The 288,358-nt window shown below is 43.6% G+C and overlaps 6 protein-coding genes across 12 annotated transcripts; 3 read left to right on the top strand and 3 right to left on the bottom strand.

The window, feature by feature from the left end:
- Window positions 1–31,196: 31,196 nt before the first annotated feature.
- Window positions 31,197–76,528, top strand: WNT2B (Wnt family member 2B). 2 transcript variants are annotated; one of them, XR_014566045.1, is made up of 6 exons: window positions 31,197–31,836; window positions 63,714–63,934; window positions 69,413–69,690; window positions 71,191–71,455; window positions 72,202–74,932; window positions 75,054–76,528. XR_014566045.1 is itself a non-coding variant. In XM_083745960.1 (5 exons), the coding sequence occupies exons 1-5, from the start codon at window positions 31,688–31,690 to the stop codon at window positions 72,429–72,431; spliced, it is 1,143 nt and encodes a 380-aa protein (XP_083602086.1). In that variant the 5' UTR covers window positions 31,197–31,687; the 3' UTR covers window positions 72,432–76,528. The 2 variants fall into 2 exon arrangements, 1 of the variants encoding a protein (XP_083602086.1); XM_083745960.1 differs by having other exon boundaries at window positions 72,202–76,528.
- A 17,053-nt stretch (window positions 76,529–93,581) lies between these two features.
- Window positions 93,582–134,910, bottom strand: ST7L (suppression of tumorigenicity 7 like). Its single transcript, XM_083745433.1, has 15 exons — window positions 134,625–134,910; window positions 131,031–131,113; window positions 128,742–128,907; window positions 127,530–127,584; window positions 126,396–126,511; window positions 124,506–124,584; window positions 122,021–122,175; window positions 120,827–120,924; window positions 118,947–119,061; window positions 116,712–116,784; window positions 116,373–116,475; window positions 105,739–105,889; window positions 104,771–104,863; window positions 101,406–101,545; window positions 93,582–93,991 (listed from the first exon to the last, which is right to left on the bottom strand). The coding sequence occupies exons 1-15, from the start codon at window positions 134,830–134,832 to the stop codon at window positions 93,896–93,898; spliced, it is 1,731 nt and encodes a 576-aa protein (XP_083601559.1). The 5' UTR covers window positions 134,833–134,910; the 3' UTR covers window positions 93,582–93,895.
- An 862-nt stretch (window positions 134,911–135,772) lies between these two features.
- CAPZA1 (capping actin protein of muscle Z-line subunit alpha 1) lies at window positions 135,773–153,880 on the top strand. Its single transcript, XM_083745443.1, has 10 exons — window positions 135,773–135,896; window positions 142,385–142,448; window positions 143,965–144,016; window positions 144,345–144,408; window positions 145,855–146,061; window positions 146,887–146,966; window positions 147,879–147,957; window positions 148,563–148,634; window positions 150,299–150,361; window positions 152,813–153,880. Exons 1-10 carry the CDS (start codon window positions 135,774–135,776, stop codon window positions 152,951–152,953), a joined length of 945 nt encoding a protein of 314 aa, XP_083601569.1. The 5' UTR covers window position 135,773; the 3' UTR covers window positions 152,954–153,880.
- A 2,873-nt stretch (window positions 153,881–156,753) lies between these two features.
- MOV10 (Mov10 RNA helicase) lies at window positions 156,754–184,612 on the top strand. Of its 2 annotated transcripts, XM_083745407.1 has the most exons (23): window positions 160,297–160,383; window positions 163,054–164,762; window positions 166,136–166,232; window positions 167,282–167,406; window positions 168,686–168,909; window positions 170,386–170,626; window positions 172,584–172,721; window positions 173,029–173,188; window positions 173,756–173,910; window positions 174,607–174,783; window positions 174,988–175,135; window positions 175,659–175,820; window positions 175,990–176,093; window positions 177,260–177,357; window positions 177,819–177,938; window positions 178,721–178,823; window positions 179,617–179,734; window positions 179,810–180,004; window positions 180,668–180,733; window positions 181,451–181,576; window positions 181,811–181,899; window positions 182,923–183,044; window positions 183,920–184,612. In XM_083745407.1, exons 3-23 carry the CDS (start codon window positions 166,221–166,223, stop codon window positions 183,982–183,984), a joined length of 2,748 nt encoding a protein of 915 aa, XP_083601533.1. In that variant the 5' UTR covers window positions 160,297–160,383; window positions 163,054–164,762; window positions 166,136–166,220; the 3' UTR covers window positions 183,985–184,612. The 2 variants fall into 2 exon arrangements, with proteins under 2 accessions (XP_083601532.1, XP_083601533.1); XM_083745406.1 differs by lacking the exon at window positions 163,054–164,762 and having other exon boundaries at window positions 156,754–160,383.
- A 4,218-nt stretch (window positions 184,613–188,830) lies between these two features.
- On the bottom strand, window positions 188,831–223,731 carry RHOC (ras homolog family member C). Of its 4 annotated transcripts, none has more exons than XM_083745447.1 (5): window positions 223,541–223,731; window positions 195,109–195,266; window positions 194,292–194,412; window positions 192,408–192,538; window positions 188,831–189,671 (listed from the first exon to the last, which is right to left on the bottom strand). In XM_083745447.1, the coding sequence occupies exons 2-5, from the start codon at window positions 195,262–195,264 to the stop codon at window positions 189,498–189,500; spliced, it is 582 nt and encodes a 193-aa protein (XP_083601573.1). In that variant the 5' UTR covers window positions 195,265–195,266; window positions 223,541–223,731; the 3' UTR covers window positions 188,831–189,497. The 4 variants fall into 4 exon arrangements, with proteins under 4 accessions (XP_083601573.1, XP_083601574.1, XP_083601572.1 ...); XM_083745448.1 differs by having other exon boundaries at window positions 223,471–223,662; XM_083745446.1 differs by lacking the exon at window positions 223,541–223,731 and adding an exon at window positions 200,657–200,754.
- Window positions 223,732–234,042: 10,311 nt separating this feature from the next.
- Window positions 234,043–257,793, bottom strand: PPM1J (protein phosphatase, Mg2+/Mn2+ dependent 1J). Of its 2 annotated transcripts, XR_014565899.1 has the most exons (11): window positions 257,259–257,793; window positions 251,269–251,395; window positions 250,416–250,739; window positions 247,553–247,665; window positions 242,385–242,469; window positions 238,978–239,096; window positions 238,219–238,282; window positions 237,307–237,414; window positions 236,169–236,320; window positions 234,883–235,386; window positions 234,043–234,807 (listed from the first exon to the last, which is right to left on the bottom strand). XR_014565899.1 is itself a non-coding variant. In XM_083745438.1 (10 exons), exons 1-10 carry the CDS (start codon window positions 257,579–257,581, stop codon window positions 235,239–235,241), a joined length of 1,563 nt encoding a protein of 520 aa, XP_083601564.1. In that variant the 5' UTR covers window positions 257,582–257,793; the 3' UTR covers window positions 234,043–235,238. The 2 variants fall into 2 exon arrangements, 1 of the variants encoding a protein (XP_083601564.1); XM_083745438.1 differs by having other exon boundaries at window positions 234,043–235,386.
- Between the last annotated feature and the right edge of the window lie 30,565 nt (window positions 257,794–288,358).

Here is a 288,358-nt window from a genome sequence, read left to right as displayed (position 1 = left end):
CATATGGAGCCCCACTATAAGGGGCAACTGCACATGGACAGGTCCTTTGCAAGCAGTGTTCGAAACTTCCATTGTTCTGGGCACATTTTGTGACAGGGAATTTCATTCACGCGAGCAGTTTCTGAGCTCTGGGCACAGTACTGCGCCTAAGATTTCAGATTAAAACTGCAGGAGAAAGGAGGACCTTTTCTGCCTCCCCACTTCCAGCTACTCTCTGAAGACTGGAGAAGAGACCCTCTTAAGAATATTAGGGGGTGGGCAGCGGAAGGACTAGGCCATGTGAAAAATGAACATAATATTTTAGCTGCAGTTCATTCATTTTTAGCTTTGTATTCTTGCTATTAAAAACACACCTAGACATTCCATTGTTGCGCCCACAACCTAGGTTTGAGGTGCCATTTAGGTCCTAGCTTTCACATCTCAGTTTCTAACACTGTTTGCAAGTGCATAGCTGCTGTTTCCATTGAAATGAATATATCAACATGTCCTTGCCAATATACTAGAGTTCTTATATCTCCACAGGATTGCTGGACAGTGGCGTAGCATGGGAGGGGCACAGGGGCAGTTGCCCATGGCACAAAATTGTTAGGGGCAGAAAATTTCAACACCTGGTTCTACTTCAATACAGCTGTGTGCTTCCATCACTGGGCTCTGTTGAAAACAGCTTCTCCATGTGAACCAGGAAGTGACCACTCCAGACAATGGAACAACTCTTATTTTCTTATCTCTGCAGCTACGATCTCCTGGGTGACACGGACAGCATTAGGCAGTTGAATGCACATGCATTTTCTATCTGTTTCCCTCTCTCCACACACCCCTGGGCACTGAAAACCCATGCTATGCCACTGTTCCTGGATCACAGTGGCTGTTAATCAAGGAATATATTATTACTACTACATTTTGCAGTTGAAAATGCAGCGAAACATCTACTATATTGAAAACATGTTAAAATTTGATGGATCTGAGGGCAAGTCGTAGCACCTTTACATTTTTGGAGAGCTCTTATTTTCTGCTTTGGTTTACCGACTGAGATTAAGTGCATTTAAGCCAAAGTGGTGGGTGACCAGCCACACAATTCTGCCCTATAATTCTTTGCTGAAAGTGCCTGGCTGAAACCTCACTAAGATATGACAAGGATGGAGTTGAAAACATTTGCCAGGCCCTTCATAACAGGCATGATATATAGCTTTATAATCTATTAATAACACACTGCACAGGTGCGGGAAATATGTGTATAAATGTGGGCATCATTTAGGGAGATTTTGCTATGGAAGCCCAAGAAGTGTGAAATACAAAGTGCAGCCGGCAAGTTCAACCAGAGATGAAAGAACGATGCTTTGATCAAATCAGAAACTGAAGGGAAATATCCTACAAAATGCAAGATTTGGAAGAATTAAGCTGTACTGGGGGCAGGAGAGAGAGAGAGAGAGAGAGAGAGAGAGAGAGAGAAGGAGGAGGAGGAGGAGGAGGAGGAGGAGGAGGAGGAGGTTTGCATTTTTATAGCCAATCGGGGATCAAAGCTTCACAGCAAATGTGAAGCAGGTATTGAAAGCTCCAAGAAGATTACAGCAAAGGCTTCTGAGGGTATGGGGTTGGACATGGGGGAGGGGGTGTTTTGCAGTAAATGAACCTCAAGATCTCCAGGACAACTTGTGATAGAATGTGCAGGAGAAGGAAACTGCACATAACAGGCAATTAAACCTACAGCATTCACAGAAAAATACAGAACCTCTTTAACTGTAACCAAATTTCCTCCAGGTTATGGGGGCCTGACTGACCTCAGCCAGAAGTCAGGTATTTAGTTTTGCTGGTTCCCTGTACTCTCCCCCAGCAAAGATTCAACAGGCACCCTTGCTTTTTTATTTCCAAGCACCTCTTGAGAGCTTTCTTATGTTGACAGGCCCATGCAGTTGTTGAAATTCTATTTTTTTAGTAGCTAGGCATCTGAATGATTCTTTAAATACTGTGTTTAATGGGATTTCTTATGTTTTTATACTGCTGAACACCACCCTGGTATTTTATGAGAGGGCGGTATATAACTACTTTTATAAATGAATAAATAAAATTGTGTTTCAGCCTATGGAGTTTATTTTTATCCCACCCTGCTTGCAGAAAGATCAGAAGAGCACGTCCTTTCTTCGTTTTTAACCTTACAACTGGTGTGAGGATCCTGTGGCCCTCCTGATGTTGTTGGACAGCAGCTTATTGTTGGACAGCATCATCCTTGGCCACTGGTGCTGCTGGCTTATGCTGAAGGGGTTGGACTCCTCTCGATGGTGAGACATGTAGTTTTGGAGCACTCCTTGAACCATCTCTGTCACTGGAGCTTCAGGTTTCTTCAGTGGCTGGGATTGCCTTTTACCTGCTTCAATTGATGACAGCTATAGCTATTCCTGGCCAGGGACAGCTTGAGTACAGTTGTCAATGCCTTATTAGTAGCACTAATCTCACTCGTTGGATCATCACCTTGTTGTGGTGAATGGGCTTGCACGTTCCTATGACCCTTGTGAGCGAAGCCGTCGGTGTCATGGGCTTTGAAGATGCTCGAACTCAGGGGCCATTACGGGCACATCAGAAGATGGCTGACAATAACATCTCTCCGACCCACACGAGGTAATTTGGAGGCTGTGATGGGAGTAATAGCCTCCCTACCCCCCCAGGATTGTGGGGGGGCTGCCCTTGCCTGCTGTGCCCTATACCACCCCCGAATTTGAGGGGATGGGGGCACTAGGCAGAATGCCCTTCTGTGGATATCGGCGCTCCTGGACACTGCCTCTGATCCACACCTCTAGCTGCAAGAACTTCAAAAGAAACGATTAGGATGAAGCGAATGCACAGATTTCAAGGAAGGAGGGGGAGTAAAGACTGCTAACAGAAGAGATCTCTGATAAACGAGATGAGTCGGAAGAACAAGAATTAACCAGATGAAGACACACCAAGACTCGGTATGGCAAAAGGACTGGATGGGGGAGGGGGGGAAACTTTCCTTTCTTTCCTCTATGTGATTAAACAAGAATCCCCCCCCACTCACAAATCAGAAATGTTGTTTGAAGGACTTAAGCTGTGGATTTATGTCTGTGTGGAGATAAACTTTCTAACCAAAGCATGTTTTAAGAAGAGTGTGGAATGTATAAGGGCTTTGGAATGACGCAGTTAAAAATACCGTCGCCATATTGGGAAGTTTTGTCGGAGGACTTAAGTCTGGGATGAGAAATAGAGAAATAGAGCTGTTTTTATATAGTGGGTGAAACTTCTCAGAGGGACTTAAGAACGACAGTTCTGTGATTAATGATGGAAAGAGCGATGTTATCTATGAATGAGAGGATATATGGAAACCATCTCGATTTGAGGATTGGATGAACGGAAAATTCACACAGGATTATTATTGGTGTTTATCGGCTTAAGGAGATTATCAGAAGAGATCATAAAGAAAAAAGAGAAAATATACGAACAAGATGAGATGCGGAAACAGCAAGATAAGACTAGATAGAATTATGAACTTTGTTTGGACTGATTCAGACATTAACGCAGTAGCAAGAAGGTGATCAGAATCCCCCTTCAGATCTTGAAATATGGGTCCCCTCAACAAAATTTAAAATTTGGCTTTGTAATTCGGAATTTATGTGATTTGATTTGATTTGATTTGATTTGATTGGTCAGTTAATAAAAATTATTTATAAAAAAAAGAGAAGATGCTCAAACTCAGGATGAAAGGGAGAAACAGGCTAAGAGGAAGGCACGCTTGGCAAACTCTCACCGTGATCAACTCCTGCCTGGAAACCTATGTCTCCACTGTGGAAGGACATGGGATCCAGAACTGGCCTCCACAGTCACTTATGGACTCACTGTTAAGACTGTGTTCATGGAAGACAATCTTACTCAGCTATGAGTGATCGCCAAAGAAGAAGAGTAGTACTAATATTAATTTGTCAATCGTTTTCTATGCAGTGCTGGTAACCTCAAGGCTTGATTACTGCAATGTCCTCTCTATGGTGCTGTCCCTAAGTTTGGTCCAGAAGCCACAGCTAGTGTAGACTGCTAACAGGAGCACCCTACTCCTAGCATGCAACAGCCTTTATTGAAAGATCTGTACTCTACTATATGCTAGCAAGTCAAGCCTGAGGTTTGGTACTGGTATACAAGACCCTAACTACTTGAGAGACTATGCTGCCCCCTATATACTTGTCCCGCTGCATTAGCTTTGCCAAAGGACCATATGGGACCTATTATCAGGGAGCACATAAAAGTCGGAATTGTGTTTGCCACAGGTCCTGCTATGTTTGCCCCACCATCAGGAGACACCACTTTAGCAGCAGGGAATGACAACTGCTTGTGTTTCCACCATCAGCTCCAATAAACAAGAGTCCTATTTGATACTGCAGGAGACAGGGGTGGTCAGGAGCACTGTTCAGAAATCACACCTTTGGAGCTTAGCCCCTCTGCCAACCTAATGGCCAATAAGATGCATAGCGCTCTAGGGAGGTTAGTCGTTGGGATATAAACTGGCACCCATAAATCACTGACCCTTTCCCTTGGTGCCCTTTTAACAGTCTTCCTACGAAGGCCCACCGCACTGCCACACATTTTTCAGCAGGCAAGGCCCTGGAATCATGCACTATTAACATTCCCAGAGTGACATTTTTGGGATAAATTGGTTGTCGGGTGATTTTCTCAGATGATTAGGATTCATTCTTCCGAGGTGTGCTGGCAGGGAGCCAGGGCCTCCTTTTAGGCAGATGAGTCCTGCTCACATAGGCGGCCTCGATTCTCACAGCCCGCTCTCAACCTCTCCAGGACTTCAGGCGATCCCAGTGGTGGTGCTGGAGATAGCGTCCCCATTAGAAACCAATAAACAGGCAGTAATTGTGAGGGCTCATAAAAGGCTCAAGTACTCTGGAGATGTAATATAAACAGAACTGAGCCCGAAGGTACACAATGGCTAGGAAGTTAGCCACTTATTTAGACTAGTACTTGCTGCCCTAAGCTTTCTGCCTTGACTTCAGTCAGATGCTGGACACAGAAAGCCTTTGAAATGCACAGGAGTCTTGTTTTTACCCCACGGTGAGCTTTTCTACATAGCACTTTGCAACTGTATGCAGCTTTGATCAATAACGTCATCTAAAGTATTTCCACATTTGTAGAGAAATCAGTCTTTTAGTGTGGTGGCACCAGAACATTAGAAACCCTCTGCCTGCTGCCATTAGGCAGGAACCTTTGTTGTATTTCTTTTTTTTCTTTTTTTTGGTGCCTGCTAAAAATATTTTTGTTTCGATAAGAGTGCTCAGATATCTAGAATGCTTATGTGTTTTTAGTTTGTTGCCTATTTTATTTTAATTTCTTATAAACTTTTTATTTGATTTTCAAAAATAGAAAAAGAAAGAAAATAAACATACATCAAAAAACCATACAATATCCACATATCAATATTACCCTGAATCCCTTGACTTCCCCATCCCTCCTTTTGATTCTATTTTCAACTGCATATCAATACTTCTCCAATTTTTCTTCTTCCTAAGTTATCTATACATCCTGTTTCTTTACAAGCGTGTTTAAAATCCTGCTAATGTTTTAAACTGTTTACAATGATTTTGTAAATACATTATAAACATTTCCCATTCTTTTTAAAATTTCTTGTCTTCTTGATTCCTGAGCTTCCCAGTTAATTTTGTATCAGCTTGATTTGCCATTCTTCTTTAGTCGGGTTGCCTCTTCCTTCCAATCAATTTTTATTTTTTGAACGTTTTAATTCTTTTTACTAATAATTTTATTGTTTTATTCTTTTTGTAAACCACTTTGACCTTTTTTTCCTTTTTTACACTCAAGCGATATATAAATTTTATGAAATAAATAACTCAACAGCTACTCTACATGTTGTTTGTATGCACAAGTGGGTGTGTTTTCAAATTAATGCACAACAGCCCTGCAATGTTGGGAGGCCTGCCCCAATAGAAGATTTCCTACCAGAGTAAATCAGGGTGTTCATTCTTTAACGTGAGGAGATCATTAATCTAGACTGCTCAGTTTTCAGTCGTCAGTTCCAAGCCTCTAGACTCCAGTTCTTGTCCTGCTGCAAAACTCTTTCACAAATGGCCACAGAAAGTACTCATTACCAAATCATCTTCTCAGGGCTGATTATGTGCCAATATAAAGGCAGGAAGAATATAGCAAATTATATAGTTATACAGTACAGAGTGACTTCTACCCTGCTTCCCCCTTGATTGCCACTTCTCTTCCCAATCTTGCCATATTGAGGTACATCTGTATGTTATGATAATCATAATACAGTATATGCATGTTGTGAGACTAGCATCTCCATTGGTCTGACATAGGTTGAGTAGGGGTGGTGCCAGGATTCAGCCCTGCTTAACTCCCTTTGCCACTGGAATTGGACCTGCCAACTCGATATCGGTATGAGTATAAAGTTGTTTCACAAGATACAGCCATTAACTACAAACAATAAAAAAACTAATTGACATAGATCTTGTGCTATAACCCATTCAATTGCTCTCTTTATACCAACAAAAAATAAGAGGGAAAATCCAGTCAATTTCTGTTGGGACCAAATATCCCTGGAAATTCTCTTGGAATTGAAATTATGGGTGGTAATCTGGTTTACAAATAATAAATTACAATTGAGCCAAATGTCCCCATTATTTTGCCATGATAGAAATCATGATGAGCCCAACATTCCCCAGTGAAATCAATGAGACTTAAAACTGCTTACCTTTGGTTTCCTCGTCCCCAAACAGTTTACCAACATAAATATTTCTGTATTGGAAAATTCAAGCCATCTTTGGCCTTAGCCTTCGGTAAATCTACCTCTTTGAATTGCATCCATTGTGGGAATCAGAAGAGGAGAGGCCATGTCTCTCAAGCAAAGCCTTGGCACCAGTTTGGCACCAGCACCTGAGCCCCCTTAATAAAGTATATGGGGTCCTTGACAGGAACCATCAGGGTAGATCTAATGCCTGCAATTTTCCTTTAGCATTTGTTCTGGTTTATATTAGACTGATGCACCACCATCAAAGCATGTGGAAGCCACTTGCTGTATATGGGAAAGGTTTGCTCATGCCATAAAACATTGCAACAGCTGTAGGAAAGAAAAATGGCTTCTTGTATAGAGCGCCCGATCCAGATGTCACCACCTCAGCATTAAGACCTTCCCTGCTTTTTTAGCCCATAGATGCTGCAAAGCAGAGTTCTTTTCCATGTGGATTTATTTGGAAGAGTTATTTGTAGATTGCATTGAACTGAACTCCCTTTCATCCTACTAACAGCTTCATTGATGTTTACAGCTGTCGGGGCATCACGGTTATTTCAGCATGAGGGAGAGGAGAGGAACAGGGGATTTATATTGAATCACTTCACTAAATATAAACTCTGCACATCACTGCAGTCTATGTTGGGATACGTAAAGTAACAATGGATTTTCACTAATACCTAAGGCAGGCATGGGGAACCTCCATTGCATGGGCCAGATTAAGCCCACCAGGGGTCCTGTGTTGGCCTGCAAGGGCATTTTCCTCCAGCCATACCCACTCACATGATGTCCTGCACTATAGATAAAGCAGCTGCTGCAAAGGAGCAATCTGGAGCCTGAGAGTGTGCTTCAGATCGTTCCTCTGAAGGTGAGGCCTGCATCGGGTACCTTTAAAGTTTGTTACCAAATACAAGACATTGTGGGATTGGACCCTCTGTGTCCCTTCCAACTTGCAGTTCTGAGATTTTGGTTCTACTTGGGAGCTTCTGATCAAAACTCCTGAGTGGAACCTTGCCCAAAGTGGGGATTGCATTTACTGCTGAATGCAACCCCTGATTTCAGCAGGAATCCTTCTGAAATGGGCAGAATCCAGCATGCACTTTCAGGGTTGTTCCTGCAATGTTGAATCACCTGATATTACATGATGCCAAGTGACTGACAGGTGAACAACCGAGCCCACCTGTGAAAACTGATCTCTGCCAAGTTCTGGATCTATCTGGTTGATTGTGATTTATCATGATGACGATGTAAAATATGTCTGATCAATCTTGAGACTTATTCACACATATTCACTGGCTGGGAAACCCAGCTAGATGGGCAGGGTATAAATAATAAATTATGATTATGATTATGATTATGATTATTATAGACTTTGAAACAGTTCTTCTTCCACCTGCTGCTTTTCCTATTCCTCTTCTTCCACTATCCTGCAGTTGCAGAGCTGTCCTAAGGCTTTTGAAAATATGCCCGTCTGCATTATTACTAGATGGGGCTGCTTCCAAGGGGAAAATCTTTTCCTAAGGTTGCAGATTAGTTTTCATCTACCATTGGCTATATTCACAGAGGTCTCTGTTGCCATATAAGGTGGGGAGGGGTTAAACCTGGCAGCTAGGATTCAAGCCTCCAGCCAAGTCCTGACCCTGGCACCTGAAGGATGACATGTAAGAATACAGTCTGCCTGGAATCTACCATGTGAATTGTATGAATTGGCTTATTTCTATGTCAGTATATTTAACTGGAGCCAGCTTAAAAATGCAAGACAATGGTTTTTAAATGAGAATTGCAGGCACTACACACACACAAACGTTTGTGTGGATACTTTTTGCAAATTGCAATTTTGTGTAGTTCAGCTAAAATGTGACAGGATCAGAGGCAGGCAGTGCCAGAACTATCTCCATCATTGTCCAATTAGCTGCCACATGGGGATCACCTCAGATGATCTCAGTAATTAGCCCAAAAGGAAAGCAGACGCATTTTGTAAACACTGAGATCTCAGCATCCAAGGAACAGATCTGACACGCAGCCTGAAGCTGCGGTCCCTAAAAACAATAAACAGCTGGAGAGGCTGACAGATATGGAAAGAAACAGAACATAGAGCAAGGAGAGGAGAGGAGGAGACCAGAGGAAGTGGTTCAGGGAAATGGCAAACAAACAACCTTCAAACATAATTGTTCGTTTTCCATTGCAGGCAGCATTTCAGCCAGAGCTGTGTTCTCAGTTTCTAAGCGCAACTGCCGGGGTACATCCCAAAGCTGCAAAGAATCTGCGGCAGATAAACAGAAGGAGGTCATGAGGAAAGAACATTGCAAGTAAAACATGAATAGCAACTGCAAACTGGCAGCTGCAGGCAGGTCTGGAAATGAAAGTGCTCCTTATCACCTGTTTTCCTTGGAGATCTAAGCACCAGGAGCCAATATCATTCATACAGAAGGGGAGAAAATGAGACAGAGGCTGTTTGGTTTGGCTCACGTACAATGGATCTCAGAGTGAGGGGGTAGTCAGATTTGCCAAGCACATGTAATCTTTTGTCCAGTGCCCTGTGGCACTCTCTTCCAATGTGCCACTCTAGAGAAGGAATCCACCTGTTTGGTCTAATCCAGGTATTTTCTCAAAACACTTGCAGTTATCCCCTGTTTCTAGACATTGTCAAAACTGTTCTCAGAACATGAGAGAGAGAGAGAGAGGGAGGGGGAGAGAGAGAGAGAGAGAGAGAGAGAGAGAGAGAGAGAGAGAGAGAGAGAGATTTACCTTCAGCCAGCTCTCTCCAGTCCTAATACAAAAGTCCAACCACTATACCACACTACCATTGTCTCCCTTAAGTTGCTTGTGTGTTATCATAATGAATTGGCTTGATTGTATGTGTTGTTCCCCATTCAGATGCACAGCATAGCACTGATCTCAATTATTGTTGCATGTGACATTATTATCCACAATTAGTTTTCATTGTGACTCTTCTTGAGCATTCAGTTGTCACTGTTATCATGGATCTGACAATAATACTCTTCCACTTGCTTCCTTTTCAGGTCAGTTATCCACAACAGTCAGTGTGTGGTTTTCTCACTGGGAGCGGAAAATCACAGATATTTGTGGCATCCCTACATACCTCTGAAAACATAGGTTTGGTAGATTACAGTGCATTTCACATGATAGGCTGGAATATCTGGGACTTTCCAGCTGAACTCAAGATAACCAAAGTGGTGGCTGTTGATTTGCAAAGAAAGTGTGGAATTAACAGCATCCATGGCTACCTTTCTTTGACTGCTGTTTGCACTCACCAACACTCACTCTAGAAACCCTAACAAAAACTGAGACGAGTGTGTGTGTGTGTGTGTGTGTGTGTGTAACTTAGTAGTAAGATGAAAGTAGAGATGGGGAAGAAATTTGAGTCACTTTGCATTTAAAGGCAAAATTGCTTATTTCGCCTTTGTTTTGCTATTGCTTACGGTATGTATTGAAACAAAACACAGCTGTCTGATAAAATTCGCACTCCTCTGAATTTCGCAGTGCAGTTTCCCAGATACATAGTGTGTACAAAAATGAATATGCTAGGGTAAAGTATGTATGTATATATATATACATATACTCATGAAAATAGTGTGTGTGTGTGTGTGTGTGTGTGTGTGTGTGTGTGTGTGTTGGGAGAAATTAGCACTAAAATGCTTATTCGTTTTCAAGAGGATTTTTTTTTTAAGTTGCAAACTGATGCAGAATGTGGAAAGTGGAAAATTGAGAAACTGAGATCAAAACTGATGTATCCATCTAGCCCTAGTTGAAAGCCAGTGTAAGGCAAAATTAGGCCTTAGGTGGCAGGATTCAACTCCTAATTTGGCCACAAATATTATGTGCCAGTTATTGAGCCAACCTCTATCTCTCTGCCTAACCTAATTCACCAGGGTTGTTGTGAAGGCAATATGTTCATTGCCCTGAGTTCCCTGGAGGAAACGTAATAAAAATGTAATAAAATAATAATAATAATAAATTAAATCAAATCTATATTAAGGTCAGAGGTCATGCTTTGGAGTGCTAGGGAAGGCCGCGAAAGCCGAGTTGTGTGTGGCCACAACACACCACTTCTGGGAAACATGAAGTTAAAGAGAGGGAGTGCGGGGTGTCACCAGGAATTTATTGCATTTACTTCCTCAAGAGTTTTCCAGATTTTTATACATTGAAAAGTTTACATTAGGCAAGTTTATCAGCCTCACCATGAGCTTTTAATAGATTTGCAGCTTCAGGCTGTGTCAGTGAGTTGTGAAAGCAGTATTCCCCTTGGCTCATTCAGGAATCCACTGCCTGAGAGTTAACATAAGCTGAACTCAAAATCAAACAGATGGAGATGGAATCTCTATGCATGACCTATAAATGTGCAATGCCAATGTGGATGAACCAGGCTGTTTTGTCCAGTCCTCATTCCTTTCCTTGTTAAACTATGACTTTGTTTCCAAGTGCCCCCCCACCTCCCATTCACTATAGTCAATAATGGATATTGTGAATTGGAATGCTGAGTCCTTGCACATTCATATATCTCCTTATTTATATATTTACTTTCTTCCTCGCCCACTTCAAGGTTTGGTTTTGGGTTTTTTAAACCACTTTCCAAGGGCACTTACAGTACATGAGTCAGAAATACAGCAGACCTCTCTGGAATGAGCTTGCGGGACAAATAAGAGGGGATCCTCTCTCAAACCTATGTCCTGCTCTTCTATCCCGTTGTGCTGTTTCCAATGCTGTCATGCTGGAGCATCCTAAATTGGAATCGTGGTTTGAGAGGAAGCCCCCCAAAGTAATACTGTTTTATTTATTTCCTGCCTTGCTCCTGAAGGGGTCAGGGCAGTGTACACAGAGAACCCACATGATCTTCCATCCATGCACAGACTTGACCCAGGCCACCAGCACATCACTGTACCACATGTCTTCACACCATCTCCTGGCATCCATTGAGGTCTCTTTCATATACAGGCCCTGCTGGCATATACACAGGGGATGTGGAAAGGTTCTCTGCTGAACTTCAACTGTTTTTTTATAATTCTTATTAAATTTTACCATTTAAAATACTCATTTTTACATCCTTAAAATATCAATGACTTCCCTTCTTCTCTCTCTTTCCACAGTTCATTTTACATATCATAAATCCCTGCATATTTTACAAAAACTATCCCATTCAGTATTCCATTATTACATCCATCAAAACTTATTTACACTCTGTTGAATTTATCTTAATGCTGCCAATGTCAGCTGTACACAGTTATTTCCCATATATTCAATAAACGCTTATTGAACTTCAACTGTTTTGAACCAGTTGAAGAAAGGAAGGAAAGGCAAACTACTGCTGTACAAACCTCATTAAAATGAATTGGAGTTACCGGGAGGCACTGTTTAGAAGACATTCCCAGTGGATTGCGCCACAAGATTTGCAATTATTTTGCATGGCTATGAATCACGAATACTTCTGGCTTTCTCCTAGAAATAAAGAGGCATAATCATTTCCGGCACAACCCTATGCATGTTTACTCAGAAGAAAATTCCACTGAGTTTCCTGGGACTTCATCTCCAGGTAACTGTGCGCAGCAAGGATAGAAAACCTGTGACTCTTCAGAAGCTGTTGGACTTCACCTCCCATCAGCCTCAGCCAGGATTGCAAATGGCCAAGGAACACCTGGAGGACCATGGGTTCCCCAGCTCTGCAGCCTTAGGATCCCACAAGATTCTATTTTAAAGTTCACATTTTTTAAAAAAAAAAACACACATATAAACCTGTGTGCAGACATTGCACAGGAAGCACACATTCACAAGGCGTCCGTTGGGTTAGTCAGGGGCTGAGCAATCCAAACTCTAGGGATCTCTCATGGTTAGTGGCTGCTGGTGATACACTAGCATATAAACAGCTGCAGTCGAATCCTGTTCAGTATTGTCCGGGAGGAACTTCAGCCAGTGTAGGGTAATCCATGGAAACTCCAGCAAATATGGAGTTTCAATCACACTTTTACTTAGTGACGGTTTAGTTCTTTGCCAGTTTTGGACCAGTCAAAATATAACGAAGCATATTTTACAAAGATACATGTTTCATATAGACAGATTTTCTGCCAACCACTCTTAGACCTGTGTCCAACCACTGCTACACATTTTAAAAGTGTGTGTTAACATTTCTTATTGGCAAATGTAGTTAATGGCAAAAGTCGTATGTTCTTCTAGAAAGCTAATTGTCCCTGATTCAAGAAGGAAGGCAGATTCTTGGGGGGGGGGGGAGGAGTTATGATTCACTTGAGAACAAAATGTAGACCTCCTCTCCATAAAACCATCCAATAGTGAAGATTTACTGCTGTGGACAGCTCTGTCCAAACTGCTGAAAGATAACGCCCCCTCCCCTCTGCCCTTGCAAAGAATGGTACCAATTACACTTACCTTTGATGCTGCTGTGGGTCTCTCTCTCTCTCTCTCTCTCTCTCTCTCTCTCTCTCTCTCTCTCTCTCTCTCTCTTCTCTCTCTCTCTCTCTCTCTCTGTGTGTGTGTGTGTTTAAATGGACAAAATTAAAGGAGCATGCGCAGCCTGCTTTCATGTGGCCAGCTGCAGTATGGGCCAGACTTCTCATTGCGACTTGATGTCAAAATGAGTAGTTCCCTGTTGGATCAGACCAATGGCCTATCTAATGACTCTAGTCTCATGGTAGCCATTCAGGTGCATCCAGGAAGTCCATAAGCAGCAGATCTCCCTCCTTCTTTGTTCCTGGTATTTGCAAGTATAGTGCCATTAAAAAAAAATGAGGTTTCTGTTTAACTAGCATTGGAAATAACCTCTGGTTGACCTACCGTTCATGAATTGATCTAAGCCAGGGGCAGCGGGTGAGATCCTTGTCTCTAATCTGTGATCTTTCTTCAAAAGTATAATATCAGGCCTTTTGTTTTACTGCATGTTATCAGGGAATTGGGGAAGAGCAGATCCAGAGATGTGGCAGCAGCTGTGTGATGCATGTTGAGGTCCCCCAAAACACTCCTACCCCAGTAACTCACACATCACACAGAATTTATGTTTAAGGTTTTTAGCCACAACTTTATTAACATACATGGATGTGAGTGGTTGCTTAGGCATTGGTTAGGACTATCTGTCCCCCCGCCTTGGGGACAGAACTGACTTCCAGATTCCAGCAAAAGTCAGTGAGGGGAAACAATATTGGGGAGAACTGGAGCTGCAACACAGGCCCCCAGCTTCTCCCCGCATGCTCCCAGGGCTTACACTGCCCAAACCCAATTCCAGGGGTTTGGACGAAAGGATGGCAAGCCCCTGAATTCCTTTAATGGAATTCCCTTGCAGCAGCAGCATTGGAGGGGCAGGCCCAGCCAATCCTTACCCCTCCTCCAACCAATTTTAACCAATGCCTAACTGCAGCCTTACAAGTTGTAACGATTTGTGACGCAGTAGGCAAAAACCAAATGGCACCAGCCAATCAGCCAAATGGACAAAATTCCTGCCAGGCCCCTGCCCCAACGGCAGACGACCCCATGACAGGCATAGCAAGGTCAATGCACAAGACCCAAATCAAGGGAGGGAGGGCAGGTGATCCAGTGCACACAGTGAAAGAGAAAGCAGATCACTGTGTGCACTTCTTAAAAACCTCTGTTTCCACCCCCAAATTGGCAACATCAAAATTGCCCCAGCAACTCGGGCTACCAATCCCCGCCAGGGCCATCCTTCCTAAACTGCCTGGCAACAGCGGGGTGTCTTGTCTGGCCCCCACCGCAACACGTGCTCTCTTTTAATGAGAACACTCTTTCTTCATACCATCTAGTTCAATGGTTCTCAAACTCCCTCCACCTACAGACCACTTGAAAACTTCTGGGGGTCTGGGGAGGCCAATTAATACTTTTTCCCTGCTTGCTGTAACAATGCACTGTGCAAGATGCTGTATGATTTTTAATTGCTCTTTTACAGACACACTGCAGACACCTGAATGAAGCTCATGAACTTCTGGTGGTCCACAGACTGCAGCCTGGGGACCCCTTGTCGTCTAGCCCCAGCTTCATGCACTACAGTCAGGTTCTGAGGGTTTGCCATCACAAACCTCCTTGAGAACCGACTGTGCAAAATGGCAGGTCATGCTCCATGCAAGCAAATTAGATAAAGTGCACTGTATGAACCGCGGAACCAGCATGGAGGGAAGAAATAAAAGTGTCTCTCCTCCAGATATGTATTTTGGATCCTCTGGGACCTTTTGTGTGCAAAGCATGTGACCTGCTCTCCACTGAACATGATGCATTCCAAACAATTGTTTGCCAGTGTAGAAATTGCAACAATTTTATTTATTTTTTTAATAGGAAACTGCAAACTTTACAATTCATCCCTGCTGCGGTTTTTCTTCTTGTGGGTCTACTAGCACACTGGAATAATTAAGGCACATCGCTGCCTGGATTCCTCTGCCATGAAGTTGCAGGCTGGTTGTGCTGGCACCTTCAGTTGGACCAATGTCTCTGGGTGAAAGTACATGTGCATTCTTAACCAGCCTTCTGTCCACCCATATTCTATGCTTGGCTGACTCCAGAGAGTCAGAAGGCTGGTTAATTAGCTACCTTTGAAAGATCAAAGTAGCCCACACATTCTCAGATTTATTTATTTATTTTATTTTTTAGAAAGGCATCAAACAATTTCCTGTCTTTGAAAGCATGTGCTTCAGCACTTTGTGTCAGGCGGAATTGCGGAGGTCCTTTCGTTTCGTTTTGTTTTTTCATTTTCCACATATAAAAGGTGACAGAGAAGGATAAGAATGCACTCTGTTTATGGCTCTGTGCCTGGAGTGATCCAGGAGTCTCCCAGGAAAAAAAATCTCCCTTGGAAATGGGATAATGCGCACCCCTGTTGCTGGGATTAGCGGCCATAGAGGGACAGCTGAATCGGGCACTCAGACTTTAATAGGATTACTTACTTGGGAACTCCAATCAAATCAAAGCTTGCCAGCCTGCGATTCAGCTCAAGGCACCCTCCCTGCGCTGGCTGGGACCCTGAAAACTTCCCCAAACATGAGACTCATAGTCACCTTTGATTGAAAATGTCATAACAAAAGGGAGTTGGCTGACCATTTGGTTTTGATATGCAGGCAGAGAGAAGGAAGAGCAGCTTGATCTTCTATTATGTTCAAAGGGATTAGGCCAGTCACACTGTGCCACATGCCACATGAAACAACTCTCTGCACTTTTGCAAATGAGGCTCTGAATACAGAAAGACTGCTCTGGAGAGAGGCTGGGTATATTTCTCTTTGTTCCTATCCTGTGCTGCAGGCAAGAAATTATACCATGCAAAAGACAGTAGCCATTGCCCAAAAGTCAGCAGCTTTCTATTTTATTTTTACTTTCATGGACATATCTATAGTCTGATCCTATTTACCTGATATTCTCTCTATTTTCTAGTCCCTGACAAATCACTGACAAACCATGCTTTGCCCCTGTTTTGTCCCTATTTTTGCCTTTCACAGACACCTTGTTAAAATTGTGTTAATGGGATTTCCTTGACTTCTCATTCTTCAGGATTCATTCCACTCTCTTCTTCCTAGCCATGAAATCCCAGAGGCCAGAGTGGATCCATCTTGCCTCTAGTGCACATGCATGTAAATGAAACAAATCAACATAATCGCTAATACCAGTGCTGCTACGGTTGTATCAATTTACTAGATAAGGAATCTACAAGTGACTTACACAAGTTTAAAAGTGTAAAGGATAACATAAAATCAGAAAAAGGAATAATTCATTACAATAAGTCATACCAAAAAAACCTATGCAACAGATCAAAAAAAAAACTGCAACAAAAACTTCAGCAGCAGCAGCATCACATCAATAGACAGTAAGATCATCAGAATACATCAAATGCCTGGGAGAAAAGAGAAGTTCTTACCTGGGGTTGAAGGGATGTTAATGATGGTGTCAGATGGACCTAACAGGGAGTGCATTCCAGAAACAGGAAGCCACAACTGAAAAGGCCTTCTCCTTTGCCGCCACCCTCTGAACTTCCTTCAGAGGCTGGTTGAACACTACTGTCCAACAAAGTACACACCATATCATTTGACACACTGCAGATGCTGTGTAAATTGTGGGACAATTGTGTTTTCTTTGTTATTGAATAAATAAATTTGAAAAACCACATATTGTCCTGGATGATAGACCATAGGATCCCTGTAAAGATGATTCTAAATAGGGGTGCAAATCTATACAACAGTTTCCCATTATATGAGGGATACAAATGCTATGCTTTTTGTAACCTTATTAATATTTGTTTTGCATTCCTAAGTTGGATTGTAGTTTTAATTGATATGCATAAAAGGATATACCAAAACATGGATGAATATTGGCACCACTTACAGCATTTTTCCTTGAGCCTAAACCTGGACAAAACTCCAAGGAACAGAAATTCCTTAGTCGCAGGGGAGCCACTGAAAATATCTATCTACAAATCAGGGTTGTCCAAATTTGGAACACCAATCTTAAGAGTTCAAAATGGCATGGTGGACTATAGATTTATCAACAGGGAACAGCAGGGCGGCATTTTCTAAAGTTTTGGTGGCTCAAGTTCAAAGGTCTTGTTGGTGGTCACGTGTGTGAGAAAGTTTTGCAGGGCAATCCATCCACCATACCTTTCTGCCCAGCTCTGCACACATGTGCAGCCGCTTGTGTAAGCAGAAATGTCCACAGGGCACAATGGAGCCTTTCCAGTTTCCAAATGGTTTTGTCTGGGCACACAATGTTTCCTGCCCATGCTTTCAATAGGTGCCTATGAGTCAGGTCCCTTCCAAGGCCTTAATGCCTTCAGTATGTAACAATCCAGAACTCCGGTTCTGTGAGACTTCCAGTTCAACAGCAATTTGCACCTCTTTCAAACCTTCACGGCAAGTAATGATATCTAAGTCTCCAGCTCTTTGCACTTCAGCGCCAGCATTTATCAGAGCAAATAGTTAAGAACTTGGCATCAGAGAGGCTGAAAACATAACACATTGCCTTGATTACCCCTTAGATTTGGGGAGTAGGGAATTGCCAACTGGAAAAGTGATTGGCTCGGTGTGAGCAGAAGTTCATTATCTAGCAGTGCACGGGATGACTTATAAACATAGTCCAGCTGCTCCAGGCTTGCAGAATGCCTGGCCTCAACACAAAAAAAGAAAAGAAATGTTTGTAGGTGAAACTGAGCAGATTATGGGAAACCTTGAGGCTTTCAAAATTCACTCTTGCTGCTGGCTATATATAGGAGCCCTTCTTTTCTTGCCTAAAAGAATGACTATTGAACAAACGTGGATAGTCTGAATTGTCCCATCAATATTTGTTCTCTTTTTTCCTCATCTATACGCAGTCTTAAACTCTACACCTGTGCAGGGAGCTCTTAACCTGACCAACTCCACACTTTGTACAGGTATTTCTCAAACCAAATGACCATTTTAAAGATGGCTGGTACAGTTGCCCCTCAAATGTATCTTTATCTCTGGTTATTGTGGAAGTATACAGCACTAATTTTGCACTGTGAACGTAGCAAGCAGCAGACTTTTTGGTTCTTGCTAGGAATTTTGTCTTCTTCTTGCCTGCCCCAAAACACACACATTACCTAAAACTGAAAACGTTCCAGTGTTGTTTAACTGAATGTTATTGTTTTTATTGCACACCAGCCCAGAATCTTACTCCCGATGGTGGTAGGTAAGAGGGTCAGCACTGGTACACAGCATCTTTAGGAATCAGCCCTGGCCACAGCAACTTGGCAAACTTAAAGGTCAGCTTTGATCTGATTTAAGCACAAATTATCCTGAGGCTACAATCCAAACCCAATTAACCTGGGAGTAAGACCCATTGAGTTCATTAGGACTTAATTCTAAGTAGGCATGGTTAGGACCTTACAGTGAATGGATTAAGGTGGGATTTAAATAGAAGGGTTCATGGTACATATATCAAAACAAAAGGGGCAGGGCCTTTTCAAATATGGGCCCATATTTAGGGAATGGTCTCCCCTAGGAAGTTTGTATGGAACAATCACTGGTTATTTTTAAAAGAAGAGGTGTAAAGTCAATTTTAACTTGGTTAATAGCATCTTACTTCTAGTATATTTTATATGATTGTGTTTATTGGGTGAATCCTTATACAGTGGTACCTCAGTTGTCAAACACAATCCATTCTCAAAGACTGTTCAACTTCTGAAACATTTGACAACCGAGGCATGACTTCCAATTGGTTGTAAGAGCTTCTTGCACTCAAGCGGAAGCTGCATCGGATTTTCAGGTTCTGAGGAATGTTCAAAAACCAGAGCATTTACTTCTGGGTTTTTAGCATTCAGGAACCGAAATGTTCAAAAATGGGGCAGTTCGATATCCGAGGTACCACTATAGACTACATAGTGAGGGGGCAGGGGGCAGGATCCCATGTACTGCCGCTGCTCACAACCTTTACTTTTTCATCTAAGGATAAAGAAGAAAGCCTGCATACATATAACGGTCAGCAAAGCCCTTTCTCCATGTGATCAAGAATCTATCAGATTCTGTTCTGATCTTGAGATGAATTTGTGGGGATCGGCAGCTGCCTCCACATAGTGAGTGAATGTGTGATTTGCTTTTGTAAATGTGAACTAAATGATATAATGAGAGACACCTATTTTACATATATATTACCGAGGGGAAGGGCTGTAGCTTAGTGGCAGAGCAACCATTTTGCATGCAGAAGGTTCAGTCCCTGGCATCTCCAGGTAGGGCTGGGGGGATAGCCCCTGCCAGTCATTGCAGACAGTATGGAGCTAGATGGACCAATGGTCTGACTTGGCATAAGGCCTATGTTCCCATTCAGTCTTCATTTTTGTAAAAAAAATCGCCCCATACAAGCAGCAGCCACAGAAACAGCAGCTGTCTGAAGAGCACAAAGTCAGGTTTCCCGTTATCGTACGGATGGAGAACATTCATTTATTTCATAAAATTTATACATCACTTGATTGCAAAAATGAAAAATAAAACCCTCAAAGTGGTTTTCAAAAAGATAAAACAATGAAATAAAGGGGGGAATCATAAAACTAACTTTAAAACATTTTTACAGAAGTTAAAATACTAAAATCACCTCAGCTTTCTGGGTAGGCCTGTATAAACAAAAATATGTATTCGGGTTTGGGGGCTTTTGTTTCTGTTCTGCTCATACAAAATAAAGAAAGGCAAGAATTTATTAAGCCTCTTTGATTCCTAGGATGCTTCAGTATTCCATGTCCTCACCCAGATTGTTCTTTAGGGAAGCAAACAAGAATCCCCCCAAAGAAGCTCAGGACCCACCTAGTGGGCCTAAAGGATAATTCCATAATCCGCTCATATCGAACTATGGCTCCCCCTTTGCCTTCTAGAACAAATGTTTACCATAAAGCATTTACCCGATAAGTCCCACCAGGCCCACCGCAGAAAGGGCGCTGCCCACTGAGAAGGGGGCAGACCCACCACATTACACTTGCCCCTGGATTATCATCTCAGCCAGTCTTCTTTGCAATTAAGCCAGAGCTGCCTCAGCCCAGGAAACGTCCCAGGCTCAGCTTGCTCTCCCCTCCTGCTGTCACAAAGGCTTTGTGAGGCTCAAAAATCATTATGCTGCATTCCAGCCATTGCTATGGCGTCACACTGGGATGCTGTCACTTTAGGAACCGGAAAGCAAATGGATTTGAGAGGCCCTTCTCCCAAACTCCCCCCATTTTGGTTTCTGCTTTTGTAAAGTGATCTCCCCTCTGCAATGGCATCAATGCGAGGCCCTTAAACACTCGGGATCCTGGATTAATGGCGGCTTTTGCCTCTCCGACTTCTAAAAAATTATCCTCCACAGACAGGAAGGAAGCAGAGGTGCTTCACCCACAAACCTCCAAAGGGACCCTGAGATATTTATGGCACCTGATAATGATAAAAGTCAACATGCCCATGATATCCCAGCATCTGAGAGGCCTCAGGAGGTGGGCAGGAAAAGGCAAAAACTCCCCTCTCCCCAAAGCCTATCTGCTCTTCTCTGACCAGAAATGGGGTCTACATTTTCCATTTGCAATTACAAAGCGACAGCCATTTTACTAAAAAGAGAGCAATTTTCCCAATAAAAAAGAAGGGCTGCCCTTTATCTTGAGCAACACCATGAGAACTTCGCACCCTGGCTTCATTCAAGCATAGCGCTAGACAAAGCTTTTTTTAAGGGAAATTCCCTTATTCCGAATAGGATTCCTCACAAGAAAAGGGAAAAGATGACAGCTATGGCGCTAGCTAGAGCAAAAGTAACACAGCAAGCCTCAGGCTCACATGGTGCCTCATTCGTTCTCCCTCACTGTCACAATTGCAAGGGAAAGGAAGGAAGCATCCACTTCCAGTTTTAAATATTCATTCCTGGATTTTAAATGGCTTGATTTTTGCCCTGAAAAGCTTGTGGCAAGGATAAATCATTGTAGGAAACTCTTTCCTCGCAGTATAAATAAAGTAGCCACCACCAACCTTGGGATGAGCTGGAGCCTCTGTATGGCATGATGTCACTGACGGGATTTGACATGGGCCTGTCAGCTCTAAGCTCTCCCAGCTCTGCCTGGTGACAGACAAACTAAGCCACACAGGAAGCAGCAACCCTTGAAAGGGCAAAAAGCAGGGTGCAAATCTTGAGGATTTACAGTCTCCCTTTCCCATAGTCATCCCCACATTTTATCTCTACTGCATTGAAACTGCATCAGATTGGCCACTAAGCAAGGGCCTCATATTTTTAGGAGTGACTCTTCTATTCATTTGGGCATCATCTGAATATTTCAAGTGGAACCTTATGCTGTTTCCTGGGATCAAGCCCCACAGAAATCAGCAGGACTTATTTGTGAATAAGCCCCTGTAGGAATTGTGATGTTCATTACTAAGCAAGGGCCCAATCCAACCTCCCCCCTCGCCTGCCACCCTACTGGAGGGGTTTTTCAGAGCAGTGGGGCCATTGCCCCATCCTCAGCCTCTTAGGAAAACATTATCCTCTGCATCCGGGAGCTGACTGAAAAAGGAGCTTAATTGCCAAGGCAAGGTCCTGGCCTAAGATAACCCCAGTGAGCCGAGGCTTCCCATATGGTCTTGCAAGAATAAATGAATGCTTTTGGCCCATTTGAAAAGAATGAGCCAGCTTCAACCTGCTGGCTTGCCTTTAAATTCTAGCTGCATTCTGGTTCACAGAACACAGACATGTGCCCCTTCAGAATCTGGCCTCCAGCTGATTCCCCACCCACCTACTGCTGTGGAATGCACAGCCATTTCCTGCACTCTCTGGTGGACACTGGATTGCTGTCCTGGAAGGAAAGGAGGCTTCCCTAGAAAATGCATTGCCGGTACTCTGCCATCACAGCATCATGAAGCCTGCTGCATGGGCAAATGGCCTAATAGGACCAATAGGACCAACAGGATCATAGACTATTATGGTATGGACAGGTGCTGGGTTAGTACAGTCCCCAGCCCACATGCACAACAGAGATTATATGCAATCAGTAAGTGCATCAGATTCCAAAAGAAGACCTAACCCACAAACAAACTCACAGGGGTAGCCACCTGGAAGCTTGTCGGGCACAGCTGGTTCCTGAAATTATTTTGGCTAGCCCATGAGGGTCTAGCAAGGGGTGGGGAGTGGCCTGGGCTGCACCACATTGGCCTCAACCTGGTGGAAGTTGTTTTCATCCCCTGAGGAAAAGCTCTTTCCCCAGCCTTGGCGGCATAATTCTATTCCCACTAGGCTCTTAATGAGGATGACCCCCAACCCTTCTGGACATGCAGCAGTATGTCATTGAGGCCCTCCAGGGATTCTCTCTAAAAGTTAGCTGCAAAGCTTGCACTGCACTCAAACTGCCTCCCCCAACCACTTTAACCACCAACACCATCAGTTCTCACTGAGTGCAGATCTTTAGCTATTGGGCTGCAACCCAATTCTCCCTTGCAGACTTGCCCAATGATTTGCCCCATTAATTGTCCCCTGAGAAGCTGGAGGCTGAAGGCTGGCATAGAGGCATAGAGGATGCCAGGATGCCCCTGGCATAGAGGATGATAGGCCTCTGTGTCATAGGTTCTGTCTTCTGAACCAACCATGCAGAGCAAACATGTTAACTGGAGTGACATAGGTGAACTTTCAGCCATGTACAAGGCAAAATTCCACACTTTCTGCTTCTGTAGCCCCCTCCCCACTTTGTATGACCATAGCAATATTATTTGGACTGGTTGCTAACAAGAAAGTGAGATGATGATAGATGACAGATGATAGGTAGGTAGGTAGATGATAGATAGATGATAGATAGATGATTGATAGATAGAGCTATAGATAGATGATAGATAGATAGATAGATAGATAGATAGATAGATAGATAGATAGATGATAGATAGATAGATGATATAGATAGATAGATGATAGATGATAGATAGATATAGATAGATAGATAGATAGATAGATAGATAGATAGATAGATAGATAGATAGATAGATGATAGATAGATGATAGATAGATATAGATAGATAGATGATAGATAGAGCGATAGATAGATAGATAAGAAAGTGAGATGATGAAAGACAAGAAAGTGAGATGATGATAGATGACAGATGATAGGTAGGTAGGTAGGTAGATGATAGATAGATGATAGATAGATGATAGATACATGATTGATAGATAGAGCTATAGATAGATGATAGATGATTGATAGATAGAGCGATAGAGCGATAGATAGATAGATGATAGATAGATAGATAGATAGATAGATAGATGATAGATAGATAGATAGATAGATAGATAGATAGATAGATAGATAGATGATAGATAGATGATAGATAGATAGATGATAGATAGATTAGATAGATAGATAGATAGATAGATAGATAGATAGATAGATAATAGATAGATAGATAGATGATAGATAGATAGATAGATAGATAGATAGATAGATAGATAGATAGATAATAGATAGATAGATGATAGATAGATAGATGATAGATAGATAGATAGATAGATAGATAGATAGATAGATAGAGATAGATAGATGATAGATGATAGATGATAGATGATAGATGATAGATAGATGATAGATGATAGATAGATATAGATAGATGATAGATGATAGATAGATAGATGATAGATAGATAGATAGATAGATAGATAGATAGATAGATAGATGATAGATAGATGATAGATAGATGATAGATAGAGATAGATAGATAGATAGATAGATAGATAGATAGAGATAGATAGATAGATAGATAGATAGATAGATAGATAGATAGATGATAGATGATAGATAGATAGATAGATAGATAGATAGATAGATAGATAGATAGATGGATAGATAGATAGATAGATAGATAGATAGATAGATAGATATAGATGATAGATAGAGATAGATAGATAGATAGATAGATAGATAGATAGATGATAGATAGATAGATAGATATAGATAGATAGATAGATAGATAGATAGATAGATAGATAGATAGATAGATGATAGATAGATAGATAGATAGATAGATAGATAGATAGATAGATAGATAGAGATAGAGATAGAGATAGAGAGATAGATAGATAGAGATAGATAGATAGATAGATAGATAGATGATAGATAGATAGATAGATAGATAGATAGATAGATAGATAGATAGATGATAGATGATAGATAGATAGATGATAGATAGATAGATGATAGATAGATAGATAGATAGATAGATAGATAGATAGATAGATAGATAGATGATAGATAGATAGATAGATGATAGATAGATAGATAGATAGATAGATAGATAGATAGATGATAGATAGAGATAGATAGATAGATAGATATAGATAGATAGATAGATAGATAGATAGATAGATAGATGATAGATAGATAGATAGATAGATAGATAGATAGATGATAGATAGATAGATAGATAGATAGATAGATAGATAGATAGATATGATAGATAGATAGATAGATAGATGATAGATAGATAGATAGATAGATAGATAGATAGATAGATAGATAGATGATAGATAGATAGATAGACAGATCCTTCCTCAGGAAAAAAGGAAATAAAACTGAGCATGGGAACATAGGAAGTTGCCTGATACTAAGGCACTGATGCATCCAGCTCAGTATCATTGACACTGGCTGACAGTAGCTCTCCAGTGTTTCAGTCTCTCCTAGTCCTACCTGGAGATACCAGAGATTGAACCTGGAATGGATGCAGTGCCAGTGAAAGTTCCCACTGTGCCATTATTACCTGATCTGCCACCTACTTGTCATATCTCAACATGGCACATAACAGGCTATTAGAGTCACTTTATTTGTCTTTCCCTGTTATGGAGCTGGTTCATAAACCCAGCTGTCATTGCAATGTGCACAATTGAAATAATCTGATTTAGAAAAAAAGCAAACCAAAACTCCTATTTGACTGCTGAGGCTGCTAGCAAAACAAATAGTAGCCACGGCAGTGCAACACAATCGAGTCATCGCCCTCAGTGCTGACGGAACATGGAGAAACTCTGAAGTGACTGACCTCTTAAGAAAACAGAGCATTTATCCCTTTGAAGTTAATGAATCATGAAGGCATTTGAAAGCTAGACTTGTTTATTTACACACACTGCAGCTCATGTGGAGAAAACACGCACCCATTTGGTGCAGGCCACTAATTTGAATGAAAGATCAAATGGAGGCAAGCAGAACAGTGGGAGGCGGTTCGAAGGCGAAACGTTCTCTCCAGCGACCTCTCCCCATAGAAGCCTGGCCAGATTCTGACTCATGTCAAGCATCACTGAGCGCTGTTCTTTAGTAAGGAAGCCAAACAAGTGAGAGACTGGTTTAAAACTCAGTGGAGCCAATGGGAGACTTTCCTTTAGATCCCAAGGCTGGTATAGCATGCTGCAGAGAGTAGATTTCCAGCAGAACTCATTGTGTTGTAAATACCTGCCTTCTGAGAAGAGTGAAAGTGAATCAGCAAATAGAGTGCTGTCAGCTTGATCCTCTCGATTTATTCTGAGTAAGGGGGACTCCACTTACACATGGAACTTGCCTTCTGGAACATCTTATCCATTCATATCAATGGAAGGAGACATGTGCATATGTATACATAGGTGTTTAAGGATACAGGCCGAGAGAGAGAGAGAGAGAGAGAGAGAGAGAGAGAGAGATGCTCCTGCATGAAAGAGAATCAATCTCCCTAAATGGGGGGAGGGGCTTTTGTATAAGAAATGATGCTCATTTTCTTCATATTATTGGCATATTACTGACTCATATTACTTTTTTCTGAAAAGTCCAGATAGCCTGTTTCCCAAACTACTTGTACATACACTTCATTTTTCCAAATGGGAAAAACCATTGAACTAACCCATGGCACAGTCCTCCTGAATCTACTCAATCCATGGCTGCTGTTTAAATAACACAGCGTAAAGGCATGCTGCTTACCATTTCATTTCCTGTTTTCCTTTTTTGAACAAGGCAAAGGCTGGAGCCTTTGGCTTCTATTGGCAGAGCATCACTAATGGAAGGCAGCTTCTGCCTTTGCCTTTTACCGCAATAGGCCATGAACTCCTCACACACACAAAAACCCAACCCTGAATGTCAACAACACAATGGATCTGGTCAAGTTTCTGGCTTTCCTGCTTGATCAGATTACAAAGGACTCTTCCGAGGTTGAAGAGCAACATATCAAGGGGTAAGACTCACTATTGCAAAAGTCCTAGGAAAAAAGACATAGCATGAAATAATCCCAGGAACTCCATGGATAGTGCTTGGAAGGCTTTCTTACTGTTGATGTAATAGCAACTTTAGCAGGTTGTGGGTGGGTGTCATATTAAAGCACACTTAGCAGGCTGATAGAGAAAAGATCCTAGTTTCAAATGACTCTGAATGCCTGTAGGACAGAACAAGCAGTGTGGGGAGTTTTGACCCTCTCTCTTGTTAATGTGTTTTTTCCTTAAGGGCAGGAAACACCTTACACTTTGGCTTTGGTCTCCTGAGATGAGCAGCCACCATGAGGGAGTAAGAGAGGACACTTTGTATGTTACAAGAAGCAGATCTAATGAGCAAAATGCACATCACTTTCAAATGTATTCAATGAAGCACGGTTTTCAAAGTTCCCTTTTTTTTAGTGGAGGAGAGAAGATGCTTAACCATTTCCCAGGCAGCTGCTCTTCTGTTCAAAATCTCTCACACACCCCAATGGCATCTTCCCTCTTGGGAGTTCCAGATGTGCTACCTTTCCATGCACACAAGTGAAGGGAGAGCAGCTGCCTTATACTGAATTGCACCATTGGTCCATCTAATTCAGTATTGTAGCCATTGAGTGACAGCGGTTCTGACAGGTTTCAGATAGCCCTATCTGGAGATGCCAGGGATTGAAGCTTGGACCTCTTGCTTGTAATGTATATGCTGCACCACCAGAAATGAAAGAGCTAACTTAATGACCTACAGATGTTGCTGGACTACAACTCCCATCAGCACCAGGCAGCAAAGCCAGTGATCTAGGATGATGGGAGCTGTACATAAATTGAGACTGGAAGTCTTGTCTTCTTGTCATATTGACACTACAGACTTTACCCATGGGCTCCATGAAGTTGTTTTGAAAGGATGCTGAGATTTGTCTATTAATGACTACCACCATCCCAGCCTCCACAGAACCAAGCAAGGTTGGGTGTTGTTATAATATATAATAGGGGAACACCCACTGCATGGAAGTTGGCTGGGGTTACTAAGGGCTGGAAATGCTCTCCTCAAATGCTCAGTAGGACTCAATTATTATATTGCCTCACAGAATCCAGGAAAAAGTCCTGGAAGTCAGATGTGAAGACCTTGAGTCCAGCTCTTTCTCCTCCTCTTTTCTGTAACATGTGGGCTTTAAATCAAAGGTAGCTAACCTTTATGGGTGGAGGGGTTAACAGGTGCACTCACCCTTCAGGGGCTGGATTCCAGCAGTGGGTGTGGCCACTCTGCACTCTCTTGCACATGTGCGCCCACCCACAGGGCACACATGCAGACACACTAAATCCATGCAGATCATCTGAGGAGGAGATCACCCCTCTCCCTTGTCATCCAATGAAAAATCCAGTGACCAGGGATGTGGCAATTTGCATTCTCATCAAGGTATTGGACTGGGCTTTCCACTCATAATTGTGTCTACTTTTGTTTTGTTGTTTTGTTTTTTCCTTTCATCACTACCACCACATTCTTGGGAGAGGTGTTGCTCCAAAAAGCTGGGATTGGGCCTGATCTGGCCCCTAGGTTGGGGGGGGGGACTAGGTTGAGGAGGGGGGGAAGTTATCTGTCGCAGCTTTCAATTTTCACAAAGCAGTGACGACGACATATTCTAGATTGTACACAGCAGTGCTCTGCACACTGGTGGCCCAATTCCGTGTTCAATAGTGTAATAGCATAAAGACATCTGGGGGATCACTGCACATTGCTGTAGGTTAAGGCTTCAAAACAAATGCCCAGGCTCTAGTCTATAAATATCAGTCTTTCTCCCACTATCCTCTCCGCCCTGGGATTGTTTTATAAATAAGTTGTAACACAATCATTCAGTTGGGTCTCAGACAAAAGAGCAGAGTCCCACAGGCTTTTGCTTTCTAGCACTGTAAATTAGAGAAGCCTAATTGGATTATAAAGCAGTGTCGGTTTCTGGTCTCAGTTTCTCTCGGGCCAAACAAAGTCGTTATTTCATCTGTTACAATTGAACTAGGAAGGAGGCTGGAGATTTGGCAAAGGGAGAAAGCAGAGATGCCAGCACTCCTGCTGATATCAGGGCTTGCAACCCTGTGAAATTAATTAGACACAAAGCAGAATGTTCCTCATAGGCACCTGCTAGAATCCAAAACACATACAGAAAAGATTGCAGGAGTTTAGCAAAAGTTTTTTGATGGCCCATGAAGAGGAAAAAAGAAGCACTACCCTGAGGTGGGTTTTGGACCTTGACAGTCACTTGTGCAACTGTTTTTGCAGTGGGTGACAATGGCATGGCATTCCGAACCCAGCCCAGGGCATTCCACAACTCACAAAGCTTTGAAGTGCCATTAGCAAAAACCCAAACACAGCCATCCTTTGAAATTTGCACTTCTCTGAATTTCGCAGCACAGCTCTCCAGCCAGCAGATATGTACAAAAATGCACATGCTGGGGTAATGTATGCATGAATATGCATCTAGTCGGGAAAATAACATTAAACTTGCATTTGATATGGGAAAATTGATTTGTAAAAATGTGTATATTAACCTGTGATCATTACCCTTTGAAGTTTGGCTCCATGAAAACTACGTCCATTTGGTTTTATATCTGGAATTGTAATTTTTAAGTCACTCAGAGAGAACCTACAGGAGAGCCTAAAAAATATTTTCAATAATTAAATGCTAGAGACAGACATAAAATCAGATCTTTGCTCTAATCTAGCAAGCCTCTTCTTAGGTTCTTATGCTTGGATTCTTCTATTTTTTTCTTATAAGCATCAGTGAAAGCCATCATGTGTCTATGGAGACAATATTAGATTTGGGCATGAAAATTTCTTGATAAATATTTGCATCACATATAGCATTTCCCCTATACAGCATTATGTAGAAAAAAAGCAAACCATGCTGGCTGAAGTTATAAAAAGGTCTTCACCTGAAGTCCAACAGGGAGGGGGCCAATCTGATCTAAGCCGGGAGGCAGTTCCACAGGATGAGCAGGATGGGCCCACAATACTGAGCAAGCAGCATTCTGGGCCATGGGAACCTCTAGCAGCAACTTTCCTGGAGACCTCAGTGATCAGGTAGGGGTATAAGGGATTAGGCAGTCCTTAAGGTATCCTGGACCCAAGTTGTTATGTGCCTTGAACCCTGGAGAATACAGGCAGCCAATGCAAGCTTATCAGTACTGAAGTTGTGTGCTGGTGGTAGTCTGTCCCCACCAACAGACCAGCCCTGGCATTTGGCACAAGATAGAGTATCTGGACCAGATCCACAGGTAGCCCCAAATAAAGCACGTTGCATAATGAAATACTGAAGTTACCAATGAATGAATCACCACGGCCAGGTTTCCCTGTCCAAGAATGGCAGTAGTTGGCATATCGACCGCAGCTGGTTGAAGGCAATCTGAGCCATTGAGACTACCTCAACCTCCAGTGACGAAGATGGATCCAGCAGCACTCCAAAACTATGAACATGATGTTTCAGAGGGAGTTTATCCACATTTAGAATAGGCTACTAGCCAATCTCTCAGACACAGGAACTACCCATACACATTGCCTCTGTCTTCCCAGGGTTCAAACTCAGTTTACTGGCCTTCATCCAATCCACAACTGCACCCAGATGATGCTGATGCAGATCATGCACAGACTCTCCTGACTCAGGTGGTCTGAAGAAATAGAGATGTGTGTCATCAGAGTACCAATGACACTTTGGCCCCAAACTAAGGATTGCTCCCAAAGACTTCATAGAGAACTTGGTATAAGATTGTGCCTTGTGATGCACCACAGTGCAGAGACCACAAGACTGAAACACAATCTCTGAGTGGTCTTGCAGGTAGGAGTAGAACCACTGAAAAACATCACCCCTCAATACTAATTTCATGGATGATATCAAATGGTATTGAGAGCTGCTGAGAGATGGAGATGGAGAAGCAGAAACAGAGCCACACTCCTCCTGTCTTGTTCTTGATAGACTGAAACAGATCCAGATAAGTGGTATTCTCCAGGAACTCCTGTAAGTGCTCCACCCACCCACCCCTTTTCACCATGAATGTATGGCAGTGGTGAGACCTGAACAGCTCAGTGGTAAAACTTTGCAGGCTCAATCCCCCATATCTCCAGATACAGTTAAGACAGTGCCTGTCTGAAACCCTGAACAGTTGCTGCCAGTCAGTGTAGATCTTACTGAAATAGATGGAGGAAAGATCTGACACAGTATGCTATGCTTATGTCCCTGAACCCTTGGGGTGAACACCCTCTGCATTAAACAAGCCCTGTGCTTATGTGGCAGGGATGTAGGTAGGGGAGAAAGGAGTTATGTACTGGAAGATGTTAAGATTTCTGGCTACTCCCCTGTTGGCTTGGCGGGGGGGGGGGGCGAGAAGATTACGGAACAGAAGTCCAGGGTGCCCCTCAGCAGCAGTCTAAGCAAAGCAAGGGGATCAAGGCGGGGCCCCATTCAATCCCTGATCTAAAATTATCCAGCTACACCGCTGCAAAGCCCCACGTCTAGTATCAAAAGCTCCAGCCTCCCAGCCTGTTTTCTCCCTCGGGGACTTGGATCAGGAGCGCAGGCTGAATGGGCAGCGACAGGAGAGGCGCTAGGACCTCCGGGGGAGGGGAGGTGGATGCTTGCCTACGCCTGCCTATTGCCCAGTTAGGGAGAGTTCAGCAGCGCCGTCTCTGATCTCTTCTGGCTCTGGCTCTCAGCAGCAGGTGGTGCCTGGGAGGGAAAAGGTGAGCGAGCTTTCAGCGAGCGAGGGAGGGAGAAAGGAAAGGCTGGGCGTGCGGGGGTGGGGGGGGGACAGAAAGTGAGAGCAAGAGAGGAAGAGGCGTCCCAACTGCGTGGCTGTGCCTGCTCTGGCCCCAGCCTTGCCTTCGTGCCGGGGCGTTTTTGCCCAATGAGAGTCCACCGGAGGTGTCCGTCTTCCCCGCCTGCCCCCGAGCCCAGCCCTCCGGCGTGTCCTCCTCATCCCCCTTCCCAGCAGATGCCCGTCCATGGGGCTGCTTGCGAAAGGCTTCTTCCAGCCCCGACCACAACCAGCAGTGCATCTTGCCAGGGAATCGGCCGGCCAGCGGACAGCCGCCCGTGGGTGCAGGGCGTTTGACGGCGCCGCCTTCCCGAGCCGTGCCCAGAGCAGCAGCAACAACAGCAGCAGCAGCCGTCCAGGTCTGGGCTGCGCTGAGCGGATCGATCAGGCCCCGGTCGTCGTCAGCCTCGCTTTCTCCTTCGCGCCCGGTTGTAGAGACCCGAGGACTTGTCCTTCTCGCGACTACCTTCCCTCGGCCGGGGAATTATGCTGGGCTCCAGCCGCTGGGCTCGGATTGCCTGCGCGCCCGGGGACACTCGACGGGCGTCCGTGGTCCCCCGTGCGCCCTCGCGCCTCTGCTTGCCCTTGGTCCTGATGCTGCTGACTCTCACGCCGCGGGCGGACTCCTCTTGGTGGTAAGTCGGCCCGACGCCGGGGCTCGCTCGCGCTCTCCTTCGAGGTTAGACGGCGGCTGCCGGCGAGGAAACTTGTCTCTCACCGACGTCTAACAACGAGGCACCGCGAAGCAGCGGTGGCTGCTCAAGGTTCGGATTAGCTTGGTGGTGCGCTGCTCTGGGCTGCGCGCTGCTCGAGGCTGGAAAGCGTGCCACGGTGACGCAGTGCTCCTGAGCATGTGCAAAGCGCACGGTGCAGTAGCAGCAAGCGCCAGGACCTGTAGGAGTTGGGGAAGAGACGGGAGAGTCAGAGGGGCAGGTTCAAACTACTTACCAGTGATGTCGTTGGGTCATTTTAAACTCTGGATTTAATATGTATTGCTTATGGTATTTATATTCCGCTTTTCAGGCGGGCCTCACAAAGATGTTTACTTAAGGTACTAATGCGTAGCATTTCACTTTTTTCAAAATGAGGTCTAGTCAGCCCCAGTCCTGCTGCTTTTGAGGTCTGCTAGGTGGGTCCCTGGACTTTTACCCCGAAGTACCCGATGGCCTGGCCCCCGTCCTTTCGACGTACAAGCAAGCCAGAGAGCCCCACACGCCACTAACGCAGTTGGTGACGGGGGCTCCTCGCTCCGGAGAAGCCCGCGGTGCCGAGAGGGGCAGAGCTTGGAGGGGGCGATATCGGGGTCCAGTTTCTCTCTCGAAGGGTTTCGGCTTGTCCTTGGCTCCTTCTTTGGACAAGCACAGAGGGCAGCGCTGGTTTTTCATAAAACAACCAGGCGGGCTTGTTAGAGAAGTTGGGCTTTATTTATTGGGAGTGGGGGCGGTTGCGCTGCTCGGGAAGCCGGAGTGCGAGGCGTCAGTGGACAGAACCGAGAAGGGAGGCGGACAGGATGGCGCTGTCAGATGGGAATTCTGCTCATTGATGGGGCGATTTGATGAGGACGGGGATGGGGAAATGCCCGCTCACCGCGTAATTTTATAGAGTTCTTTGTTTTCTTAATCGTTTGATTGTAAGCCACTCTGGGAAAGGCGGAGATAAGTTTTAGGATTCGAATTATTCTCCTCCTCCTCCATAGGATAGGTGGCTGCAGAGCAGGTGCTATAAACCCCTTGCGCACCGACAAATGCCCTGCTTTAAACACGCGCACGAGAGCACGATCCAGCCTAAGCTAAGCTCGCATGCAGCCCCATCCTTACTCCGGAGTAAGTCCCACCGGGGGAGCCTTCCAGGCCATTTCTTTCAACGGACGGATTCTGTACGTCCTCCCCTTGGGAATCAATGGGCTTCGGTTTCGATGGGCTTTGGAAGCATCCTGCTCCTAGTCTCAAAATGGACGATTTAATGGACGCCGTCCATTAAATCAGAGACCACGTCCTAAACCTGGGAGCCTTTCTACAGTCTGGCTGTCAGATCCTGAGTCTGTCGTTCTAGCTTGGATCTACCTGCCTGCTCCAGCAGCTAAGGCAGATCTGAGGTTTCGAGAACTCCCTTGTGGGGCGGGGGGACGTGCCGGAAGAGAGGGGTAGAGACGGAGGTCCCTTCCAGCGCGTACCTGGCGATGCAGGGGGATCGAAAGCGAGACCTTCCGCACGCAAGGCAGATACATTGCCACTGAGCTATTTGGCCGGCAAGTGACAGCAGTTGCGCGGGCATGGCATTATGATGGGCTGCTCTCCTGTGGGTTCCTTCTCTCGATCGTCTCCTCTATGGGGCCTCCTCTATTTACCCCCCTGCCTGTGGACTCAGTCAAGATTCTCGTAGCACCATAAAGGCTCACACCTTTTATTCCGGCATAAGCTTGCAGGTGCTAGAAAGTCCGCTTCGTCAGATGTAAAATGGAATATAAATATACCTGGTGGAGTAGGAAGCGGGAAATGAAATGCAAGAAAGCGCAGAGAGTAACTTTGCTACAGCGAGCTAGAATGTGTGCGCAAGAAGCGCGCGCGGGGGGGGGGATCATTTCCCCCAAAGAATCTTGGGGACTGTGGTTTGCTAAGGGTGCTGAAAATTTTAAGACCGCGAAGGGTAAGCTACAGTTCCCCGGATTCTTTAGCGTAAACAATGTGCTTTAGATGTGTGATGTGTGCAAAAGCCTCTGAAAAAGCTGAGTTAATTGGGAAAGGAAAGCCTTAGAATCGTAGAATGGCAAGAGGGGAAAAGAGTCATCTAACCCAGTGTTTCCCAACCTTGTGCCTCCAGATGTTTTTGGCCTACAACTCCCATCATCCCTAGCTAGCAAGACCAGTGGTCAGGGATGATGGGAGTTGTAGGCCAAAAACATCTGGAGGCACAAGGTTGGGAAACACTGATCTAACCCAACCTCCTTGTCTCTCTGCCCAGACCCAAATGAGCCGAACGTGGCGTCCCAGCTCAATGCCCACCATGTCTGATTGGCAGCGCAGCACTGTTTCATCCCGTGGGGACGACCCCAAGACAATGGGTGTTTGGATTACAGGCTTATCGATTCAACATCTCGTACTCCTTTCCATCCCCATTTCTGGGATGTTAGCTATCTAACTCTAGTCATCCCATCAATCGATCTGTAAAATGTCCCTAGATATTTCCTCTACGTCAGGCATGGGGAGCCACTGCCCTTTATTTCCTCACTGCCTGAGTTGTGTGTCTGTCTGTTTTAATTCACCCTCCTATTCATCCTTAGCTACCTTGAACTCTCTTACTCCCCCGACGTGGTGCGCCATTGCTGTCATTTCAACTTGCCCACTCACTCGCCCAGCTTTAAAGTTCGCCCCGGGCTTGGGTTGGAGGGAGCGCTTTATTGAGCCCGGCCACCATTGTCCTCGACGAGGAGGAGTGGGGGCGATTCCTCCAGGCGGAAGGGCACATTCCCGTCGGGCCGGGCCGGTGATGGACAACGCGGCCCCTTTCCAAGCTGCGGGTCTGACTCCCACGACGTAAGCCAAGCCTACAGCCTGTTATTGTTAGAGCCGCTGCGGCCGGCGTAAACATGACTTGAGCCTTGTTGATGACAGAGCCGCTTTAATTTAAAACTGTTTTTATTGTTCATACTTGGGAGTTAAACAAGAGCTCCTTCTTAAACGGGAACAGCTGTCAGTCTGCTCCCAGGTGCGAAGCTGCAGAAAGCGGGTTGTTTCTGCAGTTGAGGAGACGCGGGGTCGGTTCACAAGGACCGAATCGTCGCTTGAGGACCACAGCATGAAGGGATGACTTCCGCGCATCTGATTCCTTCTTTTCACATTCGTATCTCGCCCTTCTTCCACGGTCCTGGGGAGCCCCCATTGTTCCCCACACAGATACATGCAACCCTCTTAATTATCTTCCACAACAACCCTGCGCGCTAGGTAGGTTAGGACTCGACGACAGAGAGACAGTGACTGGCCCAAGATCACCCACTGAGGTCCGTAGTTGAATCGGGATTTGAACCTAGGTCTCTCCAGAACAACACTCAAAAACCACGGGATTAAAATTATTCAATTTGCTGAGGGTTGAGCGGGTTCACACGTGCATGCTCATCACCTGAGGACTGCAGCATCAAGTGATGACTTGCGTGTTCAAAACAGGTCAGGACGCCCAACCAACCACTGCCCCTCATCCCCTCTCAAACCCCAGATTTTCTCCGTGGAATTAGATATGCACCTTCCACTGCCAGAGATCAAGGTCCGGTTCACACGTGTGTGTTCCGATGAGTGCCGCTTGAGTGTCTGGTGACAGGCACAACTTGCCAAACACGTTGCTTTTCCAGGGGTCTGGTTCACACATTCATTCACAACTCAGAGTACAGTACCGTCAGTGATGCGCGGTCCTTTCGCCTTAAGCGCTAAAGGCAAGATGGCTCTAAATTTCCCAGCGATAGCGACACGCCAAATAAATACCCTATTCATGGGGTGGGGGAGAGAGAGAGACATTTACGATGGTTAGATGATGGGAGCCAAATAAAGACATCTGTTTGCTTCCTTGGAATCATCTGCGCTTAGCACATACTTAGCAAGGAAAACAAAATGTTGAATAAATAGGAGTGCAGATTTGAAGGCAGAACGAATATAAACACCTAACTGCAGCATATATCTGAGGTTTTATTCAGCTGGAGTCATCTGGTTAGTGGTCCAACAAGGCAGCCCTATACTCAGAAGTAAATCCCACTGTGTCCAATGGGGTTTTCTCCCAGGTAAGCGTGCAGAGGTTGCAGCCTTACTGGAATTGAGCTAAATGGTATATATTTATTCTGGAGAAAGCATCCATAGGACCGGGTTGCATTAGGGTGTTTCTTTATTTTATATTTATAGGCAATGTTTTTTGTTTAATTCTTTCATGATCTAGAGACATTTTAATTTTAGAAATCCGACTCCGGATTGTATCTGCTTCTATGCGCCGTTTTTGGATTCTGAAACCCAAACGGTGTTTAAGGCAGTGCTGCAAAATTTAGGAGGGAAATCCGCAGCGTCACTCACAGGAGGGGATTTGGGTGAGAGGACACTGGGATGCAAGATCGGGCCACGAGACAATTCCAAAATCCATCCTGAAGTGTGAAGGCCATACATTTAACACACAAAGAAGAAAATCGCAGCTGCAGCGCCCCAAATACTCTCTTATTCTTATTCTGGCAATTTAAAAGACGGTTCGGAAGGCACCATATTAGCCGATTTCCAACACCCTGAATAGCAAGTGTTGAGACCGAGGCTGTAAATTTACCGAGGAGTAAGTCCCATGTGCAACCCAAAGCGCTAGCTTCTAACTTTGCAATGCCTGTTCTGATGCGATCCTCTCAGTTTTTGCGTGGTGTGAAACCTAATAGGGAGCGTCGGCCAACCATAAGTCCCAGTGACTCAGCTGATCTAGTAAGTCTAGCCCCACACCCACCCCTCTAAATAGCAGCCTCAGAGATTTCCCTTCCCTGAAGTCTTTGTGGCTACGGTGGTTTCCCCATGAGGCTATAGGTTCCCCACCGCAGAACTAAAAGCACCTTGCCAATCTGAAGGTGATGCTCTTAGCTTGTCTTCAGAAGCAGCTATCGCTGAAACATCTGCTATAACTGGGCTGCAAAACTACCCCTGCAGGCTAGAGGAGACTTCCTTCTAAATAGGCAATTGTAGGAAATTAGGAAGCTGCCTTCAACTATTGGTCAGTCAGACCACTGATCCTTCTAGTTTAGCAGCTCTCCAGGATTTCTGGCAAGGGTTCACAACCCCATCAAGGAGATGTCAGGAAGCAGATGTTCTACCATTGAGTTATGGCCATTCTCCCCAAAATAGGACTGCACTGTAAACATCAGTGTCCAACTTACTTTCCCACCAATGGGTAAAGCCTCTTGTATGTATGGCGACTTGGAATAAGGACTTCTCTGCAGTTGCATTCCAGTTACTGAACTGCCTCCACCCTAGAGGCATAGTTGAGGCAACACTGATGGGATTTCATACAGAGTAAAGTTCTCTTAAAAGCTTATGTTACTTGCTTGAATATGTTTGGATCACTTTTAGCATTTAGCATTTGTGTATTGTTGAATTGATTAGCATTATGGTCAACATCATAATTGTATTTTATAACTGGTACTGATATTGTTTGACTCTTACATGCAAACTGCTTTGTGGTCACCTGTGAAGGAAAATGGTTTATAAATCTCTACATATATTTTATTGTGTGTATTCTTGCATTTATATCCCACCATTCCTCCAAAGAGTGCAATAGTTCTCTCCTCCTCTTCCATTATCTTCACAACAATCCTGTGAGGTAGCTTGGGCTGAGAGTTGGTGACTGGCCCCAAGCCACCCAGTGAGCTTCATGGCCAAGTGGGGATTGAATCCTGGTCTCCCAGATCTTAGTCTGACACTCTAACCAGCACACCACACTGGCCAACAAACCAGTTCATAGATTTCTATATCTCCCATCCACAAAATAGATACAACTGCTTGGTTACATGTCATCAGCAGAAAACCTCATTACTTATTGCCTCATTCCACACACACCCCAACACACACCATTCAAAGATACTGAGACAAGGCTAATCAGGTCTTTAAGAATGAAAAGCTTCAAATCTCTCAGCTCAGGTGGATATCTATATGGCTTCCCTACATAGGAAAGAACAGAGGTGGGATGGAAGCCCTCTATTCATAGCTCTTTTAGGAATTCAAGCTATAGTTCATTGAAATCTGGGTACTGAGCACCTATTGTGTTTTCATAACTTTTCTTTCTCATCAGTTGATTCATTTTATCCTAGACGACTGCCTGAACTGTTATATATCTAATGCCATTAATACATACATGGTGCTTTTACAAAGAACAAATATAACATATTCCTTGTGATGTAAACTTTTTATTAAAGTTACTCCAGGCAGGTTCTTTATTGTATGTTCTTAGTGAATTCTTAGAGACAACATTTTAGTTGACGTACTTGAGAAAACAAACCAACAGTTGGAAGATTTCGGAGCCCTTGATTCCAGGTACCCTGGCTGTTTTCTCTTCAGCCTTCCATCCTTTTCTAAAACTGCTTCCAAACAATATTTCATCAACAAAGTATCCTCTCTTGGAGATATAGCTATATTGCAAGCATGTATGGAGATGCTAAACTTGGATCCAAAATCTGGAGCTGCCATTTATGAAGACTTTGACTTTTTTTTTAAAAAAAAAAAGACAATGTTTCTTATTAATTAAAGCAAAACAACCAAAGCTTGCATTAAAAACAAACAAACAAATTCATACATAAATAATAAATTGGAGCATCATGAATCCAATATTTGCCTTTTCTAACCCTTCCGAAACTTTCTTATAAAATTTCACTTTTCTTTCAAGCCTCCTGGAGCTTCAACTTCAACTTGGCAGCATAAGACACATTTCACTAAATCAACAAATCAATACAAAAGGTGGAGTGAAATAATGCAGGAGGATATTTTCTGAGGTTCTCCAGCAACTGCTCCAGATAATCAGAGGTTACACACACAAATACACTCCATCCTCAGAGAGGTGGAGGAAGACCTGTCAGTTGTATTCATACTTATCTGGTTTTTGACATTTTGCCTTTTAATCTTCCAGCACTTTCCCTGTTTAGCTGGCTGGATTCAGTGTTTTCAACCTCATTGATGAATGCTTCTGCTGAGTGGGGCAAAGATGGTCTCTTATGTGGAGAGTGTGACTTCCACAAAACTCTTTCCTTAGCCTTTCAGACCTTTAAAAAGAAAGGCAGTATCACTGATATTGCAGCACTAAGAATGGGTAGCATATTATCTGATCTAGACTGCCAGATTCTTGGGGAGATGGATGATCTAACTTGCGCCTAGAGGAAATGCTCAGCGTTTTCTCCTGCCATTTTTCCCCGAGGCAGAATCATAGAAAGTATCGAGTCAGTTCTGCTCTCTGCTGTGCTTGAAAAGGAATTCTCAACCAAATGCTTCTTCTAAACAGCAAGGAGTTATGAATTTTCAGTGATGTCAGGGACAGCACAGATTGCTTCCCAAACCAGCCCCCAGGATTTCTTGGAACACCAGCATGGTGGTTTGCAAATGGATGTGTATATAAAAAACTTGTAACTCTAAATAAATGTTATTTACAATACAACAGAAGCTCAAAACTGTGGCAGATGGGCTCCATAAGGTGGTTGCAGCAGCTTTAATTGGGGGATCCTCTCTCAGTATTGTGGTTGTGGTTGGAGAACTTCACAGCCTTCTGAATACTGTGATTACTCAACGGGAAGAGAGTGGTCTATATAGAGATGACATTTATAATGCCTTACCAATATTCCTTGATCAAAGACCAGATTCTCAAATGGAATTATGTTGGTATCTCTGATATCAATACTTCCTTCTGACGGAACAAGATCCCTGCTGCTATACACACTTACCTAGAAGTAGTCTCATTGAACTCAGTGATACTTATTTCAGAGCAGGTATGCGTAGGATTGTGTTGTTAGGGCATAATCCTACACACACTTAACTGGAAGCAAATCCTCCTGAATTTACAGGACAGGTGATCCACTGTGACTATAGTCCCTCTGTGAGTCCAAGCTTGGATGCAAAATCCATTTACACACATCTCTTGGGGAGGGGGGAATCCTCATGTTTTATTAATTAAAATAAACCAAAACAACAAAGGCTTGCATTGCAAAAAAACAATAATACATTCCTAAATAAAAAAATTAATTGGGGCATAAATAAATTCAGTCTTTGCCTTCTCCAACCCATCCAAAGCGTTCTCATAAAACTTCTCTCAGACAGCAAGTATCTGTCAAGCCTCCCAGAGCTCCAGCCTTACTTTGCCAGTTAACTAACTGTTGCAGCAACACAGACAGATAGCAGGACTGGCCCAAGACATTTTTATTCCCAAGTTGTAAAATCCATAGTATGATAGTCAACAAAGTTTTACACAGAGTGAATTCACTGAGGTTAGTGGACATGATTAAGTTAGGTCCATTAATTTCAATGGGTCTACACTGAGTGAAATTTAGCTGAATACCTCCCACACAGGGTATATAATCAATCATCATCATGGTTAACCAGTGCCCACCAGCACTATCTCAAAACATGAAATGTTTTCTTTTTCTTGAGATGGTTCCTGAGATCAAAGAGAGGTTTAGTCTATATTTGGATACAACTGGACACCATTTTGGATGAAGCTGGGGGAATGAATATTTTAAAACCACTGATTTTAACTATGGATTTCAAAACTGCTCTGATTTTTTGTTTATTGGAATTCCCAGGCAACACTGAGTAAGAGGCTGCCAGTAACTGACACCCTTTGAACAGCACCCAAAAAGTTGTTGCTTGAAGTAGATACCACATTTTGCCTCACGGTAGGGCCAGCACAGCCTGCATTGTCTCACCAAAGGCAGCCTCCCAGGCTTGGAAAGCAGGCCTCAGTCCAGAGGTCTGTGGAATCTTATGCCTGAGGAATCCTCTACTTTCCCTTGTAACTACGCACTGCATATATTTTTATTTATTCATTACAATTATAACCCAGCTTTCCACCAAGGAGCTCAAGGTTGTAAATACATAGTTCTCAGTTTCCCCCATTTTTATCCCCACAAGAACACTTTGAGATAGGTTAGACTGAGAGATGGTGACTGGACCACAATCACCCAGTGAAATTCATGGCTGAATGGGGACTTGAACCCAGGTCTCCCAAGTCCAGCACTCTAACCACTACACCACATTGATCAGAGGGGCCAATTTTGAGGGAGTTGGAGTTGAAACAGCAGCATATGTTCAAACCAGCCAAGAGACACACTCAGGATCTGGCCCTAAACCTTGGCCACCAGCCTTGCTTCAGAGCTATTTGGAGTGGATTAGAGGCATGTGGCTTCTAAACATAATCGGTGCAATAAACAATCTTGGTGTAAATATCTAAGTAGAGTTTACTCATTGCTGAGATGGGGTTAGCAGTCAGAGAGCGGGATTCCATTTTAAAGCTGGAAGTTGAGTTTAAGCGAACTGTACACAAGCACATGTGTTTGCAACACACTGACACCACACGCAAAAAGCCACACAGACACATTTCCCTGCCTCTTGTAAACTCTTGTTCACATGCACCATTAGCTAATCTGTTTAACTGAAGCTGCTGTTTCTAAAGTAGACACACACACACACACACCATCCGTCTGAACAGGTCAGACGTCCAAGTTCCCATTTTGATATCGCTTCTCCATAAACGTGGAGAAGGAGATTTTTAAATCTATTTGGTAGGTCTGCTTGCAGCAAGGAGGGAAAGAGAATGGGGACAGATCCACACTATAACATGCAAAGCATATTCACCACACTTTTTAAGCACATGACTTCCCCCAAAGAATTCTGGGAACTGTAGTTTTCAGTTACCTTTCCCCATAACCTTAACAACCTACATTTCCCAGGATTCTTTGGGGGGAAGTCATGTGCACTGCATGTGCATCAAATATATTCTATAGATCTACTCAGTGTGTGCATGAGTGAGGGCAATATTTCAGCCACAGAACCCCCTTCCACTTGATACAAAGTAAGGATGGGGAACATTTTTCAGCCTGAAGGCCCCATCCCCTCATAGGCAACCTTCTGGATGCCACCTGTCAGTGGTGGGTGGAGCCAGAGACCTTTGTACAGTCAGAAGTCAGAAGCTTCTACATACACCCACCCCCCACCCACATCCTCCATCCAGGCGGGCAAAAGCACTCAAGGAGGCCACAGAGTGGGAGTATTGAGGGGAGTGGCCTGGGACAAGTCCCAAGACCTGGGGGGTTACAGAAGTTCCCACCGCTTGCATATGGTGTCTGTAGAAATGCACAGGATCTACTTCTTCCAGGTGTAACATCTCCAGCGAGGACAACCAGATTGTGGTTTATTTATTTCCTCCTTTCAGTTAAGAGAGACTCTGTGCAAGTGAATTTTCCTTCCTTCTCACTTCAAGCTGCAGGTTCTCTCCTTCCTTTCTGAAGGTATGGGGGTTCACAATGTCAACTTGATCCCATCTGGGTCTTCATTAACACACACAAACACAACTCGTCAGGTTGTCTTCTTCTTTTGAGTCCATTTCCCCTAGACTCCTCCCATTCTTCTAACTCCTCCCTGCTGTTTATCCCTCTCCTGCTACCTTTCTGGATAAAAGACTGAGTTACAAACCAGGAAGACCCTGCTTCAAATAACATCTCTGCCATGAACTCACTGGGTAGTCTTAGGCAAATCACTCTCTCTTAGATTCATTTCTCTCATGCAACTTGCAATATGGAAACAGTACAGAGTTGCCTTGAAGAGCTGTTGTAAGGCCCTCCAGATGCTGCTGGACTACATCTTCCTTCATCCCTGGCCAGGCCTGATAGGAACTGGAGTCCAGCAACATCTGGAGGGCCAAAGGTTCCTCAGCCCAGCCTGTTATAAGGATTAGAACCAGATCACTTGCTTTGAACTCTTCACCATGTAGTACAAATGTTAAGTGTTGTTATTATTCCCTCTGATGTTTCTTATATGTTCCCATTTTCCTTCTTTTGTCTTTTTCATTTTTGGAAGCTGTTGAAAGTGTCTTGGCCTCATTGTCTAGGTTTTGGCTTCTTCTACTTCTGTCTACATCCTACCTCAAAAATATGTTGTCTGGGTTTGCTCAGATTACATTCCAGAAGATGATTTGGGGAGGAAGCACAAGGATATTTGCAACCAAGAGAGGATGGGATTGGTAGAGACCATAGCTACTCTGTGTTTCAGTGCAGATTTCCACATCCCATAGCTGTGAGGGGTTTCATAGGCCTTCGTTTTCAGAACTCTGGTCTATCAGATAACGGTGTCCAGACAGGGGACTCTTGGATCCAGGGTTAATGGTTTGTGTTTCTCACTAGTATCTGACATTGCATCAGAAGCAGGAAAGGAGTGTGACTCAGTCTCAGATTCTAAGCTCCATAACTAATGCATGTGTGAATTGGCTCATCATGTGAATAATTAGTTACATGATGCGTACAAGAGTAGCAAATTAAATGCTAACACATTGTGAAACCAGTATGCAATCTGCAATATATAAACAAGGCCAGCAATCATGGTTTAAGGGTGCTAATGAAGCCACATGCAATCCAAGATATATATCTTTACAGCAGTGTGAGAATGCTGGGCTGCAGCTTTCAGCTTGCTCACGGCTTGACCCAGCAACAAACACTGGAGAGTCTGCCATGGATGAGGAAGATGACTGATGCCAACATGGATCAAATGAGTATACAAATCCAAGTTCACTTTCAGCAAATTGTCATAGCTTGGTTCATATGTTAATTCATAATATGGAGAGACAAAGACACACTAGATGGAAATAGAAGCTAATAAATATTGAAAGGTACAATGCCCCAACAGCTTCTACCTCAGACATCCCAAATTGATAAAAGTAAATGCTCTGCAGGACTTGAGCTGAAAACCACCAAACTAGTGGCAGTATTAAAATCTCCAGTGAAGCTGTCACCACGTTAAATAGTTTCTCATTTGCATACTCACTTAAATGAGAGTACGTCTTATTGAATCAATGGTTTTAGTTCTGAGTAACATGTATAGGATTGTGCTGTTATAGTTCTAGAATTTCCCCCACCCCACCCCAAGTATGAGAGCAGATGGGTTTGTTCTGTTCACAATTATTTCATCTAATTATATTCTCTGGTTCATGTTTCATTCATTGGAGAGTTCCCCCCTCAAAACAGGGGTTGAGAACTTTAGAAGTATGTCTTTGGCTTCTAGGGCTGCATGTAATTTGCATCTCATCATTGCTCATGCAATGAATATTAGTTTCCCTGTGTTTATATAAATGCTGTGCAGATGCCATAGTCATGTTATGTCTGTTCTACAATTTCCTTTTCCCTTTCCTTTTTTTGGAAACTATTACCGTCATATTTGATGATTTCAACTAAATCTTGAGGTACAGATTCTCGTGACTGAAATCCCATGAAAGTTCTGTTTTACTGGCCTCAATGCTTCCACACCTTTAGGGTTTTTATTCCTCTATTTATTTGCTACCCCATTGTCAAGGCCGTCTTTTGATGTTGCCTTAGATAGAAGTGTGTGTGTGTGTTGTTGAAATTGCTTTCCTGCTGTATCCTACCTTTTAGCAGAAGAAATAGCTTTTGATGCAGAAGTATAAAAGATAGGTGGGGAGTCTCTCACAGATGAGGGCAAGCTGGGGGAAAATAGCTAATGCCAGTGATGGAGGAGCAGTCAGGCTTAAATATGGAATTAGTACAGAAACAGAATTTTGAAGAGGGTACCAGCACAGCAATGAAAGTGAATCTTCAGTTAGCAGAGGCATTCCAAGCAACTGACTGAAGGGGGGAAAGTGATAGCAGTAAGGGCAGCTATGTGTGGGTAGTCATTGACTAGGACACAGATAATACAAAACTGTCAGAGGCACCCAATGCCATACTTGCATGCGCAGAAAGACTTCTGTGAGTGCAATGGAACTTCCCTTCCTTCTCCTCCAACCTGTACACCTCCAAATCTACACTGGAGCATTGGAGGAAAGCTCAGAGCAGAAAGGAGGAGCATGGCGAAGGGGAGCAGGGAGCGGATTTCAGTCACTATTGAATCTGCAAGTATATACTTGGATAAGGTAAAGGTAAAGGGACCCCATTAGGTCCAGTCGCGACCAACTCTGGGGTTGTGGCGCTCATCTCGCTTTATTGGCCGAGGGAGCTAGCGTACAGCTTCTGGGTCATGTGGCCAGCATGACTAAGCCGCTTCTGGCAAACTAGAGCAGCGCACAGAAACACCGTATACCTTCCCGCCAGAGCAGTACCTATTTATCTACTTGCACTTTGACGTGCTTTTGAACTGCTAGGTTGGCAGGAGCAGGGACGGAGCAACGGGATCTCACCCCGTCGCGGGGATTCGAACCGCCGACCTGCTGATCAGCAAGTCCTAGGTTCTGTGGTTTAACCCACAGCGCCACCCGCATACAACCCAGTATTTCAGACAAAACCTAGAATTTCTTGGGTTGAATTGGATCTGCAACAAAAGTGCTGCAGTGTTGCATTCTCCCTCTTCAGGATTCCAGCCACTTCCCCTCTTATCTACCAACAACAACTTCCCCCCCCCCATGTCTTTTCACCCCCAACTATCTGTCAGTCAGCATCCCATGAGCACTGAGCATACTTAGTCCTCATTGGACTTCTTTTCTAAATAGTTTTGTAGGTTTCTTTTGTAGCAGAGATATTTCCTATCACCAAGTAAGCCGATCCTTTTACCTGAAGATGCCAGGGATTGAACCTGGGCCATTGGGCATGCAAAGATTGTGCTTTGTCACAGACTAAGCTAAGCAAATATCCTTTCTTGGAGCCAAGTGGTCATTTAAAATTGCAAGCATTAAGAGCCTTCTGCAACTATAGTTCTTCTGCAGGCATTTGCTTTTCAGAGGAAACATAAAATAAGACAATGTGAAGGTCATTCATTTTATGACTTTGGCAAAAACTTGCTAGCATTATACAACCAATCTAAATCTACTTTCCTGCACTTTACATTCCTGGCCCCTGTGGCACCTTTCACAAATATGTGCTGCAATGGCACAGATTGGTATGTGGAGGTTTCCAAATTGGTCTAGACTTTAAAGATAATGGGGCTCACACCCAAAGTTCATGAACTTCATGATGAGCCTGATCTCATCATGGATCGGCTGTAGAACACAGAACTCGTGTTGAGTTTTGGCAGTGGAACACATAGGCTGAATTTGGAAATCACCCAAAAAGACCCTTTATTTTAATTAACCAGAGTTTGTCATGTGATTAATTAAACCCAACACTCTGGTTAATACTAACAGTGTTTTGCACAAAACAAGACAACTTCAAAGCATAGGTCATGGGTAGACAAACTAAGGCCAGGGGGCCAGATCCAGCCCAATTGCCTTCTAAATCCGGCCTGCAGACAGTCCGGGAATCAGTGTGTTTTTGCATGAGTAGAATGTGTGCTTTTATTTAAAATGGATCTCTGGGTTATTTGTGGTGCATAGAAATTCGTTCATTTTTTTCCCCTCTTCAAAATATAGTCCGCCCCCCCCCCCCACAAGGTCTGAGGGACAGTGGACCGGCCCCCTGCTGAAAAAGTTTGCTGAACCCTGGCATAGGTTATGAAGCTGGCTTGTTTCAATAAAAGAAGTGAAAGGGAGGCCAGAATGTCTCTAAGGATGTACAGAGTGTCTTAATGCTTAGGTGGCTGAAAATAGGAAGCAGGTCTGAAGATAATGGCTTCTAGGAAATTTAAACCTCAACATCTCTCCTTTGGAAATTAACAGGCTCCCATATCCATCCCAACCCCATGCATCCTGTATGTTGTTATAGAATACCCACAACATACATGTGGAGGAAATCCATTGATGGGCTGATTTGGAGTGCTTTCAGTGGTATGAAAGTACATTGCCCAAAATATGTTTAAAATTATTATAGAATGAGGACAGGGAAATAAAAATAAAGCCACCAAAATGAAGTCGGGATAAGAGGTAGCTGTGTGTGACCACCGGTGTCAATTCAGTCCTGTGACTGTATGTGAGGAAATGAGGACTATTAATCATTCCACAGCGTCAACTTATTTTAACAGGCCAGGATAACCTCATTTCCAACAGGGTTTAACGAAGTAGTAAGAGTTTATAATAATATTACTTTTTTAAGAAGAAGAAAAAATCTTGCTTTTATGCAACACTTTGCATTCCAAGGTGCTTTGCAACCCATTGCAAAACTGATATCGATGGCTGAAGATATGGGTTTTTTTGAAAAAGGGGCATGCAGCCTATAGCTGGATCTGCTACAGAGTGCAAAGTACACCAAGTCTTTCCTCTAGACAAGCCAGCACTGGCAGCTGAGTGACCCAAACAGCTGCCCAAGACTGCACCACTGTCAAGATAACACGATGCCCTTTCCAGATCAGGAGACGGGGAAACTGAGAAAAATATGTGGCCCATTGCCTAGCAATTGCTTGGGTCTTTTCCACAATTCTCCCCTGTCTGGCCAAAGAGGCCTCATGTCAACTTTGAAGTCATTGAACAAAGAGGAGGGGAAAGGCTTCAGCATCCATGTGCAATGTGGGCACATAAAAAGTTGACACTCCCTTTGCACTTCTTGGAGAAGCCGTAGCAAGGCTAAAGGAGTGGAACAATGCCACACCGAAAAGCACCAAGCACCATACTTTTTTTTTTTAGCACGGTAACATCTGTTTTCTGTGACATCCTGCCTATTTCTATCAGGCAGGCAATTTTATTGTACTGTTTTGTGTGTGTACTAAATACTATCAAAACAGATTTTGAAACTACGGATTTTATCTATTTTTGATGTTTTTATGTTAGGTATTGTTTTTAAGGTATGCTTTATCACACTCCCTGAATGTATTTATACTATTTTACATAAAACTGCTAAATTTTAAATTATTACTAAGTGGTATATAAATCTATAAAAAAATAAAATGGCATGCCCCTTTTTTAAAAAGTGTATTCACTACCTTCATTTTGTATACTATTTTATACATTAAAAATCCTGAGTGGATTGTGGGAAAGTCAGTTTTGGCTTGTTGCCTGAGATGTGAAAATATTGAAGGGCAGCATTGATCTCAGGTAGAGTTGAGGGACAAATTTGTTTCAGTTTGCATGGAACGGTGAATCTACCTGATTTGCATGTCCTAAAATAATACATAAACTGAAACACAGACATCCTTCGAAATTCATGCATGTCCAAATGGTGCCATGCTGTTCTACAACCAAATAAGTGTTACAAAAATGGATGTACCAAAGTGTGGATAAAAAAATGCACATATTAATGAAACGAATGTAAAAAAATGTTAATTTTTGATTGCAAAAATGTGTATATCAGGCAGAATGTGCACATTAGGAGAAATTCACACTCAAATGCTGATGAATTTTCATGAAGCCTTTAAAAATATATAACAAAACTATATAGAAATGTGCATGACTGAACTTAAGATTGGAGGGGGGGGGGAGTGACAGAAACCAAAACTGTCAGACTCACCCATCACAGGAACTTGTATCCAAGTCACAAATGACAGGTGGCTCCTGAGCTTTGCAGAATGCAATATCATGTACCATAATGCATTGTGCTTAATGAGTCAGACAACATCCCATGCTACACATCTAAAGTGTAGTCTTTAAATAACCAACTGCCAACCCATTCATACACCCACCTACCCCCTCTCCCCAACCCTTAGAAAAACATCCTGTATATCTATAACTCAGGCTTCACTCTGAAATTCTAATTCAATTGAGAAAGCTGTGATGGTATCCACTGTTGAGCCGTGAAGGGATTACATGTTTAGCATTTCTTCCAAATGATACTGTGGGTAGTAAGCCAAACTATAGACCTGCTAAATATTAGCAGCAGTCAGCCTTCAGTCCCAACACAGGCAAACAACAACAATACGGACATTTTGAAAAGAGTAAATTATAAAATTCTGACTTACATTTTGAAGAGGGGTAAATTATAATCTTGTTCCAGGCAATACATTGAACCAAGAAGGCACCTGAAACAGGACTGACACAATGTGTCATTATCATTAGTGGAATCATGAAAACATATCCACACACACTGGTTGCCATATAGATCAGGGATGGGTGCACCATGTGATGCTAAACTGCAAGTCTTAGTGGAAAGTCATCCATCCCCCCTGCTCCCCATTGTAACTGTTGGCTGGAAGAAATTGGCCATGCTGGCTGAGAATGATGGGAGCTGGACTCTAACACTATAAGGAGAGACACATTCCCAACCCTGCTTCAAAGCACTCCAGTGACTCTTTTGGTTCCCATGGCCAGGAGCAGAGGCTCCTTGTGCTTTGAGGGAAAGGATATATCCCTCTTCCACAGAAAAACATTTTAACAACTTTGCATTCCCACCCCACCCCACCCCTGGGCAAACCTTGTGTTCAATTTTCAACCCGTTGTACTCTTTTCAGTTGAGAGCAGAGCAGAAAATCATCAGCTGGGCCACATGAACAGTGTAGGATAACAAGTAAGATGAACATCTGGATTCCCCTGAGATTCTGGCTACCCACTTCCCTCATGGGAGCATGTGCTCACCGGGAATACACGCTTGTTGGGGTTTAAAATGAAACGTATGTTGCTGAGTAAATAGACAGGGCTGCCTCTGATTGTTGTGTTTATCCAAGAAGCAATTTAGGATTCTCCTTGTTTATTGGAAGAAGAGCCAAAGGATTCTTACAACAAGGGAGGGGGGAGCACAACAACTGGGAGGCGATATGTGACAGTTTTCTTCTGTTGTCTTGAGGGCTGCGTCAAGGGCAGGCTGCATTAAGGGGCCAGGGAGAGAACGAGCACTTGGCAGTTGCAGATCTAGATCTGTGTTGATAACAGATTCACTCATGGAAAATAAAGGCAGGCAGGGGGTGGGGGAGAGAGAGAGAGAGAGAAAGCTACATAATAAAATTTCACTTCTCCCAGCCCATCTAATGTGAATTCTTCTGCGAAGTGCCAAGCAGATTCAGAGTGGGAGAAAGGAAGAGGGAGGACAGAGTAGCGACTTATTCTGAAACCTCTTAGGCTTCATCAGAAGGGTAAAGTTAGGACCAAACGTATCGTGTCTGATTTTTCTTATTTAAATAGCAGTGATAGGGAGAGGTGTGCAATCAGGATTGGGACTGTGGTGTAAGGAGAGGGGTGGCGAAGAGGGTTGGGGGGATATGACATTTTGGCTTGTCTGTTTCTCATCCTCCTATCGTTAACAAGTTTTCCACATTTCCACACCAGTTTGCTTTTTTTTAAAAAAAGAGTTCTCATGAAAATTCAAGAGCATTTTAGTGAAAATTCATCCTACTACACACATCTTTGTGTTTTGCTTAGCATACACATTTTTTCAAAGCACTTTTCCCTTATATAATGCATTTCCATATAATGCATTTCCAATAATATATGCATTTCTGTACATTTTGCTTGGCTTCCAAACTGCATTGCAAAGTTCAGAGAACAGCAGATTCCAAAAGGAGGCTGTGTTTTGGTTTGTGCATTGTTTCAGAAACTGCAAATTAGGGAGATTTGCCCTGCTTGCTCCACCACCTCTGCCAGAAGCAGAGAAGCAATGCTGCTAGTGGTGCTGATTTCAGGCCGGATCACACCAATTTTGGGTGAGATCTTGCCCAAAATCACACACACTGCTAGATCACAGACTATTTTGGTGAGATCTCAGTCAAAATTGGTGCGATCGCACTTGAAGTTGGCGCTGCCTGGCAGGGTGCACAACCCTGGCAGAGCGGTGGCAGAGGTGGTGGCAGCAGTAGGTATGGTGGTGAGAGTGGCAGCAGTGGCAGGGCAGAATGGCACTTCTAATATGTACTGTAACCATGGCCTTTGCCTGATTCACAGGTTAAATGGGAGTTGTGTCAATGATGTGGTATTCGCTGGAAGTACAGTTCATGGTTTGAAATGGAGATTTACTTGGAATTCAGGCCTGAAACCTTTCAGTGACTGAGTCCAGTCTAAAAATGTGAAGACATAACAATGGAGAGGGAGAGCATTTCTGAACATGTACAAAATACCTTTTCCCTCGGCTTGCTCAAATGAGTAAGTAACCCAAGCCATCTCCCACACATCCAAACCCTCACCCATCTCATAGCCAGTGTAAATATATTCATTTCTCCTTGCTACTCCAGTAAACAGGTGTTTCAGAAAGAGGCAATGGTGAAACAAAGAAATGTGTACAACATGGGGAGAGAAACTTCTTCAAACCACTTTCAATGTTCTTTAAAATTATTGTTTCCCTGCAAGCCCTGGTTAATGTGCCAGCTTAGCTCAGATAGTGAGGTTCCTCACTTGGCTGGAAGGTTCAGCTCAAGTTTTAAAAATGCTACTGCTAATTATTTTGTTTGGCTTTGCAGAGCATCACTTTTTAAAAGCACTAAGAGAATCTGCATGGGACTGAACAAAGTGGCTGAATTTAAGCAGTTGTTAATCTTATTTTAAGCAACTGGCAGGCACACTCCACTTGGAAGTTAACTGGTGGCCCCTTCCATTTAGTACACAAAAACCTTAAATGTTACACACAATGAAGGAGGTACAGAGAAAAATATAATTCATCTGCCACACTGTTACAATTTGTGATCATTGCGATTCATCTGGAGGAATAATGGTGCACGCCTGTTTTAAAATGGACTATGCTGCCTAGAATGGGATATCCATTATGTTCTTTGGGTCTGTAGCATTCTCTGCCGAAATAAGAGATGCCATGTTAGAATATATGGCAGTCATGGCTGTGGCTGCAGGAAGAGTCTGCGGAGTATGCAGGCGTCTCAAACACCCCCCACATCTTGGGTTCTGACATTTCACCAAAAGGCCTGCCCACAGATACATCTTAGCAACAAATGCTGGCTAAAAAGCTCATGTCAGAAGGCTCGTTTTTGTACTCACCATTGAAAGATCCTGTTTACATTTTTATTAACTCAAGAGGGCTTGAGTTAACTCATCAGTATGTTAAGCACATCATTTTTTTTATAATTTTAATTGTTTTCTCTTTAACCTGCTTTTGTTAATCCTCCCCCTATTGCATCCCATAACACAAGCTCTCTTCTCACTCTGGACTATGGCAGGGTTTCCCTCCCCCCCCCAAAAAAAACCAACAACCCAGTTATACCTTCTTCTTTTCCCCTTTGCATACCCCACAGGGTATGTCTGTCCTCCACTTTTTCTTTCTACAGTCCCCCCCCCCATCTGTTTCTTCATCCATCCATCAATCCTTACCTTCCTTCTCACTAAACACAGCACACAAGTCTTTTTCTCCCCCAGCCAGGGCCAGCCCAATAAATTTTGGCACCTGAGGCAAACCACAAAATGGTTCCCAACTCCCTGTCAAGGAAAAATGGGGGGTGGGGTGGAATAAAGATTTACATTGGGATCTGCTGCCCCTGTGGATCCTGCCACCTGAGGTGATTGCCTCACCTTGCTTCATAAGAGAGCTGACCCTGCTCCCCGTAATCCACACACTGAGGGAGAGTGTGTCAGATGGGCAGGAGGACAAAGTGGTGCTAACTCCATCACAATCTTCTGAATCCATGGAGAAAGAGAAGCCATGAAGATGTGCCCACCCAGATAGCATCCTTTCATCCCCACCTTTCTTTATAGTGGGCTTGAACCAACTTGCCCACAAAGAGATGGGAAAGGGCAAACAAACAAGAGGTGTTAGAAAGATTCCCCCAATCAGCTTACATTGCATAGGTCCCATTATAGTCCAGCTCAGGTTATTAATGGTACATGAAAAGAAAGGCCTAACTTCAGCCTGATCAGAGGCTTTGTAAAGTTGTTGCTACTTTCCCATTTGGTGCATTTTTGCACAATGTAAGCAGTTGGTGTCGGTTCCAGTTCTTTAGTGGCCCTAATTTATTTATGCCTGTGCGAACTAGATACAGAGCATGCCTGCTAGCTAACATTGCATGCAAAGTAGGTCTCCAATGTTTCTTGGCCTATCACCGCAGACAGTAATCACCTCACACAGCATGACGCTGGCGCTTTGGAAGTGGGACTTTTGTTGGCAAGGTGGACCGCAGGGGGAAAAGAGCAATTAGTGACCTTCCTATGCTCTCTCCCTCTGGCTTTATCCTTAAAATAATATTTGCCTCAGTCAAGACCCTTGGCAGAAAAAGTGGACAAGAGTGTAAATCATTGGCTCCCTCTGTGAGTTGCGGACAATAACATGACTTGAAATTTTGCCTTAGGGAGGCTCTACCTGATGGCTCTGCATGAACATGTTTGGGGTCAGGAAGGAGCTTCCTGCATAAAAGACTGGCAAACAACCATGAGTGGTGGAGCTCTGCTATCTTCTAACGTCTGCTCTTGGCTCCTTCGCTTGTGTCATGGCTTTGCTAAACCCTTTTTGAATCACACTGACACTTCTTGGCCCTTCATTGCCTCCCGCTTCTGCTTCGTACGCACTCTTGAACAGCTTTCTCCAACCTTCAGATGCCTAGGACTATAACCACCACCATCAATTATTTGCTCTGCCATCTAAGGTTGATGGGAGTTGGAGTCCAACCACATCTGGAGGACACCAGTCAGGGGAAGGGTCCTATAAAATGAAGTGTGGCAATGGGGTGAGTTAGTGCGTGGAGTATACATTCATGGGACAAGGTGCTGGAGAAGATGGTTCTCTTTATCCTCGGATGAAGGGCAGTATATATATTTAATAAATAATAACAACAGTTATTTACAGGTATTGTACCACACTGGTGATTACCTTTGTCCTGTCCCATGCAGTCTGGGCAGAGAAGACAGGAAGAATGGGCTCTAGTATAAGAGTGGGCTATGTGTCAAATTCTCAGTTCATGCTTATGGGATATAACCAATGCTGTCTGTACAAGGGTGGAACAGAATTGGAATCATAGAATTGTACAGGTGGAAGGGACCGTGAGGGTCATCTCCTCATGGACTTCACTCTCCTTGCCTCGCCTCTTCAGCCTTCCACACATCCTCAAAATCTGCTCCAGAAGGACTTAGGGGATCTTCCAGAACAGATTTTGCAGGCATGCTGGAGGAAGGAGGAGAAGATGATATTTATGTATTTATTTGATTTATATACCACCCTTTATCCAAATATCCCAGGGTGGTGTACAACATTAAGAACATAATTTAGGAAGCATAATAATAAAAACATAATACACAGCGTATTAGTGCACAGGTTAATGATAAAATAATCATAATGACTGCCCCCCATTTAATTGTGCAACATTGGATTCCACTCTCTGCTAATTGCATCTGGCATTTTCTCAGTGCAAAAATTCAACAGAGATTTTTGAAATTTCTCACAGCAAGGACAAGAGACCTATGGCTACTAGTGGTTTATTATGCATCCTTGGAAGTTCCTTCAAGGAAAGATAGTCAGCCTTGGGATCCTAACATCATTGGTCTGTTGATTGGTTTGATCAACAGCACCAGAAGAATTTGCATCTTTCTTAAAACAAATACCTCTTACACAACCTTCCTATGTATCAGGGAGCCTTTCACTTCATCACTGTATGGCAATTTCCAAACTCCTGATATACACTGTGGAGAAAATAGTCACAGAACATTTTAATAAGGTTCCTGATATGCAAAAATAAAAATGAATAAAGCAACTCCTTTTTTATCTGCATGTTTTTATTTTTTGTAATAATTTTTTATTAGTTTTACAATTTAATTTTACATTCACAAATAAAATAAAAAGTGTAGAATTCTCCTAATTCTTGGACTTCCTTCCTTCCCTCCATAAAGGTAAAAAGGTAAAGTGACCCCCTGACCTTTAGGTCCAGTCGTGACTGACTCTGGGGTTGCGGCGCTCATCTTGCTTTATTGGCCGAGCGAGCCGGCGTACAGCTTCCAGGTCACGTGCCCATCATGACTATGCTGCTTCTGCCGAACCAGAGCAGCGCACGGAAACACCATTTCCCTTCCTGCCAGAGCAGTACCTATTTATCTACTTGCACTTTGATGTGCTTTTGAACTGCTAGGTTGGCAGGAACAGGGACCAAGCAACGGGAACTCAACCCGTCATGGGGATTCGAACTGCCGACCTTCTGATCGGCAAGTCCTAGGCTCTGTGGTTTAACCCACAGCGCCACCTGTGTCCCCCTTCCCTCCATAGAGTCCGCTAATAACAATTTTTGACTGCATATCATATCGCCCTCTATTTGTCCATAAAACCCTATTTGTATCTATAGTTATTTTTGCATTGCAAGTATTATTTCAATCCTGCTAAATGTTTTTAACTGTTTATAGTGTTCTCTCAAGTAAGTTACAATTTCCCCCCAGTCATTGTTAAAGTTTTTATCATCCTGGTTCCTGATTTTTTCAGTCATTTTAGCCATCTCAGCAGAGTCCATCAGTTTTGTTGTCCACTCTTCTCTTGCAGGTGTTTTCTCTTCCTTCCATCTTTGGACTAAGAGTATCTGGGCTGCCGTCATCAAATTAAGCAACTCTTCCTAAAATTCCTTTTCAGGGAGAAAGTGTAGTACAACTTTAATCCATCAAATGGGAGCAGGACATGGACTGAGAAACACATGCCAGAAAAAAACTCAAATGTTGCTTGCCTATTGTGAGTGAGCTCATGGTTGAATTACTGCAATGTCAACCAGTGATTTTAAGCCTGTAGTTTGGTAAATCGTAGATCTGTCTTGGTGGGGTGCTAGAACAGCGTCTTTTTCAATGGCAGGGAGGGGAAATTTTATTCAACCTGTATTCCTCCATGGGCAGCTTTCCAGGTGATGAGGGGCAGCAGAAAAAGTTGGTGAAGCAATGGATGTGAAGCCCACCTCTGTACAGTAAACTACGTTGCAGTCATGCAAAAGTCAGAGGTTTCTATCAAGGCAAGCAGAAAGGCCGATCATAGTCAAAGCCAAATCCAGCCAGGCAAAAGCACTCAAAGAGAGCCAGAGCAGAGCTGGTGAGTGGCCTGAGGAGAGTCCAAAGGATGAGCTAGAGAAGCTTGATGAGTCACATTTGTCCCCAAAGCCTCAGGCCCCCACCCCTGCCTTACAATGCAATTCCATACTACAGATCGAAAATTGTAAAAGTGAGTGGAGCAGTTTCTGCCATATTTTATCTGTGTGTCTCCCTCTCTCTGTTGCCTGTCACTTTTTAGTGGCCCTCCATATATAGCCTCTCTTTTCTTCAGGAAGCTTGCATGCAACAACCCATTTTATCCAAGTAACAACCCTGTAAGGTAAGCTGCCTCAATTTTCATGGCTAAGAAGGGATTTGAGCTTGTGCTTCCCTAGTCCAAAATTCTTAACCACTGCCCAGTCCTGGCTCAGAGATAAAGGAACCAGATGTCTGTCTGTCTGTCTGTCTGTCTGTCTGTCTGTCTGTCTGTCTGTCTGATATTCATTTCCATTTATGAATCACTTACCGGAATAAATTTTGAAGCGTTTTCAAAATAAAAATATCAACAATAAAAACAAGGCATATAAAAATATGTAAAAACTATATGAACAGTTCCACATATGAAAGCAATTCCTTTTATCCTTATTTAATTAATTGCCTTCCACACATGTCTCAAGACAACGCACAAATGCAATAAAAAACCCCAGCCAAGAACAGTTAAATGACAACACAGAAAATAACATCAGATATACAACCAACTGAAATCAATTCCACATATAAAAACAAATTAAAACAATTTCATATGCAAAAACAATAAATGCTATGCTATTAAGCCCAATGTAATGTGGTAGCAGCGCACAATAACTAGACATGTAATCAAAACCACATTGATAATATTATATTTTGCATTTTATTCCTTTTTATTTTAATGGATAATTGAGCAATGATTTAATTGTGGGTAGGCTATTGAAATATCAAGTGACGGTGCCCAAAATGGGAAATTATTGGACACATTTTTGCATTAGGGATTATTTGAACAATGGCATTAAAGCAGGAGGTACGACCATAGGTTTTTCACTGGCCAGTCATTAACCTTCCCATTAAAAAATGACAAGGAATAAGATATCTAAAATCTGGTCATTGTCTTGGAATTTTGGGACAACAGATTTCAGCTCAAGAGCAGGGCTTTTTTCAGCTAGAACTGGCCAGAACTCAGTCCCTGCGCCTCTCAGGTGGGCGCCATTGCCATTCTAAGAGAACAAGGGGCAGGGGTGCCCACTTGAATAAAATATTGGGGGAGCCAGGTAAGCCCTGCCCCACATCACATGACACAGTGCACACACACCATTTGAACGGCAATGCACATTAACATTTGAGGGCCTGGCCCCCTCAAATATTTTATTGGGGAGCTCTCAGCCCCTAAGATCTCTCGGCCCCTAGAAGTTGGCTCCTAAGACAAGGGAGTTCAAGCACCTCTTTGTTCTATAAAAAGAGCACTGCTAAAGAGTATTTGGAAATTATGTTATCCTCATTGAGACTGCATGGTGCATCTATCTTTTTTAGTCTGATTTTACCTTTTTATAAATTCATACCTGTTTTAACTTACATTTGAAAAAAAAGTAAATGTGGGAGATGACTGTCAAGGAAATATTTTAGCCTTGTGACTAAGGGGAGTTTGCAATTTTGAGAGAAATTGGATCACAAACTTGGTGCTGGGAAACTGGTGAGAAAGTGGTGGTAGACAAACAGGAAGGCTACATAAGGAATTGGGAACAGAGGAAACTAACTTACACTGAGCCAGACCATCAGGGCACCCAGCTCAGTATTGTCTATACTGAGTGGTAAAAGCTCTCCAAGGTTTCAGACCAGTTTCTCTCCCCAGCCCTAACTGGAGAGGCTGGGGATCGAACCCAAGACCTTTTGCATGAAAAGCGGGTGCTTTACCAACTTAGCCAAGTCCCTTTTGAAAGGGAATCAGCTGGCAACTTAGTTGAAAAAGGAGGCACAGGCCAAAGCCATTAGGCAGTAGGATGAAAAGCAGGAACCCAAAGAGGGAATGTGGGGGAAGATAAGGCAGAAAGCAACAGGAAGGGGCAAATAGCTGAGCAAAGGAAGGGCCACAAGGAATGGGGCGGGGGGACTAGAGTATATAAGAGATTCTTGTGGGGCCTAAGGACTGGAAGGTGAGGCTGGAAGAGCTTGGACAGGAAGGAAACTAGCTCAAAAGTGAGAAAGCCGAGGCAATGGAGAGGCCAAAAGGGGGACCGAATTTCACATATTGAGTTAAACGAACCGTGAAATTTTTGGCTGAAGATCTCTGAGCTTGTGGACAAACAGTGCGGAGCAATGGGAGCCAAGCAACTTCCCCCTTAACACTCTGGTGGAACTACCCCTGATCCTGTTTCAGGAGGGCGGGGAGCCTCCCTTCAGTGTCATGAGGATGTGCTTAACGTTGAGAGAGGGAGGGAGAGACAGTTGTTTGTGAGGGCTGTTTTTTTAAGGCTACAGTTCAAACAGACAGAAAGTGGATTAACATCTAAATACAGTGGTACCTCGGGTGAAGAACTTACATTCATTCTGGAGGTCCGTTCTTAACCTGGAACTGTTCTTAATCTGAGGTACCACTTTAGCTAATGGGGCCTTCCGCGACGTCGTGTGATTTCTGTTCTCATCCTGAAGCAAAGTTCTTACCCGAGGTACTATTTCTGGGTTAGCAGAGTCTGTAACCTGAAGCATCTGTAACCTGAGGTACCACTGTAGTTCTCAAATGTGCATAAATCCAGTTTGCTACAGGAAATATGAAAAAAGCACCAGCAACAATCACACCAGTACATAGGTGCACATTTAAAGCACATTACCTCCCCCCAAAGAATATTGGGGACTGTAGTTTGCTAAGGGTACTGGGAACTGTAGCTCTGTAAAGAACCAACTACAATTCCCAGGATTCTTTGGCAGCATGCTTTAAATGTATGGTATCTATGCAGAGTTTCAGCTTTCCCAGGATTTGGGGAAGCTTTGCACTAATGTTTAGAAGTTTAGACGCTTAATCTCAGGTTCATGGGTTATAGCCCCACATTGAACAAAAACATTCCTGCATTGCAGGGTGTTGGACTAGATGACCGTCTCGGGCCCTTCCAGTGCTATGCTTCTATGTCCTAAATTGTTAATAAAGCTAAGATACTGAGTGAAGAGATCTTTCATTTGCCTCTATGAAACCCATGCCCTTCCTCTGTTGCATCTGGAGCTGGAAGATTACTGAAGATTCTCAGTAATCTTTACTGAAACTCTGAAGAAGGATAATATCTGGTGGCGATGCAGCCTTAGCTGTCCACTGCAACCTTGGCTGAACATAGGCAACCATTCACCCCAATAGGTTCGCCACACTGTGCATGCAACCACTTGCCTCTAACATCCTGCTAAGTGGTGAAGATTTTACCACACATCTACACCCAGTCAGGAAGTGAGGGAGTCATAAAACTCTCTCTACCACTTGGCAGGGCATCACAGACAGACAGCTCTTCAAGTGGTTACACACACAGTGTGGTGAATGGCCACCAGGCAAATGGTGGAGTGGGCTGATCATCCTAGACTTTTAATGTTCTTCAGTCTGAGGGTCAAGAAAACATTCTGCCCATATCATTCGACACCAGGCTTGGATCCGAAAACCAGCCACGGGCCTGGATAGAGTTCCTCTTCCACAGGCCACAATTGAATCCCTGTCCCCTTCCTCATCCATCCCATACCTCCTCACACTTGACCAGGGGCTGTTTTCCAGTGCCTCATCTTCTTCCCCCCACCCCCACCTTTTCTGTGTGTTTTCTGGCTGCTGAAAGGTTGATGAGCCAGCTTGTGAAAATAATATGTGTTAGCCAAAACAGCCCTCCCTTGCAAAGGCTGTGGGGAGCAGTGTTTATTATCCACCACGCCAGCCCTAGATGACCTCAACTTCTCACCAGAGTTTAAACCAAATATTTTAAAAAGGAGAAAAATAATGGGCCCTTGTCTTTATCCACAGAGCTGCGAGCTATCTCTGTGACTAATACAAATGATAGCATATGGTGAGGTGGACAGTGAAATATTGCCCAGGCGTATTGCCTTTTTCGTTATTATTAAAGGGAGGGTCTTAATTCCAGTCTGAGAACTTGAAACACTGGAACCTTACCCAAACCTTTCCCTTTTCAGCCAGAAATGCAGTTTCAGAGGTATTCTCTGAATTCTCTAGCCTAGAGAGAGAGAGAGAGAAGGATTGCTTTCTTTCTAGAATGAATGAAATGATGCTGTTTGATGGATATGGAAAATTCCATGCTTGACTCAACTGTCTGGGTTACTTTAAGATCTGAAGGGATGCCTTCAGGGCCCTGAAAATGAAGCCTTGAGAATATTAACAACAACCAATGTGATTTGTTCATCTAAGGCAGGAATCCTATCCATTATATCTTGGATCTAAGTCCCATTGAACTTAGTGGGACTAAGATCTGAGTAAACACAGAGAGTGTTCTGCTGAGGATCAGATGCAGCATGCCTGACTATAGTTGTTCATGATAGAAGTAATGCAGTGGGTGAAATTGTACCCAAGATGACCTTGGTTCGTATTTCACCCATGGCAAAATGGCACGTTGACCCTAGGAAAGTCATTATTGTCCTATGAGTCCAGCCTCCTATCTAGAAATGGAAATATAGAATATATGAAATATATGTTTGCACCCTGATCTCTAAATGGTGGAAGGTTTTGGGGTTCTGGTCATGTATCTTAAGTTTGGTTTCCTTGGAGTGGATTTCACTGGAAGTTTGTGGCACTTCTGTGATATAAGGCTTTATTTACAGAAATACACCGGCTGAGCATAAGAGGGAAATTTCATAGCATGAACACTCTAGCAGGTCCTGCTTCCCCACTGGTTTTCTAGGGGTTGCCCCTAATGCCACAGCTCTGATTCTCACAGAAAGCAAGCCATGCCTCTGCAGTTCTCAGACTCAGTTCCAAGACCACCCATCTTTCACAGAGAGACGTCTTGATGACGTCACCTCAAGTCAAGGGAGAAGAAAGGTATGCCCCTTTGCAGAGGGGTCTCAAGTTTCTGTGGCAACACATCACCTGTACTTGGCTATTTCTTCAGTTTAGCCTCCCAACAAAAGGGAATCACGCTAAGCTTGTCCACCCTGTTTGACCTAGTTGCCAGTCTCATTTGACAAGCACAGTCACAGGGTTCATAGAGGTGACCTCCCCAAACCCACTTAGTTCATCCTCAGACAATACTATCCTAGTCTTTCAGGGCTACTTGTAAGGATTGCTGAAAAACAGTAGGAAAGGTGTCCTCAACACTATATAAATGATACCGTATTGGCCTGAATATAAGCCACACTTTCCCCCTCAAATTCGGGCTGTGAAAAGTTAAAGTGTGGCTTATATTTGTGAGCCTTATGGCTCCCTGCCCCCCGGAAGCAGCCCACCCACCACTCCCAAGCCTCCCCTAGCCACCTAGGGAAGGGGGAAGGGGGGAGGCCTCCAGCAAAGCCATGCAGCCCCCCCCCCCCGAGCAGCCTGGGAGCGTGGGGCAACAGCATGCAGCCCACCCACTGCTCCCAAGTCTCCCTCAGTGCTGGGAGTGCCAGAAGGCAGTAGTACCAGGAGGCCGGCACACAGCACACTCAAAAGTGAGCGCCAGTGCCAACTTGGGGAGCAGGGCACTGAGCGCTGGTGCCAGCCGCCCCCATCCTCTGTTCAGGACAGTAGTGCTGGGACCCACAAATAAGCCTTGAATTTTAAAGGTGCGGCTTATTTGCAGGTGTGTCTTATATTTGGGCCAATACTGTAATAATTATCACCATCTACAAAATTCTGACTAGGCAAATGTAATTGAGTAGTACAATAATAATCTGCAGTGAGTCTCATGATAGTTGGTGTTTCACTCTCTGGAATCATACAATAACCTTTTTAAAAAATTAGCCTTTTGTCCTACAGGGTCCAGCTAAAAACAAGTTCTTGTACAAGAAAGTGCTTTAAAGTGTTTTGTTTTGGTATGAATGGTTCATGGGTTTGGAATTCCTCAAGCTGGCACCAGCACTGCACTTGCAGAATGTACCAGGACTCCTCAAACACCAAATGACATCTCTGAAATATACACCTTGCTGCTCTGCCTTTTAGTGCTGCTGCGAAATCTTGCTCTTCAACTTGCCTGGCTCCTAACACTATTAATTCAGCAAAACGTTGCAGGTTCTTTTGAGCCAGGGCATTGGCTAGGGATAATTTTGTTAGACCCAAAGCAGCACCCTGATGGCTCAACAATGCCCTGTGCCTGTATTGACTGCACCCCCCACCCCTGGGTCTGTCTGGAGTTTTAGTGTGAGACCGGCATGTTGGCAACTCAAATCCAAGTTGGAACGTGGTGCAGTTTTTACTCCTACAAAATTCTCTTCCCTCGGGGAGAAAAACTTGTACAGAAGGATTAAATAATAATAAAAAGGTCTGCCTTGTTCTATCAGCTTCAGACGCAGCCAAAAAGGGGGGCGGTTGGAATACGGCTAACATCAGGATATCATGAATTTTATATTCTCGGAGAAGTATTTTTTTATTTTAAAAAATAATCCAGACTGTCAGTGCTGGATTTCAGAACAGTAAGCTCATATAAAAGGTCCCAAAATGGCAGAGGCATGGAGTGGGCAGGGGGGAGAGACTGCATTTTCCCAATGAGAAAATTTTGCAGTTGCATAGATGGAAAAATGCTACTGCCCTACAGCAGAACTACTTCCCCCAAACAAATAATCGCAGTGCATTTAGAGTACCCTGAAATTGCCAGAAAGCCCACCCCAAAGGCATAGAAAAAACCACACACCTTTGTTCGGTGTGCATCTGTAATTTGCACTGGGTCAGTATTTCCTAACCAGTCTCCATTCATCCAGATCATTAGACATAGGCCAAGGGTGAAGAACCTGTGGTCCTTCAGATGTTCTGCTTCGAACATCCTTGACTATTGGCCATGCTGACTGGCCTTGGTGTCAGGTGTTTTCAGTGGGGGAAACAAATCCTCCAAATAAATAAATAAGTAAACCTAACTAACATCAGGAAACAGATCTATTGTTGCTGGTAGATGTGGTATTTTAATGAAGCCTGGAGAAGCCAGATCTATCTACTGTCTGTTGTTTCTCAATGGGTAGAGTGGCTGTCCATCTCCAGGTGGACCTGGCATGAAGACAATGTCTTCCCTTCAGTTCTCCCCCTGGCTCTTTTTACCTCCATTTGCACCAGCCCTTAATTAATTGCATTGCTGCCATAATTGGCTTCCCAGCCCACTGCACTTCCCTTAAAAAGGTAACACCCAGGATAACAATAGACTATCTTTCAAGATTGCCATACATTACTCTACAACCGGCAGAGTTGGAGTAGGACCGGGGAGACAAGGGTTCAAATCCCCACTCAGTTATGCAGCTCATCTTGGGCTAGTCACTGTCTCTTAGCTTAACCTACCTCACAGGGTTGTTGTGAATATAAAATGGGGACGAGAAAAAGCATGTGTGCCACACTGGGCTTTGTTGAAGCATGATGGGATATAGATTAAAATAAAAAATAAAAAATAATTATTTAATTAATAACTATTAATATTCACTGCTTTGTTTCTGGTGCCTGCTAAATACTTCTTTGTTTAGGCAAGCCCATCTGGATATGTGTCTTTATTATGTATGGTTTAAGGTGGTGTACATTTTTAGCAACTGCTTGTTTTACTTAGATTTTGACAAATATTTAAGTTAGATTGCTTTTAGCGTTCAATTTTTATGAACACTTTTTACTAAATATTTTATATTCTCTGTAAATTGCATAGAGGTTATGGAAGATTAAGCAGTCTATACAACCTGAGTTTTTATTTCTATTTTAAATGAAAATGTAATAATTTCTAACACATACTTTATTTTTATTCTTAGTATATTTTAATTTCTTATATATATATATAGAATCCATTTGTTTAAAAGGAATATCAATAATTAGAAACAAATACATAAATTAACAGTGTGAAGCAGCCCTAAGTAAGAGCTTGGGCCAAAGTCAGGAAATAGGAAACTGCCACTTGGAGGAAATGTGTCATTGACCCAGCTGCCCCCCTTCATTCTATCCACCAGGAGCTGCTAGTGTCCTGCTCTTTTTACAGGGTCACTTTCTCTCTCCCTGCAGGTACATTGGGGCCCTGGGGGCAAGGGTGATCTGTGACAACATCCCTGGATTGGTCAACAAGCAGCGACAGCTGTGCCAGAGTTACCCAGACATTATGCAGTCCGTTGGGGAAGGAGCAAAAGAGTGGATCCGGGAATGCCAGCACCAATTCCGTCACCACCGCTGGAACTGCAGCACTTTGGACAGAGACCACACAGTCTTTGGCAGGGTCATGCTACGAAGTAAGTCCCCAGAGCAGCTCGCCTATTTGCAGAGAGCCCCACTGAATGGTGCAGCATAGGAATCTTTGACCTGTGATTATGATGTTCTCGTTTGAAAAAGGTCAATGTTGCCTGTCTCTCTGTGCTTTATTTATTAATTACTGATTTATCATTCCTATGAGGCATCTCAAACCGACTTCCTGCATCATGCTGGCATCTGCCTGTCTGGAGAGACAATGGAGGCTGCCTCCAGGGTAGGGCTGCCATATTTCAGAAAGTGAAAATCCAAACACAAAAATTGTTGAGCTTCTTTTGCAAAATCTCATAAAAATAAAGTTTCAGAGCTACTTTTTCAGAATTTGCCAAAATCGGCACCTCCAACATGGGTTGCCGTACGTCCGGATTTTCCTGGACGTTTCAGCAATTTCCACCCAGATGCTGTTCCCGATGGCTGAATCCTGGGTATGTCCCGGAAATTCTGGATGTATGGCAACCCTACTCCAGGAGTGAAGCCAAACTGCTGCGTTAGCAGCACTTATCTCTCCAGGCCGCAAGCTTGTGCAGTGTGTATGGAAGTCCTGGTCTGCTTAGATGACAAGACTACCCTCTTGGCCTCGCTGATGTGGTCCAAAGGAAAGAAGAACAACATGTTTGGCACCAGCTTGGCTGCAGGGGTTGCTGGAAGGAGGCATACAATATGCCATCGAACTGTTTTAGGGACTCCACTCTGGATTTATGTAGGGTTTGCTCCTTAGCCTTTTAAAAGAGTATTAGACAAATTCCTGAAGGACAAGGCTATCAGGTCTACTAGCCATGATGGCTATGGTATATCTCCACTTTTGGAGGGTGTATGCCTCTGAATAAGGGACGCGGGTGGTGCTGTGGGTTAAACCACAGAGCCTAGGGCTTGCCGATCAGAAGGTCGACAGTTCGAAACCCTGTGATGGGGTGAGCTCCCGTTGCTCGGTCCCTGCTCCTGCCCACCTAGCAGTTCGAAAGCATATCAAAGTGCAAGTAGATACGGTAAATAGGTACCTCTCCGGCGGGAAGGTAAACACCGTTTCCATGAGCTGCTCTGGTTCGCCAGACGTGGCTTAGTCATGCTGGCCACATGACCCAGAAGCTGTACACCGGCTCCCTCGGCCAGTAAAGCAATATGAGCTCTGCAACCCCAGAGTCGGCCACAACTGGACCTAATGGTCAGGGGTCCCTTTACCTTTACCTTTTATGCCTCTGAATACGTTTCTGGTGAACACAAGTATGGAGGGGAAGTGGCAGGCACGATGCTGCTCATCTTAATCACTTGGCTGCCTGCCATAGTTTCCCCCCGCTGTCATTTAATAAGAGATCTGCAACAAGTTTTTACCAAGCTGTTTATTGTCTAGGTGGGTTCACTGTGAAATAATTTTATTGAAAATCTTGAATGCTGTGGGTTTAGCACATTTCCAGGCTTCAGGAAACAAAAGCAAATAAAATGAATGACTTACTTATTATTTTGAATTTAAGATTTATGGAAGCAGGTACAACTTTACAAGGACTTGAGGTTGGCAATATCCTTAGCATAATTTCACGGCTTATGCACGCCAATTCAGAAAGAAAGATCCCCACATGGAAGTAGCCCTTATGAACATGAGAACATAAGAAGATCCTTCTGGATTAGGCCAATGGCCCATCAAATCCAGCAACCTGTTCTCACAGTGTCCAACCAGATGCCCATGTGAAACTCTCAAACAGGACCCAAGCACAAGAGCACTCTCATCTCTTGTGATTTCCACCAACTGATATTCAGAAATAATGTTGCCTCCGACTGTTATTGCATTCATCATGGCCAGTAGCCTTTCTATGTCGCTCCATCTGCTGGATCATTTCGGTTGCCCTATTCTGAACCTTTTCCAACTCAACAAAATCCTTTTTGAGGTGTGGTGACATGCACACATATATGCAAATGTGTACAGAGAGAACAGGGTGGATAGGCAGAGGGAGAGAGTCTGGGAGTTTCTTAGAATTGGAACTCTTCATACCTGACTGGGACAGACTCACATTTACGAGACACATCTGCAGGCATAGCATTTAGCTTTGTCCAGGAAGGAAGAATCTTTTGCTAATCGCTGTGGACAGAGCAAGGCCTAAATTACCCTGCATGATGTCTTGGCTTCCCCTGTATACTAAGCAAACAGTAATAGGATATGTCACTGTGCTGGGAAGTAGCCACTTCAGAATAGGAGAGAACACCTCTGGAAGCATGAGCTTGAAAGTAAACTGTAACAGGATATATAAATATTTGGCTAGCGGGAGCTGGCTGGGAATCAGCTGCTGGGGCAAAGTTTGTAGTCACCCTGCATAGTGCAAAAGGCCAAGCCACAGCTTTGACCTTCCTCTCAAAGAGGGACTGTGGTCAGGGAGTAAAACGCACCCCTGTGGAAGGCCTCACACATCAGTGTCTAAAAGCTCCAGTGTGCCCTGCACTGGCTGTGCCGATAGATGCGTTTCAGCCCTGCCCCAAATGTTACAAACACTTGCTTTAAATGATACACAGGGAAGCATGCAGGCGCAGAAAGTCGGTGTTTAGTGTGTATAGAAGTGGTTTTGTGCACTACCCCAATGTTCTTCTCAGTCTACATACAGGTATAGGTAGTGCTTAGACACCTATTTGTCCATGATTTTTACAAAGAAAATAGTGCAGGGACAGGATTCACATCTCCATAATGTCTTTTACCATAATGTTGTGCAATGTGAGACTGATATAGGCTAACACCAAATCAGTAAGTTTGCCTACCAGATAAGCATCTCAGCCTACTTACATCTAGTGTGCGAAGTGTTAATATTTGGCAGGAGCCTGCCTTCTCTTTGCAAATTTGATTGTAGTCAGGTAGTCCATTAACAAAACAGTTTTGTATCTGTAGTCTATTTTGCTTCCATGTTTGAGCTGATCTTTCTTTCTGCTTGGCAGATTGAATATAGTATAGTTGTTTTCCCACTCCCTTTAACATTGTGGTACAAGATGTTATGGGATATGCCATACATCTCACATAGTCCCTAGCAGGGAATCTTTTTAATGATAGGCACGCTGCTTTAGCACAAGTTATGCATGTGAATATGTTTTATGGAACCTTGTCTTAAGTTAAATCAATAAAAGCCAAGCACTGTCCGGCTGATCTTACCTTCGGTCCCTGTTTCTAGAAAGCAGACCTGCCATTTGCTTCTCCAGCTTCTGCTGAAGGTTGCTAGATTGCACCACTGGCTTTGAAGCTGTTATCCAAAGGCTGCGTCTGAGGAACGCAACAGTGTGGTTTTGATTTGCTGCTGTTTTTATGGCCATTATAAAAACAGATGCGAACTCAAAGCAGAACTATAAAATACCAGGCAGCATCCTGCACTGCATGGGGACTTGCCAGGCGATTTACAGCTTCTGGAAGGAGCGGTACTATATATGCATTTATCCAAAAAAAGACAACAGCCACCCAGATATGATGGGAGGATCGTGCTGTTCAGACTCAGGGGGTACAAGAAGAGAGGTGTGGAACCAGAAAGAATAATTTCTACAGATGCATGCAAACATGTGAACAAAGAAGTCCCAAGATATTCGAACCTTGGCACATTGTGGAGATGAAGGCAGGCAGACAGAGGATCAGACAGACTCTCCAAAGAAAATTAAAAACAATATTGAAATTCCTCATCTTCTGTCAGCAGACCTTTCTTCATTTGGGCCCTACACCCTTGTCTTCCAGGCTGCTTCTCAAAGACATTTTACCTCCAAGAAGTCCATTTTCATGGCATCCTCTTCAGCAGGACCTTCACTGTTGCTTGATCATTGAATTTACCCAACTCCAGTCCCTGCTCAAAACCAGAAAATAATCTAAGGATCTCAGATGCCTGACTTTGTATGCCTTGTTTTGTGCATCATCAACATAGTGAATACATGGCTCATCAAGGTAGCAAGTGAGCCTTACCTTTGTGTCTTTGTGTCCTTTGTGTCTCATCAACTTGTGTTGCACCCCCCAGAATATCTCCTCTACAATGGTTAACATAGTTTCATTGTTATCCTTGCTAGGTTTGGGGTGCCAATCAAATAGCCGATGAAATAAGCATCTGATATTTTACTGTTATCACATATTGCCAACTACCCCATGAAGTCCAAAATGTTCTTCTGTAGGTAATGCCGTGTACTTTTTATTTATCACACTGACCACAAACATCCCCTTCCTGATAGCTTCCATAATCTTCCCTGTTATATCCCTACCCCAAATGAGAGTCAGTGTGGTGTAGTGGTTAAGAGTGGTGGACTCATAATCTGGTGAACTGGGTTCATGTCTCCGCTCCTCCACATGCAGCTGCTGGGTGACCTTTGGCTAGTCACACTTCTTTGAAGTCTCTCAGCCCCACTCACCTCACAGAGTGTTTGTTGTGGGGGCGGAAGGGAAAAGGAGATTGTTAGCTGTTTTGAGACTCCTTAAGGAGGTGAAAGGCAGGATATCAAATCCAAACTCTTCTTCTTCTTCTACCCCAAAAGAAACAGCTGGGACTGTTCTGTGCTAAAGGATAAACTAAAACCCTTGTATACAGCAGCTTCTCCTACAGGCGATTTACTCTTCAAAGAAGAACTAGTAGAGCTGAAAAAAGAAAAAAAAATCCATAGAAAGAGCGGCACAGCTCACAAAAGCCCCAAAGTCTCACAGTTATTACCATAACTGAATGTAAAGGCTGGCTTTTGTCTTTCATGGTTACTACTATGGATGCTTTATTTGCTTAATTTCATTTTAAATAACAATAATGCATGTAATTACCAATAGATCAATAATGTTTTGGCTGCTCAAATGACCAGCACTGCTCCCCTGAAACAGACCTCTAGGAGTTCCATAAACCTTATGGCTTGGAATGCCTCTATAGTAAAAAGCCCAGACTCTCCTCATAATAAGTAGACTGTTCTCTATGATTTAATGCTTTACTTCAATTATGAAATATTTGCATACTCTCTCTAAATTGCTAAATATGTACAGATGTGAAAAATAAGAAGGGAGAAAAAATGTTGAAGAGATAGCTGTGATTAGTGAAGATTGCTAAATATCATGAATGCACATAGACTAGATTAAAATTAGATTACAAAATCAGTTCAGAATGGAGAAAGAGAAGGCAAGAGGTTCCAAATATATATACTTCAACTTCACATTGAAAGTTAGTTCCAGCGTTTTTTCTTATAAGAGAACAATGGCAAACGTAGGATCCAATTTGTAAGATTTCTTAAGGAAAAAACCTGGAAGTAATGATCTCATTGTGCTCGGTTGACTGCACTATTCTAAGTGTGTTTTAAAAAATAAAAGAAAGGGTATATCAAAGACTTTGATCTTAAGCAAAAGTACTTGGAAATTGATCTGAATCAGTGTTGTTATTGTAATTTATATACCGCCTTTTATCCAAAGATCTCCGGGCAGTGTACAAAACCACTTAGCTTCTGACTCCTGGCTCACTATTCTTGTTTCTTGTTTCCCACCCATTTGGCAGGTAGCAGGGAAGCTGCCTTCGTCTATGCAATCTCCTCCGCTGGAGTTGTATATGCCATCACTAGGGCTTGCAGCCAAGGTGAGCTCAAGGCCTGCAGTTGTGATCCCCACAAGCGGGGCCGCTCGAAGGACGAAAGAGGGGAGTTTGACTGGGGGGGCTGCAGTGACAACATCAACTATGGGATCAAATTTGCAAAGGACTTTGTGGATGCCAAAGAGAAAACAGTGAAGGATGCCCGGGCCCTGATGAATCTGCACAACAACCGCTGTGGCAGAACGGTTAGTAGCATGAATTCTTAGCAGCTTGGCAGTGGCTGATATGAGTCATCCTGTATGGTTCAATTCAGTTGTGGTTGGTGGGGGGGGGAGAGATGGGGCGGGGTTGCTTATCTGCCTTCCTAACACGGAGCATTGCTGCCAGTTCCTGACAGCCAGAGGGCAAGCCAAAGGGGAGCTCAGCATGGTTTGGGTGCAGCGGCAAGAGCATAAGATTGGTTCTACCACCTCAGGCACATGGTGCTGAGCATCCCACAACTCACCCTCTCAGGAACTGGCAGCAAGATGTAGTGCCGGGAAGGCAGGTGAGCAACCCTACCCTGCCTGTGTCACCCCACTGATTGTGCCAGCTAATAATTTTAAATAAAACCACCCAGAGCCTTTTCTGTGCTACAGATCTCAGCCCGTGGAAAACACTGACATCTCAGATTTAATCGTCGGAGAGAGAGACCTGGAGTTTTGTTAGTGGGGCTCTAGTCCTTTGGACAACAACAAGGCCTCATTCAACAGGAGCTCCCTTCCCCTCATTTAGACCAGGCTTCCTAATCAAAATAAGCCAATCGATGGGAGTCTGTGGCCCTCCAGATGTTGTGAGACTAGCTGCCATCATTCCTGGCCATTGACTTTGCTGGCTACGGTTGATGAGAACTGCAGTCCAATAACATCTGGAGGGCCACAGGTGCTCCATCCCTGGCCTAAGAAGAGTTTAAACCAGGGGTGCTTAACCTGTTGTTGGACTTCTATCAGTCCCAGCCAGTTGGCAAAAGGTAGGGATGGGGAAATCATGCCATACTCAGCCACAGACCCAAGGAGAGATTTGGCTTTGCGCTGTGTCAAACATTCTGCCAGTGCAAGCATTTCAGCTTGCCTGACAGAATGACCCCCCCCCCTCTCCTCCCCCACTGTGATGCTGTTCTGGGGGATTCTACACACACACACACACACACACACACACACACACACACCAATTTCAGGGGGCATGCAGAGGAAGGGGAGAAGCCCTGTTACACAAGTGGAAGTCCTTGCATTGGCTTCCACTGATGGCTTTCATTAGTTGAATCCCTTCCATGCCTGCATATGAATACAATCAATTTCTGTTCCGTCAAGCTGGCATTCTTTTTAGCCAGAAAGGCGTGCCTCTGTAGCATCATTACAGAAAATTTGCCTCTATTCCTGCAGTGATAGTTATCCATTTCAGCAAAAGCATTTTCAATCAGGTCATTAAAGGTTCCCTAGATTTGCTTCCAGTTGGGATGAATCTTGGCTCTAATAGACTAGTCCAAAGATTTTGACAAAAGAAGAGCTGCAGGTATTGTTCACAGGGCTGGCGGGTCTTTTCTATAACTAGTGAAAATGCCCTAAATGGAAACATAGGAGAGGTAAGCAAGGCAAAAGTGTCTGAGGCAGCGATAACCAACACAGGAGCATTATTAAAGCAGGTTTTGTCCATAATGGGAACACGTAGGGTCATTTATAGGGTTGATACTGTCTCTTCTGTTCCAGGCTGTGAAGCGCTTCCTGAAACTCGAATGCAAATGCCATGGTGTCAGCGGCTCCTGCACTTTAAGGACTTGCTGGCTGGCAATGTCGGACTTCCGCAAAACAGGAGACTACCTCCGGAAGAAGTATAACGGTGCCATCCAAGTAACTATGAACCAGGATGGCACTGGGTTCACTGTGGCCAATAAAAACTTCCGCAAACCCACCAAAACAGACCTTGTATATTTTGAGAATTCACCCGATTACTGTGTGATGGACAAGTCTGCAGGTAAATGGCTCCTCTGACCAAACAGCAGACTTTCTGTGCCCTTACTCACTAGCTGTCTTTCTCTCATGGGGACCAGCAATTTTATTCTAATCATAAATGCCCAGGACATCTTCAACATTGGGGTGCTCCCCCACACTTCATGACAGCAGGCTAGTTTAGGGAGTACACAGGGTTATGGGTGAATAGCACACACAGCAGAATGGCAGGCAGGGGTTCAGGAGGACTATCTGGTGTCTCTTGTCAGTGCCCCCTCATGACCCGCAGCATCTGCCACTTGGGACAGCTGCCTCATTCTTCCTAATGTTAATGCTGGCCCTGATGCATTTCCTGCCTTGCCCAAGCCAGTTTATTGTTGTAGCACATTATTAAGACTGGGCATATATTCATTCCCAGGAATATAGGCCTTATGCTAAGCCAAACCATTGGATCTAGCTAGCCCAGTATTGTCTACAATGACTGGGAGTGGTTCTCCAGAGTTTCAGACAGGGGGCTTTCCTAGCCTCACCCACAGATGTCAGGGACTGAAGCAGAGACCTTCTGCATGCAGTGCAGATGCTCTGGCACTGAACTATAGCCCTTCCCTATCAGTCAAGGGCAACCTATACAAGTCAAAGGCATTTTTCGGATGCTTTAGGTTGCACTGCTTCAGATAAGTGCTTGTAGAATTTGCTGCCATGTACACTGTGGAAAGGAACCCATAACTCAAGTTGACAAAATCCAATGAAAGTATTCTTCTATTTTTACAGGTTCGTTAGGGACAGCCGGACGAGTGTGCAACAAGGTCTCGCGTGGGACCGATGGATGCGAGGTCATGTGCTGCGGCCGAGGCTATGACACCACCCGTGTGCGGCGAGTCACCAAATGCGAGTGCAAATTCCACTGGTGCTGTGCTGTCCGCTGCAAGGAGTGCGAGGACACCGTGGATGTTCACACGTGCAAAGCACCCAAGAGGGCAGAGTGGGTGGACCAAACCTGAGACAGTGTGAGCCAGAGGGGGGAAAGCAAAACTGGCACAGTGCCCCAGGGCTTGGGCATTCTGGGAATTGTAGTTCAACTGCATGGCTTTTATTTAATTAATTCTGCAAAGCACTACGGAGAAGACTACATTTCCCATGGGGATAGTGAGCTCTTCTGCTCATCCAGTAGAACTCATTCCTCTAACTTTAAAAAGGAATTTTCAAATGACATGGAACTGTGAAGCTTCCTTTGCCTGGTGATATTGTCCAAAGAACAAATAAATAAAAAGAGGGAACAATGCAGCTGCGTAGGAGCACAAGAGACTGAGGAGCAGGTTACAATTAGCTGGAGAACCTTGCCTCTCTCCAGGGAACGTTCAGCAGTATATTATAAAATGTTGCCTAACCTGCAGAAATCCCTCCATCTACCCTGGAAGAAAGTACTCTATTTCCCAAAAGAAGATGGCTGTATACTCCTAAGGAACTACATGTTCTGCTATGGATCTCCACTCATACAGAGGCCACCATGCCTGCACTATGGACATTAGCTGAACAACAGCAACATTGTGTAAAGGGACTTTGTTACCTTTTCCTTTCTAATGGAAAGCAAACTGTGGAGTTACAAAGTTGGCAGCTGAAAGAAAACCAGTATCTACATGCAGAGAGAAAAAAGTATGAAAGTTGAGAGTACATGTGTATGTCTGGACGCGCTGGTAGGTTCTAAAGGAAACTAATATAAAGGTGACTTTTTGGTACAAATGCACTTGTACATCATGTAGACTGCTTTAAATACTTTAAATCAAAGTCCCATATAAACCTGTATCAGAAAACGGTGTTCTTTGCTTTGTGGCTTTCTACAATCGTGGCTAGCAAGGTGAGTAATGGGCAGGTTCTTGCCCTACGTTATTGCTGCACTCCACAACTGTGGCAATTCTAGACTATAAGGTCAAAGCAAAGTTCTTGAGGCTAAAGGCAGCATAACAGTGCTATCAGATCACCAAGCTAACACTTCTCTTTTGTCTCCGCATCTCTGAAAACTTTCATCACCACCTCCCACAATCCTTGCATATTCCTCTTTTCTGTCATTCTACGTTCCCTGGCCACACTGTTGAATGTCCATCTTCTTCCATAGCCTCATGTGCAACTGTTGGAGGTGCTTCAGTTTGTGCCTCCGCTGAGATTACAAAAATGCAGCCATTGCTGTATCAGTTTTCCACTCCTTCCAGGGCGGGACAGGCAAACACAAATCTCTTATGTTGTGATTCTTGCCTTGTGGGGGTTGGACCAGATGACCTTTGGGTCCCTTCCAAGGAGTACTTGGGTCATGGTCTCATGGAGTCACATGCAGCTCCTAAGCCATAGCTTTGATCACCTGAAATCCAGCGCAGGGTTTGGCCCCCATCTTGTGAATCAAGTCATTAAGCCAAGCTCTGTAAATAAATCCTTTAGGATGCAGAGTCACTGTTTGGCCCCTTGCACCAGTAGAGACCTGCAAGTATTAAAAGGGTCCTATAAGGATCATTTTCAAAACCACAAATATAAAAGCTGTTTGGCAATACAAACCCAACTGTCAGTCTTTTGTGTGACATCATTTCACAGTTTCACGGCGACTGTGTGGGCTTTGTCTCTGGAACATAACTCCTTAGGATGAAGCCAGGACTGTTAAGCTTGTTTAGGTTCACAGTGTTGTTATAGCTTTTGCGAGCTCAGCAGAAGCCAATGAATCAGTCTAAAGCCACATGGCACACCCACGCCACAGGGGATGAACCAGTTTTGTTGAATAAATGCAAATACCCAACTATGAGAGCTTCGCATCTGCAATCAGCATATTGTCCTCACTGTTATGCAATAGCTGCATTGCACGCGTCTGCCCAGACAGGCCACAGCAGTGTCAGAACCATATTAACTTACTGAATCTGTACACATCTCCTTGAACACAAATCTCACCTTGTGTGGTGGGACTTACTCCCAAGTAAATGTGCAGAAGTTTGCAGCTTAGGCAACTTAACTTAAACAAGCAAACAAACAAACAAACAAAACCCCTGTTAATAACCTCTACAGAGCTTTTGAAGGTACAAAGTGCCTGATAATCCTACATAGTCCATGTCCAAACCAAATATTTCACCTAATGCATATTACCTTTTAGGAAGTCTCAGGTTCAATGTCCAGCATATCTAGATAGAGTTAGGAAAGACCCAAGCTGAATCTCTGGAAAGCCATGGGCCAGTCAGTGGGTGTTGACATTTCTGAGCTAGGCAGATCAATAATTTGACTCTGCATATGTCAGCTTCCTGTGTACCAGCTCCCTTTCTCTCTCTGATGCAGGATCAGGGATGGAGACCATGGCAACTGGACCTGCAGATTTCAGACAACATAGTAGCCTTTTCCTAAAACCAAAGATGTGTTGATAGAATCTTAATGTATGGCTGGGAAACGTTTGTGGGGGTTTTTAACCCAAGGGCCACATTGCCTTCTGGGAAACCTTCTGAGGGCCACATGCCAGAAATTGCTAGCTTAGACAGTGGTGTACCTAATAATTTCATTGGGGGTCAGCAGCAAGATCCCATTTCATTCCTGGCTTTTTACAAATTCAAAAGGTGTTTTCCAATGTTCAGATATATGTTCCAAAATATATGATGCAGAATTGACACTGCAGAAAATTACTAGCCTGCACCTTTCAGGGTGCTGTTGCTGCAGAACATCTAAGTTCTCATTGCTCAAATAGGAAGAGAGAAAAAAGATTTGATAAGCTCTTGCCAACTAATAGTGACTGAATTGCAATGCTACATAAAGCAGTCTTCCTAAATTGCATTCACACCTTTAAGGAAGTATTTTAAAGGTTAAGCAAAACTGGATCGTCATTAGATCATCCCTTATCAAACGTTATGGTGAAAGTCTCCCAAGGCTATTGTGTGCCTGAAAGGGGTATGTTCATAAGAACAGAATGAGTCCAAGAAATATTGAGAACAAATGACACCTAGCTTTCCCATTGTCTGGTTGGGGAGAGAACACAAACCTGGGAACATGCTCCTCTGCTGCCATGGCAACAAGCAGCTCACCTTTGAAACTTCCCCACCTTCACAAGAAGGTCACATCTCCTATTCTTTCTGGTGTGGCATTGACACAGTTTGCTGCTGGCCTACAGAAGCTTTGATGAGAGCTATAAACTCAGTACCAGGCAATATGAACAGCAGGGAGCTCAACTTAAGGAAAGAAAGAGGAAGAACATTATGAAAGCATGGGCAATGTCAAATGTTGCATTACAAATCCAAACATTTTCCTCATTTGTTTCAACAAAATAAGCAATATATACCTTATAAAAATCCCCCCACCCATTTTCACCATTGTTTTAATTGGATTCTATTATTTGCATTCCAATTTGACACTTGAAAGACTTCTAAAACCCTTGTTTCACCCAACCAGATTTCTTCTCATTGGCCTGCTTACCAATAGACATACACATACATTTTTTCATTATTCCTTACTCCAACTCCAGTATTATCATTTCTATAGCACAGCTGAAGGACTAAGGCTGGAACACAGTAGCTTGCTTAAGACCACTTAATGCAGGCATGACCAAACTTGGCTCTCCAGCTGTTTTGGGACTACAATTCCCATCATCCCTGACCACTGGTCCTGTTAGCTAGGGATGATGGGAGTTGTAGTCCCAAAACAGCTGGAGGGCCAAGTTTGGCCATGCCTGACTTAGTGCAATGGTGAGGAACCTGTGGCCCTCCAGATGTTGCTGCACTACATTTCCCATCATCCCTGAAAGTCGGCCAAGCTGGCTGGAGCTTATGGGAGTTCAACTTCAATAACATCTAGATGGTCACAAGTTTCCCACCACTGACCCAACAAGTTCAAGGCAGTGGTAAGATTCAAAGCATTAGCTTCCTGTTTCACAGTCTTTAAAAAATGTTTTTTTCTATAATAAAAAATAATACAAAGTATGCTTTCTGTTGCAATTGCAGGCTATGTTTCCATTGCAATTACATTTTTTAAAAATATCAAAATAAGCTTGAATTGGCATTACAAAACTGAAAAGCAGTTATAAATATTTATGTCAATGTTATATTTAAGCAGAGAAATTAATAAATCGGCGCCACAATAAACTTTCCCCCTGTCTTTTGCTTTTTCTCTCAGTGTCACAGTTTATGTAACTTGGCATTTAGGCAGGGGGCCAAATTTTAGTAATCAACTCTTTCATAGAATATATTTTATGCACTTCACCCTTTTTTTTCAGCTACAATTTTAGCAGTCATCAGCAAACCAGAAGTTAGGCAAACCATAACCATTAGGATTCCCCTCTCATATTTCTAACTATCTTACATAACAAACAGCAGCAGTTTGGAGCCTATGAAATGTTGCTCACATTGTTTCTTTTAGAATGTTATCTCAATATGCCTGCATCTTAGAGCACTTCCACCACCTATGAATGAAGTATGTACGAGAGCAGTTGCATCTCAAACTCCTCATGTATTAGATTAATTTAGGGAGAAATAAGATACCAAACACATAGAATCTTCTTTCATGGGAATATAAAACAAAGGAGAATTGCTTTTGGTAAGGGTTTTGGGTGGAGTTGAACATAGTATTATTACAAATTTTCCATCTGCACAAGCGTATCATCTGGCTAGATGGAACAACCCCCCCTCCCCATACAGTGTCTCTGAACTTGCCCCCAAAGCCAATTTGGGGTGGGCACATGGGGGAAGGGGGAGCAGCATTGCACAATTGGATGCTTCTGCTGATAAGACTTGTTAGCTGAAACCCGTGCTTTGTATCAGTCTGCATCACTTATTGCAATTTCCAGCATTTTCTCCCAATCTTGTTTTTAATTACCTCTTACATCACAGTCAGGGGTACCCCAGGGGTAATCTGTGACCCTCCAGATAGTACTTGTCTTCAACTATTATCATTCCTGGGCACTGGCTAAGTTGACTGCGGCTGACGAGACGCAACCACCATTAGTCCCAGCCAGCATGGTCAATAATCAGGGGTTATGGGAGTTGCTACAATGGAACAGTTTCTCAAAATCAGTTATGTTACTACTCAGTGTACTGGCTCTTCCTGTTCTGATCACCTAATCATTCCAAATTGAAAACAGTGAAAGCCCATTCAGATCCTCCTTCAGCCATCATTCCTTGATATCTCACAATCCCATTTTTAATCTATTTGGAAGACTTGGCTACAATTTTAAATTGTTAAAGGTTTATTGAAGTTTTGGTTTGCAATATTTCACTTACAATCCATTTGGACATGGGACTTCTGATAGCCTCAATTTTTTTACATTCTATAGGAAATTTCTGACATCCACATTTGGAATGATATTGCTTCTTACATTTGTTCATCAGATGTGTATCCATTTATGGGGGGGGGTTTGCAAAACTCAGCACACTCACAGCTCCAAGAGTGATCATTCAGTCTAACTGATTTCTGTGAAGGTCTAATTCATTCAATACTTCGGAATTAAAAACAGTTCTTATGTATTAAAGGGTTTAAAGTTATCTCTTGTGCCAGTTATTGCTTGCTCTTATTTTGTCTTTTATTCAGCAAAGCTGATAACTGAATAAAAGAATGCCTGGACAAAAAATGCTTTTCTGGCACCCCACACAATCTGTCAATCTACTTCAGATGAGTACTTAAAAAGAAGTATTTCTGCGGTTTCTGCATAACCTCATGTCTCTAATCGCATGTGTAGATCTCTCAACCAATATCAATGTGCGGTACTTTGTATAAAGAGGCTGAGGAAGACCAATCTATGCATGTATGTGCATGATCAGAAATTTCTCTTGGCAATCAAGATCCACTTGAGAGATATGTTGTCACATATTGCTCACCTTTACCAGGATTATAGCAATCCTAGAATAACTTTCAACAGAGCAAGAATAATTTCTAGGTGAAGGTTTACATTCCATCACTACTTTGAATTTTGTTATTATATGACTCAGAGAAATGGATTCGCTTACGATTCCATGTGAAGCAACATCTATTGCCTGGGTATTGGTTAGAATACCTTGCGGGATGTTTTTGCTCTCATCTCTAGTCATAATGTGCTTTTGCTCTAACACCATGTGCTTCTACAGGATTTGGAAGAGCATCCTGTGCAGCTTCTCTATTTCGTTGGCTTATGTTCAACAGAGATTTTGATGGGAAACACCCAATTTATACCGGAGTCCATCCTTAAGATTCATTAGAAATTTAATTGCTCCTTTTTCATAAAGTTATGCCGGAGAGAAATCTTAACTCAGCTCAGAAATCCAGGGCATCCAAATTCTGGTTCATCAAAAAGTCATTGTTTCAAATCTTGTCATATAGAATTTCTGATTCTAACTGAGACCAGAGCCAAAAATACAAGAACAATCATATTGTGGCAAGTGCCCTACTAAACGTTACTGAAAATGTGTGGGAAGAGCTGGTCTGCATCAGCTCCCTCTTATGCTCTAAGATTTCACAAGAGTGCCACAGGTCACAGCAAGGAGTCATTGTTGCAAAAGAAGCTCTGCACTGATGGCTGGTTCTGCACCAGACTTGGACTTTGTCAGGTCATCCATCCCATCACCAGTGACACTTGTATGCTCATGGCCTTCTTGGGATCTTCCTTCCCCATCCTGTTTGCTGCTGCATTAGCAAAATGAGTTGCCAAAGTCAGCCATGTCTGTGGTCGTAGTGCAATTTCTAGAACAGTTGACAGATTTCAATGTAAATTCACACTAGTTGGTCCCAGTTGATCTACACTGCATTTTCATATGCTGCTTTTGAACAAAACCCAAATATTAAATACTTTATTTTCAACCATAGACAGCTGTGCTGTTGCTTAGTCAAGTCTCACTGCCAAGGAGGACAACAGGCAGACCACAATATCCAAAGGGAAGATGCAAAGAACTGATAACTATTTGTGGACTTTAGACTCAGTACACTGCCATTCTGCTTACGTTTTCTATCAGTGATCTGGGAACAGGGACTGCCCTTAAAATATAGTAGTATACTGAAGCTACTCTTTTAGCCTCAACCTGCTCATCTGTAATATGGGTATAACATGAACTTTACAGGCTTCCTATACAGACCAGGATAGTGTATGTGCAGTTTCTCTAACATCCGGAAAGTGTAATATGAATGCCAAGGATTCCACTATTGTGGTATTAAGATTTTGCAGCAGCTCCAAAAACCCGGTCAAGTTCGTATTTAAATTTTGGCCAGCTGCAGGCAGGTGCCATCAGTTCAGACCGTCCAAATCCCTCCAGCATCTACAGATTACGTTGCTTGTACTCAGGTTTGCTTCTCCCCTCTCCAAATGGCATTACTAGAATTTCTGAAGGTGAAAGGGGAGACAAGAAGTTGAACTCAGCCCAGAGCCTTTCAAGCTTGCCCTAACAGACATGTTCATCAGCACCAAGATCTAATCTGCCGGGAAGAGCTCCCTTCATTTATCTTCATTATTGCCTCACCTGCCATCAATTTAAGACTTAAACCTTCACAACAAAACAAGCCTCCTCTCCCCCCCTTCCCAGAGGGTAATGCTCACTCAGTGGTCTGGAAAGGACCTCAGTGCTAAAAAAGAAAGAAAGAAAAAAGTGCTGAGGGGCAACAGCCATTGATGAACACTTATTCGTCCTTGCAAAACTGCTTAGGAGCTCCCCTCTGGCAGGAATACCAGTGCTGAGGAGGCTACCAGACCTTACTTGATGAGTGACAGAGAATTTGGGAAAGTAGGGTGGGGTGGGGTTTTAAGATGCCTTGCTCCATAAACAGTCTTGGACTATTTCTTCTGAGCCTCTCTCTGTGTGTGTTCAGTAAGCAGCAAAGATAGTTAAGAGTGCCTAAGGCCTCATTCAATACAGCCTGTCTCTGCAAAGGTGTGAGGGAGGGCAGTAGTTCTCTCTAGCAGCTGCATATTTTGGTAATTCCAGGAGCATGAACACTGAAGGAGGACTCATTCAGGGGCAATGTGTTCCTCAAAGCCCATCATGCAAAAAGATGCAATGCTGGTAATAAGTTGACTGATAAAGTGGGGAAAATAAGCTTGCTGTCCTTTAATGCTTCCAGTGATGGCAGCAGTTAAAGGGTTTTTAAAAAGCAGAGGGTAAGGTGAAGAGATAAGGTGAAGATTTTATCATGGAGCAACCATGAAAACAGAGTCATAGAGTCTTCACACACAAGTGATTTTTGGTACAATAAATATGCAGCTGTTTGTTGCAAGGAATCCTGAAGTCCTCCCAAACACTTCATGCTTCTGTTGCAAGGGAAAGAAAATTGCATTTTCCAAGCAAAACTAGGAAAATGCAATTATCCACCCCACCCCCCATGCTCCTACTGTGATTGTAAATGATGTGTGGAATGCAGTTGCCAAGTGAGTCACAGGCATTTGATTAAGTCCACTTTTTATGGCTGCTGAGCACTTCCCTAAAGCAACAGAAAGTGGTAATCCAATTTAGAAGTAGCAACCTTCAGGAAGGGGAAGGGACATCAATTTGTGATAGAGCCCACAATTTGCATATGGAAAACTCTGTGCTCAAGTTCTCAAAATTTCCAGGAAAGAATCACAGGGAGCAGCCCAAGGAATGTACTTGTTGGCCAATCAGTGTTGAATTGTGCTCATGTTACAGATAGGTAGCCGTGTTGGTCTGCCATAGTCAAAACAAAAAAAAATTCTTCCAGTAGCACCTTAAAGACCAACTAAGTTAGTTCTTGGTATGAGCTTTCATGTGCATGCACACTTCTTCAGATAACAATTGAATTGTGCTCATGTGTGCCATACAATTTCCTTAATCAGGTGGGTGAGAAGAGTGGTTTCTATAGGGAAATTACACAGCAGGGGAATAGTTAAACTCACCATTGCCCTAATATACAGTCCTGATCAGTTGTCCCTCCCCAGCCAGCTGATTTTTACAAATAATAATGATGAACAGGGCTTTCTTTCTGCCAGAACTCACTTCCAGCACCTCTCTGTTGGGCACAATTGCCATTCTGATAGAAAGGAGGGTGTTCATGGTGAGTTCCAGCACTTCTTTTTCTAGAAAAATAACACTGATAATGAGATAGGAAATCCAGTCACAGATCTTCAACATCCTGCCAAGTTGGGCTCTCAGAAAACTGAAAGTAGACAGGCTAATGGTCTCCCCAAATAAGGTAGGTTTGTATATTCAAATGCTAACTTTGTCCAATAAATTTGCTTCTACTATTGGAAGGGGGAGGCAGAAGGGACAAATTAGCCATCCCTTTTAAAAGGACTCCCTTAATTGGTAAATCTAATAACATTCAGAACTCCCTACGTGCTCTCTTACATAATGTATCTGCTGTACTCAATTTTCCACTGAACGTGCACATTTCTCTTTTAAAAAGCAGATGTTTTCTATCTAGTGGAGCTTTTAAAAGGGGATGAGCCTTGTCAAGGATTCTGTTCCACTCACAAACCCTTCCTAAGTGATGTGTATTGTGTCTAGAAGAATCTCCACAGAAGATCATGTTCTAATAATCTTTAAATCTGCCATGTATGATATAGAAGGCTAGCGGGAGAGTTAATTGGTTTAAGAATGGATCACAGAGAACTGGGATGGAACAGTTGCAGTGAATTACACCAATTCCATCTGAAACAGAACGTGTGGGATACAAGTCAGGAAGATGCAGATGCAGTCTTTCAGAGCAGAAGATGAGTGAAGCCAAACGTGGGCCACAGCATGGGCACCTCTTGATTGTTGGAATTCTAGCCCGGTCAGAGGTATGTGCCTATCAGTCCAGGCACCGGCTGAATTCCTTTGACCTCCCTCCGGCGACTCCCGGCAGGAACAACACGAGGTCCGTTCCGGCGATTTTCCTCAGGCTGTGAGAAAAACACACCAACTGCTTCTCCTCCTCCCTGCTCCCTGCATATCCCCAGGGAGGGGAATCAGACACAGACAGAAATGTAACTACATGCTTTTATTCCTGTCTTTAGCAGTCATACAGTAAAAGATGTCTGCTCTCTTCAACAAACAGAGAGAAACTCCAAACTCCACCCATGTACATCCTGTACAGGTCATATGACACATCCTGAGCTCACATCCTGTGCTCAATAAGGAGAATGGACTGCCCCTTCGTTTTCATGGCAACAGTCACATACTTCCTGTTTGGCTTTCCAGCCACAAGCAGCAGACTGAGCTGCTAGAGCCTTTGCTTGCTGCAGCATTGCTGCTTTAGAATAACATACTCCCCCTAAAGTATCAATGCGTGCTGCGAGCAAAGCGTCATCCAGAGAAGAAAACAAACAGTTGTTATACTTATAACATTCCCCTGTTGTTTCAGTTCCACCCTTGGAACTACCCGCCACTGGTTTTACCAATGTACCTCTCTGGTTGTGTGACTTCCAAGGAATGAGTGCTTCTGCATTACCTTGCTTAACAACTCTCTGTTGTGCCTTTGTCTCTGACTCAGACACAGCTTCAATTTGACCTTGGTCGTTTACAACAGCAACAGCTAAGTTAGCAAACTCTTGTGAATACCTCTTGGGTGGTACACCCTTCGTTGCTCTCTCAGACCTACGTAAGAGGTGCTGCTCTTCTTTGCTTTCTGGTTCAACCTTTGGACTCTTTGGAGAACCAGTACCAATTGTAAACAGTGGTTCATCCTCCTCTTCTGAGGGTCTAGTCATTATGTGAGATTTCCTCTCAATGACTGTGACAACTGAGCTGTCTGAGCTATCGCTGTCATCATCAGTACTACTGAACTCAATAAAATCAACATCATCATCAGAATCATCAGAATCATCATCATCACCTGTGGGAAATGTGTGAACAATCACTCTCTCCTGTTCAGGAGCACTCTCTAGAAATTTTGTGAGAATCACCTTTCCAGATTCAGACAAAATTACTCTGTAGAGACCCTTTTCATAACCCACAAAAATGCCTCTGGCATTCTTTACTCCACCTGGAGCTTCTGTCCTCACATGAGACCCAAAAACCTTGAAATAGGCAGCAGAAGGTTTTCTGTGGAACAGTTTCTCAAAAGGAGAACTTCCCAACTCTTTTGAAAACTTTCTCAACCACGTATAACAGAATGACGTTAGCGACTCAGCCCAGTACTCATGTGGCAGATGTGAACTAAGCAATTGCGCTTCCATTCCCTTTTGCAATTCTTTGTTCACCCTAACACAGACACATCTGTTCCAAGCTTCTTCGGAACTAGCAATTTTGTGTCTTATCCCTTTCTTCTTCAGGAACCTCTGGAAATCCTGTAAAAGAAAAATTGGCTTCTCATCTGTGCAAAGACAATTTATGTCAGCATCATGCATATTTTTAACCTTGTCACAAAACTCTTTAAACCTTTCTAAGGCTTCTTGCGGTCTCTCCAAAAGATAAATCCAGACAAAACCTGTAAAAGAATCAACACATATTAGGTAATACTTTGCATTGCCTCTAGATGGTGCTAAAGGACCAATCACATCAGCATACACCTGCTGAAATGCCCTGTTGACCCTCGAGGTCACCTTATTGGTGTTCTCCTTGGCTACACCTGCAAAAGAAATCATGTTAGAATCACAAGAATTACATTCCATGTAATCACTTTGATCAAATGTCAACAAATACAGTCCATCTTTCTCTTTGGCAGAAAGATACAACTCTCCATCTTTGTAGATCTCGCAGTGTTGATCATCATAGGACAGTTTTAGTCCCTTCTTGGCAATCTGCGAAACGCTGAGCAGATTGTACTTCAACTCTGGAACCAAATATACATTGTTTATAGTCAAGTTCAGACTTTCAAGATACACAGTCCCAATTCCGGTGGCTTCCAGCTCTTGACCGTTGGCCTGTTGTACCGCGAAGCTTTGCTTCTTAAACGTAAAAAATAGTCCTCTGTGTCCTGTCATGTGAACTGTCGCTCCCGTGTCCAAAACGAAAGAATTCCCCACTTCTGGTGTGGCTTTTAGGGACATCAAAGCCTTTGCAGTCTTTGCCTTTGGCTTGGTGTGACCTTTGTCTGACGCCTCAGACTTTGTGGAGCTTCCCTTGGCTCCTTTGTTCTGACGTGGCTTCTTGCAGTACCGCTGAAGATGCCCAGTCTGTCCACAATTGTAGCATCGGACAACATTTAACGCTACAGCATTTTCTCCAGTAGCAACAGCAGTGGGGGTGTCAGAACTCCGTTCATGTCTCCCCCTGTCCTTGACTTCCAGGGCGGCAAGTCTGTCATGTTCATTCAGAACGACGGCAAAGACCCTGTCCGACGTTAGATCAGCTGCTGGGAGAGACCCCAGCTGACTGGCAACTGTTTTGTAAGTCCGATTCAGACTGTTGATCACCATGAAGCAAAACACTTCTTCCTGCAGACGGAAATTGCGTTCCACCATCTGTTGACGCAGAAATTTCATTTCCGTCAGGTGCGCTTGAACATCTCCATCAGGCGCAAGCCTCAGGTTGGTCAGCTTCTCAAAATACAGCAACGCTGAAGAACCTGCATCTCTCTGATGTGTCCTTCTCAGCGTGTCCCAAACATCTTTCGCGTGCTGTAAATCTTGTATATGGATAAGCTGAGAGTCTGACACGCACAGAATTATAGCAGTTCTGGCCTTCACATCCTGTGACTCCCAAGCACGCGTTGGTGCTGCAGGGATGGGGTTCTCAATCACCCCAAACAGTCTCTGATTTTGCAGCAAGGCCTTCATCTTAATAGACCAAGATGCATAATTGTCACTGGTCAGGAGGCTTGGAGAAGGCAGGCCTCCCCCCTTCTTGGCATCCATTTTGAGTCCTTGCATTGACTCTCAAACACAAGCCTCTAAAATCCAATAGCTGGCTTGTTTACACTCTGTGCACCTGGCAGCTATAACACTGGCCGCTTTGGAAAGTCCCTTTCCAACAGTTCCTTTGGGCCTAAGTCAAAACATAGGCTGTTTTTGCCTCTCTGAGGCAAAGCCTGACTTCCAGCCCTCTCGTGAAACTGGCCTTCGTTGCTAAGCAACAGCATTCCTTTCCTTGGACAGGATTAACCACAGGAATGTTTGGAATGCAAAGCTCTTCTCTCTCGGAGCTGTTTTTCCCAAACAGTGCTCCCCGTAAAGCAGAGAATGAATCAATCTGCATGCACACTTCTAAGCCCGAAAATCTCATACCTGGGCTCCGTTGCTTGGCTTTCAGCTTCTTCTGGTCAGCTTCTGGCTGCAGAGAATCAGGTTTCTCACCTCAGGCCTCCATGGAGCAATGAATACAGCAGCTCTGCCACTCTTTCTGCAGACTTCCATGGATCGTAGAAACCATCAGCTCTGCTACCACTGTTGGAATTCTAGCCCGGTCAGAGGTATGTGCCTATCAGTCCAGGCACCGGCTGAATTCCTTTGACCTCCCTCCGGCGACTCCCGGCAGGAACAACACGAGGTCCGTTCCGGCGATTTTCCTCAGGCTGTGAGAAAAACACACCAACTGCTTCTCCTCCTCCCTGCTCCCTGCATATCCCCAGGGAGGGGAATCAGACACAGACAGAAATGTAACTACATGCTTTTATTCCTGTCTTTAGCAGTCATACAGTAAAAGATGTCTGCTCTCTTCAACAAACAGAGAGAAACTCCAAACTCCACCCATGTACATCCTGTACAGGTCATATGACACATCCTGAGCTCACATCCTGTGCTCAATAAGGAGAATGGACTGCCCCTTCGTTTTCATGGCAACAGTCACATACTTCCTGTTTGGCTTTCCAGCCACAAGCAGCAGACTGAGCTGCTAGAGCCTTTGCTTGCTGCAGCATTGCTGCTTTAGAATAACATTGATAAAGTTGCCAGCTTCTTTTATAAACATGTGCAGCTGTTTAAAGCACAGGGCCCAACAGACAAAAATTAGACGCTGAATTAGAAGCAGAAGCTTTCCTCACTGTTGCTTCTCTGCATGCTAGGAAAAGCTTATTGATTTGATTTTCTGCAGAGTAGTAGTAAGCCTAAACATAAATTATGGCTCCAATCCCACTGTTGTCATGGGCAGCTAGTCTCATAAACAACTGTTGAGTCCAGTGGTAGACAAACATGTAAATATGTATCCAGTGATTCATCAGACCAGCTCATTAAGTCTCAGATGAACAGTATGATGAAGATGGGGATTGTTTCATTAGTCTATATCTGCATTACCAATTTATGTTGCTGGATATCTTCCTTGATGGAAAAGGATATTCGATTTATGCTCCTTGCAAAACCATTGGTGTGTCCTTCATTCCTGTTGTACTTTTGCTGCGTCCAGTTCTGGACACCACCATTTAAGAAGTATATTGGCAAGCTGGAGCGTGTGCAGAGGAGCATGACTGAGATGATCAACAGTCTGGAATCCAAGCCTTATGAGGAACGGTTGAAGGAATTACCCGCCTGTTTAATCTGTGCCACCAAAAAAGTTTAACCTACAAAAAATCTCTGTGCTAGACTGTTTGCGGAAGTACAGGATCAAATGGAAGAGAGGGATGAGAAATTCTCAGCAAAGTTTAAAGGCTTACACCTGGATATATTCAAGATTAAAATTACAAAAGGAGGAGGGGAATAAAATCCACGTTAAGAATATTTGATGCTGCTAATTTTTATTTCTCGTAGTTATTTACTATAGCAATGACAAACTGCCATCCTTTTTTAGTTTTAAAACAGGAAGTTATTTAGTGCCTTTGGCATCATGCAGTCCATTTAACTGTTTACAACCATTCAACTGGGGAATTAGTGAGCTGTCAACATACAGTGTTTGAGGAATAGTCAGAAGTAGAAATTACAAAAAAAAGTTGCAGCACGGAGGACTCTTGCCCATGGCTCTGGCCAGTCATGCCTTCTAGGAATCTCCATTCCATTTGCCTATTCTTCCCCAGTATTTGTCTCCGCACTCCAGTCAGCATTCCATGGCCACTTATAAGCTCTGCCATTATTGGGCTAGACTTTTTTTTGGAGGGTGCCATCTTTGCCCACCCCCGTTTTTTTTTATTTCTGCAAACCCTAGGGCTTTACCAGTCACTTTGCTATCTCCCTTTTCTTTTTCAGAGTCCCTGTTTTAGCTACAATCCTGTTGGCATTCACCCTCTGATTTAGTCACTATTAGAGGGAGACGGTGACTCTGTGTGTGTGTGTGTGTGTGTGTGTGTAGAGGAAAGCTCTGAGTAAAAATAAAACAATCCTACTGGAATTTTCTTAACATGTGTCCATTGCTACTGGAATGTGCACATAAGCCCTTAGGTCCTTGTTCAAATAATAATTTTAAAAAGTCACTGAAATAAGTCTCTGCCTTTGCGAGGGTTGCTAGTACTAAATCACCACATCTGTGTGGTGTACATATTAACAGCCTGCTCTCTTAAGCATTTCTTAACAGCTTTCCACCCACAGCAGGAATTCTGCTTCACACATGCTAATAGTTGCTAATTTTCCCCTTGAGGGGGGTTAGATCTGTGCAATGAAAAGGGATGGCTGCTGCTCCAACCCCTTGGGGACAATTTATGGGACATTTGAACTAATATTTGTCTAACCTGCCACGACCTGTGTGGGAGAGGATTTTTTAGACACAGCCTTCAAGTGCATTATTACTGCACAGGAGACAGGCCAGACTGACCCAGCCAGCAGCAGCCAGGGGCGGTGACTGCTGTGGAAAGAGGGGGATGGAATTGTTGTCTTAAAATCTTGGCTGATGATTCAAGGCAGGGAAATGCGACAGTCCCCCAGTTGGCTGCAGCAAGACTGAAAGGGGGTGGGGGCAACAGTCAATGCAGACATCAAACCTGTAGACAGTAAACCAGTACTTAATTTGTTAATCAGCAATAGCTTCAGGTAAGATAGCGTGATTATTATTTTTTATGCAGTTAACTTGTATTCATTTATAAATAGCCTATGAGAGAAAACAGATTGCATAAGCAGAGTCTACAGATTCAAGAATTTCAATTTGGACACATTGGCTGGTGCTGGCAAATGCATGAGGATACTATTACACGCAGAAATATCCATGAGGCCTCTGTGTGAGAAACCTTTTGCATTCTCACAAAGAAATGCAAGAGAATACAGTATTGGTATCGACTATTTTTCAAAGGGCAGTACAGCACAATTCCTAGTGTGACTGGCAAGTCCCACAGAAGAATGTAAGTGGGAGAGTGTCCTCTAGAAGTTTTGAATGACAACTCCCATCAGTGGGTCTTTGTGAGGTAAATTAATGTTAGCTTGCTTCTTTCTTGAAGTAGTGCTGGGCAAGGTGGTGGAAATTTTTGAAAAAGAGAGCAAAGTATGAGAAAACTATTTCACCCCTTTAATTCAGGTTTGATGCAATGGACAATTTACACCAGGGCCACTGCTGCCTGTGTTGAGAAATTGCCAGCAGCTGAATTCTTCTAAGGTGCTTTCTTGAGGCAAGCTGAGTTTTGGTGCTACTTTGAGAAAACGAGTAAAGCAGCAGGCCTAGTCCCACTATTATGCAGACTGAGGCAGCAGCTTCAGGTGGCAGGAGTGGGGAGCAGGAAGTGAAAGCAAGGTGTTTGGAGGACAGAGCTGTATTTGCCATATGGCTCTGTTCTTCCAAGTTAGCCTGATGCCCCCTGGTGCAGTGGAGGATGTGAGATTTCCAAATTGATCGCCTACCAACATTGATGCAAGGCCCACTGAGCACATGCCCAAGACTCTCACTCCATGTAGAACCTACAATGCAGGATCCACTGGAATACTGTTGTCATATTATGTGTACAGTGGTACCTTTGGTTACAAACTTAATTCGTTCTGGAGGTCTGTTCTTAAGCTGAAACCATTCTTATCCTAATGGGGCCTCCCGCTGCACATGCACCTCCACCGCGAGATTTCCGTTCGCATCCTTGGGCAAAGTTCGCAACCAGGAGCAGCTACTTCCAGGTTAGCGGAGCTCGTAACCTGAAGCATTTGTAACCAGAAGCGTTCATAAGCAGAGGTACCACTGTTCTGCCTGACAGATGATGCTTCAGGAAACTTACAGCTTACCTGCAGTGGGAACGTGCAAACCTGATGCTCAACCCTGTACTCCATACTCCACTGTATGTACAGCATACAATGAAACTCTGTGAACACAATGGTTACAATTCTTTTTCTATCAGTAAATCACAGTCTACAACTCCTTGATACCATCCCATCCTTGAAATGAGGAGTAATGTTTATTGATAGTCATGAGAACCATGTAAATATCTCATCACTGGAGGGCACTCTACTAATTTGAGTTCTTCAGGCTTCCCAGCTAAAGGCCTGCTATCCTCCATATGAAAGGCGGACATGTAAAACACCCCTTCCAGCTTGCAATTCTGTGGATTCAACAATTGCTTCTTAAGTGAAGAATAACCTTCAGGCTCAGCACATATGCAATAAGCAGAGACAAATAAGTTCAGCTACCACCGCAGAATTACAACACTAGAGAACAATTTGCTGCATTCCTTCAAAGGCCTGTATGAACCCAATCTCCTAAATAAGTACCAGACACCAAGTGCTCCGTAAGCAAACAGAGCCCCCGAAGTGCATAAATGAAATAAGTAAAAAGCTTCACATTACATATAAACCAGCCGTTTGCACCTTGTTATTAATGGTCTTGACTGTGACCTCTGAACCCAGCCTTGCTTGGAGTCACGAATCCGCAAGTCTTGGCACCTTTGCAATAATTCCTAAATGCAGGAGAAGAATAAATAAAACTGTCCAACTTTAAATTAGATCCAATAAAACAGAATTTAGTTTCAAGCAAAACTGCATCATGAAGCTCTTTCATGGAGGAACTTCATCCAGAGATGACTGGCTGCCTGAAAACACTGCAAAAAAAAACAGCCCAGTTGGCTTGGATTATTTGGTTATCAATTTATTTTAAAAGAAAGAACATTCTTGGTATTATCTGAACTGACCACTATACTGAGTAGGGTAAGGGAAGAATACTATGAGTTAAGAGTAACCAGCAGAGAACAACCTGATCCCCATTTTCCGATTGCTGTTCACGGTATGGGAGTTGGTGCTGCATGGCCCATTAGATCCTTTAGCAACCCTTTGTATCTTTGACCCTGCGTGTGCTGATAAAACCACCTGGCAGGCATTCAAATAGGGTTGCTGAGAGCTAATGGCATCAGTGTTGTGGCATTAACCATGGTTCCCTAGTATCTTCCAGGCATTATACAGAGTGCTGTTTTAAACTTACAAGTCCTAAACTTCTGAACCCTGCATACTTACAGGCTGCTTTACCCCCTTATATTTCTTAGCTACCGGTACTTCCAGTGTCAACCCAAAGTATGCCTTTGCCTTTATGGTGTGCTAAGTCTGACTATCAAAGTGAAGCGGAAAGGCACTTTCAGAAGCTGTCCTGCAAAATGGTGGAACTCCTTTTCCTTATATTGCCAACTCAGAGCTTCAGCATCTTCACCAGAAGAACAACAAGAATCAAGGTAAACACTTGTACAGTAACACACATCACCAGGAAGTAAATCTTAAGCATGAGGCACTGGAAATACATCATGGCAAAGCACCTTACCAAATGCTAGAATTTACTGGTGGTGGTGAGGAGGAGGAGGAGGAGGAGAAGGAGAAGAGTTTGGATTTGATATCCCGCCTTTCACTCCCTTTATGGAGTCTCAAAGCGGCTAACATTCTCCTTTCCCTTCCTCCCCCACAACAAACACTCTGTGAGGTGAGTGGGGCTGAGAGACTTCAAAGAAGTGTGACTGGCCCAAGGTCACCCAGCAGCTGCATGTGGAGGAGCAGGGACGTGAACCCGGTTCCCCAGATTACGAGACTACCGCTCTTAACCACTACATCACACTGGCTCTCAGAAACTTACATATCAAAAAGCAAGGACTGCAAAATTAAGCAAAGACTTTTTTTTTAAAGCCAATTCTACTCTCAGTGAGGAGCACAATGTGAATGCTATGCATACATTTCTAAGTTGCAATTGAAAGGCATTGCCAAAGCAACATGAAATGGTAGAAGGAACTAAGACTCCAGAAAGAAGAAAAGCTACAATTCTGTGCACACTTAACTGGGGGCAAGTCACATCAAACTTTTGGGGGTTTAATTCCAAGTAAATATATGTCAGATCAAGCAGTTGAGAGCTAAAAGCTACCCCAGGGCACAGAGAATTCCATTGGAACTGGAATGTAGTTTTGGAACATTCATAAAGAAGGCTTACACATTGGTTAAAATGATCTCTGGCTTTTTAGCACCATTCTCAGCTGGGCCAGTTGCTCCACATTTAAGTGTGCACAACTGAGTATGTCATAGAACAATGTGGATAAACATGGCAACGTGTTTTACCAGATAGCAGAAGAGTAACACACACACACACACACAGTCTTATGGGAGCCAAATAGGCTAAGAATTGCTGCCAGGACTACATTCACCACAAGCTCATCCTACTCTAGTACACTCATGTCAAAGAAGAGACAGTGAGAAAAACCAGCTCTAGGGAGTGATACATGGGAGGCTGTGCTTCATTTATAACCCCACACATATGCTGGAAAAGGTTCAACTTTAAAAAGCATTATATCGCTTACCTTATGGGCCCCTGTGGATGGTGAAGTGAAACTGCATGAGCACAACATGTCTATTAATCATCACAGCGATACCAGCGTGAGAAACAGCCCCTGTGGCTTACGTTCACTTGGAAGAAAACGTAGAGAGTTACCTCCTGGTAGCTGAATAGTTCCAGCAATTTGTATCTCTTGCTTTCCTGTGTTGTCATATATGAACGCAAGCATCAGTATAGATGGGGTGGTAGGTGATAAGGTTGCCATGTGCCTTCTATTGAAAATATATGTATCTCTAAAATGGGGGAAAGCACAAAATGTAACTGAGAATGGGCTTCCGGATTTTGAGCTGTTTCCGGCCTTTCAGAATTAATATATGGAATGGGGTGAGACCATAAGTGTTGGCAACATTTAAAATCAATGTCTCAACAGGCAGGGGACCCATGATCTATAAATCATCTGGGAAGTGGTACTATCTCATGCTTCAAGATCAACAGCCAACCTCTGTGCAAGGACTCACTGAAGACAGATATACATGTTTCTTTCCATTGTGAGGGCTATGCATCTTTTGCTGAAGCATTGTTCCCTCATTAGAATAGATGGGAGTGTGCTTTGACAATGCCTCTAATTGCAAACTGAGAAACGCATGTGCCATCCAAAGTCACAGTGCCATCATTTAAAAGTTTAGGTTTCACAGTTTACCCCCACAAAGCTGCCATTTGGAACAAAGTCAGAACAGGGGGTTGGGATATCAGATCTGAGCTGTGTTAATGCTTCTGTATGATCATAGGTCAAGGCAAGCATCAATTTTGTCTGCTGCAATTAGAATAAATTCCTCCTAAGGTATCAGTCTCCATCAAGCACTACAAAGTTAAGCAATCCCAGAAACAGTTGAAAGCACAAGTGACAAAGCCCACTTGTTAAGCTCTGATTTATGACTCACTGAATGGTAAATGTGAAAAAAAAACAATTCAGCTAATTTAATCCCTTAGAAGAGGGAGGACCTGCACCAGTTGCTGGGGTGGACATGTTTGTAATAGAATATAATTTGGCTTGAAGAACATGTAAGTGACCACAGCAATGTGATGATCATGAATTTCTACCCTGCCCCATCTTGAAGGGTGAGGTAGCATCATGGGTCATGAATCCATGTACTCTGCAAGGTAGCTGTAAGCTCGTTAAAAATCAGTATCACAAGAATGTGGTGACCAATCTGAGAGGTCATATACTCAGGGTGTTTTAGAACAGGGGGCGGAACCCAGTAATTTGTCCCACCAGCACAGGGATTTCTGCTTGTGGTACTGAACTCCCACTTTCCCTGTGCATACCTTGTGCCCTCCTTCAATCTGCTCCAGAGGTTTGGGGGAAGCCTCAGAATAGATTTAGGGGGCACACAGGAGGAGGAAAGCAGGAAGATTTTGTTGCATGAGCAGAAATCCTCAGTGGTTCCACCTCCTCTGTGCTGCTATCCATTCACCTGGTTTCTTGCTTTGGGCCTAACCTGCACAGTTAGGGCAATATAATAGGAGAATGACAAGGTGAATGGCTGCTCCTGTAGTTTATCATTTGCTCGGGAGAGGACAGGTGAACAAGCAGCGACAGCAAGATGCAGGAGCAGCAGGACTAGGATTCTCTGGCTGTTGTCCGTGGGCTACTTGGGTGTGGGCCTCAGCAAATGCCCAGTGATTCCAAAACCACTCCTGCAGGTTTTATTTTTTGTTAAAAAAACATTTACGCGCAGAAGGCAATTTCAACACACAGTCTATCAGATTTATTGCTTTCTGGAATTTCTGGAAAGAAAGCAGTAATCTCAAATTGTACAGCTAAAGTGAGCACAACACTCTTGCCCTCCCCGTCCCTCCAAACATGGTGTTCTTAAATCGTTATAGATTCTAAGGCTTAAAAAGGGGTACAGCAATTTTAAGCACCAGTAACAGGATGCAAAACAAAACTAAGTCACGGAGTTTGTCTTCCTTGACACCTGCAGCTGCAGATGCTTTTGTGCTAGAGAGGGTGTTGGTGGTGGAGTTCCTGAGAACACTGACCCAAGGACTGAGTTCACTCAGATTTGGGTCAGCTGATGCCAAAGACCAGTAGGCATGAGGCGCTCAATCTTCTCCATCATGAAGCTCAAGGGTGACAAAAGAGTTCCAAAGAACTGAAAGAAAAGAAAAAGCTACAATTAAGCTTAATGCTAAAGTTAACACACTCATTCAAGATGTATTCTGCTGACATATTTGACTGGCCTTCATTGAATATAAGTGGAATAATTTAGGAATCAAAACAGATTAGGCTTGGCAGGGGGGGAAACAGATGCACAATATAGTTCTTTTTATTGTTAAACTTTCTAAATACATTTCTTTTTTTTTTTTTCAAAAGAAGAGAAACTCTGAACTTTAAATATGCAAAAAAAGTATACATAGTGACAATGGGGGGGGGGGGGGAATCTGAATTCTCCAGAAAGATGCAGATGCTTTAAAAATAAAAGATTGTGAAGAGAAATAGCTGGATTCACCAAAATATGCCTAGAAGAAAAATTCAGCTGAGGAGCTGATGGGGGAAAGGTACACAAAGAAATACATTTCTATGAAACACTGGCTTGTTAAGAATGCTAGCCTTTTTACAGTTTTGTCTTTAAACAGTTCAGTCAGTCTTAGGCATTCTGTACTTCAGGACTACCCTTATTAGAGAGAGGCAAATCATGGAATAAGGCTTCAATGACAGCAAAAATAACTAACTTAAATATGGAAGCGAGGCAGAGCTAGTGCAGAAACAAAGGTTTTCAAGCCATTAGCTATATTCACTTAATAGTGCCTTAATCTTTGCTTCGACTTTACGAGAAAAAAAACTGTAGGCCCTGGCGACCCCGTTCAACCTTCCCATATTCAGCACAGATACTATTTTACACAATGGACCATCCTTTCTCCTAATTGCCTTCTATAATCCACTGGGACCTTTTGCCATTCTTCACATCAGAAAATACAGTGTAGAAAGTTGCCATTTGAAATAGTATTTTAGCTATGCAAATGGATTAATGTTGAGGGAGACAGCCATGCTATCTTCAATTGCCTTGACATAGAACAGTTTGACTCAGCTAACTCTAAAGTTAGCTCTCATTCCAAGTAACTTCACAGCTCCACTACAATATTAATGATACTTTTAATCAAAGGCTCATTCTTCATATCCAGGAATTACACACAGAAGCTAACCTGTAAATTACAAGTGTCGTCTCTCAAATTAATATTACAGATTAAGATGTAGGTTAGTAAGGCAAGAAAACAGTACCTTTCATCCCTGCACATCCAACTTGTGGGAGACTATTTCACATAGTTCAAATGTAGGCTATTATTCATTACACATCTCCAAGCCATATACATTTTCTCACAGATAAGCAGAAGCTTCTAGTGTTTATAAATTTGAGATGCTCAGCAGCTGTGTATTAATTTAATTCTTGTGTAACTTAATGAGCCTTCGACAAAACAGTAAAGGGATTTATTCCTGTTACAAAAGCAGTTGTCATGCAATTATGTGAATTCATTTGTTGGAATTCAGAGGTCTAGCTGTCCTACCAGTATAATCTCCAAATGAACCCAGTGCTTGAAAATAAATATGCAAGAACACATGGAGTAGCTGAGGATAGGATGACAATTTGTTACACTGGTATTTTGTGATATGTGAATTAGAGCTGCCACCTAAGGTGATTGCTTTGTATTGTTTCAGATCGGAGGATCTTTGTATTGTTACTTCAGATCTAAGGAAGTGCCATCAGCAAGACTCCATCACATGAACATTGGAGGGATGGAAACACAGAGGGTACATTCCTCTTGCTTCCTGCTTATGTTGGCAGTGAAAAAGGGAACAGAGATGAGAACAGAGCACCCAATTCTACACAGGCTCTTTTCCTTGCATATTGCTAATGACTTCTTGTTTTTGCAAAGAAATCTAAGATTGCCATTCAACTGGCTTCTATCTCTTCAGGTTAAGCAGCCACATAAACAAGTTCAAATAATAGTAATCCTGTTTCTCACTGGGACATTCAAAGCTTCTGGAAAGCAGGCCCTGTAACCCATTCCAGCTGCTAACAAAAGCCAATCAAGATCGCTGTGCCCCACTGGACCCAATGGAAAGCTTCCATTCACTTCAATTTAGCAGCTATGAGCCAATTTTGAGCTTTCACTGTTGGCATATTCCTTTGTGTATACGATGCAGCTATTAAAAGACTGGCTGTGGTTTTTGGCCTCTCAACAATTTTTGTTGTAGCTTGGCAAGAGGCTTGTCTGGCGATTTGATTGTAGAGGAAACAAGTGAAATATTATCCAGTGAAAATGCATAAGTCAATGTTATTCTGTTAAATAAAAGATATTAAGTTTTGTTCTTTTACAGAAGTACATAGCTGACAGAACAGATTAGACAGCTGAGAACATCCAATATCTCCTCTGTGGAATACACGGAAGAGTTGGGGGATATGAAGGAAGGCTGTCTTTTAAAAGCATAAAAACTGCTCAAAGATAACCTCATGTAGTCCAAATTTTAAACCTGAAAGTAGGGAACAAATCTTATGCGCTTCTACCACCGGGTGTTATTACTGATCTACTTTCATAGCTTAAAAGAGCAAGAGCTTTGGCGGGGGGCAGTGTTTAGGCCTAGGACTTACCAATTTGTTGCAGGACATGTTAATAAGATTTTTTTTAAAAAAAATCCTCTAACTTACTAGAGCATGAAGCTCTGTTTTTTATCTCGTAAATGTAGAAAACGAATTAGCCACACTCACTTTCTTGAAATCTGAATGCAATCTATTTAGTAAACAAGGCAAATAATGTAATCTAAATAAAAGAGTCATTCAAACGAGAGCCTAAGTGCTGTTTTTTAACCTATAAAGTGCTTAGCTTGAGCCCTACATCCCTGAGACCAACTTCCTTTCCTTGTGCTGTCATAAGCATTAATTTCAATTGACCATGGCCTTCATGGCTGTATAAATCCACATGCCAAGTTTACACTGCCAGGACACAGAGAGGTGTTCCGTGGCTGTCCTCATAATTGAAGGTCTCACTCCACCTGGAGGTCCATCAAATTCAGAACCTGAATGTAAAATATTCTAAGCTTAAGGAAACGTAGGGTAATTATAATTTAGGAAAGACTGCACATGTGCATGTTTTAATTGCTACCTGCCCTAAGTCCTCAGGAAAGAGAAGGATATAAATTTAAATAAATAACCAAATATTCCAATAATTAATTTAGTAGGAGCAAACTGGCTACAGTAGTGAAAATGGGTTAAGGAATGAGTGACTCAGTCATTTGCAAATAAAGCTTACAGCTGTCAGCAGAAAAAATGAACTCTCTCAATATTCAGAAGGAATGTTGTATTATAACTTGGTATCAGCTGAGTCAAGAAGACACAGAAACATGACTATTAGCAAGAAACAAGTAGGACCAACAAAAAGGTGTTGTAGTGCAGAGTGTTTGTTTACTGTTCCAATAATTCATCCTGTTTAATTCCCACCCACTTGCTCCCCCCCCCCGTAAAAACTTCAGGGTTCCCCCAATATTTCCTGTGTGCTGTTGTTGTTTTGTGTGTGCCTACTGTTTTGGCTATATACATAATATTCTGCAAGTCTGAACACTGAAAGAAGGAATGGTGATGGGCTCCAGGGTCTTCTTCATGACAGGAGAATTCTCTATACTTTAAATAATTATGGTCCCAAAATTAAGGGGAGAAAAGAACTGGAATTAAGCCAGGCTCTTACAGCATTGTTCACGGGCAGTTCAAATGACCACTTTCTGTTAGATTTAATATTTATATCTTGTTTTCTATAACAATAATACTCAAAACAGGTATTTGGTGGAGGCTTGTTAACTTTATTGGGTCACAGTGAAGTGGCAATTAAAATCACAGCCTCAGATTATACATGGCAGCAATCCTATACCTGGAAGCAAGTCTCACGGAAATTAATGGGATTGAAAGGACATGAACAGGATTGCTCTATTAGTATCAGTACTTTCATTAAGTTTGAAATCTTTCAAAATTTGCATTGAAAGAAAAAAACATTGAGTTAAACATTGAAACGTAAGGACAAATGCATTATAGACAGATGTAACAAGAGGACTAAATGTAGGTATTCGTTTTTTACTATGATAGAATGATATTCTGGGTATATCAGCAAATTAGAAAATTAGAAAATTAGAAAGCACGTAATTGTTTCCAGATATAACATTTTACAAGACTAAGCATGTTTCAGATGCAATTCAAAGTAAATTTATAATGCTTGTAAAGACCAAACTGAAATTTGGTCTCCAAATAAAATTGAGGCCAATGTTACTATGCAAGAAAAACCTACACTAACAAGATTTTGTGCTACTATAGCGGACGAACAGTGGCGATGTTTGCAAGTAACATTAAACCATAGTTTTAAATGGTTTGTTTCCCAGCAGTATGGCAGCAGTAGGACCAGTGGAAAAGTGAAGCGTCTAAGACAGGCATGTCCAAAGCCTGTTTTGGGGGCCTACCGGTCGATTTAATCTGGCCTTCATCGCAGTATATGTCCTAGGGTAAAATCCTTTAAAAAAGCTCAACAACCTTGGGGTTAAATCCTAAACTCACCAACCCTCATGCATGTTCAATTCATCAAATCTGGTCCTCTTTGAAAAAAGTTTGGGCACCCCGGTCTAGGATTTCAAATTAAGCCATTGTTTATTGTAACTATAGTTTGATGTGACACACGAACCAGTTCACTATAAAAACAACACTGATTTGAACACTGTCAGCTTATGAAAAATTACTTTTAAGGAAACAAATCATTTTGGAAAAAGATAGTTTCTAACTTAGTATATGGCATGAATGAAAACCCTGCTATTCCCATTTAACTGCTCAATAAGGTTGAAATGTTCAGTTACAGACCTGTCCTTGTTTAACTGGGCAGATTTAGTAAGCACTTACAAAAACAGTGAGGGGCAGGTATTTTAGAAGGGGGTTCTACCTTTTTCTCACACAGTGCCTCCAAGACTATGCCTGCTGAGTCATGTATGAATATTATCTAAAAATAAAAAGTATTCACTTTGTTCATACGAGAAGATCTGCAGATTCCATCTATCAATGAAGACTTCCTTAACTGTGATAGAGATGCTCTATTCATAAAGTGTTTTCTAGTATCACAGAGCAAGATTCGCATTGTAGTAAAAGAAACAACAAGGCAATAGTTTGCGCATTAATGGAGGAACCATATTTCTTTATGGGCTTACTGTTAGTGCATGAATGAAGGGTGGAGTGGGAACCCTCTCCTTCTTCCCAATAATTCAAGCACTGATGATCAGCTTTACCGGAGAAGTCTTTCTTGACGTTCTGGAGTGGTACTCATCCAGACAAAATGACAAAGTCCAAAAGCATACACAAGTCAGTGCAAGCTCCCTCTGTTTAAGGAAACTCGTAAGAACAGAGCTAGTAATGACCATGTTGTTTGACATATTTGAAACTATATACAGTACTTCCCATCAAGCATTATTTCAAAAGAAAGTTTTATATGTGTGCATGCTGGAATTGTTTTCAGGTTTAAAACTGCAATTGTTCTATATGTAAATTAGGAAGCAACAATAAAGAAATCCAGCATAGAACTTCACTGAGCTATTCTTTGTTAGTGTAACATTTGACCTTGCATCTTGTTGGAAATCATACAATTTTGCTAGCGCAGTCCTTGAATTAATCAAGCAGATAGTTATATTCCATTCCTTAAAAGTTAGCCAATTATGAACCACACACAAAAGTGTTACTGGCATGTCCAGCAACATTTTCCCACATAATGAGTAACTAAATTTGGTAGAAATGAGGCCCCTGTTATCAGACCTACATATTTTGAACACTGCTTAATGAAAAGAAACTAGAATATGGATTTCATGCAACTTTGACATTCAAAAATTAGTAACTATGCTCTATTTTTGATCTCCGCTTGTTGTAATACACAGTATTCATTAGGATCCTGGAAGCATCTTCCTATCCTTCTCTGGCCTTAGAAGTATGCTTTGTGCTGATGTGTTAGTTGTTTCAGTGCCAAGGATGGATATGTTTATTTGCTCATGCAATTTTAAGGGGTTGAGTGGAGTAGTAGTTAGTCTGCTTTGTGGTCTTAATAATTGTTTTAGTTGTTCCTGTTGTTTTAATGTATTTGAACCAAGTCTATACAACATTTTGTGACACTGTATCTAAGTGTATGCGTTTTAGCTGGTATCCTGCCCTGGAAGTCTTTGGGATGAATGATGGACAAGAAATAGCCAGTAAGTAAATAAATAACATTTGCATAATTCAGGCTATTAATCAAAGCAGTCAGTTTGAAAAAGAGTTCATTCAAACGTCTACCTTGTCCCTTTTCAGAATACCAGTTTAGGTAACAAAAGCCCTCATGACTCAAGCTTCTAAGCTTATTAGAATGATTACTATCAAGAAAATATGTTGAAGATTGAACTCTATCTCTACAAAATGCTAGTCAATCATCCTGATCTGATATAACCACTGAAAACCACTGATAGTGATTTTCTTTACCTTTACAACCTTCTTTAGGAATTCTTGTCAATGAGGGCATTTGTTATTGAAGTTGTATTTGTTATGGGTCCCATTCTGCCTCTCCCATGTGACATATCTCAAATTATTTTTATTTTACCATATAATTTTATTCTGCAGTTTGAAAAATGCTACTTGTACTTCTTGTTGTTATGCACTTATCCCTTTGATAATTGTGTTTGCCTTGTGCTATCAATACAAAGCGAAAATCACATAGTGAGAATTGACCGCCTTCCTGCCAGAGTAAGCTATCTATATACTCAAAAAAGCTTACAGAAACATAGTGTTTTAAAAACATAAAGAAACAGTAAAATCCTTTTATGCTTCAGAGACTTAACTTGCCATATTTGCCATACATGGAATGGAAACTAAACAGTATTAGGGTAAATAGACAAGCAATGCTTCCATTCAGACCATATAAAAGAAGTTTTATTTGGTCAGCCATTAGCTCCCAATTAGCTCCCAGGATACAGAAAGAAAGAATGCAACCGTTTATTTATTATTTGTATATATACTTAATATGTAACAGGATACTGGGAGATAGTCTCAATATTTTCATCCTAATAATTCAAACACTGTAAGTTAAGGTTGCCATATTTCAAGCAGTGAAAATCTGGAAAGTTGTTGAGCTTTTTTGGGCAAAGGAGTTTTGCCCAAAGTAGTTGAGATTTTTGGGCAAAAACAGTATTCCAGAAGTATGGCAACCCTACTGTAATTATTAGCAAATCCTTACAGTCAAAGAAAAACTGCATGTGGTTTGAAATGGCTTTCGTGCCCCCATGTCCTGCTTTAAAACTGGAAATTGTGGTACATCAGATGTTTCCCCATAATGAGATACAGTCCAGCTGCCGAAAGAAAACCAAGATTGTCATGTATCACCTCTGAAAAATCCCCTCTTAAAAAAAGAACACTAAGCTATGCTGAATCAGGTTTTTAGATACCCATTGTTCTGAATTAGTTTATAGTGTTCCAGAGATGGTTCCTGCATGTCTTATAAATACATTAAGTAAGCTGAGTCAATACTTACAGCTTTAGCAAAAATGACCATAAGTTCCGGGAACTGGTGTGTGAGGAGCGCTAACATTGCTGTGAAAGAGCACAGCCCTGCAGTAAAGTGGATGAAAAAAGGAAGTTCCTTCTGCGGGTACACAGACACATCATGAAATGCTGGAAGGAAGAGGGGAAATGGCAATAGTTATTTGATATTCCAGGTATTTTAGGGATGGTTAGATAAAGGTCGTGATTTTGCAAAGAAGAAAGACCTATCTGAGATGAACTATGATCTAACTTTAAATAGAGGGGAGGAATCTGCAACACTGATTAAATTAAGAATTGTTTTAAAATACACCCTTTGCAGTTAAGATATACATCAGTGAAAGCCTCAATGGAGTAAAACGTTCTTTCCTTTTAAGAATTGACCAAAGCAACAGAATTTTTAAAATTTGAAACCTGCTGGAGAGTAGCAGCATAAAAAGTGTTAAGATGATTTTATTTATGGATAAGTTTTGTATTTAAAAACTTAACAGGAATGCGTGAGTGATTGTGCTGAAATGTCTTCATGCACTGGAGTTTAATTATACCGGGAAGCCGATGGCTTAGGGTTCGTCACTAGCAGAGGCATTCCTTGAGCAATATCCTGCATGAGTGAGAAATGAGTAATTTAGAGCAGTCTGGGGGCAGATTTTAATTAGTTTTTAAACAGAGCTTTTCAAGATTTAATTTTTTTATTGAATTGCAAAAATATGCAAGTGCACTTGTGGCAGATGTGCCCCTTGGCTGCTTTAGTTATAAGTATGCCATATACTTTATAAACAAAGTTCTCCCAAGATGGAGAAGTTAACACTTATCAGAATCTCACCAGCACCTAGCATGAAACAAAACCCTCATTATAAAATAAAGGGGCACCAAAATTCTCGCACTTAGCAACTGAGAAGTATATTTTCAAATCAATTTACAAAAGATCGTTCATGGGCTACTATCAAGAGCCTAACTCAAGGTTAGAATTTACCAGTGTGGCAAAGAACCTCTATTTTTGCATAGATTCTAGTACAAGTCAAGTACATGTGATTAGGAAACTCTAGTGGTTAGGAAGCTCTATGGCTGTCTGGTATGAGTAAGGCAGGTTTGCCATTTTATAAGGGCTGATTGCTGGTTAACTACTGCTGTTTTGACCACTTTCTGGTTAAATCAATTGTGATAGCCATACCTCCTAAGGGTTTGACATTCAGAAGGCCAAAACAACCTCACTTTCATTAGGGCTTTATACCAAAATATTTCAAAAATCATGTTTTTTAATTGCAATTGTTTATCATACCAGACCTAAAACATCTTAGGAATCCTTTGAAGACCATGCACATTTCTTGTAGGAAGAGTTTATGCATGAAAAAAATAATTTTTGAAAAGGGGGGATCACCACAAGCAACAGTTGCACATGGATCTATTTCACTCCCCATTCTGTAATATTCCTATAGAACAATCTATGTCATTGACATATTTTTTCCCTACAGAAAATATTGAACATATGAAACATTCCTGATCTGACTACAGGATTCAGTTATTTAAGTGAATGGCACCCTTCCTAGCACACCAAGAATTTCTCTGTGAGTGTAACTCATTTTTACCTATCTAACAGAACATATTTTCGAGTAAGGTTTTTCATTGCTTAACTTTCATGTTCACCTATCTTTAAAATTCACTTTACTTTACATCTATCTCCAAACATCTGAGAGCTGAGCAACTCTCGCAACATACAGAAAAATACAAAAGCACACAGCATGCCAAGCTATGTGCTTGTGTCATGGCAATATATGTGCTTAAAACAGCCATACTAGCTGGAATCTTTAGGTATGGCACATTCCCAGCTTAGGTCTGTGCTGAACAAGTTGACCTTGGGCCAGTTTCTCTCCTCATTTGAGTATGGCCATTTAGAAGCCAGAAAGAAAATAGCCTTTTTTTATTTAAAACATTGAGTTTAAAGTGTTATCTGAAACTGCAGGTTAAGCAAATGTATGCAAGTCTAATTATTAAATATTTATACCTTGCCTTTTTATAGTACAGTCTCCAAGGTGACCAACATAAATATACAAGACAATTCAGATAAAGACCTCTATACCACCCACAAATGTAGGTCTTCAATCAAGCCGTGCAGGTTGCTTACTGAAGGAGTGCAGCAGCTTCTCGCTGATGTGATGGTGTCTAAAATTGCACGGTGACCATTCTGAAACCTAGATATTGAGCATTTTCTTCACAGTGGAAATGTCCACAAGAGTGCTGATCAAATTGACATTCCCACAAGGGAAGCACTCATTCATTATTTTCCCACCTGAAAGAAATTGTCATTCTGGCCTGGGGTGCATGAAGGAGAACACCGGCCATTTAAAATGCTCTTCCCTTTTGATAGAACTAACCTAGAGTGCAGAGAATGCTGCTCCAGTCAAACAAGTAGAGAAAGAAACTCAACAACCACAAAGCCGAGGGGCAGTATTGTCAAGTAACACTGAGACTGGCTAAAGACACAAAAGGGGGCAATGATATTTTAACGCCACTCCTTTTGGAAACATTCCCCTCCTCAGGTTATCTTCACAGCACAGAACTCACCACAGCACAACTCCATTCCATACCAGTCATCTTTAAGATTATTTTGTATTATTTTTATGGTATTTTATGTTCTATTGTATCTGTGTGTGTGTGTGTGTATGTGTGTATGTATATATATATACATATATATATATATATATATATATTCTTGTTCCAGTAACAAGAAGCCGAAAGCACCAGCCTGAAGATGACGAGTGAGACCTCGTCGAAACGTCGCCTAGACACCCCAACTTTTACACGGGAAGACACCCGAGGACACCAAAACCTGCATTCCTGTACCCGTGAAAATCTACGAAAGCATATATATATTGCTGTATACAGCAAGGTATTTTATATGTGTGTATGTGTAATAAATATGAATGCCATAAGATCTTGTACTAGAAACCCCAAGTCATGTGGAAAAGAGAACAAGCCACAGCTCTTCCCCACACCAGCATCTCACCTCCTGGCCACCAGAGGCAATGCTTCTGTGGGGAGAAGTCATACTGAGGTGCTCTCTCTCAAAGTGTGAGGTGTTGACATTTCCTTTGCAGAATGGGAAGGAGTTGGACCACAATCCCTCCACCACTTCAAATATATGTTACAAAAGGGGGCTAATTTACATTGTTGGATAGCGGCTTCATTTATTTAAAAGCTAACTGCATTCAGTGTACAAGTGTATGGAATATTTATTGTATGCACATATAGACACACAGGTATTCCAGTTGAGCACAATGCCACACAGAAAGAGAACAGACTTTTGTGATTAACTGTAGATGGAAAAAATAAAATGTGAGAAATGGAACATTTTCTTACTTGGTAATAACTCTCTGTCTGCTGTCTCTGTGCAGCTGGGATAAGGATAAAATAGATGGCCCTTTTCTAATGGATATGGGATCATTCTAAAGGCTGAGGAGGTAAAAAAAAATATCATCAACATCAGACCCATGCAAAATTCACTTTACTAGAGTCGCCTGGAAACAAAGTCATATCTGTGTTCTTTATACCACTTGTGATCAGATTCCTTTTATTAAATTAGCACCATTCTAGCTACCCTCAGACTCACTGACAATCACCTCCCAAGCCATCCAGTCTTCTTTCACAAATCAAATACGATAGGAATTCAATATTCACATGGCATCTTGCATACATCTTGTTGGCATCGAAGAACAAGACTAGATGATCCATGGAGTCCCTTCCAATTCTATGATTCTAAGACAATATGAATATGATCCAAGATACTTCTTGACATTTTTAGTTTGAAACACCCCATCTAGCTTAGAAAACATTCTTAGAAAACTGGCAAAGTGGTACAACAGTGGTTTCTTTCATAAGAATAGAATATTAGCAGCACATGCTCTTCTACATATCAGCTTTTTTTTTTTTTTTATTGAAGTACTCTGGCTTTGCATTCAGTTACACTGAAGTAAGTCCATGAACTGGCTTTTGGAAGGAAGGGGTAGGGTGAACAAGGAAAAGAAATATGCATGCACAATAGATATTTTAGTGTTCACACTGCAGAAGAGAGCACCTACATGTATGCATTTTTAAAACCTTGGAGCAGAAAGAAAGCACAAGCTGAACACCTGTGTCATCTTAATTGCACCTTCAACGTGACTGAAATCTGGACAAGAACTAATACCAAAACTAACTAAAGTGCAGAGGGAACCTCAATAATGAGTCAGGACAGCCTCACAGTTGAGCTCCAGGTGCACATTTAAAAATAATGATCCAAACGAGAGAGAGAGAAATATTAGCTCATGCCACTAACAAAGAATACTTACTGCCTTCCCATGTGCAGTGCAGCAGATTAAGCGCCCCTTCAATTCGCTTCCAGTGCTGGAGATGGAAGAAAGCATATGCCACTGCTTCACTGTCTCCACGTTTCAGGATATGCTCCGGAGGCAAAATTAAGCTTTTCATTTCTAGCAAGTACTGGAAGAAAACGTGTGAAGTGACGTGAAGCTACACAGGCTACTGAGGCTAGTTTTTCGTATACACAGACTTTCAGATATTTCAAAATTACTTTCAGCTTGATCCATATATTACATTAGAGATAAAAGTTGCTGACTGGAACAAAATGTGGATTATTTGGCAAATGCAAATTTGAGAAGTGCCTTATGTACAGGCATATACAGACACCACTCAATGGGGAAAGACTAAATCAGATAAGTGTTAATATTTTACAAACACATTCATACTTCAGATTGCAGTACGAAAAATGGTTCCAGGAACATACATGTAATTGCCTTTCTAGACAGACTAGGAGACAGAACATCAGTGAAAATCTTTAGTCCACGTGATGCAATCATTATATTATGTGCTAATACTAAACCCCAGTTCTTGGAGAATTTATCTAACAGAAGACACCCTTCAGCAACAGCCAGCATTGGCTGAACACAAATCATAATGAAAACTAAAGTGGAAGCCAGGGATTAGGCAACTCCGCAGTCCAGTAAAAGCCATTAAAAGCAGCATGTGTACTCCAAAGCCCCCTTCCCAACCCCTTCAGTCACAGGCACTCTTTTCTCCATTGAAGAAGGCCCACTATCTAGATGCAGACAATGCATCTGGAAAAGCAACATGCTACTACTAACATGGGTGGTTTTTGTTTACTGCTTTCTTCAAAAATGCAGCTTAGTTTGCACTGCTAAATATGCCAAAGTGGGGGAAATAGTGCATGTTCCTTTTACAGAGCAATGAACTTCCACATTTACGTGCAAGAACAAGATTAGGACAGCAGAAAAAAATAACCACAATCAACACGATTTATAAGGAAATGACTCCCAAGAAGTGGAAGAGGATACAACAGTAAATTATAGAAGTAATAAGGGAGATGTGCTCAACTGCCAGCAGGGCCTGTTGAAAACAAAATTTTGAGGAGCCCAGGGAGTTTGTCTTTGTTAGGGTTTCACACTGATAGGTAGGTCCTAAACAGTGACACACAAGAAACTCCATTAATAGGTCTCTTAAAATAAATGAAGAAGTCTGGCAATTGTTACGGTATGGCTCTGGTTCAGTACTCTGCCTTCACTGCTTTGTCTCCCAGTAAAACAAAAGGCGATGGAGGCTATTCGCCTTACCAAATTGACTTGTGTCCTCAAGCAGATTGAGAACTGTACTGTATTCATGTGCCATTCACAAAGCATTCTACTGAGTCTATTCTATACCAGGGATGGGATGATGATAATAATTTTATTTATACTCCGCCCATCTGGGTTTCCCCAGCCACTCTGGGCGGCTTACAGCATGTATAAAACATAGTAAAACATCAAACATTACAAACTTCCCGATACAAGGCTGCCTTCAGATGTCTTCTAAAAGTTATGTAGTTCTTTATCTCCTTGACATCTGAAGGCAGGGCATTCCACAGGGATAGGTGTAGCTCTCAAGTTGCTATTGGAGTATACTCCCATCATCCATGATCCTTGGCTATGCTGGCAGGGGCTTATGTGAGTTGGGTTCAACAGAATTCGGAGGGCCACAGGTTCACCATTCCTGTTCTACAGGTATACTCTTCCACAAAATGCAAATGGTTTCTTTAAATGCTCTTGTTAGTGTATAATTACTTGAGTATCCCCCCCCCTTTAGAAATTATTTTTGAAAAAGAAAAATATTTTCAGAGTAAGAGTAAAGTACTAAGAATTGCAGGTTTAAAATGTCATTGAGGAAAACAAATCAGAGAACGTTTAGAGAACATTAAATGAATCACTTTGATGAAGTCACTTACGAACTGGCCTGATCCACACAATAATGGCCAAAGCTAATCACATCCTTGATCACTGCAGTCAATAACACTGTCAGTTCTCCCCAAAACTGTAAGAATGCAGTGAACTTAATGATTTTTCAGCAGATGCCACAAACCATGAGATTATTTACTAATCCAGTTTAGAGGACTTAACTTTTCCCATTCAGATTCTTGAAGGAATGTAGCCAAGGTTGTGCCCTGGTCAAATATAGTGCATTTACTGCTTCACTAGGTTCTTCATTTTGTGTCTTGGGGCTACTTCTGGGAGGGTAATATTCTTACTAATCCCATTTAATCCTCTTTGACAATTTTTTTTTTAACACAGTAAGGGATCACTTGTAGAGAGCCATTGTGGGAAAATGGTCTCAAATATCTGACCTCTGACATGACCCCTGATGGTCTTCAGTAACTAGTTTGGTGTTGAGATAGATTTCTTAAATAAGGCAGGGGGAAAGTTGCAACAATGGTCAAGCTTCGACTATATTAGCCTCTCAATCACTAACTGTGAACTCTCCAGCTCAGGGGGTTAAATCTGCTGTCTTTCTACATTATGCCATGCAGACACATAAGATAAATAAGTGGAAACTGCAGAAAAATAGCTAGTTCTAAATCACTTGTTTAGCTATTTGCTTTCGTATGGGGGGGAGGGGGAGATGGCATGCTGAAAGTATTTTAGTTGCAAATTTGGCATGCAGAACCGGTTTCTCTCTCTCTCTCTCTCTCTCTCTCTCTCTCTCTCTCTCTCTCACACACACACACACACACACACACACACACACACAGAGGTTGTTGTGTTGCTGTCATTTCCAAAAAAAGCCACCCATTTCCCCCCAAAAGCAAGTGTACCTGGATGCCAGTTTGGAGGGTTTGTACTGCCAGAGAAACAGAACAGTGATCATGTTGGTGTACTACCTACTGCTCAACAGCCTTTCTGTCATTCTGTCAAAGATGGTTGAGGTAATCTGAAGTGTGGTAGATGCCTCCTTGTAGCAGGGAGTATTCCTTGTCATATTGAGAGGAAGGGGTACATCATCACGCCTAGATCATGAGGATCTAAACTACTACTCAGTCACTAATATCCCTTTCTGAGAAAGGTGCTCAAGAGACTTGTGGCCATGCAACTTCAGACATACTAAAATATAAAATACTAAAAGCAATTATCTTGACCCATTTAATTCAGCACCAGGACTGAATCTAGACACATCGAAAAAGTGTTTCAGTTAAACTTGTTGTAAACTTCATACAAGGGAATCCCATTGGCGAAAGACAGGACTCCACATCGCCATCTGGTGTCACAGTGTTATAATGCATATACAGTGGTACCTCGGGTTACATACGCTTCAGGTTACATATGCTTCAGGTTACAGACTCCACTAATCCAGAAATAGTGCTTCAGGTTAAGAACTTTGCTTCAGGATAAGAACAGAAATCATGCTCTGGTGGTGCGGTGGCAGCATTAGCTAAAGTGGTCTTCAGGTTAAGAACAGTTTCAGGTTAAGAACGGACCTCCAGAACAAATTAAGTACTTAACCCAAGGTACCACTGTAAAGTGCTTTATCTTTACAAATGTAGCTGAGTCCCAGGTCTGGTTTTGGCACAGAGACGGTTGTGGCTGATAACTTGTTTTAGGAGAGAAATGGAAGGGTTACACTGTTGCTTCTCCTTGAACTCTTAGTGGATTTTGATACCATCAACCTGGAGTAACTTGGTGGGTTAGGATCACAGTGTTGCAGTGATCCCAGACCTACCTATAGGGCTGCTTCCAAAGAGCTGAGTTTGGCTTAGCCCCAAGTTCTGCAATCCTTATTTTTGTTCCCAATGCTATTTAAATATCTATATGAAGTCATTAGGTCACATCATCAGAGAGTTGGGAACTCAGTACCATCAACATGCAGATGACATTCAGCAATGTATCTCAGTACCGTCTAAACTAGACATAGCCATGTCTGTGCTGAACCAGTGCCTGAAGGTAGTAATTAGCTGGATGAAGGCCAATAAACTGAATCCCAACTTGGTGAAAACACTGTTGGTGGGTGGTCCTTGTGCTGGGAAAATGTGTATTTTGCCTCTTCTAGATTCCTGGATCAAAATATCCCAGCTAGTTTTACATGTTCTAGTAATCTCCCAGTTGGATTACTGTAATACACTCTACATACAGCTGAATCTAAAGTTTTAACAAGTGCTCCAAGGCTTATTATATCTATTCTGCAGGAGCTTCACTGGCTACCTACAATTTAAGGTGTTATTAGTGTGTTAAAGCCCTGAATGACGGGAAGTGCCTCTCTCCATATTAACCAGCTTGGGCTCCAAAATCAGTTGAGAGTGCCTTATTCGCAGACCCACCTATAAGTGTTGTGGGCCTTCTCTGTGATTGTACCTTGACTTTGAAACCTTGCCCAACGGTATGGACAGAATAATCACTTATGGTTTTCCACTGTACAGTTCAAACTTGCACCTCTCCCAAATCTTTGGAATTTTACAACGCTCTATTGTTGTAATATTTGTTTTGCTTTAATTGTATTTCATTTTAATAACTGTAGCTTTCAGTACTGTTGGAAAACACTTTGAGAGTGTCTGGTGAAAAGTGCTATACAAATTTTATAAGGCAACTAAGGTTTGATAAAAGAAGTTTTGGAATTCCAGAAGAAAGATCCATTTGAACCAATGAGATTTATTTCTGAGTAGATATGCACAGGACCACTCATCTTGAAACTTTAGTTTTGACCAAGAAAAAATGCACATCTAAAACAAGCATTTGTTATTTCAGATTCATGCTTAACCATAAGATTGAACATACATTCCCTGGAAACTCGGGTAGCAGAGGTGGGAATGCACGCGCGCACACACACATATAAACCAAGCAGTGAAGCAAGCCTGTTATCGCTTAAATTGAAAACCATAGACACAATATATTCCAGAACTTGACTCTTCCTTAATCTAAAGAAGCTGTGCCTGTATCTAACACTGCTGGCCCATTCTCCCCAGCTCCTTGTCAGCTGGAAGTTGCACCAATACAAATAATGAAATCTGAAAGAAAGCATGACCAGAAAGGAAGATAGAATTATGGATAACACGAAGCACTAATTTTCTTGACAACACACAGAGCTAGTCAGGACAACACAAAAAGATGGTACAGACATATTAAACTCCTTAAAGATACAGCAGTTCTGAGGCAATTGAAGAGACACCTAACTCTTAGATAATGATAAGACATCATAATCTTCTCCCCCTAAAGGCAAAGGATGAAGCAAAATCTGTCTGAGACTGTCTGAAATGAACTTGCTGTGCTCTTGATCAGTCATGCAGGCAAGCAGCAAATTCTCTCAGCAATTAGCTCTCTCAGTGCACATTCTATCAGATTGGACAGGCAGACAGAAGACTGGATGGATAAATTCAGACCTTCAAGGAAAAAACCATTTGGACGTCCCGATTATCAGAGGAGGATTAGGTCTGGGGATAAGCCATCCTTCCACTATCAAGACTGCAAGGGCCATATATCATCAGTGTCAGGAATGTATAGAGCTGGTTGAAATTCCAACTGTATACACTCATTTAGGGGAAAGTTGGACTGGGGGGAGGGGAGTCTACCATCTAGGCTCATCCCATTGGGTGATATACACTTTACGAGTGTGGTAGGAAGGCTTTAATTGTTCCATATGACATGAAAATAAAATGCTTTTAAAATCTGTCTTGGAAACAGAATTTGGTCGGGATAAGAAATTAGTCAATTACATCAGCTTAAACATTTATGTTTCAGGTTATCCAAATTAATCTCATGGATGTTTTAATTTTCTTTTTAAGTCACTCTTTTACCTAGCACTTTTACCTAGCACAAGCAAATTAAACACAATCATTATAAGTTTCTAATATTAGAAATACTAGACAACATAGCTAAGAGATAATATTTATGTGGCGACCTCCAGATGCTGTGAACTAGAACTCTCATCATTGCTAACCACCGGTCATATTGGCTGTGAGTGATGGGAGGTGGAGTACAATATATGGAGGGGACCATGTTGGTCATCCTAGTCTCAGATATTGAGAACACTTAAAATTTGTTATAATGAACAGTTCAATTGAAATACACAAATTGCACTATCTAGAACAGTGAAGCATTTGTACAATATTATATTAAAGTTTATATTTTGCCAGCAGAACAAATTCAAAATATAATCCCTTAACACTGATCAGCACCAAATGTGCCCAGTAAGCCACATGTTCTGCAAAAGAATATGTTCATAAAGGTCATGTATATTGTCTGCAAAAAGACTAAGGGCAAAAATCAGTCCTCAATGTTGCATGAAAAGGCACTTATGGAAGCTCAGAAAGGCATGACAAAAAGCTCTTTTTCAGTTTATGAGGTTTAATTTTGCTGTCAGGATTTACAATTATCCTGCCAAGTTTACAGTAAAATGAGCGGGTAGTGCATGCAACTGTAAGACAGTCTTACTCTGCAACTCTTGTGAGCACTACGTTCCAGAGCACTCATGTGAGCACTACGTTCTACACAGCACATACACAAAATCGCACACAGACAAAAGCTGCCTGCTGGAAGTGGGGGAAATCCTGCGCAGAGGACCTCCCTGCACTGGCTCCCTAGGCTGCAAGAAAAGTGGGGGGAAGCTTGGTTCCTTCAGATGCGAAAAGGGAGAGAAAAGCAGACAGGGAGAGAGGCAGGCAGAAATGTGGCTCAATTCCAGTTTTGGGGGTTTGTTTTGCCTGCAGCTCTGTCAGCTTCTCTCTGTCCAGCCAGCAGCTCAACATTTCTTCTTCTTCTTCCATCTGCCTCTACAGCTTCCCTACTCATTTCACTCATTTTGGAGCTGCCACCTCTGCTGCAACCATGGTTGGGAAGGCTGCTCCTTCCTCAAAAGCCAAGAGTGCATAATTGAATTTGCACAAGTAAAATGTGTGTGTGCTGCAACTGCACTATACAGAGTCCAGACCACATGGGGAAATAGTTCCACTCTTTGCTAGTCAGGCCACATCTGGAGTAGTGGGTTCAGTTCTGGGTGCCACATTTAAAAAGGACTGGTGAATGTCCAGCCAGCATGGTGAGGCGGTCTGGAAACCAAGCTCTATGAAGAGCAGTTGAAAGATCTAAATACTAAAAGTCAGACATAATAAAAGTCTGGAAACTGCTGGGAAGCCAATTTCAGCTAAACATTAGAAGAAACTTCCTAACTGTTACGAGCTATTTGACAGTGGAATAGGCTGTCTGGGCAGCTGGTAGGCACTAGCTTCACTGGAGGCATCTGATCAGAAGCTGGTCAACCATCTGTCAAGAGATGCTGTAGTTCAGGGGTAAGAACAACTTTGGCTCAGCAGGCCAGATTCTAAAGTGGCCACCCCTTTGTGGGCCACTTTTGACAGGATGGTGGATCTCCAGGGAAGTGTGAGGAGCAAGGTTCAGGGATGAAAACAAGGTCTCTGGAGGAGCAGCAAGATATCCTTCCAATCTTCTCCAATTAGTTTGCACAAAAGAAATGCCTTCCATAGGAACAGTTTCAAGCCCCAATAGGCCCTGCTTCTAAGAAAAAATGGTCCCCATTAAAGGACAGCCTCTTTCTTCAAAGCAGAAATCATGCTTATCCTATGAGTATTCCTGCATGGGAAATCACTATATTCAAACAGAGAAGGATCAAACCCACTGTATGTAGAATGGTTTACAGGTTCATTTAGAGCTAGCCATAGTCACAAACAAAAAGATGGAACTAAAACACTTACTCAAATATCTTTCTGAGAACCCATCTGTTTCTTATTGTCTCACTTATCTGATACATCTAGTTTTCAACTGGACAAAATCCTAAATTTCAGCCATTTAGAAAAAGCTTTCACTTCCTATTAGACAAAGAAAGTGGTCCATTAACAATTGACTCTTTGGAAAAAAACAAATAAAAGCATGCAAAAAACAAGTTCTTCCCTAGAGGAGTTATTTTTAACTTAGTTCTAGTACAATATGCTATAGTTCTGACTGCTTACAGATGAAATTGTCCCAAAAAATGCTGATACGATCATTATTTCCTGGATAGTTGTTCTGTTCCCATGGTTCTCAAAGTGGTAGGTGAATCTCCCTAAGAAGGCTTGCAATCCATGGGAGTATTAGTGGTCCTGTTTGCCCCACATTTCCCCCGATTTTTCTTCTTATATAGTGTCAACTTGCACAATGTTTACTTGGAAGTCAAAGTAATAGTGATATACATTTGTATGTGTTGCGTGAATTCAAGAATAAACAGAGGGGTCCACTGTATTCTATTTTTCTGGAATCCATATCTAATCAGGGACCTTAAATGACCCTTTGAGCTCATATTAAATCATGCCTTGACAACAAGCGGCACCAACTCGTTGCTTTTTCTTAGTTATGTTTAAACAAGCTCAAACATTGTCTCTTATCTTAGGACAGGGGTAGCCAACATGGTGCTTCTTAGATGTTTTTGAACTACAACTCCCATCAGCCCCAGCCAGCATGGTCAATTGTCTGGAATGATGAGAGTACAACTCATATGGAGTCCAACAACATATGGAGGGCACCACATTCACTACCCTATTTAGGAGGGAATTATATTAGGTTGGAAATTCAGTCAACATGCTTCTACCAATCAGAAAACAAAATCATGCTCTAGGACAGCATACTATTTCATGGTCTTTGAATGTTTCATTAAGGTAAACAAGTGCCCATCCTATGGAGGTTAACATATATTATCTCCCTCTGTATGGAAAATTATGGCTGGGGAAGCAGGTAGAGTCTGTTTAGCAGGAGATCCTAAGGACTGCCTTGATCAGCCAACCTATTTATCAACTCAGAAGCTCAAAAGCAGCCAGCAGAAATGCAGAGGTGAATGCTTGGTATTACAGAAGCTGAAATGGTTTATATATTTCTATTTAGATTTATGGTACCTTTCAAAACAGAACACAAAGTGGTTTTACAAACAACAATTAAATCAGATAACAATTTCCATACATCTTTAAAACAAATAAAATTGAAAATAAATAATAACAGGGGGATGAAAAGACACTGAACTAGAAAGACAGTGAGCTCAGAACCATAAAATCCTTTTTAAAAAGGGCTAGAGGAAAACATGAGATTCCTAGTCTCCCTAGATCAGAGGTGGTGAACTTTAATTTCAATCTGAGGGCCATATTGCCTCTTGATGCACCCTCTGAGGACCACATACCAGCATGGTCAAAAGCAAATCAGGCATAGCTACCCCACACTCGCTCTTTCTTGTACATACACCTAGCTCAGCCACACATCCTTAACTCAAGACAACTCTGCAGAAAAACACACACACCACACTTTACACACCATTGTTTATCTCTTTGCCAGCAGTGCAATACAACTGCTTCCTCTTCTGTTACCCCCTTCTCTGATTCCCCCACTCTCCCTGCCAGTCTTGTGACATTACACCCTCCCCTACCTAACCCTACCATCCCCAAGGGCTCCATGATTCACTTCAAGACAGACTGATTAGGATCCTTCTACCAGTATTAACAGCATTTGCAGAACTTTACCAGCAACTGTGATTTCAGAAAACCAACAAGAACAGCTGGGATCTGAACACGCAAGTCAAGAAGTGCGTGAGCACATCTGACTGAGGCCGAGGACCTCAGAAGTGCTGTGAGAAACCAATAAAAAACAGGGTCCTTCTCAGTGATGGCTAAAGTAAAGAAATCATTGAATGGTGAAGGAAGGATTAGGACAGGCCACAGGCAAATTCGGCCCTACAGATGTTTTGGGACTGCAACTCCCATCATCCCTAGCTAACAGGACCAGTGGTCAGGGATGATGGGAACTGTAGTCTCAAAACATCTGGAGGGCTGAGTTTGCCTATGCCTGGATTAGGAAATAGTCTGCTTTCGTCAAATATAAACAAATAATCCAAATGGGATGGCTCTAGTTAGGAGACACATAGGAGAGAGGGAGGATGTTGTGGCAGGCTAGAGGCTGCAGTGCCTATCTTAAAACAAAAACAGGCAATGGAGAGAGCATTTGATAGCACCAGAACCGCCAAAGAATGGAAAATGCACTGTTCCTATTTGAAGATAACAATCAAACAGTAACACCAGGAACAACAAATTTGCCAACAAACATACAAACTACATAATCTCTCAGTATCAAACCAATTATAAGGACACTAATCTCTCTGAAACTCGGTCATGCAAAAATGCTTTTGGGCTGCAAGCATTTGAGATTAACAATTATGAATTGTTAGATGTTGCAGAAAAACATGGTGTCAATGTGTGATAGAACTCTGAAGAGCTAAAAACAACAACCCTGTACTTCTGTCTTATGATATTTTAGCAAATGCTCTCAAACCTATGTGTGCCTGAGAAAATGTGAATGCTGGAGATGGGGGTGGAAATCAGTGCAGGAAGTGCCTCCATGAGGACACTCCCACTCCAGAGATCACTATTCTCCCACCTGACTTTATCCCTTGTTTCAGAGCCCATTTGTTTAAAAGTGATTTTACCCACAAGTCCCAAGTGCCTGCTACATCTGCCTCGTAAGACAGAATGTTGGTCATACTGTGTAGTTCTACACTTAATATGTATGTAGAGAAGTGCTTAAAATAATCACCTGATTTAGTTGACTTGCCTTTTGCTGTGTGTGTGTGTGTGTGTGTGTGTGTGTGTGTGTGTGTGTATGCATGCACGCGGACAAACACTTACCTTTGGAACATGAGGATTAAATTCAACTGCTCTGTGAATTGCCTCTACAGCATTAATCTCTGCTGTACTAAGCCCTCTTCTAGAGGCTGTTTCTGGAGAGAATCTGCAGCAACATTTAAAAGTTTGTCAAGTTACTCAAACTGAGGCAAAGGATAATCTAGCTTTTTTTTTTAAGGTGAGCTGATTGAAAATAAAAATTTTAAGCAAAAGCTCAAATTAGCTGGGCCAGAGCTTAATCCAACAAAGCAAAAGCACTACTTGAAGTTACCAGATGCAAAATTATTTGCTTGCAGGAAGAGTGAAGAGCTTATCACTTTACATCTGAAATATTTCACTTACCTATCTGAAACTGCTCTGGCCTTTAAGAGTGCTGCTGTGTAACATATCGCTGCTGATTTTGGAAGGCTGATGTCTATGAAACAATAAATTGTTGTATTTACATTCTAAAGTAAGAAACATTTCAAAACCATACCCTTCAAGAAGAGGGAGGTGCTTTAAAGCTACCACAGAGGAAAAGGCAATGTTTCAGACTAAGTTTACTTGCTTTGTGTGAGAGCTCAGGGGAGGAAACTACAGAGAAAGACATGGCTATGCATCTTACTCTCTTGTACATGTGTCAAATGTCTGCTGCTTTGGATCATGGCTCCAAATTGTCTGTAGCTTCTTATTTCTGAGAATTCCAAGATGACTAAAGGCCCATTGCCATTGATGTGGCTCATAAAAACATATGCCCCCAACACCCATGTGCCCACAGCAACAGAATGTGGGATAACCTCTTCTGTTCCATATATTCTCTGTCACTCATCTTTCTTTCCTGTACAATCTCAACCCTAGGTCCCATTCCTTCTTCTTTTCTCCTAATCACCTCTTTCCTTACTGTCATCACCACAACTTCCCACGAAGTTACTCTTCCTAGCTACTACTTCTCTTCCTCCTTTTCCCAAATGAGAGGATCAAAATTTTGGGCTGGTTGCCACACAGCAATGTTCAGAATCATGTATTATTTCTGGCAAGTCTTCAGAATCACTAATGTCCTAAAACCAGGTTAAAGCAATCTATTAACACATTTTAAAATGCCTCCAGCCACCTTCAAATCTACCCCCCCCCCCCAATTCCATGTTAATGGGCAGTTTTAGCCACTATCTACTTTTTAACTTTTAAAAAAATACTTAGCTATCAAGTGTAAGAATCTGCAATATATTCTGAGTTAAAGCAATGGCTCCATCTAGCTCCAGCATTGCATCTGAATCACAGCAGCTTTTCAGCATCTTGAATCTTGAACACCCATTGCTGGAGGGGACAAGGAGTGAATCTGACACCCACTGAACTGTGTTCCTACCCTTAACGTCATCAGAAACATGATAATTAGTTTTAATATCACTGTTCAGAGTTTACATGAAACTCTTCTTACATTTTATGTATGTGTTCCATGGTATGCTGAAAAGCAGCTAAGCACTATGCAGTCCTGGAGGAAGAACTGTTAGGAAAAACTCCTTTAGAGCACCTCTCACAGAAAATGTGGCAAATCTGGCACTGAACTTGAAGGGCATTATAGTTTTTTGACCTGAAATCCTTTGCAGAGAGATGCACCACGGAAAACGTGGTGTAACTTTGAGAACATAAAGAAGTAATAAGTCTCTTCTGCTAACTGATATATATAAAAACATCAATATAACATACTAGTGACAGGATATATTACTCAATCATAACATAAAAAGTTAACATAAAAAGGTAAAGGTAAAGGGACCCCTGACCATTCGGTCCAGTCGCGGACGACTCTGGGGTTGTGGCGTTCATCTTGCATTATTGGCCGAGGGAGCCGGCGTGCAGCTTCCAGGTCATGTGGCCAGCATGACTAAGCCGCTTCTGGTGAACCAGAGCAGTGCACAGAAATGCCGTTTACCTTCCCACCAGAGTGGTACCTATTTATCTACTTGCACTTTGACATGCTTTCAAACTGCTAGGTTGGCAGGAGCAGGGACTGAGCAACGGGAGCTCACCCCGTCATGGGGATTCGAACCGCTGACCTTCTGATCAGCAAGCCCTAGGCTTTTTGGAGTGAAAAGAGCCACTAGAAAAAAATAAGTGGGATAGAACTGTCATTCCTATATGTCTTGGTTAAATGATATCTTCTTTAAATTTTGGGGGGAGCGTAACTATTTTTTAAATGAATTATATATAGAGAGAGAGAGAGCCTTTCACCAGCTGGTTTACAACCTAACTAGCATAATAAAATCCAAACAACACAATAACTTTAAAAAAAATAGTATTTTGCAAACAACCCTGGGATTTTGATTGGATAAAGGGCAATTTAAAAGTTGAACAAATAAAATAATTCCATCCAATTTATATCAGCTGCCCAAGATCCAAGATAAATCCAAATCAAGGTGAGCAGATGTCTGTGTTGATTTTCAGGCACCACCTATCTACTCTGCTGAGTTATTTGAAAAATGACTGCTAATCATGGGAGGCCTTGGACCCCAAGAGGGAAGGGGCCTAGTGATTCATGAATATTTTATTCCAGCACACACTGCAACTTGCATCTAGCATACAATGACATTTATATATTCTTACCATCATACTTTGCTAGAACTGCCTGGACATCAGCATAAGCCTGTAGTTCCAGAAGTGATTCTAGGAGGTTTTCATGTATATTCAATACACTTAGGAGAGGAAACTCTTTCATTAACTGTAAATAGGAGCAGGGAGGAGAGAATAAATTAGGCAACACAAGTTTCTATCTTGCAGCCAAGTCTTATGCATGTTTACTCCACTAAGTATAAATGCATTAAATCTGATTTTAAGAATAAAATGAATTATGCACACTAACCCAATGAACTCAATGAGATCTGAAAAGGTAAAGGTAAAAGACCCCTGACAGTTAAGTCCAGTCGCAGACGACTCTGGGGTTGCGGCGCTCATCTTGCTTTACAGGCTGAGGGAGCTGGCATTTGTCCGCAGACAGTTTTTCTGGGTCATGTGGCGAGCATGACTAAGCTGCTTCTGGAGAAACCAGAGCAGCGCATGGAAATGCCATTTACCTTCCCACCAGAGCTGTACCTATTTATCTACTTGCAATTTTTGGCGTGCTTTGGAACTGCTAGGTTGGCAGGAGCTGGGACCGAGAAATAGGAGCTCACCCCATCGCGGGGATTCGAACCACCGACCTTCTAATCGGCAAGCCCAAGAGGCTCAGTGGTTTAGACCACAGCGCCATCCGCGTCCCTCAATGAGATCTACCTCCAAGTACTGTATTTTTCGCCCTATAGGACGCACTTTTTCCCCTCCAAAAATGAAGGAGAAATGTGTGTGCGTCCTATGGGGCGAATGCAGGCTTTCGCTGAAGCCTGGAGAGCGAGAGGGGTCGGTGCGCACCGACCCCTCTCGCTCTCCAGGCTTCGCGGACCTCTCCGCAAGCAGCAGGAGAGTCGCCTGCATGCAGAAGCCTGCGCACGCTGAGCTCAGCGCGACCAGGCTTCGCGGACCTCTCCACAAGCAGTGGGAGCCAGCGCTGGGCTCCCACGGCTTGCAGAGAGCTGCCTGTTTGGGGGCTGGGGTCGGGGGAAGCTCAGGCCTCCCCCGCCCCGCGCCTGGGGGGGAAAAATAATTTTCCCCCTTTATTTCCCCCCCCAAAAAACTAGGTGCGCCTTATGGGACGGTGCGTCCTATAGGGCGAAAAATACGGTAAATGTACCTAAGTTTACAATCTAGGTTAACAGACTTGGTAGCAAACTCATGGTTTCCAGAATCAAACACAAAGGATTGTACATTCCACTCATATCTTGAAATCACAGGTGCTGCTTTTCCTTTACAAAGTGAAACTGACCCATTTTTCCTTTGCAGAATGGCAGAATGGCTTGAGTTCAATCTGTGCTGCAAAGGAATTGCTCCGTTGACCCAAACAGCCAAAGAGCACTGATTTCAAACCTCACTTTGGAAAGGGTTCAGCTCCATTCAGTAGCTTCCAAGTGGAACCAATCCCAGTGGGACTTCCATCTGGTGCCAAATTTAACAGGCGCTGAAAACAAGTCATGGAACAATCAGCACCCCTTTTAAGACTCCAGATCATTCCTGCTCTGGACCTGACATCATATATGATATGGGGGGGGGGGGGGCAGATGGCATGACATGGGGAAAATAGCCTCTCAGGCTGGATGTTCCTCATCACTGCTATACATGTCTACTCAGAAGTAAGTGCTGTTGACTTAAATTCAGCCACTAGCCATGATGAGCTACAACTGGAAGCAGCAATGCCGATTCTGAATACTGGCTACTGGAAACTACAGGATGAGAGACTGCTTTTGTGCTCAAATCCTGCCTGCCAGTTTCCCAGAGGCATCTGGCTGGCTACTGTGAGAAGAAGTTAGTGGACTAGGGCCATTGGCCTGATCCAGCAAGTTCTTCTTATGTCCTCCCAGGTAAGTAGGTATAGGATTGAAGTCTGGATAACTTACATCTCTCATCATTTTTACTGCTTCTTTAATTCTTCCAAGCTTCCTTGCACACATAGCTAGTCTTCTTTTCACGTAAACCAGTACATTGGTGTCTCTTCCTAGGGAAAAAGAGAGACTACATCAAATACATAAATACTAAGTTATCACACATTTTTGAAACCAGGCATTCATTTCTGCATATGCTGTAGGAGATCCATCCTGCTCTCCCTGTCCACAAATATATTGAGAAGGTTGAGAGTTAAACCACAGAACACACCCATAGAATCACAAAGTGACTTTTTTTTGAAAACACACATGAGTCAATCAACATTTATCCATCTGAGTCTGCAAAATGGAGGGAACATTATATCCTGAGAAAATAGAAAGGGAGGGGCACAGACAATGTGATGTGCCAAACACTGACTTAATATGAAGCACAAGGAATCCAACTATTTCCTCAAGCCACCACATCCAAGGATGTGGGACAAGAAACCCTCTAACACCCTTTCATCCAAACAACATATTCATAGCTTCAGCACATATTTGCTGTTCCATTGTAATAATAAACTGAAGTTTGACAACTTGTTTGTGGCCTCAAAATTAAGACACCACATTCCATTGCACAAGGCAGCAAAGGAGAGAGAAATATAAAGAGAGAGAATGATATTGTAACCTTGAGCTATTGACAGAGACTTGCTAGAAAAAGCAAATAGGATGAGCTGTTGGTAGAGGGATGAACCCACCAAAGGTAAAATACCAAAGGTAAAACATTATTTCCCTCAGCCCTGCTAACTGCAATGTAGTTAATATAGAACTGTATCATGTTGCTGCTCTGTGAATAGAATGACCTCTTTCCTAGAGTGCAACTCTCCTTCTGTGACCAGCATATTTAAAAATATTCTCATAATATTTTAAAATAAGGCTAAAGCCTTATCCTTTACACACTTAACTGAAAGTGAGTTCCATTGTATTCAGTTCAGCTTACTTCTGTTTAGACACATATAGAATCGCAGTGCAAAACATTCAGCACTTTCTGAAATTAACATGCAGCTTGTACAACTGCTGCCTGTACTTACAGTATGTGTACTTTTAATTTTTGTGTTTGTGTAGATTTTAATCCTTCAGCATTAAAGTTTTCTAGTGCTTCTGTATATTCGTGCATGACCAAGCATAGCACTACTGACCACTTTGAATGATTTGTGAAAGGATACTTACTAAACTGTGCTTCATGCTGTGGACTCTGGGAACTGCAGTGCTGAGACTTTCTATAAATGGTTTCTCCTGCTTTCAGAGCCTGCTTAAAATATTTCTCAGCATCCACAATAGTAGTTGCTTCTTCCTCGGCCAAAAGAACATATGCTGTGGCACAACTGAGAGAGAGAGAAAATGAAACCAGGTATTCAAAAGATGTATGTTGACACAGTGACATGATTAACAATGTATACAGTACAGTAGCTGAACATACAGTGGTGCCCCGCAAGACGAACGCCTCGCAAGACGAAAAACCCGCTAGACGAAAGGGTTTTTCTGTTTTGGAGGCGCTTCGCAAAACGAATTTCCCTATGGGGTTGCTTCACAAGACGAAAAAATCTTGCGTCCCCCAGCGGTTTTTTTTTTTGCTTTTTTTGCCCTTTTCCTAAGCCGCTAAGCCGCTTATCAGCTGTTCCGCTGATAAGCCGCTTAACAGCTGATCGCTGGAAGCCGCTTGACAGCTCTAGCACTAATCCGCTAAGCTGTCAATGGGCTTGCTTCGCAAGACGAAAAAACCGCTAGACGAAGAGAATCGCGGAACGGATTAATTTCGTCTAGCGAGGCACCACTGTACTTACAAATAAACTCCAATCAAAGATGTGGAACAATACTATTTTCATCCAAACAATACATGTAAAATGTTTCAATACACATTAAAAGGAAAACAGGCTGTGAGATTGACCCCAGGCAGGAGAGGGACTACTAATTTTCATTGAGGGTGGCTATTTTACAATCAATATGACTACAAAATGCACTAAGTAAAGGGTAAATTTCAGTATCTGTCAAACTACAAAAATGAAGTTTTTAAAAAAAGGACTGCAGTTCATTCTATGTACAGTTGAAGCTCAAAATATTGGGTGGAATTTAATGGTGTGTTATTATGAACTACTCATCTATGTGAGCATTACAGCTTGCCACATGGAATGATGTCCCCCCCCCTCCCCACATTGTTTTGGGATTGTCCCAACCCCAAGTTCATTTTGAGGGGCACATGAGGAGAGTAGAAGGAGGGAAAGCTCCATTGCACAAGCGGATGTCCTTGTGAAGGGCTTCTGCTGACGGGGTGTGTCAGGTGCATCCCACCCATTACTTTTGACCTTGAAATTAATAAATTGGGGGAGCAGGGGCTTAAAATGGAAATGCTGGTAGTTTCATAAACAACAACTGTGATCAAATATTCTGAATTTCTATAAAGCGGTGATTCAGATATCCATGATGAGTCATATAAAAATACCAGCCCCCACATATAAAAGTGCACTTGGATAGTCAAATATACAAAATAGATTTGCAAAGTGGTGTATTGTTTAAAAAGGTATGGAAACTTTTGCTCTGCTTTCTCTCTCTTAAGTGGAACATTGTGTAAGATACAGAAGGGAAAATGTTAGAAAAGAAAAAGAAAAAGAAAAAGAGAGAATTCCCAGAACATTTTTAAAAATGACTTAACTATGAAGATTTTTATAGCAATTGTGTTTATTTTGAGTTGAAAAATACCCCTGCTACTTGAAGATCTCATTTTCTAAAAGGTGCATGCTAATTTTGGACACAACTGAGCCAAACATAAGAATTTTGAGTCCTATTAAAATGGACCCTTAGTTCAGTTGCACTGAAAAAGATGAGATTCTTTACTTCATTTCTATGGTTCGGCATCAATTCAAACTTGTGTGAAGTATCCACTTCAGACTGCAGGTTGGAAAAATTGTAACATCTCAATGTCCAACAATTACAAAAACGTCTTACGTGTTAGCTTTATATGTCAAGGGTTAAAAACTTAATATGGGATAGTGTTACAGCCCACCAAAGGTCACATCACTTGAACATGTTAATCATATTGTTACAAAAACCCAGTGCTCGCCCCTCTTTTCGCCAAGCAGTGGCACAAGCGCATGGGGCCACAGGCACACACACAGGGTCTGGGTCCCTTTGGGGAACAGAAGAAACATCGGGGACTGTCATGCTTTGAGAAATAGGGTTTATTCGCCTATTTACACATTCAGTTTGCATGGAGGAAGTCCAGATCTTACAGCTTGGCCCAAACCATTGCAGGCAACATTTCCTTCTCCCCCGCCAAGATGGATCTCAGCCTTACTTCCTCCTCCTTCTGTCCAGAAACCCTTGCTTCAAACCTCCCTTTTCCTGTCCCCTCAAACACACAGTTATTCCGGCAAGCTTTGTGACATCTGACTCCCCAGGCCAAAGGATCGTTCTATGGCCTATCAGCACCTTTTTGTAATGCTAACTGGTCTGCTCTCCCCCCCCCCCCAACCAGTCAGAAATTCTTTTGCATCTTATATCTCCCACCCCCAAATAATCACAATCCTAGAATTTATTAATTTCTATGTTTATCCTAAGTCTACAACAATATGAATACGCCCTAAGAAATTACTTAACAATGCTGTATAGCTTTAATTTTAGTTCATAAAATTAGGGCGAGACTTGTTACCAAACTTACTCATTATTTAATTCTAAAGCTTGATATGCTGCTTTTATTCGGGCCTGAGGGTTCCTCTCCCGCCATGCCTTCTGCATAACTGTTGGGGGAAAATAGGATTTATTTACAGGCAAGTCATGACTGTAAGTATTCATGGAGAAACAAACAAACATGTCTCTTTCTAAGAATAAAGCCACTATCAAACTGAACACCAGCCCCTATCACAGGGGTTGGCAACCTAAGGCCCATGGGCCACAAGTGACCCATGGGGGTCGTTTAATTGACCCACGATCTGCCCCCAAACTGAGCCGCCTGCTCGGCGAGTCCCCATGCGCTGTGCTAAACCAGCACAGCACAGTGCAAGGACTCATTTCCACGGCACCAGAAATCACGTCTGCACAGACGCTGGAAATCACGCGTGCGCATGATCTGACCCACAGAGGGATCTCTGCTGGAGTGAAACGGCCCAGGCAAGGTAATCCTTGCCGACCCCTGCCTTATCATAAATGTATGTTATTCTTCATCTTTATTTTTAAAAGAGAGAAAAATTCATAAGGTGACCGACAGAAGTGGGGGCGGGGGGCAGAGCTTGTGGCAATTGGCCTCAGGTGGCTCATGAAAAGTTTGTTGTTTTCCCTCCTGCTGGCTGCAAGGTAAGTTTGGTCACTGATAGTCTCTGGGTGGAATGAGTGTGGCTACATGGAGAACAGTGTCAAAGCTGGTGGGATTGGCCTGGCTGTTGCTTCCTCCTCTTCTGTCTGGCTGTTGCTTCCTTCTCTTCTGCCAGATGCTATTCATTTTAAGTGAATAAAATTCTCATCATTGCCACTCACTTGGCTGGGTTTGATTTTTTGGAAATGAAACTCTAATCCCGACAAAGGCTAAAAAGTGAACGTTCATGAACTGATTGCACAATCCTATTCATGTCTACTCAGAAGTAAGTCCAACTGATTTCAATCGAGCTTACTCCCAGGTGAGGAAGTACAGGATTGCAGTTTGAATATATCTGATGATCCTCAGTTTTTATAAGAAAGGGAGAGAACCTATATATGTTTCTTTTGGAACTAAACCTGCAACTGTCCAGCAAGAATAATGTGGAAAATGTTGGAGCATTTTTCTGAAAACATAATGTTAGTTTTGGCTCTGATGATGAAACAATATACGATATTTATAAAACAAAAACTACAGCTCTCATATCATTAAACATATCATCAGATTAATGTGTAGACAGCTAACTCTTGCTGCTTTAGATGAACTAGTAAGAATTAACACATAAGCTGACAAATGCCAGATATGACAAAAGCTATTGCTTTAAAGATAGGAATAGACAATATGTAACCCTCAATACAATTTGGTGCAATCAAAAGCAAAGAAATGTAATAATTTTGGGGCATGGTGGGTTTTTTTATAGTAGTAATTTAACATTCAGAAGTGCATAACATTTGCAAGTCTTACTATTGAGAGTAACAAACTCAAGAGGGGTAGCCGTATCTACCTTGCTGTAGCAAGAACAGTGAGGGTCTTGAACTGCCACAAAAATTCTGCTGAATGCATCCGATGAGGTCCATGAACACATATGGCATGGTAAACATTTTAGTCTTTAAGGTGCCACAATACACCTTTCTTTCCTACTATGTAGACTTGGACAGGACTCTCAGGTGAGCAGAGGACATATGTAAAAATATTATCACAGACATGCAAAGTTCTGGCAGTAATAATGACTTAAGGTTTGTTTTTCTCATCCTGGTTTCTCCATCCCAAGAGATCAGAAACATTAGGAAAAATGGGATAAATTATCCATCAAATATAAAAGAGACTTAGAAACGATATTTAGAACAAGCATTCCCAACATAAAAAACTATTCATGGCCAGACATATTTTTATCTTTCACACAAGAGATACATTTGATACCTGCATCTGAAGGTCGAACTGAGTCCGTTTCACATGTGAAAAAGGTCTGATGATCCTGAGCAGATAAGTTCATGTCATAATATGTAAGTGGCTCCTTTCCAGTCACCCATGTATATCTTTAAAAAAAGAAAGAAAAAGAAAAGAGGCTTCATTAACAGCCCAATTCTTTGCATATCTACTCAAAAGAAAGCCAGTGGGATATGCTCCCCTTTAAGTATATAGGATGCATTTACATAAGAAATAGAGAAGTATCTTTCACAGAGCAGCTTGATCTTTATTATATGCACAAGCTAGACCAAATAAGGCAGGAATCACTAGGCAGGAATCAGTAGGAAGCTACAGTTAATATTTTCTCCAATGAGCGATTATCAGCCTTGCATTGAGCATTCACTACAAGTTTCAAACTTGGCTGGAACCCTTTTAGTGGCGATACACATTGAAACTCTTCAAACTTAAGAACTGGAAAGTTCACTGCATCTATTATAAGAAAATATTCAAGTGATTTATACACCACCTTTGGGAACAACAGCCTTCCCAAGGTGGTGCATAAGATTACATGAAAAGATAATAACATGCCATCATTTTAAAAACGACATTATACCCCTTTGAAATTGAGCAGTAGCAATGATATATGATTTTATGATCATTGGAATTAATAAAAAGCCGGCTGATTTTTATTTTTTAAAATAATATTTATCTTAAAGTTTTCCAAAGTTGGGGCCACATGCACTTCCTGGGGGAGGGAATTCCACAGAGGGAGGGGGAACCATCAAAAAGGCCCTGTTGGTGAAGAAATGCAACCCAGAAGAAATGCCCCAGAGCAGGAGTGGCCAACATGCTGCCCTCCAGATGGTGGTGTTGGACACCAATTCTCATCAGTCGCTGCCAGCATGGCCAACAATCAGGGATGATGGGAGCTGGAGTCCAACAACTAGCTACCACTGCCCTGAGACAATAACTGTCTTCAAAAAAGTAAAGAAATCATCTATCCAAACAGATTCATCTTTGTCTTTATATATGGGATCTACAGGAAAGAGTAAGATTACAGCGTTCTGACAAACCAGAAGCTCTAGTTCTATTTTAATTTAGTTTACAAAAAAGGCTATACATTAATAAAACAAAGATAAAAAATACCTGCTATATTCTGCTCCTCTAAAGAGATTTAGGGGATTTCTCCATACTTTGCACTCTGTAAAAGGAAACAGTTTAATCTCAAAATTAAGCCAGAACTGTAGATTTCTCACCTATATGCCTTGTGTGTTGAGGCCTGGTTCACCATAAGAATCTTGGTTCAATAAATATGAAATCATTACTTCTGAACTGGCCCAAATATTTAAAAAAATGTTTCCTCCACAGAATCAGAACTAATCATGGGCTCACATTCTGGTCTCTCTGTTTTCTGGTCTGCAGTAGCCATAATTTACCATGACATGCAAATCTGAAATGATGGCTAGCACTTGCTTTCCAAGCTAGATTCATGAACAGTCGTTTGAAGCAGGCATGGCAAGCCCTAACCATAGTATTAAAATGTGGATGGCATAACAAATTACCGGTGTTAATGGTGTTAAACAGAAAATTTTAAAAGGGAAAGCCCCAAGAAAGAAGAGAGGAAACAGAGGAAACCCTGGTTTGTTTCCGATACCCCAAATTACAGTTTGGATGAATGTCTAAATTGAGATACCACTTCAAGAAAACAGTTTTTCTATCACACGTAGGTGCAAAGCAAGCAATTTTCCAAAAACCAAAACCAAAACCAAAAGCCACTTGTCACATCGATCTATATAGCAAAATATATAAAGGCAAGATATCTATTATAAAAAATAAAAAATCATATTGATTTGGAAATTGCAGGGGGTTGTGGAAAATACTGTATTTTTTGCTCTATAAGACTCACTTTTTCCCTCCTAAAAAGTAAGGGGAAATGTGTGTGCGTCTTATGGAGCGAATGCAGGCTGCACAGCTATCCCAGAAGCCAGAACAGCAAGAGGGATTGCTGCTTTCACTGTGCAGCAATCCCTCTTGTTGTTCTGGCTTCTGAGATTCAGAAACATTTTTCCTTGTTTTCCTCCTCTAAAAACTAGGTGCGTCTTGTGGTCTGATGCGTCTTATAGAGCGAAAAATACGGTAAAATACTAAACTCAACAACTCACCTGCCCCCACTAAAAAAGGCTTTGCCCAATCTGATTTACTTTATCTCTCTTGTTTTTCCTAAGCAAGACAAAGGCATTACCTGATGCAAAGCTATGTCCATTTACAAAAATAAACATAAATTCTATTTACAGGCTTTGGCTAAGGCCAACTATCATGAAGTACATTCGCACAAAGCCAGATGTTAGAAGCAATCACCTGACAAACTCTGCCTGCTTGTCTCATTGTCTCCACTAGTAGCAGAGAAAGTTGCCTGTGGAGAATTAGTATTCTCTGCTCCTCCAATAAGTGGTCGTAAATGGCTCACGGATACCTGCTCAATGAAAGATGTGCCATATTTTCTGAAATACCACCATTCAAATATCTGCAGTGAGAAACAGAAAAACATACAATAAACCACTGGGTCAAGAATCTCAAGTCACGTCACTTGCTCACAAAACAATAGGCTGCCCACAATTATATTTATGGTTCCTTTCAGCAAAGGTTGACAGTTTTCCCAACAGATAATATGATAGAAAAGAATTATTTCTAAACAAAGCCCTTTTAGGGCACAGCCACCAGCAAAGTAGTAAGCAATGCTCCAAAATTTCAGCCACTTCCTGTTTCTCTGTAAACAAAAGTGTAATGGAGATATAAGATAGCCCAAGAAATCTATTGGTTCTTACCACAGGGCTGCTGCCCCCCTTCCAATGGAAAATATTGGCTTAAAAATAGTATCCTATGTTTTTAAAATTAAAACTAATCCAGGGAAGCAGACTTAACCATCTTTCTTCTAATGCTATGCACTTGATTTTGGTCATTTTACTACCCTGTGATAGCAGGGTAGTATCCTACAACCACTTGTGTACATTTATTTGTGGCACTGCATGAGGGTTAGGAATAGATAGACAGGTTTCATCTTACCTTTTGAGCACAGTGCTGCACACGGGACTCAGAACTGGCATGTCCTATGTCAGAGATTTGGCCCCAACAAGTAGGATCCAGACAAAAACTAAATGCTACTCTGGGCAATTCTGGTAAAACATGGGGTGCCTTAAATCATATGCTGGTGGACTCAAGATGAACAAGAACTGCCTGAAGGCAAATGATAATATTTTTATCATCTTTTTGGTTTGTACACTGCTCCTAATATGCATATTTTATGTTCAGTGGAATGGCATTACAGTGGTACCTCTGGTTACATACTTAATTCGTTCCAGAGGTCCGTTCTTAACCTGAAACTGTTCTTAACCTGAAGCACCACTTTAGCTAATGGGGCCTCCCGCTGCTGCCACCGCACGATTTCTGTTCTCCTCCTGAAGCAAAGTTCTTAAATCCGAGGTACTATTTCTGGGTTAGCTGAGTCTGTAACCTGAAGTGTATGTAACCCAAAGTACCACTGTATAGTGCAACTGTAGCTATGCATACAGCCATGATAATGAGGCAATGCAGGTAGAGTCCCACAAATGAGTTGGCAGCCTAAGCAATGTGCTTCAGAATACTGCCAGAGAAGGCTCAACACTATTGTCACAGCTGCCCCTTCCAATGCTATAAACCATTTCATTTTTTACTTGGAAGGCTGTGGTTACCAGCAAGGAATCACATCAAAATGAATAAAAATGTTGGTTTCTTTTTCTGTATAGGAGCGCCACCTAGAGTTCATCTGGCATATCAAAGGTAACTTTCATCTTCAGACTGGCACAGTTTACAAAAGTCTAATTTTAAAAATTAATCTGTAACGCTGTAAACACAGATGCATCCCATTTCACAAAAACTATTCCTCATCTTCCAAAAATCCCAAAAATGTACTGTGGATGCAGACATGACCCATTCTTAGTTGCTGTAGACATTTTCCTGGACATTTTTAAAACAGTCTTAAAAGCAGGCCAAAATTTAGGGCCGAGTATGCATTAATCTCTTACTTCTTTGTCCTAAGCAGCAGAAGGGACTAAATAGCCATCTTAGCAATTAAAAAAATAACTTTTAATCTTCTAAACATCTAAAATCTGAAGAGTTCTATACAGTCCTTGTGGGCAGCATTTTAAATACTAGCTTATGTAGTTGTATAATCTCACTTTTACTCTACAGTGCAATTGCATCCTAACATGTGCAATTTCAACCTTGTGTAGTTGAAAGCTGGCCAGCTGAAATCCCACAAATTCATTGCATGCAAAGCAGAGCCTAAAAGCTCCTTTTGCACTTGGTTTTCCTGGTGTGGAAAGCACTTTTAAGCTCTCAGACTTGCTTACCAGGCTTTGGGAAGCTCTCATTAGATATTGTAGGAACTTGAGTGGCCACATGAAATATCATGAGAGGCTCCCAGAGCCTGGGAAGCAAGATGGAGAGCTTAAGAGGTCTCTGCCTTGCTTGGAAGGTCAGGATGGCCCTGTGAGGGTGGTTCGAAGGGGGTGGTTCAAGTATATGCATTTTTGCATGTATGTGCCATCCCTGGAACGCAATCCCTGCACAAGACACGATTATAATGAGTAAATAGAGAAAATTACTTACAAATATCAGACCAGATATCAGAGAAGATGTCCCAGTAAGTGCAACATAGAATTTTGGAGTCAATGTGCTCAAGAAAATGGTCACTGTCAAAGAAAAAGGGAAGCTTTGTCAATCAATACATTTGCCTCTCAGTGTCTGAGATGACATTACTTAAGCAATGCACGCACACACCTACACACACACCATGTCAATTCCTCCCTTGGTTGTGGGTATTTTTTGGAAAGTCTGAATCGGGAAATGATGTAGCCCAGGTAAGCTATGCTTTGAAAGTCAGGAGAACCATAAATGTTAAAGTAGACTTTTTAGCTAAAAGTGCTGGACAGGACTCAAACACAACAACACTCTTCCCACCTGTGATTCCCCGAAACTGCTATTCAAAGACATACTGTACTGCTTCCAACAGTAGAGCTAGAACCTAGCTACTGTGGCTAATCCATTGAAAGCCATCCAACATGGTAGGCATCACCACCGTTCATAGTAGAGAATACCATAATTTCACTACGTGCTGTGTTAAGTACTTTTTGTTTGTTTCTTTGTTCAGTGTTTAGCTTCATAAGAAGTCCATGAGTTTGAGTTCAAACAGCTAACCCTAAATGTTTTAACTGATATTTTAGCTTTCTCTTAACCTAGATAGTCAAACACAAGGATCCAAAACAGCATACCACAGTTTTAACACAAGTTTAATAGCTTTAACTTAAATCTGTAAAGAGTAAAATATGGGGAATTATGGATATTTAAATACTTTTGAGAACACATATTGGTGTGTTGTACCTTGCCTTGTGACCATATGGTGAAGAGCAGTATAGATATATTTAAATAAGGACCTAGATTACTACAATGCATTATATGTGGGGCAGCCTCTGAAAACAGGAAACTCACCGGAGTTGCTCACCGGAGCAAGAAAGTTTGTGCATATAATGCCAATCCTGGTCTAACTGTAATGACTGCCAATCAATTCCTGAGACAAATTCAAAGTGCTGTTTTTTACCCATAAAGCCTTAAACAGCTCAGGACTGCAATACCTCAAGGATAGCCTCTTCCCATATGAACAGACTCAGAACCTGTGATCATCATCTGAGCCACTTCTTTGTGTGCCCACTCCATGAGAGGTCCAGAAGATGGCAACACAAGAATGGGCCTTTTTTGCAGTGGCTCCCCATTTGTGGAATGCTCTCCATAGGGAGGCTTGCTTGGCACCTTCATTACATATATTTAGGCACCAGATGAAAACGTCCCTCTTCTCCTAAGCCTTTGGCTAATTAAGTCATCTACAGCCTTTAAAACTGTGAGGGAGGTTAACTGTTTTTGTTTGATACTATGTTATACATTTTTGTGTTCTTACATTGTAAACTGCCCTGTGATCCTAGGATGAAGGGTGGTGTAGAAATTTAATAAACAACAATAGACACTAGTTTCATTTGTTTATTAGAATGGGCACAAACATTTCTTTTAGCATGGAGCATAGAATGTGCTCCTTGTAACAAGGGTTCAACGTATTCAAAATAATTAAGCCGTAATCTTCCAAGAAGTGTCAACACTTAAGGGTTCCTTGTAATTGTGAGAAATTTGAATACAGATCATTGCAAACATCTATTTCCATGTAGTAACAACATACCTGAAGCAGCTCAAAGGTAAACTAACACTGTTGCATGCTGACAGGAAGTAAATCTCATTGTACTCTGTAAGATTTACTTTTGAATATGCATGTTTAGGACTGATTCATAAAATCCAGACAGATACTACCTGAGGCATTTTATTAACCAACCTACAACACTCAATCTTGTTTGTGGGTTAGCTCTTGTTATTTAGCAAGAGATTAGTAAATAAAAAGTCTAAAGAAAATTAATATGGTATGTTGACAATGAGAAATTGACAGCTCTTATATTGGTGTCAGTCTCACAATTTAACTAGTATAGCTAGTTTTGTCTGAACAAGTCTACCTTCCTGGGCTTTTGAAACCACAGCATGCAAGAGACAAAGTCTTAAACACACAAAATAAGACCAAGTTAAAAGCAGGGCATATACATTAAGCCCTGAGGGGGATCCTAAGGTAAAAGTCAAGGTTACTCCATTACTTACTTGATGTAGTGCTTCATGTGTAGAGTATGGCAAAACTCAGTAGGCTCACAAGGCAAATAAATAAGCAGACTCTCCTTCATTCCCTAGCAACTTTAACCCATGAACACATTGTTCTAAAGTTACGCATGTATTGAGAATGCGAGTGGCGCTTGCGGATCAGAAGGTCAGCGGTTCAAATCCCCACGACGGGGTGAGCTCCCATTGTTCGGTCCCAGCTCCTGCCCACCTAGCAGTTTGAAAGCATGTCAAAGTGCAAGTAGATAAATAGGTACCGCTCTGGCGGGAAGGTTTGCCAGAAGCGGCTTAGTCATGCTGGCCACATGACCTGGAAGCTGTCTGCAGACAAACACCAGCTCCCTCGGCCAGTAAAGCGAAATGAGTGCCACAACTCCAGAGTCGTTCGTGACTGGACTTAATGGTCAGGGGTCCCTTTATCTTTCTCACCTTTACCTATGCATGTATCATCATGCTTTGGGATGTTTTATTAAAATACCCAATACTAAGGATGTAACCATATGACATAAGTCCCATTGAATATAATGGCACTTACTTTTAAATCAACATGGAGAGGATTGAGCTGTAAGTCATGCTGTTGGCCTGCAGACTTAAGAGTGTGCTTTTAACTCTCCAACCACTAACTTTAGACCAACAAAATATTATGAGACTTAGCATCTATGTAAGGCCTGCAATTTAAAAGCAACAAAAGGGGAGTATGGAGCTCACTGCTCTAATAAAAGAATAGTGACTGTGTGTAAATTGCAGCTTTCAAACAACAGGTCTAGTTTCTTTCTGTTTTGATGACACAGAGGATCTGACAGCTGGTAGTATAGATGCTGTCATCATTCAGGGCTTGCAGACAGCAACAGATGATAGAAAGCTTTTTTAAAAAAAAAAGCTGATAAAGGGAAGACATCATGGACTACAGACTGCCTTGCAATCTTTAAAATAAACAGACACAAAGAAAAAGTGGAGAACCAGATTTAAAACCAACTTGGCTTACAAATAACCTCACAAAAAATAACGAGGCCCCCGAAGGACAGAAGCACTTAAATACACACTAAAACACAAAGGAGAACAGATCCCAGGAGCCCTGCAAGAACCAATCCTTTCTGATAATACGACCCTTCTTACGAACCCTGTATTCGTATGCAACCAGCCCCAAGGTAAGCACACCCCAGATTTTAGTGGGAGGCAAAGTCATAGCTCTAGAGAAGCCTGTTTTCACCCGCAGGGCTCAGCCCAGAAATGAACGGCGTAAAGCCAGTTTCACGGAGCACGTGCAGAGTTCTTTCCACAAACGGCACCTCAAGCACCTGAGATTAGGGCTGAAGAGTTGTGGGGCAGCGAGTAGCCCAAACAGCCCCCTAACCGGCCGCCCCAAAGCCCCCCACCCCTCACCTCCATAGCAGCGGAGGGAGAGGAGGCGGGCCAGCCCGCGCCCCTCCCCGGCGGCGGAATCCCCTCAGCGCCCACAGAGCTGCTCTCCCCTCCCGCTCCCCCCGAGCAGCCCCTCACCTGCCGCCAAGTTATCCCGCAGCCGGAGCGGGCCTCGCAAGAAGTAAAGGAGCCCGAGCGCCGCCAGCAGGGCCAGCGTCCGCGCCCAGGGTCCCCCCGCCAGTCTCAGCCTCTCCCACCGCCGAGGGCAGTGGCTGGGCAGCTGAGAGGAGGAAGAGGAGGAAGGCGCCGCATCCCCATCCACAGGAGAAGGACCACTCTCCGCCATGACTCCCGCCCTTCGCTCGCTCAGGCCTGGCTGGCTGGAGGAACGGAGCGAGGGAGGGACCAGCCGGGCGCGCTGCCGCCGCCTGACTCTGAGAGAAGCGGGAGCGCGCCCGCGCGCCCGCTACTCCGTCTCTTGTCCCAGCGCACGTGTCTGTTAGCAGCCTTAGAGGGCACCCCTCGGGGATACATCCCCACCGCCGGCCTGCTTTAAAAGGGGCGCTTTTGTTCTTTCCCCCTTTTTTAGGGCTGCCATCCGTGCAGTTTTTTTCGCTGAAAGGGACGCGGCTCCGATTTACGATTGCCACCCACGTGGGAATTTTTTAAAATTTTATTATTGGTTTTCCGCTTGGAATTGTAAAGTGGTCTTTAAGGGTTTTTTAAAAAACAAACAAACGGGATATACATTTTTAATAACTAAGAGCGCTCCACTGAATGCATACTGTACATGTGAGATGCACAGCACGCAGATACAAGGAAGTAGCCTGACGGTCCCTGTTTTTAACCATTAGGAATTTGGGCGAATGGCGTTCTCCCACTTTCCTTTCTTTGCAGGATGATGGGTGTGTTTTTTTTGGGGGGGGGCAGACAGAGAGACGATTTTTAGCACGCCTTGCGAAATCCACATGCTGCCGGCGAACACAACTGAGCTGCTGAAAGTATTGCGGTGCGCTGTGTCCGCCTCCGATATAATCTGAGCGCTGGGCAGGGTTGCGCCCTGGGGCATTAAATGGGCGTGGCCGGACGACTCCTTCCACGTTACAGTAGCCCTGCCCTTATCCATCATGGCGAGCGTAAACGTCACCCAGCTCTACACAGCGAGTAGCGGCCGCCTAGTTGCATTGCTTTGCCTTAAAAGGGCAGGCTTGCCCGTACCTAAGATGGCGCCTGTCCGCTTCAATAAGATCCCCTGAAAAGCAAAGAAGCGCATCGCTCACCATTGACATGTGGGCTGGGTGGTGCCTCGCCTCCATTCCCAGTGCGCTTTGCGCGGGGCTGACAGGTGGGGCTGGGTTTAGAGAACCCAAAATGGCGGACTTTGAGGATCGGGTGTCGGATGAAGAGAAGGTAATAAGTCGTCCGGGGAAGAGCAGAGGGCTGTTTCTGTGTTCTTCGGGCACAAAACGATTATTTTGTGCACATAGCGAAGCAGTATCCTCCTCCTCGGTTCTTCTTGCTGGTGTTTCTAAGGCTCCTGAAAGTGTGAAGCCTCGTGAGCTGAAGGTTCCTTTTACTTCCTCGATTTCGAGAGACTCGTTTTCTCTGCTTTTTCCCCCCACCCGCCGTGTCTCTTTTAATAAGTTCAACTGCAAGAACATTCGCCAGTGCATCTTTCGACTGATGGGGGACTAAATTGTATGACAGGCTGTCCCCGATTTCCCGTTTTATTGACATCTTCCTTTGCTTTATGGGAAAATGCATACGCTCATCTACGATGCTGCTCTGATCGCCTGATAGTTAGTTACCGGTTTATTTGTTTTACCGGTCCGGTATTTATTTACTACATCTTAATCTTGACTGTTTTATTGTCACGACAACCTGTGGCAGGGATTGTGCTGTTCCTGTGAAGTGACAACCCTTATGAACGTTATTTTGCTCTTCTGCTTTTTCAGTGCCCCTTGAAGGAATTCCCCAGTGTAGGAGAAATCCCAACATTGTTAGCCTAACAAAATAACATTCCTTGCTAAGAAACTTAGTATTGAACCCACAGTACTCATTTTGTTCTCTCAGGATCACAGGTAAGCGATTTTTGTGGAGAGCTGAGGAGCAGTTTGAAAGGATTGTTATCTCCTATGTATAAATTTCATTGTTGATCCTGGAGAAACAGGTTTTACACGTTTCAAAGCAATTCGCCAGGGTCGGCATTGGGGCAGAAGAAATGTGTGTGCCATATAGGAAGCTATATTTCTCAATCACTTTCAGCTATCCTATTGCCTGTCCAGTCTACAAACATGTCTCTTGATCTTTAATGGAATATGCTTTTGACCCAGGGAATTGTTTCTTTTGCATTTCTGCTATGCCATCAGAGCACCTCTCGCATGGGAAGGAATACAAAGGAGTGCTACATCCAGGCTGTGGAATTTGTTTGATCAAATAATAGTAGGTGTGCTTAGACATGAATTATAAAAATTTAAGGAAATAATTGGCCTGTGCTAGAGGCAGGAGTTGGAAGCAGTTGAGTGACAGGAACAGTGTCATACAGTTCAGTGTAGACACGTTAGTTTTTTCGCCTTACCTGTGGCTCCTAGACACTTTCTGAGGAAATACAATCATCAAACCTTCTAGTGTTCTAATAAAGGTAATCTTATTTGCTTTCCACCTAAGTGTTTAGCTAGTGACTTGGAAGCAAATGCTTGTTTGATCTGCAACATAGCTGAGAGAACCATGCCAGGTAAAGAATGGCATGGGTGTATGTGTATGAGAGCGCATACGGTATAGACTACTGCAGCTAATACAGGGCATATACCTACCTTTCTGTTTCTAATCAGTTTTCTTCTAACTAAGTCACTTGCTAGGAAGTGGAAATGCAAAATGCTGATCGCTTTACAGATAGATTTGATGGACTCTTTTGCTCCTGGAGTTTTATCCTATAGTGTTCAAATTTGAGGGGGGTGGAATATCCATGATTATGACATCTTGACAGCAGGATATGAGAAACAAGGTGTGTGAATACTTGTCTGAGATTGAATATGGTAACTAGGCAGTTTCTTGTCCCTTCTTTCCAGTTGCACATAAGCAAATCATGTAAGTATGCACATATTTTTGTAGCTCTTCTCTGGTCATGGGCAAGCATCTTAAAGTTAGCCAGAAAGATAGGGAAACAGACATCCACTCCATTCAGTGATTGCTGCTAATCTGCAGAAGTGGCATTTTTGCTGACTTTAGCTGACTTTGGCTACTATGGCAGATGACACAGAAAGTTGAACAGCAGCAAATGAGACCTTGTTTTTATACTGTAGGCCCAGTCTTGGCATTTAATGACTTATTGAGTTCTGCTAATTTATCCACTGTCCAAACGCTATTCCTTTCAGTTTATAGTACTTAATTTAAATCTGAGTGAAAACAGTTCACAAAGTGCACAGCAAAGAGTTCTTTATGCAAAATTACGGTATTCGGATAGTAAGGTAAAGGGACCCTTATAGGATGACTCTGGGGTTGCGGCACTAATCTCGCTTTACTGGCCGAGGGAGCCGGCGTACAGCTTCCGGGTCATGTGGCCAATATGACTAAGCCACTTCTCGCGAACCAGAGCAGTGCACAGAAACGCTGTTTACCTTCCCGCCGGAGCGGTACCTATTTATCTACTTGCACTTTGACGTGCTTTTGAACTGCTAGGTTAGCCGGAGCAGGGACTGAGGAACGGGAGCTCACCCTGTTGCGGTGATTCAAACCGCCGACCTTCTGATCGGCAAGCCCTAGGCTCTGTGGTTTAGACCACAGCGCCACCCACGTCTCTTATTCACATAGTAAAGAGATGCAAAAAAAATTGGGCTGAGGGCACCATGAAACCTAGAATATGTATAGTAAGAAATTACAAGGAAGTGTTGATTTGTATACATTGCATAGTTTAAAACCTGCAGGTTATGTATTGGGAATTTCAGCTTTAAATTTAGTAAGATTGTTGTAGGACATGGCAATGAATTGCTAATTCAGCAAAGGCTAGAATTACTGTAGTCACAATATTTGATTGCAGTCTGTCTGAATATGTAGAGTCTGCATGTACCCATGACAACCCAAATACAGTAACCTTTATGTTGGTGCATTTTCTGCTCCAGAGAAGGGAAATCAATTTCTTCCAGCTTTGTTTTCATGTGAAATTGAAGCAGATGGGGACCTGTCTGCATTAGTACGCTAAGAAAATAGAAGTCAAAATTGCAGGTTGTTGATAAGCTTGAAAATAGTCCTTACCACACCAAATAACTAGAACTTTGCTCAGTTTAACAAAGGCAAATGCATTATTTTTTAGCTTAGCCATAGCTGCTATGCCTTTATTTTTCTAAAGAAATAATATAAGGCTGTGTGATTTAATGAATATGTTTGTTTCCCCCTTGCTGCTTGGACACATTCATTGCTTGATATAGGTATCTTGTCAGAGAGAATGGAAATGAAAATAGATTTCAGCACACTGATGAACACACACTTTTTGATTAGTTGAGTTTGGATCTGAAAAGAATCAAAAAAGTTTTAGTACCTGTGATGAATTTGATAGGACTGTGTCCACAATAGATTTGTGTTTTAATAAGTTGCTATTAGTTGGATTATAAAAGACCGCAAAAGGGTTGTATTCCTCTCCCCCCCCCCCCTGCTTTCAGTTTCTCATTTTGACTGCTTGTTATTTTTTGGATACCCCAAGAGATAATTGTAGGTGAAGATGGTCAAATGAGGGGAAATGGATCCGATACTCTCCATTGAAATGAATCCTGGTGCTTGTTAGACAAAGTAATATGTTCTTTGAGTACAGTATTTGTGGGAGTGCTTTAATGCAACCAGAGCGTCATGCTTACTGCTTACAGATGCACTTTCTAATAAAAGCACATGCTATAGTTTGAAGGAGACTTTCAGCCATCTAGGGCAATGCTCTGGAAAGTCTTGGGGGAAATTACAGGGTAAAATTATTTCTAGATGTTGCTTTTCAGTAATTTTCACCAGGGAATTATTAATGCCCAGCCCCCCAATTAACAGCAGTGGCAGCTTGGGAGTGGTGGGAGGATATCCTCCATTCCTTATTTTTCTTTTATACAGATTCATGTTTCAGAATCAAAATATAGCAGTCCCTTTTCTTCCTTGGCATTATGATATGATAGACACAGTGTTCTAGTTCTGTTACATATACCAAAAGGCAGAGGAGGCTTTGTTCCCAGCTATGTGCCTCTCAGGGCTACATCTATGTGGGTGGCGTTTGGGGGGAAGGAGGATTGGAGCAAGTTTCTTTTGGGTAATATGGTGCTCTTAGAATCATGACAGTACAATTGTGCATCTGTTTCAGGTCTAATGATGCTTACTTGGGGGGTTGGGAGAGGGGAAGTACCTCTAGTGGGGGACACATTGTGCTCCTTCTGGGGTAGTCTGTCCACCTTTGGTCCCAGCCCTGCACTCAGCTTTCACCTAGAAGCTGTCAGCATGAGACAGCGGCCACACTCCAGGAAACAGCTTCAAATGGCTGACTAAACCAGGTGAGGGTGACTGATGAGTTTCCCTACATGCAAAGACAAGCTCTGGTGGAATGAGCAAATGGCGGGTCTAGTGGTCAAGAAGGTAGTTTCTGCACATGTTGTAGAGGGTAATGAGGGGCAGATGGGGCTTGCCTACCTGGGAAGGTAGCCATAGGAGAAGAAATACAGTGGTACATCGGTTGTCAAACGTAATCTGTTCCGGAAGACCATTCGACTTCCGAAATGTTCAACAACTGAGATGCAATGGGCGGTCAGCAAATTCCATTGAGAAAATGGAGAAACAGGCTTCGTAAGCCGTTTGACTTCTGAGGCTCGTTTGAAAATGGAAGCATTCAGTTCTGGGTTTCGTTCGGCTTCCGAGATGCTCGAAAACTCAGGTTCCACTGTACTCTGAGCCTAAACCTCTGCTGCCTTGAGGGATATCTTTGGGAGAAGAAAATGCTAAGGGGTAAACCATCCACAAATCCAGAATGGAGTCCCTAAGACAGTTGTATGGCACATTGTACAGCTAAGCTGGTGCCAAATGTATCGTTTTGCTTTCCTTTGGACCACATCAGCGAGGGGGGGTGTCTTGTCATCTGAGCAGCCCAGGACCTCCATACACATTGCCCTGGCTTGCACCCTCAGGAGGTCACTTCACTGCTGGTAACACAGTGGTTTGACTTCACTCCCAGAGGCACACACCATTCTCTCTCGAGGCAGACGGATGCCAACAACAACAAAGCTTGTTTTTATCATCTAACTAGGCATGCCAATGTTTAAATACAATTAAATCTGCCTTGGATCCACGTCATGTGTTTTTTTCCCCTCTGACGTGCGTTAAAATTTGGAAAAAGCATATAGTTAGTAGCTTTGTGTGATGGTGGGAGTGTATTCAAATGCCACTTGGGAAACTCACATCGATCAGCTTGTTCACCAGTGTAGGACAATTGAATACAGGCAGTAACCCAGGCGTCTTCAAACTCGGCCCTCCAGATGTTTTGAGACTACAATTCCCATCATCCCTGACCACTGGTCCTGCTAGCTAGGGATCATGGGAATTGTACGCCAAAAACATCTGGGGGGGGGGGCGAATTTGAGGAAGCCTATAGTAATCATTTCATGCAGGGGTTCTGTTCCCAGCCTCCATGCATGTCGGTGGAGCATGTATAAGCACGCCATACCCCGTTCCACTGTCTTCTGGGTCCAAAAGGACCTGCTCATCACAATCGCATATCAGTTGGACCTGCCTAAAATGGTCACCGCCTGTATATGAAGTGGGCTTTAATATCTATGGCTGTAATCCCATGTTTGCTTCCCTCAGAGAAAGTTTTGTTGCTTTATGTATATGTATTACTTTCAATGAAGTTTTTATTCAACCATCTTTTTCTAGCCTAGAAAACATGAAACTCATCCTATATCAATCTCAATCCCTTGTACTCATTTCTAATCTAGGTATCCCTAATATCTCTTTAGATTGGTATCCTTTGTACTTTGGGAGGAATTTGAAGTCCCTCAGGCACCTCATAACTGTTCTGATTTAATGCTGACCTGGAGCATTTGCTTTCCTAACCAGGCATCCTCAGCAAATGAATTGCATCACAGGCAACTGGTGACTGTGGTAGATATGTAGTAAGCACATAGATGTCTGAATCCCATTAAAAAAAACAAAAAACCTTTGAGGCAATCTGACAGAACTGCAGATATTCCTGAAGTATTATTATTACTTCTGCCAAAGTCTGACATCTTATGATCAATAGTAAAAGAACTTTTACTTGAAAATATTTTTTTCACTTTGAGTGCCATTTGACTCGATTTACTTGGATGTTCATTTGATGTGAAAACTAGGCCTGTTGATATATAACGTGGACCTTAGGATCTCGATCACAAATTTTGGGGATGTTAAATGTTTACATTGTGTATGTTTATATGGAAGAGAGGACATGACAACAGATAGTAGATCATAATAAATTTGTTTTAATACCAGAAGGGACAATCTCTCTTCTTTAGGGTATAGCAGTTGTGTTGATGAGGAAGTTTCAACATCATAATCCTGCATAAAATGGAAAATCTGAACCTTGTATACATGACTGGGAAAGGTACAGAAGCTCTAACTTTGATTGTCCCCTGTGATTTAACAGTCTTTCAGTGGCCCATTTTATGCATGTTGCAGTTTGCTGTTGCCCACCCCCAAAAGAGGAACATAACTAATTAGTTTGGGGTTTCTCAAATAGGATAACCAGGGACTTTCAAGGGCATCAGTTTGCACTGTTAACTGGATTGCAATATGACACTGCTGTGGCTGCACCTGTTGCAACCATGCATGTTGTGTGGCTTCAACTGCAGCCACTGCTAAATATCTGTTTAAGAGCACAGACTGAAGCCGATCTGATTTATTTGCAGGTGCGTATAGCTGCAAAATTCATCACTCATGCACCTCCTGGGGAATTCAATGAAGTGTTTAATGGTAAGTTAAAAAACCGAAATGATTCATATAAGTTCTCCATTTTATCAGATAACAAAATAATCACTGAATGCCTATGAGGCGATACTGAACTATTTAAGACCAAAGTTCTTGCTGTTGGGGTTACTGTCATTCAGAAATAGGGAATTTGGTGTTTTTAATAAATAAACTCGCTTTTAAAATGTCTTCTGTACCAAAAATTGCAGATTGCTTGTGAGTATCTTGGCTTTTGGTGGTCTTGCATTTTATATACGTAGGCCTTTCCCCAACATCTTATTTTTTGTGTGACAGGGCAATTGGGGCTATGCAAACAAATAGCTGCTATGCTGCTGCCTGGTTCAAGTAGCTGGGAAGGAAGATAAAACTACATATGCTGCTTCCTGCTGAGTGAACATGAATGCTTTTATGGTGCCAATATACATGTAAAGTGGGAACTTCAGTTGTTGTTACTTATTATTTATTAAATTTGTATACCACACTTCATCCGTAGATCTCAGGGCAGTTCACAACATAAAGTTACCTCCAGTAGTTCATAAAGAAAAGGTGTTCATGAGCCACGCTTGAACTGTCCAAGTAGCACTTGTATTTTTCTCAACTGCCTCCGTAGTAACATTCAAGATAATTGGTCTTCTCTGGAGCCATTCATGGAAATGCAAAATTTCACACACAAAGGGTATCTGTCCTCCAGTGTGCTCCTTTTTGACATCCAGGGATGCAGGTGGTGCTGTGGGTTAAACCACAGAGCCTAGGACTTGCTGATCAGAAGGTCGGTGGTTCGAATCTCTGCAACGGGGTGAGCTCCCGTTGCTCGGTCCCATCTCCTGCCAACCTAGCAGTTTGAAAGCACATCAAAGTGCAAGTAGATAAATAGGTACCGCTGCGGCAGGAAGGTAAATGGTGTTTCTGTGCGCTGCTCTGGTTCTCCAGAAGCGGCTTAGTCATGCTGGCCACATGACCTGGAAGCTGTACGCAGGCTCCCTCGGCCAATAAAGCGAGATGAGCTCCGCAACCCCAGAGTCGGTCACGACTGGACCTAATGGTCAGGAGTCCCTTTACCTTTACCTTTTATAACTCTAGTAGAGAATTCCAACCTGGTTTTTGTTTAAGAAATAAAGGGGGGGTCTAATTCCCACCCACGTAGTCAGCTATTTGCTTAGGTACCATCTAAAAATGGGCGTATAATTGATTTCCCTCCACTCCAGTCTGAATAATTCTTTAACTCTTTGAAACCTAATTCTTTGACATATACTATACTAAGAAAAACACTGCCTCAAAAGCAAATACCTTTCAGAAGTACTTAGTATATCGGAAGATATTCTAAATGCAACACACTTTCTTTATTTTTCTGCTAAAAGCTCTCACATTCCTAAAAAATGAGAACTATTTTTTGTGAACTATTTTTTTGGTATCCAATCCAAACAATTTGTTGTTAAAACATTTATCTGTGTGCTAGTAAACATTATATTGAAGCAGTGCAGTTGTTGCTCATCTGTATGAATGTTTTCTTCTTCTTTTTTAGATGTCCGATTGCTGCTTAACAATGACAATCTTCTTAGGGAAGGGGCAGCACAGTAAGTACTCCTTATTTTATGTTAGGATCTGTGTTAGCTCAAGCTATGCAATTTGTTCATAAACCACTTCAGTAAAGCTTGAAATAGGAAGGATGGAGGGATTGTTGTATATAATTGTTTTCAATACTGATGGGAGTTTGTTCAATATAAACCTGCCAACTATTTGTTCAATATAAACCTGCCAAGAAATTGTATGCTTTCTGCAGTGGTGAAATATTAATAGAGGGCCATAATTTGCAAATATGTTTGAACACAGTAGGGCTATGTGTGTTTTCTTTCTGCAGAGTCAGGATCTAATATTTTCTTACTTGTTTTCTGTCTCTTACAGTGCATTTGCCCAGTACAACATGGATCAGTTCACTCCTGTTAAGATAGAAGGATATGATGATCAGGTAAATTATTCTCCTTTCGATTCTCCATGGTGTTTGCATATTGAACTTCATGTGTAACTAGATATTAAGACCTCTTCTGTGCCTGGTCTCCCCCATCCCCTTTATGTTCGCAAAATGCTTGTTCTTGTGGGAATGATTAAAGGTTAGAGATCTTGGGATGTCATTCAGGTTGCATATATTGGCACTGAACATCATGTGTTTGCTGAAGGAGAGAATTTTGAGCATGCCTGCATTTTAAAGCAATATAAAAAATGTAGTACTGTTTTAAAATGTGGCGCAGTACTGCTTTAAAGTATTGAATTTGGTGAGAAGCTGGAGAGATTATGACTGGCTTCACTGCTTATTGCCCAAAACCTCCTCCAACTCCCCCTGCAGGAACAGGAAGCTCTATAGCCTCAGGATGGGTGGAATAGGGTGAAGACAAGACTGCACCCCAGCTAAGGGGAATGTGACTTCTGGCTACTTGTTGGGGAAAGCAAGCAGGTGATTCATCATGTGCACAAGCTTTCCTTAAATGTGCTTCAAACATACAACCATATGTTCCCTCCTCTCCCCCCCGCCATACCTCTTGCCATTTCTTTACTCCCCCAGAGGACTGAATCGTCAAGCAGCAACTAAGCATGGCTGGCTTTAATGCCTTTAAGGCAGTATCATCTTGAACAAACTGTAGGTATCCAGCGCAGCCTCAAAAGCACTTCAGGTCCGAAGGTGGACTTGAGAGATGATACCAGCAAGGTAGTGAAGCAAGAAGAGGGCAGCTGGAGCAAAGGGAGAAAATGCTTCGTCAAGGGCATTGAGGTGGGGTGACAATGATGGGAGGGGGAGGGCTTACCAAGTTTTATGGAGAATATACTAATTAATGTTGAGTTTGAAAAGAGATATAAGGCTTCCTGTTCAGCAAAGCTGTTGAGTAGTCTCTTCCTTGAGGAAGATGCTTGCCTCATAGGGGTTTTCCACCTTCCCAGGAAGCTAGTGGTGGTGCAGGGTTACACATCAGCCACTGATAAGATCCAGTTTTGTGCATCTGCCTTTCCTTGACTTGTCCCTTTCAGAATTGGGTTACTTAATGTTTCTCAAGGGTCCCTCTTGCAAACAGAGAAGGGTCTATCTTTTTTTTTTAATGTACAGTGGTACCTCGGTTTAAGAACAGCCCTGTTTACGAACTCTGCAAAACCAGAAATAGTGTCCCAGTTTGCAAACTTTACCTTGGGTCTAAGAATGGAATCCAAACGGTGGAAGGGCACCGGTGGCGGGAGGCCTCATTAGGGAAAGTGTGCCTCGGTTTAAGAACGATTTCGGTTTAAGAATGGACTTCCAGAACGGATTAAGTTCGTAATCCGAGATACCACTGTACCTGAAACAAGAGCCAAGGAAGCCTGTAGGAAGGTGCACTCACAATGGCTTGCTAGTGTTCTAACTATAATGGTGTTTTTTTTTCTTTTTAAGGTTTTAATTACGGAACATGGTGATCTTGGTAATGGTCGATTTCTAGACCCAAGGAACAAGCTTTCCTTTAAATTTGATCATTTAAGGAAAGAAGCAAGTGATCCCCAGCCAGAGGACACAGATGCAGCGCTGAAGACCTGGAGGGATGCCTGTGATGGTGCACTAAGGGCCTATGTGAAAGATCACTATCCACATGGCTTCTGTACTGTTAAGTATCCAATGTTCTTCTCTGGTGACTCATTGTTCTTATGTTGACTAATGTAAAGAACAGAAAAAGTTGACTCTAACAGTGACATAGATGTCATTAGCTAACAATAGTAGCACTTTGCTTTTTCTGTGTTGCAATGGGAGGTTAAAAAAGTGTGTGTGCTACTTACACATGGCCTAGAAATATGAAAGCTGAATTAAATAACCTTGAAATGTATTTTATAGGCTTCAACCAACTCCAGCATCTTCCCTATTCTGGCTACAAAATGGAACCAAAATATTCCCTCCCTTTCCCCCTTGACAGAAGGACAAGTGTAAAATGGTGCTGTGCTTAGATGACATACAGTGTATGTCTGACATTTAAACACAATGGAAGAGAAATCCATTTAGATATGCAGGCAAAAAGGGAGTATAGGATAACAAATTGGCACCCAAGTAACACATCATTAGTCAGGAAAGCAGGCTGTTGTGTGTCAGCCTGATGCTCTTTAGAACTGGTTTTACCAAGCAATTGGGTGCCCTTTGGATGTTACAGCTGTTGCATGGGAACTGTTTTTCCATGGGTTTATTACATGGTATTGATGCACTATTTACAAGTCTGTCAGCACATGGACAGGAGCATTTGCATAACTCTTGCTTTACAATTGTCATCTGACTGAAATTGAGATGGCAATTGGGTGGCAATTTGTCTGCTGCTCATGGTGGTGGGCCATGCCTGGAATAAACCTACAGAAAAGTGTATCCCACTCTGCTGCTATAATATCTAAAGCCAGGTGAGTTTGAAGTTTTTGTGTTCTCTTATGTAAGCTTCTCTTCTGGAAATAGGTTTACAGTAAGACAATAGATGGGCAGCCAACAGTCATTGCTTGCATTGAGAGTCACCAGTTTCAGCCCAAAAACTTCTGGTAAGCATGTCTCTGATACATAATCTTTATTCAGCACAACTTAATCCACACTGGTCCATATTATCCTTCATGGCTTGAAAAAGGGAACTATCTGCTGTGACTTAATGGACCATCTTCTCTGGAAGTTTAAATTCCTCAGGGGCAGACCTGCTCTTCTTTGGACCAAACTATGTGGACATTAAAAATGCAAATAACATCAGGTGGGGGCTGATAATCTTAATCGTAGCAGGTGTAGAGGGGGGATTTAACCCTTCCATCCTTTGAAGCTGGCATTTGCGCTTGTGTGAAATCACCCACTGGCATTAATAGGGGATTTCCACCCAGAGCAAGTCTCACCTTAAAAGGAAGGATTTTCCTCAAAACCAAAGCACATGATGAAAGGCTTTCTTTGTCGCCTGTGATCCTGATAATCAGGTCCCATCTATGGACTCAGAATTTTTTAAAAAACCAACCTGCATGTGAAATACAAGGAGGCATTTAATATCTAATTTAGCTGAATCAGAAGAGAGGCAGTAGCCTTACTTGTTTCAAAGCCCAAAGGCCTTAACTGTTGTTTTAATCTACTGTCAGAATAAATTACCACAAGCAAATCATTTGTGTTTTGGACTAAGAGCACATTCCTAGTGCTCTTTTGTATTACTTAATTTTGCCTATTTCATTATAATTAAAAAAAACAGTAGTTCACTGGAAGCTCTGCTTTCAGAATGTGGATAGAGTTCAGCTGTGAAGTAGTGTTCATCTGCATAGGAGTTGTCAGCTATATAAATTCCAAGCAAATCTGCCTGAACAAGTGAGACTAGTAAACAATTAGCCTGCTTCAATTAACCTATGGTGGAGGGAGGACTTGTCCAGTTCACTTTTGCTCTAAGGAGCTATTTGGTCACTGCAAGTGTCTGCTCTGTTTTTGTGTAGGAATGGGCGCTGGAGGTCAGAATGGAAGTTTACCATCACACCACCTACAGCTCAGGTGGTTGCAGTGCTCAAGATCCAGGTCAGTTATACAGAAGCAATGCCAGCAAATGCAATGAGGCTTCCTTCAGCAGTTTCTACATGTCTTGGCTTAAAGAAAACCTTTTGGTTTAGTCTAGAATGATGAAATTAGTGCTTTGTTGGCTGGTACCTTCCCAGAGTAGAACTTTCGAAGCTACAAGTTAACATGCCTGACTGCATAAAAAGGCTCTCACTGATTTGCATAGCCAAGATGAAATGTGCTGGAGCATGATGCAGCCCCACTTTGGTGTTTAAGGCAACAAAGCCCTGTATTCTGCTTTATCTACAATACAATTGAAATTGAGACTAACTGAGCCTTTTTAAAAGCTTATCAGCGGCAAAGTCTTTGTCTAGTTGGCCATAGTGATTCTTCATGATACAATGGCTGTTCAAAAAGAAAGATATTGGTTGGATCATTTTTTAAAAGACTTTTGGGAAATGATGCATATTATGAGAAGAGGCTAAACTGCTGTTGAGATGTTTAGCTTTGGGGTTGGGAGGTGGAGCTTTCCCTTCTGCCTATACAGTACTTAGCACAACATAGTCCCCCAGGCAGTGCTAGAGGCTTAAATACTACTTAAAAATATGGGTTTTATTTTAATCTAGGTGCATTACTATGAAGATGGTAATGTGCAGCTGGTGAGTCACAAAGACATACAGGATTCTGTAGCAGTGTCGGTGAGTGCAGCAAGTTTCCATTGTACTACATATAATTTTACTTTCAAACCTGGGGGGGAAGAGAGGGAAGGCTTTTACTGAAGTGAGTATCATTCTCAAGTAGAAAACTAGTACCATGAACTGCTTATTTAGAAGGAGCAATGCAGGAAGGCATGCTCTATAGATGAATTCATATGTCCAAAACCACTCTATGCTTGAGGGGGTGTTTCTCTGAGGGAGGTCTGCCATTAAGGGGCTGCAGGACTATGCTGCTTTCTCTGGTCTCATCCCTGGCATCTGCAGGGGGGAGCCTACATGTGTATGCTTTCTTAGGATGACATTTTCAGTTCCCTTAGAAATTTACAGTGGTGCCTCGCAAGACGAAATTAATTTGTTCTGCGAGTTTCTTCGTCTTGCCAATTTTTCGTCTTGCGAAGCATGGATGCACCCTGGTATTAACGGTTTTAAGAAAAAGGAAACAAACTCGCAAGACGTTTCGTCTTGCGAAGCAAGCCCATAGGGAAAATCGTCTTGCGAAGCAACTCAAAAAACGAAAAACTCTTTCGTCTTGCAAGTTTTTCGTCTTCCGAGGCATTCGTCTTGCGAGGTACCACTGTACATGCATAGCCCCCGCAGATATTCATGCCTAACACATGGATATTGAGGAGAACTGTGTGACCTTGGGAGTGGGACTGTTTCTATCACTCAGGCCAAACTCAAATATCCAAGCAGTTGCTGATGAGTGTTTGTGGGCAGCAGGGCATTTGTAAGAAACACTCCAGGGTTCAGGAAGTATTCTTTCTCCAGGCTTAATGTCAGGAACAACAGCTTTATCTACATGCTGTACCACATGCATACTTTCTCTCAATATATTTTATCACAATCCCAGAATTGCAAAGAAACCATGTTTTTATTGAACAGTGCTGACACATACTTGTCCAATTTGCACAATAATTTCCAGAATACATTAAAAAAAAAATTGTCCAGCAGCACCTTAGAGACCAAGTTTGTTCTGGGTATAAGCTTTCGTGTGCAAGTCACCAGACCATTATATATAGTGGGAGGGTGGGGTGGGGTTTTTCTCAGAAGGGTCGTAGGAGATGGGTGATCTGATATAATGGTCTGGTGACTTCTGTTTCAGTGTTTCTGAAGTACATGCACACGAAAGCTTATACCCAGAACAAACTTAGTCTCTAAGGTGCTACTGAACAATTTTTTTATTTATTTTGACTTTGTCAGACCAACACAGCTACCTACCTGAATCTAGTTCCAGATTACATATCATCGTTCCCTGTTCCCAAAATTTTAATCTTCAGTGTATTGCTGGGGGAGGTGGAGAGAGATCAGGTCACATGTTTAATCTCTTAAGTTGTGTTTTCCTACAAAGGACAGCAGTCTCTGCCTAAAACTTGCTGATTTTTTAAACTATGTAGCAAAGGAATTTTAAAACATTCACTGTAGTGGTTTTCAAAACACTAACAGTTACACTAACCAATTCCATTAGCCAGTAATCCGTTTAAAAATAAATCAAAATATAATGTCTATAATTGACTATATTTTGAGGGATTGGGAGCTGTGGTACTCATGTTCACTCCAAAGCTTGGGTGGGAATGTGAGTTCCCCATGGAACTTTAAGATGTTGACCATGTGTTGATATGCTAATTGTTGCCTGTTCATCTTTATAGAATGATGTCCAAACAGCCAAGGAGTTTATTAAAATCATTGAGCATGCAGAAAATGAGTACCAGGTAAGTGTATTGCTCTTTATCAAGATTTATTTTAAATTAACACCTTTAGATTACAGAAAGAACATTTTATATCCTAAGTTGCATCCATTTATTGAATTTATATCCCAACTTTGTTCTGTAATAGAATTCAATAGCGGCTTTCATTGGATTCCCATGCAGTCTGTCGTCCAGGCACTGCCTGGACCTGCCGAACTTCAGCAAGGTTCCTACGTTCAAGGCCCTTCATGCAATGCCCTATGATAATCTATGTATTATCTCCCCATTTATGTATTTATTTAGTTACTGGATGCACCATAACTGACAAGGAATGTAGTTTTTCTTCTCTATACAGTCATACATGTGGCTGGTGCCCATTGGGTCTGGTAGGACAGAAGGCAAAGAAGCCAACAGGGGGTGGAGCCAGAGGCATTGACAGGCAGAGCCAACTAATCCTAGTTTTGTTCTCCATCCACCTCCTTGCTAAGTTCTGCAAAGGCAACACTGAGACTGAGGGGTAAGAAGCCAACAGCTTCTGGACTGGTTTGTAAGATGGGAGGGGGGGCGGCTAAGGAGGAAATGTTAGTTGGTGGGACAGTGCCTCAATTGTCCTAATGGACCAGCCTCCACTGCAAGCATAATTACAGGGTTTATATAATTATACAAATTGCCTAATAAAGAAAGATCTGGGGCAGGATTTAAAAGTGAATATAATGGTAGAACTATAAAGAGTAGACTTGAGAACAGAAACGCATGAGCAACAGTTCTTTTCCCCATTCCCATCCTTAATTATTCGACTCATAACTCCAGGAAATGGATACTTTCCCCATCATGGTACTGTACACTAGGGCCTGGTTTCTGACCTGGCTCCCTCCCTGCCCCCAGTGAAGTAGACAGTAGGGCATTACTATGTTGGTAAGTTATTTCAGAATAATGCGCAATTGCAAATGTCTGTATTTCCAGAACATAAGCCTGTAGCACAGGGAACCTCTAGCCTGCCATGCTTCTAAATCTGGCCCCTAGTGCTCACGCTATACCACACCCTCTATATATAGTGGTACAAATTCAGACACTTACCTTACATGTCTACTGGATACATCTACAATTTCGAGGGACATCATACAGTTGTCAGTGTATTTATATAATGATCAAGAAAGTTATAAGCTACTTATCTCTGGTTTGCAGAGAAACACAGATTTGGAGAGCCAGCTTTGAGCTGTTACAATGGGCAGCGACACTTCTACCTGTGGACTTTGTGCCCAGGTCTGCAGTCATGAGCAGTGTGAGCTATAGGAATGTCAGTGATCTCATATATGACATTCAAAGGTTGCTGCATTGGTGCAGTCAGCATTCCATATGCAGGAGGAGAGGGGGAAGTATCATAGCAGAACTGGAGGAAACAATACACTTGTCATTCAGAATTAGAGTGGCTCCAAGTACACAGTAGAGTGTTGAAGCCCTGTCCAGATCAGTATGTGGCAATAGTATAGACAGTCTTTAGACCATGTTAAGTAGGGTGCGGCAGCAGATCCGTTGTGTAGGAAGAGGCTATTTCTTGCTTTTGAAATCCAATCACTCCCATCCTTTTTTTTCTACATGATTCTGGATTTAAGCACATGGATCTTCTGTTACCACTAGTCTGGCTCTTGCTTGTCATTGTTAACCATGCAGCTCACCCTAAGGTCCCAGGTGGATTGCAACACTTTAAACTACAACATGAAAAACAGTTTTAAAATTTACAATTACAAAAATTACCATCGTAAGAAATAGTGTGGGTCCTCAAAATATACATTTTGTGTGGGGTTCTTTTTAAAGGAACAGAGGAAGCTGCCTTGTACAGAGTCAAATCATTGGTTCATCGAACTTTGCACTGTCTATACTGACTGGCAGGGTTTCAGGCAGGATACTTTCCCAGCTCTACCTGGAAGTGCTTGAGATTGAACCTGAAACCTGTATGCAAATACACTACTAAAGAAGTGTGGCCTTTCCCCAAAGAAAGGAGTTCTAATGTTTCTTTCTTTGCTGTACAGTGTACTAATTTCATGGGTAAGCCTCCACTCAGAAGCTTGCATTGAGGTGACATAGAAAGGCTATACTGTACAGTTGTACCTCGGCTCCTGAATGCCTTGGGAGTTGAACTTTTCGGCTCCCGAACGATTGAAAACCGGAAGTAAGTGTTCTGGTTTTCTAACGTTCTTTTGAAAGAATGGAGCTTCCACGGCTTCCAATTGGCTGCAGGAGCTTCGTATCAATCAGAAGCTGCGTATTGTAAGTCGAACATTTCGGAAGTGGAACAGACTTCTGGAACAGATTCTGTTCGACTTCCAAGGTATGACTGTACTTCTACCATTTGTTTGGCCATGTTGGCTGAGTGTACCAAGGGGTAGCTAAAACATGTCAAGAGATAACCAGTCTTAAGGGAACTTGTTTATGTAGCATCAAGCTCTAACCTCTAGTTCACTAACTTGTTTACAGACAGCAATCAGTGAAAATTATCAGACAATGTCAGATACCACGTTCAAAGCCTTACGTCGTCAACTGCCTGTCACCCGCACCAAGATTGACTGGAACAAAATCCTCAGCTACAAGATCGGCAAGGAAATGCAGAATGCTTAAGGACAGAGCAGAGGTGGTGTAGGCAATGTTAGCATGCAAAGAAAGCAAAGCAAAGGTGGTCCTATGCCAAGTAGGTGGGTTCTCTAGTATGTTGCCACTTGTCTAGGGCTTTCAGACTTAACAGGTTTTCTAGCCTTATGGAGGACTGTCAACACACAGCATTGTCTTGTTTTCAGTTTCCCTGCCATGTAAACATAAATTTCCTTTGTAAACGTAATCATGCATTTCCTAGTAGGCTTTATTCATTTGGCCACTTTGGGATCAGCACAATCTGTCCTTATATTGGTTGGTAAACTTCTTTGCTGAGGAAGTCCTACTAGAAATGCAGGCTGGGTAGTGCTGGAAATATTGTTTCCTTGCCACCAGTCCAGGTATTGTATTCAGCTTAATGGGACTGCTGGCAGCTTTAAGGTGCTGCACTGCACCAGATACAACTTGTCATGACCTGTCCCTCCCCCCCTCCCCCAAAAAAACTGCCAATCACCACCTAGCAATATCCTCTAGGCTTAGCTTTTCATGTTTGCAGGTTGTTTACAAGATTTCTCCCAGAAATCCCAAGAAGGCCAGGTCCTCTGGAAAGGTGTTTTTTGGGAGGAGTTGTTTTTGTTTTTTAAATCCAAAGACTTGAGCCACATTCTCTTCAAGTGAACTACTTTTTTCTTTGTTCTTTCCTGGAAGTACGGTTAATTTAGACATCTGCATTTTTACAGGATGGGTTCTCCATTTTCCTTTTTTAATACTTGTCTGATTGCTGCAGAGATGTTTTGTTTAGATGGAGGAAGAAATTACAGAAATGAAAAACTGTAAATGTTTAATGAACTTTGGGTTTCTTGTGCTTTAATGCTTTGTGGCAAGTTCATTGCATTTGTCCCAGAGATGTATGAATGGACATGTCTAAATGGTCAATAAAAGATTTGCACCAACGCATTTCTTCGTGTCACCAGTCTTTTGACATGCTCAGAAAACACTGCTTGGTTGACTATTTGTTGAGATTTTAAATCCTTAAAAACTTTGGAGATACTGGGAATTGGTTCCTAACATGAGAATGTTTGCTAAATTGGACCAAAGACCATTTAGTCCTGAATGCCAATTCTGATACCAGATGGCCAACCATCCTTTGGTGTTTTATTCCCAACACATTTTCTCTGATTGCAGTATTTGTCAGGGGTAATCATTATTGCTGGATCTTTATAGCAAGCTTTCTACAAAGATCCCATTTTTTATATTCTGGGTCACTAAAAACAAATCTAGGCCCTGTCATTCCACATAGTATATTTCTGGAAACTTTTTTTTTCTTTATTTTTGTTCATCACTGCTTGCAGGAGGGGGAGCAGGAATCCTGTATAGTTCATGGCAGTGAACAGTATAAAATAAAATACAACATATATCAGTAGATCAGAATCAGTAGATCAGATGGCTATATCAACATAGCAAGATGACCCTCTGGGAAAAGCCTGGGTGAAAAGGTACATTTTAAGCAGGCACCTAAATACCAATACTGTGGTGTCTGCCTGTTTTTCATTGGAATCACATTCAAAAGTGCAAGACTAACAATTTTGATATTGGCAGACATAAGACTAACCTCAGAAGTCTATACTAAGAATGTGTATCCTGATGTGGGAAAACCGCACCTGAGGTCAGTTGCCCAGCCGAGTCCTTTACTCATTAACTGTGATGAGTGACACCCAAGAATTATCTAAAAGCAAAACTTTTATTTCTTGCTTGAGCAGGAAAGGTTACAGCAGTGATCAGGAAATTAATCAGAGGGTGAACCCTGATCTGTTTACACAAGAGTTTTTATAGTCATATAGGTTGCACATTCGAGACATCCCGAAATAGTCTTAGTGCCAGCTTGACCACAAAGACAGAAGTTTCCACTAGCTATGTATTTCCTGTTTATACCCTTGTTTTAAATGCCATGCCCTTGCACACTCTTAAACCTTTAATTTACACACACACACCCTTACGGTTTGCACTTTCTCTGTTCCTCTTTTAAGTTTGCATTTCAGCATGATCACAGTGCGAATACATGATTATGTTGTAAGCCTGCAGCAAGCTGGCATTTGTCTTGCTTCAATTATGACGAAGATGGAGGTGGTCTTACTTCAGTTGCTCCCAAAGGTCAAAATGACAAGGCAATGGTATACAAAGTAAGGCATTCCTGGAAGTAACCTGGTCCCAACTTATTCTGGCCAGTACAGTATATGCCAATAGCAAGACAATAAACTTGGCCTGGTAGCATATTGGCAACCAATGCAGCAGCAATTTCAGCACAGGTATTATATGCTGTTACTAGGGCATCGCCTACAGTCTTTCTGGAGCATTCTACAACAGCTGCAGCTTCCGAGTAGACATTGAGAAGCGCCCCACATAGAGTGCATTGCAGTGATATAATCTAGAGGTGATTGATGTCTGGACTATTGCTGTTAAGTTATTTTTTTAAAAAAATAATTTTTATTAACTGGCGAATCACATCAAATTAAATCACATCACATAAATTCCGAATTACAAAGCCAAATTTTGAATTTTGTTGGGGGTGACCCATACTTCAAGATCCAAAGGGGGATTCTGATCATCTTCTTGCTACTGCGTTAATGTCCAAATCAGTCCAAACAGAGTTCATAATTCTATCCAGTCTTATCTTGCTGTTTCCACATCACATCTTGTTCATATATTTTCTCTTTATGATCTCTTCTGATAGTCTCCTTAAGCCGATAAGCACAAATATAATAATCCTGTGTGAATTTCCCGTTCTTCCAATCCAAGTCCAGCTGGTTTCCATATATCATCTCCTTCATAGATAACATCGCTCTTTCCATCATAATTTTACAAAGCTGTCGCTCTTAAGTCCCACTGAGGAGTTTAATCCACGATATATAAACAGCTTTGTTTCTCTCTTTCTCCTCCCAGACTCAAGACCTCTGACAGAGCTTCCCAAAATGGCGACGGCATTTTTAACTGCGTCATTCCAAAGCTCTTAGCCTTCCAGATTCGTCTTGAAGACTATTGCTGTTAAGTTATCCTATCCAGGCAAGGCTGCAGCTATTGCACAAGCCAAATATGGCCACCTTCAACTCCAGTGACAGATGGATTTGAGGGCAGCTCAAGGCTACACACTGAACTTTCTGATTGAGGGAAATGTGCTACCCTAAGCCCAGACTTCACCAGTGATTCCACTTTAACCAAATACCAAGTTGAGGGTATGCCTCACTCTGTGCATTTGGCTGACAATTTGGGACAACCCCATGGTTGTCACGGAGGCCATGAAGTCTCAAGCTGGCCTCCCTGTGAATGTTGAAGTCTCCTGGGTTCTTCCAACAACTCATTGGAAGCCATCTGCACCAGCTCTGTTGGGGAAGCTGCTGGTTAGTGAAATGAGCAATGTACCACTAACAATCTGCAACCTGTCTCTTTGGCCCAACTCTAGATCAAGATCCTCAAGCCCATTTCCAAGCCACCATGTTTTCCTGATAATGGAGATAGACATCCTATGAATATAGCAACACACAAAATCACGTGCTCCTCCTATCTAACCTTCCCCCAGTGTAGATAATCCACTAGAGCAATACAGTACGTACCAAAATTAGTCCGGAATCTAAATTGGAATGGAACCATATAATCAGTTTCATCTAAAACCTCTGGAGCATCATTGCTACAACTTGCTCATGTACCCTGTCCATGCTCACTTAGGTTGAACATCCCCTTTATTCAGTTTGAAGAAATGTTTCACATAATTCAACGTGGCATTTTACCTTCTTAAATAATCTGGTGACTGCAACTGGCTACCTTGACATTCACCCGATTCCCAAACATTCATGCCTAAATTAATAGCAATGCCAATATTGATACAAAAGTACTTCCAACTGTCATGAAAAATGTGCATTAATTATTACTCTCTGATGCCTGTTTTCAACCAGCTACCATCTTGTTACCAATCATGGGATATATGAAGGGACTTCACTGGAAAATGATGATCTGGCCACAGCTTTTCATAGTTCATTATGTTTACTTAGTTTGAATGAAATTGCTAAAGACTGCCTTTAAGTAACTGTCTTTTGTTTGGGCTACTTGGTGTTCTAAGGTTTTCTGGGCTAAAGCTAGGCTATTTTCCCTGTATTTTAGTCAGTTACTTAAAAGATTTATATTTTACCTTTTGAATCAATGATCCTCTGAGGAATATCACATTTAATTGAAATTGTTAGAATGCTGGAGTATGGTGTGTCATCCCCCCACCCCCAAGCATAAGAACTATTATTGCTGTAAATGTTAACATACCATATGATGTGGGTGAAAGCACATCCGAGGTTCAGACATGGCTGAGTCACTTTGTCCCAGCAATGATGAGAGAGTCCAGGAAGTGCTTCTTTCAAACAGGCAGAATCAGATTTTATTTCAAGCTACAGACAAGAAAGGTTGATTGACAAGCAATCAGCAAAGCTTGTTCAGAGCTGGAAAACCTCAGATGGGTTTCCAAATCCTTTTATACATACAAGTAAATGAGATAATATTTCCACAATAGGTAACCACCAGAAATTCTCTGTATATGTCTACTTAACCACTTCCTAGAATTAAGGCTGTGTGGACAGTTTCCCCCCACAGGGCACCAAACTTCCTCACAACACCATATTATGAAACACATGCAACAGCAATCTGGGCTCATGCCTTTGTTGCAAGGATTTTTAAAGTACATGTGGCCCACTCAAATTGTGTCCAAGAATTGACAGACGCAGCAATGGAGAAAAAGGAAGTGGTATTTTATTGCTGAGCAATAATGACCCAGTGGAATGATTTCCAAAGACTGGGCGCCGCCAAAGCTCTAGCGCCCTAAGGCTTTATACCTGAGTACATACATCATAATACATGACATAATCGTATATAATCGCATATGGCAGCAAAAATCAAACCAATGAGCGCATGCATAAACCTTGCCCCTGACCATGTAAAGAATCCTCCCCAACTTCTGCTTTCCTCAGACGGTACATCAGCCTGACCTTTCCCCTGAGAAAAGAAACGTATTTGCCCATTACAATGTTGGTAACCCTCCTACACACCATCTGTTATAAACAGGGACACGGTGGTTAGCGTTTTCCTGTTTTTAGCCGCTGAGGGGCTTGCCTGGACGGAGGAAAGTACCAGCACATCAGATTTATTGCTTCCTACTATGTTGGCGAACCATTGAGTGCATTAGAAGAACGGGGGGGGGGGGGAGAAATGGGGCAGAGGTCATTTTGGATTTCTAAAATCTAAGCATTTAGCTCTGCAGAAGCCTTCATGATTCAAACACCCTTCGTATACATGGATATATAGAAATCATCATAAAGATATATGGTTATATATGGATATATGATTATATAGAAATCATAAAGGTAAAATTCATCCAGGTAGTCCTGCTTCACCTTAAGCTTTTGATGCTAGCAAGCATAACTGAGATGGAGATGGCTACACAAGATGGAGTCGGTCTTGCTCATGCATATAAAAATGGATCTTGCATTGGCCCATCTCACATATATGCAGCCTTTTCAATAATTATAAAAATGTAGGTATAAAGTTTAAGATTAAAATAGCTTACACATAAGTTTAGAAATCTGCAATGAAGTACATAATAAAAAGTCTGCTATCCACTTGATTTTAAGTTCATCTGAGAAATCAAGAAAATTCATGCTTCCTAACTGATGGTGGATGGGGAGAGAAATGGGAAAATGACATGGGAGTGTATGTTGGAAGAGGTCTTACTCTTTTTTTTTAACAGGTCTTGCTTTTAAGATTAAACAATGCAGTTTTGAGATCTAAAGCAAATGCCAAAGTCTGTATCAGTATATTGGGATGCCTCAATCACAATGGAGATAATTTTGGAAGGATATTTGACTTTGGAGAAATGCTGATAAGGAGGAATTGTCCAACTATGTATTTGTTTAGCTACTGCTGATCATCCTCTGAGACACAAGAACAAAACTTTTAATTATCAAGGGAGGGTCTGAATAAACTGACAAAGCCATCTAAAAGGACTCAGGTTACTGAATCAACATTAGATACACTTTGGACCTACTAGTGTCTGTTCTAAACCTGGTTTTGAGAACACTTGTGGGCCACCCTGAGTTATTTGGCATATTTAATGAAAATGCAACTCTACACCTATTTACTGGCACTGTGGGTTAAACCACAGAGCCTAGGACTTGCTTATCAGAAGGTTGGCGGTTCGAATCCCCGCAACGGGGTGAGCTCCCGTTGCTCGGTCGCTGCTCCTGCCAACCTAGCAGTTCAAAAGCATGTCAAAGTGCAAGTAGATAAATAGGTACCGCTCCGGCGGGAAGGCAAACAGCGTTTTCGTGCGCTGCTCTGGTTTGCCAGAAGTGGCTTAGTCATGCTGGCCACGTGACCCGGAAGCTGTACGCCAGCTTCCTCGGCCAATAAGATGAGCGCCGCAACCCCAGAGTCAGCCACGACTGGACCTAATGGTCAGGGGTCCCTTTACCTTTTAACCTGCATTGAAATACATGAGGCTTACTTGTGAGTAGAAATGCACAGAATTGCAATATAAAGCACTTTTAATCCAAAATGCACCCATCTGTGAGCTAAGTCGCTATTGTATGGATAAATTTCTAAAATGGGAGTTGGTGAAAGTCAGCTTGCTAAGAGAGCCAAACTTCCTGCCTCCAAATTAGAGAATGCCCCAAGCCATTTTGATACCTGAGGCAGAAATTAAAGATCCGCCTCCTCTGATGGCAGTGAAAAATGTATTAAAACAACTGAATGTTTGGTGCCTTTTAATAGTACCTAAAATCTGCTGCTTCGCAGTGCAATCCTATCTTTTCTTACTCAAGCCCCACTGAATGAATAGAGGTTTGCAGCCTTAGCCTGCCTAACAAGAGGAACAGTCATAATCCTCGTTATTAAAGACTTAGCAAAAGTTATTTTGTACATATTCACAGTTCTTACTTATTTCTTCACCTGTTCCACGTCTAAGCGTTCGACCATTGAGCTCAGGTTATAGAATTGTGCTTTCCCCTCCTTCCTTATTTCTTTCCCCACCCCATGGGTGGACTGATAAAAAAAAAAAAGGAAAACCATCAGCAAGCCTGAATCCTTGGATTGGCAGGGGAAGAGGCGATTGGTTTGTCTCCACCCTTCCCAGGCCGACGAGGAGCCTGAGTCAGCCTGGCCATTAGCTTTCAGTTTCGTTTCTTCCGGTTCAGAGCCGATAGTCTTGCAAGCAGGTAAGCTGCAGGCTGGAGGGAAGCCGGGCAGGCGGATTTGCTGGAGCTTGTTGGTGGGAGCGGAGGCGAGGAAACGACCACCATGCCTAAACGCACCGTCAGGGAGAATAAGGAGATCGGAGAGCGGTTCCTGCAGTTCCTAAAGGAGTCTGGCAAGGAAAAAGTGAGCAACAAAAAAGAGCTGACGGCGATCTACAATCAGGAGTTTCGGTACAGGTTAGTAGACGAGAGCGATGGGGGGCGGGAGAGGTTCAAGGATGGCGGAGCGGCCAGCATCTCTGCCGCGTAGGAGGCTTTTCCTCTCGGCTTCCTGGCTTTGGAATGAAGGGGAAAGCGCTGGAATCCCTACTGAGCAGCAAGCCCAGGCTTGCCCAAAGTGGGACCGCTCCCCCGGGCCTCTCGCTTCATTCAAACTCGCCTCTGGGTCTCCTCGGTGGAGCGGAACTTCGCGCGCCCCGACGCCTTTCCTTTTTGAGTTTGGCAAGCAGCAGCGGCTGCGTTCTCGGCGCAGCGCAAAGGCGCATCCGTGGCGCAAAATGGGGCACGTCGGTGTACTACAGACGGCCGTGTTCGAGGGGAGGGAAAATGCTGGGGTGGCTTCTCTCAGTCGTTCAGCCTTACATATTAGCGCTCGAGAAGGAGGTTCTGAGGAGAAACACAAGAAAAATGGAGCAAGGATGTGGGGTCGAAGGGAGGGAGTCAGACGGTACTCAGAGGAAGGGTAGTAGGCGAAGGAAAGGAAGGGCCCCGAGGAGAAGATTGGGTGGGTTGGCCTCCAGGATAAGTAGACCGGTTTCAGAATGGTTTGGTTGAAACATGCAAGTTGGACGGCGAGCTTTTCCTGTTGATCTTTAAACATGGCCTTCTCTGGTGGGTTCAGAGCAGCCTACAGCCATGTTTTCTGTAAAGTACCAGACCTTCAAAGCACATTCCCTTCCCCACCCAAAATAATAAAAAAGGGAACTATGGAAACTGTAGTTTGCCCATCCCAGGCCTGTCATTCACAACACCTTAAACGACAGTTCCCAGGATTCTCATGGTCTGACGTGGCTACCGTTGGGTAGGTTGAGGTTAGGAAGGCGGGTAAAATAATTTCTTCCCATATTCCCAAAATAAAGCTCTCAATACACAACTTTGTTCTGTTCACCTCAATCTCCCAGTTCTCAGGCTCTAAATTACGCAACAGAAATGAACACACAAGTGCTCAAACAAACCCAACAACACCCAGGACTCCCTATGAAAATTGTGCATTTGTGGTTTAGTGATGCAGTGTAGCTGATGGAGTTATTGGGCACTTGCAGACAGTCACTTTTTGGGGATGGGAGCCAATAAAGTACTTGCAAATTCAGGCTTTGACACTTGCGTGTGACCAGAGTCCTTACCCCACCAAAACAGGACATTTTGCAATGAGGAAAGTGACAGGAAAATGCACTGGAAAGTGTGGGGTTAACAATTTTCTGATGCAACAGCCCGATTCATTGGCATCATCTAACCTCCCCACAAACTTTATTCAAAGAAATTGGGGTAAATTCTCAATAAATTGGCCATCGGGAAATGACCAAAATAGGAAGTGGAAATGGCAACACGAGAGTTCTCTGTCACAATGAGGCGCAGTCTCGGATGGTGAAAAGGCAGAAGAGGCTAAAGATTGTTCAAAGATTTTATAGATGAGTTAGGTGGGATGGGGAAGCCACATAGTTTGGCTCATTGCATACAAGCCAATTTCTTCCTCTTTGAAGCTGCTTACAGTGACTGTTGTGTTGATATGCATCAGATAGAAGTGGACTATTGCTCATAGGCTGACAACTGCTTTAAAAATAGCAATTTCCCCTCTTTGGGACGATTTTCTTAAATGACCATTTTGGATGTTGGAAAGGAATTTCTCTACTGCGCTCACATTTGTAATTTTGAAAGAAAAAAAATGGAATGAGAAGAATGTTTTAAAAGATAGTGTAGGCATCCCCTGAGAGGGTGTTTTTAAGAATCTGGGAGCACAAGAATGTGGCTGGAGAATTAGAGTTTGGTTTGGAAATTGGTGAACTTGTTGGAGGAGAACCAAAGGGTCACTTTCAGATGTTGTAATTTCTAGAAGGTGGAATTTATTGTAGAAAAAGAGCAAAAGGGACCAAGCTGTGCCATGCCTTAAAAAGATTAATGATTAGTGTTCCTCAGAACAGAACCCTATCTGTGCAAATAACATTGTTTGTCTTACTGGTAGGAAGGCTGTTATAAATGGTCAAGGTTTAAGCTGCTAAAAGTATGTGACCATTCTAGTCTGAGGTAACTGGGCCTAGGACAGCAATGTTATTGTGACCTCCCTTCTCCTTTTCAGCAATGTGGAAATGAAAAGGAGTGGGGTATCCACAGACAAGATAGGTGTTTCTGTATGTTTGGAGTGCTCTTCATGGGGGGATGGGGATGGGACGACTTACATTGAGCATTGTGTATGCGCAAAATCCTCCCCTATAAGCAGAGCATTAGAAAAATGGAAAGTAAATCTCCTGAGCAACAACCTAGTTCTAAGGTAAGAAGAGAAAAGCTAGACAGCCTGCTCTACCTCCAGCTGAGGTAGCCTTTTAATCCCCAGACTGCCATCACAGGCTAGCGAAAAGCCATTTTACCCTGAAGAGAGGACAGAGAAACCTGTCAGTTAACCTGATTGAAGAGAGCAGCATGAAAATATCAGGTAACAACAAGGAACCAAGCTGCTGCTTAGCAAACAGTTTATTGTTTGTTCTGTTTATTGTATGCTCACAGTGGAAAGGTGTGAGGTCAAATTTTCTCTTCCTCCCAAGAGCTTTCCCAGGCAGCACACAGAGGAGATGCTCTGCAAGGAGTTCCTTGCTCTACTTCGTGGGCTAACCCAGAAATATTTCTCGTCTGTAGCTTTCTGATGTCAAGGAAATACCGTAAACAACTATCTGGCTTTTAGAAGACATCTGAAGTCAGCCCTGTTTAGGGAAGTTTTTAATATTTGAAGTTTTATTCTGTTTTGAATGTTCTGTTGAAAGCCGCCTAGAGTGGCTGGGGTAGAAATAATCTATTATTTATTTATTTATTTATTTGCTGTCTGCACAACCTGCACCTCACTTTTGAATACAGAGTGCTTATTAATCTTCCCTCCCTGCACTCTTTCACTCAAGTTGGGGACCAGCTGGCTCATCAAGCCCTGAAATCTCCCCCTCTTCCCACCTCAGTGTTACAGGCACTTTAGCACTCAAATTCAGGGTTGCTGATGCAGCATGGGAAGCGAAGCTTGTAAGAAACAACAACAAAATTTTCCCATACTGTACTGCTCAGGTTGAGGACTACAGCTACCAGGGCCGCCTTACCCATAGGCGCTAGGGGTGTGGGGTGCCAGGCTCTCAGGGGTGCCAGACCAAGAGTCTGGGGTCCGAGAGTTGAGTCCAGGGAAGAGCCCGCCCATTGGTTGGAGCACCGCGGCAGGCTCTTCTGCTGCAGGTGACTCTGCGTCACGAGTTTCAGGGTGACTGAGCCAGCAAGACACTGAGACGACCGGCCGGCTCCACCCTCCTGCATGCCTGGGACTGAGCAACTGGGGGAGGGGGCGCCAGGTGGATCTTTGCACCCCGGCGACGCATATGCTTCAGACAGCCCTGACAGCCACTGAGCTAGCCTTCCCCATATATTTTAATGGCTTGAAGCAGCTTCTCCTAATTTACCTGAACTGTTCTGTGCCAAATGAAATACACTTCAAAGAAACACAGTGGAAGCTCGGGTTGCGAATGTGATCCATGCGGGATGCACATTTGCAACCCGCATCTGCGCACACGCGGGTTGCGATTCAGCGCTTCTGTGCATGCGTGGCCGCCGAAACCCGGAAGTAACCCGTTCCAATACTTCTGGGCTTCGGCGGTCCGTAACCTGAAAAAACACAACCTGAAGCATCTGAAACCTGAGGTATGACTGTACTTTGGTTAGCTCCTGGCAAGACTTGTATGCACAGGATTTTCAATAAGTAGCTAAGTTCAGATTCTTGGAATGTTAAAAAAAGTGTGTGGGGTAGGGAGTCGCAGCACAGTAAAGAAAACACATAATGGCACAAGACTGCTTTTTTGTTTTGGCTGCTCCTTTGGAATTTGTCTGATAGGAAAAGGCTCGTTTTTCAAGGTCATTTGCAAGGGAGTTTGTCTAGGCTCAGTAAGCAAGGAGAGGGAAAAGTCACATTGAACTTTCCCAGGTTTTTATTCTGAAGAGCCTGGGAAGCGACTCTTACATTTCTGAATATTTGCCTGAATTGTTTGGTTCATGTTCTCCAGGCCTGTTAGCTCCTCTCTTCCCACCCTGTCTTTTAAAAAAGAAATCCTAACTTTTTAATTATCCAAAATGTAACAGTACAACAAAATCGGCATTCTAAAACAGTTGGTTAATCCTATCTTTCTTTCCCAGGAAGTCCCAAGTATGTAAGACACAATTGTCTAAATTTACAAGTAGGACATGAGGCAAAGAAGATGAGTAAACAAAACAATAATGGTTCTCTTCTACACTCAGTTTATATCAAAACTGCCCAAGCTGCTACAAACTTTTAAGTTTTTATTGAAATCCTAATGGAGAGCAGAAAGTAGTTTAACCAGGTATATGTAGACAGTCATCCCAGAAAATATAAACTGTATACCAAGATGCATATGCTATTTACCAATTTGTGGTTTTTGTTCATTGATTTGAATGTCATGCATTTAATGTATAAGCTTCTCAACCAAACAGGATAAATAAACAGATTCAGAAAATAAGCCAAATACTGTACTCAGAAGTTGCACAGAAACTCAACAATTGCACAATGATTTCTGCAACAATTTAGCTGTGGAGAAATTGTTTCTGGTAGTGTGGAGCTTCCCTGGAACTTTTACAATTCATTTAAGCTTCTTGATGTACATTATATTTTAATGTACAGTACATATAATATATTGGAGTAGGGGTTAGTGCATGTAGGGTATTTGCTAATTTCTGCCCCCTCTTTGTTCTGTACCTTTTGGGGAGGAATGCACTTCCTCCTTTTTATGTCTGTATAATATTTTCATGTAGATCTCCAAAGACTGTAGGCAATTAAGGCATTCACAAATCAGTTGTATTTACCATATTTTTCCATGTATAAGACTAGGTCCCCCCCCTAAAAATGTCAAAAATTAGGGGACATCTTATACAGAGATACATCTCCCTCTTTTTCTTAAATCTGACTCCCCAAAAATAGGGGGCATCTTATACATAAAGGTAAAGGGACCCCTGCTTACATTGGGGCGTCTTATAGATGGAAAAATATGGTATACAGATCTACATATACTTCACTCTTTTGAGCTGTTAGAACAGAATTGGGGAAGGATTATAGTGTCAATTGAGTCTAGGATTGCTGAGAAAAGATGGCTACTCAGGGGCCACTTCTCTTATAAATTCCAGAGGGGTAGCTGTGTTGGTCTCTTCAGCAAAATTACAGACATACATTGTGGTACCTTTAAAGAGGAACATATTTAAGATCCCATTAATTGTGGATTAGAGTCTCCTTCATCAGGAAAGTTCACAAAAGCTTATTCTACAAAAAAAGTAGCTGGACTTTTAGTTTACCACAGTACTCTCTCTGCTTCGATAACAAAGGAACTTTATTAAGAGGAACTTTAAAAGGGGACAAAAAGCAGTTGGATGAACCCTGAAAGACAAACAGTTTCACACATAAATACACAGCAGATGTATTTGGCCAGCAGATTTGTGACTGCCTGCACATTCAGAGCAAGGCAAGGCTCTTGTGCCTTTAAAATACAATGAAGGCAGAAGATTTGTAGTTTTTCCTGCTGCAGTGATGCAAGAACTTACTAGAAAAAAACCCCTTCTATCAACTGTATTGGAAAAGGGGAGTTCCTATGTGTACTGAATTAGATGTTAATCCATCAGAATAGTCCTGCTCAGTTTAGCTTCCTTTGTTGAATAACGGTCTTCTTTCTGTTTCTTGTGTTGGCAGAGAGGATGTTAGAGGACCTAACTTCTCGGCTGTTCTCTATGCACTCTGGCGCTTTGGCCTTGCTGGGTTCCATCGGGACTCTGTGATGTTTGGAACGGTGAGAGATGATTATCTTATTGATTTTTGACTCCTCATCTGATACATTGTTTTGAGCAGCTACTAGGCCTGAGAGAGACTGAAACATATGTCTCTTGAGGCCTGTTAAAGTGGGAGATGGTACGGAGGCCCAGTACTGTATATCTTTAGGGTCTACCCTCTCCCACTCTCTCTTTTGCTTTACACATTTTTTAAAATGTAAATCTTTCTCAGTTTACTTGAACAATAACAGTGGTGTCCCCATATATTATTAATTCATCCATTTCAGCTCTTTAGACAGCAAAATCAACTTGTTTGACTGTACCCTGTCAAAAAATTATGGTTCCCTTTTGCATTCTTGGGAAGGAAGAAACCAAGCCACCCTTGTACCCAGATTTTCTGTGAGAGGGAAGCCTCAGAAGCCACAAGCCCACAAAAACTAAGGGAACACAGAATTCACGCAGTTAATTTACTGGCACCTGCCATTGACACATTTCAAGGCTGTTAATTGGAAAGAGCCTCGGCTTGAGACTCCAGGAAGCAGCTACCAAAAAGTGTAGACAGGCCTGAGTCGAATGCACTGTTGTTCTCACTTGGCATCCGGCAATTCCTTCTATACAGGACAGGCTGGCTGGCCCAACAACTTTTTCCATTCTCGAGTCTGCTTCTCCCTTAATTGCTGTGCTAAACCCTTTTCCATTGAGCAAGAAGCTGCCAAAAGCAGAACAAAGAAAATATGCGCAAATCAGTAATTTACACAAGTAGCTGCACTTAGATTATTTGACACGGAATAAGAGTTAATCTTGCTCCAAAAGTCTTGGATTTGCTCTTGTTTGTTTTAAACCAGAGAGGATACGCAGCTCTGAACACAAGTTTCCATCTAGTATGTAGAGATGGGTTCTACTGAAAATATCCCCCAATGGTGGGGCACTTTGAGACGGCTCCTTCTGAAGTTGGATTGTATTGAATCCAAAGTATGACCCATTATGAACTCCCTGCTTCCTGCTATGAACTTTATTCTCAGAGTCTTCCAGTTGTTCATGGTCACTACACTTTGTTCCCCTTGTGTAGGTAAAGAAAAAAGTAAAGTTTACTGATCAGTACTGGAGACCAAGCTATGATGCTGGAGATCAGCCTAACCAGGACCAAAGCCCAGGTGCTGCCCCAGCTCCTCGCAGGTCACGTGCTAAGGACAGGTAACGAAGGAGATGATGAAGAGTTAAAAGACTGGGATTGTGTGTGAGCACAACTTTCTAGTACTCTGCATTTCAGAGATAGGTCTTTGCATTCCCGAGTCCCCAGTCCTACCACATAACTGAAAATCGGGCTGGGGTTGGCCCTTGTTTTCAGAAACTGGAATCTTCATCGTTATTTAATAAAAAGTTTTTGGACCTCTTTGCTGTGGAAATAAACTTGAAAACATAAACTGTGAGCTCACTCTGACTAGCTCACTAGGGGTAGATAATCAGAATCCATTTAGCCCCTTATTCCTCGCTTATGGCTAGAGCAAGTGCAATAAATTATGGGAAATGCAAATGTCCTTAATTTACATAATGCAGGCTATTTATATTTGCACGGAATTTGGATTTGTGTATGTGTGTCATAGTATACATGCAGCCTTGGGGATGTGGAAAAAGAATTCTGGTCTTTACCTTAACTCTCACAAAAGCTGGGCAGAGCAGGGAGCTCAATACAGTCTTGCAAGAAAATAAAATTTGAAAGCAACATTTTAAATTCAAGATTCTCAAGAAGCCAGTCACATTGCCAATAGCAGGGGCATTCCCAGGGGCCCCTCAGCTGAAGGTCTTATGAAGACAGAAGGACCTTCACAAGTATCCTGGTCCTAAACTTCCAAGGCCTTTGAATGTAAAAAGCCAATAATGACTCAGTACTTCAAACTGGATCCACTGTGCTGTTGAGGCAAAATATGATGATAATTATATCTAGTCCTGCTTAGTGTTGGATGAAGTTGTTAGATTACTAACTGTACTTTTAGCAGCCTTCAGAGACATGCACAACATTCTACCATAGTCTAACCTGGAGAAAACTTTGGCATGGATAAGTGAGGTCAGACTATCTGCTGCTGTTTGTTTGTTTGTTATATTTTTATCCCACTCTTCCCGCAAGGAGCTCAAGGTGGCATACATAGTGCTCTTCCCCATTTTGTCCTCACAACAATCTTTTGAGGGTAGCTAAGGCTGAGAGCCAGTGACTGGCCTGAGGTCACCCAATGAGCTTCAGGGCTGAGTGCAGATTTGGTTGGCATTAAAAAGTGTTGCTGTAATGGGTTCAGTTCCTCTTTTTGATACTGGGTCATTATATCTACTTCCTGCTGTACAATAATGTTAGAATATCATTGACACCCTCTGAATAACTCCACATCAGAACATGGGACATTATCTCGGAGCAATTGCAGATGTGTATATAGGATAGAATATTTTAGGAACTTGTTACTTTGCTGTTTCAATTCCCTAGAGCCGAATTGGTCTCCAAGAAGCATGGAGTGGACATTGTTTCGAGTTGTGATGGGGAGAATGGTAAAATCAGTTTGCATGTGTCTCGAAATGAAGTAAAGAATATTGTAATAGAGGTACAAAATAATGGAGAAATTGAAGTGACGCTGTCAAGTTTCAGAAAACTACGTGGACGTCGTGAATTTATCTTTGCTTATAAACAGCTACCTGTGAAATTACAGCCAGGTAACTTATGTGCTTATTTGTTGAAATGTATTGGTTAACCCATTGAAGGGGATTAAACTGGGTAACCATGAGATATGTAAAGTATCTCACTAACGTCCAATTAAATAGTTGCAAAAATATTGTTGAAACCCCTTAAAACCCCAAAAGTCAGCTCAAAAGGTATTTCCATTCATGTGAAATATGCTCAAACTTGGGCTTTAGTGAGCCTCCAAGGGAAAGTAGTGCCAGTGCGGACACAACCAACTTACAAATTATTCAAGCAACTTCTCACCCAAACTGAAAGGACTGTGAAAGGACTTCTCTAGCACAAAAAACATAGAAGCCTTTTGTATTTATTATTTTACTAGAAATCCGGAATTGTCATTGATATATATTAACAGTATTGTTGTTGATATATATTTTCTTGGAAATTGGAGAGTATGTCACTAAATGGGTGGTGGGTGTGGGGCAGTGTCTGAAATGTCATTGAAGATGAATTGAGGGTCAGTTTGAGTTAGACCCTGATTCAGTTTGCTGCGGTCTGTGGTTTGGCTTGGGGTCCAAGGCAAAATCTATTTCAGAAAAACTAAGCTTAATTCTTCCCCCTTTTCACTATATGGATTTCACCCTTTTTTTACCTTTTGACAGAAGTGGATGAAATTTGCAGGCATAGTAATCCTTCTGAGTGGATAAAGCCTACCAGATAATAGAGATATAGATTATGGGGATTTTGTGCTGGGCATATTTTAAAATTTATATATTTTTCTCCCTCCTGAGGGGATGAATCCTGCCAAATTATAGAAGGATAAGGGCAGTCTTTACTGTTTGGAAGAGTTACTCTCTCCTAGCATTATTTGGGCAGTTGTTATGAAAATTAACAGATATGAGAGGTATCCCTAGGTAAGAATCCTGCAAAATTGCAGCCAAATAGGTTGAAGGTTTTTGCTATGCACTTTTTTAAGTTGGTGGGGAGGTGCTTTTTTAAAATTGGTGGGGAAAACAAAAAGGGTCTTGTTCTTTTTTGGAAACAAATTTTCCCTCAGTTTCATGGAATTGAAACCACCATGGTAGTGAAAGGGAAAATCTGATCAAAACTATGTGGAGAAACCATATTGGCTGCCCCTCATCCTCCTCCAGAATTAAAAAAATAAAAATTAAATTGTTTCCTATCACTACCTTTAAGATGACACATAAAAGCACCAAAAAAAATTCCTAGCATGTTTTGTGTGTGTTCAAGAAGCAAATATTTTATATTCTACTAGATGAAATATAAAATAAGTTACCACAAACCATTAACATTTTCTGTTTACTTGATACATTTTAAAACCAGATGATCTGTTAACAGTTAATAAATTGCATTACATATTCTGGAGCGGCATGTATCTCAGTCCCCTGATTTCAGATATTGTTGTTAGGAATTACACTAGAAAGACTGAGAAACAGGCACCCTCCTCTCTCCTCATAGCTTGTACTGTTAAGAGGCTTTGTTACTTTCAGGAGAAACGTATAGCATCCGAGTGCGCTGTCAGACAAAGGACTACGGATACTTTCCTGTCACCATGATGTTTGATTTTGATAGTGTGCAGACTGGACGCTTCACCATTGGACGTTTCATGTCTGCTGTTGCTCACAGTAAATTAGAAGAACAGCTGGCTCCCTCAGCACCTTACAAGCCATACCAAGCCAAACTGCACAAGCCACAGGAAGTTGAGATAGTGGAAGGCATTGCACCAAAAAAGTACGTGGGGATTCTCTGTTAGTGTTGTGTTCTCTCTTTCTTCCTTCTTTGTCAAACCACTTCTCAAATTTATACTCTTTAAGAACTCTGTCCTTAACCAGTCTTGCTGTCTCCTAGCTGTTTTTCTCCTGCCATATAACACTCCTTCCTTCCTTCCTACTTTGAATTACTCAGTTTCTTAAGTGTTTTCCTTTCTGATGTCTTTCCCAGCTGATGTAGATTCTAAAAACTCTCACCTTGACGCTGTACAGCACCTAGCTTTCTTTCAGTGCTAAATAAATACACTGGAAGTCAAACAATCCGTTCTGGAAGTCTGTCTGACTTCCAAAACATTCAGAAACCAAAGTGCAGCTTCTGATTGACTACAGGAAGCTCCTGCAGCCAATCAGAAGCCACATCAGACGTTTGGGTTCCAAAGAACGTTCACAAACCGGAACACTCACTTCCGGGTTTGGGAGCCAAAACGTATGAGTACCAAGGCATTCAGGAGCCAAAGTATGACTGTAATAGGCAACATCTGAGTTGTTGCGTGGAGCTGGACTTCAGATAGAGTTAGACCTCTTGCCTGTTTATGTCCTTCCATAAGCATTCCAAAGTCTTCACCTCATTCTACCTCCTAAATCTTCCTTGAGATAAGTCATTCATGAACTATCTAGGTGGGGGATTGATTGATTGATTCATGCATGTGTATGTAGCTCAGAGCTTTCCAAACTTTTCATGTTGGTGACACAATTTTTAGACATGCATCATTTGCGATACAGTAATTCAGTTTTACTAGCAAACCAGAGGTTAAACTAACTTCTTTCCAGCCCCGGGAGGAGTGCGGGGAGTGTTCACGTGACACACCTACACACTGCAGCCGACACATTAATGTGCTGCAACACACAGTTTGGAAAGCTCTGCCTCAGCCACTTCTCATCCAGTGAGACTCAAACATGTAGATGGCATCCGCAGAAAGAGATAATATTGTGTCTGAAATGTCAGGTGAAATTTTAGCTTGTGTATTGATACATTTTTTTTTAACGATATTTGCTCTCAAAGCAGCTTACAATGAAAATGCACAGAAAGGTACAATTATAATACAGATAAATTTTTATGGCTATCTCTTCTAGTCTCTGTCAGTTGATGGCATTGTCCATATTCCAGGCTTTTCCTACAACGGGAGGGAGTCGAAGGAGCTGCTGCTTGTAAATATACCACCTCACTTTGAATTATCTGCATCACTGCATATCAAAGCACTGTCTATAGTGTTTGATCTATGGTTATTGTTCCACAAATGCTAGGAACCACTTGGTATAATCATCAAGAGGTTGACATGCTTCTGTGAATTTGGCCATCCATGTAGAGCTTTGAGAGTTTCCTGGATCTTCCTTGCAATTGCCCATTCTGGGAATTTGTGGGGCATTGTTGAACTTGCAAGTAAAGGATGCAGACTGCCTACAGGGAGACTGTGCAGAACCTAACATTCTATACCAGGAATCAGCAACCTTTGGGGGCCTATGAGCACATCTGCAAATTGAGGAAACTGTCACAGCCGCTGCTCATGCCACAAGCACTGCAGCTGCACACATGTACTTACTGGTTGCTGTAGCAGTCAGGAGACTCCTGAGGAGTAGACAAGTGCAAACGGATGCAATTAATTGACTTGCCTCCCAGCCCACAGACTAGATAAGAGGGCTTCTGCAGGACAGCAGGCCAAACATATAAGGGTCAACACCAAAGGGAGGTGGTGGGTCACCAGAGGGTGAGAGTGCCACGCCCTTTGATTCTGTATCATTGAATTAATTCTCCTGTGAGAGAAAGTGAAGTATTGCTCGGTCGTAACTGGAATTGCTTGCTTGCTGCTCAGATTGACAGCTTACATGCTATACGGGAGTTAGCATTGCTACAACTGGGGGTTGTCCTGTTACACATGACATTAATCAATAAAACCTTGCACTGCTTTTTGCCCCTCTAGCACTTTGAACTATGACTTTGAGCAAAAAATACCGCTGCAGCACTACATCTACCCAAAAGACCTGAAGTATCAGGTAGAATGCATGAATAATGGTCACGCACCCAAAGATGGCACCCGTGAGAAGATTGCACAGCTCCAGTAAGACCGCCCCCCTCCTCCAATGTTTCTTCCCTTATTAAGCGCATATTGCTATATTTTTACAAACTGTGAAACAGTGGAACAAACTCCCTTGGAAGGTGGTGGACTCGCCTTCCTTAGAGGTTTATAAGCAGAAGTTGGATGGCTACCTGTTGGGGGTTCAGTGCATTTCCTGGTTTGGGATGCTGCTGCAGTAGTTGATTTCCTGTATTGACAGGAAGTTGGACCAGGTAACCGGTGAGGTTCCTTCCAACTTCATGAATTGAGAAGGTTAAATTTGATTTGATACTATGATTCATTTCCATAGGAGCGACCTGAAAGCTGCCTTGCAGTTTGACAACTACAGTAAGAAGTTTCATCTGCTCCTTTACTTAGAGGAGATCCAAATGGAGGTGGACATTCATCGATACGATCAGTCCGATGTTTGCATGGAAGCAGACAAGAATAGTCCGTTTCTTGTCCTGACGGTAAGCAGCAGACAAAGAGTTCTCTTAGAGAAGAGAGTTTCTCATATTGTGTGAATCATATGTAGCAGTTAGATCAGGGATGTGGATTGGACTTTGGCTTGCATGTAGTGTGGGTTGGGGCACTTGCTGGCAGGCCTGGGCTCCTCTCTCCTACCATCCACACTAAAACACACAACCTTCCCCCTCCCAGCACATTAAGATCCCAGCGCCTCTCCGCTGATGGACACTAGGAGGAGCTGAGGAATACCCTAATGTGCACTCCTCAGCTGTTTCCAGTACCTGGGGAGGTGAGAGCAGATCTCAAGGACTTCATGGTGCCCCTTTCCTTTGGTGCTGAGGAGGAACATGCCAATTCAGTGCTGAGCAGTGAAGAGAGTGGTAGAGGTGAACAAGTTGGAGAGCAGGAAGGGGGCAAGCAAGTCAATGTAGAAGTCAGCTGAGGAGGCACCAATGGAAAGGACCAGATTGTGTGCAAGATGCCGCCTTCCCCTCTTCAGGTAGTTATTGGGAGCATGAAGTTAAAAGGGCATGGTTGCCTCTCAGACTGGGTTCTGTTTTCTGCTCTAGGCACCTGGTGTGGCCGAGAACCGCCCATCAGTCCTGAGAGGTGATCATATTTTAGTAACATTGGCTGAAGAACGCAAACGGCACCCAATTGTCCAATACAAGGGCTATGTCCATGCTGTGGAATGGGATAAACTCAAGCTGGGCTTCTCTGACAGGTGAGTCCTCCGGCCTGAGGCTTTGTTTAGACCTCCTTCCATTGAAAATGGAATTAAGATTTCCAACTCAGGTGTGGTTACTTGTAATTTTGTTTTTGTGGACATGTAGCAGATGTAATTCACAACATTGCAGAACCTGCTCTGCCTTTCTTCATCACTTGGCTGTTAAAAGCAAAGGGATATCCTTTGGGTCAGGAGCTGTCAAACCTAGATTTTCACTTGCTAGAGACACCATCAGATGGACAAAACTCAAGAGATGCAATATTGTAGACAGGCAAAAGAAAGAAGGGGAAGCAAAGTCCAGGAGGTTGGTAGACAGTACTGGAAAGCAAATTCATTAGTTCCAGCAGGTCAGGTGGGACCAGCAGATGAAGTGGAGCAGTTTTGGTCTGTAGCCTTTTGAAGAATGGCTGAAGCGGGTTGGGGGTGGGATTGCCCTGAAGGTTAAGGGGGAAATGGAAGTAGTTGAAAGGGAAAGGGAAGCAGTGTAGTTGGATAGTTTGACTTTATGATTGGCCTGAATTGGCAGCAGGTGCTCTCAAGCGGATGGATTCAGCAGGTGGTATTGTGTGGGGGAAGGGTATGCAAGTTGGAGCTAGAAAGGTTGGTGGAAATTGGTAGCCTGCAAGAGTGACCTGAGATCAGTGATGCCCAGAGCTTGTTGGTAATTTATTCAGCACCCTTTCCTTTTCCCAGGTTGACATCTCGCTTCATCAATAAAATGAAGTTTGATGTGAACTTCACCTTCTGTCGTCTGCCGTTACGAGTCCAGCATCGTGCCGTTGACCTTGCCCAAGAGAGGCAACTTCAGAACCTGCTATTCCCAACTTTCTCACTGGGACATTCTCTACTCACTGCCGGTCAGCTGCTCAAGTGAGTGTATGGAAATGAAGCAGGGAGAGATTGGAAGTGGACAAAGGTCCCTTTCTGCCATGGAAATGCCCTAACTTTATGGAGGTCTTAGAGCTGAGGGTTCATATGAGTATGTGGTATGAACGTGCCTTTTTACTTTCTCTTTGCCCTGCGCTTTGGTACCTCTTCTTTTTTCTCACTCACTCTTCCCACTCACTCTTTCAGATTATATGACCGGAATCTGGAGAGCAACCAAGAGCAGGTGAAAGCTGTCTGTCAGGTGGTAGCAGGCATGTCCAGACCAGCCCCGTACCTTATATTTGGGCCACCAGGTACGGGCAAGACAGTCACTATGGTGGAGGCCATTAATCAGGTGAGGAGAGAACTTGATCACTGTGATTAGATTAGCATTGAGTATACAGTGGTACCCCGGGTTACAGATGCTTCAGGTTACAGACTCCACTAACCCAGAAATATTACCTCAGGTTAAGAACTTTGCTTCAGGATGAGAACAGAAATCGTTCAGCCGCGGTGCAGCAGCAGCAGGAGGCCCCATTAGCCAAAGTGGTGCTGCAGGTTAAGAACAGTTTCAGGTTAAGAACAGATCTTCAGAACGAATTAAGTTCTTAACCCGAGGTACCACTGTACTATTAAATGCGGGAGAGAAATAGACTTGCTTAAGAGTATTGAAATGATGGAACTGGGATACTCACCTAATTCAAGAATCTTGCAGAAACCTAACTGGTTTGTTATCATCCCAATCTTGCATCCTGCAAGTCTGGACCAGTCTCAGGGTAACTCTTGAGTCCTCTGAATGCTACCGTTCCTTATAAGCCTGGAAGTGTTTTCTTTGGCTGGCCACCAGTCCCCCAGTATTATTTCCCTATTCTACTCAGGTACTAAAGCATGTTGAGGGTTCCCACGTGCTTGCCTGCGCCCCCTCCAACAGTGCCTCTGACCTGCTCTGTCAGCTCCTCCTGAAACATGTGGACAGCAGGAAGATCTACAGGATGAATGCTAGCAGCAGGGATTACCGCACCATCCCTGAGGATATCAAGGTATATACTAGTTCCATGTGTCCAAGCTAAATGTTCTGTCCTACCTAGGGTTCTTTATTCACACCTCTCAGGGTAGTAAGCTTGTAGTACCCTCTTCCTCCTCGGATACAAGGTGAACAAGGATGTTGCTAGAGCCCAGCTTATGCCTAATACCTGTTTTTGCTTCTAGCATGTCTGTAACTGGGACAAGAAACTGGATTCTCCCGTCTTTCCTAGCAGGGAGATTCTAGAAAACTACCGAGTGATCATCACCACCCTGATAACAGCAGGAAGGTAAGAAGGCTCAGATATCATTCAAAAATGACAAATGTGAATAGGTGAGAAGTGAAAATCTGTATGTGTTTGCATATGTAGTGGGGAAGGCATAATATGTTTAGATGGAAAACTGTTTTGTTACCATTGTTGCCACAAAATTTTAAATAAACCCTTTCACATTCTCTTTGCCAGTCACCACTGAAGGAGATGGAATACATAAATACATGCATCATTTTATTTGTGTTCCGCCTTTCCTTAGTTAAAACCATGCTCAAGGCCGCTTACAACATAAAAAGTTACATAATTACAAGCATAAAGTAGTCCTAAGCAATAAATAAAACATTGAAAAATACACAACCACGTTAAACATTTCCACATTAATCATAATAAGATCTAAAATAAAGATAGAAAAAATAATCAATAGCAGCAGCATCCCCCCTTAAAAAAATCCCTAAATAACAGCCCTCAGGTATTGCAGCTGGCAGGACTTTGCCCTCCCAGGCCAGGTGGAAATGGTCTGCAAGGAAGGGAGCAGGTATTCACAGCCAAGATGGTCTTTATTAGCTATTTTTGAGAGAAAATGTTTTAGTTGTCAGTTGATGCAATTCACCAAGACACCAATCTGAAGCACAATTCTTCTGGGCATGTTACATTGCTATCTGTGAAACCTAAAACCAGAGTTAAGACCATAGTGACACAGCTGCTACTGAAGGCCCTGGTTTAGTACTCAGGACGCCACATAACTGCTGTTTGCCACCATGTGAATGGAATCCAGACCAAAACAGAAATGGCATTTTTGGTGGCAGCCATGTTACATAGAATCACAGACTTGGAAGGGACACCAAGGGTCATCTAGTCTGCCCTGCAGTGCAGCTAAAGAATCGGTGACAGATGGCCATCCAACCTTAACAACCTCCAATGAAGGAGAGTCCACTTTCCAAGGCAGTCCATTCCACTGGCGAACAGCTCTTGCCATCAGAAAGTTCTTCCTAATGTTTATTCGGAATCTCCTTTCTTGCAATTTGAACCCACTGATTCTGTTCCTACCCTCCGGGACATCAGAAAACATGCTTCTTCCTCCATCTTCCATGTGACTCCTCTGTTAAATGGCCACTTGATGTGCTTGTCCTCTAGCTGGGAAGTCAGATATCCTCCCTGTGCTCCCTTTTGTTTCTCCTGGCTAGGGTGGTCTATGCTCAGTTCCCTCCGGGACACTTTACTCATGTCTTCATCGATGAGAGTGGTCAAGCTGAGGAACCTCAGAGCCTGATTGCCATTGCAGGTGCGTTTTCTACCCTGAAAAGGATTGTCATTTCTGTGGGAAACGTGTTTTTTTTAACATGCTGGTTTTTAATTGACGGAATGCAAACTTTCATTTTATTCACTAAACTGACAGGGTTCATTGTGGGGCAATTGCCTTGTCATGTATGTTCTCGCTAGCATGTTTCACTATGTTCAGCCCCCAGAGTTCTGGAAGGCCCTGAATCGAAATGTTTCTTCCTAAAATGTCCTTCACTCATTTTAAACAGCAGTTAGCTTATCTTGTTTGCTTTCTGTATTTGCTTCCGCTGTTGATGATCAGGCTGCCTTTCCCAAAACACATTCCAGGTCTAGTCAGTTCTGTAGTTCTAAGCTTTATTCTGCTTTAGGGGAAAGCAGATTAAAGTTCAAGCCCCAGGACTCTGCTTATGGACCAGACTGAGCAAATGGCTAGAGCCCTGTCTTTTTCTCCTCTTTCTTTAGGCATCCTAGCCATGATGGACCCAAGGACTAATGCTAAAGGAGGTCAGCTGGTTTTGGCAGGTGATCCCCAGCAACTGGGACCAATCCTGAGGTCTCCTCTGGCTAAGGACCATGGCTTAGGTGAGTAAGGAGCAGGTAGCAATTTTTTAAAAACCCACTGACATGTATTTTATTTTGCTTTGCGTGGCATTTCATGCAAGTTGAGGTATCTGTTCTTAAGGTTGGGAAGACGAGGAGCATAAATCATTTGAGCTCTGTGCTGAAATCTTCCTAGTGGGTTTTTAAGTGGGCAATGGTTGATTCGACCAAAGGAGTCTCTGTGCAGACTCCTCCCTTGTTGAACAGTCTGCTTCTAGGCTCAATTCATACAATGCCAGCAATACAGTTGTTGCAGCGGATGCAACCCATGTGGCAAGTTGAGGAAGAACCAAGGCTCAGTGATAAGAGAATGGGGGTTGCCTGCAGAAGGTCCCAGGTTCAATCCTTGGCATCTCCAGATTAGGGCTGGGAAAGACGCTTGCCTGAAATGTGGGAGAGCTGCTGCCAATCAGTGTAGACAGTGCTGAGCTAGATGGACCCTTGGTCCAGGCTCAGTAAGAAGCAGCTTCCTTGGTGCTTCTTGAGCTGTTTCTGCAAAACTGCACCATACAGCGGGCAATTATGTTAAGTGCATAAACAAAACATTCTGAAACCGAGAGATTTTTGCAAGTTGACTCAAATTATGTGAGCGTGCTTCACACAAATGGCTTGCCCTTCTTGAGGTTGCACCCGCATCGTTCTTGTTCTTAGCAGCAACTGTGCTGCAGGACAGGCGCATGAATTGGGCCTTAGCATAAGAGAGTTCCCAGCCCCAGTCCCTTGCATTCATTTGGAAGCTCTGAGCAGCATCTCGGCTCTTATAGGACTTTCCCTGCTGGAGCGGCTGATGCATGAAAACCCACTGTACGCAAAGAAGGATGGGAGCTACAATCCACAGTTTGTCACTAAGCTGCTGCGCAACTACAGGTACATTCACTGCTCTGCCTCAGGATTCCAGCAGGTGGCGCAAAAGTGTGCCTGTATGGCTCTTGCCTATTTAATGTAACACAGGTTACATTAGGTTGACTTGAGTGGGATTCCTGGCTTCTGTCTTCCCAATTCAGGTTGATAAGTGGACTGGGCCAGCTTCTTAAGAGACTATAGCAGAAGTGGGGCCAGCCAATGCTTTATACTAATGCAGAAATATTGCCAGTTACTGTTAAACAATGATCTTCTTGCCCTAAAACACAGACAAAATGTTTATTTTACTTGAGGGTAAGATATCAGAAGAGTGACTTGAACTAGGGACTGGAATGAGAGATTCAGGTCTGGATCCCAGATGTTTATAGACCCATTTCATGGAAGGAAGCCACTGCCTTCAAAGAATAGCAACATCTAACACATTTTTACAAATTGCAGTCTGTAAACGTCGTGTTTTGCACTACTACTACCCTTTCCTTTTCAGAGGGATGGCCTTCACACAGAGGCAAGTTTTGCCTCTCCCACAGCCTCTTGGCCCATTTCCTAAAAAGAAAAGCACTCGCTTACCTTCACACACTCAGCTCCTGCCAACTTGTGAAAGTTATTTACAAATGGCATGGCATGGAGGCCGCCCATTTACCATTTGTATCTAAGTGAAAAGGATCAAACGCTGCTGCAGCACCAGTGGGCCCATTTTGTGTAATGTGGCATTGCATTATTATGAGCATAAGAGGAAAGTGACTTGCCATGGTCCAAAGGATCTTGTATGTGCTAAATTATTGTCTTCCTTGCCCCCCAGGTCCCATGCTGCCATCCTCAAGTTCCCCAATGATAAGTTCTATGATGGGGAGCTGCAGGAGCATGGCAACCGCCTCATCACTGAATCCTACTGCAAATGGAAGGAGCTGGTGAAGCAGGTGAGGAGCAGTAGGCACCTGGGAATTCTGCCATAGGCATGAGCACAGCTGAGTCGGCGTGCTTTCTCCTTGCAGGGGTTTCCCATCATCTTTCATGGAGTCTGCGGGGAAGACCAGCGTGAAGGGAACAGCCCTTCGTTTTTCAACACGGCCGAGGTTAAAGTGCTGACTGACTACCTCAAAAAACTGCTCCTGGAGGAGCAGGGCAAGAAAGGCATGTCTTGCATTTCCGCCAAAGAGATTGGAGTCATCACTCCATACAGGAAGCAGGTGAGATCTTCTGTTGGTCCCAGCTCACTGAACAAGATTCCCTTCCAGGAGTCATGGAAACTTGGACCCTCTTCACTGGCCAAGTTGTCCTCCAACTTATCTGGTTGCAACTCGTTATATGCATGCATGTGGTCAGTGGAAGGATGCACTCTGCTGTAGACAGATGCCATGGCTGTTACGGTTGGAGCAGCTAAAAATGTGGTGTGGCAGTCATATAACTTGCTTTTGGGTGGTTGCAGCTAGTCATGTGTGGCCCAGGCCATGTCTTGCATTCTCCATGCAGATGCTGTGAATAGTTGTGCTGTGTAACCTCAAGGCTCCATCATGTCTTGGGTTTCTGCTAAAGGTAGCAGTGACTGCAGGGCCAATATAATATAGCCTTTGCCCAGGGTCTGAATCCTTCCTGCACCACTCCCATCATCTCTACCAGGAATATCAGACCAGTTACTCCCACTGCATCAACAGAGAATTAAAGGCTACCCTGCCCATATGTGGCAGGGAAGATTTCTGAAGCCACCATCCCTATTTAGTGGCCCAAAGGAATTCATCCATTTGCTAAGGGCATTAGACAGCAGACGTGCAGCATTCTTGCCTGATAGAAACTGAATTGGACAATAAGAATGAGGGGGTGCACGAATAACTGGTTTTGCTTTTCTCTCCCAGGTGGAGAAGATAAGAAAAGCCATTGGTCTGGAACTAAAGGGTGTGAACGATATCAAGGAACTAAAGGTGAGACTTATGCTTTCCTGCCAGTCGTGCCGAGGGAGAAATGGTTTGGATATATATTCACATCAGACATGGTGCATCTTAAATAAGAATAGCTTTGTTGCACCCAACCAAAAATCCATCGGTTCTGATACTTGTGTGTCCAACAGTGGCTAATCATATGGTCCAAAAAAGTTCCCAAGTGAGGTTTTGTATGATGAAGTATGCCTTCTTACATCAAAGTGCTGTGGGAACAGAGTAAGCACTGCATTAAGGACAGAAACACAATAAGTTGCTTTATATGGAATCTGACTATTGGTCCATCTAACTCAGTATTGTTTACACCAGGGCCTTCCAGATTTGGCTCTCCAGCTGTTATTGGACTACATCCCTAGCTAGCAGGACCAGTGGTCAGGGATGATGGAAATTGTAGTCCAAAAGCAGCTAGAGACTCAAGATAGGAATACCCTGGTCTACACTGATTGGCTTTCAGGCAGGAGTTTTCCTCAGCCTTTCTAAAGATGCCCTCCAGATGGTGATTGACTTACAACTACAGCATTGCCATTATCTACGTTGATGGGAGCGGTTGTCCTGCAACATCTGGAGGGCAGCGGGATCAAGCATCTCAGTACCAGTAGGAAGAAGGCCCCAAGCTAAGCTGCTTGCCTTTCCTGAGTTTGGGATTTGAAGATTTATTTTCCTAATCCTTGTTATCTGGCTATTCTTCTTCTCTCCCTCCAGGTTGGCTGTGTTGAAGAGTTCCAGGGCCAGGAGCGGCGTGTGGTGCTCATCTCAACAGTGCGCAGCAGCAGCAATTACTTCAATATAGATGAGGAGTTCAGCATAGGCTTTCTTCAGAACCCCAAGGTACAAATCTGGGCACATCATCCTATAATCTTCAGAAAGGCCCTTGTCGCCTTTCCTTTGGGATCCAGGGCAGGTCAAGAAACACTACACCTGCGTTCCTCCCCTCCAGAGATTGCGAGAGAAGCAGTATCATTTGTGGCTTGGCTTGGTCATAGTGTGTTTCTGAATGTAATCTTCACTTACTGCCAGGCCAGGTGGATTCATTTTTCTTCTTTTTCTTCTCTCCACTTTCAGCGCTTCAATGTGGCCATTACAAGAGCCAAGGCACTCTTGATAATTGTAGGAAATCCGGCTACTCTCAGCAAGGATCAGTGCTGGAGCGAGTAAGTGTTGCCCTCCAATTCCTACACCCTCTTATCATAATAATAATAAAAATATTTTTTTATTTATACCCTGCCCTTCCCAGTTCAAAAACTGGGCTCAGGGCGGCTAACAACAAATTTAAAACACATAATTGTAAAAGCAGCATAAAATACAGTATAAAAACATGAATAACAATAAAATTCAAAATTCAGAAATCAATTTAGGGGAAATAAGCATTAGATGACGCGGGTGGCGCTGTGGGTTAAACCATGGAGCCTAGGACTTGCCGATCGGAAGGTCGGCGGTTCAAATCCCCGCGGGTGAGCTCCCGTTGCTCAGTCCCCGCTCCTGCCAACCTAGCAGTTTGAAAGCACGAAGTGCAAGTAGATAAATAGGTACCGCTCCAGCGGGAACGTAAACAGTGTTTCCATGCGCTGCTCTGATTCGCCAGAAGCGGCTTAGTCATGCTGGCCACATGTACATGCTGTACACCGGCTCCCTTGGCCAATAAAGCGAGATGAGCGCCGCAACCCCAGAGTCGGCCACGACTGTTGTGCCTGTAGCCTGGGCGAATAGATCATCCTGCCCCTTTGGTTTTTTATGAACATGAATGTGCCATATCTTGAATCAGACTGTTGGGTCATATAGCCTGGTGTTGTCTACTCTGACAGGCTTCAGCTTACCAAGACCTCGATGTAAAATCTTTTCCAGCCCATGTATTTGATATGCCAAGAACTAAACATGGGATCTTGTTGTTGCAAAGTAGGTGCTTGCCTCTGTGGCTCCCTGTCCTGGGGACATGCGATTCTAATCACAGCACACCCTTAAGCAAGAACTGATGTTGAGGTATACTTCATAGCCAATGGTTACTTGAGAATTAGAACATGGGCCATTTCAGGAAGCAGTGAGCTACGTCTGAGCAAGAATCCCCTCGGCTATTCTGGTTTAGCGCAAATATATCCTTTTAAAATTATTCTGACTTCCTCTAAAGCTCACGGGTCAGGCTGATGGCATTAACACTACTATTTTACTGGCGCCCCTAGGTTTCTCAAGTATTGCAAGGACAATAATGCATGCCGAGGATATTGGTATGAGGCAGATGAGAATGAAGAGGATGAGGTCCTGGTAGAACTCGCTTCTCTCTCCTTGAATAGTCAGCCAGAAGGTAAGAGGCGAAAGTGATCTAAATTGTACTCGTTATTTCATGGATGTATAGTAATCCTAAATGCATAGCAACTAACCTGAAAAGCCTTTTCAGAGTTGGGGCAGCCCAAGGAGGCTGCTCAGTTGACAGTTCTAGTAATTCTCTGCTAGGTTCCATCTGTGACTTGGAGAGTGGATGAGCAGTTACCAAAATAAATGCAACCATCTGAATCTTGTTGAAATACTTCCATGGCTGTATTTTTTTCCAATTCCCGTGTGCTCTACAATGGATAGGGTTGCAGAAGCCACCCTTTCTACCTCCCAGCTTTATTTAAAAAGAGAAAGATCAGCATTTTGTTCAACCACAAACCCATCTGACCAAAGCCAATGTTCAATTTTATTTTTGCACATTTTCTGCAAGGGCTCATCATCAATTTTCATCCAAATGGGGGGGGGGGTGTTGATTGTTTAGAAATCCTGCTTTCTTTCTAAGTGCGTGCACACACACACACACACACACACACACACAAACAAAATGTGGACTTTGCAACTCACTTCATATATTTTGAGGAATAAGGATTGCAAAATAACATAGCATAAATGATTTTTGTTGGACAAAGTCCTGTGTATTTATTTTTAAAAAGTGCCTATCTTTTAAGTATCAGTGCAAGGGGCTGCACATTGTCAAGGTGATGGGTGCTTGAGCGCAGAGGAAAGTCCTGGCAGCTGGAGCTAGGCAAGTCCTCACAATGCAGCACAGGTCCTTCTGCTATAACATATTCCCCACCAATAAACTGGCAGCACTGGAGCATGTCAGATCAACTTGGAAGCAAGGGCAAACTAAGGAAGCACTTTCATTTGCTCTTCACCTCTTCACCTGGTTTTCCTTCTCTGCAGGCAACAATTCTGGTGAGAGTCACCTCCAGCAGCAAGTGGACCCAGAATGGCCACATGAGCGCTGAGGACCTGTACTGCCTTAAATCCTGGTACTGCTACTGCAGCCTGCATTCTTGAATAAGTTATTTCTCCTGTTTACATACTGAAAAAGCAGATGATGGCCCAACTATAAATGAATCATGTTTGAGCTCCCTATTACTATTTATCTCAGGGGGTTAAAGCCAGAATTTTATAAAGAAATCCTAATTGTGCAAGAGGGAATGCAGTGTGCCGTTACCTGCATACACCTAATGCAGTGTAAATTCACTTTCTTGTTGTGCAAGACTTCTCTGCATTCCTTCCTTTTGTGTCCAGCGGTGTATGAGAAAGGGCTGGTATTAGTTTGAAACGCAGATGTGCTGGATTATAAAGCAATCAGAAATAAGAAAAGACCTGGGAATGGCACTGAGTGCAGAGGCTTAACCTCTCCTTTTGAAACTGGCAGGAGGAAACCCCCCCTCCCTTTTTGCGGTTCAGAGACTGACAGCTAGATTTCTATTTCGAGCTGCATTTAAAGTTTATCATGAAATTGTTTTGGGGGACCAGGGGGAAGATGAACCTTAAATCTTAAACCCTTCCCATTTCCAAGACTGTATCAGATTTTATCAGGTGTTTTTTCTACTGGATTGTCATTAAAGCTTCTAGAATTTACAACGTGTATTATGTTATTGAATGAGACACTGCCCTGCTTTCCCTTTCCACCCACCTTCCTGTTGTAGTACTGTTAGAAAAAAGAGAGAACAGAGGAGAAGGAGAGTAGGTCAAGTACACATTATTCTAAGTTTCAAAATACATGCCTTTTTAGCACGTTCTTGGGACTGCCCCTGCTGTCAAAAAACTTGTTGTGGCTCTGTCTGGATCAGAGTCACAACAATGTATGCAAGGAATTCAGTTTAGCCTGCACCTGTGTTATGCTCTTTTTCTAACTTCTGCCTCTGATGCAGCCTGCTGGAATCTGGAATCTCCAGCAACTAAGGTATTGGATTACCCCATGTTTGAGTATTGAAAGGGAAATAAAACTTAACCCCTTGGAGAAATAAGTTTCCTGCAGCAACATGTATTGTAGAAGGATGTTATGCTATAGTTTACTTTAGACAAACAGAGGTCCTTTTCTTGCAGGAGTCTTTCAGGAGTTGGGAAACATGCTTTTTTCTTTCTCACCCCATGGATAAATAAAACCTAGTGTATTTTTTATCTCTGTTGGAAGCCGCCCAGAGTGGCTGGGGAAACCCAGCCAGATGGGCGGGGTACAAATAATAAATTATTATATTATATTATTATTATAACCTAATCTCAAAACACTTCTCAGCTAAAGTGACATTCTTCCTCCCCTGGGGCAAGATTCTGCTTTATTGCCATTGTGTCATTTTTTATTTCTGCCTGCTGAGGAGATGACGCTGTGAATGGTACAAATAGCAACTATTATTCACAAAGCCTTTGGAGATCTCCATGTTAAGGGAGCAGCTGGTACAGTTCGCAGATTGGAGCAGCAATGTTTGGCTCTTTGCCTGCCTCTGAAGTAAACAGAAGAGTAAGAACGTTGGTTTCCTCCGCAGTTCCTGGCACAACTGTGGCCATAAATACTGACAATGAATTTGCAGCTAGGGGATAACCAAAGTGGTGCAGCTCTGTGTAACTCTCAGAAGTCCTTCTTGAGGAAGAATTCCCTAAAGGTTGTGGCTGTTTTCTTTCATTCTAGTGTAGTCTTACTGCTGTTGGTGCTGGCGGCACATATGCAGTTCCTTTTCTTGGATCGTGAACTGCTGCCATAATTGGTAATTTCAAAGTACAAAAGACTCAAGTTCACATCCAGAACAGCTGTGACCCATTACAAACCAGTAGCACGGTCAGGGCTGCTAGTGGTACTCCAACATGCATCTGGAAGTCCACGTCTTCCCACCCATGACATTTTCCTCTCCAAGCCTTCTCTATGCACCAGAGTGAGAGGATCCTGCTCGCAGAGCTCCATCTTACTGTAGCAAAATGCAAGGAACATGGTCGTACCTGCTGCCTCACCTTGCCTAAAGAAGCCAGCCAAACTGGCTGAAACTGCAATTCTAAGAAGGTCTGCTCAGAAGTAAGGCTTACTGAATTCAGTGGAGCTTACTCTGAGATAAAGGTTTAGGGCTGCAGCCTTAGTTTCGCTGTGGTCTAAACCACTGAGCCTCTTGGGCTTGCTGATCAGAAAGTCAGTGGTTCGAATGCCCGCAATGGAGTGAGCTCCCATTGCTCTGTCCCAGCTCCTGCCAACCTAGCAGTTCGAAAGCACGCCAGTGCAAATAAAAAAATAGGTACCGCTGTGGCGGGAAGGTAAACGGTGTTTCCGTGCGCTCTGGTTTCCATCATGGTGTCCCGTTGCACCAGAAGTGGTTTAGTCATGCTGGCCACATGACCCGGAAAGCTGTCTGTGGACAAACGCCGGCTCCCTCTGCCTGAAAGCAAGATGAGCGCCACAACCCCAGAGTCGCCTTTGACTGGACTTAACCGTCCAGGGGTCCTTTACCTTTATAGACTACCCAGCTCATTCCTTCAGGGAACTCAAGGCAAGGCACATGGTTCTATTTCCATTTTATCCTCCCAGCAAACCTGTGTGACAGGTTAGACTGAGAGATAGCAACTGGCCTAAAGAGGAGCTTTGTGGCTAAGTGGATGTTGGGACTCTGATGCTGAGACCACTCTTGCTAGGAATGTTGCAAGCTAAAAAAAAAAAAAAAAAAAAAAAAAAGTTTATGGGAAGCTATGTTTGGCAAGTTCCAAGTCTATTAAATTCAACACAAGTGATCTGTAGCACTTGGGAGTACAGCAGTGTGCAAAGCAAGGAAGAGTTACAATAGATTGTTTTCTACTTTTTAAATTACATATTGTTGCATTAATAGAGGCAGATAACTTGGTTTATCTTCTGTAAACATAGGCAAGGCATTTTAAAAGGCAGTAATGCATTGCTTGTTCCACAGCAATGGATTTTGGAAGCCTATTGTGTTACGGCAAGAGAACCCATGAGGAGTTTTCAATTAGTTAGGAAAATCGTATTTTAAAAATATAAAGTCTAGTGCCTTCTATATAAATTCTCTGATCGGGATTAAAAAAAAATAATTAAGAGAATGCCATTGCTGTTCTCAAGCAACGCAAAATTCATCCAACAGATGGCACCATCTACAGTTGCATGCTCAATAGTTGCATGCTCAATAGTATTTGAGGGTTGCTAATTTGGGGGTTCCTGTTCCATGACAAGAGGTATAAAATGCACTTGAGTTCCGATTGATGTGTATAAAATCAATCGTTTCTCCCACATCTCCCCAGAGCCTGCTTTTTCTATCTGCAAAAAGAAGCTGGCCACTGTTTTATTTAGCAGTAGGGGTTAGGAGGCCAGGGGGACAAAGCCGTTAAAGTAGGATAACCCTGCCAACTTTCTCACCTTTTGCATTAGGGGAAAAAAAACCCATTTCCATGTTCCCACCAATGCTTCATTCTTATTGCAATTTGCTCCTTGCTCCTCCCTTCTTACCTGTGAACCACAGAATCGCTAGCTCTGAAAGGAATGCACAAGGTCAGTCAACATGAGAAACAAAGCAGCTGTAGTGAGGTGATAAAAGAGTTGTCGGCCTGCCACTATCAGAATAGGCTGGCCCATGGTGTCAGATCGCAGGACTGTTAGCTTTTAATTTTTAAAAAGTCTTTACATGTTTAGAAAGTGTAGCCTCCCTTTCCCCCCCAATGGCAGGTGGTACACATGGGAGTCCTGGGCAATCTCCTATCCAGTGTTTGAAACTCTCCTATCCAGTGTTTGAAACTCTAGGCACATTTTGTGAAAGGGAATTTAATTAGTGTGAGCAGTTTCTGAGCTCTGGACTCAAAGATTTCAGATTAAAACTGCAGAATGGAAGGAAAGGAGGACCTTTTTCTGCCTCCCCACTACTCTTATGAAAGACTGGAGAAGAGACCCTCTTAAGAATATTAGGGGGGTGGGAAGGGGAAGGACTAGACCATGTGAAAAATGAACATAATATTTTAACTACAGTTCATTCACTTTCAGCTTTGTGTTCTTGTTACTAAAAAAGCATGCCTAGACATTCTGTTGTTGCGCCTATAACCTCTGTTTAAGGTGCCATTGAGCTCCGAGCTTTCATATCTCAGTTTCTAACACTGCTCCTATCCCAGCACTGGGAAAAGAGCTTAAATGGAACACCTTCCCCCCTGCTCTGCTAGCTTTCCACCTACTTTTTAAAAAAATAGTCCAACTATCTGGACTCTGAAGCGAAGGAGTTCATCATTCTAAGACCTAATACCCACCAATAAAGGTAAAGGGACCCCTGACCATTAGGTCCAGTTGTGGCGGACTCTGGGGTTGTGGCACTCATCTCTCTTTATTGGCCGAGGGAGCCAGCATACAGCTTCTGGGTCATGTGGCCTGCATGACTAAGCCACTTCTGGCAAACCAGAGCAGCACATGGAAATGCCGTTTACTGTCCTGCCGGAGCGGTACCTATTTACCTGCACTTTGACGTGCTTTTGAACTGCTAGGTTAGCAGGAGCAGGGACTGAACAACGGGAGCTCACCCTGTTGCAGGATTTGAACCACTGACCTTCTGATTGGCAAGTCCTAGGCTCTGTGGTTTAACCCACAGTGCCACCTGCATTCCAAAACCCACCAATAACCCTTGTATTAATAGATTTGCCCAAAGATAAGGAGCTGAGTTGCTACACTTTATGGAATTGTGAGGAAGAAGGTAACAAGACAGATACGATGAAGCAGCTGAGAAACTTCCAACACAGGTTGACTGCCCTAGTGATGCTCAGCAGAATTAACACAGCTTCATACAGTTCAGTGTGCAGATGGACAGCCATATAGCATCCACAACAAAAGAGTCGAGCTCAAGTTTGAATTAATTTAATGAAGTGAGAATACAGTATTGCCAAAAACACAAGGCACTGCTGCTCCAAAGAGAAGCAAAGATTATTTCTGACCACTACAGAGCGCAGCTCCTTAATGCGAATACAGGAGGCCATTTTGGCAAGACTTACCCCGCTTGCTTTAGCACATTTGTGGAGAGAAGCCAGTGCATTCATTTGTAAACCAGAGGCAGACTCCACATTCTCAGACTGCAATATTCAGAAATTTGTAAGAACAGGAAGACAAAAGGGTAAGCACTGGTGAATCTGTACAAAGCACTGAAGAGTAGGATTAGTATAAAATGGGAGCAAAGAACAATACAGAGTTAGTTCAAGTACACTGCCTGCCCAATACAAAAAGGACATTGTTTATAAGGAGGATTCAGAAAGACACCTCTGGCCCTTGAGAAAGCTGGAAAAGGCAGCCTGGACATGCAGCACAGGAAGAGACCGTGTAGATGCCTATATTGTGTATCCCAGGAAGTTTTACTGCGCAGAGGGATGAAGGACATAGCCAGCATGTTAAATTTTTTATTCTAGATAGAGCTAATAGCTCCACCTCTCCACCTTGACCCCATCTGTGGGGTGCATGGAAAGGGAAAGATACACTTCAGACAGCACAGTCACATCATCTGCCAATGCACCCCTTTTACAGGAGGGGGCAACCTTTGCGCTTTTTGTTCTTCCTGACTTGCAAGGCGGCTCGAGTTGCCATTTCAAACACTTCCCGCACGCCGTCCTTCGTCTTGGCTGAGCACTCAAGGTAGCCAAAAGCATTGATCCTGTTTGCCATGTCTCTCCCTTCCTCTGGTTTCACTGGCTCCTTGCGAAGACAAAGAAAAAATATTAATCCAAATTAATGAAACCTCTGCAATGCTCCATTTAAGGAAGAACTCGAGTTAGCACAGGTGTAACACCCTATCCTGGCCGAGAAAAGCAGCACAGCTCCTCGCAGAAATATGGGTGGCCATTTTGGCAAGACTGAAAGGCCATTCTCAGATGAAATGGGGGGGGGGGGGAGAGGACGGTCCACGTATAGAAAGAGCCAGCAAAGCCTTTTCCATGCTCAGATATATACTCAGTGTTTGGAAGGCCAGAGGGCTGGACAGTGCAAATTCTGGGGCAGGGGCAGTGCTGTGGCCCCATTGGCGCTTTCTATATGTGGACCCCCATTCACACAACACTTGAAGCAGATTTTAGCATCCTTCCTAGAGTCATACAGGGTAAGATGGGGCTTAATCTTTGTACCTGAGAACTTTGTGGTTCATCTATCTGCCCCAAGCCATCTGGATGCAAGGGAGAGAGGACAGCGAACATGTACACGTCTTAGCAAAATTTGTTATGGGCTTCTGCAGTGATCAGATCTCCTCTGGACCACTAGTCCATGCTACACCCTGCAGGACACTGCCCCATCATTATTCTGCAATCTCTGCCATCTACCTTTATGGTGTCTCTGTCTTGCCCTGGTGCTAGGCTTGTGGTCCTACTGAAAAGATCAGGGAGTCCCTCCCAAACCAGGCTCTGACTCCACTGTAGGTCTTCTGTATCTCATAGGGCTTCAGGAACCCTGCTTCCAAGCAGTAGTTTTCAATCTTTAAAGAGATGAGGTCCAACTTTAACTCCAGACCCATCATCATCATCTTCTTGTTACAGTACAAACTGCCTCTTCCCTCCCACCCCAAAATCCTTTAATCCACTTCTGGGTCTTAACCAAAGATATTGCCAAATTCAGAATTAGGAAGATTGGTGTTCGTTTAGTTTTTAATTCCTTCAGCTCAAAATTCCCAGCATGAACCCACTCTGAAGTTTAGTTCACAATGGTTTCACCATCAGGTAAAACAACAGAGCAAGGAATCTTACACTCTATACATGCCAGCCCACCCTTTCCCCTTTGGGCTGCATATACACCAAATGTTTAAAGCACATTCCATTCTCTCCCCCCCCCCAAAAAAAGGAAATTGGGGGGACTATAGTTCACCCTTACAAAACTACATTTCCCTGCACCCTTAACCTACAATTCCCATTATTCTTTTTTTTTGGGGGGGTGCTTTAAATACATGTCCTGCATGTAGACCAACACTTCCAAAAGTAGGAACACCGAGTGTCAGTAGGAGAGACTTTTATCATTACAGTGGTACCTCGGGTTAAGTACTTAATTCGTTCTGGAGGTCCGTTCTTAACCTGAGGTACCACTTTAGCTAATGGGGCCTCACGCTGCCGCAGCACCGCCGGAACACAATTTCTGTTCTCATCCTGAAGCAAAGTTCTTAACCTGAGGTACTATTTCTGAGTTAGCGGTCTCTAACCTGAAGCGTCTGTAACCTGAGCTACCTCTGTACAGCCTGAATGTTTGATAACGCTCAATAGCAGTGAGCTATGTGAGTTTTAACTGCCAATACCTCTGCCTGGAAGAGATCTTACTGACTCTGCTCAGAGGCAGCTTCACCACCAGTCCTCCCCTTCTGCAATGGTTACTGTGTTGGGGAAAGTGGAAGTCGCCGCAACTTCCCATGGACTTTCTTGTAAAAGCCCTGAATATCCTCCCAAGAATTATGAGGAATGTCAGAACTGATTAAGAGCACCATTGGAGAAGGGCACTATCTTCCAGGTGGACCAAAGATTTAGAGCATATGGCTGCAATATCAAGAAATAAGGTAACATGAAATGAAAGATGGTAGTATCAGAGTTGTAGAGTTGGAAGGTACCCTGAGGGTCATCTAGTCCCAACGCTCCGCAATGCAGAAACTCAACTAAATCCATACATAATATTCCAGAATCAAGACGCTTGCATCAACCTCCTAAAAGCAACCCAACATCTTTCTAGGAGTGCTCCACTAAAGAGCAAATTATTATTCACAAGACATTTTGTTCTCTTAATCACCATTATAATATGAGATGGGAAACTTGGGGGGGGGGGTGAAGTTAGTATAACAATTCAAGTACATTCTAGTTTTGAAATAATATTCTGATCTCCCAGAAAGAAAAGTGATTCCCTAAATTTATTGTGTGAAAAATCCAAAGCATTTACAAGTTTCACCTAATACTTCAGTGTAATATTTTAAATAAGATGCATATTGCATCACACATTGTATGGAGTAGAGCACAGATCCATGTATACTATTTAATTGTGTTAACTATCTAATTCTTTTTTTACACACTTTTAAGTTTTTTATTTACTTTTGAAGATTTCTCACGTGATCCTGCTTGGAATAAGGCTCCCTAGTTACAGAGTTTCAGAATACACACTTGTTTTATCCGGAAATCTTCAGTTATCTCACCCATTTTAAGGGGTATTGGATGATGTGCAGTTTAGAAAAGGATAGGAGGGATATAGATTCTCCCCAAGAGCACTTTACTGCATAGCAGCAGCCATCAGTAATTCTGGTATGAAGAGTTCTCCAAGCTGTGGCAACAGTGGCTGCTGGTCTAAAGCCTTCCCAGAAACATCACAATGACAACATTACACAACATTATGTAAAGCAGGTGAATTATTTCTTGCTACAAAAACTCAACAAGCTTTTTTTTAAAAAAAAAAAAAAATACAACAGGCTCCTCCTACCTGTTTCATCTTTGCCAGTTCCCTGCGGGTGTGATCATCATTCCGCAAGTCCTTCTTGTTCCCCACAAGGATGATGGGCACATTAGGGCAGAAGTGTTTCACTTCAGGTGTCCATTTCTCTGGGATGTTTTCTAGAAAGGCCAATCACATTCTCATGAACCAGGTCAGGCCATGAAATAAAAGCCCTCCTCCCAATGAAGGACAGATTCACAGGTATAATAATCCCATGGCACTTAAAAAGGAAGCTGTTTGAGACCTCTTCAAGACAGGCCATCCCCAGATCCAGTTCGTTGCCAATAGCAAGACTGGATACAATGAGAGTCCTATTTCCAGAGCCCTGGCCAGCGCATGGCTGAGAGCCTGCTCTCCCTACCACACCCTGTAGCAGCTGAAAGGGAACACTGAACTCCCTATGCCAATGAAAGAAATAAAGTGACTGGGAATATGGGAAAGCTCTCTTCACACAAATCCCAGAGCCACAGCAAAAAATCCCTGGAGACGTGAGCAAAGATCAGTTTCAGAGAGACAGAACACCACACAGAAGGAGCTGTGCAGAAAAGTTCAAAGCGTCTCCCAGCGCGCACACTTCCCTGCAGAATCCAGCTATGACAAATACTGTCATCATTATTAAGTCTACAGCGCTAGCAGATGCCCAAGGAGTCAACACAGTTTAGTAGTTGTGTAAGGCCCAGTTAACTGTTTGCCCTCAAATGCAGAGGCAGGATCCTATCATCATCCTCCAGCCAACAAGATGCTGTTTAACACAGAACTGCTCTAACATGGGCCTTGCTGGTTATATCCTGCATCATCTGCCAAATCCATACACATATCTAGGTGTAGAGGCTGTTTGAAAGTGCCATTACCTGGAGTTTTAGAGGCAAAGTGTTATCTGTTAAAATGTGACAATACTGCGGTCCATAAAGTCCTATGAATAAATTCATAGTTAGAAATAGTGCTCCTGATTCTTGATTGTGCATTCGAAAGCAGTGGTTACTGGAATAAGGTTTCCCCTTTTTCAAGTGAGAAAAATATTCCAAGCAGCCAAACGTGTTTGAAAAGCCCCTAGGTAACAGGGCAAGGCAGCTGCTTCATGTATAGACCAGTAGGCCTTTATTTATTACCTACTTATCTCATTTTTAACTTGTCCATGATCAAACAAGGTGGGGTACCTCAAACAATATAAAATAAAACCAGTGACAATTTCAACAAAATTATTAACACATGAATCAGCCAGTATAATCTCTGTTCTTCCTTGTTTGTTCTACAGAGATCCAAACTCAAATCCAGGTCTTTCATGGGGGGTGGGGTGGGGAGACAGGCCAGGGGTTCCCCACCACCGATCTTGCTCAATGTCTGCTGGCTCTCCAGCAATGTATTTTCCATCTACTGCCACTGACCATTTTAATTGAAGACACCAGAAATTAGACTTACAGTCACCTACTAAAAAAAATGTGCTCTACATTGAGCTATGGCACTTCCCTTAACATTCTTAGACCACTGCAACAGTTGTGGAAAATCCTGGGAACTGTAGTTTAAGGGTGCTGGGAAATGTAGCTCTGCAAGCAACCTCCTAACAACTCTAAGCACCCTTAATAAACTACAGTTCCTATGATTATTTGCAGGAGGCTATGATCCTTAAAGTGTGCTTTAAATATCTGGTGTGAATGTGACCAATGTTTCCCAAAATAGCCATTGCTTATCTGAATCCTGCAGGGACTGGAAGAATCACTACTTTGAAAGCTAAATTAGGTGTTTCAGCTTTCCCAACCCACCCGCCCACAGAGTTCCCTTGTATCCTGTGGGTGTGACCATGAGCCAGCAAATGGGCAGTATCACATGCCCTGTGTCCTCACTGCCTCTTACCTCAAGCCTAGGGTGCCTTACCTAAGCTGTCTGGACTATCAATGGAAAAGCACATGAGGATAACATCTGTGTCTGGATAAGAGAGGGGCCGTAGCCTGTCATAGTCTTCCTGCCCAGCCGTGTCCCAAAGGGCCAGCTCCACCTGGAGAGACAGAAGGAAGTTTATATCAGTGAGCAGCAGCAGCAATACCACTCTGGATAAGAAATAAAAGCAAACAGGAACACAGACCCCTTTTTCTTTCTCTCCCCATAGTACATCTTGGTTAAGAGGCAGCTTTAAAGGCAACCTGGCACAACATCTACCCTAATTAAACTGCCTGAGCCCAGGAATTGATTATGGCCATTATCCAGTGTGTTTTATAGGACTGCAGCGCTACCCTCAAGGGTGCCACCAAACGGTGTCAGATGATCATGAAGCTGTCAGGAGAGGCCAGGTCTAAACACAGCTCACAGCAACATCCCTCCTAACCAACGTGGGACGGTCAGTTACAAGATGTGCAGACTCACAGAGATAACAGCATGACATTGATAGCACTTTAGAACAGTTCTACTGAAGTTACTGTAAACCTTTATTGAGTATTTATGATATGGACAGTACACAGCTTGACCCAAAGGGAAAACCTAACTTGAGGCGGGAGTGGGGATGAATAGGATGAAATTAGGGTTTTGGCAACAGGTGACAGAGGTGGGCAGGAACATTTTAAAGGGATTGGTGTCAGAAGGAGCAGCATGAAGTTCAGCACTCAGGGATGAACTGCAACAGAAACTGATGTGATATTTCGTTGGGGTTAAAAGCATATGTACGCTCAAAGGTGCACCTGCTAGCAGAGAGAGTTACCTGTTTCCCATCTACTTCAATGTCAGCAATGTAGTTTTCGAAGACGGTTGGCACATAGACCTCTGGGAATTGGTCCTTACTGAACACAATCAGCAGGCAGGTCTTCCCGCAAGCACCATCTCCAACAATCACCAGCTTTTTCCGAATCGCTGCCATGCCTGCAGAAAAAGAAGGCTAGATATGAAACACAGATCACGAAGACGCTGGAATCCTACAACAGGGATGGACAAAAAGTAGTTTGGGATCTACTAGTAAATTTCTTGGTGATTTGCAGGGTATTGGCAAACGTTTCTGACTCCCCATTTTTTTAATGATAAGCAACAGCAAAACAACTTTTTCTGCCCAAATTAGGCTGCTAAAATAAAGATAAGCTACTAACCAGGAGTGGACTTTCATGTGATGGGTTGGCGGCCTCAATTCTGTTCCAATACTGGAGGTAAATTCCTCAGCTTAGAATAAGCTCAGAGGCACCTTGTTCTTTAATTCTAACTGATTGTCTTTTGCACTTAGCTCTGATGGGTAAATCTTAAGGCTCTAATAAAAACCCAAAGCAGATTGGACAAACCCCAAGCCTGCTCACCCTTATGCAACTGGATAGCTGATAACTCCTCCTTGCAGGCAAGGAATATTCTGTGCCAAATATAGGGCAACTCTTTATCAAGAAAAACGAAATCCTGCAATCACAATGAATTATGAAAAAGCAAACAAGTAATCAGGCGCTATAGCACCCTTATATTTCAGAGTGGCCTGAAAATCCCTCCTGCTACCATGCAGCATAAGGATGTTCATTTTAAAATGTCACAAGTACTTTCCTGATCACCTCACAATTCAAAAAAAGCCACGCTTTTCTTTGACTGTCTCACTGACTTCACTTGCAAGAACATGGCTGGGCTACATTTCAGAACAGATGTATAGATTAGCTACAAAAACCACAAAAATGTCACTGCACACCAGACTTTCTGCGAGTTTCAATCCAGCGGAAGTTATTTTAGAAACCATAAAGTGCGCCTGGAGAGCACAGTGATGCAACAGAAACCACACTCAACATGAATAAGCATTTATACTCGAGAAAGGTCCAGCTGAAAATTTCAAAATATTTAGACGGCAATATTGTGCAAGCAAGGAAAAACAATTATCCTTATGACTTATAACATGTATCACTGCCTTTGCTGGACAAACACTGTGAATATTATATATTACTGCCCAGCCCTTCCCCAGCTTCAAATTTTTGAAGCTGCCCTCATTCATGAGGTTTTTTGGGGGAGGGGGTGCTCTAATATGTAGTTTCAACCCAAAATCTGCACCTAATGGATTTTGGGGTATTATGCTAAAGGCACTGGTGGACTGTGCTGGGGAGTGAGGGGAGTAGAGAGGAGAACTTTGCTGTTTGGAGCAGAGCCAACAAAGGGATTCCATGGGGAATTCCAAGGGATGTGTGTAAGCACATTCACAGCACAGGAAGCTGCAGCCAGATCTCCTCTAGCAACATTTCACCCTGCATATATAAGCAATGCTCCAAGATAGAGCTGGTGTGGGCTCCGAGCACAAGGATAGCCAGAAGTCATTCTGAAGGCTGGAAGTCCTGCACAAAGTTTTGTCCGCACTCTTGCCTTACAAACCAAGAAAATCACACAGGTGTCTAAATTAGGCACCTGTAAACAGAAGGGAGATCAGTGATGCAGCAGAACACCTGCCATGTAATGAAAAATCAGGTTAAAAAAGGCGAAAACACCTGGGATATGAATGTTTTAGAGGCTCGGCATTTGAAATTCAAAGAACTATAGTGCTCGATTTGTCTGCTGGATTAAATACTCTTGCAACAGAAGCCAGTGTACTTCCCTGGCAATTACACACACAAACCCCAACAGAAACTCCTACAACACATGGAAAAGTACCAAGTATAATCAAGACTTGTGTCATAAATAGATTAACTAATTAGATTCAGCTTCAAAAAGCAAGGTGAAGTCCTCATCCATTTGTTCAGCAGGTGAGCAATAAGCATTACTCCTACTCTGCCCGAAGCCAAGCTTACTATCAAGGTTGCATCTGGAACATTTTGCCATAAACCTAGACCTCCAGAATACGTGCAGCATTGCACTCCTTTCTCAGCTGCCAGACTTCTCAGGGGCAGCAGCTATATAACTTTGATAATCTCTGGGGTTAAGACGACTGTGCTGTTTAGCATTCTGACAGAGGATGGAGTGTTAACAGGGCTGAATTTAAGACTTTCTAGAGTCCTCAATTCTTCAGAATTAATACCTCGATTCAGCCAGCAGACACAGAATATGTCAGGAGTGAATGCCTTGTCACAAGACTTGCTAATTTGGAACAAACCCTGCCTGATGTATAGATGTCACAAGCCCTAACGCAGGACTATACAGTCTAGAGGTAATGATTTACACAAAGGCACAAGCATCAACCCACATGAAGGGGGGAAACACACCCAATTCGAGGTTGTTTAAAAAATAAAACTAAACCTGAATATAGTATTCAACTATCTGAGACATTTCTCCAGCTCCCCAGTCATGAAACTATTACTGTAATTGTTGGTTGGCATCTGTCAGTCTCAGGATACAGTGGAAGAGTGTGCCTTCAGGGGTGGAGTCAAACTGTTGGAGCGCTACAGCGCCTGCTGTGGCTGTAGACCGATATGGGAGAGACATGTTTTGTTGCAGCTGGGGCAGATGAAGGCATCCAGTTGTGCTGATGCAGATGTGCCATGGTATTTCTTCTCTCTGTGCTCCTCCCAGCAGTCATTCCTCCTCCTCTGGTCACTGCTATGGATATACAACCTGACTGTCTCCAGGTTTTTTTGTGTGTGTCATTTACAAACAACATTTCTTGGGTAGGAACCTGTCACAATTTTGTCTTGGAATGGAGACATTGCCTGGTTCAACAGACCCCCATCACTCCTTGAATGGATGTACACACCATCTGCAGTCAAGCTGAAGGCATAGGAGAGTAACAGGGAGAAGAATATGCCCAAGAGTGTTGGGGCAAGAACACAGCCCTGTTGCACACTGCTCTTTATAGGGAAGGCATCCAAGGAAGAGCCGTAATGTTGTTGTTGTTTAGTTGTTTAGTCGTGTCCAACTCTTCATGACCCCATGGACCAGAGCACGCCAGGCACTCCTGTCTTTCACTGCCTCCCGCAGTTTGGTCAAACTCATGTTTGTAGCTTCAAGAACACTGTCCAACCATCTCGTCCTCTGTCGTCCCCTTCTCCTTGTGCCCTCCATCTTTCCCAACATCAGGGTCTTCTCCAGGGAGTCTTCTCTTCTCATGAGGTTGCCAAAGTATCGGAGCCTCAGCTTCACGATCTGTCCTTCCAGTGAGCACTCAGGGCAGATTTCCTTCAGAATGGAATGCCTTTATACAAATCTATGGTGACACCACACTTGGAATATTGTGTACAATTCTGGTTGTCCTTTATCTCAAAAGGGTGCTATAGAATCAGAAAAGGACAAGAGATGATCTGGGGCTAGAGTTAATTCCTGGGGAGTGAGAAAGGTTACGTCTAAGGCTTTTTAGTAGTCTTGTTTTTTTGTTTTTTTGAAAGACAAGAGGAGGATACGCTTGACATTTATATACATGTTTTAAGTTTACTAACTCTATTTATATTTTCCCCAACAACAAAATGTTTTCTGGATGGCTTCCAATAAAGGAAAAACAAATGCATATAAAAATAAAAACGAAACCAATAACCATAAAATCTAAGAACATAAAACCAGCAGCCAGAGGATAAAAGCAACGTAACAAAAACTCACAGCAATACCATAATTCTGAAAGTTTTAAAATGTGTGATAATATCGAGTCATAAAATCGACACTGAAGCTAAAAAGGTTTAAGAGCCTGATAAAATAGAAAGACCTTCACCTAGTGATGAAACACTGACATAGCTGTCGGGTGAGCCAAGCAAGCATTGTGTGGAGAAAGCACATAGAGAATAGACATTTTGTTCTCCCCTCTCTCCTAATACTAGAACCCGGGGCCAGCCAATGAAGCTCAGTGGTGAGAGATTCAAGACAAGAAAAGAGAGGCACACAGCACAGAACTAGACAATGGAACTCTCCACCACAAGATGGCTTTCCTACAATCAAGTGGTATACAAATTTTCATAAATATATCATAAACCCAAATAAAGTACCTCCAAGCAGGGATATTCCTAGATTATGCAACACCCTATTCGTACCTTGGCCCTGATTCATGTTATCTACTGTATCATGACTGGATAGATCTGTAATGTTGCTTTCACAGTGTGGCATATTAATATCTGCCTTTACACTATTTTGCCTTGACAAATCAATTCAACACAAGTTGTTCTAGGGTGCAAAAAACACACAACCCCCCCCTCTGCTAAGATCTCAGGAAAGACCAGAACTTTATGTGTTTGTTCTAAATAACAGCATTTTGCCATAATTCTTGCATAACAGGCTTTACTTTAACTGATGTGATTCAAATTAGGACAATCTCTTGTGTCCTTTTTTAAAACAAACAAACAAACATACATACATACATACATACATACATACATGCTTCTGTATGTGGTGGGGAGAATTAGCATGTAGACAACTATACAAACATGAATAAGTCGTCTGAGGTACAATGGGGAGAAACAGATGCAGGTACTGTTCACAACACTTCACCTGACTACTTTGAACCCATAAACATTGAATGGAAGGAGGAGACTTCCAAGTGTGAGGGTTGGCTAAAAGAGGGAAGACTTGAAAAAGTCAGAGCATATCCATATTGATAAGCAGCTTGTTCTCGGAGACAACGCCAACAGGAGCTAAATATTTTATTCATCACATTCAGCCTGCAGTCAGTGGATAAAACAGATGGGATCATCGCTCTTAAGATACTGCCAGTTAAATGTGGAGAATTGAATATCAGTCCTTTCCATCCAGCCTACTGCAAGAAATTATGCCATAGATGGGTCTGACATTTGTCATCCATACAACACTTTTATTGAGCAAAGTGTTTTATAAACCTCATTTCATTCGTCCTCAGCTGGCCTTTCAGGGGGGTTATTTACATTTTATGGTTTAAAAATGCAAGCAACTTTATTGCTCAACCACTGGTCTTTACAATAATAAAAATAATAAAAGCACAGTTTGGAGCACACAACATAAAGCCTTCTTAAAAACTCATAAAAACCAGTAGTCCATTGTAATACATACGAAGGAAAATTATGGACATGGCCGTGGCTACAGCAGAGAATCTATGACTACCCTTGGGACTTGAATCTGAATCTTCAGTGATCCAATTTATTGGAGGTTTGAAAGCAGAGGTTGGATGGCCATGTGCCAGGGATTCTTTAGTTGTGCTTCCTACAAGGGGTTGGACTAGATGACCCCTGGGGTTCCTTACAACTCTACAATTCTTTTATTCTATTAATTTTAGAGATACTGTATAGGAATGGGTAAGATGTTTAGAATAGTTGATCTATTAAAATATTCATTTTAAAAAGTGTGCCATATATATATAAGCAGTGAAACACATATCAAACACCTAATGTAGATGCAATGACAAAAATGTTTTAACTTGCCTTTTGGAGGGTAAGCGGGAGAGCGCCAAACAGAATACATCTTAACACTGTGAGGTTACCTTTTGTGGCTTGGGGTGGGGGGGTTGGACAGCTCTGGCAAACGTAGGTGATATGTTGCCATAGGAACTCATTGTTAAATCACTGTCCTGAATGACTAGGCAATAATTGAAAGCAGGCAAGAGGCATGTCTCTCTCCTCACCCCTTAGCTACAGAGGATGTCATCTAGCGGCTTTGAAGTGTGTGTTTAAGTAAGCACAGCCTGCAGTTAGGAATTCTGGATTCTAGAAACACAGGGTGCTGGCAGTCTCCTTCAAGATCTGGTGTGGGAGCAGTGGGGTGGTGAAGTGCTCGAGCTTTGTGCTTCTACCCATGCTCAACTTGTGCACATGCAAACATTACAAAGATCTCCTTCCTTTCCTTCATTTTGTTTGACCCCAGTTTTTTACAATCCAACCCACCCACCCAACCAACCATATACAGTGGTACCTCGGGTTAAGTACTTAATTCGTTCCAGAGGTCCGTTCTTAACCTGAAACTGTTCTTAACCTGAAGCACCACTTTAGCTAATGGGGCCTCCTGCTGCTGCCGTGCCGCCAGAGCACGATTTCTGTTCTCATCCTGAAGCAAAGTTCTTAACCCGAGGTAATATTTCTGGGTTAGCAGAGTCTGTAACCTGAAGCATCTGTAACCCGAGGTACCACTGTATATGGGCAGCCATATAAATTTTATTAATTACTTACGACTGCTAAAATGAGCTGCTATCTTCCTGGCGCCTCCTTTAAGGTACATACAGAACAGAACTAGGCCTCCCTAGAGGTAAATAACAAATCCCCCAAATAGTGATATAGTGGCATTGATTTGCTAGCCTCTTTTTTCTTAGCTCATGATCCACAGTGCAAATGAAGCAAATTGTATTTGTAGGTCTCTCGCTGCTTATTTTTTGCACACATGGAATGTGGGAAGCACCCTTGGGTTGCTAAGGGAAACCACCATGTCTGAACATTTTGTTGGTTAGCATAAGGTTACCAGATTTTTTTCAATGAATCCGGGGACACTTTCAATGAAGCCTAGGACCCTCGTACCTACGGGACCACCTCTCCAGGTATGCCCCACGGAGGACCTTAAGGTCCATATATAGCAACACTCTAGAGGTCCCAGGCCCTAAGGAAGTTAGATTAGCCTCAACCAGAGCCAGGGCCTTCTCAGCACTGGCTCCGGCCTGGTGGAACGCTCTGTCTCTTGAGACCAGGGCTCTGCGGGATCTGATCTCTTTCTGCAGGGCCTGTAAGACAGAGTTGTTCCACCTGGCCTTTGGCTCAGAATCAGTTTGATTCCCTCCCCCTCTTTCTTTTTCCTTTCTCCTCCTATGAAGAGATTGCTCCCTAATTGTTTTAATGTTGTATCTTAATCTTTTAAATTGTATTTTAATCAACTTGGTTTTTTTTTTATTGGTTGTTAGTCACCCTAAGCCCGGTCTTGGCTGGGGAGGGTGGGGTATAAATAAAAATATATTATTATTATTTTCAACTTCAATTGATTTTGTATGGGGACTGGTTTGTAAATCCGGGGACGTCTGGGAACCTTAGGTTAGCATTTATAAGAATACTTGGAGCCAAGATACTGGGGCCTTTGACTGGCACACTCATAAGACTACTCCTTCACAGCAGCTATGGGACTGAACCAGAAGGGAAGCACATAAATCAAGGATTGGAAATTTATGAGTCTGTTCAAGCTGGAGTATGGGGTGGCTTAAGGGGTAACAAAGAGTCATCTCGAATGAACTCTATGTAAGTTTCTTTGACGTTTTCAGCAATCATATATCTGTGATTTGGTATAAAACATTGGCCAGAGGTTGAAGACAAATGTCTTTGTTACTGATAACTTATATATTCCTTCACATTCTTAGCCCCATACCTGGTGTTGCGGGAAGGGAGAGACAAACTGGGTGAAGAGCTAAAGATCTGTCTTGCTGACAGATTGCTCTAATAGAAGGCACAGCCAAAAGATGGATTATAAGAAATGTAGTTAATTGCATATGGGTTCTACAGTGCAATATGCATCTAATTAAGGTAAAGAGACCCCTTGACCATTAGGTCCAGTTGTGACCGACTCTGGGGTTGCAGCGCTCATCTCGCTTTATTGGCCGAGGGAGCCAGCGTACAGCTTCCAGGTCATGTGACCAGCATGACTAAGCCGCTTCAGGCGAACCAGAGCAGCACACAGAAACGCCGTTTACCTTCCCGCCGGAACGGTACCTATTTATCTACTTGCACTTTGACGTGCTTTTGAACTGCTAGGTTGGCAGGAGCTGGGACCGAGTAACGAGAGCTCACCCCGTTGTGGGGATTCAAACCGCCGACTTTCTGATCAGCAAGTCCTAGGCTCTGTGGTTTAACCCACAGCGCCACCTGCGCCCCTTATGCATCTAATTAGAGGCTAATAAAAGAGCATGACACAGTGAGAAAGAGGAAATCAAGGAATAAAAGGTTAGCAAGTGCAGGAATGACATGAACCTTCACCAAAGAAAAACTGGGCAAATCTTAACTCATCTTCCTGATGGGTTTTCAAACCTAATCACATTCGTTGTTGTTGTTGTTTAGTTGTTTAGTCGTGTCCAACTCTTCGTGACCCCATGGACCAGAGCATGCCAGGCACTCCTGTCTTCCACTGCCTCCCACAGTTTCGTCAAACTCATGCTGGTTGCTTCGAGAACACTGTCACATTCTTTAGTCAAGACTACTGTCCTCATGCTATCAGTGACAACATAATCATGTTGCAGAATATGATTGCTATAGTGTCTCCAGAGACCGTTAACACTTTTTTTGGGGGGGGCAAGGGTCACATTCACCCTTACCCACCTCTCCAAGGGCTACATGCCGGTGGGAAAGGATCAGAGCAAAATAAAAATAAAAATAAGTGGGATCACAAGTCCATGACCAGGAAGAAAATAAATATTCATTCATGATTGATTCATGGTTTTATACACCCCAAAGGCAGGCAGAAAAATTATACAGCAATTAACCAATCATGCTTCAGAAAAAAAGAAGATTTTATTCACTTTGTGTTGAATCTATTAAAAAATGGAAGAAGGCACCCATATCGCAGTGGACTCGGGAACATTGATTAATATAGGAGCGCCCAAGCCACATTCACTCAGTGCTGCAAAGTTGATAACTGGAAACAATCCAACTCAGATTCCAACACTGTAATTGACTGTGTACGCTTGTACGCATTGTGAAATGCCAGCCAGCCTTGAGATAAGCCAAATTTGAACAATTCCACCCCTAGAGATTCTGTTACCTAGGTTCTGTTTATAAAGAGATGGCCTTATCTACAAAAGAGGAATTCCCAGTTATATATAACTGAAGATAGATAATAAAGATACTCCACAAAGCTGATATCTTAAATTGTCATTGCCTTCTATCCTGCAGACACAATATGTTGGTTTTCAACACACTTAAGGAGCATTAAACAGTAGATCTGAATAACATTATCAACACTTAGTGTTTTATATAGCACTCTACAGCACGCAAAGTACTTCATCATATACAAAATTTCAATAACTGTTACAGACAACCCTGTGAAGCATGGCATTTAGCTTGCTTCATGTGTGCAAGGGGTTCCACATGAAGAAATAAACAGCAAGACTGTACTGCTGGCCCTGCTCCCAAATGTGGCTTCTCCCAACCCCATCTCTGACATCAGCACATTAGGTATGGACATCTCAGCTCAGGAATCCACACCTAACACATGCATGTTTGGAAGAGGCAATGGGTTCACCCTTTTTACACATGGACTCCCTTTCCATGCTACTCACATGAAGGAACGTTTGAAGACTGTCCAGAAACGTCAACTGGTCCAAAAACGTATCAGCAAAGCAAGCACACATAAGATCACACTCCAACAACCCAGTTCATCCTTACAGTGCTTAAAGAGATATAGCAGCTACCAATTCATTCCTGGAAATAATTCCAAAGTGCCTGGCTTGGTCTACAACACCAAAATGATCTGGGAACAGAGGAAGCTCCAAGTATAGGCTCAGCATTGCCAATTATCTAGCAGTAAGTTTGGGGATTTCACGAAGCCCATTCCTACGTGATAATGGAGGGTCAATGAACCTGCAAAGGATGTGCTCTGCCACTCAGCTATTACCTCAAGATATGCGAAATATTAACCACCCTGGCTGTTAATATCATCTTCAAAGCGTCTCTCCACCTTCTGTGGTGCAGCAAGAAATGCGTGGAAGGGCTTTTTCAGTTATGGCACCTAAAGCCATTTCAAACAAATACAGTGGTACGTTGGTTCTCAAACTTAATCCGTTCCAGAAGTCTGTTCCAAAACCAAAGCATTCCAAAAGCAAGGTGCGCTTTCCCATAGAAAGTAATGCAAAATAGATTAATCTGAACCTGACCTTTTTTAAAAATTTATTTTTATTAAGATTTTCAGTTAAACAGAAAACAGAAAACAAACCAGAACAATCAAAAACTAAAACACTCTTAACAATCATTCTTTGGTACCATCATCTTATTTACATTGCGTTGGATCACGCCTCGACTTCCTTCCTATCCCGTTGCGGTTTTCTTGGTATACTTCTACTCTTACAGTTTCTGTTCCAATTATGTACACGTCACAAGGTTTATGTTAAGCCTACTGTAGTTTTTAAATTTCTACAATTACTTTCAATATATATCACAAATTTACTCCATTCTTCAATAAACTTTGTACCTTTTTGGTGTCTAATTTTATGTGTCATTCTTGCTAATTCTGCGTATTCAAATAATTTTACTTGCCAATCCATAACTGTAGGGATCTCTGCTGATTTCCATTTTTGAGCTATCAATACCCTGGCCGCCACCGTCGCATATGGAACCTGACTTTCAAAAACAACCTCTAAAACAGCAATTTAACATGAATTTTACTATCTAATGAGACCATTGATCCATAAGATGAAAGCAATGAGCAATGTACTGCAGTCACACAATCATTCAGGAGCTGAACTGGGTTCCACGCAGTCACAGAAATGAAACAAAAAAGCCGCAAAAATGCAAAAAAATAGCAAAAACAGACAGACCTCAGAGTAACACTCAAATCGGAAGCATAACACTCAAATCGGAGCACATTCGGCTTCCAAAAAAAGTTCACAAACTGGAAAACTTCTGGGTTTGCAATGTTTGGGTTCCAAGTTGTTTGAGTACCAAGGCGTTTGAGAACCAAGGTACCACTGTATTGCCATCCGTGTATTTAAGATGGAGTCTGAGAGAAAGTGGTACTGTATACCTAAGCTGACCTACTGGAGTTCATGATACTGGAGGCAACTAGGAGAGCTGTTTTGTATAAAAAGAGTGTCACACTAGGACCTGCTGTGTAATTCTCTGGGGGACCTTGGGCAGTCTCTTTCTCTCTTTCTCTCCTGTCTCACAGGGGGTGTTGCAGAGTTAAAGATTAAAGCTTAGGAGGACCATGCCCAGCGCCCTGAGCTCAATACCATCTGAACCAAGGATAGCCTGGTTTACGGTTCAGCCTCTTAACCTCTGCGCCATACACCAGTTCGTGTTTCAAAACAATTAAAACCTGCAACATTATCACAATAACTCTGCACTATCACAGTTAGTGATAGTTAGTAAGCAGCACAGTGTTCTAAACTTGTGTGCCAGACATTCAGAGGTGTGACCCAAACTGCGGAAAGGGAAATAAAAGTAAGATATAGCAAAACAAGTCAGAGGAACTGGCATTCTAAGGTCAAGATGGTCCCTGCTATTGGGACTCTTTGTTCCTTTTATTACTATTATTGAAGGGAAGTAGCCTATGTTTGTATTTCATCTGTCAGTGCAAGGCCCCGTTTTCCCTGCTGTCACCTTATCTTAAACACAGAGCAAAGGGAATTTGGGAATGTGAAGCATTCTCTTGCAACACCAGAAAGGAGAATTTGGAAAGAGCAGTCAATGCTTTCAAGTCTGCCTGTTACTCGGAACTATATATTTGGGGAGGTAGGTCAGGGAAAAAAAAGGTTTTGCGTATATTACAAAAGGTCAGCAATTGCAAAACAAAACTGGCCGAATGCAACCTAGGTCAAGAGCCCAGTTATGAGAGACATGCATTGCAATCCATCTGCATGCAACACACCCTATGCTTTGAGAAGGGTGTAGACTACACTCTTTGCCAACCTAGTGCTCTCTAGATATATTGCACAAGAACTCCCATCAGCCCCTGCCAAAGTGGTAGTAGCCAGCAGCAAGTTATTCTAAGGAGAGACCTTCATTTGAAGGACCAGGAAGCCACGCTGGAAAGACAAGAATTCCACCCAACACACTGGAGAGTCACAAGCAAGGTAGCAAAGTGTGTAGGTTTATCTGCTCTCTTATCAAAGTCTCCCACCACTTACTTGCCAGCTGCTAAAGCCAAGAATTCCTGGCTGTGCAAACCACACCTATTCATATGCCATGCATTATGCCGCTCTCAATTCAAAATTACGACTGGCCAAATTCTGTTTTTGCTCACTCACCAGAGTTTCAAATGATGCTGCAAAAAATGTCTAGACATTAAGGTGCACCTTTGAAAACTAATAAAATAGCAGCTGGGGCAGAGGGAAAGGAAATTTTTAACCCTTCTCAGCCTGTTGTGGTCCTAAGAAAAATCAATCCAAGTTTATTTATATTGGAAGTGAAGCCTCCCCTGCTGCTCAAACACACTCACAACATTTAAAAATATTCACATTAATTGCATTCAAACAATTACCATTGCATCTAGTTTGACCCTAAGAATGTACCTAAATGCATGATTTCATAATAACTGCTCTGAAATGTGCAACAAAGTAGTGTTTACTGACATATATGTGTGTGTGTATACACACACACACACACACACATCACATTCTATATTCCAGCCATATTTCCCAGTTATAAATCAAGAGCTTCTCAACATGGCCTTGTAAAAGTTTCCACTCAATAATTAAACACTTAATGCAAGATTACTCATCCCACTGAAGCATTAATGCATGACAGTGATGCAAGTCACTACTTGTTGAGTTCATCAGGTCAATAATAGAAACCAACCAAGGTTCACAAAGAGTAGGAGACGCCCTTAAGCAAGACTTTTTTTTTACAAGCGGTGGTGGAGAATGTGATTAAGCACTTGCCTGCAGTTTATTTCGTTGCTAACATAGTAGCAGAAGAAATCTTTACAAGATTAAACATTTAGCATGATGACGAGACGAACTCTGTGCAATATACTCATATGTTGCTATGGGAATGCTGGTTTATCCTGAGAAGGGTAATAATCTACTACCAATACATTTTGCACTGATAGTCCAGCAGTGGGGAACCTCCAGCCCATAGGCATAATCTGGCCTGCCGCCTTTTCCTTTCAGCCCACCGGCATTGTCACAGAAGACCACACCTATTAAACAGGCCGAGATGGCAACAGTTTTGATCCACTTTTTAATATAACATTTATCTCAAATCTGTGCAATCTGTGTACACATCAGCAATGACCCACATTAGTTAGAAACTATGATGACAACCTAATGACTTACCTGGTAGCCACAGGTGACTAGGAATTTTATGCAGCCAAGTGAGCAGGCTGGTAGAGGAAAGATGGACTGCTCCATTCCTCCTCTACCAACCTACTTGGTTTCCATGTTATCCATGGAAGAAGAAAAGCCTCTTCGTCCTCTACCAGCATGGAAACCCAGTGGTCAAGCAGATAAGGAACAAAGCTTCTGCTCATTTCACTCACAAACCTGCCTACTCCCTACCAACCCCCTCTCCTCCCCATTTACACCTCACCAATGCCCTCCCTTTAAACCTTGCCAAACTCACCCTTACATCTCACCCAAACTGTGGCCTGCTCACCTTACAATTCGCCCAAACCCTGGCACAGGCGAGTCACAGAGGATCAGGCTGGGCTAGCTCTCCAGTAAGCATTCTGCTCTGCTGCCACTTCCCTTCTCTCTGCCTCCAGCATTGCTGAAGCCGAAATAGCGGTGTCAGTTTGAGGGGGAAGAGAGAAGGACAGTTGCTAGAGAGCTGCTCTGGCTTGTTCTGGCTACTCAGCTGGGCTGCCTACCTGCTCATTCAGGCCATTGCCACGTTGCAGTTCATGTGGACTGAAGCCTGACGACATCCTTACACTTCTATTTATATAGAAAAATGTACAAGGCTGCATAAGGGTGCACATCATTTGGAACTAGGCAAACAGCTTTTGAAAAGGGAGGGAATTGAGACCAGCAGAGCTGCCAAATCAGCCTCAGAGCCCAAAACCAGGGTGATGGGTGGTGTGAAAGCTGCCTGGCAAATCTAACAGGAAAATTATTGAAATATACTCAGAGTCGCAAAGTGATTTCATGCTCTTTATTCAGCTCATAGTGGTGAGGAGGAATGAATGAATGTCCCCTCAAGGTATCTGCTTTATATACATTATTTACACAATGGGCTGCACATGATTGGCTAATTCCGGAATTCTACTGTAAGCCAATCAGGTTGTGGATTCACTTAAATCTGGAGCATGATTGGGTGGTTCCTGCCAACCAATCATACTGCTGCATTGTTCTAGGACCAATCCGACTGCTGCATTCTGAATCCTATTGTTCTAGGACCAATCAGACTGCTGCCTTTTGGATCCTATTGTTCTAGGACCAATCAGACTGCTGCAGTTTGGATCCTATTCGACTCAGTACATAACACCCCTCCCCTCTAAGTTCCAGTCCTGCCCGGGAGGTCGCATTCATAGTCCTCAAGGTACGCTGGCGGCCTACGTGTCCGTTGCGGCCTGTGGTGTTCCCTGGTCCGGTGTTCAGGTTCTGGCTCGTGTTCCAAGGATGCTGGCTGTGATGGGGCTGTTTGGTCTGGCGCAACCGGCTCGCTCAGTCGTGGTTCTGGTTCCGGTGTCCTTTCGGCCTCACGGGTCCTCTCTGTATTTACTGATTCTGCCTCTCCTGCTGGCCCCTGCTGCTCTATGGGCCTCACTGCCCCACTGTTCCCTTGGGACTCCTCTGCCCTTTCCTCCTCCTGGGTTTCTCCCGGGAATCGTCGCCGTATCTGGTCGCAGTGGCGGCGCCAGCATTGCCCTCCATCCGTTAGCACCTCGTACGACACAGGGCCAGTGACCCTGGTGACTGTGGCGGGTACCCATGCTGGGCCTGCCCCAAAATTCTTTGCGTACACTGGGTCCTGGGCCTCGAAGGTCCGGGGGTTCCTGCCTTCCCCCACCACTACCTCATCCTGAGCTCTATCGGGGTGAAGGCGGTCCAATCTGATTGCAAGGCGCCGACCCATTAGTTCAGCGGGGCTCCGGCCAGTCGTTGAGCTGGGGGTGCTGTGCTGTGCTAGGAGGAATGTGGCAAGGCGGTACTCCCAATCCCCTTGCGTCATGCGGCGAAGGGTGTCCTTGGTGGTCCGCACCATGCGTTCTGCTTGGCCATTGGTGGCAGGGTGGAATGGCGCCGAACGGATGTGGCGGATGGCGTTCTGCGCTGTGAAGGTTTGGAATTCTCCTGACGTAAATGCAGTCCCGTTGTCTGAGACGAGAGTGTCAGGGAGCCCGTGGGTTGCAAACAGCCTGCGTAGTACCCGGATGGCTGCGGACGTAGAAGTGGACGGTACCAGTGCGACTTCCAGCCATTTGGTGTAGGAGTCCACCACTATGAAGAATGTTTTCCCCTGAAAGGGGCCAGCGAAGTCCACATGCAGGCGTGACCATGGTGCTCGGGCGGACTCCCAGGACTGGACTGGGGCCCTTGGGGGATCTGGGCGGGATTCTTGGCAGGCCTGGCAGTGTTTGACCCAGGCCTCTATCTCTCCGTCGATCCCCGGCCACCACACATAACTCCTGGCAAGGGCCTTCATTCTTACTACCCCTGGGTGTGTCTCATGTAGGGCTGTGAGGACCCTTTTGCGGAGGGGCTGGGGAACAACGACCCTGCTTCCCCATAAAAGGCACCCCTTGTGGGCCGACAGTTCATGTTTGCGGGTTGTGTAGCCAGCGAATTCTGGCCCAGGCCTGCTGCTGGGCCATCCCCTCCACACCCAGTCCAGGACCCGGGAGATGACCCTATCTTTCTTGGAGTGGTGTGCAACTTCTTGTGCCTGAATGGGGCGGTCGGGAAGCAGCTCCAGGCTCATAACCTCTTGTGCAGGTGCTGGGTCGGGGCCTGTTTCCGGTAGTGGTAGCCTGCTGAGGGCGTCCGCATGGCCCATCGCCTTCCCCGGGCGGTGAATCAGCGCATACTGGTAGCTGGCAAGGAAAATTGACCACCTGAGGACACGAGGAGACAGCACTTGGGGGGTCTGCTTTTCGGGGGCAAACAAGCCAAGCAACGGTTTGTGGTCAGTCACCACGGTGAAGGGCCGCCCGTACAAGAAATCATGGAATTTTTTTACTCCCTTCACAATTGCCAGACCCTCCTTGTCGATTTGTGAGTAGTTCCGCTCGGTTGCGTTGAGTGTCTGGGAAAAGTATGCCACCGGTACCTCTCTCCCATCCGGGAGTTGGTGTCCCAGGACAGCGCCAATGCCATAGGGCGAGGCGTCGCATGCTACCACCACCGGCAGCCTCTCGTCAAAGTGTGCCAAGACCGAGTTTGAGACAAGCAAGTCCTTGACTGCCTGGAATGCGGCCTCCTGGCGCTGGCCCCACACCCAAGGGGCCCGCTTGTCCAGGAGTCTGTGTAGGGGCTCCGCTACCGCCGCCTTGTGGGGAAGGAAGGAATGGTAAAAGTTCAATAGTCCCAAGAAGGCCTGAAGTTCAGTCTTGCTCTTGGGCGCTGGGGCATCACAAATGGCCCATACCTTGTCCCCAGTCGGGTGGACCCCTTCTGCGTCCACCATAAATCCCAGAAAGTCCACCTGAGGCACTCCTAGTAGACATTTTTCCCGCTTCACCTTGAGACCCGCTGTCTGGAAACGGTGCAGAACGGTGTGGAGGCGGTCCTCAAACTCCTCTGGTGTGGGCCCGGCAATCAACACATCATCGAAGAAGGGGGTGACGCCAGGAATCCCTTTAAGGAGCGAGTCCATTAGATTCTGGAATATGCCTGGTGCCACGCTGACACCGAATTGCAGCCGCTTTACCCTGAACGCTCCTCTGTGCGTCACAATCGTCTGTGCCTCTGCTGTGGCCTCATCTACTGGCAGCTGTTGATATGCTTGGGCCAAGTCCAGCTTGCCAAAAATTTTCGACCCAGCCAGGGTAGCAAGGACATGGCTGACCACTGGCACTGGGTATGCATGGGCCGTGAGGGCCTTGTTTATAGTACATTTGTAGTCTGCGCAGATGCGGACCGAACCATTAGGCTTGACGGGTGTGACGATTGGGGTTTCCCAGGGGGCATTAGGCACCGGCTCCAGCACTCCTTGCTCCACTAGCCGGTCCAATTCCTCGTCTATACGTGGTTTCAGGGCGAACGGGACCCGGCGGGCCTTGAGCCTGACTGGTCGTACTGCGGGGTCAAGCTGTAGAGCAATGGGGGGGCCCGTATACTGTCCCAATTTCCCATCGAAAACCCCTGGAAATTCCTTGCATATAGCGTCCACATCCACTTGTAAGGTAGTGTGGTTCACTCCGGTGATGGCTAGTCCCAGTGGTCCAAACCATGCCAATCCCAGTAAGCTAATGTAGGGGCCCTTGACCACAAGCAAGTCCAGTTGCCGCGTCCGCCCTCGGTATTGCACCCTGAAGGTCCCCACCCCCATTGTGGGGACCTTACGTTTCTGGAAGTCCCGGAGGGTGAATGGGGCCGGCCTGAGTTTGGGACCCCCAGTAGGACACAGTTTCCTTAAGGTCCTTGCCGAGATTATGGATAGATTTGAACCCGTGTCAAGCTCCATGCGGCATGGGGCCCCCTCTATCCGTACCTCTACATAAATTTTCTCTATGTTGGGGTAGGGCAACTGGTATACCTGGAAGTCCGTGAGCTCCGTCGAGTTGCCTTGGTGCGTTGGGCCCCGGGACCTGGGGCTCTTGGATTGGTCATCTGATGCCTGGCGTCGGGTGGGCCGAGCCCGACACACCCGGGCGATGTGTCCCAATTTTCTGCACTGCCTGCACTCTGCATTGCGGAAACGGCAGGTCCTCCTCTCGTGAGTTTCCCCGCAGCTTGCGCAGTTCCCTCCTTCTCGTCGAGGCAGCTGTGGTATGTGGGCTGCTTGAGTGCGCTGCTGTACTCGGTGCACCTCCTCCCTGTCAGATCCTGAGTCGTCAGTGAGGTCTTCGTGGTGGACCCTCGGTTGGGATGGCAGGCTCGGCCGTGCCTCTTGCATCGACCTCTTGGCAGCTTCCGTTGCCAGGGCCTCCTCCAGAGCGACCTGGAACGTTAGGTCCTTCTTAGCGTAGAGTCGTTGTTGCAGTTTCTCATCCCTCAGGCCACCGACGAGGCAGTCACGAAGCATGTTCTCCAGCTCTGAGAAGTTGCAGAACCGGGCGGCTTGGCGGAGAGAGGTCACAAACCCAGTTATGGTTTCCCCAGGGGCTTGCCGCTTTGCATAGAAGGCATTTCGACGAGCCACCACTGAGGGTTGCGGCGAAAAGTGCCCCTTCAGCTGTTCCATTATTGTTTTGTATGGAACAGTAGCGACGTCTTCAGGCGCAAGGAGAGCCCGGGCGATTTCAAACGTCTCCTCTCCGCAGACGCTGAAGAATATCGCCCTCTTCTTGGCGTCTTCTTCATCGGTGACCCCTTTGGCTTCTAGGAGGAAGGTGAAACGGGAGGCGTACGCTTCCCAGTCTCCCGTTGCTGGGTTGAACGGCGAGAAGCTGCTGTCGGTTGCCATTCTGAGTTCCTTGTGTCCCGGAGCTGAAGCCTGGATACACGGTGCGAGGCAGCGGTGCGGCAGGTGGCGGTGCTGCGGTGCTGTGTGTGGCAGTCAGCTCAGCGGGATCCCATCCTCGTCGCCAGTGAAATATACTCAGAGTCGCAAAGTGATTTCATGCTCTTTATTCAGCTCATAGTGGTGAGGAGGAATGAATGAATGTCCCCTCAAGGTATCTGCTTTATATACATTATTTACACAATGGGCTGCACATGATTGGCTAATTCCGGAATTCTACTGTAAGCCAATCAGGTTGTGGATTCACTTAAATCTGGAGCATGATTGGGTGGTTCCTGCCAACCAATCATACTGCTGCATTGTTCTAGGACCAATCCGACTGCTGCATTCTGAATCCTATTGTTCTAGGACCAATCAGACTGCTGCCTTTTGGATCCTATTGTTCTAGGACCAATCAGACTGCTGCAGTTTGGATCCTATTCGACTCAGTACATAACAATTATAAAAAGAAACTTTCTCCTTTGTCTTGGCCACTGCATAGACTTCTAAACAGGCTTAGAAATTTTGCATTGAGAAAAGGATTTTAAACAAGCAATTTCAGAAGCAACACAGAAAATCCATGAATGAAAAAAGACCTCTGCTCATGGAGCTGAAGGAAGTAAATGAGAAAGCACCAAACAAGGCATCTCTTCAGAGCAGGCACAAAATACATAGGAACATGCTCAAGAGGTAAACTTTGCTGATTCAGTAAACGGATTGTAGAGCTGGAGCCAACAGTGACACACAGCAGACCAAGCCAAGCCAGGAGACCCAAGACAACAACAAAAACCTGCAGGTAATGGAAGCTGCATGCACTGAGCACTCCAAGTTAGAACAAGGAAGGAAAAGAAGAAAAGAACTGGGTATCGAACTGCAATCTAGGATTTCAGATACAGTCAGCAGGAAGCTTGACAAACTGGCTCAGACAAGAAAAGCAACAGACACAGAAGACTACGCTTCACATCTTCCACAGCTTTTATATCGATCTCAGCTTCCTGACATCTGATCCAGATGATGAGATTTTTGGCAAAGCAAGCAACTGTACATTTGTAAATGGGCAGAAAATGCTGCCCGATACACAAAAAGATAAAAGTCTGTGGCCCTTGTTTGCATGGGTATTTGTTCCAACAAAAATCAAAGGGGACTGTGTATATATTGTTCAGTCCGATTTTGTGGGAGAAAAGTCCCATTGAACACAATGGAGTTTATTTCCGAGTAGCCATGTACAAGACTGCAACACATCAATTCCCACACAGAACATGTATCATTCTCCTTTTAGCTTTTCCTTTTTTAGTGTTTCCTTACATTTGAACTACTCAGCCCAACTTCAAATGCAAGTTCAGCAGAAACGCTCTTAGTTTCTGTACAAATCAACAAAGGTTTCTCTTGGGAACCTAGGGTGAGATGCCCATGTAGAGAATGTTGCCCCAAGTGCCGGTCACCACACAGAAGCAGCTTAAGGTCCAAATGCCACTCCCCCTCTCCTGCCAAGCCCGGCTGCTCATAGGAGCCAACTCCTAGATGCTGAGGGGTCTTCATCCCCAATAAAATAATGGAGGTGCCCCCCAAAGCTCATGGGAATTGCCATTCACACAATGTGTGTGCACTGTGTCATGTGATTGATTATGTGGGGTGGGGCTTACCTGGACCCTCCAATATTTTATTCTGGTTGGCACCCCTGCAGCTGCTTAAAACTCCTCTCCTCTCCACTCCCCTACCAAACTGAAGAATGTGAGACAATAAACCAGTTCAACTGGAAAAAGAGAAACTAAGGGCATCTGCAAGGGACAATAAGTGGATAGAAAAGGGGGGAGACACCCACTGATTCTCCCTACCATCACCATTACATCAGCAAACACAGGTTCAGGAAACATGCTCTTCCTGCGGCAATAGGCAATTCCATCATGACATGACAGATGGAAGAGACATTTTGAAAGTTATCAAGTGACATTTTGGAGATCAATCTAAAGTTATCTGAGCAGACAGTTTTTGAACATGGTTGACATATCACAACCTATGGAAGTTGTATATATTTTGTTTCATTGTCCTCCGCGAGCCTTAGTAAAGTCTGTAGCTTTTAAGCCATTCACATTGTAAAATGATGCAATAAAATTCATTCCCATTAAAGTGCCACATCTTTTCTTCAGGCAAGGGCGAAACCTAGCTTTTTTCACCCAGGTCAAATACCCAGTTTGGCACACTCCCTGTCCCCATGCACACTTGTGTACACACGCACACAGGCTGGGAGCCTCAATACCCCTGGAGACCACCCAGGGCAAAAAACCTGGCTACCCCCCCCCCCCAGCTACAGCTCTGCTTCAGGTATCAGGTGTATGCCTGTGCTAGCTTAGGAAACACACTGAGAAGCCTGGAGCAGATCAACCATCATTGGGTCAAGTGAACCAGATAGGTCTATCCTTTAAAAATTTGTGCTGCCAAATTCCATTTAGCAGAATCAAACACAAAACTCCTCGCCTCCTGTTGCAAAACACCAAGCAGCGCACGTGATGTTGAAGCCCAAGCAACAAAGTGGAGAAGTTTATGCTTTGTTCATCTTCATGTTATAAAGTTTATTTTAGCACACATCAAGAGAAACAAAGACACTTCCTGAACACGAACATTTCCTTTCTACCATTTATAGCACATGGGGCATAAAGAATGAACTGGGAAATATATTCGGACATGAGCTTTCAAACAAGTACAAAACTGACAAGCCTGTTCTTTATCAAAGCCCATAAAGTTTGAGATGCAGCCTTGTAAAAGGTGATGCACTTACTGGGACTGAAAACCCTTCCTGTTACGGCAGTTCTTGGGACTACTCAGTCTGTCATTTCTGGCAAGGAAAAAGCAGAAAACAGAGGAAGCAAGTGCCCTCTACCCCATAAAAACCTCTGTTTTGAAATAATCTGAATGCATCTCATAAATGTCTGGAAACTGAGGAACACCTTTTGCTCAATTAAAACCAAGAAGCACACTTCACTCTCACACCCCCAAAGATTTACTTTTAGAAAATATAACAATACTTCTGATTCCATGACATACAGAGCAAGGTCTAGCCACTCAGCATCACTTCCCTGCCTGAGAGGATTTTGGTGGGAGCTACTGTGTGCTATAACACCAGGGCAAAGCGAGGAGGAGGGCAGGAAATACTGCCATGTGATTTCTGCTCCTCATCAGATCTGAATGTGTTGTTATTGTAAGAATCTCTTGTAATATGCTTTGAGAGCCTGTCGTTTGTTATCAGCATTCTAAACAAAAACATATAGGATTTGCCTGTGCTCTAAAGAGCCCAATATCCTATGCTCCTGTATGTGTAACTAGTCGCAGGGGCGAAAATAGGCTTTATTTCACCCAGGACAAAGACCCATTTTGGCATCACCCATGCACATTTGCACACACACACACACAGCCTGGAAGCCTCAGTGGCACCCCTCTGGAGGCTGCACTTGGGGCAAAACACCTGGCAGCCCCCCCCCCCAGCTACGGCTCTAACCTGTCACCTTTTTTCACAATAAACTGGGGCAAAGGGCAATTTAAAGTACTGTATAGTAAAGGCAGGTAGGAGAGGATGCTGAACCCTTCACCGCCATGCCCTTTTTGAAAAACAATTTCACCCCAAAAATGAGGGAAGGAGACATGGAATTTGGGCAAGGAAAGTGTCCTGTTCCTCTCTTTCTTGGGCTAGACTTTAACACACCCACCCCCATGAAGGAAAATCCACACAACCCACATTCTGGTGCACAGCTTGCTCCTGACATGAAGGTGCAAGAGACAGGCTGCTGTGCTGCAGCAGCAGCAGCAGTGATAGGATTAACCATCACATGCAATGCAGCAGAATTACTCACCCAACTAGCAAAAACCAAACAGAAGCAGAAAAGACCAGAGATCAGCAATTCATGCATAGATGCATCTGGCATCTCCTCTCTCCTGAGCTAGTTTCTCCAGGATCTCAATTTATTTATATATTAGCTCCCGGTGCACAGACAATTCTTACAACTACACAAGTGTGCCATGGCACACAATTCAGAACTACAGTAGTGATCTAAGGGAACTGGGATTTAAGGGCCGAGCTAGTCATTTGGCAGGACAGCTGGCCCTGGGAATCTAAGTCTTTCTCTCACCTAAGAACTGGCAGAAAGAGAAAATGAGATTTTGAGAGAAGGCGGCTATTTAATCTCCAACAACTGTGCAACAGTCTGCCTTGGGAAGTGGTGGGATTCACTGGTGGTGAGGCTGGTGAGCCACCTGTCAGGGATTTGTAATGCCCTGCATTACAGATCCTGCATCAAACGGGAGGTTGGGCTAGATGACCACCAGCAGACTCTTTCCAACTTTAAGATTCAAACCTTTTCCTGCATCCCACTTCACCTTACTCCCTGGGAGATGCATCAACTGAAGAATTGTTCAGGTGCAGAAAATGTTAAGGATCCCTTCGCTGCTTCCAAATCAGCCTTTATCCACTCTAAGGGCTCAACAACACTTCTGCTTGTCCTGTGCCTAGAAAGAATGGGGCGGAGACGTTTTCTGTTTGCCCTGGTGCTTTTCCCAGGAAAGCCCACTCTTTAACATTGAATCAGATCAAGCATCACTCCATGGAAAATTCCACTGGATTCAGTGAAAAAGATTGGGTTTTCCCAGGAGAAACTGGCAGGACAAGCTGGAGCTCCAAATTGCACTCTTTTCTCTAGCTGTGGCCCCCAAGTACATCTTTTGCTGTGGCTAACAGAAAAGCAGCAGTGGGAGGGAGAGGAGAGGAAAAGCGATAGGTTGGAGGGAAAGAGCAAGCACCTACCCTTTTCAGGCTTTTAGTAGAGAGACAGGACCCCAGCCATAGGCCTCTACCAAATGTTTAAGTTGGCCCTACTATGGTTTGAATGTGTCTTGACCAACACATTACCATGCTGGGCTGAGTTTATGAATTTTGTTTGTTTGTTTGTGTTAAGAATTCTCGATTCTCATCTGCGCATCCACAAAAGATTATTATTACCCCTTACGGAAAGGAGGTTTAAAACATGAATCAGCAGAGGAAGAGGGATGGATCACAGTATTCACGAAACTTTGCATGTTTTGCCCAAGGTATAAGCCTGAAAGGACATGTGTTAGTAAGTCACATGTGCCCCACAGTTCTGAATTCAGATTTACAGTGCAGGAACCTTGTCAAATGTCACAACAAAGCTGGAGACAAAGTTAACTTTTCAGAGCAGCCAAACTAGTCAGATTGCTTTGAGTAAGCATTTGTTTTGTTGTATCCTATACTTTACTTTTTAGAAATAATTTTTTTTGTAGCAGGCCAAGCTACAGCAAGTTAAACAAACACACACTCAGATGAACGCTCTCTTTTTTCCTCCCAGATTTACACTCCAGTCAAGATTATGGAATAATTTCTCTTTCAATGAAGACAATGCCCACATTCATTCATTTTGGCAAGGCGGCGATGCTACTGAGTATTTCACTTGTCGCCTGAGCTTCACATAAATAGATCTGAATGTCAGATCCAGAAAACAATGAATTCCTCCCTCCCCAGGTTTGCAATGGTTTTTATCTTTCTAGATCCAGTCCTCTGTTGAGATGTGATGAAATCTTTGGAAAGAAGGGTTGCCTCTGTTGCGATATCTGTGTGACTAAATGCAGTCTAAGCTCTGTTAACCCATGCAAGCTTGACACTGACCACTGGACTGCAATGATAGACACCTCCCTATGAACAAGCTGAAGGGATTGCTGTACAGGATGCAAGAGGACACACTGCTGTGGGTGGGTGGGAAGAAAAGTTGAGAGACTTAATTTAGCCTTCAAAATAGTGATTCCTCCAAGATTCAGATAAGCAAACTGCTATTTTGGGAAACATTGGTCATATCCACATCATACATTTAAAGCACACTCTTATTTAGCAATCACGGTCTCCTTGCAATAGCCGTAGGAACTGTAGTTTGTTAAGTCACAGACCTACAATTTCCAGCAACCTTAACAAAATAAAGTTACCTGGATTATCCAACTGTTAAAGTGCTATAACAGCATTTTCAATGTATCATGGGGATCTGATCACTGGGCTTAAATGCACACACACACACACACACACACACACAACCAAGGAACATGCAAAAACCCCTCAATTTTCTGATTCCACTCAGGAGATATATGATCTGCATTTCAAATGAACACACACAAGTCCTAGAAGTGAACTTGGCAATTTATTTAAAATGTATCTCTCCCACTTAAAGCAAATGCATAATTCTGAGTTTCAAGTGGAGTGCTTTACTGTTATTGGCCTGACAGTCATTCAATATTTGCCCAATATCGTGTTTCTTTAAATTTCTCTACAACAAGAAGCAACAATATTTGGTTTGCAACAGTCAAATTGAAAACCTTTTAGGAAAGGAACACTCTTAATTCTGCACTTCCCCAAATTTCAATGCAGATTCATTAGGTAAGTATAGAAAGTTGTGTTCAATGATGCTTCCACAACAGGTAGAATAGTCATGCTTTGTCAATACACTTTTTATGGAGAGATAGTTTCCACCTAACACTAAGCCAAAGCATGGCAAAGCACAAATCTAAGGGTTCCTTGAGAGAACACAGTCACTCCTTCTCTATTCCCTCTGCTGCTGAGAGTTATGATTCGGATTAGCATGCCATCCAAACCTGGGATCATGGTTTGTTTCCTTCAGACAAACAGAGCTGTATACCCAAGAATAAACCTTGGTTACAGCTCATGGTTTGTCTGTATCATGGGTAGGCAAACTAAGGCCCATGGGCCGGATCAGGTCCAATTGCCTTCTGGATCCGGCCCACAGATGGTCCGGGAATCGCTGCGTGGATTGCCAGTGAACGCGTTCTCCCTCTCTCTCTCCCTCACACAGTGGGAGTGGCGGCATCTCCTCCCTCCACCTGGCTTCTCCCCGCCCTGCCTAGAGGAGGAAGGGGGCTGGGCTTTGTTGGTGCCAGCAGCAGCAGCGCCATTTTAAGCAGCCCCTCTCCGGAGCCCTTTCGCGCACTGCTCATCAGACGCCAACGCCAGCTCCTGTCGCTCGCAAGACACAGGTAAGCAGCCACCGGGGCTCGTGGTGCTCTTGCATCATCCCCCCCCCCCCGAAAAAAATACAGCCCGGCCCCCCACAAGGTCTGAGGGACAGTGGACCGGCCCCCTGTTAAAAAGGTTTGCTGACCCCTGGTCTATATGTTTCCAGGGAACCATAGGACTGGGCCCTAAATCAATTTTTTCTTTTGCATTAAAATACCTCTGTCTTAAAAAAAAGTTAAAAGGTTCATGCAGAAGCACTTAAAGCAAATAAGCCCTTCAGTCAGTGCTATTTTAGCACCATGCTATTTTTTCCCTTTTGCAAATATTTTAGAGTACCTTTAAAACAATTCAAAGAAAGCACACAATGACAATGCCTAAATAAAAAGTGCTTTAGCACAAATTAAAATTGATTCAATTTTTTTTAAAAGCATGCTCAGAGTTGCTGCTTCCCTACTCAAACTGTTATGTCACACGCACTCATACAGATGGAACATAGTGGGATGCACACACACAAAGTGTTATCCTCCGTATTCCCTGAAGCATAGAAAGTTAACAATTACACATAGAGCAATGATTGGGAAGCACAAAGTTCTGCCAGTTTGGAAGCAGCTTCAATAAAGAGCTTTCTAATCTCTCTTTCGCAGTACAATCCCCCAGAAGTGAATAGAAGTTGAACAAGAATTTATTTATGCAGTTCAAAGTAGTTTCAATAGTGCTTGCCCAGCAAAACTTCCCTGGTGGTTTGCATGTCCAAAGTCTGCTGGCAAGGATGGCCCATAGTTTAAAAAACGATTGGAACCCCTTTTTGAAGCTACATACAAGATGCTTCTTCACACAGTGAAAATAAGACTCATCTATAATATTCAAACAGAGAAAATTATAGACTTAGACTTAAACAAGTTACCTATTTAATGGTGTTTTATGTGTGTGTGTATATATATATATATATATATATATATATATATATATATATATTCCTTACTCCAGAGTGCAAAGCTGTCTTTTATCCATTAACTAACAGATATGCTGGAATCCCACAGACACAAAAGCATCTGCCAGTCACAAATATCCCTGTGAAGCAACCTGACAATGCTACTGCCATTTTCAGTGGGTGTTTTCTGAAAGGCTGGGGCAGGATTTAGGGAGCCTGGTTTGCAATGAAAGGACTTGGCTGCCAAATTCCAAGGAGAGGGAGGGAGGATGGGGGGAGAGAGAGAGACACACACACACATACAGAGAGAGAGGCACTGTTCAGTCATGGTTCTGGAATGCTTTCTTGCTCCTAAGCTATTAGCACAACCTCCTTCCCACCCCAATATAAATGTCCGAAAGTGAGCTAAGCAAGCATTTAAAGGACACAGGGAATCACTGTCCATATCACATGGCAAGCCAGTTTCACAGGAATCCTCAAACAAGGAAATGCAACAGCCACACAGAAAGGTATGCAGCAAACAGGGAATGAGGAGCAGGGGTGAAAAAGAAATAATCACAGTGCCTGTTTGGTTCAAACCAAATTCTCCATACAGTATATGAATATGCTGTTCCCATTAAGCACCCTTTAAAAAACCATCCATTGGTGAGTATATATTAACACAAAAAGCAGGAAGCAGTTAGAAAATGTGCTACTTTTCTTCCCTCACACACTGTTCACTTTTTTTTTTTTTTGCTTATCAGAGCTCCCACCCATCCTCAGTTACTCACTAGCAGTTGTGCTTTTCCAGCTTCCTCCCAACAGATTCAACCCATCCCAATTCCTGTCCAAATCAGTGAAGAGAAAGTCTTCACCTACTGAACACAAGGAAAGACGAACATTTTAAAACAACATTCTGGGAACATGACAAAATAATGGAATTAAAATGGCAACCAATCAAATGGAATTATTAATCAGAGCCAGGGTTCAACACCTTAATCTGTTTCGTAGTAACAAAAAACAAAAAAAGAGTGCTTTACAGCATGCAAAGATTAATGTGACTTACTGACAAGGAAAAGGTATTTAGGCTTCACTTTCAAGGCCAGAGCAGAGAACAGCTCCCAGTTAGGCTCACCTTGCCTTTAGAGATCAAAAAATAACTTCACAATTTTTGCCTTATACTTAGCAAGTGAGGTGAGGCGAGGTAGTACAAGCAGAGCCTTTTCTGGGGTGGCCCCTATATGGCTCAATGGTCTCCAGTCAGAGACTCGTGTTGCTTTCCATTGCTTTTGAAAGTAGGCTTTCTAATGAAGAAGCCTTTTTACTCCTCCAGGCATTTAGGGATGGGGGTGGCACACAAGGTGTTCAGTCCATCTCACCACTGTTTTTAAGATTCTGTGGGAATCAGAAATGTCTTTCATCTGTTAAAGTTACTTTCAAATAAATTGCATCTGCACTGCACATGCCTAGGTCACTTCACACCTTCCAACCCACAAAGGAAAAAAATCCCAGCAGCTGCCCCCAGTTCTCTCCATTGCTCACTGGATCCTGTACACTGAAACTGCATGTGCCCTCCTCCCCCATGCAAATGACACAGTATCACACCCACGTGCATTCAGATCCTGCATTAACCTGAAATAACTAGGCAACCCTCACTTGCTCCACTCCACCTCTGCTAACCACCCTGATAGCAAATACCACGGCAGAGTTTTCAAGGATGACTAAGGCTACAAGGCTAGCCGCGGTTACTAAGGAGTAAGTCTCATCGAACTCAGTGGGACTTGCTCGCGACGACGACGCTCTCCCACGCACTCACGTGAAACGAAACCCCATTCAACAGAGGGGTCTACTTTTGAGTAAGCATGCCCAACGATTTGGGTTGGGTTCCTTCCAAGGGCTGACTTGAACCTGCCCCATGTACAGATATGGAGAGATGCATACCGCACTCCCCAAACCTGCTACCCCACCCTGCTTTCTTACGCGCGCCCCTCTCGCTTCCTCCAGCCTCGCCAACTCCTACCATGCATTTCCCCCTCAGCTCCACTCCTATTCAAGCCAGGCTACTTTAGGGTCACGCTCAGTCACCTAGGAGAAAGGCACTCCGGGCCGGGCCGCCCAACCGATCCCGATCTTCCAACCTCGCCTTGCCAGCTACCTTCAAGCGGAGTCGGGCTCCGGCCGCCGCGCTCCCTGGCCTCTCGGTCCGTCCTGACTAAGCGCCAACCTTCGGGGAGCGGAGAGGCGGGACCGGGCTCGCTTGGTGGGGCTGACACAGCCGCTGAGGCCGCCTCCCGGCCCGCCTCGGGGAGGGGCCGCCGGGAGAGGGTCGCGCCGCCCGGGGCCGCGTCTGGGCGCCTTCTCGAGGAGTCGCTGTTGCGAGAGCATCAGGGCGCGCGGAAGCTCGGCTCCTCTGAGCATACGCAGAGCGCGCTTCCCCACCCCATGATCTCTAGAGTAATAGCGGACTCGAGAGGGGACGTGGATCCCAAGCGGGTGGGGGGGGGGGGCTCGGCGCGACGCTTCTTGGAGAGAAGTGAACCATTGCTGGCGGGAGAGCCGCACCAAGGCTTCAGTTCCGCAGCTGGTGAGAAGTCCCTGGGAGCCGCGCATGGGCGTAGCCAGGATTTATTGGGGGGGGGGGGAGGCAGAACTGAGTTATCTGCAATGCCATTGGTCAGTTATGTATTTTTATTTATAGACTTGATTAGGGGGGGCAGCTGCCCCCCCCGGCTACGCCCATGGAAGCCCAGTTCCCGCCGGATGGTGGTTTTGCTCCCCCAGTGGACGTGGGAGGCGCGGCGCACATGCTTCGGGAGGCCAAGCCACGGCTGAGTCAGCGTTTGGGCACATGATGGGAGGGAGGCGTGTGGGTAGGTCAGGGCCCGGGGTGAGGGGTGGGGAGGACACCGCTAGGAGCCCTGCACGAGCAGCAACGGATGGACAGAAGAGCGTGTGGGTTGGAGTAAGCGAGAGACGTCTACAGCAGGGGCAGCTGACCGGTGTGAAAAAAGTGGTTTGTTTCGAACATTTCTATAATGCACTGCTTCAAAAAACAAAAACACCTTGGAGCAGTGTGCAATATAAAAGTTAACACTACCATGAAAACAAAAATGCAGCCAAAAAACTCTTCTATAAAAAGCATATAAAAACCAGAATTCATTAAGATAAACACAGTCTGGTCTTATGGGTCAGGGAAAGCCTGGACAATATGATGGGTCTTTCTCTGAAGTGGCTGGTTTTTGCTTCTTTGTGTATGCAGAGAAAAGGGCGTTCCACAGCAGAGGAGCAACAACAGAAGTTTTGGGTCACCGCCCTATGGCAGTGTAGGTTGCCGTGGAAGGTGATCTAAATCAGCCTCAACCGGGTGGCCTTTGGATGTTTCAAACTACCAACTCCCATCAGACCCAGTCACTGAGGGGAGCTGTAGTCCCAAATGTCCAGAGGGCACCAGGTTGAGGAAGACTTGATACAAATTATCTTCTAGGTCTGTATAAAGGGCTGGTGGACTTTCAGGTAACCTTGTCCTGAGTTGTTTAGGGATGATCTTGGAACATGGGCTGGCAGCTGATTGCCAGAATGATTAAGGCTTCACTGGAGTTCAGGCAAAAGGGCCAAGAGCGGGGGAAAGACATCAAGTCTGGTAACTGTGGGACCTGGGTGCATGGTGATGTCTTTTATTTTATTTTATTTTATTTCAAAAAAATTATTAATTTCCCATAAAAAAATTTAAACAGACAAACAAACAAACAAACATCTCAATTGTAATTAAACCAATCTTAATAACATTGTTGAATGACTTCCTCATATCCCCCTGGTTGAATTTCAGTGTATATCATTTTAACAGTTTTCCAAAACCTAAATTCTTAAAATTTTTAACTTAATCCCTTAATATCTTTCTTTCTTTACAATTCAACTTTAAGCATATTGATTCATCACCTTACATATTTAAATCCTAAGCCTATCTGGTATTTGCAAGCTTTTCCAATTAAATTAATTTAACGTATTTTCTTCCATTCTTCTTGGTAATCCCCCTCCTTCTGGTTGCGAACTCTTCCAGTCAGGTCGGCTAGCTCTGAAAAGTCCATCATCTTCATCTGCCAATCTTCCACTGTTGGTACTTCTTGTGTTTTCCAATTCTAGCTAATAAAATTCGAGCAGCAGTTGTGGCATACAAAAATAATTTAACATCTTTCTTGGGCCGTTCCAGACCTGTTATTCCAAGAAAAAAGGCCTCTGGTTTCTTAATGAATGTATATTTCAACATTTTTTTCAATTCATTATAAATCTTTTCCCAGAAGTCTTTCACATGATGATGTCTTTTAAATACTTCCACTGTGCCTGTTTGCACACACAAGGAACTCTCGCTAAATCCCCTGTGGCTGAGGATGATGGGTCCAAAACATCTGGAGGAAACCAAGTTGGCCAACCTGTTCTAATCCAGGGATGGTCCTCCAGATGTTGCTGGACTCCACTTCCTATCAGCCCCAGCAGCCATGGCCAATTATAGGTTAGGGATTAGGGGAGTTGAAGTGCAACAACATTTGGAGGGCCAGAGGCCTCCCTCACCTCCGTGTTCAAATCCCATATGCGTTCATCTAATTCACCTCACAGCTGTTGGGTTTATTGGCTACATCAAAGTTTACTGAACACCAAACAACCAACAGAGAAGTTCCAGAATTCAATAGTAAAGTGTGAATGTGTTTAAAATACAAAAAGCAAGGGAAGAAATACTAGAGGGTGAGGCTAACCACACACACTCACATGGCCCACAGCAACAAGCCCTGCACCAACCTACTAAATCTGGATGAAAGGCTCTCTTTCTGTTTCACACGGGGATTTAGGGAAACAAAGCTTATCCTCCTTCCAGCTATAGACTTAAACTCCCATGACTCAGGCAGGAAAGAAAGCACCCTCCAGGCCTCTGGCTTCAACCCAGCCAGACCTCAAAACCATTTATGTTTCAAAAGCGGTCAGCATCCAATGCTTTTTCTTAGTTTCATGTACTCCAAAGGAGGTGCTCCCATAGAAAGGAAAGGAATTGTGTGTGCTGCAAGCAATGTGTCCTTTCATTCCAGTAGCAGCTCCCAGCCAGTATCAGAGGCCTGTGCAAAACTGGAATCTTGAGGGGGGATCTCCTTGACATTATCTAGGAACAACCAGTCCATCAGGCCATAGAGGAGACTCCAAAGGCATCTCTATTGACTCAGCTGAGAGGCCAGCAACTTGTCATCTCCTTAAACACTTACGGTACCTTTCCAGATGCTCACTTCAGGGACTCAGAACTAATGTCTGAATCTGCTTTCTTTTTTCCTACCTCCCTTTCTTTTTTCTGTTTGTGCTGCATCTGTTATATTATCCTGGTGGATGGGACTGTCTTACTACCAGTATCTGTAAGCTGCCCTGGAATCCCCTCCATCTTCTCTTTTTCTTCTGCTGAAATCTTTGCTCGCTTTAAGCTCCTGATTGTTACTTAGTAGCTGTGTCCTTAACCTGCCCCACCCCTGCCATCACTTGTGGGGGGGGGGGGCAAATTGGGCAAGCAGGCTGGAGGTTTCCCACTCCTGGTGTGCTTTCTGATTATGTTCTGCACCTTGCCTGAAGTTGGATTCATGTTTGGTTGCAGCCTAATCTCCAGTCCCCTCCCTTTCCCAAATATTTAGGATTAGCAACCTCCTATGAACTCTCACAGGGGACGCAGGTGGCGCTGTGGGTTAAAGCCTCAGTGCCTAGGACTTGCAGATCGAAAGGTCGGCGGTTCGAATCCCTGCGGCGGGGTGCGCTCCCGCTGCTCGGTCCCAGCCCCTGCCAACCTAGCAGTTCGAAAGCACCTCCGGGTGCAAGTAGATAAATAGGGACCGCTTACCAGCGGGAAGGTAAACGGCGTTTCCGTGTGCGGCTCTGGCTCGCCAGAGCAGTGATGTCACGCTGGCCACGTGACCCGGAAGTGTCTCCGGACAGCGCTGGCCCCTGGCCTCTTGAGTGAGATGGGCGCACAACCCCAGAGTCTGTCAAGACTGGCCCGTACGGGCAGGGGTACCTTTACCTTTTTTATGAACTCTCACATGTGAGCACTGGGCAGAGTAAATGCAATGCTCACCCCTTGTTTGCAGTGTACACTTGATTCCTCCTGATTTTTTAAAATGGGGCAATATATCGTTCTGCTGCTCCCTTGTGTCCGTTGTTAATATTCAGCCTGAACCTTGCTCCATTTTTGGATCTGTCTTCTGTCATCCTTAACTCCTAAGGGGGAGAAGATTCCCCATCTCCTTCTACCACAACAAAGAGATCTGTTGTATCTAATGCTCAGATGATGTGTTTTGTGTACCAGCTGGGAGGCTCTGCAGAATTAAAATGCTGGCTGCTCAGTACAATGAATCGTGTTCTAATCTTGCTATTGATTGTAACCAGTTGGGAATTGCTCATCCAGCCTTCCAGCTGGAGAAGAGCATGAGCTGTGGATATGGCTGATAACAAGCCTCCAAACTATCCCCTTTTTGCTGCTTCTTGATCTAAGAACCATTCTGCAAAAAATAAAAAATTGGTTATGATATCTTAAGAGGTGTCCAAATGCATAGTGAAAAGATAAACAGCTTTCCAAAAGATACAGGAGACCTGCCATCCTTTACCATCATGTTGCCTTGCCACTTTACCAGTTCTAACTTGCTAGCACTCAGGACTATTGTTTGCTTGTTTGTTTAATTTCTATACCACTCTTTATCCGACCACAAGGCAGTTTACAATATAAAAACACAAAAATGCATAGCATAGTAACAAACAAAAACTATTAACTAACAGCCCAGTCCCAATCCTATGCATGTTTGCTTCAAACTCCCACTGTGTTCAGCAGTATTTCTGTCAAGGTAAATGTGCACAGGATTACAGCCTAATGAGCATTTACTTGGCAGTGCTGATGAATTCAATGGGCTCTCCTTAAAATGGAAGGGACTTCAAAGGTCATTTAGGCTAATCCTCTGCCAATGAGTAAACGTGCATAGGTGTTTTCTAGCTACTGAACAGGAGGACTGTTTTAAGATTCTTGAAAACTTATGATTCTTTTGAATTTTTGTTTTTAAATTACTGCATTTGGACTACATGTCAAACAATGTAAAACATATCTTTTACGGAAATGCAGCTTTCTGAAATGGAGAGAGGTTCATCAAAATGATTGATTTGGCACCTATATTCTTGTGGCCTGATCCTAGTCAGGTTTGCTTGGAAAGACGACCATTAATTTCATTGGGGTTTTCTCCTAACCCATATGTTCTGCTCCAGTTCACAACTTTTAACTGTTATGAAGGATGAATGAAGTGCAGATCCTAGTTGTAGACTTGAACTCACATTGACCCACTTTTCTTTCTGTCACGTGTTCTGTGCCTGAGAGGTTGAAATTCAGTGCTGTTGTTTCCCCTGGCATGGATGTGCCACAATAGGTAAAGCTACAGTCATTGGACTTCCTCCCATCATGCAGTTGTCAAAAGCACTGGAGAAATATTGGGAAAAGGTGGCAACCGCCCAAGTCACTATTTTATATATTTCCATTCTCACAGGCTGCTGTTATTAACATTTAACAAAGCAATTATGTTCATCAGCCTTAGGAAAAAATGATGACATGCTTCTCTCTCGAGGCTTGAAGAGTGGAAATAAATACCCCAGAGGTTTCTTCCTCTAAAGAAGAAATGGTGATAGAAATCCCTTGTCAAATATATACAGCAAGGCACGCATCTCAGGGTAGCCCGTATTTTCTTTTCTTTTACATTAATTGCTGAAATACTTTCTTGTCTATTCAGAAATAAGACCCATTGAGCTCAATGGGACTTATTTGTACAGTTGGAGTCAAGTAAGTGGCATTCATCCTTGGGCATCCATCTAGGGTTTGCATGCCAGCTATGACTGTGGCCACTGGGCCTCAAATTGCTGGGGAAAACAGTAAATCCAGTTTTTTTGCCTCAGCCGCAAGCTCCTCACAGAAAGCAACAGCATGGACTGTTGTGATATTCCTAGCATCACTGCTGCTGTGTGCACTTCTGGATCTGGAATCTAGAGACAAGATGAGCATTGAAGCAGAAAAAATAATGCTTTGAGTTACTTCACATTTGGATGTCCCAACAGAGGAGAACAAGGCATCATTTTTGTAAGTCAAGTAGTAGCTCACTGTAGTGAGCATTGCCACTAGGCAATGGTGGATAGTGGTTGGACACTTGGTCTCAGGCAACCTTCCTCAACCTCGGCCCTCCAGACATTTTGAGACTACAGTTCCCATCATCCCTGACCTCTGGTGCTGCTAGCTGGGGATCAAGGGAGTTGTAGGCCAAAAGCATTTGGAGGGGCGAGGTTGAGGAAGCCTAGTCTCAGGGGTTGTGGTGGTAACAGCAGGTATTTAATCTTCATCACAGTGTGGACAACTCTGGCTTCAGCAAAACCAAAAGTCCCTGGGACTGCAGAGCAGAGCGCCTTTGCCTCACGGTGAGGCTACTACAGTAATAACTTGTCACTGTACATCGGGAGTTATGGGACCAAGCTTCCAGCTCTGAAAAAAATATGGTTTTCAAGCACATTTAAAACTGTAACCTTTGCAGATTTTGAAACACAGGATGGCAGAGTCACATTCCTTCTTTCCCTGTATAGCATTACCATCTAGCAAAATTATAATTTAAGAAGAGCCCTGCTGGATCAGGCCAAAGGCCAGTCGAGTCCTATGGGAAACTCACAAGCCCGGCCTGAATGCCACAGCACACTCTTCACTTGTGATTTCAGTGACTGATATTCAGAGGCATGCTGCCTTCAAGAGCAGAGATAGGACACAGCCAATTTGCAAGCAGTTTGTTTGCCTTTGCAACCAACATTTTTAGCTGCTCTCCACAACCCCTGAATGGAAATACTCTCCTACCATATAGTTTTTTTCTTATCTGGGCTGATTGTTTCAAGCAGAAGGGATTCGGTGGAACTGGATTGCTCATTCCATGGCATTCTGTTGAGCTGAAGTGTTTTGAAAGAACAGTCTTGGCACTGGGTGCTGAAATGCCATGGGGATGCTAGCAAAACGTCTGCCAAGGAGCGTATAGGAACAAAAAACAGCTCATCAGCTGGCCATCGATCACAGCTCACTTTGAGATTAAATTTAGTATCATTAGCATTGATTGATTTCAGTGCATGCTCTCAATTTAGAAAGCCCCCTTGAGAGCAATGTTTCATAGGATTTCCCCAGACAAATCATGCTAGTTTATAGCACAAATGCATAAAAGGTAAAGGTAAAGGTACCCCTGCCCGTACGGGCCAGTCTTGACAGACTCTGGGGTTGTGCGCCCATCTCACTCAAGAGGCCAGGGGCCAGCGCTGTCCGGAGACACTTCCGGGTCACGTGGCCAGCGTGACATCGCTGCTCTGGCGAGCCAGAGCCGCACACGGAAACGCCGTTTACCTTCCCGCTGGTAAGCGGTCCCTATTTATCTACTTGCACCCGGGGGTGCTTTTGAACTGCTAGGTTGGCAGGCGCTGGGACCGAGCAGCGGGAGCGCACCCCGCTGCAGGGATTCGAACCGCCGACCTTTCGATCAGCAAGTCCTAGGCGCTGAGGCTTTATCCCACAGCGCCACCTGCGTCCCGTGCACAAATGCATAGCTGTAGCCAATTTGTTGCACAGGTTTTAGATCAGGGATAGCCAACAAGGTGCCCTCCAGATGTGGTTCAACTCTCTTCAGCCCCAGTCAACATCAAGGAGGATGAAGGCTGTAGTCAAATATCTTCAGGGCACCCATGTTTCTAGAGCTACCTTACTTCCAGAATCTGTGGGACGCAGGAAGGATATCATACCTAACATTCAGATATAAACATAAATATACAGTATTATTGCTGGGGGAAATGCAATTCCCCCTTCTCCGGCACCACTTACCTTCAGAGTGGGGCTGTGTGGTTGCATTAGATACTACATTAGGATGTAGGGGAGCCTTCTTCATGCTTTTGACATTTAACCAATGATTCAAGTGGCAGCATTTTCAGCAACCTTCATTTATATCCCATCAGTGACTGCAGACTGTATTCAGTAGTTGCTGATGGATTTGTATAACACCATCTTTATGTGTTGTTCCACAATAGTGCTTGTGTCTTGTGATCCCCACACCCACCCCAGTCAGAATACCCGTGTCATTTTCTGACCCAGATCTCTGTCTACAACATAGGCACTTATACAGATGCAGAAATCAATTCATTTCAAGACCTCTGTGTTTGGTGTCTTGCCAGTTGCTCCTCCTCACGCCCGCATCTCACAATAGGAATTTTCAGGCTTAAGAGACTTGAGGTGGAACTTGCTGTCCAGGTGAAACTGGCAAGGCCTCTCTGGAATATGATTCGAAACACAGGCACTTTAGCACCTGTGCAATTTCCCCTTTGCAGGGAGGGAATGCACTCCCCATTACCCACTGGGGCAAATACTGAAACAGCAGAAAGGGAATAACAAGAGGGCTCTCCCTTGCAGGCAATATGTTTTCCACTAATCATTACATGTGGACTGGATAGTACAGTCGGGCCTTTGAAAGGACTTGTAGGCAGAACAATTTGGAGGGAAAACAACACTGCTGCCCTCTGTTGGGCAGCATGGCAAGACTGGCTACCATGAAGTTTTTAGAGCAGCCTCCCCCAACCTAGTGCACTCCAGATGTTGTTGGACTACAGTCCCTATCAGTCCTAGCAAATGGTATGGGATGATAGGAGTCGTAGTCCAACACCTGAGAGGCACAGAGCTGGGGAAGGTTAGTCTAAAGATTACCACTTTTGCAGTCAGAACTGCTGCTTGAATGAACACTTTGGCCCAGCTCTGACACCTGACAGCTGAAGCAATGTGGTTGCATTAGCAGTCCCATTAGCAACTAAGGTAACATTAGCATGGTTGCAACATGGCATCTGCACCCAGAATTTTATTAGGATTGGAGGATATTGTTTGAGTTGGCAGAAAATCAATCAAGCTTCCTTTTTTTCAGCTTGTAGTCCACCATGCAGCACAGCAACCTTTCCAAAGAGAATAGGTTGCTTTGCGTTTACTCAGGGCATATACACCTTGTACATTTCAGCTGGCACAAAACCAGATTAGTGTAAGAAAGACCTGAGAAAACCCTTTTCACTTAGCAGTTGGGAGCGGTGGGGGAAGGAAGACAGGGAATCATCATTCATTACACAGCAACAAAGCTCAATTTGCTGCCATGTGTACACTCAGTTAGCTCCATTTGAAGGATGCCCCTCTTTCCCAAGTATTAAGTGCTCAATCTCACATCTTAGATGTACACTCAATAACCAAAATGTGTAAAGGTGTGTAGTAGAGATCGCCTATCTAAATATGAGAGCTCTGTATGTGAATTTCAGCAGGTCCTCTTCATGCAGTAGAGAATTGTGTAGAAAATCGTTGTTAGTATTCATCAGTCTTGAGAGACAATGGTGTGCCTCCGAGGGGGAAGCCAAACTACTGTGTTAGCATCACCGAAGTTGTAGCATAATCAAAGTCTGGGCAGTATGTATGGTGGTCCTGGGCTGCCAAGACAACACATCGCTGATGTGTTAGGCTGCAGGGCTACATCTCTGTTCTAACCTATTCGCTGTGTGGAGGATCCTCACATGATTTAGAACCCTGAGCACTCAAGAGTTCCAACTCCATGGGAAGCCCCCACATATGGAGAAGATATATCTATATGGATAGGTGTAGATATTGGGCTCAACACAGCAGTGGAAGAATAATAGGAGAATGAATGAATGTGGGGTTTGGGGGCCAAACACATGGCTCCATAGCCCCATTCACTTTGCTTGCCCTTTGTGTACAAGTAAAAAAGTAAGGTAAAAGACCCCTAGATGGTTAAGTCCAGTCAAAGGTGACTATGGGGTGTGGCGCTCATCTCACTTTCAGGCCGAGGGACCTGGCATTTGACCGCAGACAGCTTTCCAGGTCATGTGGCCAGCATGACTAAACCACTTCTGGCACAACGGAACACCGGGATGGAAGCCAGAGTGCACAGAAACGCCGTTCACATTCCCACCACAGCAGTACCTATTTATCTACTTGCACTGGCGTGCTTTCAAACTGCTTGGTTGGCAGGAGCTGGGATAGAGCAATGGGAGCTCACTCCGTCACGGGGATTCGAACCCCAACCTTCTGATCAGCAAGGCGAAGAGGCTCAGTGGTTTAGACCACAGTGCCACCCACGTAAAGAGGGCTATACTTTAACTCAACTAATACTTTACAAAATATAAACATTCCTTGCCAAATCTGTTGAATGCTTGAAGCAGGATATATCAGCTGGATAACTCGGTCGGTTATAGTGTGGTGCTGATAGCACCAAGGTTGCAGGTTCAGTTCTGGTAAGAGACAGCTGCATGTTCCTGCACTGCTGAGGGTTGAATTAGATGATCCTCATGGTCCCTTCCAACCCTATGATTCTTTAGCATACAGTGTGGATCTGGATACAACTTTCTTCTTCTTCTTCTTGAATTAAAAACCCACCCCTCCCCTCTGGTTCCCAAGAGAAGCATTCACTTGACTCATCTCTCATTGGTGACAAGGTACACATCACAATCACCAGAAAGTCTTGTGATGAGATGGTCTTGCTTTTGCACAGCACAGCTAGTGGAAAACAACCGTTCCATGAAAAAAACCAAATCAATTTCTTCCCCATCACAAATTTTGAAGGCTTCTTATTCATTAAACAAAGAACTCAATGCTTCGGGCTTCAGAGGTAGAACTTCAACTCAACAAGAAGTACATTACTTTTCATGGAAGGTGAACAGACCAGAAGTACAGACAGTTCTACAGTTCTTCCCTCTGTAGAAATAGCTGTCTTCTATGTTTCTGCTGCATTTACAGCACCAAAGTGACCTCTCTGGGGCATAAGTCTGGGATGGGGTAACTCCCTATGCTGCAGTAGATTTTTGTATCTTGTTATTTAAGCGTCAGTTGTTAAACCAACTAGAGATGTCTCAACACAGTCACTTTTTTCTGTCTGTTCTTCTAAGTGCACCCCCATCTGGTGAAAGTGAGGCACAGCTGATTTTCCCCAGGGACATTTTCTACGGCAGGAATATATTCACACCTTTCCTTCATTGCCATTTGGAGATGCATTCATGAAGAACCAACCAACTTGGCCGAGTTACAGCAATATCCAGGATTAGTGTAAGAAACCCCTATGGATGCATCCCCCCGTACTACGCAACAAGTGGTTTGGAGTGAAAGCTTCAGGGGCGGCCTTATGGCAAGCCAGGGGAATGGTAACAAACCAATCAGCCGTACTTACTTGGTGCTCCCTTTAGCAAGAAGGGAAGGAAGGGATGTTCTAGGCAATTAGGCACAACTGTCATGATGATGAGGTGTCCTTGGCATCTGACAAAGCAAAATTCAGCTGCCCCTTTGCAACCACGGGACAGACGGAATAAGAACACACAAAATGGCTAACACTGCAGGGAGACTCCCTGCTACCCAATTTAGAGGACATTTCCATGTGACCGAAAGCTCAAATTTAATACAGCCCTTGGAATGCAAGATTTCCTACAGGTCTCCAGGGCTGATGGGTGTAAATCCTGAGAAGAACAGTTCTGCCTTGACTTTCTTGCCATTAACAGAAGTGTGGACCAGGGCTACGTCTTTGTGTCCCTAGCTGGAACCTAGAAAGCTGAAACAGAGTGGGAAAAGAACCCAAGGTGCAGTTATACATTCCCCCACCCCCAATCCTCTTCGGAAGACTCCAGCATTATGAATGTTCCAGGTGTAGGGAGAATCTACAGCCTCCAGTTCTGCTGCAAGATGGTGGTTCTTTCCCTCGGCTTTTCTTCTCCTTTGTAAAGTCTAGAATCATGACCCCTGTGTCCCTGGGACCTGAGATTCAGGTGTAATTTCCTGGACCACCAAGGGGAATAACAAAGACAGAGATATCATCTCCAGAGCCCAGCTTGTCATTGGCCAGCCTCCAGCCACGTTCCTTCAGAACCCCTCTGGACCTCACCACCAACTCCTGGGCCACCATTGTGTACCTGGGAAACAGAACCAGCCCATCAGAATGCACACCCACAATGCAAGAGACATGGTAGAGTACAGTTATTTCAAAAAATAATAATTGTACTTCTTTTAAGTGTGAATGGTGTTCACAATAATGATCTCATCCCACTTCATTCCCTGTGCAACTAATTAGGAGATTGTTGGCCAGTCATTCATTCACTCTCACTCACCTTTCAGATTTGGCCTGGTAGTGGGTGGGGATACAAGGATCGGGCCCATTGGGCGGAAAAGGTTCCCCACCCATGTTTAAAAACAGTAAAGTGCAAATGGTTGGTTGACTATATTCAAATGTACGTAATGAAGTTCCATCTTAAAAAAAAAGAAGCAAATTTTGGGAAGATGAAATTTTGAGCAAAAGAGTGGGCAGGAACCTCTAGCATAAAAATGGGATTTTGAATGGAAAAACAGCTGCCAGTTTAAAAGGTTAAGAAACCCCTCCTTCTCCCCGCACCTACCACTCAAAATTGCAACCTCTTAAGGCTGCTTTTAATTTCCAAGAAATTGGTGCTTCATTACACAGACACACATGAACAACAAACACGTAATTTGCCCCTAAGACCTAACACCACCAGGGGACTTGAAGGTAAGAGAAACAAAAAGCATTCATGTCCCAGAATAGAAAAGAGGTAAGAGAATAAACCAACCCCAGACTGAGAGCAAACAATGGACCTCAGAATCTTAGGAAATAAAGTCTCTGCTCAACCACTCTGGTGTAAGTATTCCTCAGCACACAGGTGCAAAACCTTGCCCCACTCACCTGCAAGGGTCATTGGGCTCATAGCCCATTAGGACATCAAATACCACATTGGCAACCTCTCGGTCATTGGTGACATCCCAGAGGCCATCTGTGCCCAGCACCAGCACGTCGTCAGGGCAGTGCTCATACTGTGTGAGGTCATAAACGCGAACCTGCAGAAAAACGTAAGGGATGCAGCCTCACTGCTCTGGTGGCAAGGCTCTGCAAATGCTTTTCCTCAAGGAGAAGCACTTTCTGAGTCCTGTCAATCCCCAGAGGTGAGGAAAAATTCTGCGCTTAGACACCCCATTCATAAGCGTGCACAGGAATCTTGGAACAGCAGCACTATAGCTACCCAGTAGAATTATCCTGGACACTGAGGTCCAGCTCCGAGGGTCTTCTGGTGGTTCCCTCATTATGGGAAGTGAAGTTACAGGGAACCAAGCTAAGGACCTTCTCAGTAGTGGTGCCCGCCCTGTGGAACACCCTCCCATCAGATATCAAGGAAATAAACAACTATCTGGTTTTAGAAGACATCTTAAGGCAGCCCTGTATAGGGAAATTTTAAATGTTTGATGTTTTATTCTGTTTGATGTTTTTCTTTGTTGAAAGCTGCCCAGAGTTGCTGGGGCAACCCAGTCAGATGGGCAGCATATAAATAAATTGTTGATGTTGTCTAGAAGCCTAGCTCTTGTCTTCTGCATCTACACCAATCTTACCCACTGTTTACCAGAATTTTTCTGCCTCAGAATTTGATCCCTTGTGAGCCCTCCCTCCAGTGTCCTAAAGGGACTACTGTATAGATTTGTTGATGGTGGTGGACAAGACCCCAGTCTAAATACTCAAGCCTGAATTAGAAGCACCACCTGTGTGGATGTGTGTGTGTTGTACAGGCTGGACACATGAGTGGAGTGTGTGTGTGCACGCTGGAGGTGTGTGTGACAATCCTGCAAATCAGAATGGAGTGTGACAGAAAGAAGCATCTTGCCAGCAGCCAAACTTGGTTTGGAGAGCTAAGGATGATCAAAAAGCTCCAGGAACACCCCCCCCCCCGCCCAAGAAAACTTTGAGTTTTGGAATATTTGATGAAAAATAAATATATGCTGTTACTGAGCAGCTGTAATTCCAGGAAGTAGAATCTTAGCTTTGATGAACTCACCTCTGGGGTGCAGGATAAGAAAGGTTTGATGTGGATGTTGGAGCTGTACACCTTGAGATCATGATCACCCAAACCCCGCGTCACCCCAATAGTTGCCATCATTCGAGCCTAGGAGGAAAAGTAAGGGGGGAAGTCTCTTAATAGGATAGAAACATAATGGGCATCTGTGCAACTCGGATAGGCTCCTAGCACTCTGGCTTGCCTTGCATGCAGAAGGTCCCAGGTTCATAAGTATGGAAAGAAGGATCAGAGGCAGTCGGCCATAATATAGATCTCAATTAAAAGAGATGACTCAATTTTTGAGCATGCCACATGCCTCCTCCCATACCAGCCTGGCTATGCATTAAGATCTACAGATTAAGCCTTTCCCTGAGTGTCATCAATTGATGAACTATGCATGTACAAAAGAGAGGGCCATTTCTGTGGTGGTGCCCTGACTTCAGAACACTTTCCCGCAATCTTTTCAGCACCAGGCCAAGACATTCCTTGCTTCCTTGCTTTAAATTGGTTTTATGGGCTTTGTTTGCTTTCTAGTTTTATTATGTGTTGCCATTCTGTTTTTAGTGTTGTATGAAGTGCTTTTATGCTTTCTCTTATTTTATAGGGCACTGAATTATATTGTATTGCTGTGTATTCACCCTAGAACCCATCAGAATGAAAGATGGTTTGAATTTTTTAAACATAACATACATTGTGTCCTATGGAGTGGGGGAACAAGCAGGTAGGTATCATACAAAAATTGCTCGGTGCAGACTTACTAATGAGCCATCTCTGTCAAAGCCAAAGTGTGCTTCTGACACCAATATTGCATACCTCAACCTATATTATTAGGTCTACTCCGAATCCTCATGCTCGTTTAATGAAAATTCTCTCCACTTCTCCAACGATTTTCAAATGCGCTCAGGGCCTCACCTTTTTACCCTCTCCGTAAACAAGTGGAAACTTCAGGTCATCTTCTTCTATCCTTTTATATGCCCTGGTTAGAAAAAGAAACCACACAAAATGTGTTGCAGTGCAGATGAAAGTTAGAATAGGAAGCTACCCTAGTAAGACCACTGGTCCATCAAGCTCAGTACTGTTGCTATTGCGTGGCAACAGCTCTCCAGGTTTTCGGACAACAGACTGTCTCAGCCCTACCAGGCGATGTTGGGGATTGAATCTGGGACCTTTTGCATGCAAAGCATATGGTCTACCACTGAGCTCTGGCTGCTGTGAAAAGCACAACTGAATATCCTCATTCCAATGTCAAGCAAGCAAGCAACAAGCTCAGGTCAGAACCATTCCACTTAGGTAATTTCCCTGAGTGTACAGGCATGGATTTTCACAAACACCCACAAAATATATGCTTTTCTCCCACTGTTATCTTTGAACAAGCAGGATTACTTAAGCCATACAAAAATCTGCAGAAACTCTTTAGCAGAAGCAATAGCACATCATACTCCTCTATAATACCAAAATAAACTCCCTTTTTAAAAAAATGCCTTCATCGTCAGTCTCCGGCTTTAGTAACATGACAAAAAGAAAAAAAGGGAGAATTAGAGACTTTTCTAGTCCAGCAGAGTAGGGCAGTGGTGATGTAACTAGCTGTCACTAGAACACCGAGTTCCTTCGTCTTGCATTTCTGATTGATTCTGGCAATCAGTGTAATCTAGATCAGATGAAAAGAGTTACCAGCCATTCATGTTTTGGTCCCTGTACAGCATCTTTTTCCCCACTTCCTTATGCTGGATTCTTCGAGGGAACTCGAGGTGAGTGAACTCATTCCCCAGCAGCTCAGGTCTCAAAAAGCCCTGGGAGAGGAAAGGAAGAGCAAGTTTAGTGATGAACACTGCCTGGATCTTCTCCACCCAAACAACAGAAATCTTTAAGTCCCAGATCTCAAAGAACCCTCAGGGGGGCGCACTGAGCATTCACAAACTCTTCTATGATTTGTTCCCCATGCTTTCCTTCAGATATATGTTTGTATGCTTGAATCTCTTACACTTACAGAGAAGGTACGGTAATTTGGGGAACATCTGAAAGTGCAGATCCTGCCATTCCCTCCTCCACAACGCACACCTATCCATCCCTGCTCTCACACACAGATTGAGCATCTAGGACAGGCACAGGCAAACTCTGCCCTCCAGATGTTTTGGGACTACAACTCCCATCATCCCTAGCTAAAAGGACCAGTGGTCAGGAATGATGGCTTGTTGAGATGAAAAAGTTATTGGTAGGCATCTAAAACGGTATTGTGAGGGTCAATAGGCAAGGAGTTCAAAAGTGTAGGTGCTGCCACATTGAAAGATCAGCCACAATTTTAAGCAGCTTAATTATTTGCCCTAGAAATTGGCAATAGTGACAGTTTTACTGCTTGAGCAAATAGCAGCTCCAAGGGGCAGGCAATCTAGATCAGGACCATGGATTAAATCCCCACTCTGCCCAACATATCATATCAGGATCCCTATCCCTGCAGCTATTATACAATAAAGAAAAAAACACAAGGCCCAGTCTTGATTAATATCTCATCATGTTTGGAGCCAAAACTTTCTTTTCAGTACTACAGTTGACTCTTGAGAGCACATTTGCATCTTCTGCTCATGGCAGAATTAACAATGATCTCCCCCAAGCCACAAATGTTTTGAAAAACCTTATAAAGTCACATTTGGTTAATAAAAAACCACTCAGCAGAGAGCAACTAGACCTTTGTGACTTGCAAAGGATTTGGTTGAAGTGGTTTTATAAAGCAGCTACCTAATTGCTAGATGAAGCATGAATTAACAAGACTGAGTCTCGTGCAGAAAAAGCTTCCAGGCACAAAAAACATCCAAAAGTGAAAACAGAAGCTGAAATTATTTAAGAGATATTTAAGGGAGGCTAATGCACCAATCTCAGTGAGTGTGCAAGCACCAAAGTTTGGCTGAACAGGCAATAATTTTCCATTACCCTGGACAATCTATCCTATTTCTGTGCAAATTGGGGGACGGATGGACCTGATAGACTAAATCCTATACAGACTGAATCCTATGCTATGTCTGGAGATGTCAGAGTCCCATTTTGATACCAGGTTAGATGCTCCTGCTACAGCAATTCATTCTCTTCCACACATACATTCAGAGGAAATTAAAGGTGGCTTTGAGATTGGTTGCCTTTTCATCCTGCAAAGGAAAAGGGCTTTCTTTGTCCTCCTGGCACAGCTGCCCTAATCAGGGTTTAATTTTCAGAGCTGGCTCTGTGATTTCCATGACTTGCCAACATCTTTAAAAGGAGGCCATTACTCAACAAGCAAACCCTCAGCCAAAGAGCCAGCAACAAAAGCTCAGAAGGCAGTATCTACATTCAGCATACCTGGTAAACCTTGCAAGAATGGGGCCCAGGACTCAAATGGGCAGCAAATTATGCAGTGAATCTCCCTTTACTCACCCTCTTGTGTATTTTGAGTGTAACTAATCCAGAGAAAAGAGGAAATGGGCAGAACAAATTCTATTTTTTATGGTACAAAAGCAAAACTACAGAAGATTATGTACATCAGGTTTCCCTCTTGCAATGATTTAAGTGGGGCATTTCAGATCACACTGGCCCACTGTAAAGGATCATTGCTCTGGCACTACTTACAGAAAAGGGCTTAAGCTATAAAAGGGCTTTGGCTCAAAGCAAACGGCTCAAGCCCACGGGGGAAGTGTAAGATTGGTTTTCTGAGTGCTCAGTTTCTTTATCGCAGCCAGTGAAGAGGATCCATTACTCGGTGCAATTTCCTCCCTTCCAAGACATGGAAGCTGTTTGGATATAGAACAGCAGATAAGATTCCACCTGGTGTCTTGCCAAGAAGGTCCACTCTGAGCCAGGAAGCATTGCCAGCAGCACCTCTGCTTGCTTGCTTGCATTTTGGGACACTCTCACTGTGTTTCCCAGGGATTCTTTCCCCTCCTCTGCCTTATGGCAGAACTCATGCAATATGCAAATAATTTTAACAAAACCCTGACAGCTCCTTCCTCTTCTAGGGAAAAGAGCTCTCTCTCTCTCTCTCTCTCTCTCTCTCTCTCTGTGTGTGTGTGTGTGTGTGTGTGAACCTTACCTTGCAAGCCTGACTCTAGAATCCGGGGGTCAGCAGGGGGAGCAAAGTGAAAGGGTGGAAGTGAGCAGGGCCTGTATTACTTTTCATTGTGCAGTGCTCAAGAGCATTTTGGAAGCAGAAAGGCAGGAGCCCAGCACCACCAGAGCATCTGGACCAAACTAGGCATGATGTTAGAGTTAAATAAATGCAATTCACACACTCATTAGTAAAACAGCAGCCACAGGGAAGCCTGAGCAGCATCATGACCACACGCGGTGAGCAGGAAGAGTTTAACCCTCATCACCACCACCACCTGCCTGCGATGGTCCCAAGACGAACTGTCTCTCAAAGCTGCTATATGCTCTGGAGGGAAAGTCTCCATTGCTTCCCTCCTGATGCAAAGAGCAGTTTGTGGTGCATTTTCTTTAGCACCATGGCAGTGGATGGAAAACACACACGTTATGTGGATGGACACAATTAACACCACATCTATTTGGGTCCTCTCTTTATTGTACCTTCACTAAGAGAGCCTGGAAATATGGAAGGAAGAGACTGAATGTTTATCAGCTACAATATCTGCCACCTCCAAAGGTTTATTGCTAGATCAGTTAAAACATCAATCCTGTTCACGCAGGTTGCTTTTCATTTTTAGCACTATTTTTAATGTCCTTGATCTCCAAGCACTGGAGTTCTGAATATTCAGCACAAGGCAGGGTAATTAATACCTGCCTCCATCAATAACTGCAGTACAGCTTCCATTATCAGAACTGGTTCCTGAGTGGATGATGTTTTGCTATTCTGTTTTTCAAATTAAATTTCCATTTATAATTTTCAGTAACTACAAAACAGTATTTTGAGGTTTGTTAGGCTATACATGTACATATGACTAATTATGTAGGCTTAGACATGCATTTATTGGTGAGTTATTAGGGTCGCTTGAAGACATTGTTCGATGTTTATTCCTGGATGGGTTTGGTTGATAGTGCTAAGTGTTGGGCAGTGGGTTAAAATAAATCAGATAGGGGAAAAAAAAGTGAATTCTTACTAAAAACTGCAGCCTTTGCCTCTCTGTTTCTGGAGTAAACTCCCTGGACATTGGAATGATTTCCCCATTACGGATGATAATGGCCCTGCAATGAAACATGGAATGAGGACATTAGAGAGCATGTGAGAGAAAGAGACAGTCTAGGAAGGGAAAGCAGAAAGGACATCCGCGGGCAAAGGGAAGCAGCAGTGTTAGCTAAGGTCCACTTTGCGTATGCTTATTTTCTACACAGAAAGGTGATTACTGTGCAGGTGGTTAGGGGAGAAGAATAAGCATGAAGTGTGGCACGAGAAAATGGTCTAGGCAGTTGATAAATGCAATGCATTGTCACACATTAAGTAGCCTAAAGAGGCTCCCTCTCCCACAGATTCCTCTTCCCAAAATGCCATCTTATGAGGCACTTTCAATTGCATCATGGAGCTCAGAGACCTATCAGTCAGTCCCCCTGATAGCCTCCTGTCACAATTGGAGGAGGAGCGAATCCTCTAGCTCACTGCACCCCTTTCAATATAAAGAAGTAGAATTCATTCCTGCTGTGTTCTAAGGATTACTGTAGCTCCTTATTTCATAAGGAAGGTTAAATCTAGAGGCCTTGTCTTACACAAGGCCATTCAGTGAGGTCCATGCAGAAGAGATCTGAACACAAGTGTCACATTTCAGCCCAGTACCAGTAATTCTCTATGTGTACTGAAAGCTGCAGGCATAGGTATTTGGGATTTGTCTCCTACTTCAAAAAAACCTCTCTGTAAAATGGGTTAGAGCCTTCCCAACCCTGATGCCTTCCAGATATTTTGGAGTACAACTCCGATCAGCAGGCTCTGCAGAGCTTGTCTGTAGTCCGGGGCGGAAGTCCCCGGTTGACTGGAAGGCCTGGGATGTTCTTGGCATGATAGCCTAAGTCCAGCAGGTTCCTGGCAGGGCATCCTGGCCGATTTAGCCCTCCAAGGCCCACTGCCCCTGTGGATCCTGCTGCCCAAGGTGGTTGCCTCACCTTGTCTCATGGGTGGGCCAGCCCTGAACAGTGGGACATTGGACAACACAAACACATGATGAAAGGAAGCAGAGCATTAGGAAAAATCAATCTAGAAAACAGCAGAAAGAATGAAGGGTGATCATGAGAAGAAAAGCATGGCCAACATAATCGGTAACCATCAACAAAACCATAAGATACAAAGTGCTCAATACATAAATTTGAATATGCACAATTCTCACTCCAGCCAACAATATTGACTGCTAACATACTGAGATTCAGCAAGAGAAGTGCTGCTGTTTTCAAACAAAAAAGGTTTTATGAACAAAAGAAGACACAAAATTCAACTGAACTGCAATGGTAGGCAACAACTGTGCTTAACTCCCAAAGCCTCCAGGTTTGCTGGAAGTGGCAGTTCTAATTTTGTCTAAGTCTTGCATCAGGATCCCGGTTCTGCTGCACTAAAGAATGGACTATGACATATTTAAATAATTATTCTGGTTTGATGAAAAACTTGCATTTGTCTGCAACAGTGATAGAGAGGATAGTTATGTTATATTCTGGATTATGTTATGTTCTAATAGATTATGTCTGAATAGGATGAGAGTGTTGGAGATACGTGCGAATGTGTATGTGAATCCGGTCTTGGGTGCTTGATTTTCGTTGTTGTGTATACTGTGTATATACGGACAATGACAATAAATTTATCTAATCTAATCTAATCTAATCTAATCTAATCTAATCTAATCTAATGTGCCACAGACACGTGCCCAGAGCTCCCGACTGATGCATGGGAAACATTACCAACAAATTTGCCCTTCCTATCTTTTTATCCATTCATTGTTTCCTACTTGGTTTTTTTCAACATGCAAAGAGCAGAGGGTAGCATCTCTATTTTTCATGCAAAACCACAAAGAAGACCGACAGAGAAATCAGAATGAGGAACAGAACAAGCAGAAGACTCGGTGGGGAAAACAAAACCAATACTTGCCAACTCAACAACAACAACAACAACAACAACAACAACAACCACCTGCAATCATTTGCCCTTGTTTGGGAGCCCTTGCCCTAATTGGCATCCTTGTTTCACTTTCATTCATCTATATTCCAAAGGTTCTTAAGGCAACAAAAAGACATTTGATGAGAAAAAAGTCAAAGATGACACACCAAGAAAGTAATGGTATTCCACGTTTAGAAATGACTCACTAACAGCAATTGTAACCATGGACACTGTATCAACTATGGATTAACTGGAGACATCTACACTGCTCTATAGTCTAAAAGTGGCCTAGCAACTATTCCTTAGCCTACTTTATGTATTATTTACTGTTGTCCCAATGTTGTATGGTATCTTTGCCATGCCCCTGAAAGGGAAAATGTGTGCACATTGGCTTCCATGAAATTGGGGATGCTACACAATTGTGGTTCCAGATCATGTGGAAGCCTATGCAGATGGAAATCTATGCGCATAGGCTCCTCCTCTTCAGACATTCCCACCAGTGCCTAGATGTTGGGGCTGGTTCCGGGAATACTCGCAGTGTTGGGAGTAGGGCCACTATTGCAGCCTCACTGCCTATTCTACTCATGGAACCCTTTCCCTGTGAATGATGGGGGTTATTCTCCCTAAACTACAGTTCAGTGATGAAGAAGAGCTAAGAATCTCTATTGGAGAATCATCACAACCTTCTCCAAACTGCGTTCCCAGGATTCTATTAAACTGGTATACTGCCAATGAAAGTTTGTAACGTAGATATACCCAGACAACTCCACACTTGGATTACAATACAATATCTCGCTGATTACACTCACACACACACACCATGCATCCAAGCTGGTTATGACTTTGAGAATGGCTTCCTTGCAGTTTATAGGTACCATCAGCAAACCTCCTGTTCTCTAACCTAATTTCCTACCAAAGTGACCACAGATTGACAAAACCAGTTTCAAAACACACCCACATTCATCAGGATGGAATCTACATAACAGAATGGTTGCTGCATACTAAAGCCTATTCCTCATACTGATTAGGATTGAAAGGAGACTATAAAAAGACTCAGAAAATGCAAAAAAGGCACAGCATGGCCTTAAAGGGGGCGGGGAGAGGTGACTCCTCTAATATTGTCTTTCCCTCTTCGCATGCTAAAATCAATAAGACCTGAGATACAAGGGTGTCAGCAACCCAAAGGTGAAAGAAGGGCATTTTGAGCAGGATTACAACAATCCTGTGGGGGGTTTTGGCCAAAAAATATCAGATACTAGTTTTTTGTTTTAAACATATTGTCAGGGGTTCAGAAGGAGAGACACAGGAGGGGGAGCAAATGGAGAGTGAGGAGGAGGAGTACGAGGGGGGCGCAGGCAGTGACAGTGGCCAGAGTTATTCCACAAGCCTCTCTAGCGAATCGGAGGACTCACAGAAGGGAGCGCCGGTGGCCAGAGCGAGGGGGGCTCCAGGGGGGAAGCCCCAGGAGGAAGGGGCTAGCGGGGAGTCCCTGAGTAGCAGTTGGAAATCAGGACCAGCTTCTCCACCAGAGCGCAGTGGGGAGGGGGAGTCCCAGGAGTCGGGACCAGTGTCCTCACCACCAGAGGGAGGAGAGGAGTCAGGTTTGGCAACGCCCACATCAGGAAGCGGGGAAACAGTCAGAAGGAAAGTCACCGGCTGGGCGCGCGCGCCAAGTTCAAATGTACAGGAGCGCGGCACAGCGGGGAGCCCGGGAAGGGAGCCAGGTCCTAAAGCCCGCCGGAGGGAGGGGCAAGACTCAGGAGGTTCAGCGTCAGAGGAGTCCAGGAAGGAGGAAACCCCAGAGGGCAGAAGGACCCAGCGAAGGAAAGAACAGCGTAAGAGGTGGAGCCGGGCTAGAATCTTAAACTGGTGTGGGTGGAGCAGTGAGTCAGAGGGGACTTAGCCGGTCTAGCGTCAAGACGTGGGTCTGCGCGCCCAGAGCTTGGAAATGGAAACTAAACTTTAATAAAGACTTTTGTATATAACATCCACCGGGCGTTGGTCCTCTGTGAGCTGGGACCTAGCGGCAGTCCTGACACATATGAAAAGGATCTGTCAGATGCTGGTACTCTCAAAATGCTTTCATTTATTTTCAATGTTTACTAAAGAGTTTGGGTTAAAAATAAAGAAAACAGTTACTCATTGAAATATAGCTGTTTTCATATTTGGCATTAGTACTAGATGAATGTCCTGATTATCAAAGAGAGATTTATTTTAAAATTGCTGCTACAAGGCCAAGGTAAAGAGACAAGCAGTAAAAACATTTTTTTTTTGAACACATCAAAAACATTGGTTTTTCCATGCCTAAGACACAGCACCCCTTCCCCTTGTACAGTAAAGCCTGCATGTGTGGGGAGGAAAATGGGGAAACACTTGTTAGCCCTATACCTAATGCTATTATACCTGCTGAAAACACAGACAGAGCACAAGCTGGGCTAGCAGTCCCAATTTTGTTCCCCCACCTCCATTATGCATAGAAAGGATGAGCAGCCTTTTCCAGTCTGAGGCTTCATTGACTCATGGTCCATCCTTCGAGGGCAACTTGTGAAAATGGGTGTGCTCAAAGTGTAAAAGTTGGTGTGGCCAATCTTTTTTTAAAAAAATGATATGGGCTGGTCCAAATGGGACCTCTGGCCTCACAGTATCAGCAGCTGGGTACTAATGGGAGCAACTAGGCAATATATGATTTTTAAAAAGCTAAGTTTTTCAAAAACAACATTATCTTTTTTTAAAAAAAAATGCAGGTGCTTGGTGGGGGTTGTACAAACACCTTTTGGCATCAAAGTGGTTCGGTAACTCAGATAATGACTACGTAAAGGCCAGGGAATATTATTCCTTTCCTAGTGTCACCCTATGTATACCTCCCTGGTGGTTTACTGCCTCCACCATAGGGCATAGGCAATCACATGGAGGGGCACATATTTCTAGATCTACTTAGACTTTGGTGGGTAAGTGGCTTTCTCTCTAACACTCCTGAAAGACATATTTCTCCTGGGCTCTCATATGACCTTTCCAAGCTCACTTGCTTACATGAGGACATTCCATTCCATGACCAACTCGCAACTATGACTGGGAAAGACTTCGGTTCATTCCCACTAGGCAGTCAATGAATCTTATTCTTCTCCTGGTAACATGGCTTGGGCTGCCACAACCCAGCAAGCAGCAGAGTAGCCTTTCCCGCCCTCGTCTCTCTCCTACCTACTGTCACCTGCATTGGCCACGTAGAACTTCCCCAGGAGATAAACCACAGCCAGGGCACAGCAGCCTCCTGCTGCATGCCGAGCCACCCGTTCCTGCTCGATCTGAATGTCCTGGGGAGACAGAAGAAAAGACTCACTTGTGGAAGACAGCTCTCTGAAGAGAGGTGCAGCACAACAAGACAGGAAGCACATACATCAAGGTGGACAGGGATGGGGAAACCTTTGGCTCTCCAGATGTTGTTGGACTCCAAAATCCCACTGGCCTTGGCCATTGGTCCATGGCAGCTCATGCTGATGTGGTACAACAACAAAACCCAAGCACAGGTCCTCCATCCCTGAAGTAGGACTATCTTTTACAGCAATCACTCAAGCTGCCTCAATGGTTTAACATCAAAGCTCTGGTAGCTCCCAGTGCCCTGCCAATACAAGCTGCTCCTTACAAGATTTTTTTCAATTGGGTCCAAATGTTACACAAGGTGTAAATGCATGCAGTGGTAGGAAGCCCAATGATCTGTTTTAAGATGTGGAAAAGCCATGTGGGGGAAGCAGCAATCAGGAGCAGAGAGTGATTCATTCTTTACCCACTCACCACTTTGTCGCTCTCGCAAATAGCTTCCCACATAGGTACCTGCGCTTCCAACATGTTTCTTGGGAAGCGCATATACCTCAGTCAAGAACAAAATAGACATGTATTGCTTCTGTTCTAAAGGGTGTGTATAAATTGAAACATTTCCCTTTAAAAAATGCAGACATTTTTCCAATCCCCACTTACCTAAGTAGGAATGGGGAAGCATTTGCAGATAAATACATACTTGACATAATAATATTGATGTTTCTATACTCTGGTGTATGGATCTACTCACTTGATGTTATCTTTTAAACTTACTAAATCTCTGAAATTGGCTTCACAGCATTTGGTTTCAGACTCATTCCTTATTTTACTAATGGAACCACATCAACTCCTAATCTGCTTTTAAAGGCAATCAATGCCTATTTTTCGTAATCTGTTTTAGACCTTTAGTCCTTCCCTTCCTCTTCCAATTTAGACCAAGCTAGGATTTTAATTGCATGCAAATAATTAACATGCTATATATATATATATATATATATATATATATATATATATAAGCTGCCACAGAAAGGAAAAGGAATGAGATTGGGACTGCAATACATTAAGAGGGAGGTTTAAACCTGTCCTCCTCCTCCTTTCCCATGAACTCAACAAAAATCTGTAGAAACTTCCCTTCCCTTTGCTCCCAAGGTTACTGGCAGTTAGGAATCCAGCAGAACATATTTGCTTTTCAGCAACAGTGCATCCATCCTCTCCTGAAGTAGCTCCCTTATCTGAGTTTGCATGGTTTTAATATGCAATCTTGCAAAGGACTGTGTGCTGTTCCAATGATGCAATTTGTTTGTGTGTGGTGGCTTCTCATCACAAGATGACAATATCATGGTGTGTGAGCATTGTTGAGGAAGTTTCTGCCCACACATCAATCCCAGAATGCAATGGGCACTTCTCCAAGATAGGATCAGGGAATACACACACACACACACACACACACACACAAACACACACAATCAGTTCAGTAGGTCTATTCACTTCCTCGTTATTAGAATCAAAGAACTGTAGCATTGTAAGGGACCACAAGAGTCATCTAGTATGATCCCCTGCAATGCAGGAATCTTTTTACCCTACACGGGACTTGAACCCACAACCCTAAGATTAGGAGTCTGATGCTCTACCAACTGAGCTATCCTGCAGGTATTGTTTACAATGACTATTAAAAGGAACAATAGTGTTTACATGATTAATTATTACAGCAAGGTAGAAAGGAATGCGGTGGAGAGACTTGTAAATATTTTTAAAGGCATTTGGGAAAGGGCTGTAGCTCATTGATAGAACATCTGTTTTTCATGCTGAAGGTCCCATGTTCAATTCCTGGCATCTCTAGGTAGGACCTGGAATGTACCACGTCTGAAACCCTGGAAAGCTGCTACCAGACAGTGTAGACAACACTGATGGACAAATTATCTCTATAGTGCAGATTTACATGCTTCTATTGCTAACTTATTTTAAAAGTGGAGGTGAAACAGTAGCAACAGCACATTTACTCTGTGCACTGAAGGTCTGGGGATCACTATTCGACTTCTCAGGCCCCACACCTACACCCAGTTTCTCATGTGGGAAGCCATGAAAAATTATATGCTTATAGTGTATGCAGCTTCTGACTCTGTTACTTCCTGTGCTGCAGCAATGGAGCCTGGGGGCCTGAACTTCGCAAGGCTGAGCTGCAGAGGAACAGCCAAACAGAGCAGACTCATGATCTGAAAGCTGGGTAAGCAAATACCCTGTCAGACCAAAATAGTCATGGGTTGCCCTGTCAGCATCTTGGCTGCAAAAGGAAGTGAATCCACATTCTGGATGGAGGACAGCCAGGCAGGAACGGAACACATCCCAGATCCTAGAACTGTCTGCAGCTTGCACTTTATGCCATGTCTGTCACTGTGTGGACTCCTCAAAAATGTTTTTTTTTAAAAAAAAAAAACACACACCACACAAAACAATTAATTTAGGTTTCTTTCATTTGTGACCTCAAATGATTCCAGTTGAGTATCAGAGCTATACTTTTCTAATTTAAATCTGAGATTTAGGAAAGTTCGGGAGTGAATAATTCACCCAAGGTCACTTGGTCAGTTTCAAGGTCAAACAGAATTCTTTACCTGGAATCTCCCATGTGCAAACTCAGTTTTCTATGTATTGCACTCCACTTCTGTCCAGTAAAATATTTTAAAATGTTTTTATAGCATTGAATCGGACCTTCTTCTCCAGCATACCCCCCATTTTTTCCTAGCACACTCACCATCTGCTTGAATGCATTCTCAATAGCTCCCACCACCAAACTCTCATGGGAAACGGCCTTTTCCATATGGAAGCGTGGCAGGGCATTGTTTGGGACCTCAGCATCTTCCTCAGCCAGAGGAACCCTGTTTGGTTCTCCTAGAACTGTCCTGGGACCATCTTCTAGGCAGATTGGAGGAAGGGATGAGTCTTGCAAGATGTCCACCAAGTCTCGGAGTTGGTCACGGATTTGGAAGTGAAGCAGCTTGGATGCCATGACTGCAGCTCCGCTTCCAGCATGCCCATCAAACAAGCCCCAGTAGTAAAAAGTCAGGCCTTTGGTGCCCTGCAGGGAATGAGGTACAAATCAAATCAAATATAAGAGAGAATTGCCCCGAAGAGCTGAAGGAAACAAAACGCATGTTAAAAACCAAAAGAAATGAGGTAGTAACACTACACGATTCCATAAACTTTAATTGTTGAAGCAACATTCAGCTCCTTCTGCACCACTGGTTAACTTAAATCACAGTGTGCTAATTTAGAGGCTTAGAGGACATCCTCTTCCTGGACTGCTGATCCTACTGCAATGCAACTGGAGGATGAAAAACGGAGGGAAGGATCTGTGTGTAAAAGGCTATGGAGTAAAAAAGCTTGAAGGGCACGTATGGCAAATTCATGTGCCACACATTCCTTTTACAACAACATTGACAATAAATACTGCAGGGGAGAATGGAACAAATCTCAAGGGAACTTCTGAAGTTCCAAACATCTTGTGTCAATACATCAGCTGTGACTGAAATCACTTTCTCCTCTCCTCAAACCAGGATCGAGAAGGTAGATATAGGACTGAGAGCCAACATTTAGAAGGAACTCACCCCTTCTAGATCTCCAGAGGTTTCCTTGGGGGCTGGGTTATTCCTCACAGCCCGTCTCTTTTCCACATACACTGCCTCACAGCATGCTTGATCCTCGTTGTGTTGGCTCTTGCCAGCATTTATCACCCTGGGCAGAAAGAAAGATGCAATCAGGCAGTGTTTGATTAGATTAGTGAACTTCCTTTTCCCATGCGTCAAGGCGCTCTCAAAGCAAATATTAAAAAAAATGTAACATAAGCACTGATAACTGGGAAACACTGGCCTGCGAGCGCTCCAACTAGAGAACAGCCTTTACCAAAGGTGCCATGGACTTTGAAGAAGCACAAACTCAGTGCGAACAGGAGAAACGAGCTAAGAGGAACGCACATTTGGCAAACCCACTCTGGCCCAGAAACTGGTGTCCCCACTGTGGAAGGACGTGTGGATCCAGAACTGGTCTCTACAGTCACTTATGGACTCACTGTTAAGACTGTGTTCATGGAAGACAATCTTACTCAGCTACAAGTAGTCACCGAAAAAGAAGAAGAAGAAGAAGAAGAAGAAGAAGAAGAAGAAGAAGAAGAAGAAGAAGAGCAGCTTTTTTGACTTAGTGCCATGTCAATTCTTGCAGGAAAGTGGAAGACAATCTGAAAGAGGGCATATTTGGTAGTCACAGCTTCACACATTGCACAGTATGCTGTCTGCTGACTGGGCAATCCTCCTTGCCTAAGACCTGGCCCTGGAATTGTGTGGTGTGTACACTTATCCCACTTCTCTGGTTTCTTTAGTGCTTGTTGAACTGGTGGTCTGTGGGCATCAACAGGTCCACTAAGCCATTTCTAGTGGCCCATGCACCAGCACTGCCACTAAAATGTTGGTAGCAGCATCAGTGGCAGCATTGTCCTTGGAAGAAAGAAAAACAGCTCAGAGTCTAGTGATGGCTCAGGATCACAATACCTGAAAGATCATCTCTCCCCATATATACTGTCCTGGACTTCGTGTTCATCATCTTAGGCCCTTCTTTGTGTGCCTCCTCCACATGAAGTCTGGAGAATGGGCCTTTTATGCAGTGACGCCCTGTTTCTGGAATGCTCTCCCCAGAGAGGTTCGTCTGGTGCCTCCATTATATATATTTTAGGTGCCAGGTGAGAACACTCCTCTTTGATCAGGCCTTTGGCTGATTAAAATTCGACAGCCATTTAAATGTGTTTGTAGGAGGGGGGCGTATTATTGTTTTGTTGCTTCTGTTTCAACTACTTATTTGTGCTTTTATCTTGTATTTTTACCTTGTGAACCTCCCTGAGCTCTTTTGATGAAAGCCAGTATATAAAATAAAATAAAATAAAATAAAATAAAATAAAATAAAATAAAATAAAATAAAATAAAATAAAATAAAATAAAATAAAATAAAATAAAATAAAATAAAATAAAATTAGTGAGGGAAACCATTTGGGCAGAACCTGTTGGTAGCAGTTTTCTTTCCTCCTCCATGGGAAAAGCAGGCAGCCAAGAGCTCTGATCTGGGGCTGATGTTTCCTGAGTGCTCTTTATTACTGCAGGCACTCTGGAAACCTAGGATCAGTTCAGAGCACTTGGTTGTTTACTCCCTCTGTGGAATAGAAGAGATTGCCACCAATGGCAACCATCCTCATCCCTCACCTTTCCCATCAGTTGTTAAGCGACATCTCTCAGTTTTTCCTTGTGCTGGCTACAGAAATGAGGGCAATACTAACGTCAGTTGCAAAAACACAACAACCCATCTTTGTGGGAGGAAGTTGTAGAAATGTGAAACAGGAAACGTTCCCTGGACAAGAGCAGGCAGAAATTCCGTTTGCAGAGCAAAAATGGGTTGACGTTTGAGGAGTGTGGTTGAACAGAGTCTGAGAGCTATAAAACTCTCAAACTTCCTCTCACGTACACTTTCCCAGAGCCAAAAGGTTAGCAAAACCCTCCACATGCCTCAGAAGCAACAATGTAATTTTAAACACATAAAAGAACTGGAAGTACAAACAAACTGGAGGAGTGTCATTGTTTTAAACTGCAAATAAACAACCACACACAGAAAGCAAAAATAAATAAATAAGAAAATCATACATGATCCTGCCATCAAACTAATATACATGGTGTCCCTCATAGTTCAGTCCCCCATTTTAGCAAAGATGCTCTGTCTGTGTTTCATGTGCCTTCAGACCATAGCCTGTCTGTTTAAATATATTTTAAGACAATGCCTCCTTTTCCTGAAGCTTTTCTGAAAAGGCAGGAAGCAGAAGGAAGAGTTGGAAGATATATAGTACCTCAGAAAATGAGAAGGAAGTGGAGCACACAGAACCTGCTCCAGGTATCACCATACAGATCCTGGTGGTGTGTTCTTTGCCTGCAGGCTAAATCCAGCTCACTTGTCATATATCTGCTTGTCTGTGACATACAACTAGTGGGGTTGTCAACTTTTCAACTGGCCTGCGGATCTGCTGTAATCATCAGGCAAAAATAGTTCTTTTCAATTATGTAGGGGGGAGAGTGGGTCTATCCTGGCTGGCTTTGCCTCCACACATTGGGAAATTATATACCAGTGAGGTGATTAGGATGCCAGCCCATGGAGATACTGCATGAATTTGGATAGCTTCCCCCAATGAGAGCAGGGGGCAGGAACAGAATGGCAGGAGCAGGGCCAGCTGGTACAGGCCCCACTGCAAGACAGTGAACTCCTGAAGATGGAGATAGATCACTTCCAAGCTCCAGAACGAATTAAGTTCTTAACCTGAGGTACCACTGTATGTGCAACTGTTAGAAGATGGTTGTTGTTGTTGTTGTTAATTATTATTATTATTATTATTATTATTATTATTATTATTATTTACATTTATATACCACATTCATCTAGGAAGTTCCAAATCCTGCAAACGGTAACGCTCAGACAGTTTCCACACAGCTACAAATGTATGTTTCCATTTACAGCCAAATACCCCTGTTTTAAACACTTTTTATTTTGGAGCAGATTTCAATCCAGCCTTCAAGTTAAGTGCACTTATGCCTCAGGCTGAGATCCTATGCATGCTTAGTTAAGAATAAGCCCTACTAAATTCAGCAGCATTTATCCAAGTAAATATTCACTGCATAAACACAATCTGCAACTTTGAGAGTAACCAGTAATTTTAATGAAGCTTCTTCAGAGGAAACAGATCCAAGTGTTCAATTGACAACAATGGTCAAGGTCTCTCCTTCCCTAAATAATAAGATCAGAAAGAAAAGAAAACCAGATCAGCAAAGGGCACCTCCCCTATCTAGATAATTATTTTTAGAACCTGTATCATTATCTCAGGGCTGAGCCCTAGTAACCTTCTTATAAGCAAGATGTGTTTTCCTGCCAAACAAAGGCAAGCTAAGGTCAGGGACAGAGCAGCAAGGAGTCATCCACTTTTACGAAAAGTGGAAGATTTAACTGACTGGAAACTGAAACTATAATTTTATGTAGATATGTGAAATGTACATAGGAATAAAAATAGAATAAAAGAGAGAAGGAATAAAAGCTCTCTTTTATGCAGTTTCAGTGTTTTGTAATATACACCTTACGAATTATGTTTTTTTTAAAAGAGAACCAGCTAAAACAAGCATGAGCACCTTTGTCTGTCCAAACTCCTGTATTTCACCAGCTAGGTGCCAATTTCCCCAAACACTGCATCTCGCTATACCCCATAAAAGCTTTAGCTGCTGAATTTCTATCCATAGGAACCTGTTCAGAATAATGTGCAGCGATCTTAGAATAAAAATTAAAAATTCACCCACACAAGCCCCAGACATCAGAGGGTGTATTTTCTGTTAAAGTAGTTTGCTATTTTTGTATGTTCTGGAGTCTCTCCAAAAATACATTTAGCCATATTTTCAAGCTTTTTCTTCCAACTGCAAGGACAAGAGAACTGCTTGTGTGGGTGTGCATGAGAGCCAAAAGTGGGTTAACGTTAAATGCAAGACTGCATTTAAAATGTCTGTTTTTCCTTTAACAGTAGCAAAGTGGGGATGGTAATTCGATGGGGACTGTGGAACATGGAGAGTTTTATTTTTAAACTCATCCTGGCTTGACCCTGAGAGATCCTGATTTTCAGTGTTTAATCATCTTGCATATGACAAAATCTGGAATATTTCATGAATTTGAAGATCATCCTCCCTCACGAGCTATACTAATCTTCTCTATATTCTCCCATATTGTATTTATTATGAACAAAGCTGTTTTTATTGTATTTATTATGAACAGGAGCTGTCCATTTGTAATGACAAATTTGGGTGGGTGGGTGTTGTTGCAAGAAATGGTCATTTACAAACTTTCTGAAGAAAACAAGGTTAGGAGACTCAGTCTGATAGCATCACCGACCTCTCCAAGCAACTAATCCAACACCTGCCTGCCATACCTTTAAAGAAGGCGTCAAGGAACTCAAGCCTTTCCTGGACTCTCAGCTGCACCTCATGTAAATCATTCAAGAGAGACAGATTCTCCCACAGCAAGCCTATGCACAGTTCTTAGAACATAAAAATGGCACTGCGCACCAGAGCTTTCCAAACTTTTCGTGTTGGCGACACACTTTTTAAACATGCATCATTTCACGACACAGTTAATCACTTTGACTAGCAAGTCGGGGGTGAAACTAACACCTTTCCAGCCCTGGGAGGAGCGTGGGAGAATTTGTGCAACACTTACACACTGCAGCCAATACACTAATGTGTCGCGACACACAGTTTGGAAAGCTCTGCTGTACACAGCTGAGCTCACTTCCTCATAAGGATCAGGTTGCATGTAAACAGGTAACAGTCTCAATATGCCTTTTAACAGCAGAAACGGAAAATAGATACACGGGCAGTGTTCCACGTTTTCCCTCCTGCACATCACCCAAAAAGAAAAAACACACTGGATAAAGACTACATAAAATTTGCATGTGTTGTTGCATATAACAAAACGCAAACTTTAAAAATAATTGCTACAATTTAAGCACAGCAGGGAAGATTGCGAGGAGCTAACCTCTGTCTACTCTCCAGTGAATGGGCAACTTCCAACACCCTCCCTTCTCCTCTGTATCTTCTTTCTCTTCTTCACTGCCCATCAAACGAAGATTGTCCTCTGCGAAACCGGACACAGAGCACCCTGCTAGGCTTGGTTAGCTTAAAGAACTACTCCCAGCCCCATAGCCCCGCCCCGCTTTCTCCATGTGCGGCCGCAGAGCATCTTCAGACCGTCCAAGGTGAGTTAAGCATCTTGGACAGCTGACTGGCTACGCGACTGGGCTTCTCCACCTAACCGCGCACCTGAGCTCACAAGTCCTCAGAGAGCGGGGCGCGCCAGGCTAACTTGCAAGAGGGTGAGCGGCGCAGCTGCACGAAGACCCACGGCGCAAGAGTGGGGGATGTGGGGTGGGGTTGATCGCGTTTGAGGAAAGGGCCAGTATCAATTGATCAGCCGATTGGAAAGGCCAGAGCCCGAGTCTCATCGCGTTACCTCATCTACACGTGAATACACCCTCCCTTCTCGACACCCTAATACTAAGGGAGCTATGGCTAGAATGATTAAGAAAGGCTGGGATCTACCTCGACGTTAAAGGTTAGATTATAGGAGGGGCTCTGGTGCTGGATCCGTATTCCACAAGTACCATCTTGATGCCGTGCGCCCTTACCGTGGTAGAAACAAACACGCGCTCACCAACAGGTATTCAGTGGTAGACTGCCCCTGAAGCTGGAGGCTCGCTTTGCGAACCATACACAGACCGTAAGCTCGCCTTGTCTCTGAAAGCCCATATCTTTAAATCCCAAAGTTGTCTGAACATGCTCAGAGACACTTTACCACCCGCTACACGCCCGTGATTGGGGAGGGCAGAGAGAGAGAGACAGACAGACATAACTACAAGACCCACAAGCACGCACCCCCCCCCACTTAAAAACAATAATCTCTGGGTGGGGTATGCTTCCCAGCGGTCCCGCGAAGCAGCCTTCTCCCCACCTGCCCTCCCCTATCGCTCGCCCTCTCCTACTCGGCGTAGCCGGTGCTCCAAGGCAGGCGGCGGCGGCTCTCGCGGGGGCTCTGGACGGCTCGGCCCGTGTGGTCATCCGCCCGCAGAAGCTCCTCGGGCGTGAGCTGTAGGAAAGCCGGTCTGGAGAAGCTGCTTCGGGGCGGTTCCCGGCAGGGACCGGTGCTGGCGGCGGCGCTGGAGCTGGGCCCGGGGGCAGCAGGGGGCGGAGGCGCCGGCGCCGGCGAGCCGGAGGAGGCCGAGGCGGGCGGCGGGCTCGAGGGGCTTCCTCCGGCCCCCAGGCCCCCGACGAGTTGCGCCATCGCGGAGCGCACCCTGCCCAACATGCTGCAGGAGCCGCTGCCGGGCGCCGCGGGCTCCGGGAGGCGGGAGAGGGAGGCGCGCTGCCTGGCTCCGCTCCCCTTCTCTGCCTCCGCCCGCTCGGCTCGGGCTGCAGCTCCGCCGCCAAGTCAGGGAATCTCCGAGCGAGCACCTTCCCCCTCCCCAACCAGCTTCCAGCATCCTCTCGGGGCGCCCCGAGCCGAGCGAGGGCCTCCCTTTCGCGGGCGTCTTCAGAGCCCCGTCCTTCGGTGTCCTCCCCACCCCAGTGGCCTCTGGGGTGAAAGTGACTCCTTAGCACCTCACCTCGGAGGAGTCCCTCTTGCGCGCGCCCTTTCCCCCACCGGGCTGCTTTGGAGAGCCTCGCCCGCCGCAGAGTGGCTGCCCCTCGTTGGCTTCTTATTGTGTGGACTGAGATTTAGTGGACCAAATGTTTGCGGGCTCTCGATGCTACTACATTCGTGCACACAGCATCGATGATCTTCAGTTATTTTAAGGGGAAAGTGATGTCTATATGATCATATGTATACTGCAACCCCAGAGTCGTCCGTGACTGGACCTAATGGTCAGGGGTCCCTTTACCTTTACCTTTTATACTGCTTTAGGTTTTTGTAGTGTAAGGGCCTGAGCTCAATTTATATAAAAATGTAAGGAATGGGGGGGGGGGGGGATGCTGCTGGTCTCTGAGGTGCTACAAAAAGATTCCCATTTTGTGTCAGACAAGCCAGTGTACTATTGCAGCCTACCAAATCCAATTGCCCTAAGCCCTTTGTTGCCTCAGTTTTCAATAAGGTGAGCGCCAGTAGCGAGGCAGCAAATTCAGAAGTGCAGGGCCCCTTCGTGAGGTTACAGGCATAGTCGCTTCTGAGAATATACATTGATTATAAGTACGGATGCATTATCCATGTGTTGCCTTTTCTCTACAAGTACTATTTTTGTGCATGTACAGTGGTACCTCAGGTTACATATGCTTCAGGTTACAGACTCTGCTAACCCAGAAATAGTGCTTCAGGTTAAGAACTTTGCTTCAGGATAAGAACAGAAATCGTGCTCCGGTGGCACGGTGGCAGTAGGAGGCCCCATTAGCTAAAGTGGTGCTTCAGGTTAAGAACAGTTTCAGGTTAAGAACAGACCTCCGGAACTAATTAAGTACTTAACCCGAGGTACCACTGTACATGGACAAATGATTTGGAGTGCTCCACTATCTTGTTTTGAACTCTATGATTCTGTTTCTTGAACTTCCATTGTATGTAACTGAACTTGCAAGCCATTCTTTTGACACTGAAGTACCTTGGGTTTTCACTATTCCTAAATGTTTAGCTTTGGACCAAACAAAATGACTCAAATATTTTCCCCACACGCTATCTCTCTAGGGCAGGGCTAGGCAACCTAAGGCCCAGGGGCTGGATGCAGCCCAATCACCTTCTCAATCCGGCCCGCAGACTGTCTGGGAATCAGCGTGTTTTTACATGTGTAGAATGTGTGCTTTTATTTAAAACACATCTCTGGGTTATTTCATCTCTGGGGCATAGGAATTTGTTTATTCCCCCCCCCCCCCAATATAGTCCAGCCTACCACATGGTCTGAGGGATGATGGACTGGCCCATGGCTGAAAAAGGTTGCTGACTCCTGGCCTAGGATGATCCTAGGAGCCGGTCCCCAGTGACAGACTCACACCCTCTTGGGCCAATTGACTCCCATCTATACAAAAGGTGTGAAGATTTCTAAGTTCCTAAAAAGCTCCCCTTTCATGCTGATTAGGTAACTCTAGGATGCTGGAAACAGGGCCCCTGTTGCAGAAATTGTAACAGGTCTTGAACCTGCCTCCCTCCCACAACCACGTCACCTCTGGTAAGCACTACTGTACCATCCAAATCACTATTACTCCAGACAGGGTATCCTAGTTCTTCGCTGCTTTAGAGTCACCACACAGGCCCCCAGCAGCTACTGGTCATCTCAGACAGCAAAGGATGCTCAAAATGAGTTTAGGTTGCATCCTTAGAAACAGAAACGTACATTACTGAAGTAACCCTATGCTTTCTCCTTTGCTCTCAGCACCATGTTACTACACTCCTTTATTACTATTCTGTAGACTCCACTGCATCATGTTCCATTTTATGTTGTCCCCCCAGACCTTTTCTATATAGTACTTATTGTCTTGGCTCCAAAGATGTCACTGCCATAGAGTGACATTGTCACCCTCCTCCTCCATTAGCACTGCACTGCCTAGCCAAGAAACATGCACATGCGCTCACAGACGGTGTTCTTAGCACCTTTCTTTATTGTTTTCCCTGTGCCAGAGTTCTTGTCTAATTGGGAGTGTGTAGTATGTGCTCTGTTCTGGGTTTACAAGGGACTCTGGGTTTCACATGGAGGGCTCAACAGCAGGGGATGAAGAGAGGAGTCTTTGGCTGCTGGATCTTGGGATAGTCTAGTGAACAAGGATAATTGCAAGCTCCCCTTGTGAAGCTGAGTCATTTGGTAGCTCAGGAATTCATGAAAGAGTACTTGTTTGATTTATCTAAAAGGAGCAGTATTTTCTGAGTCCTCTTTGTAGGTCTACCTTGTTAGTTGGTTTGTTGCTCAGCATGACACATAAATCTCCTGCCTACACAGCAAGTTTTGCTGTGGTTACAAAACCCAAGTCAGCAGCAGGACCGGAGTGTGGCTTGGTAGAGCAAGCAAGTTTTGGGAGCCAGAAGTGGAGATAGAGATTTGAGGACAATCACTATGGGTGGTATTCCGTTAAACTTTACTTGGAGTAGATCAGCTGAAATTAATGGACCTAACTGTCATGTTCACCCCTTTCAGTGACCTTGCTCTGAGTCTGGCTTAGTTGCATATCACTCTGGTTTGTCTAAGCATCGCTGACAAAAGACCAGTGAAGTAATGGTTACTGCATTTTTAGAGAGGTGTGAATACTCTCATTCTTTTCTCACTGGTGAGAGCTGGTGTGGAAAGAATATGGGATGTGGACCAGGGAGGTGTGGGTTGAAATTCCTGTTGAGCCATGAAGATAATTGGACGATCCTGGGCAAGTCACCTTATAAGTGACTGACCTAGTGTCTACCTAACCTACATTAGAGACATGTTGGGATAAGCAGGACAGCCACTGATATCCTTGGAGGAATGGTCATGATGTGTGGCAACACACAAAAGGGAAGTCCCAGCAATTCTGCAAAATTAAGACAGGGTGAAGATTAGATTCCAAAGGCACAAGAGATCAGGGTATGCCTGCTGTTGTTTTTGAAAAGCTAAGGTTGAGGTTCTGTATACACTTGACTGGGAATAAGACATCTCAGCTAAGATAAACAAGATCTGTTGAACTCAATAGGGGTTCTAGGATTTGTCCTGTGAAATGCTGGTGTGCTTGCTGCTCCACTCAAATTGTGGTTAAGGTCCTGACTTACATGGTGATAGTTTGCTTGTGTATGTATCCCTTCTTGTGTTGCTGTCAGATTGCAGCAAGGCTGCACATGGCCCTATACCCTGGGAGGAAGGGAGTAGGATGGAGAAAGGTAGCCATCACCCTAAGCTTTCTTATGGTTCTGGAGAAATACTGTGCTAGTGTTTTAAAATGTGTCTGTCTCCCTTCACAGAGAACCTGCTTGGAGGTTTTTTTTTTTTTAAAAAAAAACCTTATTTTAGTTTGTGGTTCCTCAATTGCCATTAATCATGCTGTAAAGGACACTGTGAATGACTCAATTCTTTGCCAGACCTGAGAGGAAATAGTACATTCAAGGTGAGAAGAGTACTGGACATATTCTCTTTTCATATGCAGCTCTGGTTTCTGGCCAGTTGCTTTGAACTGGTGCCTGTTGGGTGTGAAACAGGCATACAAAGTTTTTATTGAACAAATTGGCATCCTTCTTGCGAGTGCAGGCAAGAAAAATGATGAGGCGTTTGTTTCCCTACCAAGCCCAGTTCTGATCCTTCAGCATTTTGTGCTGCTTATGCCCTTGCTGTACCTGCCCAGAGATAAATGTGCTAAAACAGCACCTTTCTTGGATTGAAAACCCTGCAGAACAACAAAACAATGGTGGCTAGTCAGGGTAATGGGAGAAGGCTATGAAAATGCCTAGTTAAGAAAAGAGGTAGACAGGAAAGTTGTGAGGAACATGACGGCCAGTGTCTTCAGTAAGAAAAAGGAGAAGTCGGCTACAAAAGGGATCTGAGCTGTTGCTCCAGACCACTAAAACATTAGCCAATGAAGCCTGCATGGAATTGGCTCTTTTCATTTGGCTCATTTCATTCAGTGGCCCTTCTGCAAAATAGAGAAGATGGATTTTCATAACAAGGGAAATGAGGTGGAATTGCTTGCATATCTTGAGGAAGAAATGGCACTTGCAGATTCATTAGCACTCTGCATGTCCCAGTTCTTAGAAAAGGCTCAAGGATCACTGCTGCTCCAGTGTGCAGTATGTGTGTGCACCACAAACACACACATGATGAATGAATTGTGAAAATTGAATTTATGTGCATTTATTTAGTGTGCACAGTTCTTCTCAGGTTTACCAATGAATCTGATTTTCTTAAACAACTGAAACTAGAGAGGGAATGGCATCAAATCGAAGTTAGGCTTTTAGAGCATGTTATGTACTAAGCTTAGATTCTACAACAATAGGTAAGTAGGATCCTAGAATGCAACAACTGATTGGCTTGCAGGAGAAGACCAATCAGGCTCCAGGAGGAAGTTAATCAGCCTATTAGGCTGGTAGGATTGTAGAATGCAACAACTGAATGGCCTGCAGAAAAAGACCAATCAGGCTCCAGGAGGGAAGCAGAATCAGCCAATCAGAAGGGACTCATTGTGTAAATAATGTATATAAAAGCCTGAGGTTTAGGGGGCAATTAAATCACTGTTTTACAAGCTGCAATAAAGAGCATGAAATCACTACAGGAATCTGAGTATATTTCTGGATTCTCTGGATGCATAATAGGGTGTCCATTTAACATCCCACGATTGCAAGGGAAGCCTCTGGAAAGCACACCCCCTCAGACCAGGAAAAGGGCATGTTCATTCTCATTGGTGACCCTTCCTGACAGACAGACAGTATGACCAAATATTGCTAAGGGACAGCAGCAGTAAAAATAATAAAAATCCCAATGCCCAGAGGGCTACTTCTTCTTACAGCTGTGCTACTACTGCAGACAACTCATCATCTTCTCAGTAGCGATTTATTGCAACAGCAATGATAATCATAATTACTTGAACATCCTTTGATCTATGATAACTATCAGACTAATAGTACTACAACTGTCAGTTATGCAACCCTCTTCTGGCATCCTTCATTGAAGATGATAGATGATTCTATTCATTGCAGCAAGTACCCCTTCAGTTCCATTAAAAAAAGATGAAGATGGCAGCAATCCTATGCTTCCTAGGAGTAAGCTCTTTTGAAGCAAATGGGACTTAGCTCTGTGTGGATATGTATATGATTCTGCTGCTATACTACCATTCCAAACACACTTGCTAGGAAGTAAGCCCCACTGAAAACAGTGCATCTTGCTTCTGAGTAAACATGGATTGAATTGTGAATGCTTAGGGATGGCCAACATGTATTCTCAAGAGCTGCTTTGTGTTTTGCCTTGTAAATTGCCCCTTGTGTGTAATGAAAAAGTTGGTGCAGTCTTTAGGGCCGCACTGTTGTGGAACATAATATGCGCTTAGGGCCTGTCTAGAAGTGATACACTTCGCATGTCATATATTATCTAGTCTGCCTGTCAGTCTTACACTACTTTTAAGACCTGGGAGCTAACTTTTTGCACCCATCCACACCATCTGCATTATGGGATTCACTTTAAATTATTTTATTTATTTAGAAAATACTAAAGCGGCTTGCAACCATTATCATACAATTAGAAAACTACACAAAAATTAAAAATTACAACCAATAATTAAAAATATCAAACCTCATTTCTGAAATATATCATGCCATAGCTATCCATGTGTCTTTGATGGTATCCAGCTAGTTTCCTCTATTCGCAGGGTCAATAATAGGGCGCCATTTATTCTCCAGGTCTATACGCATATGTAAACTGCCCTGTGATGTCCAGATGAAGGGCGATATATAAATTTATTAAATAATAAGAATATATCCTCATTTCTAGCTTTTCACATTTGCACAGTTACTCTTTTTAAACAACGAGATGCTTTCAAATCTCCCCTTTCAAACAGTGCCCTTCTGGCTGCCACCTTTTTGCCACTATTTGTTGAGTGGCTATGACAAAAAAAGCAGTAATTGTGGGTCTTTAGTACTACTTTGGTTCATTATTTTTATATTCTTCCACAACACAATCCCAGAATGTACCCACAACAGTACATTCCCACCCCTTATGAAAAAACGTTTCGTTCCTTCCACAACCCCACCTTATAATTCCTCATCTTTTGCGTTTTTGAGGGGGGGGAAACACACCCAAAAAAAGAAAGTCCAAAATAAAATGGTGGCGCTCCTGGTGCCTGGATCTATCCTCACTCAGGGTGCAACTCACCCAACAAAGAGCCATGCTCATGAAATTCATAAGTCTAAAAGAAATGCCTCTCCTGGGAGAGGTGACTGAATTTGCTTTGTTGCCTGTTTGTTGTTACAGCACGTTTATTTTGAATTTATGGATTCGCAAATGTGTGTGTTATGGCAATGAATTACAAATCAGATTTATAGCTTTTAATCAGCAAGGTCACTGCAGTATCATGCGTATGCAAGATTAAAACAAGACAATAACAATAAAAGCAGAAGCTACTATGTAACTCCTTCCAGCCAAACGGCAGACATAAATAAAATGATGCAAATGGACGTGCTGGCAATTTATAACAGATATTTCAACACACTTCCTTTCTGGCTTCTGTGCAACTGCTGCAAATTTAACACCCTTATGCATATAATATATTTCTTTTTGTTTTATAGGAGATAGATGGTTTCAGAGAGATCACTAGCATTTAGCACATCAGTTAACAATTCTGCTGTAAATTTCTTCCTTACAGGCCACGAGGAAATGACCATTAATTTGTTATTTCATTGCCACACCTCTGTGTGTGTGCGCACGCGCCGTAAGCCCCACTCCCTTGGGTTAAATATTGTCAGTGTTATCTGTGTGACACTTGTATCTTTCTTTTTCTCTTTCTCTCTCTCTCTCTCTCTCTCTCTCTCTCTCTCTCTGTGTCTGTCTCTCTCTCTCCCCCCCCCCAAGGCATGAGTTACATTTTTAAAAAGGCAGTAGTGATATTTTCCCAATGGACATTTCACTGTGCAATCTGGATTCCTAGTAACTGGGAGTTTCTCCCAATGTTCCTGCAAAAGACGCTTTTGTGTCTAGGACCTGTACGAAGATCTGGGTTTCCATGACAACACTGAGCAGTGCATGAAACACCTTCTGGAGGTGTGGTTTATAATTAGAAGTCAGGGAGACAGAGAGTAGTGTCAGAGAACCAGCCTCACATAACCAACATGATTAAGTCTGAATGGGTTAATACTATATACTAAGTTGTCCTGCCAGGCTTACTTATGTCCACTTCCCCTACCCTGGAAGGATATAGGAAATCAAGCCAATAGTTCACCCCTCCCCCATCTCCATGAGACACTCAATGTGTGAAGAGGTTTTAAGCTGGTTGCTCCAGCTCTGACCGCATGGCTCTTGCCAACCACTCTTGTGTTCCAATACCAATAATTTAGGAACTTTCACCACTTTAGAACTAAACTACATTTTACTGACTTTGTGACTTATCTGACCGATGTATGGCGCACCACATGAACCTAACCTTTGAAGAGTTTCTACGTAAACCAATTTTTCACTTAACGAAAGTGTGGTCTTTTCCTATGCTGGGAGAAGGGGGAGGTTTTGGAATGCAAAAGAAATATTTTAAAGGTCTAACAGGCTATATTTCCACACTTTACTTGGCTGCATATTTTATGATTTTAAGTCTCTTCTGGGGTTCTCTCACCAAAATGTACTTGGATCATGCCATTCAGGAATTATCCTTTTTATACCTATTTTTCCTTGAACCAACATGGGCTTATCTTGCACCACATGAAATTCTTCTTCTGAAAACGGCTAGGAGCATGTTGTGCGATTCTGACCGTCCCAAAAGCATGTGGGGAGATACAGCAGCCACTGCAATATACAGTGGTACCTCGGGTTAAGTACTTAATTCGTTCCGGAGGTCTGTTCTTAACCTGAAGCACCACTGTAGCTAATGGGGCTTCCTGCTGCTGCTGCTGCACAATTTCTGTTCTCATCCTGAAGCAAATTTCTTAACCCGAGGTAATATTTCTGGGTTAGTGGAGTCTGTAGCCTGAAGTGTATGCAACCTGAAGCGTATGTAACCCGAGGTACCACTGTATCTACAAAATAGACTGCCCAGCAATTGAACCACACATACACCTTTTAAACTTTGACATGGAAGTGTACCTAACGTGTGTCATGTGTGTGTGCTTGGCATGTTACATGTACCCAAGGGGAGTCGTCACAAATTAGATTCCATAGCAGAAGTGACTTATGTTTGGCTATGCTCCAGGGATCAACGGATACAAAGTGATGAACTTGAAGACAGGGAAAGTCAGCACAATACGTGTGGTTCATTTTGGTGAACACAGGAAAGTTAACAAGAGAGGAACTGTGATAGGCTTTTCTGATGACTCAGAGGAGGAAACACAAGCCCTCGTGAACTTTCCTGAATTGATGTATAACAGTCCAGATCTACTGTCACACCACCTAGCACAGAAGCTGAACAGGAAGGAGAAGCAGGAGAGCAGATTCCAAGAAGCAGCAGAACCAGAGGGGAGGAGACGGATGATGAGATGCTTGCATTGGAGAGTGAAGAAGAGACTGATGAGACTCCAGAGTGAGGCATCAGATGCTCAGCAAAGGTGTTCCAGCCCCACAATTGCCCCACCTCACAAAGTCAGTGCAATCCCGAGAACCTTCCACTTGGGAAGAGATTGAGCAGATGCCAGCTGCTGAGGCTTGCCTGCAAGAGGGATGCAGCACAGGAAGAGACTGATGCACTGCATCAGAAGCAGATCCTCACCAAGCTCCCCCCTGGCAGGCAGGCAATTGGAAGCCAGTGGGTGTTTAAGGTAAAGCAGCGTGCAGAAGGGGAAATTGGGTGCTACAAAGCAAGACTTGGGGCAAACGGTTACTCAAAAAAGTACATATAGGAAAGATGTTATGTACTGAGTTGAATAGGATCCAAAATGCAGCAGTCTGATTGGTCCTAGAACAATAGGATCCAAAATGCAGCAGTCTGATTGGTCCTAGAACAATGCAGCAGTATGATTGGTCTGCAGGAACCACCCAATCCAGCTCCAGATGGAAGTGAATCCACAACCTGATTGGCCTACAGGAGAATCCCGGAATTAGCCAATCACGTGCAGCCCATTGTGTAAATAATGTATATAAAGCAGATACTTTGGGAAAACTTTCATTCCTCCTCACCACTATGAGCTGAATAAAGAGCAAATCCACTCTTGACTCTGAGTATATTTCAGAAGACTATAATGAAACTTTTGCAGTTACAGCACCATTAGGCTGCTTTGGAGCATAGCAGCTTCCAAGCAAATGGACATTAAAACGACATTTTTGCATGGCTAGATCTCAAAAGATATTTATATGGAACAGCCCAAAGGTTTTATCAAACCAAAGGAAGCACATCCAGTATGCAAACTTCAGAAGTGTACTTGCCTCAAACGTGGATCTTGACATCTAGGAATTCTCCTTTCATGCCAATTTTTTCCTTGAACCGACAAGCAGGATATAAAGCAGGATCGGATCCTTCACCATTGGCCATGCTAGATGGGGCCAAATTGTTGAAGTCCACTATGAATACAAATTACTGTGAATGCACAATGAAAATGATGTCTGCAGGAACCCTCTCGTTGTTAATCTACATCAGAGGTGATTTTAGGGTAGAACGACCAGTTTGGCTGCACTGGGCACCACACTGCAGGGAACACTATAACAATGCTATAGAATGGAGCATGAGAGGCAGGGGAGCATGCCAAACTGTCTGCATGTTCTTGTACTTGCAGTCCTTAGACTTAGAACACAAGGTATCCTGCTTCCTTATTAAGTGTGTGCTTAAGCTAGTAGTAGAGGCTGTTCAACAGCACATAATATTGTTGATCTCACTGCCACTGCCTAGTGTGAGATGGCATAATCAGGTTTCTACAGCCTTACGATAGTGTGTTGTTTTGGGAGCTTTACCTCCAGTCTTGCTGTATGCTACCATCTAGCGGCCAGAAGAAGGAATGCCACTGTTTCTGGTGTGATACTGTCTACCTAACTAACTGGAGAGTATATTCCCAGGACAGAAATAAATTCTGAGTGGGTTCTTAGATGATCTCAGTAATACAGTATTTTCTCCACTCCGGGACTAAAATCAGGTAGGTGTGCGTGTGGATCTTCAAGTTGAAGAAATGCCAAGAGATAATGCCAGATAATGCCAGATAATGCCAGATAAGAAATGCCAGATAATGCCAGATAATGCCAGATAATGCCAGATAACAAATGCCAGATAACCTGTCTCCCCCAATGCTGTGTTCTCAATCTATTTCTTCCTGCTTTGTTCAGTCTGTTTCTAAATGATCTTCAAAATGTCTTCAATGACCCAGAAGGGCACATTTCAAAACTAGGAGATCAAAAAATCTGTATCCTAATGTATGCCGATGATGCAGTTATTTATTTCACTCTAGACCTGGGTCAAGCACAGTTGTTTAAGAACTGATTATGGGAAATCAAAGATTTCAGTTTTTGAAAAGAAGTTTTCCCAGCATAAATGGGTTTTGGATAACTAAATTCTGGAGCAGGTTAAAAGCTCCATGTGTCTGTGTGTGTATATATATATATATATATATATATGCAGGTTTTGGTGTCCTCGGGTGTCTTCCCGTGTAAAAGTTGGGGTGTCTAGGCGACGTTTCGACGAGGTCTCACTCGTCATCTTCAGGCTGGTGCTTTCGGCTTCTTGTTACTGGAACAGAGCGGGATCTCAATGTTTGAGTTCCTATAAATACTGTAGAGGGGGTGTGGTGTCTAGCCTCCAATGTTCTGGGCAGAGAGGAAGTTCCCAGGCTAGTGTGCCTTTTCTTCTTTTGTTCCTTAATTACTTGAGAGATACCTTGAGTGATTTCTTGAGTGATATCCTGAGTACCACTTAGGTGGGTCATTAGGTGTGGATTAGTTGCTAAAGTCTTTGTGTCTTGACCTCTTGAACTTTGTGAAGAGTTTCCTGAGAAGATGGCTGTATTGCACTTAGTTGTGCTTTGGCTTGGCTTCGTGTATAGGGGCGAGCTGTGGTTTTGTGGCTTGTGTCAGCCAGATCTGTGTAGGGATTGCAGGGGGGTGCAGCATCCGGAGGTGCCACCATGGACTGGCTACTGGATGGTGTCAGTAATTCATCTGTGGAGAGGGTCTGGGTTTGGGTCTGGTGTGGTTGATTGGTGTTGGCGTTCTGTGTGCCTCTGGATCTGGTGTCAGTTTTTGTGGGGAGGGCTAATTTCCAGATGTCTGGCAAGCGGGATGTGTTGTCACGCTTGTTCATGTTGTGAGGGTGTTTCTCTATCTCGATGGCTTCCATGATTATTCTCTTGTGGTGATGTTCCGTGTTAAAGAGCAATTTGGAATCTGCAAAATTAATTTCGTGTCCTGTTTCTTTCATGTGTTGGAAAAGAGAGGAAGTTTTTTCTTCTTTTTTGACGGCATTCTTGTGTTCTGCGATACGTGCATTTATTCGTCTGTTTGTTTGTCCAATGTACGTGGCTGGGCAGACTTTGCAGGGTATTTCATAGATCCCTTGGTTTTCCAACTGGATTTTATCCTTGGGGTTTCTGAGGATATTGGCTATTTTTTGGTTGGTGCAAAAGGCTGTTTTGATATTGTGTTTATGGAGGATTTTGCTAATTTTATCTGTAGTGCCCTTGATATAAGGAAGGAGGGCCATGCCATTGTTTTCTTCTACTACCAAGCAAACTACCAAGCAAAACTATCAAAGCAAAACTACTACCAAGCAAAACTACCAAGCAAAACTATCAAAGCAAAACTACCAAGCAAAACTATCAAAGCTACTCCAAGATCCTGCCTACAAACCTATAAAAACAGATCCCACCACCTATCTGGAAAAAACCACCAAATCCAAAATAAAAGCCTCTCCTATCAGTGAAGAAATCCAGCTAAGAATCATCCCCAGAGAAAAATCATCCAGATGCCCCAAACTCTACGGCCTCCCCAAGATACACAAAGAAGGAACACCACTCAGACCAATAGTCAGCTCCATAGGCTCACCTCTACAAAATCTCGCTAAATTTCTCGCCAAGCAACTTCAGCCCTATGCAGAATCCATCTCTTCACACGTACCAAACTCCTTCCAGTTCATAGAAACAATAAAGAAGCAAAACCTACATCCTAATGACCTACTTGTGAGCTTCGATGTTGTATCTCTCTTCACACAAGTGCCCATTAATGAAGCCTTGACAGCTATTCAAAACAAATACAATCCCCCCGAATACATCTTGGACCTGACCAACCACTGCCTAACCAACACGTACTTCATCCACAATGGACAAAGATACAAACAGATAGAAGGAGCACCTATGGGATCACCCCTCTCACCGGTCATCGCAAACCTGTACATGGAACACTTTGAAACCAATGCTTTAGACAAGTCAGAACACAAACCCAAACTTTGGCTCAGATATGTTGACGACACCTTTGTAATTTGGCCACACGGGAAGGAAAAACTGGATAGCTTCCTCACACATCTCAACAACTTACACCCCAAAATACAATTCACTATGGAAATAGAAGCCAACAACCAACTTCCCTTCCTTGACGTCCTAATCTACAAAAAACCTGATGGCTCCCTAGGACACACTATCTACCAGAAAAAAAACACACACCAACCGCTACTTACATGCACAATCACACCACCACCCTGCACAAATAAACTCCGTAGCCAAGACTCTCATCTCCAGAACCAAACGCCTGGCTGACAAAGACCACTTGACAACTGAGTTACAGAATCTCTCAAATGTGTTAATTGCCAATGGATACCAGCAAAACAGGATTACGAAGCTAATCCAAAAGGAAACACCCCCCAAAAACCAAGACACAGAAGAAAACAATGGCATGGCCCTCCTTCCTTATATCAAGGGCACTACAGATAAAATTAGCAAAATCCTCCATAAACACAATATCAAAACAGCCTTTTGCACCAACCAAAAAATAGCCAATATCCTCAGAAACCCCAAGGATAAAATCCAGTTGGAAAACCAAGGGATCTATGAAATACCCTGCAAAGTCTGCCCAGCCACGTACATTGGACAAACAAACAGACGAATAAATGCACGTATCGCAGAACACAAGAATGCCGTCAAAAAAGAAGAAAAAACTTCCTCTCTTTTCCAACACATGAAAGAAACAGGACACGAAATTAATTTTGCAGATTCCAAATTGCTCTTTAACACGGAACATCACCACAAGAGAATAATCATGGAAGCCATCGAGATAGAGAAACACCCTCACAACATGAACAAGCGTGACGACACATCCCGCTTGCCAGACATCTGGAAATTAGCCCTCCCCACAAAAACTGACACCAGATCCAGAGGCACACAGAACGCCAACACCAATCAACCACACCAGACCCAAACCCAGACCCTCTCCACAGATGAATTACTGACACCATCCAGTAGCCAGTCCATGGTGGCACCTCCGGATGCTGCACCCCCCTGCAATCCCTACACAGATCTGGCTGACACAAGCCACAAAACCACAGCTCGCCCCTATACACGAAGCCAAGCCAAAGCACAACTAAGTGCAATACAGCCATCTTCTCAGGAAAACTCTTCACAAAGTTCAAGAGGTCAAGACACAAAGACTTTAGCAACTAATCCACACCTAATGACTCACCTAAGTGGTACTCAGGATATCACTCAAGAAATCACTCAAGGTATCTCTCAAGTAATTAAGGAACAAAAGAAGAAAAGGCACACTAGCCTGGGAACTTCCTCTCTGCCCAGAACATTGGAGGCTAGACACCACACCCCCTCTACAGTATTTATAGGAACTCAAACATTGAGATCCCGCTCTGTTCCAGTAACAAGAAGCCGAAAGCACCAGCCTGAAGATGACGAGTGAGACCTCGTCGAAACGTCGCCTAGACACCCCAACTTTTACACGGGAAGACACCCGAGGACACCAAAACCTGCATTCCTGTACCCGTGAAAATCTACGAAAGCATATATATATATATATATATATATATATATATATATATATATATATATGGGGTAGTATTCAAAGCAATAAGCTCACTTTTCACCTTCCCAACTCCCTTTCTGAAGCACTTCTCTCTGTTATTCTGCAGCCCTGCTTTGCCCTTTTGCCCTCCTGTTCTCACCTTCATGTCCATGCCTCCTCCTCTCCTTTTGTGCAACTCCCCTTGCACACAACTCCTCCCCACAATAGCCCAAATCTTCCTCAACCCAACCATTGCAAAATAACTAAAAACCCTCACCATCCCTTCCCCTTCTTCAAGCCGTTTCGTGGCCCTGCTTTCATCTTCCACCCTATTCCCATGCCTCCCATTGCCTCCTTTTTGGCAAGCCCCTTTGAGTCAGCTCCAATTTCCTAGATCCCTTCAAATGTCTTACATGGGTGAGCACTCTTGCGTCAGTCTCATCCCCTGTTCTTCCAGAATTAATCTTCATACTTCCCCCATTCCTCTGCCCTGCCTCTGTCCTCCCCAGGGGAATTGGATTTTGCATTGAAATCAAACCACAGCGTTTTTTATTACAGTAAAAAGCTAGAATTCCTGTACGTTTGCTAACAGTGCCTCATGCAAGCGAAGTTGTGCATAACTGGCCTTCTATTCTCTTTATTTTAAGGAACCACAAAAGAAGTTTTGTTGAATATGGACCCAGGGATAAGACATTTCAACGTAAGGCCCTGACGTTTTGTAGATCATGACATGGAGGTTAATTTTTCTCAGGGGCACAAATGAACCCATGTATTAGATAAGGCAACAGGGGCAGGGGGAGCGGAGCCAGTAGCTATGGCAACAGCCCAGTGCCATCTATATAAGTGAATGAATAATGTCAGCTCATCAGTCAGTCACTGAGTTTTGTGAAGTGAGCCGAAGTCCGTGTTATGTCTTGGAATTGCTGGAACAGAAATACTTTGTGCTTTGTATATATTTGTATCAGCAAAGGCTACAAGCTGTATGTATACATCAATGTCTGAAACTTTATTGCTGAAGCTTTTATCTCCTGCAACAGTAAACTTGTTGGACCTTAAGCTACCTCCGTGTGGTGACTAGAACTTCTGCTGCCTGGGTATCTCACCTCAGATTCCCAATGTTTATTTTTTTGTGGAGGGGGAACAATCTGATTCTTAAGTGGTTCCAGTGTTATAGATAACACTTTTTTTTTGCAGAGTGTGCCGATCTCCATGTAGGTTTTATAATTTTTTTAAAAAACAGCTTCCCCACTAATTTGAGGAAAATTCACCCAATGAAGAGAGCCAAAGAAGAACAGGAACACTAGAGAATGCCAAAACACTTGATATAACTTTTGAAGCCAAAAATATATTTTCTGCATGTGTTTCTTTGACTTTCAAGCAAGCAGCTATCACAGAGTGAACCCTAACCCCTTTCCTCCTTAAAAACAAAACAAAAAACAACACCGGAAACTCATTTGTCAAGGCCAATTCTTTCCATGGCAAGGAAGCTTCTCTTTATCCACAACACACGAACTTTTGCATGTTGCTGTTGCTTGAAGAGACAGCCTGGCAAGGGAGAAGGGAGAAGCCACAGCTTTACAGCTTTTCCAGAGATTTCCCCAGCCTAGCCCAGTGCTAAGTACTGTTTCCTGCTTACATGCCAGATTGAGTGAACCCCTTTGCCTGTGCTCTGAGAACTCAGCTTGAAAAAAGAGTTTGGGAAGAGCATTTCTCTCTCTCCTTCTGCCCGACTATTTCTCTCTGGAACTGATACCCATGCCTGTTAGAAGAATGCTGTCCATCACTCAGGTGCTGAAAAAAGAACCAACTATAATATGAGCCTATTTCTTTCTCCTGTTTAGTGAAAGAAAAGTCTTAAAATCAGAAGGCTGAAGTTCATGGCCTTGGGCACCATGGCACATATTTGTAAAGTGAGGACCATGGAAGTAACAGAACTAGACTCCAGCTGGTGGTGAGGAGGAATTATTTGAGGAAGATCACTTCCTTGCACTTGAAGTACCCAGCAACGTCAAAATACCTCTAGCTTCAAAACTAGGGAGATCTTGAGGTAGTGGAAGTAACTACAAAACTGGGATGTATGGTCACAACCACATCACACTTCAAAGCTCACAGCTTCCCCCAAAGAATGCTGGGAAATATAGTATGCATATTAGTACTGGGAATAAGTTGCAATTCCCAGGGTTCTTGGGTGGAAGCCAAGCGCTTCAAAGGTATAACGGGGATGTGTCTGATGTTTTCAGAGTGTGCACCTCCCACTCTCACAGGGGCAATGCAGAGCAGACCAGTGTCCACCCTGTGTGCTCTAATGGCTGTTTCCTGTTTGGGCCAAAGCGTTCACCAGACCCATTTGCCACAAGCAAAATAGGCAGTTCCTTTCAGATCCACACTGTGGTAGGTGCCCCAGACTGCCTGTGGCAAGTCCACCCCTCACAGGCAAGGAACCCTTGGCCTTTAACTAGTAAGAGGTTTTTGCACACCAACTCTGAAACAGCTAACTCATTTTCCCCCTTCCAGGCTGTCTCCTCCAAAGTACTTGAAGCTTTCATTCTTTCAAAGGGGGAAGAACGGAGTCAAAGGGCCTCAAGGAGCTCATTTTTTTCTTTTTTATGTTCTTTTTGGGCAGATGTCTCTCCATTTTCATCTGTATTTAATGGCTGTGCCCCCCCTTTCTTCCCACCACCTGCAAACGGCTTGCACAGAGGAGTGATTCCTCGCAAGTTAGGTGATTCATGCTCCATTAAGGTGTAGAGGGAGGGACGGGAGGGGGGAGAAAATGGCCTCCATGCATCAAGCATGTTATAAGAAGGGAAGCCCCTTCTACCTCCAAGCCCAATTTTAGGCTGACTTGGAAAGGCAGACTATTCAATTCACTGGGTACAAAGAAATGAACCCACAAAGCTGCCACTTCTCTGTTTTGCCCGTTTCTCTCCCTGTTGCTCTGTACCTACTTCCTGTCCCTGTCTCCCCCCCCCCCCATTAGCTGTTGGGACTGGGCAGAATAACACACACCACAATCTTGTCAGCCATGTGTTTGTGTCCCAGGAAGCCCAGGCCATCAGGGAGAAAAGGCCATCTACTCCTGAAAAGGCCATCTACTCCCCATCCACCTGAGAGAGCTGCTACGGTGGCCCTTCTCTGGCCTCCTTCAGAAAGGCTAGTGTGCCCTGACTGAAAGGACAAGTCCACTGCGCTCGGGGCAGGGAACCAATGCTATCAGGCCCTGAATGAGGTGATGCAGCCCTCAATGCATGAACACCGCCATCCTGGGACTCCCCCTACCCAACCTGGCCTGCCGTCTCAAATCTGGTGGGGCACTCCTGTTTTGAGATATTTTTAATTGCATGTCAATTGCACAGGGCATGAAAGTGTGATTACACTTATGACTTGGTATCACTTTTAGCTCAGTCAATATATTACTCCTAGTAAATATTCCTGAAGCTTTCTATACCTACCTGAAGATGAAGGCAGACTATTGCTTGTCCATTTAAGTGCATTTTGAGTTCTAGCCACTGCAAAGCAGTTGTGTGGGGGCACGCACATAAAAGTTAGTTTCTAATCTTGGTGATTATTTCTGCACCCAGAATTCCCAGTAGAACCATCCTTGAGCTCCATGATGTTTTGAATGTCTTTGACAATTCTGTTCCACAACTTTTGTAGCATCAATGAATCAAAGTTCCCAGCAGATGGCACCACGTTCATCAATGATTAACATGCTGGTAATTTAGGAGAGTTTGAGCCGGAAGAGTTGGCAACAAGAGATTGATTTTTAAAACCACCACCACCTAGCTCTCTAGTGTATAGCAAGGAGGAACTGACTGATAACAGAGGAGCAAATCAGAACCTAATTTTTGTGTCCATAAAATTCCCAACTCCTTCCCCTGCCTTTCAATATACGATGCCATCTATGTGCTTAACCACCTATTTATCTTTGTAATTCGTATGAATCCTAGTGGTACAGCAATAAAACTGCTAGCACATTTGCAAAGCTAAGCAGGGTCTGGTATGATTTCAAATTGGTTGGGGGACTTGTGTTGAGATTCCTACATTGCACAGGCTTGGATTAGATTATCCTTAGCATTCCTTCCTACTCTACAATTCTATAATATTGCTTGATTGTAAATAAAATCTTGTAGGAGCAAGTATGCAGTTAAGGAGTATTTCTGGATCCATTGCTGTCACTTGAGGCTCAGGTGGCTCAGAATGCCTTCCATCAGCTTTGGCTGGTGGCCCAGCTACACCCCTATCTGAGCAGGGATAGCCTAACTACTGTTGTCTATGCTCGGTTAACCCCTAGGTTAGATTACTGCAATGCATTATATGCAGGGCTGTCTCTGAAGAAAGTTTCGAAACTTCAGCTGGTGTAGAATTCAATGGGCCTTTTCTGTGGTGGCTCCCCGTTTGTGGGATGCTCTTTCCAGGGAGGCTTGGCTGGTGCCTTCATTACATATATTTAACTGCCAGGCAAAACTGTTTCTCTTGAACCAGGTGTTCAGCTGATTAACATTCTATGGCTTTTTTTTGGAGAGGGTTTGTTCAGGGCCGTCTTTAGCAGACGCGGTGCCGGGGTGCAAATATTCGCCCAGTGCCCACAAATTACCACGTATGGGGGGGGGGGACGAAGCTGTGCACTGGCAACTATAAGGGGGTGCAATTCTCCCCCATGCTGCTGCGGGAGAGCAATCTCTGCAGAGGCTTGGGAGGGAAGTTGCGCCCCACCAACCATATGGCTGGCAGGTACACAGCTTCCATCCTAAGTCTCTGCGGGGATTGCTCTCCTCCCGAGGAGGCTTGGGAGGGAAGCTGCACACCCGCCAGCCTTATGGTTGGTGGGGCGCAGCTGGCAGGGGCGCAGGGAAAAGGGAGGCCGTCGGCAAAGCTGCGCAGCTCCCCCACTCGCTGAGCGCCCCTGAGAGGCCGGCGCCCTGGCGCGATGCACCACTAAGCCCTAAGGGAAAGAGGGCTCTGGGTTTGTTTTTGTTTTATTATGTATTTTGTATTCTCATTTTGTATTTTTCTGTTGTGAACTTTCTTGGGATTTTTGTATGAAGGGCAGTATGCAAATTTTAATAATGATAATGATATAGTTTTGGTCAATCTCTATTAAGAGAGTGAGATGTCAGGGGCAGGCAGGAGTCAGAAGTGTGGGGAGAGGAAGTAAGGGGCAAGAGGATGATCCAGTGGAAGGGGTCAATGATTTGTGGGCTTCTGAGCCACCCATCAGGCAGGGGAAAGAGGACAAATGTGGGTGGTCAGAGATGGAAGATGAGGAGGTGGGGGAGGTGCAGAGGTGGAAGAGACAGCCCTAGAGAGAGTTGGTTGTTTAGAATCGCCTCTGTCCCCTTCCCCACTCTTCAGTGACATGGAGGGGCTTAAAGTGACTGTAGCAGCTAGTGCTGCCGCGTAGAAGAAATCACAAGCTGTTTACGTGCACTATGTCAGACGGGGTGTGTGTGTGTGTGTGTTAAATGTGGTTGGGCTGTTGCTGCAACTATCTGGGTTGGAGTCTGGGTTGGAGCACAAGTCTGAAGAAGGAGGTGCCTAGCTAGGCAATTAGCAGGTTTGCTGCTTCTATCCCTTGCACCTTAGGAGCTGATGTATTTGAGTGCTTTGCCAGTAAAGAACTAAACTTCCAAACTAAACTTGTCTTCATTGGGGCTGCGTGTGCTCAGAAGATGAGCCCATTTGGATCCTCCACTAACCACGGGAGAGGAGTTAGATTCAGTGCACATTTAAAAGCCAATCTACCCAGTTTGCACTTCCTGAAACAATACACAAAGTGAACACACAGCTGCCCTTCGAAATTCACACATTCCCGAATTTTGTGATGCAGTTCTCCAACCAATAATGTGGGCAAAAATGCCCATGCTGGGGGAAGGAGTGCAGAAATGCATGTATGGGTGAACATAACATGCAAAATGCATCGTATTAGGGTGGGGTGCTTGTAAAACTATTGCTATAATTTTTCCAGGGGGTCAGTCCGGCTGGAAACCTGTGGCCCCTTCCAAACCTTTAATCCTATATCTGTGAGGGCATAATGTATAAGAGGAAGCCTGGCAAACTAGCCCCTCTGCCAAGGTAATGGCTTAGCTGGCCAGTTGAGTGCTCATCAGCATCTCAATGAATGAGCTAAGTGATTGTGCTCTCTAGGAAAAGGAGCAGGCATTCCCCTCTCCTTCATTCCAATGGAACTGAACCCCAGAAAAGCACCCGGAACCCCCAGAGTGGAGATTGGGGTGGAGTGTTAACAATATGTACATTAGGCAAGATTGCATATAGCACTGTGTACATTGGAGAAAACTATGCATTCCAGGGCAGACAAGTTTTGATGAGGACTTTAATAAGCCCACTAGTTATTATGGGATGCCCATAACTCTATTTGTTATTTGTTGTAACTTGCTCAGCTGCTGCCATGGTGCTCTCTAGCTAGATTTTCAGCAATGCCCACATGAAGACCAGTGGTCATTTGGCCTCTCAATATGCCACGAAGCACAGACTTAAATGCACTTTGTGACGCCTTGGGGCATTTAGTCAGCCTATATTAGTCTGTTGCTATATTACCTTTACTTCCACTGACAATAGAGAGCTGTTCCTGGCAAGGTGGATATCTGAGCTATGTGATGACAGATATTTGTATTGTTTAGCTTTGTTCTGCTTTGCAATTTACTTGGATGATCCCCTGCAGACCCAAAGTGGGTCCCAGAGCAAAACAGGGCAGGATGGTTTAGATTACAGCTGTCAGAAGCAGTTATTTGGAAGTAGGATCAGACAGCCAAAGAGATCTGAAGGGAATGAAGGGTGAGGCTATTTATTCCAAATATCCTTACCTATTTGGGATTTGGGAACCATTTGATGGAGACTAAGCAATATTCTACTATTAGACGAACAGCCTTGGGAGTATTTGCATTTGTGAATTTTTGTGCACGCAATGGGAAGAAATCCACCTGCAGCCTATTTCTGTGGATGTGTGATGAAGTTGCAAACTGAATGGGACAGAAGATCTCTCTGAAGAGTGAGGGAAAGGAGTGATAGACAAATTCAAGCAATCAAAAGCAAATAATAATAATAATGGCTTGGGACATTGGATGTTCTCATGATCAGAGAAGGGGCTTGTGTATGTAGTCTTTTTATTGGGAAGTATTTTGGTGAACTGCTAGATTGAGAGCGGAAACATCATTTGACCAGAGTAGCCAAGTACAATAAGGAGCTGAAGGGCTTTTCCTGATATGTGATTAAATAAATAAATGGAGAAACACAAGACAGCCTTAAGCCATCTAGCCACCTTCCCCTGCCACAATAGGAAGCACATGCTGAGAGGGATGCTTATACTGTGAAAACCAGGAATGCCTGTGACTTGTCCAAAGTATGTCTTCCACATCACATCGTACTTTAGATGCAACACTCGTAAAGATGAACAAGAAGTGCAAGGCAGTTCTGGTGGAAGTAGACAGAGGGATGTCCTGTCTCCTCCCCACTTTTGTAATTTGAGGAATTGGCTGGCACCACATGTAGTGATGGCTACTAACTCGGGTGGTTTTAAAAGGGGAGTTATTAGCTGCTAGTCATGGTCATGAGATTTCTATTACCCCCAAGATCTGAGGCAGCACACTTTTCTGAATACCAGTTGCTGGGGAACTTGAGCAGGACAGTTACTATTGTGCTTATGCTCTGCTTGTGGGCTTCCCAAATGCAACTGTGGGAAACAGGACCATTGGTGTGACCCAGCAGTGCTCTCCTTAGAGTGTAAGATGGGCTGCATTTGTATGTATTGGTAATTTGTGTGTGTGTTGACACATTTTGGGCTGGTTTCAGCTCATTTGTTGCACTAACAGGAGCCAGGGCAACAAGTCCTGCTAGCACAATGGAGCTTTGTCCCCCTTCTCCTCACTCCATCTCCACCCTCATCACCTCTGGGGAATCAGGGGAACCCCAAGAAAAATGGGAGGGGGAAGGAGAGGAGAGATTACTCTCTGGAAAGCAGAAATGTTTGTCCTATGGAACAATCATAATAGTGCAGCATGGAATTCTACTCTTTATATTCAGCCTTCACTCAAGTTCTACCCCCCCACCTCCCACCCCTCCATTTGTCCTCCTAACAACCCTGTGAGCCAGGCTAGGCTGAGAGGCATGCATGCATGCATATGTATATGTATATGTATATCTATGTGCATGTGTATTTATAGCCTGCTTTGCAACTAAAAAGCAAGTTCCCAAGGTGGAGAACAATAAAATAAGAACAATGTACCGTGGAGACAGCACAGGAACAAAGTGTAAGAAAGTCTTTCCTCCTGAGTAGAAACTGTTGCGCAGAGAATCTCTTGCTAAACCATCAAGCAGTTGGTTCCCTGAGACATTTGTGCACCATTTGTACATTGTAATGATCAGTGTGGGGCAGAGAGGGAGATGAGGATGATAGTAGCAGGTAAGGCCATCTTAGACCACAGATGGGGACCCTTTAGCTCTCCAGATATTGCTGAACTGCAACTCCCATCATCCTTGGCTGCTGGACATGCTTGCTGGGGCTGATGGAAGTTGTAGTTCAGCAGCATCTGAAGGGCCAAAGGGTCCTCACTCCCAGTTTAGAGGATGGAATTAAATGTGCAGGTGCCATTTTTCAGCACTCACCTGTTTAATGCAAGGTGCTTCATCCCACACAACTGCTTGTTGTTGGTGAAGCACTAGGCAAACTAGCAGGGCATGGTTACATTGTCTTATACATTTTAATATTATTAGACAAATGGAGGGATCAAATGTCCAGTTGCCTCCCCCCACCTTGCTTCCAAGAGAACCCTTGCCCTTTAACAAGCACCTAACTTTCTCTCTCAGATGTTAAACCCACCTTCATGGCCTGCAGTCTCAGCTGCTGTGCTTCATGCCCTGTTCCTAAATGTTGCCAGTGATTGCAGCCTCTGATGTGGGACTGAGTTTCAGGCTCCTGGTGGGTTCTCTAATGGCAAGGCATATGCCTTGAAGTTTAATTAACCATGTGCTTTGGAATCCAAGCAGCAGTGCCCTCTTCTTTGCTTCCCAATAATGATCTTTTCTCACCCCGCCCTTCCCTAAGCCAATCCGTAGATGCCTGGCACACAGGCTGTTTGAATCATAACACTAATTCTCACAAGCCCATCTCTCATAGTGAAGAGCTGCTACATCCAGTTCTGCAAAGCACCCAGGGGCTGCACGGGAATGCTGATTAAAATGCAAGACTGCAAAAGGCACCAAACCGGTGCGTTCTCTAAATATTTTCCCTTTTTTTAACAGCCCTGCATATGTGCAAATGTAATCAGGCAGCCGGGATGACTGCTGAGCTCCGAAATGCTTTTTAATGAGGCAACCAGGAGTGAGAATTGCTCCGAGTTTGGTAAGTTGCAATCAGTGTTCCAGCACCTGCAGTGCTGGGGCCCTCTCTTGATCCCTATTTATTTGCCCTATTTAATGCCTTCTCTGCTCAGAGGCAGCATTTGCAGTTATTGTATTGTAACAACAGCAGAAATAGGAAAGGCCTGATGCCAACACATCTGTGGAAAGCCACAGTGACATGTTCACTATCAGGCTGCCTGATGCTACCCTGGCCAGAGCATTGCCAGATTCACTATTTGGCTAGGCACTCCTGCTACAACTAAGATAGATGGCAGGTATTGGTTGCTGTCATAGGTATGCCCAGCACATTTCATTAGGGTCTGCACTCAGGAATTATCCATTTATTTACTTATTTCAATGAAGGAAGAAGGACAAGGAAGAGGTAAAGCGGTAAAAAGCTAACAAAGCAATGACAACAAGAATGGTCAACAAGCCAAAAAATGATATTTTTCCTGCAGATAAAAAGACCCATGCCAAGCTGACCTTGCCAAGCAGGGCAGATCTTGAGGGCTGAGGGTGTGCCACAAAAGCAGTCCCCCACACCCACAGATTTCTCTCCACAGAAGGTGGCCAGAGAGCTCAGACGGAGACAGAGACAGACACAGGCAGAAGAAAAAGGCCGGAATTGACCTGCAGCTTCTGCCTGCAGAGGATGAATCCATCCTCCCTCAATGGAGCCAGTCACCACACTACCACTTCCAGAAGACAGATGCCGGCAGAAGCTGCATCTGGTTTGGCTTTCTTCATATGACAAAACTCTAGGGACTTGGGTATTTCTGTAATACTTGCTGGGTTCACAAATATACAGATAGTACATCACTGGAGGGCATTAGCAGGCCCTCTTACAAAGCAGCAGATCTGCTGTCTGGCATCAGAAACAGAGAGAAAACCCTGCACTTAACTATCTCAGAGTGCTTTTTCTGCCTATTCTGAAACTATCTAATCTCTTCTAAACCTATACACATGCCTATGGAGAGACTGCTGGATTGCGCCAGTGGCTCATTGAGGCCAGCCCCCGTTTTCACCATGACCAAGCAGATGCCTGTGGGAAACCTGGAAACAGGATCTGAGCACGAGAGCACTCTCCCCTCCTGTGGTTTCCAGCAACTGGTATTCGGGGCATAACCATCATGGTTAGTAACCATGCCTTCTTACCTTACCTGCCTTCCTTCCTTCCTTCGCTGCTGGTGTGTGAGGGAGGGAGGAAGCAAGAGAACTTTCACAAGTTCTGATGCCTGCATTTCCTGTACACCTCCTACAGCAAAGCAGTGTCAAAGTACTAGCATGAAAATACACAGAGGCAGATCCAGATAATTACTGCTGATACAACCCCCTGCGATGCCAGCATGAAAAGCCACAAAGTTCCAGTTTGAAAAGAACACGCAACACAGCCGCCTTTCCTGAGTCCGAGATGCACCAAGCTTCCAGCTGTGTTGAACTAATTGAATTCTCTGCTCCTGCAACTGGCCCCAGTGATAAGGCCAAGCAAATTAGGATTTTTTTAAAAAATTGCTTGGGGCATCAGCTTTACCAAAAACAAACAGTGCTGCTGTGAATTGATAACAATAGAGAATCTTTGCTTCAGCTGTGCATGGATGCAAAGACTGGTGCTTCTGCACATCAGGGGTGAAAAGCAGGGGTGGCAGAAGCAAGCAGCGTCGTTATTGATTTCCTCTAGACCAGCATGTTGGAAATATGGAAGAACTAATGAAATTAAAACAGCCCAGCCCAGTCTGTGTTCTCAGCAACTATATATACAATCAAAGTGCGCAAGAACCTAACCTCCTTGTGTTACATTTTTGTGTGCAGATTTTGCATTGCACTATTATGGTGCAAATGGGACACGGGTGGCGCTATGGGTTAAACCACAGAGCCTAGGACTTGCTGATCAGAAGGTCGGCGGTTTGAATCCCCGCGACGGGGTGAGCTCCCATTGCTCGGTCCCAGCTCCTGCCCACCTAGCAGTTCGAAAGCACGTCAAAGTGCAAGTAGATAAATAGGTACTGCTCCGGCGGGAAGGTAAACGGCGTTTCTGTGCGCTGCTCTGGTTCGCCAGAAGTGGCTTAGTCATGCTGGCCACATGACCCGGAATAAAGCGAGATGAGCGCCGCAACCCCAGAGTCGGTCACGACTGGACCTAATGGTCAGGGGTCCCTTTACCTTTTATTATGGTGCAATAGTTTGCTCCTACAAGAACTTAGCAGTGGGATGCTTTGATATGGTATTGATATGGGTGGCCACTTTAATGGCTCGAAAAGAGGATTAGACAAATTGAGAGAAACCATAATGGATGCCATTTGCCCATTCCAACATGTGACCCTGTTGAACTCCAGTTCCCATCAGCCCCGCCCCAGACAGCATGGTCAATGATGGGGGATAGTGGGAGCTGCAGTCTAGCAATGTCTGGAGGGCTGTGGGTTACCTACCCCTGCTCTAGACTCTTGCCCCTTGAGCTATATGTGCTTCAGCCCACCGATTTGAATGGATTTAAGGGCACTTAACTCTGTGATGAATTGTGGCCTCAGCTTAGACTTGGCTTCTGTGTCGATGCTCTGCAGCCCATGTCAGTTGCACCATCTTTTCCTATTGGTGCTGCTGTCATTTGGAGGGTTTAATTTTATTCAGGCTGCTGGGCCCACTTTCACGCATCTTGGCTCAGGGTAAATCTATCAAGGCATCCTTAGAGGGCCTCACATTCCCTCTTTATGGTTAAATAGCAGTTTAAGGAGAATTGAGAGAGCCAGCTCATTATTCCTCTTTATTTACAGCCTAGGCAAATGTGAAACAAGGGGAAAGAGCTTGCTAAAAAAAAAGGGGGGGGGGAGCTGGCACTGCGAGGCTTGCAAGGGTAGACAGGGGCCCCCTGGCAATGGCATTCTGAAGTCACATAGCTAGACTGAGCAGCATCAAGCATGAATTTGCATGCTTATAGCAATGTATTTGTACAGTGGTACCTCGGGTTAAGTACTTAATTCATTCTTGAGGTCCGTTCTTAACCTGTAACTGTTTCTCTGTCCTCCACCAGTCACGGACTGTGGGCCGGGGGGGAGGGGTGGCATTATTAATCCGGGAAGATTGTTCTTTCAGGGCTCTACCATCGCCATCGATCCCCGGCATTGAATGTGTTGGCCTAGTGTGGGGCTCCGAGGAGAGCTTGGCTGTCTGGCTGGTGTACCGGCCACCTAGCGCACCAGTAGCCACCCTGTCAGGCCTGCTGGAGGCGGTGGCCGGCTGGGCCTTGGAGTTCCCTAACCTATTGGTATTGGGAGACTTCAACTTCCATGCTGATGCCGCTCCCTCCTCACAGGCTCTGGACCTGGTGTCTTCCATGGCGACACTAGGGCTCTCCCAGTTTGTTTCAGGCCCCACACATCAAGCAGGCCACACGCTGGATTTGATCTTTGGTGCCGGTATAGATGTGATCATGTCTCCTTCGATGAAGGTGCCATGGTCTGATCACTACGCTCTGAAAGCCAGGATTGACTTTCCACCCCCACCCTGCTTAGGTGGCGAGCCGATTTGGGCTCACCCGCAGAGGCTGATGGACCCTGATAGATTCCGTCAAGCCTTGCGGGACCTTGCTCCCCCTGGCGACTCATTGACTGAGCTTGTTGAGGGCTGGAATACCCAGCTCCTGGCAGCCATCGATGAGATCGCACCTAAGCGCCCTCTGCGACCCCGCAGAAACCGGGCTCCCTGGTTTACCGAGGAGCTTCGGAAAATGAAGCGGGACCTCAGACGGCTAGAGCGAGTATGGCGGGGTGCCCGTGACGGAGCCTCAAGAACATCTTATAGGGTTTTTATGAAAACCTATGAGATGGCTGTGAAGGCCGCTAAGAAGTCTTACTTCTCGGCCTCCATTGCATCCGCTAGCTCTCGCCCGGTGCAATTATTTAGTATAATTCGGTCTTTAATGTCCCTTGAAGGACAGCCAAATTTAAATAACAATCTGACACACAGCTGTGAGGCATTTGCGAGTTTTTTTGCGGAGAAGGTCCTGTTGCTCCGCCATGACCTCCCTGCCAATTTGGATACAATAAAGGAACTGGAGGCCCCTCGACTGTCCTCGGGTCCAGTATTGGACCATTTTGACCGGATATCTCCAGCCGATGTGGACAGACTCCTCCGAGCTGGAAAGCCCACCACCTGTCCTCTTGACCCGTGCCCGTCATGGCTGATTAGAGCGTGTCCAGACGAGGTGCGGGCTCCCCTGGGGGATATCATCAATTTGTCCCTTGGCACCGGGATATTCCCAGGGGAACTGAAGGAGGCAGTGGTGCGTCCGCTCTTAAAGAAAACATCATTAGATCCCTTAGATCTATCCAATTACCGCCCGGTCTCGAATCTTCCATTCCTGGGTAAGGTGATTGAGAGAGCTGTTGCTGAACAGCTTGGTAGGTTTCTGGATGAAACATCTGCTCTGGATCCATTCCAGTCCGGCTTCCGTGCTGGTCATGGGACCGAGACGGCTCTGGTCGCCCTAACAGATGATCTCCGTAGGCAGCTGGATCGAGGCGGGTCGGGGCTGCTGATTCTTCTAGATCTGTCAGCAGCCTTCGACATGGTCGATCACGAACTCCTGGACCACTGCCTTGCCGACGTGGGGATCCAGGGCACAGTCCTTCAATGGCTGCGCTCGTTTCTCTCTGGTCGGGGACAGAGGGTGGCGCTCGGGGGGGAATTGTCATCGCGCCACTCCTTGGTGTGTGGAGTGCCTCAGGGTGCGATTCTCTCCCCGATGCTTTTTAACATCTTTATGCGCCCCCTCGCCCAGCTTGTCCGGAGTTTTGGCCTGGGTTGCCATCAGTATGCCAATGACACCCAACTCTATCTGTTGATGGATGGCCATCCTGACTCGGCCCCCGATACACTGGCGAGATGTCTGGAAGCTGTGGCTGGATGGTTACGTGGGAGCCGGTTGAAGTTAAATCCTTCGAAGACAGAGGTCCTCTGGCTGGGGTGGGATGATATGGGATTGAGGGGGCAACTCCCATCTCTTGTGGGGGTGCAATTAGTGCCAGCACCGTCCGTTAAGAGTTTGGGTGTAATCTTCGATACCTCCCTCTCTATGGAGGCGCAGATTACAGCTATAACAAAGGCGGCATTTTTTCATCTCCGCCAAGCTAAGCAGTTGGCCCCTTATCTCTCTCGCCCTGACCTAGCCACTGTGATCCATGCGACGGTCACCTCCAGACTGGATTATTGTAACTCGCTCTACGTGGGGCTGCCCTTAAGACTGACCCAGAAACTCCAGCAGGTGCAGAATGCCGCGGCGAGACTCCTTATGGGGTCTTCGCTGCGAGATCACATTCATCCGGTACTATACCAGCTGCACTGGCTCCCGGTGGAGTACAGGATCAGGTTTAAGGTGCTGGTTTTAACCTTTAAAGCCCTATACGGCCTAGGACCCTCGTACCTACGGGACCGCCTCTCCTGGTATGCCCCACAGAGAAACCTAGGGTCTGCAAATAATAACATCCTCAAGGTCCCAGGCCTCAGAGAGGTTAGGCTGGCCTCAACTAGAGCCAGGGCCTTCTTGGCTGCGGCTCCAATTTGGTGGAACGCTCTGTCACAAGAGACTAGGGCCCTGCGGGTCCTGACATCCTTCCACAGGGCCTGCAAGACAGAGTTGTTCCACCAGGCCTTTGGTCAGGGCACAGCCTGACTCCCTCCTCTGGCAACCTGCTTAGAATCTTGCTTAATTAGTTGCCATTAATTTGATTTTAATTGATTTTTATAATGAAATATTTTTAGAATGTGTGAATATCTGATTGTTTGATTGTTGATTGTTGTTAGCCGCCCTGAGCCTGGCTTCGGCTGGGGAGGGCGGGATATAAATAAAATTTATTATTATTATTATTATTATTATTATTATTATTATTATTATTCTTAAGCTGAAGCACCACTTTAGCTAATGGGGCCTCCTGCTGCTGCCGCGCCCCCAAAGCACGATTTCTGTTCTCATCCTGAAGCAAAGTTTAATTCGAGGTACTATTTCTGGGTTAGTGGAGTCTGTAAACTGAAGCATATGTAACCCAAGGTACCACTGTAATGACAAATCTTTTTTAATGAAAAGAGAGAGAGAATGAGTTTTGTGCCAATGTGATTGGTTTAATAGCAAAACCAGACTACAGACTCGCCACCCTTTCTTTGCATTTCATCATCAAATTAAAACAAATAAAAAGCTTTAGGAAATTGGATGAACAAATAACAAAGTGACTTAAAGATTAACACATTTAATAATGGCACAAGTTTTTGTGTAGTAGAGTGGACTGCATCAGAGGCAGCAAAGAAAGAAAGCACTCTGGAAAATGGATGAATGAGTGTGAGAAAAGACACCTAAGTTTACACACACACACACACACACACACACACACACACCAACTAACAACTTACACAACAATATGCTTTTCCAGCTTTGCATATTGGTAATGCTAATGCCAAATCATAACAAAAGGAGTCCATGTTTTGCGGAGTTGTTATAACAGACCATTTTATAGACACACTTTGTCATTATATGCATTTCCATGATCTGTTACTCCAAAATGATCCCTCTCCTAAAAGTCCAAAGACTTGCAGTGTGATCCTGCACATGATTCAGAATCCTGCAGTGTGATCCATCATCCCCCTGGATTTGTGTAGAGATTAGGCAGTGTTGCATATCCCACACTTCACAGTGCCTTTTCTAGTCACTTTTTTATTGCAAAAAGTCCAGATCCTATTAGGGAAGCAGGTTTATCTCACAAGAGCTCCAAACCATTCTTTAATTTTGCAGCCATAATTTGCTGGGATGGGGCTGAATCTGACCTGAAAAAATAGTGGCAGCCTGGAAGCACCCATAATGTGAAGTTCCAGCTCCATTAACTACCCTTCCTCCTGAGCATCCATTGATGGCCTTTATCATTCTTGTCTGCTTTCCTACCTGCATTATATAGGTTGCTTTACTGAAGTAGCAGAGCTCTTATATGGCTGATCATAAGTGGACAAGCAGACTGAAAATATGATTAATGGCCTCCAGTTTGCCTATTCTTACAGCGCTCCTCTTCCTCTCCCCCACCCAGGTTTTTTTGTTGCTTTTTCACAAGGCTCTCCTGGGCAATTTGTAAAAGTAAACACAGAAACACCGATGCAATATCAGACACAGGTCATTTTCTTCCTGTCAGCCCTGTGTATCATTTGCTAGTTTATTGACATCC

Source organism: Podarcis gaigeae, assembly GCF_964106915.1.
Source record: "Podarcis gaigeae genome assembly, chromosome: 6".
Lineage (NCBI taxonomy): Eukaryota > Metazoa > Chordata > Lepidosauria > Squamata > Lacertidae > Podarcis > Podarcis gaigeae.
The sequence above is the reverse complement of the archived record's forward strand: the minus strand, read 5'-3'. Positions and strand labels throughout refer to the sequence as shown.

Bases quoted from the DNA above. Each gene is read 5' to 3' on its own strand.
- WNT2B (XM_083745960.1), top strand. From the start codon at position 31,688: ATGCTGGGCTCCAGCCGCTGGGCTCGGATTGCCTGCGCGCCCGGGGAC. The intron at 31,837-63,713 runs GTAAGTCGGCCC...CTCTCCCTGCAG, and splicing joins CGGGCGGACTCCTCTTGGTG to GTACATTGGGGCCCTGGGGG. The intron at 63,935-69,412 runs GTAAGTCCCCAG...CCCATTTGGCAG, and splicing joins TGGCAGGGTCATGCTACGAA to GTAGCAGGGAAGCTGCCTTC.
- ST7L (XM_083745433.1), bottom strand. From the start codon at position 134,832: ATGGCGGAGAGTGGTCCTTCTCCTGTGGATGGGGATGCGGCGCCTTCC. The intron at 116,785-118,946 runs GTAAGAATATAT...ATTGTTTCATAG, and splicing joins AGTTCTAGCAAAGTATGATG to ACATCAGCCTTCCAAAATCA. The intron at 101,546-104,770 runs GTAAGAAAATGT...TCTTCCTTCCAG, and splicing joins AGACAGAGAGTTATTACCAA to CATTTCATGATGTGTCTGTG.
- CAPZA1 (XM_083745443.1), top strand. From the start codon at position 135,774: ATGTGGGCTGGGTGGTGCCTCGCCTCCATTCCCAGTGCGCTTTGCGCG. The intron at 142,449-143,964 runs GTAAGTTAAAAA...CTTCTTTTTTAG, and splicing joins ATTCAATGAAGTGTTTAATG to ATGTCCGATTGCTGCTTAAC. The intron at 147,958-148,562 runs GTCAGTTATACA...ATTTTAATCTAG, and splicing joins TTGCAGTGCTCAAGATCCAG to GTGCATTACTATGAAGATGG.
- MOV10 (XM_083745406.1), top strand. From the start codon at position 160,250: ATGCCTAAACGCACCGTCAGGGAGAATAAGGAGATCGGAGAGCGGTTC. The intron at 174,784-174,987 runs GTGAGTGTATGG...TCACTCTTTCAG, and splicing joins ACTGCCGGTCAGCTGCTCAA to ATTATATGACCGGAATCTGG. The intron at 175,136-175,658 runs GTGAGGAGAGAA...TATTCTACTCAG, and splicing joins TGGTGGAGGCCATTAATCAG to GTACTAAAGCATGTTGAGGG.
- RHOC (XM_083745446.1), bottom strand. From the start codon at position 200,696: ATGTATTCTGTTTGGCGCTCTCCCGCTTACCCTCCAAAAG. The intron at 195,267-200,656 runs GCAAGTTAAAAC...CTTTTTCTGCAG, and splicing joins TCCCGCTTACCCTCCAAAAG to GCATGGCAGCGATTCGGAAA. The intron at 194,413-195,108 runs GTAACTCTCTCT...CTGTCTCTCCAG, and splicing joins TTGAAGTAGATGGGAAACAG to GTGGAGCTGGCCCTTTGGGA.
- PPM1J (XM_083745438.1), bottom strand. From the start codon at position 257,581: ATGTTGGGCAGGGTGCGCTCCGCGATGGCGCAACTCGTCGGGGGCCTG. The intron at 251,396-257,258 runs GTAGGAGAGGGC...CTTTCTGCCCAG, and splicing joins TGGAGCACCGGCTACGCCGA to GGTGATAAATGCTGGCAAGA. The intron at 238,283-238,977 runs GTAACTCTTTTC...TTTTCTAACCAG, and splicing joins GACCAAAACATGAATGGCTG to GGCATATAAAAGGATAGAAG.